The sequence below is a fragment of the Cololabis saira genome, chromosome 14, assembly GCF_033807715.1.
Source record: "Cololabis saira isolate AMF1-May2022 chromosome 14, fColSai1.1, whole genome shotgun sequence".
In the NCBI taxonomy this organism is placed as follows: domain Eukaryota; kingdom Metazoa; phylum Chordata; class Actinopteri; order Beloniformes; family Belonidae; genus Cololabis; species Cololabis saira.
This window is the reverse complement of record NC_084600.1, coordinates 28,067,871-28,356,228: the sequence shown is the minus strand read 5'-3', so window position 1 is coordinate 28,356,228 and position 288,358 is coordinate 28,067,871. Positions and strand designations below refer to the sequence as shown.

The window sequence follows — 288,358 nt, the reverse complement described above, 5'->3', positions numbered from 1 at the left end:
AGATTTTTTTTTTATCCCGATTTTTTTTTTTTCCCCCCATTATATCACCCCGTGCTCCTACCTAAGTGACAGTTCTGGGCATTGCCATCCTCTACCAACCCCGGGACGGCCCTGCACTGAGCTCAGGTCTCCTCCTTAACCTGAGGAGTGAGCAGGCCGCTTTTCACCAGACAGGGTGGGGCTTCTCTGGCTGGACATAGCGTGTGGAAGGATCACGTTATTCCAGCCAGATCCCCCCCACCCCATCTGGCGCCCTAGCTGGCCACAGTGGGCAGTATAGCCCAGGACTATGTGCATGTTTTTGTGAGATAGCTCACATTAGCTACCCAAGGGAACACGGGGAGAACATGCAAACTCCACACAGAAAGGCCCTTTTGCCAACCCCACCCAGGGTGTGGGCGCTGAAGTCATGGGGGAACTTAACACGCATTCAGCGCCCACAGCGTCGTCGGAGGCAATTGAACCCAGGACCTTCTTGCTGTGAGACGGCTGCACTACCTGCTGCGCCACCATGCCCCTTTCTCTAGATTTTTTGACGAATAAGTCCATGTTTGTCTTCTTTTGGACCCTTTGCTGTACACAAATACAGTAGTTTATGTTTATCTTGATGCCTTCACATGTCCTCCAGCGGTCTGAATGAAATTCGTAACCTGCCCCCTGGTGTCCAACGAGGATTCCGTAAGGGCTTGATTGCCAGTTATTACCTCTGTGCTCCATCTACACGTACGATCAGGGCTTGTGTGTGCCGAGCTCATGATTAGCAACTTGGGCTTCAGGGTACAGTGTGACTGATGAGAAAGTGCATGACTATAGAGCCGTCTTTGTGCAGAGATTTAAGGAGAACCCTGATGCACGTTAGTTCAGCGTTAGCGTTCTTCTCTGTACGCAGCCGCTTCCTTGCTGCAAGAATCAAATCTTCAACCTTAAGGAATCGGGATCTTTCCAACGCCAGCTCTGGATGCTGTCAGTATGTATATGTTCTCTCGGAGGTCTTCTTCAGATATTTTTGATATATGAAATGTAAATAACTCTGAGAAGTATTACGCATGCACAGAAACAAGACAACGCAAGGCCCCAGGCTCGAGGGAAACTCTCCGTCTTATTCCAGCTATATTTAGTATTTTGAGCCTGAATTTCATTCTTAATAATTTGTGAGTTTTTGAGTAATACCGTAGAATGTGGAGCAATAGTCTTTATCATAGTGGTTGTAGCTCTGGATGAAGACACAGGGATTGGACGTAGGCAGCACTCTGTAAAAAGTTGTTAGGGTGGTTGCCTGGGTTACCGGGTTGACATTAATCCCTCCTGCCCTTTTGTTCACCCTGGAGTCTTTAGACTTCTCATGGAGCCCAGAAGACGAGCAATTATCCACTCAGCTCTCTCAGATGCTTCTTTGAAGTGCAGTGAGGAAAAGAAGAAGCAAATCACCCAACGTCTTCAGTGGCTGCACTGAAAAACAACAAGTCGTCCTGGTCGAGCAGGTGTTTGTTTAGAGTTTTTCAGGATCTCGGTGAAGCCTGGTTCTGATTTCAGAGGGTCATAATGATTCAGATGCTTCTAGCTGCGCTTCTTTCACATGGTTATGGCAAGTCTGCGCACTTTATTGCACAACATTTGAAAGCCAGACCATGGTCCATGCTCCGCATGTCAAGTCTGCGATGATGGTGAACCAGAACCAGAACCGGGGATCCAGCTGTGCAGCATGGAAGCATGGTTCTTGCACAGCTGGTTGTTGCGGCTGGTTGTGGCGGCTGGTTGTTGTAGCTGGATGTTGTAGCTGGATGTCGCAGCTGGTTGTTGCAGCTGGATGTTGCAGCTGGATGTTGCAGCTGGTTGTTGCAGCTAGTTGTTGCAGCTGGATGTTGCAGCTGGATGTTGCAGCTGGTTGTTGCAGCTGGATGTTGCAGCTGGATGTTGCAGCTGGATGTTGCAGCTGGTTGTTGCAGCTGGTTGTTGCAGCTGGATGTCGCAGCTGGTTGTTGCAGCTGGTTGTTGCAGCTGGATGTTGCAGCTGGATGTTGCAGCTGGTTGTTGCAGCTGGATGCTGCAGCTGGTTGTTGTAGCTGGATGTTGCAGCTGGATGTTGTAGCTGGATGTTGCAGCTGGATGTCGCAGCTGGTTGTTGCAGCTGGTTGTTGCAGCTGGATATTGCAGCTGGATATTGCAGCTGGTTGTTGCAGCTGGATGTTGCAGCTGGTTGTTGCAGCTGGATGCTGCAGCTTGTTGTTGTAGCTGGGTGTTGCAGCTGGATATTGCAACTGGATGTTGTAGCTGGATGTTGCAGCTGGTTGTTGCTGCAGGATGTTGTAGCTGGATGTCGCAGCTGGTTGTTGCAGCAGGATGTTGTAGCTGGATGTCGCAGCTGGTTGTTGCAGCTGGATGTTGCAGCTGGATGTTGCAGCTGGTTGTTGCAGCTGGTTGTTGCAGCTGGTTGTTGCAGCTGGTTGTTGCAGCTGGATGTTGCAGCTGGATGTTGCAGCTGGTTGTTGCAGCTGGATGTTGCAGCTGGTTGTTGCAGCTGGATGTTGCAGCTGGATGTTGCAGCTGGTTGTTGCAGCTGGATGTTGCAGCTGGATGTTGCAGCTGGTTGTTGCAGCTGGATGTTGCAGCCGGTTGTTGCAGCTGGATGTTGCAGCTGGATATTGCAGCTGGTTGTTGCAGCTGGATGCTGCAGCTGGATGCTGCAGCTGGTTGTTGTAGCTGGGTGTTGCAGCTGGATATTGCAGCTGGATGTTGTAGCTGGTTGTTGCTGCAGGATGTTGTAGCTGGATGTCGCAGCTGGTTGTTGCAGCAGGATGTTGTAGCTGGATGTCGCAGCTGGTTGTTGCAGCTGGATGTTGCAGCTGGATGTTGCAGCTGGTTGTTGCAGCTGGTTGTTGCAGCTGGTTGTTGCAGCTGGTTGTTGCAGCTGGATGTTGCAGCTGGATGTTGCAGCTGGTTGTTGCAGCTGGATGTTGCAGCTGGTTGTTGCAGCTGGTTGTTGCAGCTGGATGTTGCAGCTGGATGTTGCAGCTGGTTGTTGCAGCTGGATGTTGCAGCCGGTTGTTGCAGCTGGATGTTGCAGCTGGATATTGCAGCTGGTTGTTGCAGCTGGATGCTGCAGCTGGATGCTGCAGCTGGTTGTTGTAGCTGGGTGTTGCAGCTGGATATTGCAGCTGGATGTTGTAGCTGGTTGTTGCAGCAGGATGTTGTAGCTGGATGTTGTAGCTGGATGTCGCAGCTGGTTGTTGCAGCTGGTTGTTGCAGCTGGATGTCGCAGCTGGATGTTGCAGCTGGATGTTGCAGCTGGTTGTTGCAGCAGGATGTTGTAGCTGGATGTTGTAGCTGGATGTCGCAGCTGGATGTTGCAGCTGGATGTTGCAGCTGGTTGTTGCAGCTGGATGTTGCAGCTGGATGTTGCAGCTGGATGTTGCAGCTGGTTGTTGTAGCCGGTTGTTGCAGCTGGATGTTGCAGCTGGTTGTTGCAGCCGGTTGTTGCAGCTGGATGTTGCAGCTGGATGTTGCAGCTGGATGTTGCAGCTGGTTGTTGTAGCCGGTTGTTGCAGCTGGATGTTGCAGCTGGTTATTGTAGCTGGTTGTTGCAGCTGGATGCTGCAGCTGGTTGTTGCAGCCGGTTGTTGCAGCCGGTTGTTGCAGCTGGATGTTGCAGCTGGTCATTTCAGCTGGTTGTGGATCTTTTCGGCCACACGCCTCGGTTCCTAATGCCTCCATGTGCTCCTGCAGTCGTCCACGAGTCCATTCATTCCTACGGGAACCTCTGTGTTCTTGGATGCAGTTGCAAAACTCCTCCTTCTAGTGCTTTTTTTATTTATTTATTTTTATTGTGGAATGGTTTCTGCCTTGTGTGTCTTAACAAAAAGCAACAACAGAGATTCAGAGTTAGTGACTGGATCCAGTGACTGGATCCAGTGCACGTGGACAACGAATAGACGCTTGTGCTTGTAAATTACGTAACTTTGATCCAAAAACAATGACACGAAAGTGGCAACCACAAGCTACGGATTGAAGACAAGACTTAATCCTGGAGTAAAACCACAAACAAAGCTCGAGTTTGTGAGGACTGCCTTGAATTATGTCACATGTGAATTATGGATTATTTAACATATTATTTATTCATCTAATGGGTCCGTAAAGTCAAATGTTCCCGATTTAAAATTGTTGTTATTTTGACAATCTTACAAAACAAACACCTCGGTGGAACGTGTCCTCCAGACCGGTCCAGCGAGTCCGGTTCTCAGGAATCACGGCGTCTATTTATGAAGCTGTTTCTGTTGCAGCCTGTTGATTCGTCATTTCCTGTTTGGAGACTTTTTCCCACAAGTGAGCGTACAGGACCACATGCGGGACAATGAGGCCAAACGGCGCACGTCAGTGAAAGAATGCGCACATATTTTGACTGTTGGTTTAATATCCTGCCGTTGGGAGTATCTGGTCTAAAGAAATGTGTCTGTGTCTCTGATGTGAACCGCCAGGTCTGGTCCAGCGCTGCGTCATAATCCAGAGAGATGAAAATGGCTTCGGGCTGACAGTAAGTGGAGACAACCCGGTGTTTGTGCAGCTGGTCAAGGAAGGTGAGACACACACACGCACACACACACACACACACACACACACACACACACACACACACTTGTAACCACAACACACCTGCCAAAGCAGCACCTTGAGCTCTGCTGGCTTTGTGTTGCAGATGGAGCGGCGATGCGAGCCGGCGTCCAAACAGGAGACCGGATCATCAAGGTTGGCTTCACTTGTCTTAGTTTGGTGTCTGAACGTTCCTCATCTGAGAAACATTTTCCTGTCAGAAAACCGGTAGGACTGAAAAGCAGACGACGTAGAGGAACATGGTTGAGCGTGTCACATGAAGCATGGTGAAGATCAGAGGGTTAGATCCCTCTAGTGCCTCAAGCTGCTGTTACTAAGCAACAACTATATTCTCTTTATTCACACGCTCTCGCTGAGGGTTGGTGTCTGTCATCTTCTGAGCGTAGCACTTCTAGTCCTCTGGCCGTTTCTCCGCATCTCTCAAACATCTTCAGTGTTGGATGAATTATTGTGACTGCCGTTCAGCAGAAGTCGAAGGCAGTACAATTCGGAAGCAAAGCCCGTGATATAGAACGTGTTACAGATTCGATCAATGAGGAACAAGCAGCTGGATGTTGAGGACTTTAGATGGACCAACTACGCCACATCCTGTGATGCCAGATGTGCAAATGCAAAAACAAATGTTTCCCAATACATTTTTGCGCTGAAAGGAATTGTGTCTGAAAAACCACCTCATGAATGTGTGAAAAGGTTTTTGCAATATTTGACAGTTTTTTTTAATTTAAAAAGGTTTCTCTCACAGGTAGGTCTTTGCGATATTTTGGTTTTGCGCAGTTGTCGCAGTGATGGAAACACGACTACTGCTGTGGACATTTCAGAAAGTATACAACAAAAAGACATCTACGCCTTCGTCTTAAACTTGCTTTATGCAATATTTATAGGTAAAAATATTTTAAAACGTAGGGTTAGGGTTAGGGTTAGTAGTAAGTAAGTAGTAAGAGGATTCAACTAAACACATGCTTTTGTTGTGTCGATCAAAAGGCCAGGGGCTGACACGTGAACATTCTCGTGATATGCTGCCCCCACCTGGTGCAGACTGGTATTGATACACTGTGTGGCTTTAATCTACTCCTGGTTTCTGTTGACATCTGTGGATCATCTGGTGGTATTTTTGCCATTCGGAGGATTCTGGCACAAAAGCTGTGGCTCTGATGGAGTTATGCTGTGTATGAGAAGTCAAAAATGTTCCATGTTCGGTTTTAAAAATACAAAAAAAAACCTGATCGTAACATCGTAAATAGTCTGGGTGCTGCTGCAGGTTAAAGAGAACAAAACTATCTCTTTTTAAAATGGTAGTTGATTTAATCTCGAGCGACGATGAAGGAATGAGCTGCCGTTGTTTGGCTTCTGAACAGTTTTCTCTGCATTATTCGTTAGTGGACTGAATCAAGGACGGCAATTTTTTTTTTATTTACATTTTTTTATTTCGAACATGCATGTTAAAAAAATAATACAAAAAAGTAAAACAATAAAGTACAAATAATATATATATATATATCTATATATGTATATGTATATGTTTGTAGACAGAAGGCAAGACATCACTTGGGCAGACCTCACGCATCAGACCAACATGTTTGAAACAGAGTAGGATTGAAGTAAACACTTATCGAGTCCTACCCCTGAATCTTACATACATTCTTACATATAACAAGAGTTTCAATAAGCTTACTTATAAAACACACATAACCAAACACCCCTGCTCAATAACTATTCAATATAATATACTCAATTATATGTATATATAGTCAAAAACAAATCAAAGCAAACAAAAAGAAAACAAAACAAGGCCCAGCATTTAGTTGTCATACTATGTATAGACTATATAAGAGTAGATATGCTATGTATACTGGTTCATATATTTACCCCCAATTATATACATAAAAATAACTATAAATCTATACATCAACATATCTACATATAACTATAAATCAGTGCAATGTCATTTATGTCCTTTTTGTCATCCAACAGGTTAACGGGACCTTAGTGACGCATTCAAACCACATAGAGGTCGTGAAGCTGATCAAATGTAAGTATGCACCTCTAAGTACAACTACGGCTTTATATTGTAACGGGGCTGAGCTGTAAATGTTTTCCTTGTGAAACAATAACTTTGTCTGAGGGCCAGAAGTTGTAGGGATCGTTGACATAACCTCGTGTAATTGAGGAGAGGTTTTCAATGATGAACTTAAGATTTGACCTTTTCCTGCATTTTTGCTCTTGCTACTATGGAGGGAAAAAAGAAGAAAGAGAGTTGAGAGTGGTTTCTGAAGCCGTCCGCCTTACAAACAGACATGTGACCACCCATATCCCCCTGAAATATTGATACCCACATTCCCCAGAGAGGGTCACCAGTAGTGAGTAGTGGAAGTACCTTGTAGAAAGCCAAGGAAACTACAGATAGTCCCTTTATTTTTAATTCAAACCTATTAACCAACTGTAATCCGACTGTCAAACATAAGTCATTTGAAAGTCTCACTCTTATTCTTTCTCACCCAGCCTGGAAAACCTTGCAGCCAATCATGTTTATTGTAGTGTACTGCCCTCCTGGACCATACACTGAATTCCTACTTGAATTTTCAGAGCTTCTATCAAACATAGTCCTCATCACTGACAAAATAATCATTGTAGGTGATTTTAATGTTCATGTAGATGTTGATGGTGATTGCCTTAGTGTTGCATGTCACGCTCTATTAGACTCAATTGGGTTCCATCAGAATTTTGATAAACCAACTCATAACTTTAACCACACCCTCAACCTTGTCCTGACATACTGTATGGAACCTAGTAATATTGAATTGAATTTAATTTAATTTAATTAGTTAGCAGGGCTGCAGACTCATTACGAACAACATTAGACTCTGTTGCTCCCATAAAAATGAAAATAATAAAAGTGAAGAAGTCCGCTCCCTGGTATAATTCCAACACTTGACAACTGAAACAAAATTCACAGAAGCTTGAAAGGATTTGGCGTTCATCCAAACATGAAGAATCCCACCTAGCCTGGCTAGATAGTCTCAGAACATACAGGAGAGAGCCCTCCGTAATGCCAGAGCTGTTGTGGTATGGTTTTTAAAGGACCCAAGTGCAGGGAGAGAGAGGGAGGCCAGAGGCAGGAGTTCTCAAAAACAAAAGGATTTAATCCAAAAAAGGCAAAACACAAGGCGCTGCAGAGCAGGATAAACAAAAACCAGGAACAGGGAAAACCGACGAGGAGACATGGAGGGAAGAACCAGTACGGACCGACAGGGAACCAAGGAATGACAAGACAAGATATACTGAGGGGATAACGAGACAAGACGAGACACAGGTGTGGACACAATCAGGGCAGATGGGACACAGGCGGGGCAAGACAGAACTGAAAGTTACAAACACTGGGGGGAAGTGTCAAACCCTGACAGTACCCCCCCCTCAAGGGACAGATCCCAGATGTCCCCAGAGTCCTAACCCAGGGTGGGCGGAGGGGGCCTGGAGGAGGGCCCAGGCCACACACGGCCAAAGTTCCGGGGGCTGACCTCGGGACTGGGCAGACCAGCGAGACCGCTCGGGGGGGCGTCCCCGAGGCCTAGGCCTGGGTCTTGGCGGGGGGCGTGACGGGGATTCTTGGCGTGGCTCGGGGACTTGACAGGGCTCGGGAACCTGACGGGGCTCGGGAACCTGACGGGGCTCGGGAACCTGACGGGGCTCTGGGACCGCCTCAGGAACCGAGGGCTGCGGGACCGCCTCAGGAACCGAGGGCTGCGGGACCGCCTCAGGAACCGAGGGCTGCGGGACCGCCTCAGGAACAGAGGGCTGCGGGACCGCCTCAGTAACAGAGGGCTGCGGGACCGCCTCAGGAACAGAGGGCTGCGGGACCGCCTCAGGAACAGAGGGCTGCGGGACCGCCTCAGGAACAGAGGGCTGCGGGACCGCCTCAGGAACAGAGGGCTGCGGGACCGCTTCAGGCACAGAGGGCTGCGGGACCGCTTCAGGCACAGAGGGCTGCGGGACCGCTTCAGGCACAGAGGGCTGCGGGACCGCCTCAGGCACAGAGGGCTGCGGGACCGCCTCAGGAACAGAGGGCTGCGGGACCGCCTCAGGAACAGAGGGCTGCGGGACCGCCTCAGGATCCGGAGTCGGGGCTGACAGGAGGCGGGGAGCCAGAGTCGGGGATGACAGGAGGCGGGGAGCCGGAGTCGGGACTGACAGGATGCGGGGAACCGGAACAGGAGCAGACAGGATGCGGGGAACCGGAACAGGAGCAGACAGGATGCGGGGAACCGGAACAGGAGCAGACAGGATGCGGGGAACCGGAACAGGAGCAGACAGGATGCGGGGAACCGGAACAGAAGCAGACAGGATGCGGGGAACCGGAACAGGAGCAGACAGGATGCGGGGAACCGGAACAGGAGCAGACAGGATGCGGGGAGCCGGAACAGGAGCAGACAGGATGCGGGGAGCCGGAACAGGAGCAGACAGGATGCGGGGAGCCGGCGTCGGGGGGCAGAGGATCCCCGGAGCTGCCCGAGTGGGGACCCGGGTCCGTGGCGCTGGCTGCGGGGGTACCCGGGTCCGAGGTGCCGGCTGCGGGGGTACCCGGGTCCGAGGTGCCGGCTGCGGGGGTACCCGGGTCCGAGGTGCCGGCTGCGGGGGTACCCGGGTCCGAGGTGCCGGCTGCGGGGGTACCCGGGTCCGGGGCGCTGGCCCCCCCTCAAGGGACAGATCCCAGATGTCCCCACAGTCCACATCCAGGGCGGGCTGGGGGGGAACACGGGTCCTCGGAGCTGGCTGAGGGGGGGCACGGGTCCTAGGAGCTGGCTGAGGGGGGGCACGGGTCCTCGGAGCTGGCTGAGGGGGGGCACGGGTCCTCGGAGCTGGCTGAGGGGGGGCACGGGTCCTCGGAGCTGGAGCAGGAACAGGGGTCGATGCGTCCAGGACCACCGCTAGAGCAGGAACAGGGAGCGATGCGTCCAGGACCACCGCTAGAGCAGGAACAGGGAGCGATGCGTCCAGGACCACCGCTAGAGCAGGAACAGGGAGCGATGCGTCCAGGACCACCGCTGGAGCAGGAACAGGGGGCGATGCGTCCAGGACCACCGCTGGAGCAGGAACAGGGGGCGATGCGTCCAGGACCACCGCTGGAGCAAGAACAGGGGGCGATGCATCCAGGACCACCGCTGGAGCAGGAACAGGCTGGGGCTGGCACTGGCGCCGTCGCTTCCCCTGGGGCTGAGAACCCCCGGGCCCGCCTCGAGCCAGGCGTGTTCCCCAGAAGGGGGGAACAGGCTGGAATGCGTCCAGGACCACCTCGGGAACAGGAAGAGGTGCGTCCAGGGCCCCCACCGGAACAGGCTGGGGCTGGCGCTGACGCCGTCGCTTCCCCTGGGGCTGAGAACCCCCGGGCCCGCCTCGAGCCTGGCAGGTTCCCAGAAAGGGGTCCCCATTTTTCTCTGCCTCTCGGCGGAAGAACTCAAAAAGAGTAATATACTCTCCCGCTGGGTCCATGTTGGTCGGTCCGTTCTGTTGTGGTATGGTTTTTAAAGGACCCAAGTGCAGGGAGAGAGAGGGAGGCCAGAGGCAGGAGTTCTCAAAAACAAAAGGATTTAATCCAAAAAAGGCAAAACACAAGGCGCTGCAGAGCAGGATAAACAAAAACCAGGAACAGGGAAAACCGACGAGGAGACATGGAGGGAAGAACCAGTACGGACCGACAGGGAACCAAGGAATGACAAGACAAGATATACTGAGGGGATAACGAGACAAGACGAGACACAGGTGTGGACACAATCAGGGCAGATGGGACACAGGCGGGGCAAGACAGAACTGAAAGTTACAAACACTGGGGGGAAGTGTCAAACCCTGACAAGAGCTACCTATTATTCATCATTAATAGAAGAAAATAAAAAACTCTCTGGCCAAACTGACAAAGAGTCAGTCCATGTATTCCATGTATCCATTTGATCCATGTATTCCTATTACTCTTGTCTGTAATGATTTTATGAATTTCTTTAATGATAAAAGCATTAACATCAGAGACAAAATCCTTCACCTCCTCCCTTCAACCGGTGATGAATAAACCTTCTTAGAAATAACTGCAAGATCTAATGTATATTTAGACATCTTCACCACAATCGATATTTCTGAATTTACTTCACTGATCTCCACATTTAAATCCTCTTACCTGTCATTTAGATTATATCCCAACCAGATTATTTAAAGAAATCCTACTGCTAACCAGCTCCCTCTTTTAAGATATGGTTAATCTGTCTCTATCAACAGGCTATGTACCATATTCTTCTAAAACAGCTGTAATAAAACCCCTCCTCAAAAAGCCTACTCTTGATCCAGACATTCTAGCCAACTGTAGACCCATATCCAACCTTCCCTTTCTGTCTAAGATCCGTGAGAAAGCAGTCGCTAACCAGCTCTGGGATTTTCTAGATAACAATAATCTATATGAGGATTTTCAATCAGGATTTAGAACCCGTCATAGCACAGAAACTGCTCTGGTTAAAAATACAAATGACATCCTTACTGCATCTGACAATGGCTTTCCATACTTATTCTTTCGGACTTTAGTGCAGCATTTGATACTATCGACCATCACATCCTTCTACAAAGACTAGAGCATCGAGTTGGCATTAAAAGAACCGCATTAAATTGGTTTGAATCATATCTATCAGATCGGTTCCAGTTTGTACACACTAACAATAAATCTTCCCCACACAAAAAGTCATGCATGGCATTCCACAAGGTTCTGTACTTGGTCCAATTCTGTTCTCTCTTCACATGATTCTTTTATGTAATATCATCAGGAGACAACATTTTGCTATGCAGATGATATCCAATTATACTTATCTATGAAGCCGAATGACTTAAATCAGGTACATAAAATTCAAGCTTTGCTTCAAGGACGTAAAGACTTGGATGACCTGTACTTTTTTATTACTGAACTCAGACAAGACTGAAATCATTGTGATCGGCCCAGAACACCATAGAAGGGCATTTTTGGGTATTACACCTACTCTGGACGGCTTTACTCTGGCCTCTAGCACCACTGTATAGAACCTGGGGGTCATATTCGATCAGGATATGTCCTTTAAATCCCACATTTCAAGATCTGCCTATTTTCATGTACGTAATATTGCCAAAATCCGACACATCCTGTCACAGAAAGATACTGAAAAATAGTACATGCATTTGTCACCTCAAGGTTAGATTACTGTAACTCCTTGTTATCACGCTGTACAAGCAAGACGCTAGTCTCTCCAGCAGGTTCAGAATGCCGCCGCTCATGTGCTAACAAGAACTGGGAAAAGAGACCATATCACCCCAATATTAGCCTCCTTACACTGGCTCCCTGTAAAAGCCAGAATAGAGTTTAAAGTCCTCCCGCTCACCTATAAAGTCCTGAATGGTCAGGCTCCTTCCTACCTCAAATAACCCATAGTTCCCTACTATCCTGCTAGATCACTGCACTCACAGAATGCAAGATTACTTGTGATTCCTACAGTCTCCAAAAGCAGAATGGGAGGCAGAGCCTTCAAATTTCAGGCCCCGAACCTCTGGATTAATCTTCCAGTCTTGGTCCGAAAGGCGGACACACTCTCTGCCTATAAGAGTAGGCTTAAAACCTTTCTCTATGAAAAATCCTATGCTTAGAGTCTGCTAGCCTGATATTACTGTGTTTTTTCTGATGTTTTTCTGTTCTTCTGTTTCTCCGATGCTGATGTTTTCTGATGCTTGTGTTTTATTTTATGATGTGTGATATCTGATCACTTTTATCACTGATGCTGATCTTTTCTGATGCTTATATATTTATACATTATTTAATGATGTGTTATATCTGATCACTTTTATCTCTGTTTTTTGTGTTGTGAAGCATCATGAGATGACCTTTGTTATGATTCGACGCTATACAAATAAGTTGAATTGAATTGACTTATCTTCCTTCAGCAAGGTCTGACAGATTTGGTCCTCTGAGCTGCTTTTGAAGGCTGTTGCATTCTGTCCTGTCGTCACCCCGCCTCCTTCTCTCTCTCCTCTTGGCAGCGGGCTCCTACGTAGCCCTGACGGTGCTGGGGAGGCCTCCAGGGCTCACTCACATCTCCCTGGAAGAGGAGAAGGGAGGGCAGGAAGACGGGGGAGAGGCCAGCACTCTCTGCTCTCTTTCAGCACCCCACTCGCCCGAGCTGTCTGGAGGGACGTCCTGCAGCCCCCAGGACCACGCCACGCCCTCAGCGCCTGATGCGGTAAGAAGGGGCTCCAACTCAAGTAACATAAAACATTCGGCATTAGCAAGATCACATCATGACCAAATAACAACTGTTTGTGTCAATGTAAGAGTTATACAGACGTGGAAAATCAAGCACTCCCTCATTTAATCTTCTGTTTCAGGACTATAGAAATAATTTACCTAGCAAAAATGAAGCAAATAAGAAAAACTCAGGTGGGCAATACTAAGTACCTCCTTTCTGCTTCTGTGGGATTTAAGAGCATGAGCTGCATCAGCCATCCTTGATGAACTGATGTGCAGACCTCCGTGAATGCAGATGTTTAGTCTCGTCTGAAGCGTTCAGGTGTGTGTTAACGCAACGGTAAAAAGCAATGTTCTTAGAGAGTAAAGTCCTGCTGCACATCCATCTGGAATGAGTTATAAACTGTGACATATGACTGTTTTTTTATCAATCAATCAAACTATTTGTAGAGCACTTTTCATGAAACTTCATGCAACACACACATCAAACGGCAACACACATGTAGACACACACCAATAACGTTAATAACAGAGCAGGAACATAGGAAATACTATATAAAATTTTTTTTTTATATATATATATATATATATATATATATATATATATATGAGAGAGAGGTTGGTACACCATCCAACGTATGACAGCTGTAGAATGCTCTAATAAACTTCAGCTTTTAAACGTAATTATACTCTTAACGTTATTATCCTCTTAAAACATGGTTTGTTTATGGAGACTTGTGTCTACAGGACAAGGTTGCCTCACACAGTCACTGTAAACTTATAATGTCACTCCAACTGGACCAAAGTAGAGCCGTTCTGTCGACACCAGAACTCCCAGAAGTCCCTCGCTGAGCAGGTTATCATCACACCTGCAGAGCCGGCGAACACGCGCTGCATCTCCATCCCATCAGGATGATGAAGGCAGACAGTTTGTGCACAGAATTGTTAGAATTTCTTTAGAGATTTATTTAGTAAATGAAGGAGAAAAACTCACGTTCCTACACAAGAAAAAGTCTTTTGCACATTTGGATCAAACTCAGTCCAGTAAACAGGTTTCTGCAGATCAGTGGAGGCGCAACATCTCAGTCAGTTTTACGTCGTAACGCTGCTAAATTCAAGTACAACGCATACTTTGGCGAGTTCATCGGTGGTTGGTGTAAGTAACCAACCCCCACAAAGAGTTGTTGCTGATTGTGAGTGTTTTTCTCTCCCTCTCCGACTCCTGGCACTCATCATAAACTTGATAGTTGCTTATTTTAAATATGATCACGGAGATCTGGCTGCCGAGCCTCAGATGCAGGCTCGCCAGAGGTCTGCAGGATTTTAGGGGGAACCGACTGTCTTGTTTTTAAACTTCGATAATGTCTGACAAGCTTATCTTGCTGGTACAACCCATGCAGCTCATTATTTTTAATTAGCCAGATTGTTTTTCTATCAGAGCTGCAGCGTGTCAGCTTTGTAAAATGTCAAGACAGCAAATCCCTCACAGCTCAGATCATTTGCTTTTACTCGGTAACCTTGACAACATGTGCCTGTAATTTGATTTCATCTGATAGCTTCTGTGCTTCTGTGTTCATTTTCAGTGATTTATTTGTGGTGGGAACTGTTGCCGGGATCTGAATGTTGCTTTGACTATTTTGAGACTTTTTTTTAATGATAATTGCATGTATGACACATTCATAAAAACACACAGGCCGGCGCTCCGACCAGCAGCGTCAGCTGGTTCCGCGGCGCACTTGACTCGAGGGGGGAAAGAAAAGAGTCACCGTGCATGTGACTCATGCATGAGCCTCCAAAAATGACTGTAGCAGCCAACACATTTATCTGCAAGCTAAACAGGATGCTGGCACTATCTGAGCCCTGCGTGTTGAAGGGACCGGTCCCAGAGCAGCACATCTGGGTGGAAGCAGTCGCTGGATGTTTGAAGGTCTGTAAGCGACAGGACTTGTTTGCTTTGGGTACCGACAACTACCGAGCTGAGATCCGTTTCACAGAAACACTTCCGGATCATTACAAGTGTACCACTCGGGTCCTTTACGTGGAGGAAAAACATCTACTTCCAGTGCCAATAAAATCAGACCAGTGTTATAAACCGTCATCTGCTTTTGCTCCTAAACGTCATTTATCTCGCCGTCTCTTATCTAGTTGAACAAATATAGTTGAGCAGTTGTCATCAATGGAAGCAGGAACAAATGTGACTTTCTAACATCCTTAAAAGGTTTTCTTTCACCGCACTTGCAACATGTGACTTTTCAGAAAACACCCATTTTTTCAGCCTTTTATCACCAAGACCAAAAGGAGGGCGTTTTAAGAGCAGAATGGGCTTCAATCCCAGGGACGCCTGGGTTGCTCGTAGCCGACGTGACCTTTGCTGATGCTTTCAGGACGGAGCCTCGGGGCCCAGGAATGGTGTTGATGAGGAGGTTGACGGTGCGCCGCCCCTGAGGGAGCAGTCCTCGCCCTCACAGTGCGACGGTGGGCCCTCCGTCAGCAACAATGCAGTGAGTATGCTTATGCATCAGCGCGGTTGGCGTGCTGCACCGGGACGGCTGCTTCTGCGGTGGTTTACATGCCGAGCGTGCAGTGAAGTTGGAAAAAAAAAAACAGACAAAAAGACAAGTATGCAGACTATTTCCTGTTTTTTAAAATCAATCTAGCGATTAGACGCCGTGATAAAACTAGCCATTGTTCTGTAATGATTGTGACATTAAGGTCACTGCAGAGGGCTGCGTTCACGGCCGTCTCAGCTTTGAACCGTGCTTAGTTTAAGCTTTTCTTCAGGAGGGTGTTAACTGAAACAGAGCTGTTTTCAACATGAAGCATGTCTTTTCATCTCCAACCGATGAGAAGTGAGAGACGGTCTGACGACGCTGCAGAACTTCTTCTCTGAGCATGTTCATGTCACATGAGTGCATTTTTATGAACGGCTTTTATACAATTTTTGTTTGCTTCGTGCTCTTGGGAAAGTTAGGTCAAGGCCGGGACGGCTGTAATAAGTAAATCATTCAACAATTTGACTATAAACTGTTTCATTAAAGCAGTGCTCAGAGCTTAACGCGCCGCCATGCACAAACTTCTTCGTAACAACAATCCTTTTATCAGAGTTGCTATAAATAGGGATGAAATGATCCTTCTTTGCAATCTCGGGGGATTTCCCAGAATTCAGCAACAGACTAAACAATCAATTTTACTTAAATAGGGCGTGTGTGTGTGTGTGTGTGTGGAGGGGAGAGGGGGAAGTCTAGGGTGCTGATGTTTATTTACGTGTGTGTGTGTGTGTGTGTGTGTGTGTGTGTGTGTGTGTGTGTGTGTGTGTGTGTGTGTGTGTGTGTGTGTGTGTGTGTGTGTGTGTGTGTGTGTGTGTGTGTGTGTGTGTGTGTGTGTGTGTGTGTGTGTGTGTGTGTGTGTGTGTGTGTGTGTGTGTGTGTGTGTGTGTGTGTGTGTGTGTGTGTGTGTGTGTGTGTGTGTTAGATGAACAGCAACCTCTGTACTGAGACTTCCGGAAAAAGAAAGACGCCCTGTCAGAGTCCGGACTTCACCCGCAGAGATGGCCTCAATTTCTGCTCGTCGCCTGATACTGAAGACACTCCTGACTCTGTAAGGCACACACACACACAGGACATCAGGGGTTTTACATCAGGGTTTCGGGTTGTTTCTGTCAACTCTGAGTTAAACGTGTGCACAAGATTATGAGAAAGATTGAGTGAACAATATTAATATTAATCATTTTCATAATAATATAATTAATAGTAATTATGAATAATAATTATAATGATAATAATAATAACTATACTACTACTAACAACAACAACAACGGTTTTATATAGCCCGGTACCCAGACACTTCACAACAGCCGTTATACAGCATGAGTGACAAGTGGTGGCATGCAGGTTTATTATACCCAAGATTGACTTCATGCAGGTTAAAAAAAACACTGTTGAAGATAAAGTATAAGAACATTAGGTGCAAGATGCAATCAAAACAGTTACTGTACCATGTAATGATGTAAACCACACAGCATCCTTCTTTGATGGCATGTTTGTGGCCAGGACACTGCTATGAGGCTGCAGCTTCACAGGTAGAACCACGTTCCTCCCAGCTCTGTGTGTCGTGTTCAGCATCCCGGTCACTACGCAGAAACCTCACGTTAGCAAATGAACAACTTAAAAAAGCAACATGAAGTGATATGATGACTGATATTTGTCACGTATCGAGACAACTGTGCAGAAAAGCAAAAAGAAAACAAAAGTCAGCGGCGTAAGTCAAACGATCTATTTTGAGCTTCAATATACTTTTCCTGCACAACCTCAGCTCCATCCTAACCAGTGCAGCCTCCTCGTCGATGAAAAGACTAATCATTGTTCAGTGGTCCCCAAGATGCATGTTCTTGGATCGATTCATTGAATTAAATATATTTCAGCTTAATGGAGGAAGAGGAAGGGACAGAGAGGAACTCAAGATTTGTAGAAAATAACTTGTTACCATGGTAACAGACTCAACTTAACCCTCTTCCTTGGAGTTAAGTAACCCTAATTATCATAAATGCTTTTTGATGCCAGGTGTAAATAGATGCACTTAAAGGGAGGGTAAGGGTTTCTGGGTGATGTAATGTCTTTGAATATCAAAACATCAATATAGAGAGGCAAGGCAAGGCAACGCCAGTTTATTTATATAGCACAATTCAACACAAGGTAATTCAAAGTGCTTTACATCGACATTTCGACATCAAATACCAGAAAGTGTTCAAAAATCTGTTAGAAATCACGTAGAATTGCTTCCCCGACCTTTAAAACAGCCCACCAGGACGCGCATTAACAGCGGCTCTGAGTGACATCATCATGATTTGTGGATCAGGACTCAGAGTGGACAGTGAAGCTCTGAAACCCCGTTTAGGGACATATACTGTATACAGTAGGGTACTTTCAGCTGAGTGTATGAACACTAGCAAGCTAATGTGTGGCAGCTTTAGGCCTATATTTTAGGGTGTTATTGTGCGTCACTAGTCGTGCTTGCTGGCATTCGCAACAGAAAGAGCACGGAGCTGCTGTTTGACCTGCTCTCACAGAAATGTGTGACATACTAACGAACGTTTAACACACTGCCCTGGACGCTGTTGGCGGTCAGACTTACACAGGAGACTGACGTTTGAGCCTCGTCAGGGACGCTTTTATGCAGATTTCAGTGTCTCGGACTCTTGTTTAGCTTCAATAGGTCCACACTGGAAAAGCTATTAGAACTATTTCTGTAAGAAAAAAACATGCTATGCATGATTTTGAGTCTGAAACAAGAAATTTGCAAAACATTTGTTTGTCTCACTGAGGTTTCTTGGATGTGCAGCACCAAGCTTTTTATTAATACACAAGCAGAGGAAGGATGTCATGAGAGACTGCGTATAAAACGTCAGGGCGTTTCAATTTCCCATGGTATGTCTAGGGAAGTGCTATTTTCTTCTGCATGTTTGCACATTTCTTGTCGAAGCATCATCTTCCAAAAAGCCCAGTCTCCTGTCATTAATCAGCTCCACTGAATGATCAGACAACTCCCGCCTCACCACAACCAAACCGTCACATTGTCCCTACAAGGATTCAAACCAAAAACTCAAGAGCAATCAGATCAGAAGAATAATAACATAATAAATCAATGTGCAGTGCTGAGCCCCGCAGAACCTCAAGTTAATGCCCATCTCATATTGCTTTTAAATTTGTTTAATGTGTTTTGGGCACATTTAACCAACTATTATGTTGGCAGCAGAGAAATGGGGACAGAAAGAGATGTCAGTTCATCAAGTGGAAAAACTTATCCCGGCCTTTTCCTCTGAATCCATCACTCAGGACTCCAGTGCCCAGTGTGCTGCGGGCAGCCCTCCCTACCTCCTGCACCCTCAGATCATCGGGGCGGAGGACGACTACTTCGACTCTCAGCAAGAGCAGGTATCTAGATAAAGGCTTGTCTTTGGCTTGACTGACGACTAAGACGATAAACCGCCAGATTTGTGTCTGATGAATTGAACTCCAACCTCAGATCAGTGGACAGTGCAGCTGCTTCCAGAGCATCGACTCTCTAAAGCCTCGGCCGGCTCATCTCGCAGTCTTCCTCCATCATGTGGTCTCCCAGTTTGACCCGGCTCCTTTGGTACGAACACAGAACAGACTGGGATCACACACGCACTGTTAATTTAGACGGAATTACCTGTAATGCAGTCATTGTTTGTGTTCTTTATAGCAGTCTGTGTCTTTTGTAGGTCATAGGATACAAACCAGTCAAAAGAATCAGTCACGGTTCAAGGTGTTATGCAACATAATAGGGAAAGTGCCAAAAAGCACTTTATGGGACAAAAATATATTAAATATAATTCCTTCCTTTGAAAAAAGTCATTATCTGGAATTGGGCAGCATCTAGTGGCACTGACGTTTTTTACCACCAGCTTAAAAGCCACTGTAGAGAGAGAAGTTATGTCTATGTTTACCAAATGCTGATAGCAGGATGCATGAGTCCTTTTACTGTTACTGTAACACCCACTGCACGGGAAAAACAAACTTGAAAAGGCAGTGTTCTGAGCAAGGAGCTGGGAATGAGGGTGTCTTAACAATATATTCACAGGGATGTTACTCCCTGACACATAAATATTGTTGCAGACTAAAGGATGTGCTGCCAATGTTTTGGATTTTGGCCCAGATGTCAGCTGGCATGCACGTCTGTAAATAATGTCAGACGGATGCTTTTAATGTTATGGCTGATTGGTGTGGAGACATTACATAAAGGAAATAAACAGTACATGCATGTTTTGACTGTTGAACTAGACACACTCTAAAAACATGTTGGGATATCATTATTTAAAGGCATGTCACTCTTTATTTAGAAGCAATACGATATTGAAAATATCTGAGTAAATTCTATTTAAAAAAAATAAAGTGGACGATGGATTGAGCCTTGTGGAACACCAAAATGCTGCTTTCTGATAGGATTTTGTTTGCTTTTCATTGTCCGAAGCAGTAGAACACAAAATAAGATGAGGACTACAAAAAGACAGTCACACAAACCTTTTCTCACCCTCAGCTGTGTTATCTTTACGCCGACATGCACAAGCAAACCAGCTCAAAGGAAAGTCGTCGTTTCTTCATGGAGTTCCACTCACTCTTTTTAGATCGAACAGCAGTAAGTTGGTCTCTTTTCTTTTCAACTTCAATTAGTATATGTTCTTTTACACCTTTTCTTTTTTTTTCTTTTATTTAAATGTGATTGAGACCATTGTTGTGTCTTTTGCAGAATCTGAAAGTACCGGTGCCTGAAGCCGTTGCAGCTGAACTGGGTAAGGTATAGAGTAGCATGTGAACCGGGCCTATACATGGCTAGAACCATGAGACCATGAAAATGTCAGAGATTGTCCGTGGGATGCATGAAGGGGCGTGTCGTAGCTATTTCCACCGCCGTTTTCAACCTTCAGCCGATTTTATAGCACAATGTGCTAAAGTTTTTATATCAAAAAGTCCCATGATTTTATTTACTCAGATGTTACTGACCAGCTGAAACAGCAGCATTGTTTCCAGTTTAAAATCATTTTGCTGTTGTGTGCTGCCGGGAGCATCAAGATGCCTCGATGTCAACGGCACTGCCTGATGTGCAGCACAAGAGAGGCTTACAATTATGAAGATTCTTGGTATGCAAGAGCCTCATATCATTACAAAATGTCCTCTTGGAGACACTTGGATAGTCAGGAAATTGAGACTGAGGAGGTATCCATTCTTGAGTAATGTGACAGACAGACAGACAGACTCCAAAAAGTAAGTTAGATGACAAACTTTTGAAGTGTGCTGTTGAGATCAAAAGAAAGTGGACGTAACGAGTGTTATTCCATTTCATTTTTTTACTTTTTTCACGCTGCATCTCTTTTTTTGCTCCTCACGTCTTCAGTAATATTTAGTATTATTTAGTAATACATTTCTGTCAGGAAGTCAATGGTCAGTGGTTCTTCAACCCTGATCCACACCTTTTCTGGGTAACTTCTGCTAAAGATATATGGTTCCTATGTGTCTGTGTGTCTTAGAGAAGCGAAGGCTTGAGCTAATCCCGGAGGATCTGTGTAAGCAGTACATTCAGCTGCTACAGGAAGCACTTTTATCGGACCTGCACATGAACCTGGAGGACTTCAGGTAAAGGCCGCTCAGCCGCCCGCAGCATTCTTACGAGACGTTTGTGAGACGGCGACATGTCCAGATGTAAACTGTGTCCCGTGGCGTGCAGACAAAAGCGCAGCATGGGTCTGACCCTGGCCGAAGATGAGCTGTCCAAGCTGGACTCGGAGGGAGGAAAGGACCAGCAGGCACTGGAGAAGGAATGCTCCTGTGCTGAACATATCCTCTCCAAGATTGAGGATATCCTGTGAGTGTCTGAGTGCACACATGACCAGAGAGAAACATATGTATTTTCATCTCCTACCAGTTTTTTATGAGTACTTTTTCTCTGGTGTGTGTGCTGTTGCAGGTTGACATCACAACCCACAGAAGAGGAGAAGTGGTAAGAAGAGGGACTTTTGGTTTAATGTTAATCGTCAGTTTTTGAGAAGTATTTTAATTTCTCTTCTGCTATTTTAGCGATATTTATAGATGTATCAGTGGGAGCCTAAATGGTTATCTTCCTGCACAGGAAATGCCTCGTCGGATGGCAGCGTGGCTGTTTTAGGGACTTGCATGTGAATGTTTTCTGTGTGACATAATGAAAAGTCCCGTAGAACTGAGTAGTTCTGCGTCCGCTGCATCAGTGATGGATTAAAGGAAACGGCTGCGTCACTGACGAGTCTGGATAGGCTCATCCATCAAATCATTTTTGTCTCACGTGCAGTCAAACCATGCAGTATGTGATTCTCACCTACATGAAGCACCTCGGCGTGAAGGTGAAGGAGCCTCGTGGGCTTGAACACAAACGTGCACGCATCAATTTCCTGCCCAAGATTAAGGTGCGTTCTCCTGAACTTGACGATACAAACGCAGCGTGAACCTAAAATAAAACGTTTTGGCACATCAACAGTTAAAATCCTCAGAGACACATTTTTGACTTTATTCCTTTTTACTAGGTGAAAAGCAGCAAAACAGAGAAGGAAGGTGAGGAAAAGGTGAAAAAGAATCTGTTTAACATCCTCGGCCCTCCTCGGCGGGTGAGCAGAGTGGACTCCACTTCAGGTGAGCAGAAAACAAGGATTTAACTTGACTGAAGCCTCGTTTAATGCAGCTGGAAGGAAACAAGCAGCTGTGTGGACTGTTTCAGATCGTGTTCACGCAGTCATGTGAGGAACAAAAACCACCCTCATGCTATTACAAGGTTTTATGCATCACAATATGACCTCACCTGGTCCTTTAACGGGGCCCGAAATCGGTAAAATACGTCAGGAAAACAGCAAAAGATGATGTAACAAACTGTAAAGAAGTTTAAAACAGCTGAGTAAACTATTCTCCAGTGAGAACCATTAGTCACAAGTGGAAAACATTCAAAATAGCTTCCACTGTAAGACTGGGTTGTCCACTGTAAGACTGGAACAGACTGGGCATCACAGTAAGCTTCAGGACTCAGGTGTCAGCATTAAAAGTTGAAGAAGCACGGCTTTTTGGGAAGGAAGCGCTCATAAACGAGTCCTAACCCCAGTCAGTTTTACTCCTATTGCGTCTATTGCAGTACAAGTTGTCTGGGAGCTTTACAGAGACCTGAGCCGGAAAACCCAAACCTGAGCAAAAAAACATTTTCTTTTAGCCGCATCAAAGTAGAGATCTTTGACTGTTTGCACCTGTCTGTCAGCTAAAACTTAGCTGGAAGTGGGTGTTTCACTTAGACGGATGTTGTAATGTCAAAAGTCCTCCGAACGTCCTCCGCCTCTGTGCCTAAACGCCTTTCCGCAAACTGCAATAAACTGCTCTCAACCCCTAAACGTACGCTCACCATTATTTCTGACATCAGAAGATTGAATCCCTGTTTTCCTCTCACTACTAAGAGAATATGAGCATCTGGCTGTGACTCAGGCCTCTTGGGCAACGCAGGCCGCAGGTAGAGCCAGCTTCCTTTTAACACTTAACAGTAAAGCTGCATCAAGGAGTGAAGCATCCATTCCTGTTGCTTTTCTGTTGCCACACCCTCATAGCCACGCCGCTAACTGTCACCGACCATGACCTTCGAGGCAGAAACGCGATTACATCATGATGATTCATCAAGGTCTGATGTGTCGGCTCACGTCTCTAAGAGAGTTCGTTAAAGCAGCAAGTCACTTCCTGTTGTCAGTTAGCCTGGCTAGCCTGGCTAACTGACAACTGCCTCAGAAATAACTGCAGGGATACGTTTAGGGGCGTGGCTAACTTACGCCCCTAAACGTATCCCTGCAGTTATTTCTTAGGCATCATCAACTTTCTCAAAAATAAAAGAGCTTTAAACTTTTCACTGCTAGTTGTACAACCATGACACTGGTTGCTAGGCAACAGATGATATTTTCTGATATTCAGGGCGGTCTTTTGTTTTTACATGACTGTACGTCATCTGTGTATTTGTACGCGTACCGTACTTCTGCGTCTTCTTATGTGTGTTTCTGCCGCCGTCTCGTTTTCAGTCAGCAAAGCCGTGGAGCTGAACAAACAGCGGTCTCCGAAGCTCTCGCAGCCCGCCGCCGGCATCCCCGAGGCGCCCGACTCCTCCAGCACGGGCTTCGGGCGGAGCCGAGCGAACCAGCTCAGCGAGGGGTCGGACACCAGCGCCCAGTCCGTGTGCTCCGTGGGCTCCCTGGCTCACAGCCCCCCCACCACCCAGACCCCCGACGCCAGCGGACCAGAGTCCGACCCCAGTGAGTGTAAAACATACAAGGAAAAGAGCTCATTATTACTTCATTTGGACTGTTATATTATCTTTAAAATATTCACCTTTATTTCTCAAAACTGGCGGTTCTCCTTTCTTTCAAGTGCTCTAATACACTGACCAGGTATGAATATGGTTTGTGACACGAGGAACACGTCCTCGCAGGGATCCATAAAGTTTTCATTGACTGAAAACTCAAAATGAGATGAGATGAGATATACTTTATTGTCCCCGAGGGGAAATTTGTTTTGGGCAAAGGTGCCAAAGTGCATACAGCATCTTTTTAAAACATGAGACAAACAATCAACAACAGCATTTCGGCAGTTCACAGTTCATCATTGTAAAAATTAAAGTACTATCAAAAGATCAACAATAAAAACCCCAGTTATAAATCATCATACAAGAGTACTATCAAAAGATCAACAATCCAAATCCAAGTAGTAAATCATCGTACAAAAGTACAGTAGTGCAAAACACACAGATACAAAAAGTACAGTACTAGGGTACAGTACTAGGGTACTAAAGGTACTAAATAACAACAATGACGACAAACGAATTCAACTGGGTCTGCATGAAAGTTGCTATGAGCAGGATTTGTTAGCTGAGCTAGTGACCCGTCCATTCAACGCAGACACGGTCCGTCCTGACTTGATCTGGTTCTAGGTGCTACCCAGAACCATCAAAAAAGCTGTTATCTAATCATCAGTTCTAGTTATGAAAGCGTGTAGTCAGTGAGTAAAGTCCGCCCCTTCAGGAAGCAGTGAAGAGAAGCAGGATGAGTCATTTACTTCTAATGAAATAAACTCAAAAGGCAACGATGAGAACGTTGCTGAGTTTGTTCAAGTCAAAGTGCCGGCTCACGTTTTCATTTGGGTCCTCCTGTTCACCACAGATGTCTCTCCGTTCTGCGTCCAGCCCAGACCGGGCGACGGCCTGCTGTCCGGGGACCAGGACGGACTCTCCGGTCTGTCCGGGACTCAGTTCGACTTCAGCCCGTCCAACTTGGAGCAGCAGGACGGGGACCAGGACGCTTTCAGGTATTTAGATAATGGGAGTGATGGTTCTTTCTTTCTGTGTTCACTACTGACATTGTTGAGTGCACACAATTACCCACTATGGTGCAAAAAGAATCAGCTTCAGTCAAGTAAACAGATTGTAAAGGAAATGATTATGTTTCATATCTAATAAAAATCCCTATGTTTTCCTGTCAGTCATCTCCTAAAGCAGGGCTCCTCCCTGTCTCCAACCAGCGGTCGGATGGAGGTGCAGTGTGGGATGAGTCCTGCCGACGTCCAGAGCGAAGACGACCAGGGGGGTGAGGCAGAGAGCGAGGAAGACCCCCTGAACTGGCAGAGACTGGTCAGTCGGGGCGTCCTGGCCAGCTTAACGCTGAAGGAGATCAAACGACAAGAGGTCATCAACGGTGAGTCGCCCGCGTTCGTCCCCTGCGTTCGCCGCCTCGCCATACTGCTGTTCTCCTGACCTAAAGTTCGTGCTTCCATCTATCCTGCAGAGCTGTTCTACACTGAGCGCGCTCACCTGCGCACGCTGAAGGTGCTGGACTGCGTTTTCTGCCAGCGGCTGTGCAGAGACAGCGTCCTCCCACCAGAGGACGTCAAACACATCTTCATCAACCTGGAGGAGATCCTTCAGCTGCACGGTAACATCCCCAACCCCCGAAGACCTCCAAGGTCACAGAGGGGTCAGAGACACGTCACACAAACCGGGTTGCAAACAGTCATTTTGAAGGGACAAAGTAAACGTTAGATGCCACAATCAACCAACGTGACATCGACCTCCAACACATGTAAATGTTCCTGGTGATAACGTGTCTGTTTACTGTTCCTCCAAGTTTCTGTCACCGAACAAATGACATCGATCAGGAAGAGGAGCGAGACGTCAGTGATCGGCCAGATTGGAGATGATCTTCTGTCGTGGGTAAGACTGACTTTTACTGATGCAAGAAGCAAATAACAGATGGAGTAGCACGGAGAACATTAGAGATTTAGAGGAAGCAGATCAATACCTGTAAGTAATAAGTAATGCCATTCAATTATTTGTCCGGACTAACTACTGTAATGTGAAAAAAGTTTTAGGTTTTAACTATTAGCCTACAAATAAAAAAACTGTTACCAGGTCTCCAAGAAAGAAATAAACAAAACACAAATAGCCACCCTAGGTAACAATACCACATCTGACCACATGGGGGCAGCACATCACCCAACACACGGTAACAACAACAACAAACTAACGTGGGACGGTATGGTAGGACCACTGTCTTGGTAACGGATGAAGCATTCGGTCGTACGGCGTACAGCCGTGTGACTCAAGAAGCCGATGGGAACGAAGCTGGACGTTTTAACCTGCCGCTTTAGTGGGAAATTATGATACTAAATGACATGCCGACCATCCTCGTTCATTAGCACAGTATTGATCTGTGCAGATCTGCAGCCCCCAGGTGGTCAGAAGTGGTATTACTACAGAGAGTAGCTTTAAAAGAACATCAAAAACCACATTATATTACTCCGAGTCATTAACTGTTTATCAAAAGTGGTCAAAGTTAAGCTTAAATGTGTTTTATATAGCAACGTTGACCAAAGTGCTTACTCAGCTCAAACAACTATAATGATTATAAATGCAAATCCATAATAACAACAAGATATATAAAAACACCAGCAGGTAGGAACCGGTCTAGAGGAAAGATCTGAACACGTCATGTGGTCTTGATCTGAGCACATCCAGGACATTCAGGATTTCATGCTGGACGACCTCAGTGCTTTGATGACAACATGAAAAAGCTCACACCAACGAGGCACTTTCAGCCATTTACAACTTTTAAAACAAGCAATGAAATCCTAACGTCCACCATGAAGCAGACAGGAATCCCGTAAAGCCAGAACTGCAAGGGCAGCTCACATTTTATCCCCTTCTTTTGAACCAAGTAGCAGCATTTTGCACCACCTGGAGACACTTGGAGAGAAAATAAGCTGTAAAAGCATGAATGGGACAGATGTTTGACCATCAGTCTCGATCAAAAGATCAGTTTTCTTTCATTGTTGCTGCTTTCAGTTCAGCGGCGAAGAGGAGGAGAAGATAAAGAGAGCCGTGGGAACTTTCTGCAGCAACCAGCCGTCTGCGCTGGAGCTCATCAAGACCCGGCAGAAGAAAGACCAGAGGTTCAACTTGTTCATGCAGGTCAGCGCCACTTCCTTGCCGCAGGCAGCCCACGGGATGCAGGATTATTTTTAGCTTCAAATGGTTTAGATTTGGCCATCCTCATTCCACGTTCTTCTCCTCCTCCTCGTCGCTCTTCCTCAGGAGGCCGAGAGCAACCGTTTGTGTCGCAGGCTACAGCTCAAAGACATCATTCCCGTAGAGATGCAGAGAGTGACCAAGTACCCACTCCTGCTGGACAACATCGCCAAGTACACAGGTATCCACATGAGCAATGTTTGTTCTCCTTTTTCTGTCCGATCCCGGAGCCATCGTGATCGTGTTTTTTCATCTTCACAGAAAATGGGGAGGAAAGGGAGAAGGTGAAGAGAGCTGGAGAGTGCTGCAAAAAGATCCTCAACCATGTCAACCAGGCCGTGAGAGAGGCTGAAAACAAACAGGTGCACACGTGACAGCATGCATGTGGCGTCACATCACGTACGGTTTTAGAGTCACGCTGGCTGAAACTTGTGGTTTGTCTGCACAGAGGCTTGAAGAGTACCAGCGAAGGCTGGACGTGTCGTCTCTGAAGCAGAGCGAAAACCCCGTCATCCTGGAGCTGAGGGTACGACACGCGTCAGCTGCGACGCTCCAAACGAGGAGCATTCACCTCCTCAGTTTCTTGTCTTCACGATGAAAGCTGTTTTTCTTTCTTTCTTTTGTTTCATGCAGAATCTGGATCTGACCAAGAAAAGGATGGTGCACGAGGGGCCTCTGTCATGGAAAGTCAATAAAGACAAGACAATTGGTGCGCACACACATCAGTATATGACAGAAACCTTTAGATGAAATGAGACAAATAGGTCCGGATGATATTGAGGCTGCCAAAAAGATTAAAAACCAAAAGAAAAACATTTATTTTGTCCAGATAATATTAACCCAAGATCTTCTCAGCTAAATTTACATTATACATTTCTGCGTTTCAAGATTGCAAGACATAAAAAAAAGCGTCAGGCACAATTAAAGACTTGTAATGAGGTTAAACGATGATGATGATGATGATGATGATGATGATGATGATGATGATGATGATGATGATGATGATGATGATATTTCCAACTGCTAATAGAGAAAATGTTATTTGGTACAAAAGCACCTCTTTGACGCAACAATGAGTCTTTGAGGAACAATGATGGAAGATGTTTACTGAACTGTTAAAAACATAATTTCTCAAGGAAATATTGGAGGAAATTTGTGTATTTTTACCTCCAAACATTTTAATATAATCAAACGATTTAAGGAATCTGGAGGAATTTCAGTGCGCAAAGGGCAAAGGCACGAGCCCATCTCATACAGATGGCACAGAACTGTTACTGGACCAAAACAGCTCACTTCAACCACTTCTAGAGTTGGCGCCAACATCCCCGGGCTTGGAGGCATCTGGGAAGGATCATCACACAGTACAAAAGTGTATTGTGCTCAGACGAGTCAGTATTCCAGATGTTTTTTGTTGTTAAGAAACGAGTGCTATGTGCTGCGAGAGGAAGCGTACCGTCCAGAAACAGCTCAGTGGCGGTTTAGGGACGTACCGGTGCCCTTGGAAGAAGTCGTCTGCACGTCTGTGGTGGCAGCATTCATGCAGGAGATTATACCAAGGTTTTAGAGCAATGTGTTCAATATTTTATCTGGAAGCGTCAACGCCTTCTTCGACAAGATAACGCCAGCCCGCCTCACAAATGCTCGGCGGATGGCGAGGCTACGCAGCTGCACTGGCCTGCTGGCTGTACAGGAGACGGGTTCCACGTTAACAATCATCCTGTACTGTGGTAAACTTTAAGATAGAAATGCCAGAGCGCCTTAAGCATTGTGAGACAGAGCGGCAGCATTCAGAGGTAATAAAAGCTTTACTCTCCCAGCTTTGTTGGAGCATTTCATCTGCCTGAAACGCGGAAAACGGTTTGTTATAACGAATTAGATCAAGGTGCCTGGAAACACAGGGTTTGTCTTTTTTTCATTTTCATCCCAGATTCTTCTGATTGACTTATATCCTCCTTTTCAGAGCTGTACACACTCCTCCTGGAGGACATCCTGGTCTTACTGCAGAAGCAGGACGAGCGTCTAGTCCTCAAGTTTCATGGCAAGAATCCGGCCAGCGTTGCTGACACCAAGCACATCTTCAGCCCCATCATCAAACTCAACACTGTGCTGGTCCGGCCCGTGGCCACCGGTAAGACCCCCGGGGACTCCAGGGACCAGTCAGGCTACGGGTGTAACCATCCAAATGGTGCCATGACAGGGGACATTTGTTTGAAGTGTGTGATGTTTTCAGCTGTTGAGGCAGTGTGTTTCTGAACAACTCCAAGTAGTGTTACACTCGCACGATTTGCTGCAACTACAGTAACGGCCACTGTTATTGCCGGCTCTTTCTGGGCTCCAAATCTCTGTGAGCTCTGTGTCTGCAGGAGAAATGAAGAGCTGCTTGGTATTTTGACTAAAGTGTCTCAAAGACATGTCCTTGATATCGCTGGGACCCGTCAGCCATAGGAAATAGCTCCCATGCGTCTCCTTTATGTGATGTTCATTGTATGCATCGTTGATTTTTCTCTGATTGAAATTTCGTCCACATCAGACAACAAGGCTTTCTTCGTTCTGTCCATGTCGGAAAACGGGGCTCAGATCTATGAATTGACGGCCCAGACGGTATCGGACCAGCGGATGTGAGTCTGCCGCTCAAATCTGCGTCATTCAGCCTCATGTCAGGGCCTTCACATCTCACTCTGCTCTGCGTCACGTCTGTTCTCCCAGGTGGCAGTGTCTGATCACGCAGTGCGCCGACGCCATGAAGGCCAAGTCTCACCACAGCCACGCCCATCCGACCCAGACCGAGTGAGTGCCCAGCTGCCCCCGCCGTGCGCGCTCATGCTCTTTATTCCTTCATTTCTCACAGTGGAATTGTGTTTCAGAGCTGAGCGGGATGCGATTGAGATCATCGCCAGCGAGATGCCCAAACCGAGCACAGAGCCCAACAGGGCATCAGTCGGAAGTGTCCATTCTTCAGGTATCTGTTCGGGCAGGAGAGATACAAATATTTCTTTTAAGGGAACGTTTCAAATAAATCTTAAAAACTGTCCAATATTACCTTCCAGATAAAGATGCTATCTCTTCTCCCGGGATTCAAACACCCAGCAACCCCTTTGATGGCTTAAAATCAGAAGATGAGGAGGAGGAGCTGCCTGTTGTGGACAAGCAGGAGGATGAGGATGAAGAAGAGGAAGGAGTGAATGAAGCAGAGCTAGAGGCCTTCTTGAACGGGCAGCTGGCAGACAGACTGCTGCAGGAAAGGTCTCGTCAGGGCATAGCCATTGAAAACGAGGACCAGGCTTTGTTCTGCTTCCCCGCCTCCAAAGCTGAAGAAGCTCTGCAGACATGTAGGTTCTCCCGATCTTCTGTATGGCGTTTCCTCGTGCATGTTTTTGATTAAACGCCATCTTTTCCTCTGCTCCAGTGGCGATGCTGAAACAGGCTCTTTTCACGCACATGATGAGCAGAGATGTGGAGGAGGACAAACAGCTCGGGGCTCCGGAGGATCAGGGCCGTGGCTCGCTGTCCGGGAGCCCCGAGGGGCCGTCTGCTGCATGTGAAGAGAGCAAGGACTCTGAAAGTTCGGAAAAAGGCGACGCACAGCGCTTGTCTGTGTCCACTGGGCCGTCTGAGACAACTGAACGTAATGGTGAGGGAGGGCCGGTGCTGGAGTCGGGAGTTTTGTAGCATCTCATCTGACCTGCTTCTCCAAAACAGGTGGTTTCCTGGTCCTGAATTTCGAAGGTTCGGCCGGGGAGAGCAGCGCTGACGATGACGTAGGAGCTGACGTCGGGATCGACATGAGCAAGCTGCTATCCTCTTCCTCACAGGCAGGAGGCGGCGGGCCCAACCTCAGCAGGCAGCTGATGACCCACCTGCGCCTCCTGCAGGCCGACTTGCAGTACCTGAAGGTAGCGCGTATGCCCGACTCACTGCTTGTGCTGCTTCTAACGATGTGAACATGCACTGTACTTTTATGCTTTTGAACTAAAATACTAAAATACTAAAGCATCCCGTGGTTTTTGCACGGCAAAGATAAGAGGGCAGATTCGCCATCTCCGGTAAATTATTGTGAGACGGAAAATCAGAAACGGCACCAGTGGGGGTGTCAGTTCTGCAGGGAACGTCCTAAAACGACACTGATCTACTGATCTCAGGAAAAGCTACGGTTAGCATTTAATCACAAACAAAGGGATCTTTGGATAAATGAGCGTAATTTATATTAGACACGTGCAGCTTGTTTCCTGTGACACCGCAGGACTGCAGTACTGGAGTAACTCAACATGAAGAAGTCGTGTCACGACCCTCGTTTCACAAGCTGACAAATATCTGTGACTGTCAACAAACTTTATCATCAACAGTCCTGAAACAAATGACTTAAACTCCTTCTGGTTGTCTTGATTCAGTTAGTTGATTAATTATGTTTAATTTATTGATCATTAAAGGACAGGAAAGACAAAGTTAATGATATTGTTAAAAGAGTAAAAACTGTTAAAACTTCCCTTTTGCATCTTTGACTAGAAATAGCATTTAAAAGTTAATTTAGTTGTGGCAAACCTGAAATTAAGTTAAAACCATTTGAACTGTTTGAACAGTTCAAATTACAAGAGCTTATTTTAGGGGGGGAGTCAACCCTCTCCTCTTATAAATCCCTCTTGCACCTTTGCAGTAACCAGATCTTCTTAGGTGTCCCTCAGTCCTTTTAGGAATAATGTGTACCGATAATGTTTACCGATAACGTCTTCCGCCGCTGTGCAGCAACTGTGTGAGACTTTAATACTTTCATGCATGAAGTAAAGAAAAAAGAAAAGTTTAGTTTATTTTTTTCCAAATGCAGTTATTCTGAAGATAAGATAAGTTTAGTTTTATTTTATTTTATTTTATTCATATTTTAATTTTTTTAGTTGAGAAGAGCCTCTAAATGTCAGCTGTGTTCAGTGTAGTGCACGAATGGACGACCAGCAAAGTGTCCAATGTTCAGCTAAACCGGTCGAAACCGTGCAAATGGTGCAAAGCAGGAGTGATTGAATGCTAGAAACAGCGTTGGTACCCATCAAGAATATTCACCCTCTGCGATGTACGGGCTTTGAGGAAGCTGTATTTGCTGGTTAAACTTTCCCTGACCTCCTGACCCTCCTGACTTCTGCTGCAATCATGTGATTCCAGGAAGTGGAGACGAAGTACAACGAACTGCGGCAGTTGCACGGGGACGCAGCTCCCGGCTCAGACACGACAGCGGTGTGTTTCAGCTCCTCAGTCGTCTGGTTTTCATCCACGCTGCGCGTACATGAAGGGTTGTTTTGCAGCGTGCTTGAAATGCTCTGCTCGCTGTGTTTCAGGTGGGATCCAGGGATGACAGAACTCCTCCCCTTTCGGTCCAGTGAGACACGGTTCATGTAGCTGCACGATCAGCTGGAGCCATCGTCGACCTCCTAATGCGGCTGATGCCCCGTAGCGAGACCCAGTGACCTCCCGCTGGGGGCACATGCCAGCGCGCTCGTCGTAATCTGGATTGTTTCATCATAAACTCCATACCAGTAGGAGCAAAGAGGAATATCATGGGACTGTAACCATGGATAGTTTTGTTATAATAATATTAATCAACTGTAAACGTTTTCTGAAACACTGGATTTATGAAATGGAAAAGGGAGAATTTGAGCGAAGAGACTCGTTTGTGACTCCAACAAAATGAAGCAAACAAATCCCCAAATTTGTCCTTCAACACTGAGTGATAGTAGCAAGAGGCAGCAAGCATCCGACAGCATTCCTATGTCCCTGCTCAAAGTAACATGTTGTACTTTGTCAATAGAAACTGGATTAAAGATAAAAGCCAGACCTCTGATAATGTCCCCTAAAAGCCAGCCCCAAATATTGTTTTTGTCAAAATGATTTCGCACCAGAGCCGTTTCATTAATTTATTTTAACCATGCTGGATCAGTCAAGCCTGCTGTTGCGTATGGTAATAATGCTTTCAAAATAAAAGCCCTGTTAAGAACATTTTGGAAATTCTGAAAGGGTTTAAATTTGATTCTACAGGAAGTGTGAGGTAGAAGCTTTTTCAAGCTCCTATAAAACCCTCCACCCTGACTCACACTGGGCTCTCTGTCTGAAAGCTACTGCAGAACCTAATCATTTTGGATGAAGTAAATGCAAATTAAGGAAACAGGTGGAGAAAAAAGAGCTGGAGGTAGCATCACACATCCGTCAGAAATGTCAGGATTCCTACAAGAATAAATGGATTTGCCCACGTAACAGCACGGGGCAGGAAGTGTTTGTTGGCACCGCCCCAGTTTGTCATTCACATGAATAACAATAAGGACCAACTTCACTAGAATCGATTGAATTTACATAACTGATAAAACATTGTGTTAGAAATTATGTTTATGTGTTTTTGTCACACAATCTAGGATGTCTACTGGGTTTTAGGTTTAGTTCACTTCCTGTTTTATTTTGAAAATCTGTTTCTGTTAAGTTGGTGTTTGACTTCCCTTGTTTGCACCTGTGTCTCATCAGCCCCCCCAGCCCCCGCAGAGCTATATTTCATTTATTGATTCATTCCAAACCATTGTATGACAAAATTAACACCAGTATTAATCTATGTATCTACAGTTTAAATACACACACATGTGCACACACACATTTTGAACATATAAAACCCCTTTGTAAATAAATTTATATAAATAAATGAATCTGTTTTCAATGAATGTACACAAAATAAATGAATCTATACCCAATGTGCACATCTATCTATCTATCTATCTATCTATCTATCTATCTATCTATACATGCACACGCATGACAACATTGCACGTAAATCCTGTTTAACATGTCTGAAAAGGGGTAGGAAGAAGTAAAACTTATTTAATCCTACCCCTTCTCCAGTAGTCCATGAATACACTTTACAGTTTTATGAGTTTTAAATTAATATCCAGATAGACTTTCACATCCAACTACACACTGATACTCACTTATACACACATTCACATTCACAGACTGAGGCAGTAGGAGTTCAAAATAAAAGTAATTTAACAAAATAAAAAACGGATGAGACACAGGTGCAAACAATCAGACAATAACGGGCAAGTGAAGTGAACACAAAAGGAAACAGATTTTCAAAATAAAACAGAACTAACCCTTAAACACGACAGAAACCCGAGATCATAACAGTTTTTGGTATAATTTCATTTTTATGAACAATCCCATGTCAGAATGTTTTTCTAAAAACTGCTCCTTTTTCCACAAAAATTATAAACCACTTGTCTTTTGCAACGACCCTCGAGTATTTGAAGCTGGACTGGTTTTTTTTTTTTTTAATCTAGGACCGTCCTACAGATTCTTTGAGGATTTCATGGCGTGGATTCTGGTTATGTCTCGGCTCCTGTAGGTTCCTGTCAACCACTTCGTAACCACTCTGGCTGAATATTCCAGCGCATTCTCTTCGCAAACTACCTAAACAAAGCATCTATAGTCCAAGACCCATCCAAGGATCATGTTCAAAGCAAGTCTGAGGGTCCCGTCTTTGTCAGGGACGGCACACTCAAGAAAATCAAAGATGATGTCCATCAGTGGTCAGATGTGGTGAGAAGAATTTGGGAGGAACATGACTTTTGTTTGGTCCAAGGAGTAGAAAACCTTCAACAAGAACATTATCCCAGTAATCATTGTAAGAAACTTATTTCAACTAAACATCTTTAAGATGAAGAATTATTTGCTGTGGCAAAAACATAATTTCTCTGTTTTTGTTGTTGTTAGTCTCTTAACAAAGCTAATAGTCGAAAGTGCATTTGTAACAGAGATTTTCCTAAATCATAGAAAAAACACACTTTTTCAATCTAGAAATGGCAAAACTGGCATTGATCCTCTGACCAGGCCTCTTAAGAACTGTCTCATGGATTTAGATTTTTTTCTTTTGTAACAAATCAAAATAAGTGAAAAAGTCTGAAAACAGAGAATGATGTGACACCTTAAACTTGGTCTGCAGGCTTGGCATCCCATTCTGAGAAATCGCTGTTCTCCCGTTTCTGACCACTAGTGGCCGCTGTAACTTTGCAAATATTTTTTATATCCTATGCATACTTCACAGTTATCGTTAGTACATAGTATGCCAAGGGGACGTAATTAAAATTGTGCTACAGTATTTGTGACCAGTTTCCAGTTTTTTGTGCCTCGCACAGCACAGCGAGGTAGAAAAACGATTTACAGATGTGGAACGAAGTGGCTGTGAGAATGGGGCTGTGAAATATCGTAAACTTGACTGAGTATGCAGCTGGAGCACTACCCGCTGCATGAACTTGTGTTACAGATTGATTAGATATTAAATATTCCATCTGTGACAACTTTAGTGTGGTTTTAAAGCATCTTTAATCATCATGCTGCACATTTCTCCTGACACAATGTTGGTCTTCAGCGTGCGCCCTTATTTTCATGGTGCCTCCTGCCAGACTGCAGCAATCACACCGTGGCGTTGATTGTGACAACTGAAGGATATCTTCAGACAAGAGACAGAAATGCTGTGTTTAAAGTAAAGACGTGATGCACAAGGACTGCAAATATTGCAAGTTTTATTTCTGTTTTACTCACCATTTCCTTTTCCTCTCCCTTTTTTACACCATCATGTAATGTTTCAACACAAACTACTTAAAGAGGATAAAGTATACAGCTGCATAAATGTTCCTTTCAATGTTGTTTTTATTGCATTGCTATTAACTTTTGTTAATGTATTTGTTGACACAAGTAGAAAAGAAGAAAATGTAAAAAACAATGAGAAAAGTGTCATTTTATTTCATTTTTTTAACGGTTTCCACTGGGACGCTATTAGTCATCCCATAAACCCGTTGGGGTTGGTTCTGCACAGTCTGTGCTGGGTGAAACAGCTGAGCGGGAGGGGTACCAACCTCTGAATGAGTACGACTGGCTAGGCAACCAACATCCGCTTATAGATTCCAGCTTTCAGATCAGAACAAGTTGTTGGCTCCCAATATCTTAAAGTAGGTATTATGTGTTGGAAGGGATGGGAGCCTGGATGCGAAACTATGAGTCAGAATGTGAATTAAGTGACAGAAAAATGCATTTTTGGGGGCTATTGTTCTGTTCAAGGATGGAACGACATGGAACCACCACAAATGCACTAATCAGAGAGGAGAAAATCTGCTATTGACTTGCTGGAAAACGGTCATTTAATGAGATAAGTTGGGTGGTATTGCACATTTAAAACATTTAAACCCTAACCCTTGGCTTTAATTAATCTTTCATACAGTTTACGGTCCAGCGTGTTGCTTTAAAAAAACACATTTATTCTTTATGGTTATTTTGAATATGGTCTTGTTCTACCTTGTGATGGTTTGACAGTTGAGACCCAGCCAATAGGTGCTAAGTGGGCTGGGATATGGGTACCGTATGGGATGGTCTATGGGTTTGATATTGTTTCAACGTGTGTGTGTAACCAGTTTGGGTACTTGGCTATAACTGTACTGCACCGTACGAGTTTAATATTGGCGGGGCCCACTTAGGCCAACTACATACGTAAAACCAGGTGGACAACTCCACACGGGGCCCATTTTCTCCTCCCATTTAGGTCCCACTGACTCTGCCCCTTTTCTCCAACTGGCCACTCGGCTTGTACCACACTGGCCCTGTAAGTAATCCTTCCATAACCCAAATAAATTGGAAAGTCTTGGAAAGTACAAAATTATTTTATTTTTACCTGAGAACCACAGCTTCAATGCATGTAACATGAAATAAACTACAGTTGCACGGTGCATATTAATTATAATGAAGGAGTACGCATACATATTTCACTGTTGAATGAAACTTAGGGGTCACCGTGGCAGCTTAAAAAAAAAAAATCACGTTTTACTCTGAAGAAATCTAGCTGTTGCAATAAAACCTTTAGCTGAGAGTCACTTGAAAAGACGTAGAGATAATAGTCCTACTATGGAACCTCAGGCATGAATGTTCACTGATTATGAATAATAATCAATGGATATTTCTACAAGAAGCAGCATTATTCACACGGGTGTTGTAGTTATTTAAATTCATGTTGTGTAAAGGTTGGCTCACTGAGCATACAGACAAAAAAGGTCAAGTGTCCACAGTAAGGTGATCCAGAGTGCAACTCTAATCTCATAAATGAGTCTGCTTGTGGATTTAGGCCACGACAAAGACAAACAGTTCAGCCTCGTCTGAACTTCAAACCTTGCTTTGGGAAAACCAGAGCGTTTCCAAAGCACGCACAGTAGACTGGAGTACAGAAAGATGTAAACGAGTGCTGACACTGCTTTCAAAATACAAAGGACTGGAAGTGCCCACTCCAGCATTGTTCAATATGGCTTTGCAGACGGAGTGCTGAACTCTTCTCAAACTCCAGGGTCACTGTTTTGGCAGCATAGCTGATCGGGAGGAATCACAATGTATCTTTTTATGGTGAGACAATAAATCAGCTTGCTGCTTATGCAAAGATGACTACCTAACAAAGCTAATGCCTGATTTTTGTGAAGCACTGATGCTACAGGTGTTGTGGTTTCATGCCTGTGAAATTGACATCAAGATGTGTGAACAGAGTTTGAACTAGTTGTAAATACTACTGTTTGTGTCTCAGTTACAGTTAGCATTTCCCTCAAGTGCACAACTTGCTGGGTTTGATTAGAGACGTAGATTATCCAGACCTGTGCACTAAACAAGTAAGTAATTACACATGTTCATTTGTGTACACGTGTATCCAGCTCACAAGTAAGAGTCTGTGGTGGTGTCTGTGCTCCGCTGCAGGGGGGTGTAGGGCAGTGGTTCAAGGAACAGCACCAGGACAAACTAATGCAATACAGCTGCAGCATATCTCTAATTAGTTTCTCCCCCAGCGTATGCAGTAGTGTGCTGGTGCCATAGTAAGACAAAGAGCTGCAACTGCCACTCCCATTGCTAATGTGGGTGATTCTTAAAGGAGCATGAGGCAGGATTTATGAAAAAAAAATGCGTATACGTTTTAGGTTTTCTAGTAATAATGTCAGATGAAGCGTTCCAAACCAAAACGAATGAGCCCTCTAGCGTATCTCTCTGTTGCCTTGAACAGGCTGTGTGCTGCAAAATGTGCTGCAATTGTGGGGCCGAATTTCCCGCGCTGTCCTGCCGATGTGACGTCAAATGACGCTGCATGCGCGTTCTCGCCGTTCTCCCGTGCCGGCTTCGCTGTTGGCTGCGGTAACCCCGACGGTCGTCGTAGCGCTAATGAGTCTCATTTCTTATTCTTGCCTCAAGCTCCTTTAAGAAAAGGAGTTTAAAAAACAAAATCCAATCTTATTGTATTCACTATGTATGTTTGAAAGAAGCCTTGGTTGCCTGAGGTTTGCTAGAATAACACTGTGTGCTGTTATTGTCAATCGAGTCAATCCGTCCCTTCCGGTCCCTTACTGTTTGTAAAGGCATTTACAGGTCAATCAAAATTAAAGGTATAAAAAAAGCCTTTGAGGTGACCTATGATACCAATCTTAAACATTCCTCACTAATTTCGACAATAGTTTTTCCATGAAAAATGTTGAAAACATACCAACTAGTTGACTGATTTGCATAGATTTTACGTTCGTAGGCAGCTCGTTGCGTTTCCCAATGCTCCCAAAAGTGATGCAAAGTAAGATGGCAGATAAAGTGAAAGATCTTAAAAAGCCACAGAAGCAAGTGTCTTATTCAGAATGAATGATCGCTTATCGTTTTATGACAAATGCTGCTTTACATAGCACCGTTAAAACTTTAAAGTCCTTGTATAAAAGGCCTTGGAGTTGACAACCACGTTTCTTCAGTCTCTCTTGTCTGAACATTCAACCAGTTTTTCAGCGTTGTTTTCTTTAAGCATGTGGTTCTCCATCCACTTTTTATACTTGGCCTTACTTTTCCTGTAGCCGAATCTGGCGATGTCCACCATGAACACCCATGCCAGGACGTACATCGCCGAACCACCAAGCTTCATGATCAGGGAAGTCCTGGGAGAGGTGAGCTCGCAGTAAAACATCACAGTACCAGCACCCACTCGCACGGTCGCGAACAGTAAGATAAAAAGCAGGTCCACTGCATCGCCCAGCAGGCTTTCATACAGGCCCAGCTTGCGGAGGAACCAGCGGGTCTGCAGCAGAGGGTTGGTGATCTCGCTGCCGAAGATAACCCCGCAGGTTTCGCAGCCGGACTCTCCCATGGCCAGGGCCACCAGGATGCCCAGAGTGCTGGCGGCATGATGCGCCATCATGACGGGGCCCTCGGTGCGGTAGCACACGCACCAACCGATGTCAAACATGAAGTAGCCAAGGCACACGGCCAGAGCCAATATCTGCAGCTCCGTGTTTTCTGTACCTGGGCAGCAGATGGAAACACAGTCACTCAAAAGCATCACTTACAGTGGATCCTAGAAACATGAATTCTGTTACTGTTACTATGAAGTGGATGAAACATTTACAGGTCTTTCAATTGTTCTTTCTTTATTAAACCTTGGAAGTACGGAGTAACATGGAAACCAAACCAACATGCATTCATGTAAAAACAAAAGCAAATGATCCATTACATTTATTGTTGTTTTAAGAATATTATTGTTTTCCTATACATTTTCTACCCTTAAGATATGTGTGCACTACACAAACTTAACAACTCCAGTATGCAGAAAAAGGGATCCTGATCACATTTACTGTATATTCACTGCTCTAATTAACCCGGTGGACCTCTAGGTGGTGCTATGATAAAAAGCCTCGCTATATCTTAATTAATGCATGGGCCAAAACTGAATCATACCTATCCCCTCCCACCAATGTACAAATGTATGTAAGATAACTTACCTTAAAACAGAAAGTGAACATAAAAAAAAGCGACAACAGATTTGATTGTAAAACGTGTGGTTGTAACCATTGATTTAATTTTAATGTAATTATCCGAAGTTAACGAAACTTGGTATTGACATTCTTTATAAACTCACCAAACTGTTAAATTATGTCCATAGGGGGCACACTTACGTAGCTATGACAAATGGTAAATGGTAAATGGCTTACACTTATATAGCGCTTTCCAGCTGTATTCCTACAGCCCCAAAGCGCTTTACACTGCAAACATTCACCCACACACACACACATTCACACACCGGTCGTCGGCGGAGCTGCCATAGACAACGGCGCTGGCCTGACAACCGGGAGCAACCGGGGGATTCAGTGTCTTGCCCAAGGACACTTTGGTGGACACAGGCGGAACTAGGGTTCGAACCACTGACCTTCAGGTTCATGGGCGAACGCTCTACCAACTGAGCCACCTTCCCCCAACATCTCGTGCAGCATTTGAGATAAAAATCTGAAAAATGTTGACGTGCCAACAGGCTCACGTTTGAAAATAGCTGCTAGCTAATAGTGTTTATTCATTTATTTTACACCACTTTTAAACCGATTGCATACCATGTTTGGATTAAAGAAACCTGCTTATAGATTGATTTTTGGGTCATTTAAGATATTTTACACAACAAAGAGCCCATTCCTGGATCTGTTGTGACCACCTGACCTGCATGTGTGAAGGGCCAGGGTCCGTCAACGAAGACGACGTATCCTGTCAGCAGCACTATGACCACCCCGTGGGACAGGGTGACCAGGCGGCAGCTCCACTCGGGCCCCCGCTGGGAGAACGTGTAGCAGAGTGACATGTAGAGACACATCCAGCCCACCAGGCTGCAGACCACCTCCAGAACTGGCATGACTGTCTGGACGAGAGAGACAAACGTATATGACCATCTTAGATGGAGCTTGTTTAATGTGCTTTTACTTCTCCCCTTTGACAGTAAATAAATATAAATGACATAAAACTGCTAAATCGAATAGCCTTTTGGCTTTCATTTTGGTTAGGTTTTATGCTGTGTTCCAAAAAGCCTTTGTCCTTATGATAATGTACTCCTTTTGGTGCGACACTGAATTTTACAGCATATTGGTATCAATAAAATGCATCATAGCATAGCTTTGACTAGTTTGCATGGGGCGAAGCCACATTTAATTCACAACCTGAAGTGATATGAGACCTCCTGCCTTAGTGTGAGATCTTATCTGGGATGTCCCAGGAGCCAGGAGGTGTCTCTTAAATACTAAGACTCTTTAGCATTTACAGTCCTGATGTCATGATTCAGGGTTTTCTTTTCTTGGGGTTTACTTCACTAGTGTTCTATGATCTTCCTGTTTTATTTAAAAAATCTGTTTCCTTGGGTCTTAAGCATGGGCCAGCCACCAACCATCTAACTTTCGGATTGAGGCTCATGCATAGCTAAGATTTTTGGCAGTTCCTTGACTGGCCACTAGAGCCTGGCTACACGAGCTAGTCAATCTCCACCGACTCGCCTTATGCGTTGGGCTTTGTCCATTGTTTTTTTTACAGTCTATGATTAACAGCAGAAACAAAAATATTTATAACCTGGTTAAAAAAAAGTTTTGGCCTCAATCGTTTGATTTCACACTCATGACAACTGTGAGTGGACCACATTCGGACAGTTTACATATAGGAATAAGTTTATTTCTCATATGATGAACAGTTTGATGAACTCAACCAGTGGCTAGGCATTATTTCATCCTCATCTATTATTTTCACACAGCCAAGGTTACCGAAGTAACCAGCATTTTGTGCTAACCCAGCTACGGCTAAACGTAGCGCTGATTTTTGATTGACACACGGTGGGCGTGTTCCTGTGGGCTTCCTGAGCCATGCAAAGAAAAAGAGGCTTCAAAACGGCCCTTCAGAAACCAATGGGTCACGTGATTTAAGGCGTCATCCATTGTTTCGTACCATCTATGGTGCCCTTCACTGAAATCATACAGGGGTGAGAGTGTTTCTCAGCCCGGAGCAGGGAGATGTTTGATTGGTTGATAAAATTGAAACCGCACAATGACTATCGAGAGTTGCCATGGCGCCCGTCTGTGAGCGGGATGCTATGTCCATGATGGCCATTTTTGAGTTCAAGTGAGGGCGTCATTTGGTACTTTCGACCCAAGAGTCTCCTGCACATGGATCTCCCTTCACCATCACTGCGGCTCTAACACAGGTCATTTAAAAAAGCCTGGTTTGCTCTGATTGGTCGGCTTCAGTGGCCTGATTAGGCACCGCCCACCGTTCTGCAACTACTGGTGAAATTTGAACACTTATGCGTTTAATAAAACCTTTAACTGCATGTCATTCATTAACGCATTTAAACTGTTAAACAAGAAATAACAAAATACAAAATAAAAATAACAACAAAAAAAAGAAATGTTTCATCAGAGTTTGGTCCACTGCTGGTGCGTCGGTAGCTTGTGTTGTGAGGCAGCTCATATACAACAATTAGAGAGTAAAAATAGATTTAATGGAGACTCTATTCACAAGGTAAAGGATCTTGTGTTACACTTGAGACAACAACCACAACTCTTCCCCTGAGCTCCCAAACACAGAATCTGGCACTGAAGCAGAAAATCAGGGTTCAAGGTTCAAGGTGTTTTATCTGCCATGTGTGCATGAAAGGCCACCAATAAATGTGATCACATATGATACAACTATCTATGCAAGTAAAATGTGCTTTTATGTGCAAACACCTGCACCACAGGGTTTTTTGAACGACAATAAATCCCAAATAAAGTCCAGTCAGCAACATTTATATTGTTGGTTACCCTTTAATGTTGTTGATCAGAAGCTGTTTGACTTCCACAGAATACTCACTTTAACTCGTCTTCCTCTCAGTTGACCTCGAATCCATGTTTCACGCAGAAAAATGTCTCCATCACTCCCAGACAGCCTCCACCTGTTTCATTGTCTGCAGTCAGCGAAGCCATAAAAAGTCCAGCGAGCTGCCCACATTCATCACGTTTCTACCAGACACACTCACTTTGTAAAGTTGAGAGAAATGCCATGTTCATGCCGCCACAAACAGCCCAGCGGATCCTGAATCCCTCCCCTTGGATCTTGCACTTGATCCTCTTAAAGGATTATAGTCTCTACTTCTGTGCAGATACATCCTTTTAGAGGGGACGAGTGATATGAGGCTGCTTATGCCCATTTAACTCAAAATGTTCCAGGTGAAGAGACCTTAATCATCTCTTATGTTTATTTTTAATTGTCTTCTATTTTGCATTCATGCCTCCTTTGCATGTTACCGGCAGAAATTAACTGTGTTGATACAATTAAATAGAAGATGGTGAATTCTCCACCACAATTAACTCAAATGTTGATTTCAAGGCTCATGTTTGGGGCTCACATGACAGTTCCTTGGGATCTTTAGAGCATTTCAGAAAGGGAGTCCACTTAGACAGCATGTGAGACTGAACCTGAATACAAAACTCTGCAGTGAGAGTGCTAAATATGACCCATAAAAGAGCGTAAAAGGACTTCCTTCTGGTCCTCAGAGGTCCTGCATCAGAGCAGCTATCGCATATTGTAATTTGGTTTTGTAGTGTTTCTTTAATTCATGTCTAATTTTAGCCATTCAACATCATTCATTGCCTCATGTTCACATCATTCCTTCTTGTCGACCCTTACTGGTTGTGTCACGTTTTATTTTGTTAACATTTTACAAATTACCTTTCACTTTTATATTTTGGTATTTTACATGTGTCTTGGTGTTTATTAGTCACTTTTTATACTTACACCTAGGTTCTATTTCCTGTACATTTGACAATGACTTAAAAGCACACAAAAATAAAAAAATGTAATAAAAAAGAAATAGTCTGAACATTAAAAATGTGATCAACCGAATGCCTCGTCCTGACAGAGGTAGGGATTTTTTTGAGTCCAGACAGGATGAGGGTTGTTGAATGGATGCAGGCTTTTGTGTGTGATATGTCTGGATCAGCAGCCACAATCTGTGATGTAACAGGAAGATTAGGTCTTTGAAACATACGCCAGACATCCAGCTGTGCCTGTTTCAAGTTATGATCACTATAAAATGTTAGCATAAAACTGGATTTTAGACTTTTACAGCATAACCTCGTGTTATGACATGCAGCAGTGGGGACCTGCAGCTCCTGCAGATGGCAAGTTTCCATCAGATAGTAAGATTGACCGACCAAATGCAAGCATGAACTCAGGATTTGAAACATCAGACAGAGTTTAGACTCTACAGTAGTGTAGGAGGAGAGCGTCCCCAAATGCTGTCATGCTCTCTGAGGGTCTTTAGGAGACAAACTATTACATAGGTAATCTAATGGGCAGAGACAACAATAAACTCAGCGGCAGGACACACAGCACTCTAGTGTGGAATCAAGTAAGAAGTGTTCACATGTTTAATTCACATCTGTTACTGGTTAATAACCAATCAGGCACTTGTCCGACACCTTTTGCAGCATTGACCCATTTCAGCTTTTTATCCATCATGAGAGCAGATTGACATCAGTCAAGTTTATCTGAAGCAATCACAGGTGGGTCAATATCACCGTAGAGTGCCTTTCAGCCCTCACAATACTCACAAATTTTGGTCTTAATTTCTGATTCCCTTTATGTCCTATCATGAATAGTAGACACCCAAGTTTTAGAAATATATATTAGCTGAGCTCCCATACATATTTTCAGATAATTATGGGACAATATTGGGAGAATAAACCATAAGACATGTCCACCCTGTCATGGACAAATACATTACTGTTAAATATGTTTTCATTGCAATATTAAATATAAAAAATACATTTTCTGGAAGGTATGATGTCCCTTTCATAGAAAGGGTTATTTCTTTGCTTTCAAGTTATAAATAAATAACATATTTTATGCAAACCATCTGTTTTTAAAGAAACACACACAATTTGCACATATATTTTATTTAATTTGGAGAAAACTGTGATATTTGGATGGAATTTTTTATTTGCATATTATTGCCCCCCACTTAGCTATTGAACACACCAGATTATATATACAGATATTTCACAGTATAATTTAATTATTATTCAAAAATATCAAGATGACAGGGTGGACCAGCACATGACGGGGTGGACACATAAAGCAGAACACACAAAGCATGGCAAAATATGAAAATGAAACATCAGTCTATTTGAAACAAATCATTGATTATTGATTTTAGAATTGATTTCATGTGTAGGTATTTGAAGGAATTAAAAGTGAATTAAAAGTGTGGCTATACCTGTATAGCCACACTTTTATCTCGTTAAGTTTTACATTAATTGGAAGCATCCTCACCCTATATTCATATTTAACAGGAACATGTGGAATATTAAATATTTGATGTAACAATGAAATGCAGGGGATTTTGTATTATCTGCGCAGTTAATATAGTAATAAAATGACACATGAGGGGATATTTTAGTGACATTGCGCCCTCCGCTGCAGCAGGGGGCGCCATGCCTTCATCATGTAACTGAGGTTTGCGAGGTTGTACCGGAAACACTTGCGTTTCCTAGGTTAATTCAAGGTAAACAAATGTTCAATAATGCCTTTTAAATATTTAAATATAACTGCAGCAAGATTACATACGTTTATATAGAGCACAAGTTGGATATTTAAACCTGGAAACGTCGGTTTAACAGAAAGTTGAAGGTGAGTGATCCGGTCTCCGGTGGCTGCGGTGAACACGAGGGGGAAGTCCGTTCATATAACCAACAATTTACACTTAAATTCAATGATATCAAGTGCAAGATTTTATTTAGGGCATTGGGTATCCTTATCGTTAATAACTGTTACTCGGTTTGCAATTCGGGAATAATTTGATAGACGAAATGTTGTCAGAATAAATTTAAATTAAAAACTAAATTAAAATAGCTCGCTGTACGTTTTTTTTTGTTTTTTTTACATAACTAACGTTAAATGTGTTTTAATCTAAGAAGTTTCACACGAGTAAGATATTTATTATTCAGTAATTACTACAATTTTAAGCAAAGTATATGCATTATCAGGGACTCAAAAGGATTTGGACAATTGACCTAAAAGACGTTAATTGGTCAGGCATGGTCCAAAAAGTCACTACTTTAAGACGAATAATGCAGATTAAAGGTTTGGTGTTGATACCAGGAACTGAGTTGGTATTTCACGGATATTTGGAGCTACCAAGGTGAAGTCCAACTAGATCTCAAAAAGTACACCTTCCTGAATGTGACCACACAGGGCTTTAAAAAATAACCTTTCCTTAGATGAAACTGAGATAAATCTGTATAAGATGATGGGAAGAGAAAGTATGGAGAAGGAAAGGAAAAGCTCATGATTCAGAGCAGACCACATCATGTGTGAAGCACAGCGGTGGCAGTGTTATGATGTGGAAGTGCTCACTGGTGTCTAGTTACATGTGACTGCCGGTGTTCTGCCATTTTTTGCTGCTTTGCCAAAAAATGCTCCATAATGGTTTTTTACCTTTTTTAGAGCTACAATTTTACTGTTTTTTTACTCCCTAGCCCACTTCCTTTTCCCCCAAGTGGTCCTTGTCTCTTGCCAGGCCGTCGTTGTAAATAAGAATGTGTTATTAATGACCTGCCTGGTTAAATAAAGGCCAATGACTGAATGAATATCAAATAAAGCGATATAATTGTTTTTTTTTTCTCTTTATCGTATAATGTTCACAAAGTGTAATGCAATTTATGTCATGGGTAGTGTATTTTGAAGGATCAAATACTCAACATCCCATATTATCAATTTAGCGTGGCAATCAAACTTTGAAAATCGTCTGTGCGCATGCGCAGAACCACAAAGTAGTATTTATCGGCAGGTAGCAGAAATTGGCAGAACACCGGCAGAAGTTTCTAAATTAACTCGGAGGTATACAGAGTTACATTCTCTGCTCACATTCATTCAAATACAACAAAACTTTACAGTGTAGATGAATAATAAGTCCAAACATACTCCAAAAAATACTTTTTGGAGACAGAGGAGGTCAGTATTCTTCAACGAGGAAGCCAATTACCTGATCAAAACCAAATAGAGCAGCTTTTCAGTTACTGAAGACAGACTGGTTCAAAAATAAGCAGCAACTGAAGGTGGAAAAGCATCTCCAGGAAGGAAACTCTGACTGTGGCGACGTCCACGAGCTCCGGAGTTTAGGTGGTCAAAGACTGCAAAGGATTTGTGTCCAAGTGTTAAAGAAAAATATAATTACTTTTACAATTATGGCACTTTATCTACTTTTGAACTCCAGAAAATTGAGGTACTTTTGCTGAAAATAACTGTAAACTCTTAACAGTAAACGGTATATTTTTTCTGAAACTTCTTAAATTAAAACTGAAAGTTTCCACTTTGATCACATTTTGATTGTTCCATTTCAAATCCATTTTTGCAGTGAATAAAAGCAAAACCATGAAAATGCCTTTAACAGTTCATATGATATAATAAAGAGATCTCTTGCTGCAGGATGGCTTCATCGCGTGTGCGCCTGTGCTCGCCTCACATGAGCGCTAGCCTTCAAGTCTGCCACTACGCAACGCTCAGTAGAGCATCCAGGCTGCAGGAGAAGAGCGACAGCGGCCCAGTTTTTCAGTATGTCGGCCAGCACAGAAAGCCGACCCACAAAGTGTTTGTGTGGGGGTTTAGCTTCACCGGGGCGCTGGGGATCCCCAGCTTCGTGGTGCCGGACAGCGGCAGGAAAAGGCCCCTTAAATACAAGCTGACCCCTTACCGCCTGGAGACTGCAGAGCAGGTAAAACCCTCTGGAGTTTCCCGTGAAACCCCTAAGTGACACTTATATAACAGATTCTGTAATATTCATGTTTTAATTGTAGAATTAATGGTTAAGGATTGAAAAATGATTCTGTTTCTGCAGTAGAGGTAATGGACCATGCATGGTCATATTTTTGTTTTCTGTTCCACCTGCATTCCCACGTGCAAACAGAGGTTACCTGCATTATAAGAGGGAGGGTATTTTCCCAGCCATCCTCCCCTGTAACAGCTCAGGTGGGCTTCAGTAATCAGTCACAGCTGAGCAAACCCAACATGATTAAACTTTTCAGGATAATTGGAAACGTGCCACCGTTGTCCCCCGTAGATGGTTGCTTGTGGCTGAACTTGCTTCCTGCTGTTCTTCTGATGCAGATCTCCTCCGCTGCTTGCGGTTATGGGTTCACTCTCTTGGCATCCTCAACCAAAGACGTGTCCAAACTTTGGGGCATGGGGCTGAATAAGGACTCTCAGCTGGGCTTTCAGCGGACCCAACACAGTCGACGTAAGACACACATTATGAATGAATGAATGAATTAATTAATTAATTAATTGTTTATTTCGGTTACATTACATTATTTGCAATTCAAACTGTGTGTGTGTGTGTGTGTAAATGACAAAACACTTTCATACAAGTTTACACTCATCAGTTTCACACAAAAAATAATAATAAACTCTGTAACCGAAAAAGGAATAGGCTGAAGCCAAAGCTTATATTTGCCTACCCTGTACTTTCCAACAGAAAACCCAGATTATCTGCAACATGAAAAGAAACAAAAAGAGAAATTTCCCTTTAAATTGTTCTGCTTAACCAAATTATACTCCAATCATTTAGCATTGTAATCTTTAATTATTTTACTTTTCAATATTTTTTTAAAATTCAACAGAGATTTACACAGTTTCACTTCATCACTAAGTTGATTCCATAATTTGACTCCCAAAAATGAAACACATCTATATTTAACATTAGTCCTCACACGACATCTTTCAAAGACCCACAGCCTTCTTAAATTATAATTTGTTTCTCTTAATTTAAAGAAATGCTTTAAAGAAGTGCATTACACACTCATTTCAGGTTAATTTCCTTTAAACTTGACTCAAACATTCAGCTTGACTCAGAGGAGAACAATCACAACCATGTTTCTCGTTGGTCGGACCATAAAGCTGTGATGCATACTGTATGTCACATTCTCATCTTCAAAACGGGATGATTTCATTGATCTTATGTGCTTCCATAATATTGGAAGATGTGCCTCATTTTAGAAATAGAAGTTTTCTTGCCAGCAGCATAAACTGTACAAGTGGCAACTGCAAACTTGTGAACTCTGAGAATCTGGCTCATTGATCAAACATCAACCTGCTATTGTCATTTGTTCAATAAACACTTTGGTGGTGTTTATTGTTGACTACAGGTGTAAACAAGCAACTTTTACACTGAAGTTATGTCATGTAATGTGTTTGTGAGCATAGACTGTGTGCTTGGAAGCGGTGCGGGCAAAAGTTGGGGGAAGTAATACTTTTTTCATCTACATTTCACTTTTACGAACTAGCGCTGGAAGCAGCAGCAGCAGCAGCAGCCACATCTCATTTTTATGAAACGTCTTTGGCTTTTAACCTCACAACCAAGATCTGCAACGACAACAATGTGAGCTTCTGAACGAGGATGTTCTTTGATGTCGAGTGCTCTCTGCAGCCTCCAGCTGTGTCCAGGCTCCACAATCAACTCTAATGACCTTCTGCTACTGCTTCACGCTGCTCTGAGGGGGGTCGGGGTGTTGGTGTGTGTACTTGAGAGCTTTTTTGTTTTGAGAATAAATTCCAATCATATTTTCGCACAAGTAATTATTAGTTTGGCAGTCGAGGACATTTGTCCCTCAGAGAAACTACCAAATATCTTGGAGATGTTCTTTTGGTAGGATGTCACCTTGTTTATTCTGTTTTGTTTTATGTATTGTGATTGACTGCAGCTTCTTTTCTTTTTCCTTTTTGGTTCTAGTAGAGGCTTTTTGATCGGACTGTTGTTTTAACCCGTCATGGGTGTCCGTCAGGCGCTCCGGCTTCCTCCCACAGTCCAAAAACACGTATGTCAGTTTAGGAGGTGATTCTGGATTGTCCACAGAGGTGAAAGTGAGTGTGTAGTTGTTTGTCTCGATGTGGCCCTGTGATGGACAGGTGACCTGTCCTGGGTGCAGTTCTGCCTCAAGAGAGATGAAATAGGTTACGGGAGACCACTTTGACCCTGAACAGGAATAAGCAGGTGTAGATGATGGGCGGTTTTCTGGAACGACCTTAACAGAAGCTGAAAACGACTGCTGATTAACTGGCACAAATTATGTCCAGTTAGGCCGATGGAGACACAGAACCGCATCCTGTCCAGAATCAGACCATATCATCCGTCAAAAGCAGCACTCCTCTCGACTCTGACGCATCAGTGCAGGTCATTTGCTGTTTATCGGTGCAGCCTGAACAGTGACTCATCTCTTCTCCTTATTTTCTTGCCGGTGCAGATCAAAGCTACGACTACGTGTTGGAGCCATCCCCCGTGGCGCTGCCTCTCTCTGAGCCTCAGCAGACCAGGGTGCTGCAGGTTTCGTGCGGCCGGGCTCACTCCCTGGTCCTCACCGACCAGGAGGGAGGTAAGAGACGCGTCCAGCACCGGCAGTCGCTGGTGCTGATGGTAGCTGAGGCTGGAACAGCTGGTTCTTTGTTATTTCCAGCCTCCTGTCACGCCATGCGTCCTGTTGCATCATCCGCTTACTGCTCATTGTAAATGAATGTTTATCAGAAGGCTGTTGCATCTCGTCCAAAATCCAATTAGGCTCCTCGGGGAATCTCCGAAAATTGGCAGGCTGAGGTTCAGAGAAGCACCAAGCCACGTCAGAGCACTTTAAATGTGCGGTGGCTCTGTCCTCGCTGCCGTTACCCAGAAGCTTTAAATGCCAAACTGAATGCAGATTGATTACTTTAATGACAGAGCAATGAGTCACAGCCAACCAAGTACGTAATCTGCTGAAACGTGTCGCTTAATGGATATTTAATGTTTGACTATCACCTGTGTAGCATGACTCACCTTCATGTGTGCGTGCGTGCGCACGCTGTAAAGGCCGCTCGGTAGCTCTGAGGAAATGTGAAAATTAGGATTTTTCAGTGTTCACACCTCAAATTCATCGCCTGGTTCATAAACTGAGGGAGAGCTGCAACAAATAAAAACAGTCATAGAACGACATAACCGGCTGCTAATTTACCATTAAATTAGTTTTGTCATCGTGGATTGGAACTTAAAACACCTCTTTTAAACTTTTTATTTTTTTTAGTTTTATAATACAGAATTTTATGTGCTGAAAAAAACATGACATAAATCAAACAGCACGGAACATACAGGTCACCGAAGGGGGTGTATTATGGTGTATCAAAAAACCAAAACCAAAAAACAGATATTGCTCTCGGTAATAAAGGGTTACTATAGTTCCTGGGTGTGAGAGGAGAGGAGAGGGCAGCCTGCCCTGGGTGCGAGCCCCTCCAGTGTACAGTAAGTCCATCCAATATGCAGAGTAGGGAAGTTGACTTGTGAGAAAAATCCGTAGGGTAAAAAACAGTCAGGGGAACAAAGTTGATAAAACAATCGTGGGTAATAATATCAACAAGGAAATTTCCAATGCCGATGTGATTTTCGATCAGTCCAAGATATTACGGTAAGTAACTATAAACATCCATCATAGTATACAAATTAAACAAATTAAACACTGGGGTAGTTGCTCTATAACGGTCTCTCACCCATATACTTTAGCCATTTCCCCCAAGATTTCTGGGCCTTATCACTACACAGTCGTAGGGAGAAGGTCAGCAATTCCATTTCACGTATTTCCTCCACAGTGGCTATCCACTCTCTCACTGTCGGCGGCTCCTTCTTAAACCACTTCCTTGCTTCCTCGCTAAAACTCTCCGTAACTCTCACTACTCAAAGCTGCCGGAGGTCGCTCGCTCTGTGCACATTCACTGCAGTACACTCGAACACTCAAAATCCTTGATAAGAAATCAGTATATTTTCATCATTGCCCAATACTAAAAAAATATAACTTGTTGAGTTGGGAAAATATGATTAAATATGTAGATGTTTGTCTTATGCACAAGATTATATACGGCCTGACTTCTCCTCCACTCAGACACTTTGTCAATATTAAAACAACTGCTGATCGGTTTACAAGAGGTGCAGCAAGAGGGGATTGTATTATTCCACTCAGAAAAAGTGCTTTCAGTCAGTCTGCATTCTCTGTTAAAACTGCACACGAATGGAACTCCATCCCTGCAATTATCCGAGAACTGGACACATACAGTTTGTTTAGAGCTCGTTTAAAGAAATGGTTGATTAGTACTCAGCTCTGTCAGCACTAAAACTTAATTTGCACCTTTCTTTATTTCTGTACTTTTGTACTTTTCTGTACTTTCTGTATCTTTTCTGTACTTTTTTGTATTCTTACATCTGTCCAGGGACTACAGATGAAAAATAGCCTCTTGGCTAACTCTGGCACATTTACAGCAATGTTTTTATTGATGTGCATTGTCCCTGTCAAATAAACCAATAAATAAATAAAATAAATAAATAAGTGTCTAGTGTATCACACACCATCGCAAAGCTCTTCGTTTTTCCTTTCAGAAACTGTTTAAATGTTTGATTGGCACAAACATCATCATCCCGACGGCCTCTTATCTTTCTTTCTTCCCGTCTTTGTCCCGTAGTCTTCAGCATGGGCAACAACGCGTACGGCCAGTGTGGAAGGACCATAGTGGAAGACGAGGCCTACAGGTGTGTCCTCAGAAAACCATGAAGCGGTTCGGTTGCAGCTCGTTTGTGTTGCAGATTAACAGCAGAAACGTTTCATGAAAAAGCCTTTTTTTTTTTGATGTTATAAGTTTAAGTAAAGTCTCTGCAGCACCAATTTGTATTTGAATTCCAGGCATCAACAGGTGAACCGGCAGAAAGTGATTGAACCGACAGTAAATTGACAGAAAGGCAGCTCAGTGTCCACATCTGGCTCGTTGTCATTTGATTCCCATAGTTTTGGTCCCTACAGAACGTTGACTCTCCGCCTCCTATTGACACAGACTGTTAGTTTTAACTCCAGAATGTTCCTTTAAAACTGAAAATCTTCTGTCATGTCTGTATTGATCCATTTCAAATCTTTGGTGCTTTTTACAAAAATTATGAAAATACAGTCTTTTAATACGACTGGACCAGATAAAGGTTTTAAATCCAAGTTAAAGTGTATCACTGTTCAATCAGCAAGTTAATTTTGTTTATGTGGTTTATTGACTAATAGACAGATTTATTTAGACCGTTTCACTTCATTCCACTGAAAAAGTCATTTATATACATGTATATTTTTTGACACTGTGCTCATTAAAAAAAAAAAACCCTTCACCTCCGCACGGGTTCTTGGGAGATGTGATGTATGTGATGAGAGCGGGAAGTCACAGGAGAGGCATCTCTGTGACCTCCTGACACTGCTGCTGTCCTTCAGTAACGGATTGGCTGTGTGTCTTTTATTTTCCATCAGCGGCAGCCACATCATTCACAAGATAGATGGCTTCAGCAGCAGGGTCGTCCAGGTGAGTGCACTGCGACCGTCTTAGCGACGATGACGGATTCTGGTTTCCCTCTTCTTCAGGGGCAGAAACAGTTGGGTTAAAGTACTAAAAATCATCATCACAGTTCACCTTACCTGAATCTTACCTGATGGGTTATTTTAATACTAACAGTTCTGACCCTGGTACCCTTGAGCTGATGCATCTTTTTGGACTTTTTTTTTTTTTTTTTCTAGGTGGCATGTGGACAGGACCACAGTCTGTTCCTCACACAGGCGGGGAAAGTGTACGCCTGCGGGTGGGGCGCAGATGGACAGACAGGTCAGTGCACTTCACGCCCCTTTTAACCTCGGATGCCAAAGAAAAAGATGTGTTCCCTACTGGAGAAACAATCTGTGATGTTTTGAGCTTGAATAAACAGAAATAACTGCAACTTGTAGAAAAACCACTCAATCTGCATCAGCAGCTCAATCTGTCTTTAATGAATATTCCTCTGATTTGGTTTGGCGATCTCATTAGGTCGATTTCCATCAAGATTGTTTTTCGTGTGTATTTTCTGCTTGAACTGAATGGAAACACTAAAAATACAAGAAAAAACATACTTAAAAAAGTTTGATGCTTTCTAGAGGCGGAAACGTTGGTAAATGTGACTGTTGTGCAGTGGAAACTGCACAACAGATGCCTTTTACTGCAAAACAAATCTACCTACGGGTATTAATAAAGTGAACTTGAACTTGAAACATGTTCATTAATTGATTTAACATGTTTGATGTCATCACAAGTCGGTACTATTCATAGAACAAATTAACACTTGAATACAAAAGATTAACACAGATATCACAGATTTTTGCTGTAGCTGATAGCTTTTATCTCCATGTGTTCAGTGACTCCCAACTCGAGCTGTAGTCGAACACAACCCTGCCACTTTGTCTAGTACCGCCTCGGTCTGATATTATGTAATTTAGTGACCTTTTCAAAGGTGACCTTCCTTGAGTGGGGGGTCTTTGGTAAAGCTTAGGAGGCTGTATTTTTGACACGGTTGACCTCCTCGGGCCTTTCATCTGGAAAATCTCCATTCAGTGATTGACTGGGTAGGATCCACTGACTGGGAGAACTTCCCCTCCATGCCACCTGGTGGCAGTGCTGCACCAAAAAAAGAGAAAATCTGAAAAAAAAAACAACCCAAACTGTAACGATGATATCAGATATCAAAGTAGCTGAGAGGATTTCTCCATCTCTGTTTACTCTTTGCATCTACTCCGATGGTGGTGAATGAGAAGGGATGACTCCTACCTGAAGTGACTCATTCCCAGTCAGCACCAAGTAAACAGTCCTTTTTGGGTTGCTCTTGAGTACATAGCAAGTGTTGGGACCCCCAGAGGTTACTGAAAGTTTGATGGGAAGCCATCCCTGATAATGGCGACGCACGCCAATGGCTGAGACCCTGTAAAACTAACTTTGACATCCCCCAACGGGAATGTGCCTAAATGTTCACAATAGTGACCTCACAGACCTCTGAGTTCATTACCACCTAAGCTCCCACCGTGGTGCTGTATTTGCTGGAACCTCAGAAGTCGGTAATACCAACAATAACACACATTTCAAATAAGGCACACCCTGCGGAAGACGGATGTGAGTGACTCCGCCCCCTGAAACTGGCTGCTTTGAACAGAATTGCAATTTTATTGGCTTAATTTCTATTAATCGGGAAAACTCAGTCATGATGCTGCTTTTTTTTTTTTCTGTGAGATTTCGTTTTTTAATAAACAGAGGAAAAACTCGCATTTGTTAGGCGTCATAGATGAGAAGAAACATTCTCAAACATAACAATCCTCCTGAAATACATAAAGTATCAGAAATGTTTGATACTGTTCCCATCTGACGCTTGCCGATCACTCAATGGTAACATTTTCTGGCAGCGTTGACGGCCTTCGAGCGTTTCAGAGTTTTTGGAGTTCAGCCTTCTCGGCTAGATTGAAGGTGATTCCCAGGCGGAGCAGCAGATTGAAACTACCAGCTCTCCAGCTCGGTGGGGGCTTCGCGGTGGGTTGAATGAAGCAAACGCAGAAAATCCCTGTACTTTTCTGAAGGTCTTCAGATACGGTTGGAGCAGTCCAATAATATGTTTGTAGATAAAAGGGCTGGTGGTTGAGTCTACAGGAGGAACAAGAGAACATGTGAGCTGAAAATGCTTTTAGGGATTGTGATGAACCTGTAATGCTCTGTAGTAGAGACTGAGCAGCACCAATGTGCAAGATGACATCTTCACGTGGCAGCAGCAGCAAGTCTTTTGGGGCTTGAGAAAGAAACCTGGCTTTACATTAATTTGTGCATTTGATAATACCCTGAGTTTTATTTAATACAAGATGAAAGGTTGTTCCTGGAGCCAGTAAGATCCATTTAACTTTATTTAAAAAGGGTCTGGTGGTGAAGTTTAAAACTGCGTGATTTTGAGAGTCATTAAAGGAGCTACGGTGGAGTGAGCAGCAAGTAGCCAAGCTTGGATGTGATTTCATGTTTGTTTGAATTTTTCTTTAAAGATGATTTTGTTCTTGTACAAGAAACACTGCAGTTTTTTAAAGTCGTCAGTGGCAGGAAGATGCACTTATAAGTAGACTTATGGGTTTTTGTGAGAAACAGATAATTCCAAATAATGTTGAGTTCATCATTCTGCACCAAGATGTTTTATGAGTTGAATATATATGACAAAAAAAAAAGACTTTACAATATTCCCAGGAGTGCACGTCCTCGCAGCTTCCATTGCTCTGGCTGCAGTTTAGGACCATTGTTTCCAGTTTCCTCCACTGTGTTTGTTTACCTCGGATTCCAGGTCTGGGTCACCACAACATCAGCTCCAGCCCGGCGGAACTGGGAGGAGATCTGGCAGGGGTGGAGGTGCAGCAGATCAGCACATATGGAGACTGCAGCCTGGCCGTGTGCAGAGATGGACAGCTGTACGGCTGGGGAAACTCAGAGTACAGGCAGCTGGCCTCGGTCACTGAGGACACGCAGGTGAGGACGACGGCCAATGGTGCTTTTGGTGTTCCAGCGGGACCCACTTCCAGCTGCCGCTCAGCGGTCCAGGCTGTCGGCAAGCCCGTATGCCACACACTCACTGTCGCACGAGCCAACAAAGTAAAAGTCATGTTTTAGATGTTTTAAACATCTTTTTTGGCTCAAAACAAATTATGAAGCTTTCAAAGGTCCAGTTCAGTGTTAAAAAATCTTCTCTTTTGTAGAACCCCCCTCCCAAATATGTTCTTGTTCATGAGGTGAACCATCAAGAAAGAGAGTTTTAATTTAATATGCATCTGCAAAGTTGGCAATTTTGAGTCCAGGAAGTAAATTTCTAAATTTTTTTTTCTTTCCTTTCCTTTGGGTAATAATGCTCCCATAAAAAGAGATGAAACTAACTTTTCCTGAGACGGTTCACAGAGACGGAGGTTGACTCCACCTTGACCGTAACTCGCAAAACGAGAGAGCACGACTGAGAAAGACGGTTCAAAAAACAGATGGTTTTAAAAATTATTGAGAGAAAAGAAAAGTGTAACCCCAAAAGATGACTGAAAAGTTCTGGCCTTTGTTTCCCAGATTTTGGGTTTTGACTCAGTACATTTGCCGGTGTGCTGACGCCAAATGAAAACATTCACGTCATTGAGGCATCCCTCATCCTGCTCGCTGGGGCGTCAGAACGTCCGCAGGTCACTGTGTTGCAGCGCTGCAGCAGGACAGACTGTGGTTGCTGTTTCCTGGCAACCAGATGGTTTCTTCAGGTGTGGTGATGGAGGAGGCAGGCCTTTGGCTGGTAGCTCGTCACGCTAGACGAGTAGCTGATGGATGCATGAAGGGAAATATACTCGCCATATTGGGATTAATAAACAAATCTTCCATCTAGTTCGGACTAGATGAATACTTGTGTTTGGGAATACGAGGTGGATCAGGAGAAATTATGACTCACTGTCACTCGGCTCTTGTGATCTTATCCTTACCCTTCAGATCAATTCTCCCCGACATCTTCCCCTGAAAGGCTGCGGAAAGGTGGTTCAGGCTGCATGTGGAGGAAGTCAGGTCGCCATTCTCAACGGTTAGTTCAATACACTCAGGAACGTCATTTATATGAAAGAGAATTGTGTTTGTTGAAAGAATGAGCCGCATTGAAAGATGAACTGTTTACATTACTAGTTTATGTGTCTGAATCTTTCAAGAAAAAGGCGAGGTGTTCGTTTGGGGCTACGGCATTCTGGGAAAAGGCCCAAATCTGTCTGAATCTTCCACTCCAGAGATGATTCCCTCCACGCTGTTCGGACGTTCGGAGTTCAACCCCTCCGTGGCCGTCAGCAAGATCAGATGTGGCCTCAGCCACTTTGCTGCAGTGACAGGTAAACCCATCTACAGAATGTGACTTTTTAAGGTTTTAGGCTTCACAAGGAAACTTTAGTTTTCATCTGACTTCCATCATCTCGCCTGGGTGAAAATTAGTTGAATCTGTTAGTGGACTGAGCTGAAGGACTGGGATATCGATTGAACGGTTTTTATCGTCCTCGCAGAAATGTTTATATTCACTTTTATTGACTCTGCTATTAAATAACATTTCTTCAAAGCTCAGATTATTTAAAGGGTTTTAGAAAGCATATATTTGTTTTTTGATTTTGAACCAGTAAAAGATATTCATTAAAAACTAATTTCTGAAAAACTTCCATACTCAGTAATTATTCCTGATTGTTGTGTGAGGGTACATCGCTTTTGAATTTTTGCCTACACTGTCTCTCTCGTCTATAAATAGGGAAATTTTTGGTTTTTCTGCATGACTTTTAAGTTTTTAAAGTATTTAACAGGTGAAGTGTACACTATTGATTTTTTTTATCTATTTTTTTTTAATTTTTTTTTTAATCAGTCTCATTTAAGGGAAGAAAGCAAACAGTGAATGATCTTCTTGTTTTTTAACGTTGACGTCCTCCTTGCTCTACCTGCAAGTCTCACCTTTTGCATTCTTGCTGTTTTCTTTGCTACTTGTTCCAGTTTAGACACAGTCAGCATCTCTCGCTGTTCTCTTTTCTAAAGGTTTTTGTGGCACTAGTGGCCTTTTATTTAGAAAGTAGTTAGACAGGAAACAGGTAGAGAGGGGGGAGACATTGTGTTATAGAGCGACAAGCCGGGAGTTGAACCTGCGCTGCCCACACGAGGACTACAGCCTCTACAAATAGCGCCCGCTCAACCCACTGAGCTATCCAGGGCCGCATCTCTTGCTGTTCTCCGCGAAGAACTACGTTGTTGAAGAAGTTTTATATTTCAGATGACGGTTCTCATCCATCCATCCATCCATCCATCCATCCATCCATCCATCCATCCATCCATCCATCCATCCATCCATCCATCCATCCATCCATCCATCCTCTACACCCGCTTATTCAGGGTCACGTAGAAGAATAGTTTGATAGTTTGAGTTATTTCTCCACAATTGATGGATCGTTTTTGCAGGGAAAGCCTGTCGATTGGAGACTTTGTTACGATTCTGCTCCTGTATGAGTTATCACATGAAGCCCAACCCTCGCCTTGTTTTCATTCGCTCGGTATGTTTTGAATTGGTGGAAATGGTTGAAAAAAGGGTGTATATTTTCACAAAGTGAACGAGAACAGCTGGTCAGGCTACAAGCGTAAAAGTTGTTGGTTTATGTGCCATTTGACTTTTTTTGTGTGAACTTGGATGGATGGATTGATGGATGGATGGATGGGTACTTTATCATTCTTGAGGGAAATTCAAGCATCCAGTAGAAAGATATGTTATAAAAAGGTCTCTTTATTTTTCTTTAATTAAAGCTGCACATTAAAGCTTTGAAACTTTAATAATGATTTACTTAAACATCAAAGTGAATCAAAAAATCAAATATTCTCTGTGACAAATACCAGTGGGCCTCTTTCTGTTTTTATAATCCTAATATTCAATTCTGTTGTCTTCTGAGTTCAGGGAAAGTGGTGTAAATAATTCTATGCTGGAAGTCGATAGCAAAGACACTAAAAGAACAACAAAATAAATACATGAAAGCAAACACTTCCTTTTCCCATCTGAGGGTCTGAAACTCTGACCATGACTTCCTCCCGGTTGTGTGTTCAGGGTTGCGAGGCGATGCAGAAAACTGCTGCGTAACTTTAGCGTCAGCATGTGTCACTAACTCATCGGCGTGCTCTCAGATCTCCTCGTCTGTCCTCCTGAAGAGATGACGAGGACTCCGGCACGATGTCCGCTGTGTCTTGTGCAGTCTTGCAAACAGACGTTTGAAAAAGAGTGCAAATCTGTTCAGTATTTGGATGATTGTTTTGCGTTTATGTCCCACCGCATAAAGTCCGCCTGAAGTCTGGAGTCCGTGGACATCACTAGGGTCAAATGCTTTCTCAGATTTCTGTTGTTTCGCACTCAGTTGCGACCTGCTCCAAAAAAGCTGAAAATCATGGTTTGATGAATCCAAAAGGACCAGATCATCTGCAAAAAGCAGAGATTGAATCGTTTGGCCACCAGACCCCTTCCATCTCCATCCCAGGATCGGTGACGGAGGGCAGCCTTCACACAGAACGAATCCCACTTACTCCTGGCAATGCCAACCAGACTCTCGCTCCATTTGCACAGGGACCGGGTAACCATAGAAACGGACCCAGCAGCCTTTCCAGTCAAGTTGTCTGAGAAAAAAATCAATAAGCTGAATCAATAAGAAAAATTTATTTGGCTAGAATTCTTAAAACTATCACATAGTCTGGACACTTGGCCAAAAGAAGGACTCCTTTTCTTGAAAAAAGACATTTCAGTGCAAAGGTGTGTTTTCTGCATCAGCCGTATGCGTGCCTGTGTCTTCTTTAATTATTCATAAGGAAACTAAACTGTGGGCCTTATGTAGGGTCCCTGCCCTTTGATGACCCGTTTAACAGCAACGTTCCTAACTCTGGTTGTCACTGTTTTCTCATAACGGAGCCGTCTGAAGGTGCCGTCTCCCCAGCGGGCCCTGGGCCTCACAGCCGGCTCATGTTTGATCTTTCCCTGCAGATCGAGGCGAGCTCTTCGTTTGGGGGAAGAATGTCAGAGGTTGCTTGGGCATAGGGAAGCAAGACGACCAGTACTTCCCTTGGCGGGTAAGACGACACTGATTCAACATTAGTCAGAGAAACAAACATTAACCCCTTCTTCTCTCCCTGACACAGCTCAAGTATGTACAGTTCTGGTAGGATTAGTCACCCCTGCTGCATCTGGCAGTGTGTTTTTATTCTTCATTTCTGAAAAGATTGTCTTGATGAAGTGTGTGCAAAGGTGTTACAGATCCCTCCACCTGCGTATCTCCCCGGAGAGGTTTTCAGACGTACATTAGCATTTAAACAGGATTTGAGGGTGTCGAAGTGAAATCACTGCGTCGCTCAAAGCAGAATGATAAGAAAATGAATCTCCTCTCTGCCCTGATGCTCTGCATGCTCTCCCCCTTTGTTTGTAGCTCCTCTGTTAATCCAGAGTTAATCTAAAGACCCATCAGAGCACTAAGTCCTTCCTCTCTGTGTGATCCTCGGTCAGGTGACCGTGCCCGGTCAGGTGGTGGACGTGGCGTGCGGCGTTGACCACACGGTGGCGCTGGTGAAGTCCCTCCTGTGAGCTGTGGCGGAGGAAAGGTTGGATGTTTGGCTGAGTCCCCCCGGCTGACCTCGGAGCGCCTCGGGGAGCCGACCGGAGCTGCTCTGGATTCTGGAGGCCAGCTGCTCTGCACAGATGACGGACCCTCACGCCCCTCGGTCACGTGGTGTCATGAGCAGAGTGCAGGGCAGAGGGCCACCGAGCCAACTCTGCTGCATGAAGATCCACGGCTCCTTCTAGCAGTGGGTTAATCCACTTATTTGCCAAATGATTAAATGCAGTTTTTTTTTTTTTTTTTTTTCAAGCAAAGATTGAAGAAGCTCTTTGTCTGGCTGCAACATCGATGCGAGGACATCTCAGACACCACAAAGAGGAGAATTTAAACTGGTGCACAAAACAAGACTTACTACTTGACTCAAACAAGCTGACATCTGCTCAGCTCAGTTATTGTTTCCTTCAGACATTTTTTGTATTTGCCTCAAAACATGTAAAAGCTGCTGATAAATATTTATTAAACATGGTATTTGGAGAAAAAAGGGCTGGCAGCAAAACAACCTGCAAAAAATCTGATTATATCCCTCCGTCTTGCAAATGATGAGGTGACGGCAGTGTGCCAGGAGAGGAAATAGGTTTTTAGGAATTGATTTTACAGCACGAGCCTCTGTATCGTGATGTGAGCGGGGAGTTCACGGATCAACTCTGACGAGCAGCAGAGGACGAGAGGACGTCGTTAATCTGGTCCAGATGTGGCTTTAGGTCGCGGTGAGGATCAACAGCATTACAATATAACGGGTTTGGCTTTCTAAAGCCAAACCCGTTACATGTGCCACTTGGTCCTCTTCTCCTCAGCAGTTTTAAACCCTGAAACTCAGTGTATACAAAAGTAACCCACCCCCGACGGTGTTTATTAACTCATTCCCCCATGCTTTGATGGAGGATTTCTTGGTTCTTTTATGAAGGTGTACACTCCTTATCATGTAATAATAGATGTCGGGTGTGTAATTCTACAATGTTCCTTTAGTACCACGCAAATATTAGGAGTGTAAACCACTAGTGTGGTTGTGATGTGATATTGTATGGTGCCTCGATGCTTGATGTCACCAAGACTCAGTTCAGGTGATCAGTTTTAGACAATATCACATTTTGACTGAACACTATTAACCTTCACATCAAATCATGTCAAGTAACTAAAACATCATTTGACATTTTTATTTTTGACATTTAAATGGAAACGGACTATAAAATACCACTTGATACAACATATTAAGGTGGATTGCATGAATCTAATCAATAGCCCCTTTCACACAGCCAGTTCGAGGCGGGAACGTTGCGCCTTTAAGCCGCCTCGCTGTTCTGTGTGAAAGTCACGGAGGCGGAATGGGGGGGCCAAGTGGCCCCACCAATAAGCCGGCAGCGGAGGTAGTCACAGAGCCGTCACAGAGACGAAACGGGGTCTGTGTGAATGACACAGCCGGCATGCCGCTGACATGACGGTCGGACTGACGCTGTCGTCACGCCTCTGATTGCGGAACGCCGGCATGCTGTGTGAATTTACAGACGGGAGCGGCGTTATGCCGGCGTTGTATGGTTCTGTGTGAATCAACAAAGGCGGCGTATTGGCAGGACTTCTTTACACCAATATTGCGGAATCTCTGTGTGAAAGGGGCTATTGCAATAAGACCATGTATGGAAGTAGATCGATAAATAGTGGGAACTTAAGTAATGTTTATTTATGCAGCACTTTTCTCAGACATCATTCACAAAGTGCTTCACAATAAAACAGAATACAACAATAAAAACATGAGCTACAATAAAATACATAAAATGTACAACTAAGCGTGGGTCCTGACGTGGAGCCCTGTGGAACACCGCAGGTTGCTCTCTGAGCATGTAGTTCTGTATCACTTACTGTTACAACCTGTTATTCAGTAACTTCTTAACCAAACACCTCCTACAACATTATGTTCACATATCTGTCGAAGCAGAGAATTATAACCGCTTTACTTAAATCAATAAACTCCCCCACAGGTTTTTTTTCCTCATCTACCTCTTCTTTTGTGTTTCAGTAGTGTGGAAATGTTTTTATGATCATCTCTTCTGATTTGAAAACACACGACTCGTTCTCATGTCAGTATGTGGGGAAACGAGACCATATCTTAGTAGGTTTTAGAAACAGCTTTATTCCATGTTATTCTGAGCACTGAGAAGCAGCACGCTCTCGCTGGTCTCCTGTCTGGACGGTCAGGTGTGCCTGCAGACGAGGGTCTAAACCAGCCTCGTGGTCCCACTCGCACATCTGCCCTGAAGTCGGTGAGGATGCTGAACTAGGAAGGGAGTCCATCCCACTGAGCACATGTAGATGCTCAGTTGCCATGGAGACCAATGGGCTGACGTCATCCCAGTAGCTGTAATGTTTTTGTTGTTGCCACTTCAGGACTTTACTGACTTACTTATAAGATGCTTGTTGAGGCTGGAGACTCCGCTCACGAACCGCGGACGCTGCAGGACTATGTGATGAGTAGACGGATCAGGAGGAGAGGAAACACTGACGTACCATGAAACCTGGTGTGCAGAGCAGGTTTCTACCCCCATCTGTCAGCTCCGTGCACCTGTGTGTGCGGGCGTGGGAACCCGGACAGAACTCAAGAGGACCTGCCTGTGTTTACGCAGACAGCTGATACACCTGCAGTCCTCCCTGCTGACTTCTGCTTGCTGCAAGAGCATCACTGGAGCCAGAAGTGAGGACATGGAGGTGAAGAAAGGTGCATGGGCCAGCACCTGTCCGTCCGTCCATCCATCCATCCACCCACCCACCCATCCTCTCTGATGGTCAGTCGTTAAACTACACAAACGTTCATGGATTGTCTCCCTGATGGTTCACATGAGGCCTCTGTTGGCAGTGGAGGTGGAGGACCACCGATGACCCCAGACGATGTGTCTTTAGTTCACTATGGGACTATGAGTGGCTCATTAAATCACACCTTTCACTGAATGTCAAAAAGACAGTCTGCATGATGTTTGCTAAACAGCCGGCGAAGATCGAACACTGGTGTGTTTCTGGGAGGAGAGGAGCTTTAGTTTGTCACTGAATTTAAATATCTGGGAGTCATCCTGGACCCGGCAACTCTTGTTAAATATGGCTTGGCAAACTTCCGACAAATAAGAAACTCATTGACTGACAAGCAGCAATAATGTTTTTCCATTCAATGATCCTATGACTAAATTACCTACCTAGCAGGCGGGAAAATCTGGAACAGCTTTCCATCTACAATAAGGGATTGTCCCTCATACTCTTCCTTTAAGGGAAATTAATTCATTGTAAGTTAATTGTTTATTGTATTAACTATTGCAGTGTTGTGCGATTTTTAATTCTTGATATTGTGTGTCGTGTAATGTTGCTTGTATCTTTTTACTGAGTCTTGCAAGGGGACTGCCAATGCAAATTAGCCTTTTGCCTACAATTGGGTACCGGTATATTTACATTTTAAAATGTTTATCAATGTATAATGTCCCTCTACACAAAATAAAGTGAAATGAAATGAAACTGGCGTTGTTAGATTCAAAGTATTTCACATTGTTGTTACTAGACTACGCACTTGTGCGGAGTCTGGGTACCACCCTCCAGATCCATCTACTTGCCCTAAGACGCTACCGTCTGACTCCTAAAACAGCAAATCAACAGTTAAATGCTGGCCCGATGTGATCTCAGCTGTTTTGTTTGGATGTTTTTTTAACAAATCACCTCCACCAGGAAAGTCAAGTCAACACGTGGCCTGGAGTGCTGTTGGTTGCACATCGTCGTCTTCCAGGAAGCATGAATGTGCTCAGTAAATCTGTCCAGATATGTTTAAATTCCCATTTTTCTAAGAATAGACGAATGACAGCTTCAGATACGTTAGAGAGCATACAGCTGCATCACACCTCAGTGGCTTTAACCGCGTCTTTTCACCAGCGGGAAACTAATCCTCCATCTCAGTACTGTCGCAGCTGTCTGCACCCGGCGGGTCACGAAGGTCGCAGGATGACATCTCCATGTTTTAATTGTTTGCATCTTCAGGTTCTGCCTCATGTTCGTGCAGCTCCCTCTCTTGTTCTGTTGCCAAAACGTTTGATGGTAAAAGGCTTGTTAATGTCGAGTTGTGGAGACAACCCTGGCCAGAGACGTGACCGGCTCATTTACAACCCTGCTGGGGAGTCGAGGTCTAAAATAAAAAAGAAAAATGGACACCCAGGCGAAAGCAGTACAAGCAACTAGCTCAAAAAACAGCTTGTTTATTTTGTTTCACACAAGAAAGCTCCAAATGAAAAGCTTTTAACATATTTCTTTGAAATGGAATCAGAAGAAAAGTCAACTTCCTCATGTTAACACTGATAAATACATGATTTCTACTGATCAAATCTCATCAGAGGAAAGGCTGCAGTTAGGGGTGAAAGGTGAGAAAAAGAAAGGGAAAAACATCACCAATGTTTAAGACCAACAGAAAAGTTTTGATGGTTTTTCTTCTTAAAGTAAGTAGCCCTCTCAGTTTCACATCAGTACAGCAGGTCTGTGGGGGTGGGACCTGCGTTAAAGTGCAGACTGGAGCAGGAGAAGGGCCGGTTCAAGACCTAAACGGACACCAGGGCTGGGAGGGAAACGCTCCTCCCCGGTCCCCCGGGTGTGCACCATAGCTTATATTTAGCACGCTGGCACTGTCATCATTCTTGCACATTGTCAAAGTGGCTCAGTAACGTATTACTAACTGTAGATGCAAACATTTTCATCCTCGGGCCTCGAAAGCGGGTTCACACTGTGAGCAGAGCGTGATGGAAACCGGCTGAACTGGAGTAGAAACGCGACCGCCATGCAGTCGATCTTATTGCTGAGTCGGTACGCGCACATTAGTACCGCGGACCAGGTTGGAAGCAGTTTCCTGCATTTTAGTGTTTTATGCCAAAAGAAAATCATCTTCTCCGGCTTTGTGTCGATCTCAGATTAATTTGCCGCCAAGCCGCTGACGGGTAACGAGAGTTTCCATTTAGGGCTTTGAGGTTGATGGGAAAGAAAAAGCTTTAATTTGATAAAACAAAAAAATTGTATTGATAAGAGGAGATGAGGTTGATTCTGTGACGTGAACCAGAACCAACCACAACCGCCTGTTGTTGCTTTTAGATGGTAAACATGTTGCCGTGGTTACCAGTCGATGGCTTACAGCAGCATATACCGTCAGACCTGATATCAAACATGACTGCTGGGTTTAGCCGACTCGACTAGAAACTGCCGACTGTAATTAATGTTAGTCCCCAGGAGCGTCGGCCTGGATGTTAGATGGTGCTTTTAACGCTGCTGCCGGTCCTGAAAGTAACAGCGATTGTGAGGATAAATAACTGAGCTGTATTTCTGAGACTCGGGACACGTCCACATTTTAAGATTGTACAAACAAAAGTTAACAAAATGATAACCTGAAACTGATAGTTACTTTACTGCTAAGTGTATCTTTTGAAGTTCTATGTCCCTTTCAGGACCTGCAGCTTTAGTTGAAAGCAACAGAACCATCAGTCCTCTGATTGGATGGTTTGTTATTGGGACGTAACTAATTATAAAATCTTAAATTCAATCTTAAATGTTATTCTTCCACCGCGTGGGTTTTACAGTTTTCTGTTTTGTACAAATGTTCCCAGAAGTGCTTCTTTTGTAACATCCCACACACTCTTGACTTTAGTGCAGATTTGTATCAGAGGATAACAACGTCTTTTTAGAAACTAGACCCCTCCAGATGCATCCTGGGAGGATTAACTGTTGTGGATGATTGGTTTATATGAATCAAAGTAATGGAAATAACACCTTCTATCGAGATGCAATCATGGAAGTAGAGTGAAAGGTTTGTGAGGAGTTGGATGCAGACTTGGAACATGAGGTTGTAATATGCTGAAATGTGGGAGATGTTGAACATAATTACCTGTTTTAGTCTCTGAACAGTTAAATACAGCGAAGGCTCGTCTATAGTGGACCTGATGGTGACGTCATGTTAACGGAGAAGTCACTACATTTATATATATTTACCCTGAACAGTTTTTTTTGTGTTTTTTTACACCAAAGCATTGACCTGCAAAAAGCCAGATCACTACTTTTCTTTTAAGTTTAAAAACAGTTTTTCTGACCAAATGTCAATATAATTTAATCCCACTCGGTCAAAGAAGAACCCTTCCTCCCAAAAAAGTCAATCTGAGAGCATCAATCCAACATAAACACTTCGGCCAAATAGACTTTAGTTAAAAAGGCGCGTGAGAAGCTAAGTGCACCATTTGAATCTTATAACGTGTATTTCAGTAAATCTGCTCACAGTGTGAACGCTGGCGACGCGTCCCAGCCTCAACGGGAGCAGATCCGGGATTCACTTCACGTTTCAGACCGAGAGTCTGATTTTAACCTCCGAGTCTGGGATTCAAATAGCTGAACTTACTAAATAAAGAGCTGAACAGCGACTAAAAGCAAAAGAGATGCATCACTTGATTATTCCTCCATCGCGCTGGCTGTCTCTGAAATCGTCTCCTTCAATTGCACGTGTTTATAGCATTTTGACAAAGGCATCAGTGTAGGCATTCAAATATCTTGGCACTGAGAGAATGATCCTGGGAGGGGAAAATAAGAGTGGAGAGCTTGATAAATACATATTTCTTTCATTTCATTTTAGAGAATACATTCGTCATCCTTCCTCGAGAGGAATTCTGTAACTAATACAGTATGTTGCTTAGGAGGGTCGGGGAGCAGGAAGAAGCAGCTTCGGAGTAGACGGGATTCAGTTTGGTGAACTACAGACGAGAACTGCCAGCAGGTCGCAGAGGGCGAGGGGCCGGGGCGAGGTGGCGAGGGACCGGGATGAGGGGCCGAGGCGGGGCGGCGAGGGGCCGGGGTGAAGCGGCGAGGGATTGGGGCGAGGTGGCGAGGGACCGGGTGAAGCGGCAAGGGATTGGGGCGAGGGACCAGGATGAGGGGCCGAGGCGAGGCGGCGATGGACCGGGGTGAACCGGCGAAGGGATTGGGGCGAGGCTGCGAAGGGATTGGGGCGAGGCTGCGAAGAGATTGGGGCAAGGCTGCAAGGGGCGAGGCTGCAAGGGGCGAGGCGGGGCGGCGAGGGACCGAGGCGAGGCTGCGAGGGATTGGGGCGAGGCGGCGAGGGATTGGGGCGAGGCGGCGAGGGATTGGGGCGAGGCGGCGAGGGATTGGGGCGAGGCTGCAGGGGCGAGGCTGCAAGGGGCGAGGCGGGGCGAGGCGGGGCGGCGAGGGACCATCGAGGGAGACGGTGCGTAACAAAAACATTCCAAAAGCAGGATTCACACGGATGCTGGGCGTCTATGCTGGCATTTGGGATTGTAACGACGCCTCAAGTCGAGTCAGATGATTTGATTGGTTGAAGCGTTTAAATATTCTCAACTTTCCCTCGCAAGCCTTGCTGGTGAAGCAAATCGGCAGACCGTCGTAGTCGCTTCGGCAACACGAGGCGTCGCCGCTCTTCAACGAGAAATGAGAGCGCTGAAGCCCGGGAACGCGTGCGTGTGAATCCTGCGCCGACGCGCCGCAGCGCTCCTCCCTCTCAGAGCTGATTTACAGCGGTCCGCTAACAAGCTCTTGGCACTTTTTGGACATGATAAACGTTTGAACGAAATGACTTTGAAAATGGTCGTTCGTGGGTTCTTCCAGCGGCCTTCACTGGGCGGTGCTCTTGGTCCGCAGAGCTCCGATCACGCTTTGGATGTTTTCCTCCGGAACCTGGAGGAGGCACAAGGACTTGGTTAGACCGCCCAAGAACTACAAATAAGTCTGCAGCACCTACACAGCAACCAGCATGGACCCTGGACCCTGAAGCACCCCAGAACCCTGAAGCACCCCAGAACCCAGAAACACCCCAGAACCTACACCCATCTATGAGATATTAAATCAGGGTTTCCCAAAAACCCGGGACACCCCGTTATCATATCTACGACTGCTGCTCCCACTTTCCTGGGGTTCCCGCCACCTCTTCAAGACACACAAGAAGATAACGGGGTCTGATCTGCTCCCAGTTCTCCTTCCCCGACTCCAGGGGAACGTCCTAAAACTGATTTTAAAGTTGGATTAATCAAGACGGGCGCGTCTTTGACTGTCGTCCAGTGAGAAGCCCCAGCTCTAACCCATGAGTGATGCAGAGTTCTGGCGAGACGCCCGGGACCAGAGTCCTTTTGGGTGGTTTTTGTTGACAGCAGGGACGGGAACAGCAATAACGGGACAAAGCACAAAACCAAACGTTGAGCTGTTGCATGACTGAACCGGAGGTTGGTTTCTTACCAGGGCATGGTCAAACTTGAAGGTACTAATGTAGTAAGCTGGAATGTCAGCCGTTGCCAGAGGTTCTGATATCTGAGCCACGATGCCACACTCGTCTACGGGGAGAGAGGGAGAAAAGAGAGCCTCTTTAGTAGATGTAGTACACGACGGACTGCTTCTCTTGTGTGTGAAATGAGCAACAGAGCAGGAGTTCAGTTTCTAGACGTAAACCCTCCAAGATCCAAACACCCGACTTCATCACACCGACCTTTCATGACCAGGACCACCAGATATTTTCATCTGACGAATCCAATTCCTACAACTCCGTCTACTAACCAGCCTGTTGAAACTTTCAAACTCTTCTTCTTAAAAAAAAAAGCGACTAAGCTTCAAGCGACTCCAAGAATCATATTTGGTGGATTTACACTCCCAGAAGTCGACACAAGACGCTGTTGAAGTCCTCTCACATAATGTTTGCATCCTCGTCCTTGGTCACATGACGGCAGACTCCCTGTGCTTTTGGAGGCGGGACATCGTCTGAGACCGCCGTTCTCTACGTCGTACCCAAGATTCAACAGATCCGAGTCGTGCAGGGAGCTGCAGCATCTTGGGAGCTCTGAGTCTTTAATTGTTCATTTGAATCTTTCTGAAGATGATCTACGCTGCTTCTTAGTTAGTGTGGGTCTAAAACACTCAGGTAACTATAGAAACTATAGACCGGCGTGTGTCCACAGACTTCTTACTGCTTCTTAAACCTATCACACACGACCCTGTCAGACACATGACACGGTTAACAGTTGAAGACAACCGTCACGATGTGGGACATTTAGGCTACCGTGTGAGAGGGTGCGCACGAAGACATGAGCCACTAGAGATGACTAAAGCGTCCAGCAGCAAAGTCCACCACAGTCACTCACCGAATCCCAATGGTTGTCCCCCGATACGAACCATCTTCCAAAGCTCACCAGAGGCGCTGGTGAAAAGAACGTTGTTTGGAAACCTGGAGAGGAAACGAAGAAATGAACAAGTCCCGTTAATTACGTCGAGACTTTTCCAAACATGGTTCCCTGCCCCGTAGTCCGGTCCAGCAGAGCTGCCGGCCCCCCGGTGCCCCCCAATTATCCAGTCGGTCAGGCATCCGTAGCAGAGATGGACTAAGCTCTCAAAGGAGCTGAGGAACCTACCTTTCCTAGTTCCCTGAAGTTCCCTGAAGTTCCCTGACTCACTGAGCAGTACTGACGAGAACCCAGGCAACAACAAGCACGTGGCGCCTCCCCTGACTTCATTTGTAGTTTCATGTGGTGTTGACGTGTCCTAAAGCTTGTCCACTATTCCGGTTCTTCTCTCTAGACTTTAACCGACAGCCTCCAGAGTTTCGTTCTGATCATAACTGCAGAGCTTCTGCGCCTCCTTCTTGTCGCTATTGTTGCCATGCCAACAGGTTCTTAGGTTAGCCAGGAATATTCATTAAACATGAAGTGGGTCTGTTGCTGCGCCCACATCTACCGGTACAGAACGTACCAAGCCAGTTGGAGTGCAGGCGGGCCACTACTCAAAAAAACAACTAAGACGGCTGCTGTCACAGGGTTCTCTGATTGGTTGTGTGAGTTTTATCAGCCAATAAATCTATAGATCAGTTTCCTCCATTGTAAACCATTATAAAGTATTTCCCTTTACTGGACCTTATCAGTCTTAGAAATTTGTACTGCCATCATCATCATCATCATCATCATCATCATCATCTGTTTGTTTTTAGAGAGTCTGTAACCTTTAAATCCTAAAACTAGCATCACAGTTGGCGAGTTTTGCAGCAGCAACACACCAGCTATGACGCGTCCATCAGTGACTGGGCTCAGAGAGTGACATCTCTACCCCCCAGGTAGACACTCTGCACCTCCAGTTCACTCCAAACAGCAGTACGCTACACAGCAGCAGGAAGTTGGTGACCCACCCCTTTAAGGCAACACATTACATAAAACATTAGGACAAGACTGACCTACATGCTGCTGAAACTTAAAAAAATAAGAAGTTCGGCACAGTTATTTTGTCTCCGTATGGCTTTAAGACATTATTGACTCGTGGAAGATGAAACTAATTTCTGACTGGTCTCCTGATTATGTGGTGATGTGGTGGAGCTGAAGCTCTGGATCTGCAGCTGCTCAGTTCTCTTTATGGGTCTGGGTTTAATGAGAGGATGTACAGAGAGAAACCGAGGGACTCGGAGGAGAACAAATGTGTCAGACTAAACTGTGACCCCCCAAGAGCTTCGGTACCGTCGGCTCTAACCCAGGCTTTAACCATCAGCCATCACATGTTGTGTTGGCCTGCGCACCTCCAGAACAAAAACACCTACACGATCATCTAGTTATGGTGCAGCTGGTTTCTCTCCCTCACCTCTGAGCCGTCTGTTCGTCCATCACCAGAGAGATGTAGCCTTCGATCAGGGAGAAGGAGAAGAAGCGGATGTGGCTGGCGTCGTCGCCTGACGCACCTGACTCTTTTGGCCTGGAAAAGGAAGCAAAGGGCACGTTAATGTTTCATCTCATGAGCTGCAGAAGTCAGAGCATCCTCCAGCTCCAACATCTCCTCCACCCCCCCCCCCACCTCCTCCAGGACGACACCAAGGCCCCCCGGACAGCTGAGATAAATAGATAGCCCCTCCAGCAGGCCCCGGGTCTCCCTCGGAGCTTTCTCCCGGTTGGACAGAATCACCTCCCCAGAGAGGTTTGCCTCCCGCTGGAGGAAACTCGTCTCGGATATTTTCATTTGGAATCCCTCCCTATTTATTTTTTTTTAATTTGTTCATCCCTTTTCATAAATCTGCCTGCACCAGTGGCCAGTAGATGGTAAACAGGAAACCAGGGAGACGGAGGGGGACAGAGGGGGACGACATGCAGCAGAGGCCCACGAGTCAGGAGTCCATCCCGAGTCTCGGTGGTAATTCAGCAAAACATGTTAAGTATGACAAGTATCCATCTCCTCCATTCCTACCCCCATCCACGGGGAGAAAATCCCTCAAATTATTGGTTCTTACCGCCATGTGAAGCGATTTCAAACACAAGGACTTACCCTCCAGAGTAAAACATGACGTCCATGAGCAGCGTGGCTACAGACGGCAGAGTGTCCGGGTCCAGACTGGTCACACAGAACATGTTACTGGGACTGGAGAGAGGGTGGATGACTGGCCGCGGCACTGGCACCAAAACAGAACACATGAACGACTTTATCACTCACTACACTTAATCTGCACGTTGGTTTTGTCTTCGATGGGTAAACATTTAGCAACTAGACTGATTCTTCAACACGCAACCTCTCAGGGCTGGGTATCATCAGGTTCTTCACGATAATATACTAATCACGATATCACGATAACGATAATATCGCGATACAGCGATAATCGATATGTTGCAAGACATTTCATCCACGACACATTACGATATCTGTGTCACTGAAGAAATTCTGAATTTATTGACTGCCCTCAATCAACTTCACAAAAATATTTTCTCTCTGTGCAAATGAAAAGAAATTATAAAAAAAGAATGAATGCATAAAATACACATTTAAGATTATCAACTTCTTCTATGTAAACATGGACACATATCAGTGCTGCTTAACCAGAATCAAATTGTTTTACTGAAAAATGTCACTGCATTTGAAAAATAAACATTTCACTCACACATTTTTTTAAATATTGTTTACATAATATGAAATTAACACTAACAATAATATTTAAGGCCATGTATACAATAAAGTCGTACTGGATTTACAACCTGTCTGACACATGATTTATTATTATATTAAAAAAAAAAAAAAAAACGGGCAAAGTATCACGATATATTGCCATATTGATATTTTTGCCAACCCCTACTATCTACGGTATCTATCTCTCTATGGAGAGATCTTAAAAGTCATTAACTTTTCCTTGTTGTGCATAAGTGCCAGTGAAACTGCGAGTGGTTCAACTTTAGTTGAACAGCCGATGTTCTCAGAGGGAAACACGTCTGCACGACTGCGTCCACCTACCGAGCTTTGGCTTGACGAAGCCGTTGGTGACCCCCAGGTGGTGAGCAGCAACCGTTTCCCCGTTGACCACTCGAAGCAACGTGAACTCGGAAGACAGCGTGTGCATGACCATCGGCAGGTCTCGCTCTCGAACCTGAGCAGAACCAGAGCAATAAGATGACCCGGGTTAAGAAGCGTTGCGTTAAACAGAAAAGGGCTGATGTAATTTCTAAGAAAGCAGCTTTAAAAGGCTTTCTTTCACCTCCCAGCAGGCCTAAACTCATGTTCTGCCCCATATCCCTCTTACTTCTAATAACAGCCCACATTTTTGCAGGATCATCAAAAAATCCAGGTCAGATGTGTTGACTGTAAGAGGATCACGTCAAGCCTTCTTCTGCACTTTTGACACAGTTCGCAGCTGCGTTGGGAGGTTTTGTAGCCGGGAAGGAGGAGAGAGTGTCTCTGAACGCTGGTTCAAGGCCAAACGCAGCTGAGAGCGTGCATGCGTCCCCATCGTTCAGATAAACGACACACGTCTTTCACGGGGGAGGACAACTAGGTCCACATGCAGGAAGAGAAACAAAATAACAATGGTGGTTTTCAGGGTCATCTATCCTTGAGAATTTCTTTGTTGCGAATGGATCTCTGATCCAACGTCACCTCATGCCACAGAGGTGGACTTCTTCAGGTGGGACTGTGTTCTGACTTCATCCCGCTACAGGGCATGATGACGTGGTTGCCCTCAGACTGCAGGGTCTTAGGGGTTCGTTGTGGTTCCCAGATTTTCCAAAAGAAGAACCAGGTCCTGTCTCGTTGAAGCAGCGCCCCCTGCAGGTTTCTTGGTGTTCGGAGGAGGCTTTTCCTTTTCCACTGGTGTATCAGGCCCGGTCAAGACCGGGGACCGAATCCAAGGGAGGGTTTGTTTGTCTGTGTGTTCGCGTTAGATGAATTTGAAGTGGATGAAAACATAACGAAAGATTTTAAGAAATACCATGCAACTGGTTTTTAAAAAACTAACAGCCCACATGGAAGCATTTAGTTCCACATGTTGCTACGGTTATCATTTCAAGTCCAATCCGCAGGACTGAGCTGTAAATCGACCCGGATCTGGTGGAGGGGAAAAAAAAAAAGGAGGTAAATCTGAGCAAAAATGCAGGTAAATTAGTTTTCTGGCTGCCTGAGAAACTCAAGTCTGATGGGTTTGTTTAAATAAGAGCTTTCAAGGTTCGGGTCAAACTTTCATGCAACAAAAGACAGTCGGCATGGAAACGTATCAGAAGCTGATGTGTTTGCGTTTAGATGTAGTAAAGTCATCCAATGCAGTGTGAGACGGGGATGAGGAGGGGGTTGGGGGGGGTGATACACAAGTAATGGACAGAGAACCCGTGGGGAGACAGAAAGCCAGCCTGAGCAGCACCTTGAGGTGCAGCGCCAGGCTGAGCTGCTGATCCTTTTTATGTAACAGATTATCAACACGGACACATTTTCATAAACGCCGGTCAGATGACCTCGTTGGTCCAGAAAAGCAGAGGCAGTAAAGCAGCCGTGCCCGTGGCCGGCGAGGGCGGACATCAGGGAGGATTTCTGCTTAAATCAAAAGGAAGTGGCGCCGAGTAGGTACACTAGATCCAGTCTTATTGCTTTTCCACCTGTCAGGCACGTTATTGTGCAAAAAACAGAAACGCTGGAGCGTGGAGCGGGTCCAGCAGAGTCCTCTCCAGGTTGTCCTGCCTCGGTTTCACTCGCACGGACCGGCTCCTGTGAAACAAGCCTCGTCATCAGCGCGCCTCGCACCGTGAAGCTCATCAATAATCAATCTGCAGCCTCTTCTTCCACTAGCTGTCACTCAGCATCATAGATGGCAGGTTTAGCAGCTGCGGTCCGGCAACACCGGCGAGACCGGCACAGTAAACACCACACCGACTGTAACTACGGTGGAGGTGAAGCAATGCAGCCTCAAAAGCTTCCAGCTCATCAGAGGCTGCCAGGAAAAACAGATATGATGTGTGAGCAAACCTGCGGGAGAGCGCAACACCGGATTAAAATGAGAGAAAAATAAATTTTTGGAGCCCAGGGGCCCCGGGGGCCCTGGGGGCCCAGGGAGCCGCGGCAGAAGTTCAGCTTACATTTCAGGTTGCAAAGTCATGATAAACCCTTTCGTGAGCAGGTCCTCCTGCGCCACGTCTTACGTCTATTTTAAACGTTCTTCTTGTTTTTTCACGTCACTGTTTGTCAGATTCTGTTTCTCCGTCTGTAGCGGCGATGGTGCGACACAATTTCACGCACGTCTAAAATTAAAGTGACCCAGCATCTATGCAACCTTATTTTTAAATAATTTTCGAATCATAGACTCATCCTCTTAAAGTTCATTTATGCTCGCTACTCGTGGTCAAGTTGATCAATAGTTCGCTCGTATATCTGAGCGCGTCATGTGGAATGAACCTTATACAGAAGGTGACATCAGGATGGAGAAACTGAGCCTGGAACATTCTCCATCAAAAGACAGAGACTAAAAGGTTTAAACCTCATCTGCCTTGTTTTCTGTTTACTCCGCTGCTCCTGGTAAACTTCCTCGGCGTCTCCTCTGGACCCGCCTGGAACGAGTCCTTTCACTGGCTTTGAAACGAGACTCTCAATCAGCTGCTGCCCCATGTAAACAACTTTCCTGGTGTCATCTTCTCACGCCAGACATACCGAGAGGCGGAACCAGCAGCAGATATCCTGGAAGACACACTGCATCCAAACTGGTGCAAAACAGACACAGACGGTGTTTTAATGGGAAACAGTTCACCTCCGAGAGGAGAGAGAGCAGCACGGCTCCACAACAACAAACCTCTCACGCCTGCAGATCTAAAAAAAAACAAGTCTCGCCTTGTTGATGGCAGGTATAGTTGCTCCAAAACTGAAGCCAGCATCGGAAACACTCGCCCGTAACTGCCCAGAATAAGAGTATTGCAGCTGTGAATATTTACAGCTGTGCAACAGCCGGTACCAGGTATCCTCTATTTTAGGCAGGAGGAGACAGGCTCCTCCTGCAGGGCCGGGGGGTCCAGACTACAACCAGAACAAGGGGGAGCACAGCTGTGGAACCGGCTGTCCCGGACGACCAGAGTCATCAGGATGCTCATTGAGGATGGTTCTGATGCTCCATCGGGATGCTCCATCAGGAAAACATTGAAAAACCACGGTGTAATTGAACATCTGGAACAGTGGCTGGTTCCCTGGTTGGAGATACGACTCCTAAACTGCTCTGTATTTAGTAGTTACTCCTTATCTGGTAGTAATTCAGCAAAACGTGTATGACATTTAACATAAAAAATAAAAACAACACTGATGTCGGAACAAAACCCAAAGCCCAGCTGTTGGTACCAGAACATCTCTGAATGCTGATTTTCTCTTTTCTTCTTGGTTGTTCTTGGTTTCAGCTGTTATGCAGCTTCAGCCTTCATTCAACCCTGCATGACCCGCACCGGAGAGGCCCCCAGGACCTGTTTTATTATTCTGACTGTACAAGAGAAATCATACCATGGAAGAGTGCGCTGGGCCTTTTTCATTTTTTCCAGAAAAAAAACCAACTCAATTTGTAATGATTAGCGGGCATGGTACGATGTAGGCGGAGCTAGCTCCGTGTTCAGACAGCAGCACCTTGTTGAAGCTCAGATAAGGAAGTTGGTTTTTGTGTGGACAGAGATATTTTCTGAAACAATTAAAACGTGGAAGCAGATCTGTTGCACAGTGAAAATAGACTCATGCAGCCACACTTGCCATACTAAGAAGTAAACCCTGGGTTGAACCTGAAGTTATCCTGCCTCATAGTACTGATCTGCTGGGTTAATGCCACAACAGAAACTAAGGATGTCTTTGGTTTTCCTCTTTGTAAACTTATAAAACTGAATTCCCCATCAGCTAAACTTCTGTTGAACTTTTTTCCACTGACGTCTGTTCACTGCATTTGTGTAGAAAGCAGGTAAATGTGGGTTTTCAACCCGTCAAAGCGTCTCAGGTGTGATTTCTCTTTCTACGAATGCCTGCTGTAACTAAGGGCCTGGTGCTGTTAACTCACGCCTCTCCTGACCAATCACAGATTGGTAGCGACTACTTTTTCATCATTTTCCAGCCAACAATAAATCAGCCTCTACACTGATGACATCATACGTACAATATTAATGTAGGGTGATAAGCTGCACTTACCAAAATGAAGTCCGTCTGATAAGTCGAAAGCATAAAAACGGAGATGTTGTGGTCGGCCAGTGGTGCGATGACCGACTTTGCGATTTTGGTAACTCCGATGGGTTGCGAACTGGAAGCGTTGCCGCCCCCTGAAACCACGTTGAGGGCCAACCACGTGGCGTCCGCGACGCTGATGTGCTCCGACTGCGGCAGCTCTGAGGACGGACAGAAGCAGTTGGGACGTCAAGAGTTAAATAACTTTCAGACGCGTAGCTGCATTTACATCGCCACGAGGCACCATCCCCACGCGTCTGTCAGGCATGCCGCAGGCAGCAGATGTCAGAAAAGGGGACGAGTCATGAAAAAAAAGAGAAAAGAAACTGGCTGGAGGATGAGTAATGACTGTTCCCATGCTTCACGTGCATTACTTCCTCTCTTTCCTCTTTTATGTTGAGACCGTTTCTGCTTCAGCACCTGAAAGTTGTTTCTGTCCATCTTTGTAAAGTCCCGTCTAGACGGCGTTGCCTTCCCGTTTTTCCGGCTGCTCTGATTGTTTTTTTAAGCCACTTCTGCACTTTAAATAAAACCATCAGTCAGATACAGAAGTTAGAAATCTCAGAAGGGTTCAACGTTTATAGTGCTTCTCTTAGTGACAAAGGGTGAAATAATCAGTATTAAACTTGTTAAAGTGTGATTGCTTCTTCAAAACTGTAATTTTAAAAAGATTTTTTAAAGGCACTGTGTCCTGCATTGATTGATAATCAGTTAAAACGGACTTTACATGCAAAAGTATGGGCCCCCTGCCATTAGGAGTCAAGCCTTTCTGGGATACTTCATTTTATTTCCTATTACTTAGTTTCAATATTACAGAAAAAGGAAAAACAATTAAAAAAAAGAGCCTAGAGCCAAGGTTCGGGCCCCCACGTACATGGAAACACCCTGTTTAGCAGCTACTGCGGTGTGTAAACACTCTTCTGTAAACAGTCTTCTCCGGGTGATTTTGGCTCATTCTCCCTCAAAAAGCCTCGTTTAGTGAGGGTTTTTTTTTTTTTGGCCAACTCTCCGTGTCAAAGCTTCGCTGCGACCGGGGAGATTAAGAGATTACGCCGCGTGAGCCGTCTACACACAGATCTGAGTTTATGTGGAAGTCAGTGGGCTGCAAGAACCAAAGTTAAACATACCGCTCGCGGTCCGCTGGGAGTTTCAAGATTCCTACAAGTTCACCATCCTGCTACAGAGGTGGTGATGTTTGGTTTCATACTTTCACAGGTTTAAGTCTCTCCTAGAGAAACGTTTCCTGTGCCGACCCCAAAAAAACGCATTTTTAGGCCAAGGGTTCCCAAACTTTTGTATTCCACTGTTCTGCTGTTTTACAAGACATTAAAGACTCCGATTACTGATTTGTATTCATTGATCCTCAAAGTTAATCAGCATGACTTCACTTTGAGCTTCAACACCATCAACAAGGACAGAAACCCGGTACCACAGCGATGAGCGCTGTGAGCGGTACTTGTGACATTACTTATTTATTGTTATTGGCAGGGATGAGAATGAAATCTCTTAAGTCTCCGTACGATTAAAATAATGACCTAATTAATATGTAATGAATAAGATTACAAACACCAATTAACGATGTCATCGTCTCGATGTACCGAAGCAAATTTTGTTGGATTATTTTACTCTGCAGGATGATGTTCAATAATTAACTGGGGCTCAAACGTTAGTCTTAATAAGTGAAGCGACTGAGAACCCCCTCAGAACTTAAACCTCGTTATCAACATAAATATAGACTTCTTTCATTGCTGGCAGTTAAACTGTAACCTGACGCCACCGGCTTGCGTTTCAACCTGTGGTCCAACACGGTCGGAGCCGGTCACCAGTAGAAAATACCTGCGCCGGTTACGCAACACACAGCATGCGGTCTCCAGGGTAACCAGGAAGGGTCACCGTGGAAGAGGGTGTGTAATGACATGGATTCATTCGCCCAGCCAACCACGAAGCGCATGCGAGCGGCAGCTCGGCCTCGCGTCCATAATGACAAAGTGTACTCAAACATTGGCAGCTGAAGCTCGGCCGTGCCGGGGACAACGGCAGGTTACACATCTACGGTTGCCACGGTGACTTTGAAAAGAGGCCCACCTTTAAAGCCTTCCTCGTCCACGATGATGGTGTAGTCCTCCGGAGTCTCAGTCAGACTGAAAAACTTGCATCTGAACAGGACAGAAAATAAAGGCAGGCAGATTAAACAGTGTGAACATCTCCACGCTAGACGAAGCCTCCCGACATGAATCACACCTGACAACAGCTGCCGCTGCTCCCAGAGGCTTTCATTAAACAATCTGAACATAGATGCAAATTTAAAGAGATGTATGCATGTGGAGGGACGCGTAGTCGACGCACAAACACAACAAGACCGGTCGCAAACGTCTTCTTTTATGTTGAACCGGAGGCTCGTAGTAACAAAGACGTTGATAACACACGGTGCTGCTCCCCGTCCAACATACGCTGTCCCGCCAGTGCGAGGGGCAGACCCCTCAATGAACCAGAGATGATTTTGATACACAAAAATAGCAGAATTGGACCTAAACCTGCGACTCGGACGACTTTCCCCAGATATTCTGGTTTCATAGGTTTAGTTGAGTCCCGTTGATCTATGTATCCAGCAGTTTGGTTTTCTTCACCAGTGTTTTGTTCTCACATGGGCTCTAGTGTGGTTGGGGATCCACTTGCACCCGCGGTGTCCTGTGAGACTCTGGCGTGTTGAGACGCCGTCCTGATGGCTGATCGAGGGGAACTTCAGACTGAAGAACAGAAATAAGTTTAGAGAGATTCATGATTTATGTCTCATTTTAAGATAAGATAAGATAAGATAATCTTTATTGTCTCCCTTGAGAGAAATTTGTCTTGGACAAAACTAGAGACTCATTTTGAGTTCCTTCATGAATGTTTCAGCACCGTCACAGGTCCAGACCTAGAGACCGAGTAGGCCAAGTGTCTGGACACCAGCCTGGACCATCCATCCACGTCTGGCGTCAACACCGGCTCCATCTCTTGATCAATGTCCCTTTGGGGATTCACTTTTCAATTTTAATAGGAATCGTTAAAAACAGCCAATCAGAGGCTGTTTTTTTTTGTTAAGGAAATTGGAAGTGTTTAATGTAGACAGACCACTTCTTCAAATACTTTATTCATCTTGTATTGATCTGCTGCTTTGATGATTCCCTATGAGCAATAAAAACGGGCTAGCTGGTGCTGCTTAGAGCAGCATCGACAAAAATGTAAAAAAGTTGTAAAAAAAAAAAGAAAAAAATTGACATTTTGCAGTTCTGCCTTCAGGCTCCAACAGAAATCTCGGGTCATTCACGTCAGTGGGGTTCTGAACACACTGCAGAACAGACTGCAAGACTGCACAAATCTCATGGGAACATGTTACTGAGTTAATCAAGAGTAGCGGGTCCATCACGTGTTATTTATGTCTCCGTTCATAACATAATTACTATCCCTGCTGACTTGTGCTGATGTCAACATAACTGCTCCTCTGGGAGATCCAGATTTAAGGCGGTAAGATCTGCAGCCTGACGAGCTCCGCGGCCGGGAACACCCAGGCATCTTGGAGGTTGTTGTTGGACGTGTTTGGAAAGGTCAGGGGGGCACAAAGCAAACCCCAAACAGGTGACTGGGTGAACCACGCGAGGTCTTGTGAGTGCGTTGTGAGTTTGCTTCAGCCAATCAGATCAACACAGTGGGGACCAGTGGATGAAACTGAAGCACTTGCTGAAGCTTTTCCACCACGGAAGAGTTTGGTTCTGAGCTTGCAGATCAGGTAAAGAGTCTGAACCGCCACTGAATTTTTGTGTGATGCGTCACTCAAATAATTAATCAGAGCACTCATCCAGGAAAAAAAAAGATGGGAAACTGGAACGACAACACGTGCAGAGGAGGATGTTTCTGTCCAGATAAGCCCGGCTGATGCAGTCATCCGTCCACCAGCCTGGGCAATTAAACACCTTCAGAACCCAACACCAACCTGGCCATGTCAAGTATTTACTTATTTTTCCTTTAATTCTGTTATATTACTCTACCGACTGCATGTGCTCACGCTGTCGCACGTGTAGTCACGTGACTCGGCTTTGTCCGACGTGAAGGAAAAGTCAAACAGGAACGACTGAGCAGCTCCGACAACCTGGACCAAAGAGAAAATGCTGAAGGTGTCGCTGTACGAGACGTGAACCGTTTCAGTAACCACCGTCCGCTTCCACGAGCACGCTTATGGATGTGAACCACGTAAGCGACGTGCTGTCTGAACAAGGCGGGAGACATTTATTTCTCTCTTCGTTTTCACATGTTTCTGAAATATTCAGCAGCCACAGAGACATGAACTAAATATCAATCGTCATTACTATTAAAATCCTTAATAACCTGTGAATTCCTTTAATGTCCACACATGTGGACAACAGGTTATTAATGCTACGTGTTCGGCTGTCCAGACTATAATATCTGACTATGCTTAAGGGGGCCCAAGACACGAGAAATTAAAGTTTAAATCAAAAGCTCACAACAACCTAATGGACCTGCATCTATCTTCTCATCAGGAGTGAGACAGGTGGGACCGGGGGGGACAGGTGACAACAGCAACCAGTCATCATGAAGACGACGGGAGGGCTTTTTCAGTCTGAACCGTGGCCATCGTTAGATTAACGGTTTTCACAGGTCTGTCTGAATTAAGTGTCTCCCTCCGGCTGCGCTGCAAAATCATAAATAAAGGACGTGTTTGTCTCAAAGCAGGACTGCAGAAGTCCAGAGGGACATTAAGCTGACTGGCTTTGCAGCCAAGGGCAGTAGAAGTGAAGCACCAGAGACGAGGACAGCAGGACAGACGGAGGCCATCTCCAAGCTAAAACTGTTTTAAGCTAAACATTTCTGGTAACTTCCAATTAAAGGTTTATGTAACGGAAGCAGAAAACTGTGATCTCCTCCTGTCGGGTTTGAATCAGCTGATCTGATTTCATGTTCTTCCTTTAATCTGCAGCCAGTCTGCGTTTCCGGACTCAATCACTCGTTTCTCCACGTAAACACGAAGAGAAGGTGAAGATGGATGTTGTTAAAATTCTCCTCCTCCATGCTATGCACTGTCAAATGAAACGTGCCAATCACACTCCTGTGATTGTCACGTTCTTCACTGAATGCTTCCACGTCACATTCGGCCGGCAGGTGAGAAGGAGCCGCCCTCGGCAGCGTCCCCTCTCGGGACCGAACGAGCTGTCGGGAGTCGACCTGGAGCTGGAGCACCGGTCTGATGAGCGGCGAGGGTTCGTCTCATCGTGTTATTATGAGCACGGTTACACCCAGATGAGAAATGAAACCGCAAATTACTGCAGAAAGTCACCCTATCAGTCTGGGGGGGGTGGACTTGCACATTCTGCGTGCACGTCAGGAACTTCACAGGAAGCTCTTACATGAGTTCATGCTGCTGAACACTGAGCTCCGGCAGCACTGACTCAATAAAACCTGAGAGCATGTTAGCAGACATGTTTTATTTATCACCTAACATTTACATAATCCCACACACACACTTAGTTTAGGACTAAAAACTGAATTTAGTTTGGGCTTTTGCATCAAAGCAGAGACACGGAAAACATGCTCATATCTTCAAAACCGCCACCGTCGGTTATAGGTGCACGGTTCTGTACAGTTGAAAACACGGAGATGGAGCCCAAGTACGCGTGACACGCAGAAGCGACAGTTCCTGGCGACCATCATCTGAAAACGGAACGGCGTGCTCCAGACGTTCAGGGACGTCAGAGGGTCTTGATTTCCCCCTGGATCCAAGCTAGTGGGGGCTGGCGTTAAGGGGCCATGGCCCTGTAGCCGTTGGCGTATCTCATGATGTTCTGCAGCAGTGCGATGTGTGTGCAACCTGCCCACAGGGGCATCTGAAGCAACCTCACGCCCCTTTTACATTGCCGGATATGGACTGACCCGGGTCAGGTGTCAAGGTGCCTCAATAACCCGCCTCCGCGGGTACAATCAAACTGCTACCATGTGTATACGTTGGCGCGGGGTGGCGGGACCTGAGTGGGATTGTTTTAATAACAAGACGGGAGGTTGTGAGCAGCTAGCTACTAAGACGATGGGCCGCGGCTCTGCCAGAGATGAAAACACAGGTCCTAAACACACTGAGGAGCCTGAGAAACAAGCGTAGTCAACGACCACAACGGCTGGACTGACAGACGAAGACTTTGGATTTGTGTTACACGATATCTGAAGGAGCCACGCTGGAAATCCCGTTGCTATTGAGGATAGCATGGATCTGGCACCCGGCACCATCTCCTGCACCTGGCGCTGCATCAGCTGGTTGAATTTGTGGTGAGAAATGTGCTTCACATTTGGATGCTACCTCTTTTAAAATCCAGATTCCCCATGCTCCGATTTGTTTTAAAGTTTCTGACGATGTGATATTCAGAACTAAATCAAATGATTTTATCTGAACTGGTAATAACTGATTTCTTTCTTTTTCGGGGGGGGGGGGGGGGGACAACAAACAAAGAGGTTGACAACAGAAATAAATCAATGTTGTTAGCTCTACTGAGTGATTTACCAGACGTTCACTCGGAGTCATGGGTCGTTTTCGAATTCAGACACTACCGCACTATATGCTACATACTGCAAAGTATGCACTGAATACTGCCTACTGAATGAAGGATTCAGTACGCTGCTCCAGCAGACCGTTCACACAGCAGTGTGCTACAGTGTATCCCAGAATGCATCTCGCACCAAAACGTCAGCGAAAGATGAGATTTGAAAGCAGACTAGAGTGTTTCTCAATCCTGGTCCTCGTGGGCCCCTGTCCTGCATGTTTTAGATGTTTCCCTGCACCAACACACCTGATTCTAATTAAAGGTCCTAATTAGCTGTCATCAAGGTCTGCACAACTCTGTTGATGACACACGTACTTTTATCACGGTGCGCTGAAGCAGGGAAACATCTAAAACATGCAGGAGGACCAGGATTGAGAAACACTGGACTAGAAGCTGTTGTAATTCCAGCTGTAGCGCTGTTAATATGCCACTTTATTACGTTTTAACATCTTTTAACATTCAGGCGTAAAAGTAAGGCGTAGAAATTTGATCCGATGTTTCGGGGATCAAAAGAGCCGCCGGTCCGGCCGCATCAGCAGCTCACGGCCGGAGAACAGACCCGATCGCCGGGTCAACCCACGGCCTCGTCCCGGGGAGAAACCTGCAGCCCTGTGGATAATTGTCACCGGCTGAAATAAATCATTTAGGAAATAAATGTTGGTTTAATAGATTAAATCTAACAGTTGTAGCTGTCACGTTAGTTTGTCTGAATATAAAGTGAAACTTCGTGTTGTTACTAGATGGATATACATATACCACAGACAGATCAGAGGTGTATATCTTATAGCTCAATGGGTTGATTAGCGACTTTCGTACAGCGAACGGGGGTTCGTTTCCAGTCGGGCTATATTTTGCAAATATCCCCGATGCGGGACTAATAAAGGATTATCTTATCTTAAATGTTGAAATAGCAGTAAAACCACATTCATTGATGAAATGACATAAGGGATGGAAATGGATTTTAATAAATGTATTGAAATGAACATATCAGTCTATTGAAGTTAATTTTATTTTATTATTAACAAGTTCTCCTCTCTGTCGAGTCGCTCTCTCTGCATCTATTTATTTCAGCTCCCGGACAAATTCTCTGTCAAAACACAGCAATGAAAAGTAGTTATTTCATGAAAAGACAACGAACTACCGATATATAACGTTGTCATAACACTTAGTTCACTTTTATTTACGGATAACTTAGCTAAGATAACTAACAAAAACCTAACATACTATTAAAAACCCACAATTTTTAATCGTTGTCCTTACACTAAATTGAATTAAAAAGGTTATATATTAAAGTTACTTACATTTATATTCCTCCTTCTCCCTCTCCACGGTGTAACTAGTCCTTTCTGCCTTCACATCACATAACTGTCCGGTTGCAGCTGTTTTCTCAATAAAGCTTTGAGAAAAAAAAGAAAAAAATCGCTGCCCGGCCGAGGCCGCATTGCATTCTGGGATATTGTAAGCGAGGTAGGCTGTTTGAAGCATGCTGCGGATTTTTTTCCAGATCAGTACAACATCCGGGTATTTTTCGCACACTGCAGATTTCCTTCTGTTCACATACAGCATACTACTTACTACACTTTGGCCAAATCAGTGTATACTTGTAGTACAGTATGCGAATTCGAAAACGGCCATGGTCCAGTCACCTGACCGTTATCAGGCTCCTCTGTTCATCTGTGAGTTACTAAGTTTGTGTGCTCGAGCGCAGAGCAGGTCGTGTGTGTGTGGGCCGGGAGGGGGGATTTACTCAAACCAGCTTGATGATGAGCCGCAAATTAACACTTTTGTCATTTGGTCCTTTATATAAATATACAAGCCTGAACACTGGTGGTTTAGGATGTTTGTGAATGAGAAATAAAAAGGTTTAATCAACAACGATGCAAAGTTAAACACCACATCAGTGTTACGCTGGTACCAATCATCATGAATATCTCTCCAGTGGGACACAGCTCTGTCTGTATATGAAACTATCTTCGTAGCAGTCAAACACAGGATTTTAAAGAAAAAAAAACAACAAAGTTGGCTCGACCGGGATTATATAATCAACGCATGCTGGGTTTCAATTGTGTTTTATTTTAAAGGACTCCTTAGACTATTCATGGATTACTTGTTTTCAGCTTTGGGGAAACTCTGAGATGTTGTTTGCTTCATCCTGCTTGTGTGCCTTTTAGGGGTGTAACGTACATTCTGGTGACTTCACTAATACAGGAGGACACGAGGCAACACAAACATCTTCATGAATAATAATGTGAAAAACACAGTTAAGCACTGAGGATGAAACAAAAGTGTGATAGGGTGTCTGTCTGATCAAAGGGTGGGTTTCTATTAGTGGGGGTCCAGGTTAAAACCCGACCTCCTCCTCGGTCCTTTCGGTGTTTGCGTCTCCATGACAGTGATGGACCTGGTAGGATGGACTGGCTTAGCAACCTACTGCGTCACTAGATACCACTTAGTGGCAGTTATTAATGGCTTTAACTGTCTGCCCCATTAATGAAAGACAACAACAAGGAAGAAGAGAAATCAACTTGAACAACAAGACCAACGCTGAAGGATGCTGATGGTGATGAATGAGAAGACTTGATCTGGAAGGGGATAATAAGACAGCTGAGCAACATGAGCTCCTGCCCTCAGCACGTCCAGTCAGCAGAATCAACATACCCCTCCCCGTAAGGATGTGTCTAGGCTGTCAGGAAGTACCAAAACACGCTCCGTTGCAGTGTCTGCAAACAGGAGTACAACGACCATTGCAGCGCCTTCAAAAGGAGAACTTATCATTCCAGTTTGTTTTTCTCGTTCTTTGTCATCATCTGTTTATTAATTGGTTAATAATCAGCGATGGCCTGACATTAACACCACCAGGCGGTATGGGACGGCAGTTTTCCAGCTCAGTGGATCCTACCAGGCCCGTTAAATGTGAACTGTGTGATAAATTGTAAATGGAGACGCGACAGCTGAAAGGACCAAGGGGGAAGAGGGTTTTGGCCTTGTTACAATTCAAACCTCCGAAGCGTCACTCTGGAGCCCCGCCAATAGAGACCACCTCAAGCCAGGGATTTTTATTTTTTTTAATGCAACAAAGAGCTCCTGAAAATGTTTGTTATGGTTCCTGTTAATAGAGACTCGTGCTGATTGAGGCTGCATACTGCAGTTGGTGGCGTAGAACTTATGTTAAGCGCCTCCTTAAGAGTGGGAGCTTAGAAAGAAGAGTAGGCTCAAAAGAGAAAAACAAGTAGAAAAAAAGTGTCAAAAACAGCTTAATCAAACAGACTCCTACTGTTTCCTACGGAGATAAAGGAATCCTATCACCACCTTTCCACACCATGTCTCGCTCTCAAAGTAAAATCTGGACTGATACAGTCAGAAACACTAACTGGCCTGACGACCACGGATCACAACACCATCAGGACCAGAACGCAGAGGTACAGTAGCAGGAAGAAAGTCAGTGGTTTACAAGTTTCTTTCCTAACCCCCAGATCGAGTAACGAATGAGCGTAGCCGTTTCCCCTACGCCGTAAAACCACCAAAGACAGAATCACACCCACATACTCACATCGTACGTGTAGCAAACATGTACTCGTGCAGATGTGGATGCATGAGAGCATTTTAGCTGGAGGCCTAAAATGCTATCTGCTGGACTGTGATTTGCAGGAGCAGTCAGGGCTCTTAGTTGGAGTGTAGTTCATACAAGTCAAATAAGACATGTCCTGAAGCCATAATGATCTCATTTTCTCACACACCTTTACATGTTGCCCTCTGGGTAGACAGTATTTTGTGTTCCTAATAAAGAGCAGACATGTATTGGCTTCTTAATTCAGTCAGAAAGCCACGAGAACACGCCATGACTGACGCCGCCGCTTTAAAAACACAAAACCACTCCCGTCATGTGTTACTTCCTCACTGACATCAGCACTGTAACTTCTGCCTCGCCTGTATGCTCAAAGCTAGAACGAGCTAAATGATGCCTTACATTTTTTTTAAAGTACAAAAACATTACTTAAATTTGTCCTGAATGACACACACACACACACACACACACACACACACACACACACACACACACACACACACACACACACACACACACACACACACACACACACACACACACACACACACACACACACACACACACACACACACACACACACACACACACACACACCTTACTGTAAAAATGCAGCACCAATCTGAAGGTGATGAGATTATGTTCTTGATGAGAGAAGCAAGAAAACCATTTGACATTCTGATTAACTGATTAGATCAGTGGATAAATAAATAAACCAGCCTCTTATGCAACATATTGTGGCACCATAAACATTTTCCCAGCTCCTGCTTTCAATAACGTGAGAGTTTAAGTTGTTTTCCCTCCTTCTCCCCCTGCAACACACCAATCAGTAGCTGCAGCAGGACTCCAGGTAGTTTTGATCGGATCAGGTAATCAGTAACCTGCAGGGATTGTGTTCCATCGCGATTAATTGCATCAGTGATCTGACTTATCAGGCCTCCTCCTCCAAAGGACTTGATTACAGGTCCTGCCACATTTTGGCCTGACTTTGCTTGCTGGACAGAAGAAGGAAAAAAAAAAAAAAAAAAAAAAGCCCAAGTGTGAAATAATTGGGTTGATTTTCAGCTGGTAGGAGCATAAACCCCGCAGACCGGGGTGCAGGCCTGTCATGTCACTAGGGGTGGGCAAAAATATTGATACAGCAATATATTGCGATACATAGTCTCCCGATACGATATCGATATTCAATGTATGTATCGCGATATATTGCCGTATCAATATTTTTGCCCACCCCTAGCTGCACTTTATTTTGTGATTTCAGTGTGGGTGAGACACTGCATTTTATTTTTGTCATTTTAAGTCAGGGGCAAGTAGCTGTACTGTATTTTTGTGATTTCAATTTCAGTGTGGGTGAGACACTGCATTTTATTTTGAGTATTTTGTATCTAAGAATAATGCACACACTGCACTTTTCAGTGTGTTTTTTTCATGCAAATATGTTGCATAATTAAAATGGAAAGTTTGAATTACATTGTTTTGACTCAGTCTGCATTATCACTATCATCTGATGTACATATACAACTTGGATTTTAAGATGTGTAATGCATTTTTAAATTTTTCGGTGAACTATGTAGAATATCGCGATATATCGCATAATCGGGGTATCGCAATTTGTATTGTATCGTGGCTCAAGTATCGTGATGCATATCGTATCGCGAGGTCCTTCCCAATACCCACCCCTACATGTCACCGAGTTTTGTTTGGCTTGTTTTAATGAAAAGTTTCAGTCTGGAGCTCAGGATTCACATGCCAGGAAAAGGACTGCACGATTCCTCATTTACTTGCTCCAATGTGTCTGACATGACAATAATGATCTTGCAAAAACAGGCAGCAAACACACACACACACACATAGATACTGTATACATACACACATACATACATATGCATGCATGCATGCACCACACACACACACACACACACACACACACACACACACACACACACACACATGCGTGCAACACACCCCCCGCTGGCGTCCACCCAGCTACAGATGGCACAGAAATTACAGCACAAAACAAGGCTAGGCCTGGAAACTAGTGGCAGACACCTTCTCTACCAGCAGCACTTTATCTGGGTTCTCTAAGCGACCAGGACCAGGACCAGGACCAGGACCAGGACCGGGACCACGAACCCCCCAGCAGCCCCTCTCTCACGCATCCACGTCCCTGCAGCCCCCGGCGTTAGTTTGCAGTAACCTTCCACGCTAAAACACCTCAAAGCATGAATGACTGTGTGGTTTTATTCAGCTACCGCGTCTGGGAAGTTACGTACCTTGTTTTGGAGGCCAAGAAGGCGAGTTTTATTAATCCGTGAGTGCAAATCTGGATCCCCTCTTTCTCTATACTCGCCACTTTCAGGCTGTGCTCTAAAATATGAAGCTCCATCTTTTACGTCTTCTCATTTGAGGAACGACTAAAATGTAAAAACCTAAATACTTTCAAACAGAATGCATAAATAAATAAATACACACATACGGCAGGCTAAGGCGGTTTAAACAGAGAAAGAAACGGGGAGGCAGGGTGGAATAAAGAAAGCAAAGAGGTAAAACCGGACCTGCTGTCAAACCCCCGACGGGACCTCCGGCGCTTCCGCTCTGAGGTTTTCACAATAAAAGCCTGTGATAAATAACCAGAGAAAGCTAAAGTCATGACTGACTAACCTACCAACTTTTGCAAAAACTTTCAAACTTAGGGTAAAAACCTTTATTTTTCTTTTAGTCTTAGAGTTTCATTTACTAACTAATCAGGTTACCATGTTATGTGTCTTATTATAATGATTAAAGTTTGCAATACAAAAATACATTTTGATCCTTACCACAATTTTTGTGATAATTCCACATCGGATATATTATTTAGAAATTATATATGCATCAAAAGAAACTCTATAATTTCTTAGCTAAATTACATAGTTTGTTAGATATGGTGTTTCCTTGTTGCCTAGCAACTACATACCTGAAAGTGGTTTGGCCCCTATTTCAATTTAACAAAATAATTATTTAATAATGATAGCAAAAGAAGTGATATTGCAGTTTTGTTTTTAAAAGTGAGTAAATAATCTCACTAAAAAATCACTGTGTAACATCATAGTTGTGGGCTTCCATAATTTAATCAGTCTGTTGTTTAATAGTTGTGATAAAACAATATGTCCTGGTACATATTATCCATTTAATTGGTAATTATTAACAAGATCTTATCTACAATAATAGGCCATAATGCTGTGATTAGAGCACAAACACTGAACGCTATTAGCGGGGTAAGGTAACAATGTGCCTTTATTCTGAAGAAAATCTCTTAAGCGGAAGTGACTCTTTAACCACAGCCCAGTAACTTGTCGGAGTTGTGAAGTGGGAGAGCGGAGGACCACTGGTCCCCATGTTTGCTCGCCGACTGGAATAGTTAGCAGCTGGTCGGACTGAAACAAACAACTTGCCATTCAAACGAAGGGGGCGGGTCTGCAGTGCAGCGCTGCATCATGGGGCATGTAGTTTTATCCTGCACAACTCTGCAGTGGAGAGCTGTGTGAACAACAGTGATCACTGCAGGAAAAGCTTTTTGTTTTTCTTTTCTTTACATACTAAGCACTAAATCCTAGCACCAATATATAACCAATAACAGTTATATACAGGGGTTTCATGTAAAACAATTATTTTATGACATACTTTTATTGAACAAAATACTATTTTAGATAGTAGCCTATATAGAATAAGGCAGAATATGGCAGTATTTCCAGGTTTACAGCAGCATAATTAAAGGGATTGTTCAGGACGCCCATACCAGCCCTATCGATGAGCTTTATGAAAAGGATAGTTACAAGACTTTAGTTTGAAAAGCCCAACTAAACTCTTGGTTTATTATCTTTTTTGCTTCCTCAGTTCAAACTGTTCAGTTGGTTAGTTACGAGCTTATAAGCTGTTAAAATCATATGCAAACCAGCGACTCGTCACTCCTGCACTCGACGTCACTCCTGTGGGCCACACTGAAAGTTTTTTACCTGGTTTCAGTTGCACGAATAAAAGTGTGAATGCTTGTGAAACCATTGGGGTTGGAGATTCACAGAAACCTAAGTCATCCTCCTCAGTTTATTGTTGACTTTTCCCATTTCACTTCGATAGCCTATTTTAATTTTCCAAACTGTTAATCGTTTCTGTCCGTCGGATATAAAGGTGCATTTGTTCACACTTCTGTTGTTAAAGAAGATGCTAATGCACTCGTAAGATCGGAAGATGTTGCCGTTGGGCACCTTTCGAGCGGTGATGAGGGGCACCTGCGTGTTCCTCCGAGTTAAATGATCAGTAATTGGTACCCCGTTGCTTGTTCAGTTTCTGAGTTGGTTTGTGGGAACGGGCCGGCCTCCTGCTGTGGGGCTGCAGTGGAAACCATGGACTCACAGCTTTGAAAGCAGTAATCAAAAGAACTATATTTGGCTTGTGGGGGAAAAAAACAACAAAAAAAACAACCTTTGACACAGCTCCACCTCCATCCTCTAGTGTGCTCTTATCATGTTCAGGTCGGCCAGAGCGCTCTGTTCTCAGCTACCAAGCCTGAAGCTCGTGCTTCAGTAGCACACTGTAATGTTTTTTTTACAAAGAAAAACAGTTAAACAGATTCATCCTAATTTATCAGATCCATAATTCCCTGCTGCACTGATGCTGAACCTTCCAAATACATGAAAACATCCATTTTTGTATTCTACATTGCTGAGTTAACCTTTTGATGCAACATTAATCTTAGGCTACTCTGGAGTGGCACCTGTTCTGAGAAGCAGACGGCCAACCAGCCATGATGCAGAGGATGACCTTCTGTATCCGCTTACTGATTTTTCAGAGGTCTTCTGCAGGAGCTGGCCGTGTAACATCTGCAAGAATGAAGAAAAAGTGAAGAAGAAGCTTTAAAACTTTTGCACTCTCACATACAGCACCTCTGAGGAACGTTATGGTGCATGAACTGCCTGCAGACGCTTCATTCGTGGGAACCCAACCGTGTATTTTTGATGTGAGGTGAAATATCTCAATCCTTTCACTCTGAGAGGCTTCCTGCGGCCAGTATTAATGAAATGAAACACATCTGTCCAGCTTGTTTGTCCACAGAGGCAAACTGCCCACACGGAACATTCATTTATTTTGGTGTCGCTTGGGTTTTTCCACGTTCTAAAATCAAAAGATTATGTGTAATTGTTGATATTGTGGTATTAGGATTCAAGTTGTGAACCTAACCTGCCTCCTTTCCATCATGAGTTGAGTATTTTGGCCCCGAGGAAGAAGCCGTGCACAAGCGTTAAATCTCAAGCCCCGAGCGAGCAATCCTGAAGTACTTTTAAATCCTGGTTTGATGTGTGACCACTACACCCAGAACATCAGCCAAGTACACGGTGTTTCCTCACTTCCATTCGAGTGGTGATTTTTTATCAGACACGAAGATTCAACAACCTCCCGTTGTCTCCCTGAGCGCCACTTTGCCTCCGAGGCTTCACGTTTCACAATTGATTTGAAAGTCAAACGAGTGAATTCCTGTCTAATAATTCCAGGAAGCGCCGTGGCGTCTGTTGTCTCAGGCTGATAGCTTTTCAAGCCCAGGCTCTAATTGCAACAACAATTAGTTGTCACAGCCCGCAACAAACTATTAATTAAGCAAACAAGGAGCGGAGCTGCGCCGCCACGGCGGAGAGATAATTGAGACCACAGTGTCAAAATATTTGAACTCGGAAAAAGTATTCCACCTGAGACGAGCCGCAATCACGCTGCTAATCTTCAGGTGAGCATTTCCATGCAAATGAACACCCGAATAAATATACAAACAATAGTGGAATGATAGAAAATTCTTGCTGATTAGCGACACAGAAGCATTCATATGTGATCTCCTGTCATTTGCTAACATACATCCATTTATGCATTGAGGTCTGCAACAAATCCCAAAACAATTGCTACGGGGCCGTTACGTGCTAACAAGGAGTCAAGAGAAAAGAAAAAGTCATTTTATTTCAAACAGCAACTTTGAAGAGATGAGTAAAGAGGTCATGTTAAGAGACGACAACCACCAGATGTCTCAGAGAGAATAATAAGGAGGAGGGACGGTGGACATGTTGGGTGGAGGGTGCTGGAGGGGAAGCTGCCTGGCAGGAGAAGGACAGGGGGACCAACGAGGAGATTTCTGGATGATAAGCAGCTGGTTGATGTGACAAAAGATGATTCAGACCAAGATGCAGACAGATGATCTGCTGTGGTGAACCTTAGATCGGAGAAGAATAAGAGGTCAGCAGTAGCGACTGCTCTGATTATCAGAGGTGTCAAAAGTATTCACATTCATTACTCAGGTAGAAGTATAGATACTAGAGTTTAGTAAGAAAGTATCAACTCAAGTTTTTTACTCAAGTAAAAGTATAAAAGTACTGGTTTCAAAACTACTTAAAGTATAAAAGTAAAAGTAATGTAAGGGGTGAAAAAGCCATTAAGGACAAAAGCCATTGAAAATGAATGCATCTTAGTATAATGCAAATATATTAAAGAACCATATATGTGTACTATTGAGCAATAACATGTGTTTCAGAGAGCAGAAGATATGATGACTAGTTGCCTATAATTATTGTAATGGTGCAAAAAGTCAAACTTCAGAGGCATGTTATCATTTATCCTAACCTTTATTGGAATGTACATCCAAGTTTAGTTGCAGGAATCTGAGGGCAACGGATATAAGAACAAAACTGGACAAGAACATCTGAAACAACCACAACCAAATTCACTCTATCCGGATGGTGCAATTTAACTGGATAGTTTTTTTTTAAAGGCCGAAATGAAATAGAGTAAAGAGCCTGTTTTTAAAATGTAAGAAGTAAAAAGTACAGATAATTGCGTGAAAATGTAAGGAGTAAAAGTAAAAAGTCGTCTAATTACTCCAGTGAAGTATAGATAACCAAAATTTCTACTTAAGTAAGGTAACGACGAATTTGTACTTCGTTACTTGACACCTCTGCTGATTATCTGGTACGTCTCCAAAAGGCTTTGAGAAGCAAAGATGGGCAGAGAACCTCCACTACTTCAACAAATGTTGCTAAAAGTGCACAATATTAAACAATTCATGTAGTCTGGAGGAACTTCAGTGTGGAAAATACAAAAGGGCAATAGAGATTGGAAACCTGTGATCTCTGTTCCCTCGGATGGTGCTGTGCAGAGAACTCGTTGATAGAGGATTTGCAGAGGATTTCTTTAGGAAACTTTTCTCAGGCACTAAAACACAGGAGCTACACTCACATGCCACTTAAAGCTTTACTGAGTGAAGAAAAAGCCGAGGCAGCATCGACCTCTCTGGGCTCGTGGGTATTTGGGGTTCATCATCAGCCGTGTCTCCAGACCAAAGACAGGAAGGAGCATCCAGACGGTTATAGCATGGTACAGAGACCAGGCTCTACAACGGTCTGGGGCTGTACCAGGACCCCCGATGAAGATCAGTTACACTTCTGTGATGGCGGCATTCATGCAGAAAACTGTCACGAGATTCAAGAGCAACATACGATCATTTAACGAAACCATCCTCTCCAGAAGCATCCAAGCTTCTTTTTCACACAAAGATATGGTTAGTAGAGGCGAGAGTGCGGATACCACACAGGCCTGTCTGCAGGATGAGATGAGAAAACAACACGAGACATCATGAGTTCATGTGTCTGGTATGATATAAAAGTTCAAGTAAATGTAGAAGTCACTGAGCTAATATTTTATTGACATTTGACATACTCAGTATCACTGTGCCGTTATTACGGTGACACAAATATGCAACGAAACATACTTTTACTTCTCTCTGGACTCCACATCCGTATGATTCAAGCAGAGCACGAATTCAGGTGCAGTCTTAATACCTGAAAGACGAAACGCAAAGCCAGCCGCTGTGCAGGCGGGAGGGTTCGTTTACAGAGCTGGCTTCACAGATCAGGCAGCATTCCCCTTCGGCTGATCGGCTCCTCTTTAGTTCGGCAGGCTGATTGTGAGGCTGATTCCACAACAATCCAGCTTCCCCCCAGCGGCACCTCAAAGTCTCTCCAAGAACTTAGCGCCTTGTTGCAGTCTGTTGTAGCGTGATGAATTGTACAAACGAGTCCTTGGATAACAGAACAACTATTTTACTCCGTCTCGCTCTGAATGTGTTGGCTGCTGAGAGAGCTGTAAGAAGATTGCTGCTCTTGATTCTTGTTAATGATAAAAGCTTAAAAACAAAGGAAATGTGTCTTTTAACTTTTTCATCAACTCCAAACTGGGTTAACATACACAACTTAATTACCAACACATAGATACTAAGGCTGTCAATCAACAGATTCTTAATGAACTAACAGTTAATCGTACAAATAATTTTTTTATGTTTTGTTTACCTCAAAATGACATTTTCAAATTGCAATAATCCACGAGCAGACATCTATCCTTGCTTTAAACAAATGGCTGTTGTTGTATGATTATACAGTCCAACAAGCAACAACCAACAAGTTTTTTTATAAACATATTCACAGCCTGGTTCAATAACGGCTTTGGTTTGTATTGGTTGATTCGCTTCAATGACAACTCTGAGGCAGATTCATTGTTTTGTACTGAATCAGCTGAATTTGTCTAAAACAATCTCTTTTTCACCATCAAGGAAATTCAAAGTGCTTAACGGGAGACACTAAAAGGTCACAGAGTAGAAAATAAAAGCATGATTTAAGTTCAGATGTGGATCTTTATTCAGGTGGAGCTGAGAACAGGTGAGTCTTCAACCTGGACTTAAATAAACTGAGTGTTTCAGCTGATCTGAGGCTTTCTGGGAGTTTGCTCCAGACGTGTAGAGCATAGAAGCCGAATGCAGCTTCTCCATGTCTGGTTCTGAACTGATGAAAAACCAGATCCAGTTGACCTGAGGGGTCAAGGGTCATACTGGGTCAGAACATCACTGATGTATTCTGGTCCGGGACCATTCAGAGCTTTAAAGACCAGCATCAGAACTTTAAAGTCTGTCCTCTGATGGACAGGCAGCCAGTGTAAAGACCTCAGAAACTGACGAGGTCCACTTTGTTGGTCTTGGTTAGGACTGGAGCAGCAGAGTTCTAATGAGCTCCAGTTATCTAACTGACTTTTACGGTGGACTGTAAAGATGCTGTTTGTTTTTGTTTAGCTGGAGAAAGTTGTGTCTTACAACATACGTTTACAATTCATTCATGCAGTAAAACCGACGTATGTTCAGTAACTCCACGTTCACTGAGAAAACATATAAATTGGATATGGTAAAGCATCCCACAGGTTTGTAGTCCAAAAGTAAAGGGAAGAATATCAAACAAGTATTTGTGCAGCATATTTTTTCTTCATAGTGTTACTAAAGACCCTTCATCTAGTAAACATAAAATGAAAATGTATGCAGGTTTCTAGATTTCTTCAGATTACACTCACAAGACAGTGAATAAAAGACACTTGGTTAACTAATATTGGCCTTAAAAAGGATAAAGAAGTGATGATGGGGTCAGTTTCATTTCTCCCCACCTGGAAGCACAGTGTAGAAAAATAATCTCTGCATGCTGTAATCCACAAAACATAATTTCACCAACCATAAACGGACTAAAATGACAACAATATCAAAATAGGGATGAATAATTTGTTTTCAAATTTTCATGTGAATAAAAAAAAGATTTCTCTACCAACCTCAAGATGGCTTTCCAGCTTGGACATTTTTATTAGCCGTGATGAATACGAGTTATTGTTCATGTCAAAAAGGCTCAAACGTGGTCTTGAGATCACAGATACTCAAATGAATAGTCTTCATCTGCCGTAAGCATCTTGTTTGAATGCTGCGACTGATCGAATGCTCGGATCTTTGACCTTTGCTTTAAACCCCGGAGAAACGCGCCGTTACACACAGCCTTTAGAAAGAAAAGAAAATGTATCAGCCAAAATGCAAAACAGACCTCAAACATAAAGTCGTTTATGATTCGAGAGGTTTCCTTGAAGATTTCCTCTAATATTACAAATTTGTATTTGGGTTAAGTATTTTTGCGAGATCTGGTATAAACATGACGATAATGATGTTTAGCGTGACCGACCAAGCAAAGAAAACTCCTTTAACCAAACAGCTTGGACACAAAACCACACATTGGTGACAGAAATATTGTGATCGCTCTGTAGACAACAAACGCAGCACAAATGGCATCTCATACGTATTGTTGTTGGCTATGAAGTCCGATGCATGCTTGTTCGCTTTTACCGGTCCTGATACAGTATTAAAACCTCCATCGTGCAGACATTAACAGATGATGTTCATTTACGTGCGGGAGACTTTGCGTACTAAAGGTTTTCCCTGATTCCCCCGCATGCCTTTCTCTTATGACCTCCATATCGCATGTTCGATATTGCATTGGTCTTACACCCAAAACCCACATCCACCACAGAAGAAATACAAGAACGGGGGGAATGAATGAAAAAAACAACTTGTTTCCACACCAGCTGAACTCACATCATATGAGATGTGAGAGTTAAGTCAAAAAAGCTTCAGTGTTGTCTGCAGCACTTATGAGCAGCTCCACACTCCCCGGAGGGCAGACATGTGATGCCAAACACGCATAAGGTTTGAAAGAGAATGAACAGACAGCCTGGAGCGAAGCTCCTCCAAGAGATCATTGTGAATCGTCTGCTGCGTCTCTCCCCAAGACTACAAGTTACACCGTCCAAATAAACGGCTATAATTCATATTGTATTATACACAGTATGAAACTCTTGTGGATCCCTTTAACACGTCAATATGCTTTCTGCATTAATCTCTCAAGCCACTCCAGCTCTCCTCAAAACTACCAAATATTCAGGCATTTCCAGGATTTGTAACCATTTAGAATAGAGTAGGGCATTGTTGGTGAGTAGAGACTGAGCGTCAGCCGCGGACGCAACATTTACCAATGGAATCAGTGTCGCTGATATATGACATATATGACATATCCAGGACTCTGTATTACAAAAAATACTGCTGAAAATACTGCTGAAATATACACACACCACTTATTGATGATAATAAAATGATCCCGTTTCTTTTAATTGTGCTTTTTAATAAAACATATATTCAAACTCACATCTAGATTTTTATAATGCTGAAAATTATTGCAAATTTGGGAGCTTTGAGAAGAGCTGAAGTCGGTTAAGTCAGAAAAAAGTTGAAAAACATTAATGATGATTTTTGTAGCAGTGCCAAAAGTGTTGTTAATTTGTAATAGACCTGTAAGAGGAACTGAACAAAATACAAACACTCTTGCCTAAATTCATGCCATAAACCATGACACAGCCACAATGATCACCAACATGTACAAAACTGGCCTGAGGGGTCCCTGGTGTTACATTTATGTCACAATACATGTATCCAACCGGGTGCAACTGGTTGTAACCTGAGAACGTGGCATGAAGCTGTATTCTGCACTCTTATTTGAGCATGCATTGAGTAAAAGTAACATGTGATAGATGGATATGACCTGGACAAAGGAGACCAGAAACCATGTGGTTCTTTGAGAGTTCCAAGAACATGTAGCCCGTTTTCGAGACAGCCATGTGGCCTGCTAACATAGAACTGACAACTGCACTGAAACTGCTGGTTCCCTCAGAAAGGCTCGGCAGAGCTGCTCATGTCTGAAGAAGAGAAAAAGGTGAGTCTAGTGGCCTTTATTGACAGTAGCCAGACAGGAAATAGGGGCAGAGAGAGAGAGAGAGAGCAAAAGGCCACAGGCTATGACTTGAAACTGGGCCAGCTGCACAAGGACTGTAGCCTCTGCACATGGAGTACCTGCTGAACCGGGTAAGATGTCCAGCATCTGATGTATTTATCTCTGGCAATAAATCATTACTTCTGATAGCGCTTCAAATGAAACCTGAGAAAACCTCTAATTGATGGCCTTTTTGTGTTGAATAAACAAGTCCTGATCCAGTTCTATGAAAGTCGTGGCCATGAACCCCTGGTTTTTGCATCTATACAATAATCTGAGGGACCTTTACAGATTTATGACCGGTGACCTGATGGAGACACCTGGACAAAAGTCCTCTATAAGACACTTTTTTGTACAAACACAGACTACTTTCTTAGTACGCTTATAATATGTCATGTTTTACTATTTATAAGTAAGAATATTTAGTACTTCGCTCAAAAATACTGCTCAATACTTGTATACCCCTTTTCTTACCAGCCTGTTCTTAAGCTTCTGCTCTCGAACCACACGAGCCCCGGTGCCGGGGGCTCTGGTAATCAACAGGATCCTGTAACATACAGGAACTATTCTGTGGTAGCCTGTTACCTGCCAGTTTACATTTGTCTTCCTTATAAATGAGTGGCTAAAGTTTTGACTGTCCCGCAGCACCCGTACATACACACAGCCTCACAAGCCTTGTGCAACTGTGGTGAACCTTCAACTATTGATTTGTGTCCTTAGATATGAATGTCTTTTCACAAAAGGAAAAGATTTACATCATATTTATGTGAGAAGGTTTGAATGTGGAGGTTGGAACGATGGTGACCCTGTGTAGTATACATGTACTTATACTACATGCACTAAACATGTACACCTGTGGAAGGCATTTCAGCGCGTCCACTGCAAGTTTCTGTGATGCTGCAGACTTTGGGCACTTGATGGCGTATCGTGAGGTTTACTGGTTTACTGCCGAGACCGTACCACTTGAACTGAATAACACTTTCTGAATGAGGCTTTCTGTCGTCTGCAGTCTTGAGTCCACCTGTATCATACAAATCCATTAAGAGAGATGCTGGGGTCCAGAACATGCTCCTTGAAAAGTCATCCATCATCCATCCACCTCGCAGGACCTTAGAAGAAGTAAAAATCCTGCTGGCGGAACAGCATCCAAACCAGCACAGAATACATTTCCAAACCAGCTTCAGTCCAGGTCAGGGTCTCCGGGGTCTGCTGGAGCACATCCCAGCTGTCACCTGGCCAGGGGTGAGGGGTAACGCTGGACAGGTGCAGGGCCAGCTCTTCTGGGGGGATCCCAAGGCGTCCTCAAGGTATTCCCAAGGCGTTCCTAAGGCCTTCCCAAGGCGTTCCCAAGGTGTTCCGAAGGTTTTCCCAAAGCGTTCCTAAGGCGTTCCCAAGACATTCCCAAAACGTTCCCAAAACGTTCCCAAAACGTTCTCAAAACGTTCCCAAGGCGTTCCAATGCGTTCCCAAGGTGTTCCCAAGGCGTTCCCAAGACATTCCTAAGGCCTTCCCAAGGCGTTCCCAAGGCATTCCCAAGGTGTTCCAAAGCATTCCTCCCAAGACGTTCCCAAGGTGTTCCCAAGGTGTTCCCAAGGTGTTCCCAAGGCGTTCCCAAGGCGTTCCCAAGACATTCCTAAGGCTTTCCCAAGGCGTTCCCAAGGCATTCCCAAGGTGTTCCAAAGCATTCCTCCCAAGACGTTCCCAAGGCGTTCCAATGCGTTCCCAAGGTGTTCCCAAGGCGTTCCCAAGACATTCCTAAGGCCTTCCCAAGGCGTTCCCAAGGCATTCCCAAGGTGTTCCAAAGCATTCCTCCCAAGACGTTCCCAAGGTGTTCCCAAGGTGTTCCCAAGGTGTTCCCAAGGCGTTCCCAAGGCGTTCCCAAGACATTCCTAAGGCTTTCCCAAGGCGTTCCCAAGGCATTCCCAAGGTGTTCCAAAGCATTCCTCCCAAGACGTTCCCAAGGTGTTCCCAAGGTGTTCCCAAGGCGTTCCCAAGGCGTTCCTAAGGCGTTCCCAAGGCATTCCTAAGCCGTTCCTAAGGGGTTCCCAGGGCGTTCCCAAGGCGTTTCCAAGGCGTTCTCAAGGCGTTCCCAGTCCAGCTGAGAAACATACTCCCTCCAGCGTGATCTCTCACCAAATACAGAGCAGTAGATCACCATGTTAATGGCACATGCTTCACATTCCTCCATCTGTGCAGTATTTATTTATAATCTTCAAGTATATGATTATCAGAATATCTTTCTTTACTGCTAGAGAACAGCTGGTGAACAAGTATTTGTTTGGCTTGTGTAAACAAGTGCAAGAGTGATGCGAGTATGAGTCATCAGACTCTTTCCTGGATGTCATATCATCAGGTCCTTTTGATATTTGGCCTTTGCTCAGGGCATTTATGTCTTGAATGTAATAAAATGAATTACTGAGTGTGACATTTGAGAAAATAAAAAGTAAACAGAGTAACCTCTCTGCAGGCATGTTAAAGACTCATTTCTGGTTGCTATCTTTGCAGAAGCAGAGCCTCAGATGGAGGAATATAAAATGGAGGCTACGGTTAAGCCGTAATCTCTTCCCCGTGACCCAAATGAAATCCTGAGAACAGCCAGTGTGTTGGCGGGGCTCAGTCCTCATCTCAGAAGTACTTACCTCCACAGCAGCACACAAATGTGATCTGTGCAAATGCTGTTCTCCATGGATGAGTGGACTTTGTACACCGTCAGGATCGGGCCTTTTAACTAACCCAACAGGCTGGCTAAGTATCAACTATTCAGAAGTGATAACAAGAAAAGCAGCGATAAAGGAGGTCAAGAGACACATCTGTCCAAATGTATTTAGAGGGGCATGCAGAAATAGACATTTTAAATTATATATATATACTGTATATATATAATTTACAACCATTTCATAATATCATCTATCTATCTATCTATCTATCTATCTATCTATCTATCTATCTATCTATCTATCTATCTATCTATCTATCTATCTATCTATCTATCTATCTATCTATCTATCTATCTATCTATCTATCTATCTATCTATCTATCTATCTATCTATCTATCTATCTATCTATCTATCTATCTATCTATCTATCTATCTATCTATCTATCTATCTATCTATCTATCTATCTATCTATCTATCTAGCTATATATCTATCTATCTATCTACTAAATTAATAATAATAAGGAAACCAAGAGAATGCATTAAACCTTTCATTGACGGTACCCTGAAGAAGCACACGATGACTGTGGAAAGGAAAAACTCCCCTTTAACAGGAAGAAACCTCTGGAAGAACCTAGATCATGCTCAGGACACGTTTACATCATTGTGACCCTGAAAGTATGTTTCAATTCCTAACATTCAGAACTTGCTGCGTCATTTGCGTCATTGATTTCATTTTTTCTTCCTCCTGCTGTGTTGCAGGGAAAAAATGCGGCCATCAACACGGACCTTTAAATACGATTAAATTATCCCTGGCAAACATTCAGACATATTATTGCTAAATGGTATTTCTAACAGCGCCTCAGCTTGTCTTTACTCAGAACCTGGTTGGCTGCTCCCGTCACCATCCTGCCAACAGAGCCGCAGGACTGAGAGTGGTTTGGATTATGAGCCGCTTGGAAAGTCTTGATCGATGTGGAAGTGCACATTAAAAATATGTCCAGCTCTTTCACCCATGCTCCTAAATCAAGAGAGGTTGAGACAGAATCCATTTCTGAAGATGATTACCAGAAAAATCCTCCTGTAAAAGTCAGCGGTGCGGACTGACTGACTGACCCACTCCCACTATGCACATCCTGTCCAGCGGCAGCAGGTCACAGCGAGGGGCTTCATCCCACATGAAACAGGATGTTTTTTATCTTTTTTAAACACATTAAGTTAGCTAAAAAAGTTACGTAAAACCACTTTAATTATAAATTAAGGTTCTGCCCTGGAGCTTGCAAGAGCCACAAAACAACCAAGATGCTTGAGAACTGCCAACAACACAGCAAAGTAGACAACAGTCATCCACCAGCATTCCTACTCCACTTTATCCCCTTTTGAATGTATTTCCTTGATTGTAGTCTGTTTTGTAGCCTGTTACGGCTTTAAAAGAGTAAAGAACTAATATCGTTGACCAGGTTGTGGCCTCGCTAAAGTACTTCTGGAAATCTCTCTGTTGTTGCCATGGTCACGCAAAGCTTTTAAAAGCAGAAACGAACAGATCAGGTTGAGGACTATCACTAATACTCTGGATCCCCTGTTGATATTTAATCACCTAAGAAGGAATATTAAACTTGAAACCTTTAAGACCATTATCAAGAAAAGGAACATGTTAAACCTATTACCTTGTTTTTCTTACTGCTTCCTTGTTTGACAGGCTGCAGTGTTTTATTTTTCCTTATTACCTGCAGTGACAGAGTCCTCAGAGTTCAGCTGCAGGACTCAACAAGCCTCCAGTGCCACTCGTTTATCATTTCATGCATTTGCCATTTGTAAGATAGATGAAAGCTCAAATTTCCTAATTTTCAAAGATGCTCAAAGACATAAATCATAAAAGTTCAAAAACATCCTAAAAAGTGCGGCTGATGACAAAAAGTATAAATGGCCATTTGCGACATTGTACATCCCAAAACAACACCGCTCTATTGTAGACGGTCACACAAAACATTGCTTAGCCATGACTGCGCAGCACAAGGGACTGATGATCATGTTGCCGACATCATTATCTTAACAGATGTCCCATCTTGCAGTAATTGTAGAAGTCTTCACCCTGAAGATTAACAGAGAGAAGAAGAGTAAAAGACTGCTCGCCACCAGGGACCGTTTTAAAAAGCTAAAAAAACAACCTGTTTGTTACATCATCATTTAGTTTTGTGAAAGGTTAGGGGGGATGACATCGATTTCAGAAGGAAGTCTTCTCTTGTCCCTCATTCATTCATTCATTCATTCATTCATTCATTCATTCATTCATTCATTCATTCATTCATTCATTCATTCATTCATTCATTCATTCATTCATTCATTATTGATGACAAACTCAGTGTTGATGCCAATACCCAATGTTGATTATATTGTTTAATGTCGATTTTGTAATTCTTGTTTTACTGAGTGTTTTAACCTTTTCTTTTATGGTTTGGGTCTCTCACTATGAAAAGTACAAAACAGAGGGATGACATAGTGAGTGCAGTAATGTGGCTGGAATTCAGTTTGATGAACTCTCAGTGTTATACAGAGATGGAGTTAAAACAAAGGCTCAGGCCATTCTAGCCGACTGCTCTCACCCTCCCTGTAAATTTTAAGCTCCTACCATCTGGTTGCACATATGTCTTACCGAGGTGCAGGACAAACAGGTTTAAAAAATAATTTGTGCCTGCCGCTACTGTAACTCTCAGCAGCACTTTGTGACATGTCACTGTGTGATTCTGTGTTGTGTTGTGTTGTGAATGTGATTGTCAATATTGCTGTAAAACAAACTGCCCATTTGCGATAATAAAGTTTATCATAACACATAATATCATATCGTATTGTATTCCAGGGCTAGCAGCCAAAGTGCTATAGCCCGTTCTCTCCTTAGCCCTAGCAGCAGCTGTGCACTAATCTGGGGTCTTCATGGGACCCTTCCCGAGGCCAACCCAGAGCTGTTGCTAGCAGTTTCCATCCATCCATCCATTATCTATACCCCCTTTATCCTTTCCAGGGTCACTGGGGTCTGCTGGAGCCTATCCCAGCTAATTGCAGGCGAGAGGCAGGGGAACACCCTGGACAGGTCGCCTGTCCATCGCAGTTGCTAGCAGTCTGTTAGTACAAATAACCGCACAAAAAAGTAATTATTCTTCAAACAAATAGTGATTAAGCTCACTTAGAGTTTAAGTTACAGCTCAGATCTCAGCTCTAGATAACGCAATGAGAGCTTGGCTAAAAACATCAGTGACTGTAATTCAACTTTTACCAAAAAAGAAAAAAACATTTTCTCGGATCAAAATGACCCGAGCCAGAGCGAAGGCCCTCTTTTCCTCAGAGGGTTTGCCTATCCCTCAGTGGTATAATTAGGCACTCATACATAACCATAGAAGATTGACTCAGTTTTGGTGCTGACTTCTAGTGGTCATTCAAGGAACAACACTTCTGGAGGCTGCCCATGCTAGCCAATTGACCTACAAATTGGTCTGTAAAAAAAAAAAAAAATCAATCTATACAAATTCCAGTTTACATGGTCATTATCAGCGTATGAAGCTTTTATCTATTAAAACTGCCCAAAAATGCTTCTCAACAACTCAATGATTTCTATCCATATCTATATGTCTGTTTGGACGTTTATGCTTGTCAGATATTGGTCAGAATCCCACCCCAAAGCAAGAGAGATCAGTGGGGCGCATCAGACAGAAACAACTCAAATGCAGGTGAAATGAGACAGATAAGATGGATTGAGCTTGATTATATTTCAAGGTTACATGGACTTTCTCCATCCTCCATCACCCAGTCTGAGCACATTTGTCAGCGGTTACTCCTGTTGACTATTTAACTCAAGACAGATAGAACAAAGGTCCCCGTCTAGATAAGCAAAACATAAGCTGAACAAAACTGTCCCTCTCAAGGTCCTGCACTGCATTTCAATCAGTTTGAGGTACGGACTTTGGCTGGACCTTTGCAACACTTTCTTCTCATAGATCTGTGTGGTGTATAATTGGTCGATGCTCTGTTGCATGATTGAATTCAGCCAGACTTTAGCAGCTGGACAGGACACATAGTCTTCCGGTTGATTTTAGACCATCTTGGCATACAGAGGAGTACATGGTTGATTCTAAGTTATCCAGGTAACAGGTACGTTATCCTGCAGTAACGATGGAAGCCCAAATCATCACCATCCACCACTGCCTGACATGTGAGGTTATTCTGTCTATGAGGTGTTTTAGGTTGTCACCAAACGTGGTGCCTTGCACAATTGCTGTGTATTTCTGAGGTCTCGCTCGCCCAAAGGACATTGTTCCACAAGTCTTGTGGTTTGTTCAAACGCATCTTTGCAAACCTAAGCTGTGCTGTCATGTTATTTTTAAAGAGAAGATGCTTTTTACTCCCAAATAGCCTCCCAAATACATTACACTTTTGCTGTAAATGAAAAATGTTGGTCTTTAAAGTTTGTCAACAGCCTCATTAACCGTTCCCAGATTCACGAGGAGCGAGAACTGCTTTTCTATAATCATTGCTGGTGTCTCTTCCCCCTTACGTTGTTACAAATCAGCACCTTGGTTCATATCACTCAGAGGTCACACTATTTCACGGCTGGCCTGTGAAGAGATGAGGAGATGAGGAGGAGGAAATTGATGTGCAAACTGTTAACTCTTCTGGCATCTCAGTCCCTGCAGCCTTGTGGTTTTCTGTAACAGTAGCCTGGCTTAAGGCACAGAAGACGGATCTGACTCCACCTGATGTGGTTCGTAATGTCTTCACGGAGGACAGTTGCTTGAAAAAGTAGTCTTTTACATATGGCTGGGTTCAGAACAGGAGCAGGAGAGGACGTTGATGAGACCCTAACCCTAACTCTAACCCTGACCGTACACTACCGGTTCTCCTTCGGGGGCGGGGGGGCTCTTACCTGATCCTAACCCTAACTCTGTGAATAAATCTAGTTTGCTGAAAAGGCTTGAATATGTTTTTGTTATGAAAAAACTGATTGCTGGAGCAGCATGTGGTTAGATTCGATTTTGCAAGAATCATTTTGTAAAACACTTTTACAAAATATTTTGATGCTTAAAAGGAACGCCACTTCTCCACACAACTACATAAGGTGTGTGAAAACAACATCTGAATAATACTACTGGGGGGTTACTCACTTAGTGTAGCTTTGTGCAGTTTTACTGGACAGAGAGGGTCTAATGAGGAGATATAAAGGCTTGTAAATGAATTTGTCTGTAATTTAAAGTCAGCGTTTAGCTGACTCTGCTCCATCAATTTTCATCTCATAGGTTAGGAAGTGTGTGAGTCATGTATGATAATACGATAACTGAACTTATCACAGTCATCAGCGCAGAACCCGTAATGTCAACCTGCGAATGTACATTTGTTTTTCAGCATGTAGATGCTGCCAGAGAAAGGATCGCTGCGATCGTTCCTTCACTGCAGGCCTCCCGCTATCGATGCCAGAGAACTTCTTTGCATGAGATAAGACCTTACACGATTCTTTTAAATTTACTGAGACATAAAAAAAAAAGGCTTGCGTGATGAGCTGGCTTCTTATTAGCAGAAAGAACAGCAGTAACGCAGCTCCTGTTGCTTCCCAGTCAAAACAAAGAGCGGCAGAATCCATGAGGGGGCAGGAACCACCTGCCGTTTGCGTGCACCATTTGCATGGAGTCTGATGAGCTGCAGAAATTATACCACATCTGACACCTTGGCTGCAGATTTCTGCAGTGAAACGACTCATGTGGGCCTCATGAAGGTTACTGTGAGCTGTAAAAAACAACAGCACTAGAACATAATGAAACCTGTTAAGAGAAGTATCTGTATCTTCTTTTCTCATGAGTTTCATGCTTCATAGTTGTTTTTATCAATGTGTTTATCTTTCTTCCTCTTTTTTGTGGATGTGTTGATGCTCTTTTTGGCATCAGTTTTGCTGAGGGTTAAGGTTTGTGTGCCTGTGTGATGTAAAAAGTCATACTGCTCCTTAAACCCCATTTGCACTGATTTTCAAAAAATGTCCCATCAACCACAAGACGTCTCTTCCTGTGTGTAATTTCTTTGACAATAGTTAGTACAGATTAAAACAGCCTTCATTGGAACGGATGACTGTCTGAAATGCATTTCCAGCACCATCAATGGTAAGGTTAAAGCTTTTAACTGGACCTTGTGGTTGAGGGAAATGGGGCTCGGCGAGGCTACTGAGATTTCTTTTCACGTCTTGTCAGTCTCTAATTTATACCCCTTTCAGATAGATGGCTGAAGTCATTAATAGAGCATTAAAGCAGTCTATCCAAATGTGTCTAAAACACCCCCCCCTCCAAAAAAAAACAAAAACAAAAACCCTTCAAGTGTATTGAGTCTGAAACTAAATGAATGGACTTGCATGTTGTCACTGGATGATGTGGTAATGTAAGAAATGTTGGAGTTGCTATATATAGATATAAAAGTATCACTTTTCTTAGATCTTTTTTTTTATTTTAAGACTATTACTTTACCAGAAAACTGCAGGAAATAGCTAACTTTGGCATCATGGAGGAGATAACAAATGAATGTATTGTGAGCCAATACTGGATTAATTCAGTATTATCTGATAGAGTCCAGTTTGTTAATGTAAATGAAGAATCTTCCTCACTTACCAGACTAAGCCACGGAATTCCGTAGGGTTCAGTGCTCGGGCAGATTCTTTGAATTTTATATTTGCTTCCATTGGTTAATATTATTAGATAGCATCCCATCAATCCCTGTGGCCCCGTGCAGAATTGAATGGGTATAGAAAATGGATAGATGGATGGCATTCCATGAATTTGCATTGCTATGCTGATGATACTCAGCTATATCTGTCCATGAAACCAGGAGAAATTTACCAGTTTGGTCACACTACAAGAATGTCCTAAAGCAGGGGCGGGGAACCCCTGGTTTTGCATGTTTCAGCTGTCTCCTTGCATCAACACACCCCCTAACGTGGAGGTGTGCACAAGTCTGTTAATGACATAGTCACCTGTATCAGGGTGTGTTGAAGCTGGGAAACATCGAACACGTGCAGGACTGCAGCCCTCGAGGACCAGGGTTCCCCACCCCTGTCCTAAATGAATAAAGACCTGGATGACTCAAAACCTTCTTCAGCTAAATTCAAATAAAACTTAAGAGGATTAGCATTAGAGATATTTCCCCAGTTTTAGCTTCTCTTCATTGGCTATCTATAAAATCAAGAATAATATTTAAATTTATCCTAGCATATAAAGCTTTTAATGATTAATACTGTAGTAATACCACTTCTGACCACATGGGGCCATGTCACACAAACATTCCTGTGTCTCCACTCATCCAGTGAGACCTAGCTTCCGGGTTGAGTGCAGAACTCAGATTCTTTGCAGTTCCTTGACTGACCATTAGAGGCTGCAAAAGTAAAGGCTGAATTATGCTTCTGCGTCAAAACGACGCCGTGTCTACGGCGTGTGGTTTTTGTACACGCAGAGGACACGCCGTCACATGCGCCGTCAGTGACGTGCACCTCCCGAAAATTGTAACTACGCGTCGAGGAGACGCCGTCCACACGCAGACCGAGAGGGCTGTGATTGGTTCGTTTGAAAGCGAAGCATTTCCGGTTTCCGGTTTGAAGCAGTAGTGAACTTCCAGGGCTTTTTTCTTCGTTTATGTGTGATTTTTTTTGTTTTTGTTTTTTGCACAATAGTTGTCCTTATTTCTTTGATTTACTGTGACCGGAAAAAGTCGGATAAACCATTCAGAAAAAGATCGCTAACTAGTGGCCGCGGGGGGTACTGCACCGCGACCAAATGGAGAGACGGAGAAGTCAGAACAGTTCGTGACGGTGTCACGGGTGCGCCGTGTGCTCTGCGTGTGTGTGACGCAGAACCATACTCAGCCCTTTAAGGGCTGAGTATGTCAGTCTCCACTGACATCAGTGTTAAAATGTGTAACTTTAGAGCAAAAATAAGGGCGATAGGTGATATGAAATCATCATATTAACTACATTTTTGATTAAGAATATATTAGTTTTTGGTGAATGTGAAAACAATTTTATACAAAAACTAATTTAGTGTAAGAAATCTCAAGATTGTTGTGTAGGTTTCCAAATAGCTTCACTGCAGATAAGTCGAACCCATACTTACACCGCATTCATGCTCATCTTCAAGTGTAACTGTGGTTTAAACATAACACCTTCCAGTTTAGATAGTATTATTTTAAAGTGTAGATGAGTTAGCTGTATGGCCCTCTTGTACCCCCCCAGTGTTGCGTCCTTGAAATATAATTGTGCTGTTGGTGAAGAAACATGAGAAAAGCCACAAAAATCTTTTCATTTGGCAAAGGACTAAAATATAATTTGATACAATGCATTTGTAGTCATACATTCAACAAACCAGGAAAATCAAAACAGGTGCCTGAGTGTTAAAAAGGAAACAAAACAGTAAAGGAGAGATTTTAATTCACATCGATTCACGCCTCCATATAGTCAATACAGCAGCCAAACAGGCAACGCGATAGTGCTCAAAGGTACAAAATGTTGTCCAGAAGAAAGACTGACTTTTAGCATAATCTTAGAGCATCCACAGTCATATATTATCTTTTTTTTTATTTTTTTATACAGAAAACAGTATCAAACATTAGGCAAAGTCATCTCATGACAAAACTATCAACATACGCATGCAATTGTTTTTTTTTTTTCTTTCTTCGATAATATTGAGCTTGCATACAAAGGCAGACAGGTTACAAAATCAAAACCACATGTTGGTTGTATTCATTAAACATTCACCAGAGAGAAAGGGAGGATATTGAGATGCTGACAAGGATTCACAGCCGGCTTGCGCCGCACAAATCAATGTGGCCGACGATGCTGTTCACACTTAAATAAAACAGAGATATGAGGCCTGATGGGATGCATTAAAGATTTCATTCCCCAGCTGCGCAGGCGTGATATCAAAATCAAATTGTCCTCAAAAAGAATGGAAGGTAGTTTGTGAAGGAATCTAACAATTCAAACATCAATACTGAGAACTGTGGATGGAGGAGGTTAAACAATATAACAAAGGACATCAGTGCCGTCCTCCGCTGTCGTCCAGCTGCAATCAGCAAGTGAAAATGATGTGATTATAAAAACAGTCAGCCACACTGACAGAATCGACATGCTCCTGAAAGCAAACATGCCAGGCCTATCACTTACATGGGGTAAAGAGACAAAGCTGTTAGCTGAACTGCAAGCCTGACAGGAATCCCGATTGTTGCACCATTTGTATGGCGTTTCTGCAGTGGAAATTTACAAGCAAGGTGTGTTTGTATGTTTGTCTGTCTGTGTGTGTGTGTGTGTGTGTGTGTGTGTGAACATGCAGAAAAGGTCAAACCGTGGCCTCACACTCATAAAATCACAAATACACGGCATGCATCCCGACCTACTGATCTGAGTTTTCGGTCGCGGTGAGTTTTTAGGAGGGCGCTGTGTCTCGGTGTTAAACCTTAACATGAATTATTAAAAGAAAAAAAAAACATCAAAGAAAAATAGATGCCATCATAGTGCACGTCATAGTGCACGACTCGAGTGACATAACTCCTGGTACGGTGCTGCTGGGCTGTTACTTTCAAATCCAGAGCTTTAGATTTGATACGTTAATCAGAGCACTGAGGTGCACATTCTGTGGATCAGAAGAGGTTAAACATGTACATTCTGCTTTATACAAACATGGTGGAGCTGCTTACATGAGAAAACCTCAACAAATGAAACAACATGGTAACAATATGCACACACTGGTAAGTATATTAAAAATCCCGGCCTTTTAATCCCTGCACTGCGCGGCGGAGCGACCTCGGGGACTCGTGTGACACGCTCGTTTGCTCTGTCAGCAGCCGTCTTGAACTTCAGTTGTAAACAAAGCATGCTTTGATTATCATCAGTCTTATATTTCTTTTTGACGGGGACTCTGCTTTTGAAATTGACGCACAGTTGGGATGTTTTCATTCACGCTACGGATGGATGTTTTTGCGAAAACTGATTTTCTGTAAGCCAGACATCATGCAACTGCACGTGCATCCCAGAGCTGCCCAATCAAGTGGCATTGTGGTGCGACGGGCGCGTTTGACCGGCCAGGTCAGCCACGGCCCTTCTTATGTTGATTAAAGTCGTCCTCACACGAACCCGGCTTTGTGGCATGATTGCTGTGCACTGAAGCTGTAGATGTTTCCCTCTCAGAGCTGAAATTATCATTAGAATTATTGTGTAAATAAGACATTTGATGTGCGTAACAGACACAGTTGTTCTTTAAACATCTGCCTCATTTTGGCTCAGCACCTCTCGACTAATGCAGGTCATCACAGGGCACACAGTCCACTTGCATCTGATTTACCCCAGGTACGATGTCAAGATTGGTATGTGTAGTGAGGAGATTAGTGTCATCAGCGCATGTGACTGCATATAATAAACAAAAGATGAAAGTGAAAAATACTTTAGTGCAAGAAGCATCAAACATAAGCACCGAAGAAGGAGAATGTGGTCCCGGTCTTGGGAGAACTGGTAAGTTGCATCAATTAAAGCATGAGTTGCTGTTGCATTTTGATTTGCTCGTCAGCACGCAGATCTGAACTAGAACAAGACGTTTCGTCAGGTAAAAATACTTTGCCACATGGACAGATAACGTAATAATGTTCAGTAAGAGTTTAGTTTTTGCTCCTGCTCAGCCATTGTCTGGTCCACCTGCAATGCTTCTCTTTTCTCCAGACGCTGAGAAATACTGGTTTAGGGGGCACTGGGCAGCTTTAAGTTTTCCAGGAAATCTTAAAGTAAACCATTTTCAAACAATACTGTATGGTGTAATAGTTCCAATGTGTGGAAGTGCTGCAATATAACTGCAGTTTCCTTAGAGTACAATTGTTTGAGAAGAAAAAATAAATCAAAAAGTAAGTTTTCTTCACCTTAACACAAGTTATGTAGTTCTACGGTAGCCTAGAAGGGATCTACTGAGCACTGGCTCTGGAGCAGGGCTGTTGTGTTGTTTCGTGGGTGCTCAAAGCTCGAAGAAATAACTACAGGACCGCAATCTATGCTGGTAGATGTCACTAGAAGTGTAATGATCCATTGATTAAACGATGAACGATCCAAAATGAAAACATTGACATCAGACATCAATACATGTAGTCCGCTTGAATGCATGTTAAAATGTTTTACAGCCTACTTTCATTAAAGTACGACATTGCTTTTATTTAAAAAATCTTGTTGAACTCAGAAATAAAAATGTCAAATTACTTATTGTGATTGAATGTGAATGGAAGGGATCGTCACATGATCGTCTTTCTTCTTCTTCTGCTGTCGGCTTTTCCCTCTAGGGCTCGCAGCAGTGAATCATGATATCCCTAACCCCTAACCTGACCCATTCAGTGAACTTCTGAAGATCACAAGTTTCATGACATCATCAAACTTGTGATCTACAACCTTATATCTTCTCTCACGTAATGGAAATTTGACTTTTGGAAATGTTTTTTTTTTTTCACTTTTAAAGACTTGAGACAAGGCAACTGAACTTCTTTTTCTTTTCTTGTTTCAGCATCTACCCCGAAGATTTTGCCGTATGAAAATCTGAAGCTATAGAGGTGAATTTATACCAACTGGTGTGGTTTGCATTTGTGAAGAAACATCCCCCCCAAAAAGTTGATTTAGGACCGAATTAAAGCGAAATGAAATTGCGTCGGGATGGGTCCGCTTCATGAGCCAGAGCACGACAAGGAGAGCAGATAAGGGAAACCAGTTTGTCCTCATGCTACTGCCAACTGGTGGCTATTTGATGCTGTGGCGCGGATCTATCTTAGCTACACGTTGTTTTGTTTTATGTAGAATTTGCAGGTGAATGAGAAACAACTTGATTTTTTCTGCACTGTAGTCTCATACTCTAAACTAATCTCTGTATTATTGAAATACACAGGAATGAACTGTTATAGCCAACATTAGTGACATTTGGACATAATGACTTGGATTCTGAGACGCTTCCAGTCTTGACATCAGGTTTATCACAAAACTGGGAAGCACTATACCTTAGGACTTGAAAAAAAAGGAAAAGAAAAAGATGATACGAATACTTGTTTTAAGTCATCTTGAATTAATGTTTGTTTTGGGTTTATTTAGCTGGCTCAACTGTTGGTTAATTCATGCTTGATTAACAAACATCTGTCCTTCAAGCCTCAGATCTGGTGGCGTCTCTGTGTAGTTGACGTGGTTGCTTTGCCCTTTCAACAACAACTTTGCTTGTGAAGGCCTCAGTATACTTCAACAAGAAATAATTGTCATTTAGGTCTGTGAAGGTTTCAGACTCTCAGCGAGCGGATGGAATAGACGTGTCCGGTGCGTACATGCATGCATCATTGCTGCCACATGTGTTCTACATCCGGTTGGTGTGACGCTGTCGTGACACAACGGCGAGAACAGTTCAAACTGCAAATGTATCCAATATGTCAGGGCGCTTCAGTGGGATTAGGGTCCCATGAGACCTGATGCTGATCTTTAGGGATCAGGCAGTGCTGACGTTCCCGCATGAAGGAACAGGTACAGGTCTTATCTGGCTTTAACCACAGTGGTGAGACGTGGCGAATTAAGTGAATGAGGAAAGAAAAAGGACAAGCAGAGTTTCACATCAGTTGAAAACCAATAGATGAAAGGCAGGTAAAGGCACGGAGATCAATGGAACCACTGAAGGGATAGTCTGAATATCAAGGAATAGCTGGGAATAGTCATAAATCCTTTGGGAACAGGGTTAAAATGAAGTAAAATGATGTAGGTAAGGAAAAAATCTAATGTGGGTTTTAGTCATAATTGTATGTGTAGCCTCATGAAGCCGGTAGGTATGTAGTCGTGACAAAAGTCAAGACATCACAAAAAGCTTTTTTAACTTTAGTAACTTTTTTAACTTTAGGTTAAAAACGGTTTGAGTAATCAGATTACTTGAGTGTTCTCCACTGCTCTCACTGGTTTAAACCCACGAGGACCCATGATGACACAGGTGTCACACTGGCCTTAGAAGTCCCGACAAACGTTTGTCATCTATCCACAGCATCCCACTCTCTGTGCCTTAAGGTTCAGGGTAACTTTTTCACGGTAACTAACGGGAGTAATGATTCCAGCAGCAGTTTTTTAACACTTAAACATGGTGCAACACAACAAACATAGTTGACAAAGTCATGAAAGTCTCAGAAGACGCCTGGTTGACACATACTGAGGCCTTAACTTCAGCAGTATTTTAAGAATACTTTTGGTGGAGGACGTCCTTCTGTGTGGTGGTTTTAGAAATGAGGAACACAAAATAAAAATGTAAAGAGTACAAAATGTGATAGAGGATGTGGTCACTGAGTAAGTGTTCGCCTTCTGTATCTTAAATCTTTATCTGAAAGGGTCTGCGACAGAGAAAGGGATAAAAAAACGACATTATTTGGCCAAATGACTCAAGCCAAGTGGGTTACAATCATATTAAAGTGCAACATCTTTTCATTCAGCTGCTTCTTAACAATACATATTTGTCTTTTTCACCAATTGTTCACGCACATAGGGAAATATTTGTAAGTATTTTACTAGCCGAAGCTTTGATTTATCTCACAGCCTGAAGGAGCAAGAACTTTCTTTTGCTGTCGTGAGGAGGAACGAAGTGTATTCAGCTGCTGTAAAACTTCTCAACAAACACATGGCATTTGCTCTTCCTGTCTTTCACTGATCATGCAAGAAAGCTCAAAAGCCTAAGAGTCAACGCCCAAATCCCCTTCACTCACTTTGTTGATTGAACAAACCTAAGAAGGAAAGTAAATGAGCTGTGCCACTTCTGTTGTGCATGTGAAAGATATGAGATATTTTTAGTCGAGCCCTGTTGAGTGGAAATATATTCCCAAAAGAGATGTTTCAAGCGTTGCTGCGGCCAACGGGGAAAATCTGGAGAAGAAAAAGGTGGGCAGAGGAGTCTGGAAATGAAGGCAGGAGTCCTATCTGTTGCAGCCAGGTGAGGGGGGTAAGGGGGTGGGCCAACAGGCTGGACGACAGGGTGTGGGTCTTCAGTCATTCAATGAGCCAGGTAATTCATTGGTCAGCGTGTGCCAGCGTTCAATTTTTTTGTCCTTGTTTTTCAGGCAGTCGAACCAGTGTTTGAGCCGCTCCCCATTTGCATTGATACCCAGAGATACGCCACCTAGAATAGTGCACACAAACAGCACGAGTGAGCAGACGAGTGTGGAATACTTGAGTACATCTGCAGCATTAGACAAACTCCACACAAACACTTTGCTTTCTGTGTGAAGTGCCTTGACACAGCTTTGTTGTGAGTTGGTTCTGACCCAGTAAATTAAAAATAAGGTGCCTTTTACGCACCGTTTTCTTCTACATCAAGCCTTGCCATCGACAGCATCACCCGGTTCCAGTCGCTGCACCAAATACTTTCAGTTTCTGGGGGTATTTGTGTTGGCAAACTCAACATTTACACCATGACCAAGCACCAACCATCTTACTTGGGTATTGAGGAAGTAACAACCCAGAAGTAACAAAAGTAGCAGTCCCTCGACTGACCACTAGATGCTGGCTGCAAAAACGAGTGAATCTCCACTGACCATATGTTGAAATGTACAACATTATAGGTGAAAAAATAAACGCATTCACAAAAAAAACCCAAAACAGTATTGGTCATCGTCATGTGACAAAATTCACTAAAGCAATCGGCAGTTTACTAACGCAGTGGTTTTTTCTGATTTTGCCCCGAAGCAACATGAAATGGGCAACGTTGCTTTGCTGCAGCGAATGGAACGAGGCGCCACCCGCAATGGCAAGGCTTGACATATCTGGAGGACATGAGAGTGGAAAACAACTGTGTCCTAACCCAATAATATGTCATAAAACTCCTGGACCTTATCAAGTAAGTCATTATCACTATCATCATATCTATTAGAGCCTTTTAAATATTAAACACTGATAAATCATTATATAAACCTGCATCAACATAAAGTAAATGAAAAAGTCACAACAGCAACATTTACATTTGCTGAAAATAAAGATCCTGCTTTCAGAAAAGTGCAGAAACCGAGACTTGAGTGTCGGGTGAAAATCTTTCACTCCGTAATAAGTCATAAAGACAGCAGGTCTAAACATGAACACATAATTAATGTACAATCAATCCTGCTGACAAAACAACTGTCACGGTGGTGGAAATAAACTGCTTTGAAAAATGTATCATGATATTAATGCGACCAACTGATGCATGGACACGTACGGACACTCCCAGCAACAAGGCCGTATGATTTTAAATGTTCAGTGCAGTAAAGACATGTCTTGAAGAATAATGATGTCATTTGGTTCCACTCGTATGCAGCGCCCAGTTCCTGCTGCCCGAGGCACAGCGTGTGCACTGATTTAGCTCCAGTGAAACAAAAGATGACTGCAGCCCAACTCCAGACCTTTGAATCACAAATGTTTCTGTTGGTTTTAGAAGCTCCCATAAATGAGGATGCTTTGCTTGCTGCTGGGATCATTAAGATGATTATCATTAATATTTAGGAAACTCCAATCGTATGATGACATTTATTTTCAGTTTCCTAGTGAGCAAAGGTTGATGTGTTGATATCTACTCTCCTTTTCTTGTCCGATAAGACTAATCCAGTTTACATCATTAAAAACCTGTAGTCTTACCGGGATGTGACCTGTCTTCGTTGTAACAACCTGATCAATTCCCATCGTAATTATGACGAAATACGGACTATAAGGTTCTGGATACTTGAGAAACAGCTACTCTCCTTACAGTTTAGGTGGTTTAAAGTTAGTATGTCTGACTGCTGCTGGTTTTTGTTTCTGGATTGTACGTGAAATTCGACTTATCACAAACCTTTCCAGAACAAATACAGAGTGTACATGAAACACTGCTCCAATCTTGGCACATATCTTTGATTGCAGTGAGAAACATTGGGGTTGTTGCTGTGTGTCGAACAATGTTGAGCTGTTCTGAAGAGAGAACCTTTTTTATGTTGACTTTCAGGTCTTTTCTTTGTTCTTTCTGGGGCTCAACGTTAGCATCTCTGCAGGATTCCAATTAAACAGACAAAAATCAGCCGCCGTCTGAAAAATAAGCTACACTACCATTATTTTGAAGATAAAGTAGTGCCTGTTTTTGGTCTTTAGTGGGTCGTAAAAGCAAGTGAAAACAGCTTCAGATGAACAAAGCACGACACAGTACACAATTAATTTAACAATACCCATGCTAAAATCCATGACTCAGTTTGATGCCTTGTAAAACCATCTTAAACCATCAACAGCAACTTGTGTTTTGTTTTTTGATGCCTTAGATCATTGAAATTTACAGACAGTTTATTTCCACTCTAAGGTTGCTCTAACGGGGCTCTAAAGTGGGATATATTAAATGGAGGCTGACTCGCTTTTGGAGCCAGCCCCTAGTGGTCAGTAAAGGAACTGCAATGGATCTTCCACATGAACCTCAACCAGGAAGAGAGATGGTTGGCGTTTGGTGTTCGATGGGGGCTGACCAATAATTCTCATCTCATCTGGACACATGGACAGATGTGCTGCTGAAGCCGCTAAACACCAGTACATTTTCTGATGGAAGTGGAGGCAACGTTGCAAGGCGACGTTGCAAGGCGACGTTGCAAGGCGACGTTGCAAGGCGACGTTGCAAGGCGACGTTGCAAGGCGACGTTGCAAGGCGACGTTGCAAGGCGGCGTTGCAAGGCGACGTTGCAAGGCGACGTTGCAAGGCGACGTTGCAAGGCGGCGTTGCAAGGCGGCGTGCAAGGCACGCTGCAAGGCACTGCAAGGCACGCTGACGCTCACCTATGAAATCATTCGACTTTCCAATGTCGTAGTCCCACACGGTCACCTCCAAGGTCTTTTTGGTGAGGTCAGCGTATTTTATGTCATAGGAGAACTCCTACAGGGAACAAAAGAGAGAAATCAAGACCTCTAGCCTGCTGAGCAGGATCACCTGCAGTCATATATCATCTTTAAGACACATTGTGCACTTTTGGACCATGTTGATTACGTCTGTTTCAACATCTAAACAGTTTCTGAGTTTACATATTTGTTGTTACAGTGGTGAAAGAAGGTGATGGCGGTATCTTCCCTCAGTCTGAGGTTTTCCAGCAGCACATATGAGTAGGTTTGCATTAGTTTAGAGCCCTTAAATCTTTTTAAACTAAAAAAAACTAAAGCTTCTGGTTGTATTTTCTTTTTTTTGCTTCAACTCCCCTGGTCGTCTTTTGGTTCCTTCTACCAGGAACACAAGTAGAGAGGAACAATGGTGATAGGCATATAACTAATTTAATTATTTTTATCTTAAAAAAACATTTCAAACTATTGCCTTTTGAACGTGACGTGTGACCTGCCTGCATCATCTGAACGCTGTTCTATTGCAGCATTCAGCTGTAGTATCATCACTGTCGTGACCATTGTGAGTGTTTATGAGAATTGACACATTTACTCATCAATGACTCGAAGGAGCCATCTCCACCGCCGGTGGATATTTGATGAGAAAAATACCTGGAGACGTCGAGGGAATCCCCATTTGAACTTGGCTGTGTTTTATGCCATGACACAAAATGTGCTGCCTCCATCTGGTGTGGAGTGGTATTGTGTAGTGTCATATAGTGTGCCTTTAACATAGTAGGTGAAGAATCTAACTGTGAAACTCACAAAAAGGCCTCTAAACAAAAACAAGTTCAAAAAGTGTTGTTTTTTTTCCTGATATCAACTTTGAGTGTGTAAAGCAACAGCATTTGTTCCGTATATACTGTTTATTTCTGAAGTTCAATAAAGGTTGCTGCTCTGCCTGAATCGATGCTTTGATGTGGGGGGTGACCTCATCGCTCGTTTCCTACAGAAAGGTCGGGGGGTGATGGAAGAGTCCGGGCGCCAAAAATGTCAGGGGAAATGTCAAGCTGCTGGCTTGCGTGAGGCCAGGAATGTCCACGTCCACACGAATGGACACTTCCCGTCCACTCATGTCCTGCATGTCGACGCGCCGAGGAACTCGCTCGTCCTTGAAAACCTTGCCTGGCAGGTCCTCAGAGGCCAGGACATAATAACTTAATGTATGAATACCAGAAGTCCTGCTTTGTGGCACCGGGACAACATTGTCACGTCTAAGAGGCATAGTCACTAGCGGAGCAGGCGGGGGGGCGACCGCCCCGGGCCCACTGCTCTGTGGGGGCCCACGCCGAAGAGGAAAAAAAAAAAAGTGTTCTGAATAAAATAAGGAAAGTTGGACTATATAACAATTGCGTTCAAAAGGATAAAGTTGTTTAAAAAATAAAAATAAAAGAAATAGTCCCTTTTCCCTTTGTGTGTCCGCCTGTCATGCACGGGTACGTGCGCGCATGTTGTCTGTTTACTTTTAAGAATGATTTATGGTTCTGCGTTACACCAACGCAGAGCCTACAACGTAGGGTACGGCATAGGGTGCGCGTCGCCGCGTACCCTACGCTGTCGGCTCTGCGTTGGTGTAACGCGGAACCATAAATCAGCCTTTAGCCAGTTGTCGCATCAGAAGTATCCTGAGTTTCAGCAGGCTGAAATGATGATCGCTGGATGAAACCATCATTGGTAAGCTGTCATAATATTAATTATTTCTGATAACATTGTCATGACGCTGAATATATGGCCGTTCCTATATTGTGTGTTGCTGTTTGACCGCCGTGTCCCTCATTGTGTTAAATAGCCTACATGTCGTTGCACATTGTAAACTGTTGTCGTGTAGGTTGAACACGTGTGTCTGAATTGTGGTACTCGGATCTGACATCTATGGCTAAGATGAAAACTTAGCCTTAAAAATAAAAATCGAAATTATGAGATAGAAAGTCGAAATTATGAGATATAAAGTTGAAATTATGAGATAGAAAGTCATAATTATGAGATAGAAAGTCAAAATTATGGGATAGAAAGTCATAATTATGAGATAAAAAGTCGAAATTATGAGATAGCAAGTCGAAATTATTAGATAAAAAGTCGAAAGTATGAGATAAAAAGTCGAATGTATGAGATAGAAAGTCGAAATTATGAGATAGAAAGTCTTAATTATGAGATAAAAAGTTGAAATTATGACTTTTTATGTCATATGGGATATTTTTATTTCTAAGGCTAAGATTATATCTTATTTTTTTCTTTTACTGGCGGAAATGAGCTTCCATAGACATCACTGGATGTCATTTGATTTTTATCTCCAGTTTGATACTTATATCTTAAAGTCTGCATTAGGCTTATAATTAGGTTTGACATAATGACTGGCAAAATCCATGGTGCTAGAACCTCATGTGATGGTTCTGACCGTGTCGTCTACGTGCTGGGGTTGTGTGTCAGAGGGGCTGATCTGTGGCAATTTTTTAGCGATTATGTTTTAACGGAGATGTTTAGGCCACAAGGGCCCATCTAGAATGCTTCGCCCCCCCTAGGCTGGGACCCCTGCATAGTTCATTATTCTGAATGTAAAATAGCAAAAAGCGGGTTTTGCTCTATTTTGGTGAATTTTTAAACTTTAGATAAATCAAGTATTTGATTCTGCTGTAAATCTGATCACATGATTGCCTTCGGCATAAAAGTATCTCATTAGCCTGCTGGACTTTCACCTCTCTGACGGGACGTTTTCACCTACACCTGTTCCCCTGTTTACCGTACCCCCCTTGCTTCTACCTCGAAGGACGCACAAAAACATGGGTTTCAACTTAAAAAACATTTTTACATGAACCTTTGCGCTCTGTGCCACAAGCTCCCGTGAAGGAAAATGCATGATTTACTGTCATCTGTACGTTCTTGTTCTGTGGCCAAAACCACACTCACAGTCCAGAATTGGGATTTTGTAAGTAGTTCAGATTAACTGAACTTTAGGGGGGATGCACTATGAAGAATGAATGAATGCGTGAAAGCATGTGTTTGGGTGTCCGAAGTGACATAAAAAGCTCAGATGTAACACAACCCTACCACTTTGATATGGCAAAAAAAGAGAAAAAGAAACGTTAGCAGGATGCTGTGATGTCATAAAGGAAGAAGACGGTAAGACTATACACAACTTCACATCACACTGCCTCGGACGTGGGTAGCTCCGAGCTGTATGACGGATCTGAAAAAGTGTCACGCCTCTCCAAAGAAGGAGGTGGAGCAGAGTCCAGAGGCTGGCTCTGCCCCCTAAACACATGCTGCTATCAAGGTACTTGTGAAGGTTCTGCAGTTTTGTTGTTCGTTTTATTTATATTTTTACACTTGAGCGAACAGTCTTTGAACACCCCCCCACAAGATCTTCTCTGAAATATTCTGTGGATATTGTGGAAAATACTGCATGCCTTTGATTTCAGATGGTGTTTCAACTAAAACAGCATCGTCACCCTGCTGGAAAAATGGATAAATTGTAGCCTTTTAAACACAAAAATGAGGAATATGTGGATTTGAGAGAAATACAGAGCTAAAGCTCAATCTTCAAATGTCCATGACTTCAAACAATTAAAGTTTCTGTTGTAGGAAAAACAGTTTAAACTTGTTATCTATGTGCTGCTGGCCATGCTTTGATAAAATGCTTTGTGTTAGACACAGTTTGCTTGTTTCATTTCAAACCTGCAGAAGGAAAGACGACTTAATGAGATAAATTGAATACATTTAAAAAAATTCTAACTATTTTAATTAACATTTAACAGTGATTCAATACAACAAACAAAGCTGTGTAGTTTGGGAGAGGGTAAAAGGTGGTTCAGCTCGGTCACAAAACATTTTTATTCTCTCTGTAAATCCTGGCTTTGTGCAGGTTTATCCAAACAGAAAAGCACCACATCAGGAATAAAAAAACATCAAGAAAGCTGTTTAGTTGTAGTCTGTACCTCGTTAAACTCAGGATTGAGCGTCTTCTTTTTCACAGCAGTCTTGTGCTTTGACTTTTTGTTCTCATCAGGCTTCAAGTACCTGCAGGAGAGGAGGGGAGGAAAGGAGGAAAGGAGGGAAGGATGCGGGAGGATTCAGTCTGGAATTTAATAACGCAAGCCTCAAAGCTGAATGAAAAACAAGAATAACATGTTCAGCAGCATGAAGCTTCACGAATGATGTAAAGACGTCCCTGTGTTTTTCTTAGGCGTTGTGCCGTCCTCCAGGGGGTGTTGTGGCGCTGCCTGCACCACCCACATCACAGTACCACAAGTTATTTGACTTTAAGAGACTTCAGCTCGACAGAAGAAGCTTTCCCCCGGTTTCACATCAGCGTAAACCTGCCGGGCCGTCCAGGAGTGGGCGGGTTGTCTACTGTCTTGAATGCTTTCCACTTGTGAATAATGTTTGTCATTTTAGGATTGTGGACACCAAACTGTTCTAAAATGGTTTTATAACTGTTTTCAGATTGATGTGCACTAAACACAAGACAGTATCTTGTGTTTTCACAAACTGCCAAAGCATTTGCTTTTAAAGAGGTCTGCACACCTGCTGATATTTAGCAGCACCTGGATTACTGTCTTATATCCTATTGAAGCAGTACTGGGGGTACTTAGTATTCCTTACGTGATTATTAGGGCCCGAGCACTTACAATGCGAAGGCCCTATTGTATCTGTAAGAGTTCTCGTTCTCGTTTTTTTGCCCCCCTAAACGTTCCCCAAAAGTCACCAAATTTTGCACGCAAGCCAGGCCTGGCGAAAATGTGATATTTAATGGTTTGCATTAATGGGCGTGGCCTAATGGCTCAACAGCGCCCCCTAGAAAACTTCGTGCCTCAAGCCCCACAATACGGTTTGACGTAGATTCACGAAAATCGGTACACACCTGTATCATGTCGCAACTTAAAGAAAAGTCTCATGGCGCCATGACCGAAACCGAACAGGAAGTCGGCCATTTTAAATTAATCGTGTAATTTTGGCGCAATTTATGCCATTTCTTCAGCCGTTAATGCGGCCCGAACCGTAACGTGCACCCAGGTGTGTTATACATCAAAATGTGGGTCTCGATCCTGCGACGATGCGCATTACTTTTCTCAGTCAAAAGCGTTACCGTGGCGACGATAGACGCCAAAAAGCGTGCCCCCCCTTCATCTGATTGGTCCATATTTGATAAAGACTCGTGAGTGTTGTCATTGGACTCGGTTTTGAGTCCTTGAACATAATTGGTGCAAATTAGCCCTGCCCCTTCTTCTGATTGGTCGATATTTGATAGTCCCTATTTTCTGCTATAGATTTTGAATGGTTTGACATAAAGAATCGTGGGTGGTGTCATCTGACTTAGTTTTGAGTCCTTGATCTTTATGGCTGAAAATTGCACGCGCGAAGGCCCATTCATCGCTGCTTGCAGCTTTAATTATCATTATTATTTGTCTTTTTATTTTTGTTTTATTTATATTAAAGTAATCAATGTCACAGTGAAAAAAAAGTATTTTTCTTATTGTAAAAATCGTCTTTTATCTATATAGCTCTAAATCATGACAAACGCCATATGAAGGCACATCAGCAACACAAGTCAACTCAAATGAGTCCAGTTAATCTAAACAATAACAACTATTGCTTCACAAGAGAAAATCAACAGGTTGAATCAATTCGGTGGCTTATTATATGTTTTCATATTAATTTGGATTTTTACACAATTTTACTGCAGCAATATCCGTCCGTCCATCCGTCCGTCCGTCCGTCCGTCCAGCCAGCCAGCCAGCCAGCCAGCCAGCCAGCCAGCCAGCCAGCCAGCCAGCCAGCCAGCCAGCCAGCCAGCCAAACAAATGACTGAAATAAGTTTTCACAAGTTATCTATCTAATTTATACATGCTTACTTTTTGGATTTGAAGTAATCCAAAATGTTTTTTAAAAAGGTTCAACTGTAGGGATTGAAGCGACGGCTGTCTGAAACAGTCTTATCAGACACTGACAGTATTTGGTTTACTGAGCTAATGGATTGAAGTTAAGTGTCTGCCGCCCAACATCAGCGAAACAGAGCAGGGCAACATGCAGCATGAGTAAAACCTGAATCTATGTTCTACAATTTGATTTTAATGTTGCTGGTTTTCTCTTGTGTTACTTCTCATCTATGTGCATTGAAAGTAGTCGGTGAGTCAAGCAGATTGTGACTGTTGCCTGGGATGCAGGGCTGCACGAAAGTACGTGGAGCCTGGACCCTTGCCTTCCGCTCCACCTCCATAAATTATCCAAAAGCCAGGTCGAACCGATCTCAAATGCTACAAAGTGGATGTTGCTTAGTAACGCTTCAGTTTTTGCTTTTGATACGGTTTGTTTAGTAGCAACTACAGTAGCTCATTACATTTTTCTTCTTTTCATTCTTTTTCATTAAATGGACCCACAATGCCTGAGATAACAAAGAGACCTGGAGGGAGGGTAAGTAGGTTATTGCGTGCCAACTTGGGCCCAGGGGAAGCGGGAGCTGAAATTGTTGTTGATGAGGATATTGCAGTGAACCTAATTGTTGTCATGTAATGGGAGCACTGACCCCCGCAGGCAAAACAATATGAAGGGTGACATTTAAGAAGCAGAGAATGCTGCTGTGCAACACAATGATTTTGATTGTAATGTGACAAAGTGCATTTTTCTAACTTTGCAGTTTGGCAGCTTTTTTTTCTTCTTTTTTTTGGTGTTTGTTCAGTACGTTCACGATGGACGCATGAGTGTGTTCTTAACCGAGTCCCTCCCTCTAACCTTGATGAAATGCATTAGTCATTGACTGAAAAGGCATTATGAAGGACATTTCCTCAGGTCTCACGACCACCTCGTCGACTAATGCACGTCTTGGTACGCCACATGCATTTCAATAACATTCGCCATTACCAACAGAACACCGAAAACCATTAACCGTTCAGGTGGCAGCAGTGATTTGATGCTGCAGATACACTGTTTGTAGACATCCGCCTTCCGTGCAGACCTGTTTATCTGACAGTGAATACACTTCCTGTGTTGTCACCCTGGCGAGTCAGTCGGTGAATCTGTTATAGTCTTTACTGCGTCCTTCAAGCTTCATGGGGATTTTTTTCAGCATCAGACTACAGGAAAACTGTCGCCAGCGCCTCTCTTCTGAATTAAGTTGGGCTTTTGTTCTCAAGGTGTGCACCGCAAAGTCAGAAATTAATTGCACTTTCATCGCACAGAAGGATGAAAGATTTGAGAAATGTTCAGGTGTGATAAATAGGACTTTTCCTCCAATGACAGTACTGCAAACGCCTCTTGGACCGTTCCTTTTGTGCTGCTGATAATCACAGGTCGTCTTCCTCTTTTCTGATTCAACATCAGTGCTCTCAGATAATTCATTCGAAAACCTCTCCATTGTCTTTTTCATCTGCTAAAAATAGCAATAATACAACCACCATTCCAACAATGATTAGCAAATCTCATTCACTTATAATTGATCCCAAAAGAACGTAAACAACATATCAGATGTAAAAACTGAGACATTTTGCTCATTTTGAATTTGATGGCAGCAACGCGTCACAAGAAAGCTGGATGTTTATTGTGTAACATAGAGACTAAAGCAACTCCCTGCCATCAGAGATGTGGGCTTTTGATCAAAGCTGGACGGTGCCTGTCCTCTGCTGTCTGCAGGACACGCTATCTCAGGTGCTCTCAGAGCACTGAACCTCTGCCCATCTTTCGGGTCTGCCTCTGAATGACTCCTTCGGTACCCAGTCATGTTACTGAGATGTTGGAAGTTAACACAATTAGTTATCAAGTGCTCCTCCAGGTGTTCTGATCTGATTACTTGTCCAGGCTTTTGTTTCTCCTTTTCCAACTTTTTTGAAATGTGTTTTTTACCATCAAATGCAAAATTAGGTCATACTTTTCATGAAAAGGTAAAAATATTCACTTTCAGCATTTGATACGTTTAATATGTTCTGTAGTAAATAAAATATTGGTTTGGGAGTCTTGGGAATCGTTGCATTAAATCTTTTTTCAGTTACATTTCACACAACATCCCAACTTTTTAGGAAATGGGGTCGTGAGCTTTTAGATAAAAACAGGATGTCTCTACACCTAGAGGGCAATTTACCAGGAATTTTATGGCTTGCTGCTTTGTTTGTTGAATTTGATTGTTATCGATGTTGGTGACTCTTTGAAAATTCCTCTTGTGAAATAGGTTTGAATATCGTCTTTGACCTTCATGGGACAGGTTGTGGTCACTGCAAGGTTTTCACGGCAAAATTGTTTGTTCATTTATCTTAAAAGGTAGGATAAGGGATTTCTGGATGACATCATGTCTGGTGACATCAACAAAACAGAGCGCTAGCTCCTTCCACCCCGTCCCGCTAGCTCTGCCTGAGAAAACAAGCGACCTCACATGCATGAACATGAACTCTCTCCTTGGTGGTGATTGGCTGATGAAATGGTTGTTATGGTGATGGAGGCATGGTCCTAATTTCAATGATGTAAAACTATCAATTGGATATTGACAGTCTTTCTTTTTTTCCCAGTCTACTCACAAGATGGGGATCTAGCAGATGGGGAGCAAACATTTACTGAATTTGACAAAATGTGCTCTGCTTTAAAAATCAAATATTTTAGGGGTTAGCCTGTTTCGTGAAAACTGACTGGACTCTAAAGCCTCAGGATGTGACTTGATGTGAGTGAGAAGGAACAAAAGTAAAAGTCAGTTTATCTAACCGATGTATACAAAACAGTTTCTTTGGTACCTTCTCCCAAATAAGTTTGACAAACCTTAATCACTTGTACATCCCAATATTATTAATGCTGTTACAGATAATGACAAACAAAATTGTGGGAACATTAACTATTAAAACACCAAATTTTCCTGGACTAGCAAACCCCCAGCTCATAACAAGGGCAGTGTCATCTGGACATGATTTTTGCGTACTGACGTTTTGACGTAGGGGTCGGAAAAGCCATTGGCATCCATGGCGGCGAGGTGAGCGCACCGTATGATGCCTACCACCAAGCAAGACTTCTGGGTATTGTACTTGAGGGAAATCATGATGCGTCCACGTTCCTCCAGAGATTTATCTTCCGTCTTGTTGACCTGAAATGTAAAAAAGACCACATTTAATGGTTTTATCTTTTTTTTCTTTGATTAATTCATTAAAAAAATATTATTATTATTATTGTTTTTTTTTTTTTCAAAGATAGTTACAAAACAGTGTGACATACATGCATTAATGCCAACAAGTGCCTGAAAGCCAGAAGATATCTTGGGGATCTATTTTCCTTTTGCGTGTTATATTTAGTACAATCGGAGCTAACAAAAATAACACGTGGAGTTCCTCAAGGTTCAATTCTGGGGCTATTTTGTTTTTTACATCAATATGCTCACACTTGCTCAAATTATGAAAAACACAAAACAAAAACAAAATGTGTTACCATAACTTCGCCGATGATACACAAATCTATATAACCATCTCGCCAGGAGACTATAATCCAAGTCAAACATTGATCAATTCTCATGGTCAAATTAAAGAATGGATCACTAAGACCAAGGGAGTGGACAAAGGTCTCTGGAGACCCAGGACTCCAGGGGCCTCATGTTCGAAACGTGCGGTGCACAAAAAACGTGCGTACGCCACTTTCTACGCTCACGGTCGGAAATTCGAAAATTGATTTGAACGTAGAAAGTTGCGGTCTTTCACGCACACATCATGTCTGGCGTACGCGCTTTTCTGAGGTTTTGTCCGTTGGCGACACTCATTGGTGATGCAGTGAAATGCAGAATATGAGGAAACGTGACGTCAACAATAAGTTCACGACCACACGTGAAGGACACGACAGTCCCCACATCACCAGATAAATTACACAAGAGTGGAGCTGCAACAATCTCACAATCAACCACATGATCTGAACGTACAACTAAAGGCAGGAGCTCAACGCCCGGAACCTGCAAATCCCAATCACAGCCTTGGCTCCGTTAGAGAAACCTGCTGCTGCATCAGATCACACCGATCTGCTGGTCCAGGACTAAGACTGGACCATCAGCTGGTTTAGGTACCAAGAGGATCTTCTGGGTCGCTGCCCTGAACTGGACCAGCTGCTCCGGTTCAGACCAACATGATCTTTCAGCTAGAGCTGCTGACAGGTCAGACATCTCTCAGTCACCATGACGACCGTATGGGACAACTACTCGAGATAAAAGACAGATCCTAAAACATCCCATAACTGTGTCTGGACAGAAAAACATTCAAATACATTTTGCAGCGAAGAACCGGTTCTGTAAAGTTGTCTTTTAAAATAAAAGTAGATGTCACGGAAAGGTTGGTTGGTACGAACTGATGTGATTCAGCAATGAATGAATTAAGTTGAATGAAAGAAGTTTTTATTGAATGTTTAGGCAACTTTCAGAGTCTGATATCGAGTCGGCTGCAGGTGCTGCAGGATCCAGAAAGTGTTTCTCCGGTGATGGACCGGGATCTAGACCGGTCCCTCCTCCTGCGACTGCAACACTCCGAGTTACAGCAACTTTGCTCTTTATTTCTCACGTTTGCACCTCGATAATCCCGTTGGCACAAGTTGTCTTTATTTCTGCAGCAGAGGAATCAGATTGTGATACTTCATGTTTTAAATATAAGTTTATATTGTTCATATTGTAATACTTATGAGAGAGGTGATCGCGGACATCCACAATGTGTAGGACTCAATAAACACGTACATTGGTCTTAATCCGTCAGTATATAATATGCGTGACAGTAAAGCTGAACAAGGAGCCGTTTTTCGTCCACCAACTTAAGTTTTGGTGTCCGTTCTTAAATTACAAACAAGAAAAGCAGAGTGTAATGATGCACTCACGCTGCCCATAAACATTCACAAACCCTTACGATCATAATAAAACCACAACTCTTCACAGAACGCAACACAAAGCAAAGAACAACATTACCCATAATGCAATGCAGTTTAAATCGGAAGAAATGCCCCAAATAAATAATTTTTTCCAGGCCTCAACTTTTGACAGGACTGTCTCCAGCTCGCAGCCGATTTTTTTTTTAATTTGTTTTACTTGTTTTTTGCAAGTTCCTTGCAAAAAACCTTGGTGGAGTGTTGTGCTCCCCCATGTGCGCTCAAATCCACGCTGATTGTGATGTTCAAAGCAACCTGCGTGGATTTGGGCGTACGCACAGTTTTGAACATCTGAATTTTTTTTTGCATACGCTTTCACGTTGAAATCCACGCACATTTCGAACATGAGGCCCCTGGTCTTAGGTCTTTACACTGGCTTCCTGTCTGTCCCAGAATAGATGTTAAATCCTGCTGTTGGTTTATAAATCTCTGAATGGTCTCCAACCAAAATACATCTTTGATCTATTGGTCCATGATGAACCACCAGAACCGTCAGGTTGTCAGGGTCACGGCTACTTTTGGTTTTGTGCCACTTGAGTTGTTTAGACAAAAAAAAAAAATCTGATGTGTGCAAAAAGCAGATTTGGGTGGCTTTTGCCTGCAGTGTCGCCTTTCACTGTGATGCCCACTGCAGTTCTGTGAACTAGTGCACTGCATCGGTGTTGATGGGTGACATTACTGTAACGCGATATATGCAGCTGCTGCAGCAGACAACCAGGACCGATGTTACTGCGGTTGCTTTTGACTGACAGCAGTGATGGGAAGTAAGCAAATTTTCCTTCAAATATAAGTGGGGGTAATATTTTATCAACAGTGTAAACAACAATGTGGAGCTGAAAAGTTGTAGCGTTTGACTTGTGCTGCCAGGCCCAGTGAGCATGGAAATTGCACTCGTGTGGACACAGACAGACGGAAAGCAAAAAAAAGGTGCTTCAGGAGGTTCTGTAATGAGGACAATTATGTTTGTCTTTGAGATTAAATCATTCCAGTTAGCCAAATTTAAATTGTGACCTTGTACATTTGCATAAACTGGGCTCTTTAAGCCATTTATAAATGTAATTAAGTCTATTCACTGCAATTTCTGGGACTTCTTTAGCCTTCCTAAAACTTTAGCAGCTATTTTACACAAATTATTAATAAATTAATTTGTAAAATCAGGCCTCTCGCAGACAAAAAGTGAACAAATGGTGACTATAAACACGGCTACACAAGAATGATGTTGCTAGTAAAGTCACCATCAAATAAAGTTAAGACAAAGTTATATCAATGCACTACTCAAACTATTTTTTCCTGCCATTTTAAAGTGGTAAAAAAACAAAAGAAACCCCTAATATGTGTGTTAATTGCAATCTTAAAGTGACATCAATCAGCCAATCAGTGATTGGCTGATTGATGTCTCTTCCACTACAGATGATGAGTTAATGGCCTCATCAAAATTAATTTGTCATGTTCTTAGAGACAAGAAAAACATCCAGAGTGACATGTGACCTGTGTGATGACGGCAAGCCTGTTTTCATTACTTGAGTTTTCCTCCACACTTTATTTTAACAGGAAGTGTTCTTTTGGAGATGATTTTTATTTATGACAGTGGCACATGTATATATCCCTCATGACAATATTTAAGGATCAGTATGAGCCCGGAAAACAACATCAAACCAACTTCCCAGATAAACTGCTGCGTTGGTCATAAGCTCAAGAATCGACAGTTTTTAAGAAGAAAGATAAAAGGCGGTCCAATTGCTTTGATTCGATCATTTGAGAAACGGCTTTAAGAATGTGTTTTAGTCGACAGACGACAAAATGCTCAACGTTCACACCAGGCGGAGAAAATGTGCCCAGGAGGGCCAGAGAAAAGTTTCACTTTTTCTCAGTAAAAGTACATTCAAGATTCTAAGGTAAAAACAACACCCATTATTCTTGGAGAAAATGTCAAATGAATCCTTGCAAGTGCAAATTCTTCTCATTTTAGCCCATAATCACCAGTAAGCTTCAAGGTGATGAAGATGCACTGTATTCAATTCATCGCATGCAACTTACCCACAGTTTAGTTTACGTTTGATTTTTTTTCCGCTCATATACATCGATGATACACATACACATCTATTGACTGATTAGGAATAAACTAAACCAGAAACCCTGTAAATGCACCCAATATTCTTTTAAAATTGAAAGGATGACTTGTGCATTTGGTTGGATGGTCGATTTAAGGGTTTGTCCATGCAGGTGTTTTGATGCACATGCAGCTGAAACCAAATATTTGAGCACGTCTCAATCAGCCGAGCTCTAGCGTCACTGTCCTGTTATGACCGGAGGTGAAGTTGAGTCCACAAATGCTTTAAATTCCTCTAAATCTCATCCAATCCGTGTTAGTTTAACTTTTACATTGTTTTATTGATCTAAAGAGCACTTTAAGCTCCCTGGAGAGATAAATAAATAGTTCAGCGCATGAGAATTAAAGACGCGAGGATACAAACCTTTTCTTTCTCCCCATGCACTTCTATGTCCAATGACTCAGAAATCCAATTTACCAGCAACACTGCCACGCTCGCTGATTGCACCGGGTTTTTCCAAGACGTCAGCGCTTATTTTCAACCACATACTGCAAAAGATGAGGCAGTTCATATCTGCTGGGCAAAAGCACAGCAGCTCAACAACTTACAGCTTATCAAGAGCTGCTTGAAATTGAATGGCCGACGGAAACGTGGTCATTTAGCCTGTAACTTCTAGGAGTGGCATTTCATGTTGAGATTCTGCAGGTTCTTCTGTCTCTTCCTGCTGCTCTCGTTTCTGATAAAGTGCCAATTACGACCAAACTAGAGGGAAGCTATAAACTTAAACAGAAGGACATGCAGTTCTTTTATTCCTTAGCTTTTCAAGCAAATGTAAATTGCAGTGTTACAAGTCATGACTTCTCAAATTATCTTGTTAAAACCCTTCCAAGAACTTCCTATTTGTATGTTAATGCTCATAAACGTCTTAAGGATTTAACACCTCGCCACCTGAATCTAGGACTACTTCAGGGCCGGCCATGCGTAGTGAAGACTACTTCATTGATGTGGCTTGTGCAGCATTTACTAAACAGATGGGTTCACAGCCTTCAAGACACGGCGGTCTCCTTCAGGGCACGCCGGTCTCCTTTATCAGCTTCTGTCAGTCTACGGCTCTGATGCTGCCTCACGCGTCAGACTCAGAGAAGATCTGCAGTAATTCAGATGCTGTGCAGCTCCTCCTACCTAGAGATGGACACTTTTGCTATTTATTTTACAGATGCACATGTAGCTCTCATCCCCTCTTCTTTCTGATCAGGGTCCCAGGGGTCTGCTGGAGCATACCCCAGCTTTCTGGGGCCAAAGGGCAGGTGTACAACTTAATCCTCCAGTGGTAAATTCACCACACCAATCGAGCATTTCCAAAGAAATGTGGCTGTGAGGAACAGTTTATCGACTCAGCGAATGCTGCTTGTCCTCTTTTGTGCAAACGTATTTGCTTCCTGACAACATTTCACGGAGGGCTGCTTAATGAACAAAGGCCAGCATGTTGATGAATTCGCAGACAGACTAAAGCTAAAAATGCTGTCCCAACACTAGACTCTCCTCGGTCTCGACGCCAACTGCTAACCGTCTGTGCTCTGTTGGCAGCTGGTGTGTATGTGTGTGTGTGTGTGTGTGTGTATGTGTGTGTGTGTGTGTGTATTTTGATCCAAAGATCGTGAGTACAGTGACCACAGTTGCTGAGTCTAACACTTTTATGCTCCATCTCCTGCTAGCAAGGCAGATAATTCATTCACCTGAATGCAATTTGTATATAAAAAGTTATGAATTTCCGAGCCGAGACTGCCTCGTCTGTTAACAGCTATGCAGGGAAAAGAAGCTTGACGACAGTGTCCCCAGCTTTTCTATGGTTCTGATTCAGTCGTGATTTCATGGCACTTTCCACATCTATGTGGGCACATGCAGAAAAAAAAACATACGTATAGGTGACTTAAAGACGATATACTGGAATGTGGTATTGCTACATGGCGGCAGGAAATGATGGTAGTATCTATTAAACAGAGATGTTCACTTGTAACCTTCTGTTGGTTTGGTTTGTCCTGCTGCCCACTCTGATATTCTGAACCTGATCCCACATCAGATGAGCAGATGCTTCAAGGGTTGATGAGAGAAAATTATTAAAAAACAACTGGATGGTAACAAATTCACCATCAAAGAAACGTAGAAGTTTCTGTTGTAAGTAAGTTGTAAGCATGCAGGTTATCATCACTGTGATTGAAGGTTTAAAGCTGAGTTTTTGTAACCTTTTAACTGATTGTACAAAAGTCAATGAAAATAAATCTTTTGACTTTTCTTTTCAAAGACATTCTGGTGTCATTGTAACTTATAGTAACGGTAAAAGATTACCTACGCGCTCATGACATTTGACTGGCTGGCTCTCACTGTTATTTAAAAAAAAAAAATCCTCTTCCCAAAAGTAGAGACCTGTGAAAAAAAAACATCTCTAAAAAACAACCACCGCCAGCAGCATCATAAATACGTCACAAAATAAAAACAGGAAGAAGAAACACGAGCTTGACGAAAGGCGTCTGCACACATTCCTCGCTTGTTGGAGACATATCTCACGCGTCCTGCAGTTTCCACAGCAGGATACTAATCAGAGGTCTCTGGGGAACCGAATCTCTCCGCATGAATCACAGATGACTTTTACAAGACGTCTCCCCGGACTTGCAGAATCCGTTTCATCGAGCATGCCAACATTTTTCAGCTGCCGCCTCCGTTTACTGTCACATTCATTCAGCCTCTTTGTTCTTTTATGGATTATCCATGTTTAAGATGTCTCACTTCACTCTCTTTTTTATGATGTCTCCCGAGGAATAGCAAGTCACCGTGCAACCACCATTTTTGCACGGTTGTAGTTCGGTCCAACAGGGTTTGGGCAATGACAGCAGTTTTTGTCATTTTGCCTTCATATGCCAGCCAATGAGGTTTCAGCTTCACTTCAAGACGTTTCGCAGAAATATGCCATTTACTAAGTACCTGCATTTTCATTTTGGACCAGATGTGGTCCACTCCCTCGTTCCTCCAGACAAATGAAGCAGATACAAGGTCTGGAGTTGATACCAAGTAACGAGCTGATACTTGGCTGTTTGAATGGAGCTACCAATATAAAGTCCGTGGAGATCGGGTCGTGGGGGCAGTGGTCCCAGCAATGATCCCCAGACCTCCATCTCCCCAGCCATGCCCACCAGCTGTCATGGTCACGGTTTCATGGGGTTTTTTACTGTGTTACTGACTCTCCTGTCGTCTGGATCCTGCCACCCTCATCAGCCTCATTCCCTTCACCTGTGCTTCCCCGGCCCAGCTCCACACCTGGTTTCCCTCATCAATTTCCCCTTCATATACCGGCCCATTTCCTCATACCAGTTGCCAGTTTGTCGAGTGTAGATGCCTCGCTTTCCAGCCTTCATGTCCTGTTCTGTTTCTGCCTGCCTGCCTGGCTGTGACCCTGCCTGATTCCGGTTTATGGATTTTTGCCGGCCCCTTTTGGTTTTGTTTGCCTGAGCTGCCTGACTACCCGGTTTGACCCCTGCCTGCCTTTGACAAAGATTAAAGCCTCTTGGACTCTGATTCTGCCTGGTGTTGTGCATTTGGGTTCTCTGTCCCCAAATTTTTATTTATGTTTTTTTTTTATGGGGGCCAAGTGGCGTTCTACCACCGTACGGTGAAGGGGACAGGGACATGCCCCCAGTTCCAGCCTGTTGCTGTTCCCGAGGTGGTCCCGGACCCACCCCAGTCCCCCTTTCTGGGGAACACGCCTGGCTCTGGGTGGGCCCAGGAGCCTGCAGGCTCAGGGGAGGCAACAACGACGGCGTCAGTGTCAGCGCCAGCCCCAGCTTGTTCCAGCTCCAGCTCCTCGTTCCTGTTCCAGTGGTGGTCCCGGACGCACCTCCCCGTGTTCCAGTGGTGGTCCCGGACGCACCTCCCCGTGTTCCAGTGGTGGTCCCGGACGCACCTCCCCGTATTCCAGTGGTGGTCCCGCACGCACCTCCCCATGTTCCAGTGGTGGTCCCGGACGCATCAGCCCCTGCTCCGCAGCCAGCGCCCAGGCCCCCCCCGCCCTGGGTGTGGACTGTTGGGACATCTGGGATCTGTCCCTTGAGGGGGGGCGAGTGCCAGTGAGGGGGCTCCCCCGCAGCCAGCGCCACGGACCCGGGCTCCCCCGCAGCCAGCGCCACGGACCCGGGCTCCCCCGCAGCCAGCTCCGAGGACCCGGGTCGCTCCTCAGGCAGCTCCGAGGACCCGGGGTCTTCCCGAACCAGCTCTGGGGATCCTCTGTCCCCCAAAGCCGGCTCCCCGCATCCTGTCTGCCCCTGTTCCGGCTCCCCGCATCCTGTCTGCCCCTGTTCCGGCTCCCTGCATCCTGTCTGCCCCTGTTCCGGCTCCCCGCATCCTGTCTGCCCCTGTTCCGGCTCCCCGCATCCTGTCTGCCCCTGTTCCTGAGGCGGTCCTGCCGCCAGTCTCTGTTCCTGAGGCGGTCCCGCCGCCAGTCTCTGTTCCTGAGGCGGTCCCGCCGCCAGTTTCCGTTCCTGAGGCGGCCCCGCCTCCAGTCTCCGTTCCTGAGGCGGTCCCGCCGCCAGTCTCCGTTCCTGAGGCGGTCCCGCCGCCAGTCTCCGTTCCTGAGGCGGTTCCGCCGCCAGTCTCCGTTCCTGAGGCGGTCCCGCCGCCAGTCTCCGTTCCTGAGGCGGTCCCGCCGCCAGTCTCCGTTCTGGAGGTGGTCCCGCCGGTCTCTGTTCCCCTTACTGAGGCGATCCTGGATGGATCTGCCCAGCCCCGGCCCGACCAGCCGGCCGCGCTCCCAGACCGACCCCGGAACAGCCTGTCAAGCCCCCAGACCGACCCCCGGAACAGCCTGCCAAGCCCCCAGACCGACCCCCGGACCAGCCTGCCAAGCCCCCAGACCGACCCCCGGACCAGCCTGCCAAGCCCCCAGACCGACCCCCGGACCCGCCTGCCAAGCCCCCAGACCGACCCCCGGACCCGCATGCCAAGCCCCCAGACCGACCCCCGGAACTGCCTGCCAAGCCCCCAGACCGACCCCCGGAACTGCCTCCCTGGTCTGCCCGGCACCGAGGACGGCCCCCGGAGCTTTGGCCATGTGTTGGCCGGGCTGCCTGACTACCCGGTTTGACCCCTGCCTGCCTTTGACAAAGATTAAAGCCTCTTGGACTCTGATTCTGCCTGGTGTTGGGCATTTGGGTTCTCTGTCCTGTCTGAGCCGTGACACCAGCTCCTCTTAGGAAATACAGTACCAAGGTGTTCCATGGTCAGACGAGAAAAAGAAACTCTTCAGCGTGTCCTGGGTCCTCCCCAGGGCCTCCTCCCAGGTAAACACATCCAAAACCCCTCCGATAGGGAGGCATCCCGGAGGCACTCTCACCAGACCACCTTGGCTGGCTTCCCTCAATGTGAAGGAACAGCGACTCTACTCCGAGCCCCTCCCTCCTTAAAGGGGACCTATTAGGAAAAACACATTTTTTCTTGCTTTAACATATATAAAGTGGTCTCCCCTCAGCCTGCCAACTCAGAGAAGGAGGAAAGCAACCAAATTCTGCAGTGTCTGTACAACCGCCCGGATGAGCCGTCCAGTGTGATGTGGCTTCTACGAGCTGTTCAGATTCTGCTCCCGTCGCTACGTAACGACGGGAGCGATGCATGAAACCACGCCCACAACTAACTCCGCCAGCCAGAGCTTCCGCCATTTTTTCGTAGGGGTGTATCGGCGTCATTCAGGCAGCCAATCAGCACAGTGCCTCATTATCATAGCCACCTGCCCACTCAGAATCCTGCATAGATAATGAGGTTAGAGAATGGAAAGAGAAAGACATGGCTCGGAGGCTGAATTTCAAATGTATTTAGCAAAAACAATCAAAAGCTTGTTTTTAAGACATTCAAGGCCTGTTTAAAATAGGTATTAGATGCCATAATAGGTCCCCTTTAAAGGAGAGCCCAGCCGCCCTGCGGAGGAAAGTTATTTCAGCCACTTGTATCCTCAATCACAATGATGGGAAAAGAATGAAGTGGCTCATGAGTCACACAGTGGAGGCAGCGTTATGGTACGATGATGCGTAGAGGGTTCTGATCATCCCTGTTTACACTCAGCCAACTGCTACAAAACGGATAGGATGATGCTTCATAGCGTAGATGGATAATGAACCTGAACACACATAAACGGGAGCCTTTTTCAAGGAAAAGAAATAAGAAACTGTTCAAAGACCAAGTCAGTCACTTGATCTCAACCCAACAGCTTTTGGACAAACCTGGAGGTCAGTGGAAATCGACTCACTTTTTGAAGCCAGCCCATGGTGGTCAGAAAAACTGCGATTTTCTTCCCCGGTTTCTGTGGACTGGCAAACTGGATGCGGCCTCTTAGGTGAAAAAAATTAGCTTTGGAGATTTGCAGATGTACGCAGTAAGTTGCAGTAATTTCCAAGTAAAAGAATGCGGTGCACACATTACCATGCTGATCTGGAGATGTACAAATACCCAAGACTCAACAAGAGCTGACAAGGCACCCTACGATTCTTTAAACCCACCCTTCTTACTCCTGGAGAGTTTTTGTCTGCATATGTGCGACAACTCCACAGTCACATGGGCTTATCTGTTTGGCTCCAATAACACCTTCGTACAACGTGGGAGTTGAACTGGAATCCAGAGAGAGTGGTACAAACCTCAGGCTGTCTCTGCGATAGCGAGGTCTGCAAACTCGACAAACAGTGACATCTGTACAACACTCACCTTTTTCTCTGTTGCACACCCTCAAATCTGACTGGAATATTGTCAGCAGATACTGCTATATATTTAAAGAACATGTAAATCACAAACTTCGCTCTTACTTGCCATCGAACATCATTAATAGTCCGATGGCAGAAACCCAATGGATTCTGCTGTCAACAGACAAAGGTCTGTGCTCTCTTCCATCCTTTATAATGAGTCCCTTCTTCCACTTTCCATTAATCTACTCAATCATAAAACACTTTACATAAACAACGCCACCCCTGTGCGGTCCTGTTTGCTTAACATTTTCCAGCTACTTGTGCTGTTGCCTGTGGGAAAACTCAATTATGACCCAGAGGATGTCCATTAATTTGATTTAACGTGCAGTACAACCGGACACCTCCGACGTGTGTCTCAACATTGGCCTGAATGAAAGTCGCTGCAGATCTAAATAATACAGTGAAATGCACATCTCATTATGTGCTGTGACCCAGCAGCACCTGTGAAGCAACAACAATAACATACAAAGTGTATAAACTGGTTTCCGGGTACAATACAGTCTTTCAGGGGTTACCAGGGAAACAGATGTGTAACCAAGTAAAGGCTCTGGTCATATGCAGGCATGGATAGGAGTAATCTTTTGTTTGACTCATGTTTTCTGACAAAAATACACAATAAGAGTATCCACACGTCATGACTGAACCTCCTTGAACCAATGCATGTGCGGTTCAGGAGGAAAATGGGTCAAAATCCAGGTCCTTCCAGTGTACTGCTAGGATCGCCCATATCAACATCTCTCAAAAGATACAGGGGGAGAAGCCGAGGCCACTGGCATTTATTCATGTATTCAAAACAGAGAGAAAACTGTGCTGATAACAGAGGGGGTGAAATGGGGAACAAAAACCTGGGGCTCTGCAGCTTGGCTGGAATATTAAGTGTCTTGGAGCTCTTGTGTTTTTGAATGAAAACAAAATGCTCGCCCTTTGGGAAGCCACAGCGTTTATTATAGCCAACAATACACTGTATATGCATGCATGCCTCCAGAGTCACAATGAAGATAAAGAGAAGAAAACAGAAGAGGCTCCCAGAGCTCCACATTTACAGTTGCAGGTTCAGTGACTACGTTTACATGCAGTCAAAATTCAGGTTATGGTCAATATTCCGGTTACTGAAACATTTAGAATAATCTGTTTACATGCATGAGCAAATAGGGTTATCCCTGTATACATGGTAATTAATCATTTGGGATATCTCGATCAAACCAGTGACGCACGGAGAACATCATGACGCAATTCCCGTCATTTCCGCTTCTTCTTCCTGTATCCAAATTCAAAACAACAACAATAACAGCAGCACAGCGGATAATGAACCGCCCAGTAGAAGTCGTTTTGTTTCTTGGCCCTGTAGTTCGCCCTTTTCAGCATCTTCCAGCGGCGCTTGATCTGGTCTGGCGTTCATACAAATCCTGCTTTGCGCAACTTTTCGCTCACCTTTTAGTAAATCCCGCTATCCCGGTACTTTCTACCGTCTACAAATGCCAAAATGTTCATATCTTTCATTACATTTATGAAGTGATTAGTCTCCTCCTGGTCTTGCATTTCGCCATGTTTATAAGTATTTCATGGACTCAAAAGAGCAAGATTCCTTGCGAAAAGAACATGCACAGAAAACAAATTCATGTTCCTTTTGATTGGGATATCCCGTTATACATGACCAAAATATTCGGGTTAGAAAAGGAGTAACGCAGGGGTCATATTCAGGTTTTTAAAAAACGGAATATGAGCAAATTCCGGTTATTCAACGGAGTTATTGGTGTTTACATGGTCGTGCAAAAACGGGTTATTGCTAATATTCTGGTTAGAAAAGGGTTATTGACTGCATGTAAACGCAGTCGCTGTCTGCTGGAAGAGTAAAGACGTGTGGCAGCAGTTTTCTGACAACTCTGACACAAAATGGATGATGTTGTGTTGTGTTATCCTCACAATAAAGAGATTATTGTTGATTTAGAAAGTGCAAAGACTTTTATGGGCTGTTTTTGGTCTCTGGTGTCTCGTCATTTCTCGATGGGATGAAATGTCAGTATTCAGCGAGGTTCTGCTCAAGAAGACAATAAAGTGAGATGCTGATGCAAAAGAGAAGCTTTTCATGGATGCCAGCTGGTATTTAGCCTCCAGAGAACAAAGACTAGTAAGTTAAAAATTACATATAAAGCTGAATCTGAACATGTTTTTACAAAACGGCAAAAGGGCTGACCTGTTTTACCTGTAAAATTACTTATTTCTTCTTTTTCAGCACATGTTGCTCGGATAATTATAATATCAGGGCACTGTTGCATCTTTGTGTTGTCTGCTGTTTTTAATTGAACTGTTTGTATTGTCTAGCTTCTCTTTCTCAACTGCAGCAAGCTTGAAGAGCCCGAGATAAATAAGTTAATCCTGATCTTGATTTATTGCCAGTTTAGAATGCAGCTCAGGCAATGCAGCTGCAAGCAATGCTTTATATTTCGCTAAAGACCTGGATCCAAAGGGATTTGAGCCTGTCTGAGTGTCTTCACTTTGTCTTTTCGGTGGTTGGTGTAGGTAAATGAGCAACCAGCAACTCCATGACATCTCTCCGTTGAAGGTTTGCTTCCCCTCCCCCACTCCTACAGGATGAACCAGGTATTGATTATGGCCGGATGGATGAATCCCTAGGACCCATCTTATTTAACATCTGCATGTATCTGCTAGATCAGATAATAAACAACAAGTGAGCCCATGCAAGCGTTGAGTAGATCAATGACTAAACACAAACTAAAACATGAACAAAAGTATTAGTTATCCTTGGACCAAAAGAAGAGCGTTTAAGGGTCAGCACACATATTCGGTTTTACAGCTACAAACCACTGATAAGACCCAAAATCTGGGTGCAGTCATGGACTCAGACCTGAACCTCGAGAGACGCATTAAAACACTTATGTCGCTTTTACACTAGTACCTACTCAGCGCGACTCGGCTCGCCACGCCACCTCTCGCCTCCCCACGCCTCCTCTCGCCTTGCCCCCGTTTCTTTTTAGACACCCAGATCAGAAGTAGGCGGGTTGGAGTGAAGCTGCTGTAACGTATTTGATTGTGTTTTTTTGTTTGTTTGTCTCGGCGCTGCTGAAATCCGTATGTATGTATATACATATACATATGTATGTATACATATATATATATATATATATATATATATATATATATATATATATACATATACATATACATACATACATACATACATACATACATACATACATACATACATACATACATACATACATACATACATACATACATACATATACACACACATACATACGCATATATACATACGTACTGTAACTCTAGCTAAAGTCTAACAATACTTTTTTTATGCCACTGCACTGTAACTCAAACTTTTTTTTGTTCTCTTTACGTCCCATGTTTTTTTTATGTAAAGCACCTTGTCCACCTGGACAAAGACTTGTTTGATTCACTGCTGCAAAGATTAACCAATTAGAACCAGTGATTTTGGCAGAAATGACTCCAGATTGTTTAGTCACATCTCAGCATTCCCACCTGTGATACATCCATTCTTCACGCTCACAGACTTGTTTATGAGCTGAACGAGCCAGTCAAAGTGCTCCACGGTCAGGGCAAAGCCATCAATAAGACCGGCACCGGGAGCTGCTGGATGAGATGATTAAATGCTTGGTGCTAAATTCACCTCGGCAGACTAGACAACATCCTGTGCTCAGACAGTGCTCCTGATTCAGGCACAACAAGCGCAGCACAGAGCTACCTGCCCTGAGCTCTCTCTCCATGAGCAGCAGCAGCCACAAGCATGCGTTAACTTGAGGCATTTCTTCAGCAAAAATGGACAAACTGTACTTCCTATTGTCCTTTCACAAGTAGAAACGTGGTGCACGGTCGTCTTTGTTCCAGTGTTTGCTAAACTGTATGCCAGGGACACTAAAGTCGGGGATGCCGAGGCAAATCTGTATAATGACATCACATTTACTGCTGCATGATATTACTATATCTTGCTTTATCCCATAAATTCAGGATTTCATATTAAAGCAGCACAACGTAACTTTCAGCTTTCGTTGAGTTTGGCGGCTCCTTTGGACAAAAGCGGTAGTGCTTTACCAGTAGTGTGGCAGGGTTCCTACCATCCACCTCGAAGTTACATAGTGCCAGTGAAGGCGATACAGACCCCTCAGACCATGACAGAGAGAAGTTGATGTACCATCACAATGACTCTGGAAATATTATATTAAGGTGGAAAAGTTACATTGTGCTGCTTTAAATGAGACGAGAAACTTAAATAACCAGGAAGATGCTCTTCATATCAAAACAAAAAGACTACAGAGCCACGCTTGCATGTTTATTCCTACTCAGAATGCTCTAAATAATATTATTAGGGCCCGAGCACGAAGGCCCTATTGTATCTGTAGGAATTTTTTATTCTTTCTTTATTCTTTATCCTTCTGATGAAAGGAGGGCCTTTTTGCCCCCCTAAACGTGCCCCAAAAGTCACCAAATTGTGCACGCAAGCCAGGCCTGGCGAAAAATGTGATATTTAATGGTTTGCATTAATGGGCGTGGCAAAATGGCTCAACAGCACCCCCTAGAAAACTTTGTGCCTCAAGCCCCACAGTACGGTTTGACGTACATGCACGAAAATCGGTACACACCTGTATCATGTCGCAACTTAAAGGAGCTTGAGGCTCCTTTTAAGAAATGAGACTCTCTAGCGCCACCCTTCACCACCACGGCCGTTGGGGGTACTGCAGCCAACAGTGAAGCCGGCACGGGAGAACGGGGAGAACGCACATGCAGCGTCATGTGACATCACATCCGCAGCCCAGCGCGGGAAATTCGGGACCGAATTGCAGCACATTTTGCAGCACACAGCCTGTTCAAGGCAAAGGAGAGATACACTAGAGGGCTCATTCTTTTGGGTTTGGAACGCTTCATCTGACATTATTACTAGAAAACTTAAAATGTATACGGATTTTTTTCATAAATCTTGCCACAATCTGGCCTCAAGCTCCTTTAAAGAAAAGTCTCTTGGCACCATGGCCGAAACCGAACAGGAATTCGGCTATTTTGAATTAATCGTGTAATTTTGGCGCAATTTATGCCAGTCCTTCGGCAGTTAATACGGCCCGAACCATAACATGCACCCAGGTGTGTTATACATCAAAATGTGCGTCCCCATCCTGCGACAACGCGCATTACTTTTCTCAGTCAAAAGCGTTACCGTGGCGACGGCCCTAATTAAAGCTGCAAGCAGCGATGAACAGGCCCTCGCACCCTTGTGCACGTTCAGGCGTGCTGCAGTGGAAGCGCTTGTATGACTTGCATGTAGATTCTTCAGGCCTGGACATTTAGCGGATGACACCACCCACGACACTATGTCAAACCATTCAAAAGTTATGGCAGAAAATAGGAACTATCAGATATCGACCAATCAGCCACTTTCAAAATAAAGGCCACTAGCACCACAAATTATATAAAAACCCTTCAAAATAAAAATGAAATACTATTTCATTATTAAAAGTGATGACAAAAGTGAAAAACTGCCTTTAATATATTTCTATCACTCAATTACTTTTTTGATATAATTTTAGTTAACTTTTTTCCACAGTTGAAACCCCATGCCAAGTTGCTACTGTACCCTCAACACAAACTTCCACCACCTCTGACTATTTTACGGATCAATAAACACACCGCATTATAGAGCACAACATCAATGAATTGGTGTATTTTCATACATAAGGCGAACCTGGTTTTAAGGCGCATGATAAAACAAAGCAAAAACAAAGCAAATCAAAAAAGTCAAGTAAGTCAAACTTTATTCAACTCATTCACTATAACTCATAATATCATTCAGTTGTAACTAATGCAGAAAAATACATTCACATTTTAAAATCATTCGTCCTCAAACAAATCCACAAATAAAAAGTGGAGGAGGTGAGTGTCGTACTACCTGCTGTTCTCTGATTGGTTCATCATTGCATCATTACAGGTAATGAGTGGAGGACAGAGGAGCCTCTTAAAGAAGAAGTTACAGGTCTGTGAAAGCCAGAAATCTTGCTTGTTTGTAGGTGACCAAATACTTATTTTACCGAGGAATTTACCAATTCATTCAGTAAAAACCCTACATTGTGATTTCCAGGATTCTTTCCCCCCATTCTGTCTCTCATAGTTCAAGTGTACCTATGACGAAAATTACAGGCCTCTCTCATCTTTTTAAGTGGGAGAACTTGCACAATTGGTGTCTGACTATGTACTTTTTTGCCCTACTGTAGTTAGTTATCTGATGTTACAACCCGTAATCAACCGAGGACTGACTTTAATGTGTCAGCTGAATAATCCGACAAATAATCAAGCGGAGCGGCTTCATCGCTACCAAAGTCTCTGAAACATGTTGACAGATTTTTGAGCGCAGTGTTCCAAATCAAACTGGTTCGAGGTCAGTGAGCAGAACAAAATTCATACATAAGGTGCACCTGATTATAGTGCGCACTGATGGTTTTTGAGAAAAATTAAGGATGTTAATTGCACCAAAATAAATGTTTTATTTCTATTATTACATTTTCTTTTATTAATTAACTAATTCATTTACTGTTAAATCTGAGTTAGTTTTCTGATGACATACTGAGGACAAGAACTAACAAAAGCCTGCAAGCAGACCTGCTAACTCCAGTAAGTGTCCAACCAGGTGACCAAACCTCGCAGCTTCATTTCAATGCTGCACACAGCAGATGATGCTTTCTCACTGAAAATGCAGCGTTCGTTTATTCCAACCACACCTCGGTTTCTCCATTTCCTGAAGGCTGACCACTTTGGATGTACAAGGTTTCTGCTCAACAGAGGCTTGATAAGGTTAACTGACAGCAGATCTGTGGCAGGATTGGCTACAAATGAGCGTCCGGAGTCTCTTAAAGGCAATAACAGGGGAGTTTGCTCATCTTTTAAACGTGTATCCAAAAACTTCAACAATTTTGTGACATCATGAACACTTCTGAAATCAGTGTCAGTGAATGCAGCTCATCACGGCACCCGCAGTCTCAAATGAACAAAAAACATGAGCAAAAACCATAAAAATCACAAATCAGAAAGGTCAATGGAGGAAAACAAACGAACGTTTATGTCAGTATGTGGGAGGTTCAGGTTTGGGATGCAGATTTCACCACAGGGTGCCATTCCCCAGCCCCGGTGTGGCTCATATATTAAACGTGGGATCATAAATTAAATGAGACATTTTATTTTTCTCCACTGAAGGACACCACATGACAGCTTGCGCTTGGCAACAAAGCACCGACATCCCTGTTTGTCTCCTTTGTCAGCCGCGACAGACAAATCGTTTCCCACCACTGTTAAATAACGAGTACACAGCCATTAGTGCTCCTATTTAGGGCTGGGCGATACATCGAGTATATTCGATGTATCTCGGCTTCTACTCTGTGCGATGTACAAAATGACTCTATCGTGAACATTCGACCACACATTGTCACGCATTTGCTTTTAGTATTAAATTACAAGCTTTTCTCACTCTCTCGTCTCGTCTCTCCTTCTCAGAAACATAAAACAAGGGCACCTAGTTACATACGTCAATCACGTGCTGTCGTGCGTGCATTATCATACGCCCACGACCAGCTGCTGGTGTCGGCGCTGCTGTCCGGGACCGCCGTTGAGTTCCACCCCGCTTTAACTTTAACTTAACTTTACCTTTCCCAAACTCGGCCTGTTTGCGCCAGGAGCTCATCCGCGCGGTTGCTACGCGCGACGGACTCTTTTCAAACCACACTGTCACGGTTTAGTAAGGACGGGAGGGGATGTTTTCTCCACCTCGTACGACGTGCTGATGCAGCTCCAACTAGCCGCTCAGCGTGCACACGCGTCCGCACGCAGCGCGCCGCCGAGCTTTCTCTTCCAAAGCTGAGAAACGTCACCTAGTGTTGCTTAAATGTGGCCACATGAAATCATTCACTATCATCGAAACAAAGTCAAACAAAACTATATGACGTCATATTTCTAAAAGTAAGTGAAAGTGATGCTAAGTAAAGAAGGAGAGGATGGAACATTGCAGTCCTTACACCTACAATTAGTCTGAATATAAAAGTGGTCTAAGGGGCCCTCCTGCTCGAGAGCAGGTCATCGCAGGTAAAACCGGGACCAGAAGATGTTCTTCAGACGGGGAGTCAGAGAGATGCAATGTGCACTTTCTATTTTGAAATGACACTTTTTATGTTTGTGCCACTCACTGCTTAGTAACTGTTTAATAAATACAGTTTTGGTAAATTTGACTTAGTTGTGATTTCCCCCTTTTTGCATGAAAGTTTAAAATTAGCATATATTAATGCAGTATGAACAAGAATGTTTTAATGTAGACATATAGAATCATCATACTGGTGTGATTGTAGGCATCAAAGTGTTAATTCAAGGCTAAGGCCAAATATCAAGATATATATCGTGTATCGTGACATGGCCTAAAAATATCGAGATATTGATAAAAGGCCATATCGCCCAGCCCTACTCCTATTATTGACTTTTCACCATGTCAGTTCAGTATTTCTTAAATCTTTCAGTAAATACAGACACAGCTGGATTGTTTGTGACGTGAATTTGTTTTATTGCGTTGATACATCTTCACAGTAAATGTCAATAATAGTATAATGATATTTGTGCTAGAACAGAAGGGAGGCTTTGGCGCCCCATGCAATACATTCTTGTGGTTAAAAAGGGAAAGAGTAGGTTGTCCACAAGGATTTTATTTAAGCCACCCAGCAGATTAGAGCAGTGGGTTCTGAGCCCGTAAGTGGGGTGTGGGAGTGGATTATGTGTTATGAGAGCATGGGAGTGGAGTGCCATTGAACTGTGATTGAATACCCTTTTGAAACAGCAACAGAGTTTATAGTTTAAGAAAACTGATGCAGTATAGTTCTGCACGCTCCAGATTCGGAGGATAGGCCTCCTCTATCTTTATATGTCATTACGACTGCAAAAGCATCCAATAATATCCAATGAAGCTAAACAAATCAACAGCTAAAACAGCTAAATCACGGCACTGACGCGTACGCGGCGTGCCACGCTGGACTTACAGGCAGCTGTTTCTCCAGGCAGTTGTTGAAGTTTTTGGTTTGGTTGGGCTTCAGCTTCTTGAGAGGGATTCGTGTTTCCCCGATGAACTCGTTGTGGCGAAATTTGTCCTCATCACAGACTGAGATCCTGAGAGGAGAGGGAAAGTGTCGGTGGAAGAAATCATGAATAAAACAGGGCCTAAGTCAGGGTTTTGTTGCTCTGAGTCATCAGAGTCAGCTCCTCCCACTGACTCTCCTGCTCATAAAATCTGTGTCAGACTGGATGAGTACGAGAGGAAATGAAAGGATAATCTTGCACTAGGTGAAATTGTGGTCATTCAATTAAAAAGTGGAATAAAACATACTGGAAATGTTTAATGAGAAGAAAGGTAGAAAAAGTTAGCTGACTGACAAATTTCAAAATTCCTCATTCATCCTGAATTTACATTGTTATGATTTTTTTTTTCCTTTACCCACCTAAAGCTGCATTGCAACTGATAGACTTCTGCACTCAACACATCCTCTGTTAGTACCACTAAAAATTAGGATTTATAAAGTATCACAGCAGGCCGGAGCTGCTTGAGTAATTGAGTGATCTGAGAGGAGGCTCAAGGTTCAAAACCACCGAGGACAGAGGCTCTCACGCAAGGAAGCGGATTCGGGTTTCACTTTCCAGACTGTGAATCTATATTCCTCCCAACCATTTCATTAAATTTATAATGAAAGCCAATGATGGGTGTCCCTGTAGAGCTACAGCATGTCTTCAATAAATGCAGAGAGCAGTCCCTGTGCGAGTGCTCTCCGCCCTGGCGCTACATGATTCACACGCAGGCTCGTGGAAGGCAATACTTCCAGTTTCAAGAGCTCCTCTCCGTATAATCAGATGCTGCACAACGGAAAGGGACCGCCAGACAAAAGGATATCTATCTATCTATCTATCTATCTATCTATCTATCTATCTATCTATCTATCTATCTATCTATCTATCTATCTATCTATCTATCTATCTATCCATTCATCCATCCATCCATCCATCACAATTTGGTCACCTGGGTTACGTCTATTATCTTGCAGTTTCACCGTCAGACGTAACAGATGATTTGGTACGTTTTTCTGTTCTCCAGTCATCCATTACAGGTTTAATTGTCCGTCTGTGTTCAACAGTCAATCAATCAATCAATCAAATTTTATTTATATAGCACCTTTCATCCAAGTACATGAAATACAAGGTGCTTTGACATTTTGATTGAAAAATAAGCATAATAAACAAATAAAAACTGGGAGACCAAAAAGATAAAAACTGGGAGACCAATGCACCCTGACATACAATATAAAATATATAAAATTTATAAAAAGATAAAGGTTCAAGGATTAAGGCTAAAAAAAAACAAAAAACAGTGAAACTTTCAACTCTGGAGTGCATCACAAAAGTTTTGATTCTTCAGACCGTGCGATGCTCAAAGAGCAGGTCAGAACAACTCAAACAGGAAAGAATCAAGTGTTCAAGTTGAAGCATGAACCTCAAGCCAACCTTCAGAGGTTCTGCTCAGGTGAAGAGGAATCGGCCAAAATTCCTCCACAACAATGTAAAACACTGATAACTTATTCAAGTTACTGCTACCACAGCTATCGGATGATTGAGGGTACTTGGTATTGCCCGAGTGAGTTTGTGTTGGACTCGCTTTCAGACCCACAACCACGAAAGTTTCTCTTCTACAATCCTCCTCTGCACTCGGTCCACCAAACATAAACCTTTGCACAGGATTGCATAACTGACCTCCGGCACTTGATTCCTCGCTGTTAACACTTTGGTAAAAATAAAGAAGCAATGCATGTTGAAGTAACACTTCTGTTGCATAAGAGTGGCGTAATTTTCACAGGCAGTCGAGACTTTTATCTTTATTCTTATAAATAATTATAATTCTAAACCCAGTAAATGGGAGGTTCTCCCCTCAAACACAGAGGTGTTTACAGAACAGAAGGGGTTTCCCAGCTGTAGCTGTGATGGGGGGGCTGTCACACACCCAGGAACATGCAGGATAACAAGAGCGTCACTCGTCTATGGATGAAGCGACTGCTGCGGGGAGTCGTATTATGGTCATTGATTTTTGGAGCAAAACGACAAGGACCTGCCAAACATCCCTCCCTCCTGATCCTCCTCTTTTTGAACCAAACCCGCAGGAGAAAAGGCCAAATAAAGACAACTGAAACAAGGACATAGAGATTTCATCTTTTACTTTTCATTTCCAGTTGTTGTGTTGTCATCCCTCTTTTGTTGTCTTCCCTTCCTTTACCTTCCTGCCCTCCTCCACTTTTTAGATCCTTGCCTTCCATTTCCTTCCATTCCTCCTCTGTTCATCTGACTTTCATGCTTCCCATCCTTTCATTACATTCCCAACTCAATTTCCTCCCTTTCTTTTTTCCACAGTTTCTTTAATCCTATATATGCTTTAAATCCCTTGTTTTTTTCCACATTTATTTTTATGTCCTGATTTTCCTGTCGTTGAATTCTTCTCATTCACCCCCAAGTCCCCCTCAGGTTGTTTGCTTTCTTTCAATCTTCTTCTATGTTATCTTCTACGTTTGCCTATATTTTCCAGCGTTCCCTGCTTGGTTCCTCCCTGTTTTGATTCTCCTCCCATCCTTCGCCGCCACCCTTCCTGGTGAAGACACATGGCTGGTTTAGCACCTGAGGGTTTTGCGAACCATATCCTCATCAGTGATGCCGTAGTAGGTCAGGGTCTCGGTCCAGACGGGGTTGAGTGTGTTGTGCAGGGTCTTGGTTCGAAGTTTATTGGCCTGAAAGACAAAGAAGAGGACATTAGCTGTTTTACGCTGCAGATCATCATCATTCATGCTTCTCCTCCTACAGCCGAGCAGAGCTCATCCCTCAGGTGTCAGTTACACTGAAGTGGCGCCAGAAATGTATAAACACCCTTGAAAACAGACAAAGCTTCTCCACCCCCTGTGAAATCTTTTTTCCGGTGTGCATCGTCTGGCATGCAAATGCGGCTCACTGCTGCACGCTGTGATGAAATGGATATAAACAGCAGACTGTATTTACATTTAGTGACAGAAACGATCCAAACAATGCAGAAGGGAGGACGGTCGTCAGATCCGACCCACGATGTCTCAAATCACAGCAGTTTCAGGGCTTCTCCATTCACTGATCCCACTACCACGTCTTTGTTTGATACTGGAATTAGCAAGCTCAGAGAGGGAACACCTGTATAGGTGTGATTTACAGTCTGACCGTCGGAGCGCCGTACGTGTCATCACAGCATGGCGGCTGATCACCGTACAGTCTGGTCTCAGAAGTAGGTCAACTGAGCAGGACCGAACACGACAGGTATGCCACTGTGGCAGGGTGGAGGATTGGGCGTGGTCTGCGGGGGAGCAGCACACAGGTGGCGCGGGCCTGGTCCAGCTGATTGGGCACAATTGTGCTCAATCAACCTCTCCACCCTGCCTGGGTATTTAAAGAGCGGCTGCACACCGGCAAAGGGGTCAGCGGGAAGACACAGAGCTGCCGAGTGTACTGATACACGTCTGTGTCTTGGTGAAATAAAAACCAAAGAATTTCTCCATGAAACCCCGTGTCCTCTTTTCCTGTCGGTTGACCCCGGGTAGCACGAGTTGGCTACAGCCACCTAGCAGTAAACATCTAGAGCGGGTCACAACCACACCTGCGGTACGTGTTGAACAACATCTACTCTTGTGATGACTTTGATGAAATGTTGAGATTTGTTTATATTTGTGACGTATGAATTAGTGAGTTTTCCTTCCATTCTCGTTGGTCAGACCTCCCAGTTTGGTTACCCAACACAGTCTCACTCCGGAGGCGTCGGAATCCGACGAACGGTCAAGAGCCTTTGGCGACATCTACTGACGCACAAGGTACCCTTCTGCGTCTCTTTCAGACGCAAATAGGCTCTTATTGGCTGCAATGTAATCCCGTCTGCGGCTATATTTGACGCTCGGAGCAGTTGATCACCGCGAGCGGTTTCCTCATTCCGCTTTTTAAAAAAAATGCATATACTTCAATTTAAAAGATGGTTTGATGACATTTCTAGCGAGAAATTTTCAGACACAAATAGAATACACCAAATTGTATGACATCTCCAATGTAATCCCGTCTATATGTGACGCTCAGAGCAGTACTTCAATTTAAAAGTACTTCAATCCCACCTTACTATTATTATTTACAAAACTGAAATAAATACATCATGTGGACATCAACAAGTCCCCCGTCATTGCTTTGATCGTCACGATCAAACAATAGTCATCAGTGGATTGATCATCAGCAAGCGCTCATCAGATATTTTGTCTTCAGGTGTGTGAACATGATGCCATGAGGATAAGACATAAGCAATGGTCTTAACCATGACTGATTTAATAATAAACAGAAAACCTGGTACCAAGCACCCCCATGTTACTCAAAATCTTGCAAATCTACATTTATCTTCAGTAACTTGAAACAGCTGCTGACTGGTGGATGCTGAGCGTTCCTGGGAATGTGGGCAAATATCCTGAGAGAACATGTGAATCATCTCTATCGTTGGTGGCTGGTGCAGTGACATCTGGGGGAATCACACGGATCAACCAGATGTCTGGACAAACCTCCAGTAACGGTGCTGCGATGTGAAACAATCGGGACAAAGAATGAGTTGATGTGAATCTTTAAATGATTTTAAAACTGCTCTTTCAGCACGGCAAAGCCTCTATAATTGCCTTTAGTCAAAAGAACGAAGGAATCATTAAGTATAGCTTTGATTTCTGTTGAAGCTCACTGTTTAGAGAGTCATTCACAACTTAATTTGGTGGTTTAGGCTTAATGTTTTTTCGGTCCTCTCATGATCCAAATGTTTTATAACCCCCAGCAGGGAGATTAAAACCAATACCACTAATATTACTGATAATAATGCCTGACATACATCCACGATTGTCCTGATTAGCAGCAATAAATATTCAGGAGACGTGCATGGATTTTTAACTGACTATTTGATGGCGTTTGTTTTACTTGGAAATGTGGTAAAACAAAACAAAAACCCATCTACGACCATTTTCATGGTTTCATCAGTTATCTGAGTAAGTCCCTGGAAAACCGTGCAGCAAATGGGAAGACGGGATTGCTGTGAGTCACAGGTGACGACGTGTTATTTTGTGGAGTTGAATGAATTAGCCGGTGTGATTATTGGCTTTTCTGATGGCAGGGTTCCACGTAACAAGGCCGCTGATGTTTTCTGCCTCAATCAGCGTTTGCCTCCCCCAGGAACCGGCTGAACGCTCGCACATACGTGTGCACACAGTTCAAAGCTCTCGCTGAAAAACACATTCTGCAAAGAATTGCAGCAGTCTTGCTTTTGAATTTCGCATTGAGATGATTACGTTTATATCAGAGTTTCTCTGCTTTAATAACTCCGCTTTTCCAGTTTCTTCTAAAATGTGGTCTGTGAAAGAGCTTTCACATTAGAAGAGGGAATAGAAACTGTTCGCTCTAATAGGTTGCGTTAGAATTGTTTGCCATGTTTGGAGAGAAAAATGTAAAAGATGCATCACAGTGGTTCCAATTTAAATGAAACAACGAACCTTGGCGGCATTTTACACCCCCCATCTGGCTGTTTCCCCGCATTTCTGGCACGAACTGGTAAAGAAAAAAAAAAGATGCCATAATTGTGTCTTCTTTATACGTTCCCTGTTTTCCTGGCTGTCCTGCTCGGAGGATTTCTACCGCTAATTCTGGCACTTTTCAACAGTTGTTATGATGATTGTACAGTACGTGACAGGTGAAAGTTATTCACAGGTTCACAGACTGAGCTTTCCAAAGATCAGGAAAGCCCGAAGACACAGAACAGTTGAAGAGGATAGGTGGTGGACGTAGAGTAGGAGAGCAGTAGTGAGAAACCTTGATCATGGGGAGTGTGAGACCCCCGACAGGTGGGGCACATGAGCTTGTCGATCTGATAGAAGACAGCAGGAGGGTTGTGGTTTTTTTAAGATGTGGTTGCAGGAGCATGTTCTTGACACCGGGATCTCTACATGGATTTCACATGATGAAGGTGGTCAAAGCTCTTCAAGCCTGTGGGACTGTGAAGGAGCATCTCTGCATCCCAGATGTGAAACTGCTGCAAGTAACTTTCCATCCATGTCTGCTGTTGCCTGCCAATGCTACACGTGATGTCGTCACTTCAGTTGTTGCCAGGCAACAAACACTCTAATGCATATATGCGAATCTCAAATGTGGTTGTGGGGGATTAACCTCTTCTTCTTTGCTCTGCATCCAGTCCTCCCCTCTTCAACTCATCTGCACACACTGAAGGACTTATGCTCACTAACTGGCTGCTGGACATCTCAATCTTCTGCTTTCATGCGTAAACAACTTTCCGTTGCCATGGATACTGTTCACATAAAACGCTAAAACTGCCACAGTCAGCGGTAGAAATCCTTCAGGCAGAATATCATTCAAACCATCACGGTACAATAGGTTAAATGGAAAAATGGTTTGATAAAAATCTTAGATGATATGAAGATGAAGATATGAAGTAACTGCAACAGGCTAAAGTTGCGCGTGTTTATAGTTATCTTAGCTTGCTTGCTGACCTAACGTCATCTACAGTTTGTACTGCAGATGCAGACAGAATATTACCCTTTAACACACAAAAACAAGTATTTTGTAGTCATCTGGCTAATTACCAAATTGAAAAGCGGACAACACTTATGTAAAATCACTTCCTGTGTGTACACTGATAAGTCAGAAAGTGACATCATATCCTCACCCTTTGGGGAGTGTCCCTGTCTGTGATCGAGTTTAAGCTGCTGCAGGAACACTTTGATTATTTTACATGGTTTTCTTTGGAGTTACTGAGAGGATATTATTGTCAGGATGGAGAAAGTGATCTGGACTGGTTAGCATGACTGTCAACGAGCTACTCTGAAGCAGGTGCCCCTCAGGGTACACAGTGGGATTTAATTAAAGGTTTTTAACGCCCTGATTGGTAGGGGATCTTTAAACTTGCATGACGTTATGGCCGAATATTTCTGGAGTGATGAGAGAAAGCAGGGATTTAAATAAATCATAAGTGAATGTGTAGCCGAGTTTATCTCCCACAGATGTGATCAGCATGCCTTACAAGAGACATGATTTACCCCAAGCAGCCGCTCACAGATGGGGGGGGGGGGTGGCGCTACAAATGAGCAAGTGGTGTCATAATTGTTTCAGCTGCAGAGGCTAAAAACACTAAAATCTGCAGCCAATTAGAGCAGGATTTTCTCGTTGACTTCTGCAACCCTGCTCTGAGTTCAGTTGAAAAAAAAAAAAAACCATGATGGTTAATCTGGCTGAACTCCCAGATGCCTGGGAATCTCCTCGGACACACAATCCTGCACTCACACACACCATGATGCTGCTTCTTTTTATAATACCCCAATGCACCACCTTAGTTTACACTTCTACACTTTGTATATTTATAACAAATAAATTGGAACAAGAAACCAACTGTGTTGCTTCTAAGGTTTCACATTTAGCAGCAGGACACATAAAAAGGAGGGAAAAACCATTTGGTCTGGATACCTCAGATGAACAACACATAACATACAATGCCGTGTCAAAAAAAGGGGGGGGGGGGGGGGGGGGCAGCAGCTCTCAGTTCAGCCTGCAGCTTCTGAGGGAATTAAGACAATTTAGCAGCTGCTGCTGATCAATGACGGCTTCTTGATTAATCACTGACCTCCTCGTTGAAAGCAGGTGTTTGGGCAGTTTGCTGGTCTGTAATAACACACTGCCAAGGGGGAATGACGCCAGCAATAGCTGTAGAAAATCAAGTCTACCCCTGAAAAAGGAGCAGATGTCCCAGTTCACCTCCAAATCAGGAAAACTGCCAAAACCCCAAAATGCTCCTAAGACTCTACAGGTCATGGCATGTAAAATTGTAAACTGTGCAGAACGGTTAAACATCTGTATTTAGAAAAAAACCCATCAAAATAAAGGTGGAGAAAAACACCCCAGGCGTGGATCCACCTCCTAAACACAGGTTTACTGCTGAGCATGTTTAAAACTGCACATCCTGTAGTGTAAACAATCCTCACTCCTAACCGGGTGAAACCCAGCACTTGACCCGTCTGCATTCTGTTATTTATAAACTACCAGGAGATTTGCATTTAAGTTGAAAAAAACCCCCAAAGCACACCTAAAGGCACAGCTGCCAAGTAAAAGACTCCCCAGTTAAGGATTGCTAAAGTTATATATCTCAACAAACCACAAAAACAGAAGTGGACTTGTTTGTTAACAACGTCTCTTCAGATGAAAACAAAAACATACCATATGTTGGAGCTGCTGGCAATGTGATCAATGAGCTACTTCATGTAAGAGTCAAAGGTCAGAATCTCCCCGACAACTAAAGGTGATGCAACGGGACAAATCTGCACACGCACATCGTTCAAGCGGCAGAACAAAGAGAAGCCGGGTGCTCTGATAGGTCAGCCGGCATCGACGGCTGAAGTCCCCGACTGCAGTGACGAGCAACAAACACACTTTGTTTCTTTGTCGCCTCCATTTGAAGACACAACGCAAGAATTGCAGTTTCTTCTCAAGCAACCAAAGAAAACCGAGTGTATCTGAACTCTACAAATGGGCCAGAACTCCCCAACGCGGACCCCACCAAATTTAGATCGATATAGATTAACGGGTCATGCATCGGTGGATCAGATCAGATCAGGTGGATCCTCCCACCTGGCATTACTCGATCACCTGGCAGGAAACAGCCGGATGATAGAGCGATAATGAGCCTCTTTTTTTTGATGATAGAAAATTGATTTTTGTTTTAAATTTTCATCATTTTATTTATTAAGTCAATTTTGTCCAGATGTTTTTGATAATAATCTTTTTTTTTGAACCATCAATAATTCAAACACACTTTTGGGGAAAACTGTAATCTAACTGGAAATATGTCTCATCTCTATTGAATTAATGTTGTTGTATGTAAAAATGTAGAAACACAAAAATGTTCTGTGCAAAACAAAGAAAAACGTACATGGGCATTGCTGAAGAATGAAACAAAGGTTCGTTCAAAGTCCTGATCGTATCGATACTGTTGTGGCATCGCAGGAGAAGCGTCTATAAGCTCAGCGAGCCGAAGCAACGTTGCAAAGAAGAAGGAGCCAACACTGCTTTGTTGACATGAAACCATCCATTTTCACCCCCCCCCTCATAACACCAGCATGATGTGACTCAGATCTAGTAAAAGGATTCACTGATTTCATACATATTAAAACGCAGATCTTTGTTTTAATGACTGTATGTCAGGTTTCCTTATTGGACTTGATCCCAGTTGGCTCATGAAAAAAAAACAAAAAAACCCTAAAAAACATTGGATTTTTACAGTATTTGCTTCCTGTCAGTAGTCGACAGTTAAATCTGGAATAATTACAGTAATTTCATCGCCTTTGATTGTGGTTTCAAAAGTGATGAAGCTTTGATCGGGCTTCGCAGCGGAGCATGAAACTTCACTTCTGATTAGAGTGCCAGCAGAACTTATGACCTCTTTAGTGGGCCTTAATGAGGCTCTTAGACAAAATCTAATGATTATTTTGAGAACGAGCTGACAAAGGGCAAGGAGAAATTGACAGCATCTTGTTTTGCTGCAAGCATTATGCAAAGTCCTCTGTGAAGGCTCATGCTATTACAGGATACAAATCCAACAGGCAACGCATCCTGATGGAGGAGTCTATTTGGCTTAGCATCCATGACATCTCATATAAATTCATGTGACTAAGCTGAAGGGAGCTGGGTAGTAGACATCCACCACAGAAGGAAGTATAAAAATGGAAACCTCCTTACATAAAGTAGAACTAGAATAAACGCAGTCAGAGCAAACCTTTGACAGACATTTAAAAATAATTGCCTACAGCTCCGAAAGCTTAAAATGTCTGTTTGAAATGGCTTTGAATGTACATTTTGAAGATGTGAGTGCTGACTCTGTTGCCATGACGTCCACTCACAGAAGATGCACCACTTCATCAGCAGGTACAGGCAAGAGCTGGAGGAGCAGCAAACCAATAAAAAAAGAGAAATTCAACCTCTTTCAGCATCCACATATAACTGTATGCAATACACCTCTCACAGAGAGGAGGGCAACGTCCTCACGTTAGGGGCTGCGTGCACTTTATTTACAGTATTCAGTGTCAGAAAGTAGCAAGGTAATGTATAAGAGTGTGGTGTGTCATACGGATTACTGGCTTGAATGAGCACTGACGGCCATCAGACTCATCAGATTTGCAATCATCATAATGGTTCTTGGAGTAGCTCATTATTGAATGTTAGGAAGGGACGCCTCGCGCACATGATGAAGCCGGTGCACCCAGTGATCATTCAGAGTCATCAGGATTAAATAAATAAACAAATGGATATATGGTGACATTTAACAGCAGTGTTCTCATCTTTCTTTCTAACGTGGCCTTGCTGCGTTACGCGGCTCTCGCTTGTGAGGTATTACAGTTCTAAGCCTTCAGCATTTCCCTGGTCCAACTTTTATTACCTGGATCCAGTAATCGTGATACAAAGTAAGGCTCTGATGATTTCCTGTTCTGGGTAAATGTTATTTTGATCCACCACAGAGCCAGATTCAGCTTCACGACCCCTCGGTTTGCAGCGGAAGTTTTTAAAGCACTGATGAATATTTTCTTTGTTCCTACCAAACAGGACGTTTTGTAGAAACAGTGCTAATTGATGTGTTTGCTTTGGCTCAATTTCAGCCCTGTTGCACTGCTAATACCCCCCATAAGAGAAGCTGTCATAGACCGCTCAATCACTCATACATCCCCCGTGTAATCTTAAACCCGTCACACGGGGACGTGAGCCGACAGTTGCTGTTGCATTCTGGGCATGGCAAGAATGCAGCAGTGCTTCATAATTATGCCTTGATATTCACAGTTATGTGTCACATAAAGAAAATATTGCCAGGTAGGTACATGTTAACCCTGAGGTAGTAGACAACAATAGTTTGCTGCTTTTGGATACAGAACATATTTTGACATTTCTCTCTACGACACTGACACAAAGCTCTGACGTACATCAGTGTGTACTCGGCATATATGTCCAAACGTACACTGGTTTTAGAGTTTGGAGTTGGTTAGTCATGCGAACTAATGTGTTTTTTCACATCAGTTGTCGTCCCCTCCTTGAACCGCCACCTTACTTTGGTGGAGGGGTTTGTGTTGCCCGAGTGATCCTAGGAGCTATGTTGTCTGGGGCATTATGCCCCTGGTAGGGTCTCCCATGGCAAACAGGTCCTAGGTGACGGGCCAGACTAAGAGCGGTTCCAAAGCTAATCGTGGCAAAGAGAAGATCAGGGACCGTTACGTCGCCCGGATCGGCGTCACCGGGGCCCCTCCCTGGAGCCAGGCCTGAGGTTGAGGCTCGAAGGTGAGCGCCTGGTGGCCGGGTCTTTGCCCATGGGACCCGGCCGGGCTCGGCCCGAAATGGCGACGTGGGCCCGTCTTCCCGTAGGCCCACCACCCGCAGGAAGAACCGTGAGAGGCCGGTGCCATGTGGACTGGGTAGCAGTCGTGGTGGGGTGCCTCGACGACCCAATTGCTGGACCAAAACCCTCTCAGTAGGGACATGGAATGTCACCTCGCTGGCGGGGAAGGAGCCAGAGCTTGTGCGTGAGGTTGAGAAATACCGGCTAGAGATAGTCGGGCTCACCTCCACACATAGCTTGGGCTCTGGAACCCAGCTCCTTGAAAGGGGCTGGACCCTCCACTACTCTGGAGTTGCCCAGGGTGAGAGGCGGCGAGCTGGTGTGGGCTTGTTTATAGCCCCTCAGCTCAGTTGCAATGTGTTGGAGTTTACCCCGGTGAACGAGAGGGCCGCTTCCCTGCGCCTTCGGGTCGGGAAAATGTCTCTCACTGTTGTTTGTGCCTACGGGCCGAACAGCAGTGAGGAGTACCCGGCCTTCTTGGAGTTCCTGGGAGGGGTACTTGATGGTGCTCCAACTGGAGACTCCATTGTTCTACTGGGGAACTTCAACGCTCATGTGGGCAATGACAGTGATACCTGGAGAGGCGTGATTGGGAGGAACGGCCTCCCCGATCTGAATCCGAGCGGTGCTTTGTTGTTGGACTTCTGTGCTGGCCACGGTTTGTCCATAACAAACACCATGTTCAAGCATAAGGGTGTCCATCAGTGCAGGTGGCACCAGGACACCCTAGGCTGGAGGTCAATGATCGACTTTGTTGTCGTTTCATCTGACCTTCAGCCGCATGTCTTGGACACTCGGGTGAAGAGAGGGGCTGAGCTGTCAACTGATCACCACCTGGTGGTGAGTTGGATGCGCTGGCGGAGGAGGAAGTTGGACAGACCGGGCAGACCCAAACGGATTGTGAGGGTCTGTTGGGAACGTCTGACTGAGCCCTCTGTCAGGGACGTCTTCAACTCCCACCTCCGAGAGAACTTCTCTCAGATCCCGGGGGAGGCGGGGGACATTGAGTCCGAGTGGACCATGTTCTCTGCCTCCATTGTCGACGCGGCGGCTCAAAGTTGTGGACGCAAGGTCCTACCGCGCTATGTTAGACTGTGGGACTCCTGACGCAGTAGATAGGTACCGGCAGGCCAAGCAAGCCGCAGCTCGGGCAGTCCTGGAGGCAAACACTCAGGTCTGGGAGGAGTTCGGTGAGGCCATGGAAGAAGACTTTCGGTCGGCCTCGAGGAAATTCTGGCAGACCGTTCGGCGCCTCAGAAGGGGGAACCAGTAGTCTGCCAGCACCATTTACGGTGCGGGTGGGGAGCTGTTCACCTCGACTGGGGACATCGTCGGACGGTGGAAGGAATACGTAGAGGATATCCTCAATCCATTGAGGAAGCAGAGAGTGTGGACTCGGGGATGTGCTCATTCATCACCCAAGCCGAGGTCACTGAGGTAGTTCGTAAGCTCCTCAGTGGCAGGGTACCGGGGGTGGATGAGATCCGCCCTGAGTACCTTAAGTCTCTGGATGTCGTAAGGCTGTCTTGGTTGACACGCCTCTGTGACATTGCATGGAGGAAGGGGACAGTGCCACTGGAGTGGCAAACCAGGGTGGTGGTCCCTCTTTTTAAAAAGGGGGACCGGAGAGTGTGTTCCAACTATAGGGGGATCACACTTCTCAGCTTCCCCGGGAAAGTATACGCCATGGTACTGGAGAGGAGAATACGTCCGATAGTTGAACCTCGGATTCAAGAGGAACATTGCGGTTTTCGTCCCGGTCGTGGAGAATTGGACCAGCTCTATACCCTCAGTAGGGTGCTTGAGGGTTCATGGGAATTTGCCCAACCAGTCTACATGTTCTTTTTGGATCTGGAGAAGGCATTTGACCGTGTCCCTCGTGCCATTCTGTGGGGGGCGCTCAGTGAGTATGGAGTCCGGGGCCCTCTATTAAGGGCTGTTCGGTCTCTGTATGATCGGAGCAGGAGTTTGGTTCACATTGCCGGCAGTAGGTCAGACTTGTTCCCGGTGCATGTTGGACTCCGGCAGGGCTGCCCTTTGTCACCGGTCCTGTTCATTATTTTTATGGGCAGGATTTCTAAGCATAGCCAGGGGTCGGAGGGGATCCGGTTTGGGAATCTCAGGATTTCATCTCTGCTTTTTGCGGATGATGTTGTCATGTTGGCTTCATCGGACCGGGACCTTCAGCATGTGCTGGGGCAGTTTGAGGCCGAGTGCGACGCGGCAGGGATGAGAATCAGCACCTCCAAAACCGAGGCCATGGTTCTCCACCGGGAAAGGGTGGCCGGCCTTCTCCGGGTGGGTGGAGAAGTCCTGCCTCAGGAGTTCAAGTATCTCAGGGTCTTGTTCACGAGTGAGGGAACGATGGAGGGTGAGATTGACAGACGGATCGGTGCAGCGTCCGCAGTTATGCGGTCGGTGTGCCGGACTGCCATGGTAAAGAAGGAGCTGAGTCGAAAGGCGAAGTTCTCGATTTACCGGTCAATCTGCGCACCTACCCTCAGCTATGGTCATGAACTTTGGGTAGTGACCGAAAGGACAAGATCACGGATACAAGCGGCCGAGATGAGTTTCCTCCGCAGGGTGGCTGGACGCTCCCTTAGAGATAGGGTGAGGAGTTTGGTCACCCGGGAGGAGTTCGGAGTCGAGCCGCTGCTCCTTCACATTGAGAGGAGTCAGCTGAGGTGGCTTGGGCATCTTTATCGGATGCCTCCTGGACGCCTCCCTAGGGAGGTGTTCCAGGCATGTCCCACCGGGAGAATACCCCGGGGAAGACCCAGGACACGCTGGAGAGACTATGTCTCTCAGCTGGCCTGGGAACGCCTCAGACTCCCCTCGGACGAGCTGGAGGAAGTGTCTGGGTGAAGGAAGTCTGGGCATCCCTGTTGAGACTGCTGCCCCCGCGACCCGGTTCCGGATAAGCGACGGAAAATGGATGGATTGATGGATGGATGAAGCTGTTGTGTCACAGGTTCCAGGCCAAAATGACAATTTTAACCAGAAATCACAGTAATTTGGTGTATAATTTAATAAATACATTTACACTCAATGGTCATCTTTTGTTGTTTCTGCTGAATGGAGAACACAATAAAGATTAAAGAGTATAACTCCATCAAAAATGCACTGATTTTCATGACTCATACTCGGGCCACAGTGAATTCACACCACAACGTGGTCCGTGGTTGATGAGACATATAGCTCTGGAGTAAATCTGTTTTAAGGATGTGACCACAGATGATATCGATGGTACAGATAACAGATTTCGTCTTTATCTCAAGTGATTAAACGGGAGGACAAATTTGACAAATCAAAGCAGCAGCAGGCAGAGTTTGTTTTTTACGGCCCTGTTCCATGAGCTGTGTTACGGTTATTGCGCCTCGTTGCAGTGTTCAAGCCCAGGGCTTTTTCCCTCTTTCACTGCGCAGTTTCAGAGGGTTATGCTTGTAATTGCTACTACATCTTTGTATTCCCACTAATGAATCCATCTTCAAACTTCAGAATTTGATTTGATTTGATTTGAAGTTTGAAAAACAAAAACAGTGAGATCCACTGATTTAACTAGCACTTCCTACCACCTGGGGGCGCTGGAGCTGGAATGACGAGATCAACCCTGAAGGAGCTGAGACGCTTGCTGCATTTCTTCATTTTTGCACACATTGCAGTGGTGTTGAGTGACAAGAGATGACACGAATCCGAAGCTGCTGATGGGGCAGGGATGTGTAGAGGTCCTGGAAAATTCTGTTGTGGTTCCCCTCCCCGATAATGGAGAGGTGTCAACTCCCTCGCTACTAGAAACAAGCCCATAATAATGAGGCTCAGGACTTAAACACGACAGGTCACTGACACAGACACATCTGATTTGACAGATCCCATTAACACCATTTCCCCAATGACAAATGCTGCTTTTGGGGTTACATCACTTACTTCAGCCACACTGACACTTGAACTCTGTGGATTCATTCTTATCCATCCAAAACTGGTCCAACAACCCCACACTGCTTTAGCTCCTCTACCGACAGCAGGACATACGTCACATCGCAGATTTACATTTACATGACTTATAAATGTTATTAATCTGCACCCTGAAATACAAACCATTTAAGTTTTTCCAAAATATCCCAATAGTAGGGGTAGGTTAAAAATATCGATATATCGATATTTCATCGATATACATGTGTAGGAACGATTATCGATACATAAATCAAAGTATCGATTTAAAAAAAAAATAAAAAAATCTTTTTTTTTTTTTTTTTTTTAAATCCCGATTTTTTTTCCCCCATTTTATCACCCAGTGCTCCTTCCTAAGTTAGTCCTGGGCATTGCTCCATCTAACAGCCCCGGGAGGCCCTGCACTGAGCTCAAGTCTCCTCCTTAACCTGAGGAGTGAGCAGGCCGCTTCTTTTCACCAGTCAAGGTGGGGCTTCTCTGGCCGGACGTAGCGATGGAAGGATCACGTTATTCCATTATTGTAACTAGAATATCGATATCGAATCGTATCGGAAATCGTATCGTCTTGGGACCTAGTGTATCGGAATCGTATCGTATCGGGAGGTCAGTGATGATACCCAGCTCTACCCAATAGGTGTGATGGCAGACAGAAAGAGTATGAATATTTACTTATTTCAAACTACAAAGTGCTCAGAAGTAATACCGTTATTGAGAGTGAGCACCAAAACTACCCGGTAAGGGTTATGAGAACATCATGGTCATCATTGGCGTCATGTTACAAAACACAGATTTAATTAAAAAAGACATTTGTGGTTTCAAGTTTACACAACTAGATATGTTATTAGACAAAAAAATAATAGAGGTCACACTACAGGCTTGACAACATTCTCATGATTTTTTCCTTTCTCGTTCTGACATTCATGATCAACCTTGAGGTGAAAAAATGAAAAGACTTTTGAACCTTGAATCTCTACATGCTCATGGTGGGGCTGTCAGAGTAGCTTCAACAAAGACTGCCAGAGAAGGTCACTTAACTGAGCCTTTACCCCTGTAGAAAAAGAGACCTGGCTTCAGTTTTAATTCATGGTCCATAAGTGTGACTTTTTAGGACCAGAGCAGCGGCAAAGAACTATAAACTTAAAATCAGAGAGATATGTAGATATGTTGATTTTTAAGGCAGATGTGAGCCAGCTACATGGGTAATCGATCAGCTTTGGCTTTCAATAAGCTTCTTTTGTGGAGCGTAATCATTTGGGGGATCTAGGAGGACTTTAATGAAAGGATTAAACCATTCTCAAGGTCTGAAGCCAGATACAACCAAGTTAACCAATCAGTGAGTCATTCTTTAACACTTTACACTATGTCCCCTTTTGTGAACCCATTTTAAAAAAAATAGCAATTGGTGTGTTACAAATGTACATCCAGATGATTTAAGTACCTCCAGCTGGGGTCAAAGTTTAACTTTGGCCAACACCAGGAAAGATCATCAGTCAGTTAATGCGTATTCTGATTAGACTTTGCATCTACCCCCCGGGGCATCCCTTAAAACTCACAGTAGTTGTACGTGTTCGAGGCTCTTTACAGCCCCAATAGAAATCTCAAGGATGATTCACTGCCAAATACCACGTGGTGGTACGAGGTGCGTCTATTAGATAATGAGATCAGTTCAGTTCTAATTATATTGACTTACATTTCAATTGATTTTCCCTTCAGTATATTTAACTTTTGAAACTTTACACTGCTGGGGTCTGATCACTCGAAGCAGCGATGGACTCTTTTTTAATTAAATCCATCATTCTTCATTCAGGTACAGACTCAAACAGAAATAAAAAAGTGGGCTCCAATGAGGACGGTTGAAGAGGAGAGAAATGCATTGTGCCAGATCGGGTCAATATGGCAAAGATCAATCATTTCTCTCAGCCAAACAGAGAGTGTCGAGTGTCCCATAATACGGTCCTGTTGGAGAATTAAATCATTCTCACACGGCTGAAGCCTCTTTCTTCTGACTACGTCTCACAAAGCTACTAGAAACTCGAGATACTTGAACAGTGAAATGGTGAGGAAATTAAATAAAAATGTTATGTTTCCGTATTTAACAGCCACACATGCGTATTCCAGGATGCTGGAAGCTGCCAAAGCTTGAGAGACGTTGCTGTTTGCCTTTTATCAAAAGCAAAGCAAACCAATCAAGAGAGAGAAGCAGGTGTGGAAGGATGGTGCTCCGAGTCCCAGCATTCATCATGGCAGGTAGAATAGTCACATTTTTGATACAAAACACAGGCGGGAATCAAATACAAACATCCAAGTTTATTCCAAGAAAAGGATTCTTTGTCTTTCATAGTTTTACAATCAGGATGTGGTTTGTGTGTACAGGCATAATCGCACCAGTTTTACTGCTAGCTGATTGTTCTGACGTTTCTTTTCACTCACAGATGATACAAATGTAAAGAGACACCAGTTTTCTTCTGCATTGTTGACTCTACAGTTAAAAGCTGCATCAGCAGTAAATCCCACGTTGAGACCGATCGTACAGTTTGAGTAAAAACATCAGCACAAATTTGTCAGGATAAAGAACATCCAGATATGGAAAGTTGTTTCTTTTGTTTTTTTATTTAAATCACAGAGTACACACCTTGCTGGCGCCGGGCAGTAGGTGCAGTTTGACGTAGGGATCTGACAGCCCATTATGGTCCATCGGCTTGAGCCCCTGCGGGAATAAGAGCAAAGACACTCATAAATCACTAAAATAAATACTCAGCATTGTTCTTCTTGCAAGACACACTTCATTTATGATTTGGTGACCATTAGATCAATCACCAGGGGCCTCATTTATAAAGCTTGCTTGCGCACAAAACAGGGCCTGAAAGATGCGCACGCCATTTTCGGCTTTTGGGTTTACGTGCACTTTTAGTATGGATCCTACGCACTCTTTTATAAATGAGGCCCCAGAACTTTTGCTAGCTGTAAGAGAAATAATCCAAGAACCCTACACACACACACACACACACACACACACACACACACACACACACACACACACACACACATATATATATATATATATATATATATATATATATATATATATATATATATATATATATATGTATGTATATATATATATATATATATATATATATATATATATATATATACATATATATATATATATATACATACACATGTATATGGAATATGATCATGAATTTGATCCTCAGAAGAACCTCTTAAGAACTTAAACCAGTGGTTTGGAGAAGATACCTCTTGTGCACTCCTGCAACACTGAGACACATCCTTACTGGCTGCAAAACCAGTTTGTCCCAAGGCCACTACACCTGGAGACACAAGCAGGTCCTAAGACAACTGGCGATCATCTGGTAGGAAAGAGAACTACCACCAATGCCCAGACACGCAAACACCACCCTTTTTGTAAGAGGACTGCACGCAGCAAAGCCATCTGCAAGAGTTGAAACAACCACACCCTAGACTCAGCCCGAGACTGGAAGATACAGGCTGATCTAGACAAGAACAACGACCCTCAGGCCAGACCTGGGGCGTCATGTACTAAGAGTGCGTGGATTTCAACGTGAATCCTTGCGTGGAATTCTTGCGTACACAAAAAAAAAAAATCAGTTGTTCAAAACTGTGCGTACGTCCAAATCCACGCACGTTTCTTTGAACATCACAATCAACGTGGATTTGAGCGCATATCTAGGAACACAACACTCCGCCCTGTCTCCTCCCTCAAGTAGATATATTTGAATATGATAATGAGGATAATTATCCATTAAAACCACTCATCTTAACAAGGAACGTGCAAAAACAAGTAAAACAAATTAAAAAAAACATCGGCTGTGAGCTGGAGACAGTCCTGTCAAATGTTGAGGCTTGGAAAAAATAATTTATTTGGGGGCATTTCTTCCGATTTAAGCTGCATTGCATTATGGGTAATGTTGTTCTTCGCTTTGTGTTGCGTTCCATGAAGAGTTGTGGTTTTATTATGATCGTAAGGATTTGTGAATGTTAGGGATGGGAATTGATAAGACTTTTTCGATTCCGATTCCATTTTCGATTCTGCTTAACGATTCGATTCTTTATCAATTCTCTTATCGATTCTCATTTGGAAAAAAGGAAAAGAAACAATTTTAGTATCAACTTTGTTTTAATAAAACAAAGTTGATACTAAAATTGTTTCTTTGTTTCAATTTCTTTGTTTCTCTGATCTTTTTTGTTCAAAGATATAAAACTTGTATATCTTTGAACAAAAAAAATATAAGTGAGGTCTTAAGTTGCCCCCAGCCTTGGGCTCCTCGATGGTGCCAGGGGCTCCCCACCTTTAATTTCTGTAGAAATTAAAGGAGCATGAGGCTCCTTTTAAGAAATGAGACTCTCTAGCGCCACCCTTCACCACGACGGCCGTCGGGGGTATTGCAGCCAACAGTGAAGCCGGCACGGGAGAACGGGGAGAACGCACATGCAGCGTCATGTGATGTCACATCTGCAGCCCAGCACGGGAAATTCGGGACCGAATTGCAGCACATTTTGCAGCACACAGCCTGTTCAAGGCAAAGGAGAGATACGCTAGAGGGCTCATTCTTTTGGGTTTGGAACGCTTCATCTGACATCATTACTAGAAAACTTAAAATGTATACGGATTTTTTTCATAAATCCTGCCACAATCCGGCCTCAAGCTCCTTTAACTAAAAACAACAAATTATTTTGTAGCAATTACACAAGAATGTCCAGTAACATGTTCAACACCACAAACTTAGTCACTGCTGGTAACATTAATCTATTCTGGCCTAATTCTTTTCCCTGCCTTGATGAAAGGAGCATCTAGCGGTAGATGCTCTTTAACTTCTCCATAAATGAGCTGACGAGCTGCAGCTGTGTCAGGAGAGCTCCGCTGTCCGCCGGAGCGCCCGGCACGTCTGCGTGGCCGAGAGCGCAGCTCTTCTAAAGCATGAATTATGGTTCCGCGTTAAATCTACGCAGAGCCTACGGCGTACGGTACGCGGCGACGCGCGCCGTACGGTGCGTGTACCCGCGAAACCTACGCCGTAGGCTCTGCGTTGGTGTAACGCGGAACAGCCTTACCACACGCCGGCTGACTCCGCGCTCCCAGCGCACCAGCCGGCCAAGTCCTAACAGTTTCCCCCCTTTGTTGAAATGTCCACATTGCAAGAATTGTCGCCCTGTTGTGATGCTTTTTGGTAAAATGTAACCAAACTTTCGAGCGTTTATGCCGCTTTGTCCCCGTGTTTTCCTGCTGGGCGCAAATGCGCACGTTGCGCAACGTGCTTGGTGACGTCATTCGCGCCCACTGGAATCGATAAGGGAATCGTTTGCGAAAAAGGCAAACGATTCCAAGGAATTGAAACACTGGGAACCGGTTCTCAACAAGACCCGGTTCTCGATTCCCATCCCTAGTGAATGTTTATGGGCAGCGTTAGTGCATCATTACACTCTCCTTTTCTTGTTTGTATTTTAAGAACCAACACCAGAACTTAAGTTTGTGGATGAAAACCGGCTCCTCGTTCCGCTTTACTGGCAAGCGTATTATATACTGATGGATTAAGAACAATGTACATGTTTATTGTGTTTTACACATTGTGGATGTCCGCGATCACCTTTCTCATAAGTATAACAATGTGAACTATATAAACTTATATTTAAAACATGAAGCATCACAATCTGATTCCTCAGCTGCAGAAAGACAACTTGTGCCAACGGGATTATCAAGGTGCAAACGTGAGAAATAAAGAGCAAAGTTGCTGTAACTCTGAGTGTTGCATCCGCAGGAGGACAGACCGGTCTAGATCCCGGTCCATCACCGGAGAAACACTTTCTGGAGTCCTGCAGCACCTGCAGCCGACTTGATATCAGACTCTGAAGGTTGCCTAAACATTCAATAACAACTTTATTCATTAATTGCTGAGTCACATCAGTTCGTACCAACCAACCTTTCTGTGACGTCTTAGTTTTATTTTAAAAGACAACTTTACAAAACCGGTTCTTCGCTACAAAATGTATTTTAATGTTTTTCTGTCTAGACACAGTTATAGGATGTTTTAGGATCTGGCTTTTATCTCGAGTAGTTGTCCCATCGACTGAGAGATGTCCGACCTGTTGGCACCCCGCTGAAAGCATCATGTTGGTCCGAACCAGAGCAGCTGGGATGATCCAGTCTTCATCCTGGACCAGCAGATCGGTGTGGTCCCTGAAGACTCGCTCCTGATCCTGCCATCAGCAGGTTCCTCTAACGGAGCCAAGGCTGCGATTGGAATTTGCAGGTTCCATCGTTGAGCTCCTGCCTTTAGTTGTATGTTCAGATCATGTGGTTGATTGTGAAATTGTTGCAGTTCCACTCTTGTGTAACTTATCTGGTGATGTGGGGACTGTTGTGTTCTTAACGTGTGGTTGTGAACTTATTGTTGACGTCACGTTTCCTCATATTCTGGACTTCACTGCATCACCAGTGAGTGTCGCCAACAGACAAAACCTCAGAAAAGTGCGTACGCCAGACACGATTTGTGCGTGAAAGACCACAACTTTCCACGTTCAAATCACTTTTCGAACATCCGACCGTGAGCGTAGAAAGTTGGGTTCACACGTTTTTTGTGTGCCGCACGTTTTGTACATGAGGCCCCTGGTCTTGTGGTCAACCTCCCAGAAGGCTGTGTTCATTTTTGAACTAACTGTACCATAGGAAGCTGCAGTTGGTGAAGCATATGAACGCAAACAAATGAAGTACTCTGACAGCAGCCGACGAAGAACAGCGTGGCTGGCATGCCCAGGTGCTTCCGGTTGAGATTGGGTGTAGAGGTTTTGTTGCTACGTCCACAACAAAGCTTCTGAAGGGGATGGGAATGCGAGGACAGGCATTCCGCAAAGCCGTCAAGACGCTGTCAGAGGCTGCCGAACGAAGCAGCAGATGGCGATGGATCAGGAGGAAGGACCGGGCTCCTAGATGAACATTGAGGGGTGAAAGCTGAGAGGGGTGCACCTGGGACGCCAGGTGTTGCCGTTGAGCCCTTTGGAGGTGTCATGGGCCAATCAACGAAACATCTAGGAAGGAGGGTGCCCACCTGATGACCTCAGTGAAGCTTTTACCCCTACCCACTCGATGCCAAGTTCCGATTATCTTAGGGATTATACTATCTAGTCCTATAAACTCAACTCAGGGGACTTCAATGTGCAGAATACATTTAAGTGTCGGTTATTTAAAGTTTGACAATAATATTATAATGATGGAGATTATTCTCTAAAAATCATTCCACCAAATCTCTCAGAAATGAGACACTCGGAGCAGGATCACCTCGGTTATGGAGACCCAGCAGGTTCCTGAGAAACTCAGATGTGAATAAATGAATTGGCTAAAGAGAGTTTTAACATTCCTTTTAAGAGCAAATCAATACGACTTTAGAGAGCAGAGAGGAAGTAAAGGTCACCAATACAGTAAACAAACCACTGGGTAATATGAAAGAACCTTAAGGGCTACTGGCAACGTGGGACTGAAACCTCAGTTAGAATACCTACCCGTGAAGGGCAGAAGGTTTTCAGTAATCGTTGTGGGATCGCTCTGATTGGCAATTCTTTTTGAGGTACAACTTCAAATGGATTTATTCAAAAATCACTGTTGACGAACACAAGTCAGGATTTTTGCCATTCGAACCTCTTGTTCGGACTTTTAAAGCAACGAAAAAAATGGATTCTGTTTATAGAAGTTACGTGATAAATACTCCCGATAGCTTTATTCTCAGCAGTATGGGTATGTATCCCCGATACTGGTGTAAAGACATAGCACCTCAATTGCAACCTTTTTTAAAATTTTTGATTCTTTAGACGCTTTAACCCTTTGTAGATGAGAACGCCTGATTAGTGACTGCCAGCTGATAAAAGGGCCGACATTTCTGCAACAAGGGTTCTTGCTCCAAAAAGCCCGGATCATGTTGTTCTTTTCTTTCTAGATTCATTGATAAATGTCTTATCTGGTAACTTTTCATGTGAGCATCCTCCACCCACCAACACTACTGAATGATCACCTACATGACTAAACTGACCTTTATATGTAAAAGTCATCTATTTAACTCTCAGTTCTCTATTTGTATTATTTAAGAAGCTGACTTTCATTTTACACATTATGGTTCAGCTCCTAAGACCTCGCGTCCTGGGATGGTGCCCCCCCTTTATTGACAGCAGGAAGTAAAGATGTCACTACATCACATCCCTCTGTGGCTCTTCAATGGAGACAAAACAGCATATGCACAAGTGCACAAGTGTAATTTGTTCCACCTTCCTTTTCCCAGCCTCCACCTCACCAGAAAATCTAAACATAGACTCCATCATGACTCCGTTATGTGCTGACTCAACTCCACCGTCACATCCAGCCTCAAGACATTAGGGTTCTTGTTTCATCTCCTACCTTCAATCAGGCCACCACTCTGCTATGAAACATTGTCATTCTAATTGCCATGATCATTTAACACAACACACGACTGCTTTCTTCCTCCAAATGACTTCTCCTTGCTGGAGTTACAGATTGCAACTGAAAGATTTCCTTCTCCTGCAGGAATCACCTTGTCCACGTTTACAGGAACGGTTCACAACAAAAACGCTTCAAAGCTTGACTGTCAGACTGATGACCAGCTGGTCTCTTTGGGTTAGGTGCATGCACTGATGTACAACGGTGGAAGTTGTAGAGTCGCCATCTCGAGGAAAAACCAACAGACCCAATAATAACGTCTTCTTTTTTTAAACCTGAAACCATGGTCTACGATTTAGACATGTCCATATTGTTATTTGTCATCATCTGACTAGCTGGTAAACAAATTATTAGGATTTTTAACCTTTATTCAACCCTTGACTCATACAAGACCTGGTAGTTGCCAAAAATAAGACTGACGACGCTGATATGAGACAGTAAAGGAAGCCTCTGTGTCTGCTGATAGGCTGGTGGCGATAGAGTGATGCCCTGCAGGATCTCTTATCACTCACGGGATGAGTCACCCACTCACCGAGCTCAGCTATTCAGCCGGCCATAGAGTCATTTACATACCCACCTCAGATGGCCCCTGGATACGCAACTGATGTCACCAATTAATAGAAACCCCAGGCTCATGACCACTGTTCCCGTGAAGCGCTTTAATATACACCTTATATACCCCGCCATCAGCAAGTTTAAGCCGTTCAGACTGGCAACGGGAGCGTTCGAAAATCTATGGATGATACATTAGTCACTTATCCCTTGTGATTAATCGTTATGTATGGGCTTAAAAACGAGAATGTGATGTGAACTGACACCCCACGTCCAAACAGCCAGCTTCAGCAGCCGATGGTCGCCATGGTGAGGCTCCATGAGGACGTGCTCCTCCTGTTGGAGGGGGTGCAGAGTCACTGTTAGGAGCCACATTAGGAGCAGCATGCTGAGGTGGTTTGGATCTGAATGTCTCCCTTATGAAGGTGTGCTGGGCATCTCCAACTTAGTAGAGGTCCTGAGGCAGACCTGAGACACGTTGGAGGGATTATGTCTCTCAGGTGACCCGGGAACGCCTCAGTTCCCCCCCAGAGGAATTGGAGAAAGTGGCCAGAGAGAGCTGTCTGCTAGTGTCTTATACTGTACATAATCTCTGTTATGGGTGCTTGTAATGTTCTGTTGAGATTGTCTGATTTGGTATTGATTTTCTTTCAGCCATTGTTTTGTAAAGCTCTTGCTCCATGTTTAGTCAATGTTGGCCTCAGTTCCTGGTTCCTTGTTCATTTTATTTTCAAATTGGTTTCAATTGCACTTTAGTTTGCTTTGCTTCCTGTTTTATTTCTAGACGTTGGTTGCTGTGCACTGTTTCTTGTTTTGTGTCCGGCTTGTTTCTTCCATGTGGTCACCGTTACCGTGACACCTGCCTTAAAGCTACGCCAAGCGCACAATAAGATGACACACAAAATTTAGAAGATTTCATCAGTTCAAACACAACCTCCTCCAAAACTTAAAGCCCATCATCCACAATAACAACATCGCAGAAGAAGAATTTTACAGAGATTGCAAATAGGCCGTCAGGTCAACCACATAAATGTCTTTAGAATAATAAAAGGCTTGCAATATTTCAGTTGATTTGTAATGAATCCAGAATGTATGACATTTTTGTTTTTTTAATTGCATTACAGAAAATAAAGATCTTTATCACAATATTCTAATTTTCTGAGACAGTCCTGTAGGTGTAGTTAAGTAAGTAGATCAAATCCATTTCACTGACAGGGCCATGATTGTTATTAATTTAATTTCAATCAAGATATGCTGAAATAGCCCCAAATAAATATACTTTACATGTGTTATACATAATGGTTTTATATTAACTTGAGGTTAGGTATATTACTTACCATGGTCGTGACATTAATGGGATAGTGTTGCATAGAGATGTCTAAGGAGAAAGATACACACAATGATAAAAACAAAATCACATTATGGGCACTTTTTATTATTTCACTTTAGTTTATAATTCATCTTCATTGTGGCATCATATAACACTGTTTTTAGTCATTTTTATGCACTTTTCAGCTAATTATATTGTATTTTTATTTACATATTTGGGAAGACAAGGTGGCATCCACATTGGATTACGTCAGGTTTGTTTACATCAGGGGCCGCTGTTATTGGTCCAGCGTCATCACGTGACGCAGCTGCAGCGCTCCTTTACACAGGCCGCTGGAAAGAGTCCCGCTATTAAAATAACGATTTTGAAAATACTCCCTAGAAATCCGAGTTCAACTTTTTATCCTATGCTTAACATAAATAGTTCTTTTTTTTAAAGTGAAAAGAATGTACACCCCAGAGGTGGGAGCGAGATGAAACGAAAAGGTGGGTGACCTGATGGCCTAAAAGGATAATGTTGCTCTTATTGGTTGTTTTGTCACGAAACAACACATTTTCCATGAGACAAGACTGAAGATTTGCCATAATATTAGACATGTTTGATTTTCATTAATACAAAGACACAGAAACAACAGAGCTCATAGGAGGATTTGCTCCATATCGTCTTCTTCCATCCGTGCAAATTTGTCTACAAACTTGAAGTTTCTTGTACCTCCCTCGGTGTCGGTTGTGCAGTAAAGGTTTGTCGTTCACAGCTGGTACCTGCAAATCCTCGCCCATCCTGGTCGTTTTCAGTTGTAGACTCTCCTATACAATAAATCACATAAACCTGCCCCATTACGAATTGTTTGGTACGTTATGTACCGATGGAAATGGCTATGAATGGGAGGGTCTCCAGACCCAGGGCAGTACGGATGGCCAAGCTGTTCTTTGACCAGATATTTTCATGTTGCTTCTCTGTTTTCTTTTAACTTTTAGTTTTTCAAATTAATTAAATCCTCATTTCCTCCACCTGTGACACACAAATGTGTTGCATCCAGTCTGAATGGACTAAAAAGGCTATTATTCTGAACTATTGCACACATTTCTGCTTTGACACATTGACAGACCTGATCACAAACAATTAAAATGATTCTGTTTTTTGTTCCCTTGTTTAGCTTTGTTATGACAAGAATTGAAGATTAGATGTCTGATACTACAAGAAAAAAGCTGCTGAACATAAAAGGTTTCTCTTGTCTTGTTTGAACAAAGCTTACCTGTTTGTGTGAATTGTGCTACACGCAAAGTTTCCTCGTGAACAGCTAAGCTCTGAGCGAGTGACTCATCTGGCACACTGATGCAGACGAGATGCTGCCGCCCTCTCAGTTTCCACCACTGACATCAGATATGAAGTCAGTCACTGGCTGTGACACAAACACAGGCTTCTCCGGCCACATTTCCTGAGGGCTTTGTGTGTTTGTGTTGGTGGACTCGGGGGGGGGACAAATTTAGGGCTCCACATGACAGCAAATCGTGGCTACATGTGCAAAGGAGTATATTTAATGAACGCACAGCGTAGGTTACAACAATAGAGCAACATCTTTGCTCTGAAATTGACTTGTTACTGCATCATGCCCCCCCCCAGAGATGGGCACACGGGGAAATTAGAAACGCTGAATGCGCCCCATCATGAATAATAAAAGACAATTAAGCTTGAAAAGCCTAAGGCTTTAGGATCACACAACACAAAAGATTTCTTTTCTCTTCTGGACAAAAAAAGATTCAGTGTCACTGAGAACAGCCATTCTGCAAAAGCAGTAATTATTTTTCATCAGCCGAGCTCCACTGTTTTAATTGTTACCCCTCTTCATCTTTATTTTTTTTTATCTTTAATGGACCAAAAATGTAAAAATAAATCAAAAATGACGTCTGCTCTCCCACAATTATCAGGCTTAATAGATGAACTGGGCTCTCAGCCCACCACTCAGGAGAAATTACAGCCAGCAGCACTTCTAGACACAGCCTTCACTCAGCGCCGCTCCAGTGTGGAGATACCGTTCTACATCCCATCTGCACAATTTCCTTTTCTCTTTTTTTTTTTGCTGGACTCTGTAAACACGTTTTCTCAGACATTGTCAAATGCAGCTCAAGGAAGCCGTCCAGGCGGGGAGGACAATAGCATGAAACAGTCCTTTTAGGGAGAAAGGACGACAAGCCGAGAGGTAGTTTCTATGTGTTTGGACAATGTCAGATTTTCTATGATTTTGTCTTTTAAAACACAACCACAAAATAATTTGAAAATTAAAAACCACAGAGATGTGATCATAGTGGACATTTAAGAGCATTTATCAGTCAGGTATACCTTCAGGTACTTTGGCAGAGTACCTCCACCGTCAGGGAACCAACAGTTTTTTTGGACAAAGTGACATTTTTAAATATAACTAAAGTTTCTTAACACGTTAATGCTAATTTTAAATCGATTACTCCCTAAAGATGCTAAGCCAGGCTTTCACTGCAGACACCTTCCGTCGCTGCTTCTTTTAAATTATTTCAAATCCACAGTGGGGGTGTTTCTTTGTTTCCAGATGGAAAACTTTGCAGAGATGCTCAACATGGAGGGAGATGTATTATCCATACTGAAAGATTAAAAAAAGACCACCATTTTTGTTGTTAAATGAAGCCTGGCATTTCCAAAGGGCAATGTTCTCTTTTTATTTAATTTATTTTTATTTATTTATTATTATTATATTATTATGACTTATGATCATGATTTGCCCTGAGAAATGAATGAGAAGCTCAGAAGTTTTGAAATGTTGCTGTTCTATGTATATTTAAGATTAAACATTTAACGCAGTCCCAAAGGAAGAAAAACCACAAAAAAAAGAGCAACAGACACATTTCAGCAACAAAAAAACTGGAGGGCCACTTCATGAAGCAAACTGAAGGCCCACTGAGAAGCAAATGAATACTCTACATGTTCATCATAAACTACTTAAGAGTTAAAAAACACATGCATTAGGAGGAAGCTGCGAGGAACGGCCTGACGTGTCAAACAGAAGCTGGGCAGGTGGAATAACCTGTTCACTTTTCACCTCAATCTCTGCCCCTTTCTCCTCAATCTTGTTCCTTATTTTCTCATATCTGAGAAGCAGCCTGGATTCACCAAACCTGAATAAATATTCACATTTATATATGCTTGATCTGAAATACAAGCTCTCTGAATTTTCATGTTTTTCCCACAAAAAACCCCAAAACAAAACAAAATAAAAAAGCTGGAAGCCCAGCATCTTTAAGATTTGGTGCACTGCAGCATTCTGACATGCTTCATTTCTAGTTGGTATTTAGTTGCACTTTTTGACTGTTTTACACACAAATAAGCATCATGAGAGTTAATTAAGGGTGTTGAAGTGACGTTCATCTGCTTCTATTGTTGCCTTTCCTCGGTGTGAAAGCTTGGACTGCGCTGAACAGGCAGCTGCGTCCAGCCGCTGATAACATCAGTGCGCTGTGAATACTCCGTTGATCATAATTACAGAAAATTGGAGAAAAATGACCACTGCAAAAGGCAGATGGGAGAGAATCCAGGCACTTTCCATCTTATATGTGCTCGTTCAGAACAGGCTTCCCGCATAACAACTCTTGAATACTAGAATTAAAATGTGCTGAAAATGAAGTCCAGTTCCCGTTTTCAGGGGAAAACTCTAAGGGCCTGATTTACTAAAGGTTTGCGTGCGTAAAAACGTGTGCAAACTTGACATCACCCGCAAACCAATGTGCAAGCTGATCTACTAACAGCGTGCAAAGAGGACTGCGCCTCTCAAATGAGCAAAATAGCACACGCTATTCATTTAGTACTTTTGTCCTGATGAATAATCAATATGGGGCGTACCCGCCAGAAATCGCCAAATACTGGGAGGGGAAAATGCAAATATGTCCATTTACCACCCGCAATGAGATTTACCAAGCCTGAAAGTTTTTGCGGGGATTGTGACTGCGTCTGTATTTAATACGTTCGAAAGGAAGGTGTTAATCTGCCCAGCATTACGCACCGATGCTTGTTGGTGCCTGATTTGAGGACTGGGGTGTGGATTCTCCACATGCAAAAGGAGAAATATTTTATTTGAATGTTAAATCGAGTATTATTCAGCAAAAGGTTGCCACAGGAGGCACATTCATTTTTTTATTTGTGATAATAAATAAATCACGTGTTTTCATGGAGAAAAAAGTGTTTCTTATTGTTCTGCAGTTGTCATACCCCGGTGTTGTGCCGTATTCAGCACCCCTGCCGTGAAAAGCACCCCCTCGTCTGACAAAAATTATATTCTCATTCCGTGTCACGTTCTGTTTAGCGTCCAGTTTTGTGTTAATGATTCATGTTTAAATGCGCTCATGGATTCCACAATAGTCATACTTTCCCACAATCACAGTCACAGATAACAAAAATCGGGTAAATGGTTATTGATGTCATTAATTAATAGCCTGCTTACTGTGTTGTCTTCCATAATATTTATAAATATATATAATATAAACTCCTTAGTATGTGTTTGTGTGAGTGTGTATATATAAATATATTGAAGTGTCAGTGTGTTGTTTTTTTTCTTGGTCTACTTATCATTGAATATACGAAGGGGTGCTTTTCACGGCAGGGGTGCTGAATACGGCACAACAATTTGCCTCTTCCACTAATATCTCTAACTCCAACTCGTCAAATTTCATTTTGCGCTCGCAAAAGACACGCAACACCTCATTTAAATACTGAGGTTTGCACCTGTTATCAATTGCGCACGCAATCTTAGTTGATCACCCGCAAAACACACAACAACAGCACGTGCAAACTTTTTCAGTGCACACGCAATTTAGTACTCTTTATTTAGGATGTTTGCTTATGCTAGAGTTAGCTTTAGTTTAATCAATCTTAGATTGCATGAGGAAGTCTGGATTGGTAGAAAAGTATGTTATGAGTGATGCAGCACATGTATGAGGGCAGCATGACTGGTGCGTTAGGAGTAACAGATGGGCTTCAGGTAGAGGTGGGACTGCATCATGGAGCCACCTCAAGCCCCTCCTTGTTTGCCATGGTGATGGATAGGTTGACAGATCAGGTCAGACAGGAGTCTCCATGCACTATGATGTCTGGATATGGCATTGGGATGTGTAGTGAGAGTCGGGAGCAGATGGAAGAAAACCAGGCGAGGTGGAAATATGCGCTTGGGGGGAAAAGGACTCAAGGTCAGTCATAGCATGAAGATAGATGTGTAAATGAAAGAGAAGCAGGTGGAACAGTGAGGATGCAAGGGGTGGGGTTGAAGAAAGGGCATGAGTTTAAATACTTGGGATCAGCTGTTCAGAGCAATGGGTAGTGTGGAAAAGAGGTGAAGAGGTGAGTGCAGGCAAGGTGGAGTGGGTGGAGGAGACTGTCTGGAGTAATCTGCAATGGGAGAGTACAAGCAGAAGTAGGGAGAAAGGTTTACAAGATGGTAGAGACCAGCCCTTTGTTATGGTTTGGAGGCAGTGGCAGCAATGAAGCGACAGGAAGCAGAGTTGGTGGTAACAGAGGTGAAGAGGCTGGGGAGTGGGAGAGATCTGGGAAGATAAGGAGCAGGCGCAGAGGAAGGTTTCTGGGGGGTCCAAATAATATGTTTAGGCCAGTTTCATTAGCTTGTTTTTTTAAGTCATTCTTTTGAATCACAATTAAGAAGCAATGTCTGATTTTCATTTATCAGTCTTCAATGTACATTATGATTCATTTTTACTTTGGTCAGTTTCATTTTTTTTCCAGTGATGCTTTTGGGTCTTTATCTTTCTTTAATGGAACCCTACCAATGCATCTGTCTTTCTTTATTACCATCTCTGACTGGCTTGCTGCCAACAAGATGAAGGAATCGTCAATCACCAGAGGCAATAGATACCAGCATGAATTAGAGGGGGATGTATTGATCTAATCTAGAAGAAGACGACCCAGTCATGTTAAAGACAGGGTTAACACTCCAGAGACTACCAGGGGTCATAGGTCATGATGAGGAGGTTATTAAGGAGGCGATTAGGATGTGGTGGAAGTTGGAAACATGTAGAGCATTCGGATGGCTCCCATTTATCACTAATGAATGTTAAATGTGATGATCGACGGAGGAGGTGGGGTTGTGTTACAGGGTCATGCTGTGGCCCCGACATATTACTCTCTTTTGTTGCGAATCATAGTGAATCACTGAATAAAAGCAAGGGGCTGGTTAGGGTAGGAAAGCTAGCTCAAGCAGTAACCAGAAAGCCTTGCCTTGCTGTCATGTTTGTCATAAAAAAACTTTCTGAAGTGGAATATTCCAATATTATATGTATTATTATATTATATATTTGAATATTCCAATCACACACAAAATATGCATTCTAACATCAACTTGATTATTGGTATTCAGATGCAGATCTCTTTGTTAGGCTGCTCTAATGCTCCTTATTCAACTGAAAAGTCAGTATTTTGATTCCCAAACACTGAACCATTAAATTTCCCTCAATATTCTTAACAGTGTTTGAATGTTGCAACACGTACATAAAAGGTTCATGAAGGGTTCAGTATGAGATAAGAAGTACTCTGTAAACATTGTCTGGATTAGAAATATGTTAAATAGTTCACAGAACATTATAGTTAAATGGTATGATATAAGTGACCATTTGCCTTTTTTAAAAAGGTTTTCAAGTATCCATCTTGAAGATTAAAAAAAACTGGCCACATTAATTAGTAAAGAAATTACTGTTAAAAATCAAATGTCAAATGTCAAATATCCGTTAAAACACTTTTTTCAAATCAGTTTTTTATTCTGGTTTCATGGATGCTGCGCTGTTTAAAAAACTATCCTTACTCTGGCACGTTTTAACATATTTTGTGATGAGTAACCATGACAACAGAAGAGCTGTTTATATGTGGCAACATCTGATTGAGCTTTGCAAGATTCAAGTTATACCCAGAAAAAGACCCCAAATCCAGATGGGTTGAAGAGGAGAGGTTAAGGACGCAGGAAGATAACTAAATAAAGAGCAATGAGAGGGAAGTGTGGAGTATATCTTTCCTCAGCCATCATCTCCCATCACCAATTCCCTCATTATCACTGGAAAATAAAATGAAAGAACCTGGAGCGCTGATGAGAACACAGCATGAAGTATTTATGCGTTTCACTGAGGCAAGGCTGCAGTAACAGGTTCCACCCTTGAGCACCTCTTTACCCAGCCTTCTGTTTAAATGTGAGACTGCAGACAGAGCAGCAAAAGAAGAAGAGGAGGGACTGCAGCACTTCTTATCAACAGAAGGACGTGTTATTGGACCCGGATAATGAACTGCACTCTGTTGCTGAATCATTGTATTGTGAAGAAGTCTTGTGAAGAAGTTGAAGATCTTCAACATCTTATTGCAAACGCTGAAGAACCTGAACTTCCTCTAGAAGTAAAGTCTGCCCTGTCCTTCCTTATAAACACCAGTGTTGGCTCTCCAGTTCAGTCTGCTGTCCAGGTGAACACGAGGTGTTTATACTCCTCCACCACCTCCACCTCTTCTCCCATGACAGTAAAACTATCCATCTTAATCCTGGTTCTCCTAAAATCTACAATCACTTACTTGATTTTGTTCACATTCAAGATGAGATGATTGTTCCCACCATGCCATGGTTCTCTGTCAGTCTCTGGTCCATCATTGATGCATGCCAGTATTACAGAGTAATTTCTGCAGAGGATAAGACTCAGACTTGTACTGGAAGTCTGAGGTGTGGTGAGAGTACAGTTCCCTTTGGTGCTCCTGTGCTCCCGACCACCTTGTCAAACCACAATTGTTCAGTCGCACAAACTGTGATCAGTTTGTCAGGTAGTCAGTAATCCAGGTGATTGTGGAGGCATCCACCTGTGTCTTCTGGAGTCTTTCATGCAGTAATGCAGGCTGGATCGTGTTAAATGCCCTGGAGAAACTGAAGAACATGATCCTCACAGAGCTGCCTGCTATGGCCAGGTGACTGTGGTTCTGTTAAAGCAGGCATATAATCCTCAACTCCCACCCCATGACATAAAACTGAAGGATGTTCATCTGCTTAGGAAACAGATGTGACTATTGTGTCTCTGCTGTTTCTGGACTTTACATACTAACCTGTACCTCATTCAGTCACTCCAGTGCTTCACACAGATACACTCCATCTCATTTAAATGCTTGCTGTGAGGGACATGACTGAAGGAAGGGAGGAAGCTGCTAATATTATTTCTCTTTGTCCGTCACTGAGGTGTGGCCTGCTCAACCAACATCTCCCATCTATTTTCATCTCCAGATACTGTCTACTCAGCCTGTTTGATCGCTCTCTCGCCATTCCCAGCTCAGCTTTCCACATGCAGTAATTAGTAGGGTGAGCTAACAAACTCCAGCATGGTAAAAGACTGAGTTAGCATTGTGGGAATTAAGGCAACAGCTCAAATGACGACAGTGCATTAGGGTAAAATGAATCAATGTTACCACACTTCACCAGTTTGAATTTTGCTCTTACATAGCCGATGTCACAGCTCATCTTTTTCACAGATTTGATTGCTCTGTAATTTTCCACAGTTGATGACCACATAGTCCTCAAATTTCTGCTTTTGTTAAGCTTATTACATACTGGGCAGGCAGACAGGCTGATTGCAAGCTAGGAAAGTTTTCCTCATGTTTCATCCAAGTGAAAAGGAATAAAGCACCTGAACTATTGGTGATCTAAAAAATTATAGAAAAAATTATAGAATCAGCAATTATTTTGAAAACAGGCAGCCTCAGTAATTTTCCGTCTGCCTTCAGTCCCTGGTTCATCAATGGCAACTCCAATCAGACGAATTTGTGATCACTTCCCGCCAAGCCGAGCTTCCAACTTCTCCAAGGTGTTGTCAATCTTGCCAATGAGCTCAAACACCGCCGACTAACCTGCGATTCTGTTCGAGAATCTAGCTTACGGCCCTGCTCTACCAGCGTCGGAGTCTGTGCATTGGTCGCCTTGCTTAACCCTTCAGCCACGTCCGGCAGCTTTGAGAGAGCCAGAACAGCTGTCATTTCATTTGCTGACTCATAACGGTTCTTGTCTGCAGGGAGTCCATTGGTTAAATGAACCTCAGGTCAAAGAGGAGCAGTTTGGTTTTCGCCTTGGCCATGGAATGGTGGACCAGCTCTACACCTTTGGTAGGGTTCTGGAGGGGACATGAGAGGTTGCCCAATCGGTATACATGTGCTTTGTGGACCTGGAAAAGGCATTTGTTGGGGCGGAGGGAGGAGGGGTTTGGGAGGATGGGGTGCTGGACTTCCTTACACGGGCTGTCCAGTCCCTGTTCATCCAGTGGGAGAGCTTGGACCAAATCGCCAGCAGTAAATGGGGTTCGTTGGACTCCGACATGGCTGCCCTTTGCCATCAATCCTGTTCATTACTTTTATGGAAACAATTTCTAGATGCAGCCGCTTTGTAGGGGTCTGATCTAGTGACCTCGGAATTGGGTCTCTGCTTTTTGCAGATGATGTGGTTCTGTTCGCTTCATCAGGCCAGGACCTGCAACTCTCACTGGACTTGTTCGCAGATGAGTGAGAAGCGGCTGGGATGAGAAAAAGCACCTCCAAATCCAAGACCATGGTCCTTAGCCAGAAAAGGGTGGAGTTCCCTCTACGGGTCAAGAATCCGCCCCAAGTGGGGAAGTTTGGGAAGTATCTCGGGGTCTTGTTCACAAGAAAGGGAAGAATGGAGTGGGATATTGACAGGCGGTGTGGCTGCAGGCGCTGCATTGGTCTGGCATCGATTCACCAGTCAGTCGTCACCTATGGTCACGGGCTGTGGTTAGTGACTTAAGGAATGTAATTGCGGCTAAAACAGGTCAACGTGAGTTTCCTCCACACTGTCTGGGCTTTCCCTTAGAGATAGAATGAGAAGCTTTGGGAGGAGCTAAAAGTCGAGCTGCTGCTCCTCCTGGACGTATCCTCAGCATGTTACATTGGGAGGAGACCCCAGAAAGACCCAGGACACTTTCTTAGTTGGCCTGGGAAGACCTTGGGGCACCTCCAGAGGAGCTGGATGAAGTGGCCTGGGAAGAGGGAAGTCTGGACTTCCCTGCTTAGGGCACTCCCCCCTACGACCCAACCCCGTATAAGCAGCAGAAAATATATGGAACGTGCAGGTGTTACAAGTTACACCTAACAACCGCTACAACAGCAGTTACGCACACTGAATACACGATAAAAGAGTGTACACAGCTTCCATGGAAATACGCAGGAAGGCTACAGTAGGTGGGCAGTATAAATGGTGACAAACTATTTACCCCTGCTCAAGTAAATGAATAATCATTTTTCACAGTGCTCCAGCCTCAACTGAGGTTGATTTGTTTTTTGTTTGTTTTTATTTTACATTTTCATGCCTTTTGACCTTATCTGGGTTTGACCATGTGTTTTTCCATTCACTCAAGCTCTCATACTGTTGCCTAATTGTGTAATACATGCATTTGATATTTACTAGCACCTTGTTTCTATGATCATAACCTGATGAACATACTAGGGGGAAAAGTGGGGTTCAACATCCCACTCAAGGACACTTCAATACAAGGCCGTCTGCTAATTTTCCAATTAGCGGATGACCAACACTTCCCACGTAGCCCTGGACACTCAGAACACTTATTTAATTATTCATTATCAAGCCAAGAAACTAGTTTTAGTCATCAAAACAAGATTTGCTTCTTGGAATGACCACATCCTCAACAGTAAGTGGGAAAGCACTTAAGACTTTAAGAAGATTGTACTTTGGCGTAGCAGTGATATGAATAACAAGTCAGAAAAACATATGTATTGGATATACATAGTGGTAATTAATTCCACCAAATTTTTACCCTGATTCTCCAAACTGAATGTGAGTGTCTGCCATCTATAGCAGGCACGACATAAACTTTCCTTAAGGAGGGTCAGAATGGGTTAGTTGGACTTTTGATTGACAGATCAATAAGCAATGTGCATGCCCTTTGAACCCGCAGTCGTCAATCGGCAGCTCTATAAACATTTCAGATAATGTTTGGTGCAAGCGTTTTTGTTTTTCATTAACTGGATTATAACTGGAGGAGAGACGGCCAAACTGAACAACACGAAAAAGGCAGGACACGTTCACACTTTTTCTGCCACAGAGGGATAACAAGACGAAGGACAGGAAATGAGCTGGAGGGTTGTGTACAGTTTCAATTAGGGTTTACTGGATCTGGATGTGGTTGACTAAAACTAATGAGTGGTCAGTGGGGCAGGTTGGGATTGAAGCTAATCTTTGGAACTTACCTTCTTGTACCTGGGGATGGGAAGCTGTTTTGGTTTTTTTCCCAGCAAACAATAAATCACCAGCACAGAGAGTGGTGATGAGTGCATGAAAAAGAATAAGGTGGAGAAGAAAAAACAGACTTGAAATTAAAATTGAAATGGCTAAATTAACATGCAAATGAGACAAGACACTGGTTTGGAGCGCTGCTGAGAAGATTCCTGTGGAAACTGACTGGAAACATTGATTAGAGCCTCAGTTTGAACAGTCTGTTGATACTCACCACAAACTCATTTTTGATTTGTTTACATTTGGCTTTGAACTAATGAACAAAAAAAAGACTTATTGTTACAAACAACAAGTCTGATGCAACTCCGTAACCAGGGAGGAATATTAAGTTTCAGCACATAAACATGGCAACACTCTTCCCAGAACAGGCAGCTTGCTTGAACTCAATGTGTCAATGCTGTTTTTCAGATGCCTGAAAATACTCAAGTCACAATGATGACACCTAGATTACAGTTTCAGCGGATGTTACAGCAGCTCATTTTATTCATTGTTCCTGTTTTTCTTGTCTCCAAAAAGGTTCACATGCTGTACATGGTCGGTACAGCATGTGATGCTTCGTCTGCCCAAAATTAAACGATTTGGCCTTTCATTTATAAGAGGAGCAGGTGGTGTGAATGAAAAAGGGTGATGAATATGAAAATCATCAACAAACGTGAGACACCAACGTCCAGAACGTGATATTTTTATGCTGTTTCAGTATAATTTGACATTAGATTTCACGATGAACTAACCTGTAAGAATTCAGCCTGATGGTTTGAACATTAACTGCTTTGGAGCACGTTATGCATTCAGAGTCAGTTACCACGGTGACTGAGAAGACATCCACTTCAGTGATGATGAAGATGATGAAGATCCTGGCTTCAGACTCATCAAAACGCAGTACTACAATCTGAAGCTTTGTAAAGTTCACACATAAAAACAAGTGGGATTAGCTTACTGACTGGTCAGCTGGTTTCATTCGCTGCTCCTCAACGCTTCCTGTTTGCTGGAATTTGTAAATGTTGAAAAAAAATCCATCTAATAGCCTCTACACGAGCATGTTGAAGGAGAAGAGTTTGGTCTTGGGAGTGGTTTTGAACCTTATTTGTTGGGACAAGTATGTTTTCTTGAATGTTCGCCCTGCAGTTATACCGAAACAAACTAGCAGGGGGATCTTGGGTGCACGCTGCACAGTTCAGCACGACCAGTTTAGCATCAAAACTAATGAAGGTGGTGCAGTCAGATCTTTCCCTGGTGCAGACAAAGTGATCTGGAGATTCGTATGATCACACAAGTCTTTTGTCCCATCAAGGATCAATTGTTCACTTATTTAATAAGATGTATGTAACATTTCTTGTTTTTGTGGTTCTGGTGAGCATCTCGTTGTGTTTTACCATCACTCTGCTTGTGAAGGAGGATCAAGAACTGCATTAGTTGAAGACACAGGTGGGTAAGGAACTACAGAACCATACTGTACATTAGACAACTGAAAAACAGAACAAGCTGCTGCAGGAAACTAAGGTAACAATCTAAATCCAGCATAAAGAAACAAACAAGAACCCAGGAGGGGGATGAAACTGGGAGCAGAAAAACAGGAACATGACAGGCTGGGTGAGCAGATGGACTAACAAAGCACAGAGGGAGAGACAAGACTTTTTACACACTCTGCGAGCTAATTGGATAACGGGGCACAGGTGAAAACAACAAGGGAAGGATCACAAAGGACGTAAAACTTTAAATGACACACGGGGACCTTCACTGTTAAAACACGACAGAAACTCACTAAAAAGGAGCTTAACAAAGGTATTGACCACAAGTTTACCAAGACTAAGACTTTTAAACCAAACTAGGAACCAGAACAAACAAATCTGCACAAAAACCCCAGAAGATGACGGACAAACAATTACAAACACAACAAGCAAATGCACAGATTATGACAGATAAGTAGAAACAGCCAGTCTGGGTCTGTTTAAAATTGCAAAACAAACACGTCTGGGGCTCACGAGTCAACACGTCGGATTCTGTCTCCCAAGCCAAACATAAATAGAAATGCAGAAGCTGCAGAGTCTTTTTTTCCCCCAACAGTCATGTACAGTGACGGGTGTGAGGTCTTGTCAACACAGTAGGTTGTCAGGCTGGGAAACTCACTATCTACACAGAAATAACAGAGTACAGTAAAAAAAAAAGAAATGTGTTCCCCTGAATCTATCTGATATTTTTCCCTGTCGCTCTTTCGACTAGTTTGTCATGAGGTTATAGGACTGATGGACAAAAATGATTTCTTTTGATTGACAGAAATGAGATCACAATTCTCTGGCATGACTGAGTTGAAATGTTTATGTATTATGACAATTCCAACCCTGATCATTTATCCTGACTAAAGGGCCAGTGCAGTGTCATTGAATAATTATTATAATAATTACAGTCATTAGAATGGTACTAATTAAATCCTTTATTAATGAATTTCTGGTCATATTTACTATTATAGTGATGATGTCATATAACTATTGGTGTTAAGGAACTAAATTGCGTATTTCTTTACTATATTTTATTATTCATTGAAGATGACAATCTCATTGTGTAAAACAGGTCTCTCTTGAAAATGAGACCATGTCTCATTAAGTGTGAATAAATAAATAATTCATTCATTATTCAATAGCCAGTACCACAGACTAAAATAGGGCCAGCACAGGATCAGCAATCGATGGGGAGGGATGAACATCTCCAGCTGTGAGCAAACAGGGGAACGGCCTGCAGCAGAACCTCCTGCTCACTGAGAAGCGAATTGAAACGATACATGCTTTCACATTCAAGTCCCCAATAAGACCTGAAAAAATTTGCTTTGTTGCTGGAGAGGTCTGAAAACTCGTTAAATATAATGTCCAAGTTCGCAAACCTTCTGCAGTCACGCCTGGCTCTTTCAGCCAATGAATCATGTGACATAAAGCTGCCTTCTCATAGGTTGAGTGAGAAGGCAATGACAATGCAGGCCATGGGTGCGTTGAGGAGCGTTCAAGAAACTCAGAGGAAACTTGGAGGAAAATAAGAGCTTTTCTTTGTGAGGCAACTCGTGAAATAAATGCAATTTTTTTAACCATTTATTGTGCAGCCCTTTGAGGTAGGTACAGTATGTATTTCTGTTACAAAACCAATAACGACATTTCTGTTTGTATAAGGGCCATAGATGAAATTAGACATTTAAATACATAATGAGGTTGAGGGGAAATGTAACCCTTAGTTTTCAATCCTTATGTTAGGCTAAACAAAACCAATCTTCCACTTCCCAAGTGTCTCAAAATGCCATACTCTGAGCTTATGGCTCACAAACTTGACAACAGCCTCTCAGAACAAATCTTAGTTGACCAATCACATTTCTGATTTATCGTTTATCTAACAGACTCTTTCCAAGGGCTGGACGGCAGTTCAGATGGGAAATCACAATTGATTTCTTTGTTTCTACACCGTGGCAGCTCACTTCATACCCTCTAAATGGTCTAGTGATCTATTAGACGGTTGTATCAATATTTATAGCCAAAAGTGACAATCTGGGATGATGAAATATAAAGGATTCCTCAGATTTTTCTGACGTTCTTCAATTTCTTGTCATAAAAGATTTACAAATGAAGACAGATTGTTTCAAAGAGCCTTTTGAATGTGAAAGAAGTGACAGAAAAACAGACGCAAACAAGGTTAAGATGGAAAAATCTCTGAGAAAGTGTGTGATAGTATGCGTGTGTTCTCCCACGCCAGTGTGTGGGTGTACTAGCCAATGAAAAGGCAGTCTGGAGATGGGGGAGAGTGAAAGGTAGAGATAGTGTTAATGGAGCTTGTAGACTGGGCAGTGCTGGGTAAACGGGTTTCCCTCCTGCAAATGAATTACAAGATGATGTCTGATTCACTGATAAGAGAAGGAAATTAGCTTTTGGGAAATTATGTATTAGAAAGGTGAGACTATAGCACAGCTATTGTGGATGAGGTGGACACATATAAATGAGAACTGGACAAACCGCCTGGTTTATGGGGGCAGATTTGGAAGCCCACCTCTGGTTAATCCAAAACTACACAAACTGATTACAAACAAGCCTGGCGGTCAGATGGATTATACCCAGATTAAGTAAAAGTTACCTTAAAGGTATTGTGACATGAAAAACAAATCTTTCTTGATTTTTTGTGTTTTGTTGGGTGTCTTGACATCAATTACACCCAAAAAACAACAAACTTTTAACATTCAGTGTATTGTGTGATTTCTGGGATTTTCTGCATAACTATGCAAAAACGGCTCATCTGGTTTGGTGGCGGGTCGTTACGTAACGACCCACTAAATCACCGCCCCCTCCACCCAGCTCCCTGCCTCCTCTCCTCTCCAGCGCACCATAAAGGCTGATTTATGGTTCCGCGTTACACCGACGCAGAGCCTACGGCGTAGGGTTACGCGGCGACGTGCACCGTACGCTGAACCCTACGGCGTAGGCTCTGCGTCGATTTAACGCGGAACCATAAATCAGGCTTAACACGGAGCTGTTTAGAGCCTCTTTTGTTCTAATCACCGGAGGAAAACTGCTAAGAAGACCCGCGGCCACTGACTGGACTTAAGATAAGGGGGCACTGCTGCTTACATGGCTTTATTTTTATGATTGTTTGCTGTGGTTCTCCCTGCTGCTTTTCCGTGCATGCTTCGCCTGTCGCTCCCGGCTTAACTCTCCGACGCCGCTGTGAGCGTATGGCTGGGCTGCAGGAGGTTTGGAGGAGGAGCGGCGCAATGATTGACAGGGAAGGGAGAAAAGGAAGCGTTTTTCACGGGGCAAAAAAACACTGTAATAAAAAGCCAGGAATGGAGTTCTGGAGTGAAGTTTTTCTTGTTACACTCTTTTAGACACATTTGAGGGATGTTGGCCAAGACTTTTAATAGTGTTAAAAGCATGTTAAAAATGATGTCACAATACCTTTAAATTCAATTGAATCAATGTCACTACCAAAACTATATCTGAAATGAGGACTACCAGAGCTCAGGCTGACCATCAGCAGGGCCACAGAGGCCAGCCGTCGCTAGCCTAGCATTGGTCGGGCGTGACACAGGCAGAATAGCTGACGACAGCAGAGCTGGGACTGCAACCGCCGCCCAGACTCGCCCTTGTTGGTCTTGAAACGGCGTGAGGAGGAAGGGCTTTCAGAACAAGCAACCAAATTGGCGACCAGTTTTCCCCGGGGACGCCCGTGCTGGCCACAGTGCAACTGGTCTTCAGCAGTCGTCCCCAGCAGAAGACTGATTGTCTTTCCACGTTAGCTGAACCCCGCATGGCCGACCAATGTAAAACCATTAGGTTAAAACGTCAGTCTAGGGGCACGGTGGCACAGCTGGTAGAGCAGACGTCTCACAGCTAGAAGGTCCTGGGTTCAATTCTCGCCAGGGATGCTGTGGGTGCTGAGGGCGTGTTAAAGCAGCACTATGTAACTTTTCCACCTTAATATCATATTTCCAGAGTCATTGTGATGGTACATCAACTTCCAACAGGTTTAATGACACATCTGTCATGGTCTGAGGGGGTCTGTATCGACTTCACTGGCACTATGTAACTTTGAGGTGCATGGTAGGAACCCTTCCACACTAAAAAACTACAAATCTTTACGTCTTTGACTGCTTTACGACATACGTCACTTCCCCCTCCTTCCCGATTCGTAGTCGAGACAAAAATGGGCGGGGCGTGGAGCGCAGAGCTCAGGAGAAGCTGGTAACCCGTTGCTGTGTTGTAGCTGCAGCAGCTCCACACATAACAGACGAAGAGATCGCTAATGGTTTAACTTTTCACCGCTTTCCTGCTTGGAGGCAGAACCACGGAGGCCGGCCAAGTATCTGAGATAACAGAGTAAAAGAGTGAAAGAGTCACTCACATAGACCGGGGTCGGATCATTCACACGGGTTTTATTCCCGATTCTTCTCCAGCTAAATGCAGTTGCTGGCCAGCTCTCTGCGGTGCGATTAACCCCAATCTTCAGATAAAACTAGTTTGTTGAGGAAAAAATATTAACTCTATTTGTAGCTGCAGAGGAAAAAAATAATCTCACGAGGAAAACAAAAATATTGCTCACGCCTCAGAGCCTCTTCAGCATAATATAGCAGTCAAAAAAAAAAGAAAAGAAAAGTAAGAGTAATACAAAACATGTACTGTATGTTGTACTATTATACTAATTTATTGAAACACATGGCGAGTCAAACATTTACCAAAGCAGCTGCCAAACACTCCTAAACAAGGTAGCCTAAGACGTCGGTTGTGCAGAACTGCGGCAGTAAATCCTTACTAAAGAGTGGAGCTCCATTCTTTAGTAAGGATTTCATATGGACCCAAACCATTCATAATCATTATTTTCTCCATATACCGCTCCCTGGCTTCCTTGTTTAAGGTATCCCGGTAAATTCCAGTTCCTTTCCAGCAGTTTAACATCTTTTTTTTTGGCGTTCCGTCTGTTCACTTGGTGAAACAGAAAAGTAGTTTTGAAAGTCCGTCCCGTCTTCATTCGCTATCAAAACAAATGCACGCGACGGGACAGGATCTTTCCGGCAGTACGCATTGGTGCTCATGGGAAATGTAGTGTTCTTTCTGGTAAAGCACTACCGCTTTTGTCCAAAGGAGCCACCAAACTTAACAAAAGCTGAAAGTTACATTGTGCTGCTTTAAGTTCCCCCATGAGCTCCCCCTTCAGCGCCCACACCCTGGGTGGGGTTGGGCCTTTCTGTGTTGATTTTTCATGTTCTCCCCGTGTTCCCTAAAGTTTATCTTGATCCCAGTGGCTAATATGAGCTACCCTCACAAAAACATGCAGCATGGGCTACACACTGCCCCCTCTGGCCAGCCGAGGCGCCAGATGGGGTGGGGGGATCTGGCCAGAATAACGTTATCCTTCCACGCGCTACGTCCGGCCAAAGAAGTCCCACCCTGTCTGGTGAAAAGAAGCGGTCCGTCACTCCTCAAGTAAGGAGGAGACTTGGCTTTTTTTTTACGTATTGTTTTTTATTTGTGTCTAGCTTTGAGCTAACACTCAAATGAAGAAAAAAAAACACCAATTAAAAAATGTTAATATGTAATGTAAAATCTAATGTTCAATGTTCAGAAGAATTGGATTGCTGCGTAGATCTGAAACCAGCACCGAAGGAAGCAATTGGCTACTTTTGCCAACAATAGTTCCTCGCAGAACCACAAATGCAGAACCAAGAACTTTAATATGGCTCAAGCTGGGAGCTTGTAGTACATCATCTTTGTGGTTCCTTATTCTAAGGTTGTCCACAGCCAAATGTGATGGGTGGACAATCATGGGTCTGGACATGAAATTCCACAGAAGATTTCAAATTGTGAAGATTTGTGTCGATCTTGAAGCCTCAGAAAACATGGACGCAACATTCATTCAGATCGAGGACATGCAGCGCTGAGGTGTTTCGGTCTATACTGGGACCCATACTTGGTGGGTACTCAGGAAATTTGACAGTAGTCTGACCAGCAGGTCTTGAGAAATCTTACTGTGCACCAAAATGTGGGACAGACGGATGGACGAGCTAACTGACTGGTTGGTATCAACATCTCTGGCGACAGAAGAGATTCATATTATTGAGATATATTGAGATTCATACCAACATCACAATGTGTGATGTTGGTGTTTTAAGGCGTCCTGTCTACCAGTTTTCAAACTGCAGCAGATAAAAAAAGAGGGAGGGGGACGAGACAGATCAGAGCCTGGCTGATCTGAAGACAAGGAGATGTTAATAGGACCCGAGATCAGCTCCGACTGCTACCAACGAAGGTAATAAATCGTAAAAGTCCAGTTTGAGTGAAATCAGTTGGAAGCAGTGATGCAGAAGCCAAACGGCCACCATGCTGTAGCGTCTGAGCTGGTGGAGGATCTCAGCAGCCCAAAGGTCAGGCGCTGACAGGTGGTTTCTTATTCTCAGTGGAACTGAAAGGCTACAACATTTGGAAGTTGTTATAGAGGCGGGCTTAAAATTGCAAGGTGTCGAGCAGCTCTTATGAAGCTGAGTAACAACAATATCAGACAAGCCAAGACTGCATTCCTCCACAAAGGCTTCCTGTAGAGCGGTAATATGAGTGTGCGGTAAGGCATAACAAAGTACCAGGACGGCTGCAGAGGGGGCGGAACACATTGACGGGCTTGTGTTGTCTGATTTTGCTGTTGTGTTTTCACTTGGTGGGATTTCGTTCAGCTGACTGAGATGAACTGAGGGAAGCGGCAGACTGTCACGCAGACGTGAAGCGGTGCAACACCGGCACGCAGCGGGTTCTGTGGTTCTTAGTGAAGCTAAAAAGATGAATGGGAGGGGTACCGGTTCCAGTGAGATGCGAGAGAGGTGAAATTAATGGTTAATGCTGGCGAGGGCTGAGAAGATAATCTGGTACGTCATGTCGGTTCTTGTATTCTCAAATGAAACCAGTTAAAGAAGTGATTCCTGGGAAAAGACGTGTCAGATGAGGGAGATGAAGGGCTTAATAAACCTCTGCCGACTGTGAATTGTCTGCATATTTATATGATTACAGAACATGTAAACTGATATTAATTAAAAGCTCTTTTAGAAAGGAACAAAAGCGCTCCCGGCTCTCTACTCTGTAAAGATTTTTATTACGATAAACATAATTGGAATTACTTCAGAAAATGAATAAAAGGCATTTAACTGGCATTTTCTAATCAATTTTACATTTGATTGACAGCTGAGATAATGGTAATCGTTGCTTGTAGCTATATTTTCTTTCAACACGGTTACTTTAACTACAACACTGGTCTTTTCTGAAGCATGTCTTCGTAGAAACACCAGTTTTCTTCTCACCTCCAGCACAGGATTGCTTGGTGAGATGAATCCCATTAGAAAAACAGAATAAGGATAACTTCCACAAATATAGAAAGATGACATATGACCTATGATTTTATCACATGGAAAGACAAAGAATTTTAAAATAGCATTAGCCCCAAAGGATCTGTGATTCTGTGAAATGAAATGAAGCCATTTCCTCCTTAAAACAAGGTTTCTTGACAATCTAAAAGGTAATAATGTCAGATTTTACATCGAAAGTAAAAGAATTAAATAAATATTTACAAGAAACAGCCTGTGAATTTATGTTTAACTCTTTTCATATGTAGTTCAGAACCTTGCAGTCATTATTACAGTCTACTTCGTGCAGTTGACAAAAACAACATCTTTTTAGATGAGAAGCGTTGTTAGAAATCTTCACTGGATTTTACAGCATCGTGGGATAATAAATGTGGATTTAACAAGTGCTTCTCTATGATGTGCCTCTGTGAGTCGTGACGAGCAGGAAAAAGGAGCCGCAGATGCTGTTTTTATTGAGATGTGATCTTGAGAATGATGATAAACTAACAAAAAAACAGGTTATAAGGTGGATGTTTGGAAGTTTAAATAAGCTCCAAGTACCACAGTGTGCATGTGAGGAGAGCCCACGTCCCTCTAACCTGATTAACATTTTTTTTTTAAATCACATTGATTACATTAAACCATCTAACTGCTGAAATCCTAACAGCACCTGTATTTAATTAAGCAGATAGGTAAGAGCCCGGGTCTGGAGAAGTGCTGCAGTGATTAAAAGGTTTCAGCTGGCAGCAAGGTCCTCAGCGAGCAGCTTCTCACCTGTTAACCCTCCGGAGTCTGAGGTGTAACTGGTTTTTTTCAATCTTACCTCTGGATTCTACCTATATCGCGCAGGGGGGACTTAGTGTAGTGTTAAGGTCTGGGTTAGGCGTCTGTGCTTTGTTTAGCGGTGTTCGTGTTTTTTTTTTACAGCCATCTCGATCGGTAGTCTCGTGTTAAACGCTTCTTCTGTTCAATGTATGAGGTGAGACTGGAAATGCCTAAGCCTGCAAACCCCCAGCACCGCCCTGTCACATGATGTTTTGTGGTTTTTGGGTTGAATGTCGTGGAGGGGATCAACAGTTAACCTCACAGTGTTTTTTTTTTTTTACTTTTTATTTTTAGTTTTATAAATAAGAATTTTGTGTGCTCTAAAAAAACATGACATAAATCAAACAGCACAGAACATACAGGTCACCGAAGGGGGTGTATTATGGTGTATTAAAAAACTAAACAAAAAACAGATATTGCTCTAGGTAATAAAGGGTTACTATAGAGTAACCCTTATACTATAGAGTTTCAGTTCCAATGTTATGACTGTTATTGATTCTATTGCCCCAATTAAGACCAAAGTTCTGTCCGGGAAGAAAAAGTCACCCTGGAGAAACGCCACACTGGTTAAAGCACAGAGAAGGGTATGTAGACAAGCAGGACGCAGGTGGCGCAAAAACAAACTTCAGGTATATTACAACATTTATAAAGAGAGTCTTCGCAACTATAACCAGAAACTGAAGAATGCAAGGCAATCATATTTTTCAGAAATTATCGATAGAAACAGTAATAATGCTCGCACACTGTTTTCTGTGGTAGATAGACTGACAAACCCCACAGCCTCAATCCCCCCAGAACTGATGTCTAAAAAGACCTGTAATGACTTTGCTGCCTTTTTCACAAACAAAATATTACAGATACGACAAGCAATGTGCAGATCCACCTCAGGAATGATAACACTATTGCCGCTTTTGCACTAGTATCACCTTAGCTCGGTTCTACCCGTTTTGCGCTTTTGCATTAGGGCTGAGACGGGTAGAGCCGCTCCAAGCCGATACCTTTTTCTGTAACCATTTCAGTGAGGTTCTATAGCGGGCTGAGCAGGGACTATTTCTGAGGTCACCACCCTCCGCGCCTCTGATTGGTCGGGGGGCGGGGCCGTCAAACGTTTGAATCAGGAAGTGGGAGTCAGCGCGAGGCGACTCGCGGCGATTTTATTATACAGCAAAAACGTCTGTTTGGTGATCCAACTCTGAGGTGCAGATGTTCATAAACCTGGTGGCTGTCGAGAAAAGATTAAAAAAGCGATGTAGACGGGCTGTTTTTTTCTCAGCCGCTCCCGGCTCCAGCTGATTTCTCATCTGCGCCAACACAAACAAAGGTGCTGCGCAATCGAGTACGTCACAGCAGCTTCACCCCACCCCCCCCACTTCTCCCCTGGCAGTGCGAAAACACACGTGTGGAGCCGTGTAAAGCTGCGCCGAGCCGAGTCGGGCCAAGTAAGTCCTAGTGCAAAAGCGGCATATGGCCTTCCCGTCTAGTAAATCTGGGACAGTTCAGCATCTTAGATTATACAACCCTAACGGAAACAGTTTCAAAATTAAAGCCCACAACATGTTGTCTTGATATTCTGCCTTTAAACAGTTTTTAACTGCATAGCTCCGGATGTATTGCAGATAATAAATACTTCCAGTTTCCCCAGGCCTTGAAAACTGCAGTAATAAAACCTCTTCTAAAAAAATCTAATCTGGATGCTACAACACTTATATCAAATATGCCAATATGAAATCTGCCATTTTTGGGGAAAATCATTGAAAAGGTCGTTTTCCAGCAAATCCATGCTTTTATGATGCAAAACAACCTTTTTAACGCATTTCAGTCTGGATTTCGGCCACACCCCAGCACTGAGACTGTACTCATCAAAGTCTTAAATGATATTCATCTGAATAATGATGCAGGCAAATCCTTTGTTCTGGTATTACTGGATCTCAGTGCTGCATTTGACAAAGTTGATCATAACATTCTTCTCAGCAGATTGGAAAAGCCGGTGGGACTTACCGGCACTGTGCTTCGATGGTTTAAATCTTACTTGCAAGATAGGACCTTTTTTGTGTCAATTGGAAACCATGAGTCTAAGAGAACCAAGATCACATGTGAGGTTCCTCAAGGGTCCATTCTCGGAACGCTTCTATTCAACATCTATATGCTACCGCTAGCTCAGATTATGGAACATCACAACATTTCCTATCATACTTATGCCGATGACACACAACTCTATATTTCAGTGTCACCACATGACTACAGTCCCCTACTCTCATTGTGTAACTGTATTCACCAAATCAATGAGTGAATGTGCCAGAATTTTCTCCAGCTAAATGCAGAAAAGACAGAGGTGATAATTTTTGGCCCTAAAAATGAAAGGGAAAAGATCAGCGCTCACCTTGGCTCCATGTCATTGACAGCTACAAATCAAGCCAGAAATCTGGGTGTAATTATTGACTCAGACCTGAACTTCAACAGCCATCTAAAGTTTATCACCAAATCTGCCTATTACCACCTAAAAAACATTGCTAGAATTAAGGAGATTCTGTCTAAACAAGACATGGAAAAACTTATTCATGCATTCATTTTCAGTAGGTTGGATTATTGCAATGGCATCTTTACAGGCCTTAACAAGAGTCCTTACAAACTCCAGGAAACTGGACCATATCACACCGGTCATGAAATCACTACACTGGCTTCCAGTGAGTCAAAGGATAGAGTTTAAAATCTTACTGCTGGTCTACAAAGCACTGAATGGTCTTGGACCAAAATACATGGTTGATCTGTTAGTTCCTATGAAGCTCCCAGACCCCTGAGGTTCATCTGGATCTAGTTTGTTGTGTGTCCCAAGAACCAGAACCAAGCAAGGTGAGGCAGCGTTCAGTTATTCTGCTCCTCACCGGTGGAACAAACTTCCTGTAGACCTGAGGTCTGCTCCAACTGTCAGCTCCTTTAAATCAGGCCTAAAAACATTACTGTTTACTCAAGCGTACTCCTAAATTAAATACTTACCTGCTGGACTCTACTGCCCTTATTTTTAACAGCTTGTGCTTTTTATTATTTTACTTCTTTTCTTATCATCTTATTCATACTTTTATTCAATCTTATTTGTTATTTACTGTCTAATTGTGTCTTGCCGCTTTTAATGTCAATGTAAAGCACTTTGAATTACCTTGTGTTGAATTGCTATATAAATAAACTTGCCTTGCCTTGCCTATAGTTCATGGGTGTGAGAGGAGAGGCCAGCTAGCCTGGGTGTAAGTCCATCCAATATGCAGAGTGGGGAAGGTGTCTTGTCAGATAAAACCATAAGGTACAAACCAGTCAGGGTAACATTTGTGGGTAATTATATCAACAAGGAAATTTTCCAATGCCAATGTGATTTTCAATCAGTCCAAGATATTAAGTGACAATAAACAACCATCATAGTATAGAAATTAAACACAGGAGGAATTTCTCTATAACAATCACTCACTTATATACTTTAGCCATTTCCCCCAATATTTCTGTGCCTTATCACCACACAGTCTTAGGGAGAAGGTCAGCAATTCCATTTAACATATTTCTAACCTCACAGTGTTTACAATACATGTTTGCAGCACTATTGTAATGGATTTAACATCAGGCCAGTCTGTTTGAGCATCGACGTCAGAATAAACTGTTATTTCAAGTCTTGGACGAGACTTAAATGTGCCATTTCTCTTAATAGTGTAGATCCCGTCTCTACAGAAAAACCACGGTTAAAAAAACAAATAAGAGACCCTCTGAAATAATGCACATGTATTGTTCAAAACGTGCACATGCTATTTGCTGCATGTGCAATAATGTTTCATCTTAACTGTGTATCTTGTGGAAACTTACCAACACTGTCAGCTGGTCTATTACAATAATTACTGTAACTTCAATGTATACTATATTTTATCCATTATCTGACTTTAATAAAGGTATATGACCTGCTGTTTTAGGACTATATCATGTTTTATTAACATTAACACATCCTAAACACGTCACCTCAACACCGATTTCTTCCCTTATACTGTGTCTTTTTCATGTTTCCCTGTATTTGCCACTCTTTACGCTCGATTGCCTCACAGGGATAAATGAAGCTTTTCTTAATCTGAATCTGTAATTTTAACCTTGAAGTGTACAGAAAATTTATAAAAAAATCGATTTTCAGGTCACAGCAATTTTAACTCCTTTCACACAACTACCAAATGTTGGACACACGACTGTCAATAGAAGCAGGAGGAGCGTTCTGTTTTCTCAGAACTGGATCAGTGACAACTCTAGGAAGGCAGTGGGTGGGAAATCTCCTCCTCATTTTGTATCTATTAAAAATAACACATCCAACACCTGGAATTCAATAAAGTTTAGATGGCAGCAAAGTGAATAGACGGCCATTCCTTATACAGTCCTTATTAACACAGGTTAAGAAATTGTCCTTAATAACTGACAAGACTTTCTTTTTTAAATGTAATGACAAGTTTCTTGTTAAGCATTTGTTCTTCCATTTGCCAGATCTCATTAGTGAGAAGCTTAATTCAAGTTCAGTCAATTGCATCTAATATAAACCAACTGCAGTATTTTCAGCAAAAAAAAAAAAACAAAAGTTAAAAAAAAAACTATCTTTTCAAAAACCAATTAAGTCATGGAAATGGTTCCGTAATAGAGTACGTGACAGATCAAAATAGCTTCCTCTGCTTGGCTGGGCAGCAGCTGAAGTCTAGGAGCAGAGAAGTACAGAAAATAACTACCATAAATCAAGATGGCCTGATGCCCACTCTGCTGTCCAACATCCCCGCCAACACTGCCCCCCCGAACCTCCCCGAACCCCCCTCCTCCATAACAGCCATTGAGAGTGGAAGCTGCTGCCGTGACTGTCGGGAACGGACTTCATCACCACAAGCACAGCAGACTGACGGAGGAAGACGCCTCTTCACTGCATTAAATAGAAAGGTAATTTTTATTTTTAAAAAGTCTCTCCAAATGCTGGATGTTTAACCAATTTAATAAGAAATTATTATTTTTTACTCATGTAGGCTATTAAGATTACCACTCTTGGAATAATCATAATTATAAATGATGGCGTTTGTTTGCAAATCATTCAGTAAATTATTAAATTATATTATTATATTGCTCCTGAGTGATCCCTGATATTGTTGACTGGTGACAATTACATATTGAATACTTTTGATATTTTATATATTTGTTCTGTAATCTTTTCTTTTATTGTCATATTAATTCTTATATGTTTGTCTGAAACGGTTAATTGTGCTGCTGCCTGTCTTGGCCAGGACACTCATGCAAAAGAGATTTTTAATCAGCAATGCATGTTAAATTTGGGGTCGCAACTCAAAACGGTTGAGAACCACTGCTGTAGGGCATCGTCCCACGGGGCGCTCAGGTCTCAGAGGAAAGCATGCATGTGTTCTAGCGCCGCCCACTATATCAAGGGTGCATCCGGTGCCCCAGAATGCATTTCACATCAACAAGCAGATGTTGTCGTGAAGAATAAAGGAGTAAAACAGAATGTTAGAATTTGATTTTCTGGATGTAATTTGAAGGTGCCTTCACTTGTGGTGAGAGTTTTGACAGAAATTCAATATGAAGCTACTTTTTCACTGCAATAACCGTTTTTAAAGAACTAAGGTTGTTCCTCTGCTCCTTTCATTTCAGAAAGAACCACAAACTGAACAAAGCTCCAAACTTTACTCCCCAAAACACTAATAATAATGACTTGGATTTATATAGCACCCTTTTTGTAGCCACAGCTGCCCTGGAGCAGACTGACGGAAGCGTGGCTGCCATATCGCGCCAAACGGCCCCTCTGACCACCACCAACATTCACACACATTCACACGGGGCAAGGTGGGTAAGGTGTCTTGCCCAAGGACACTACGACAGCAAACTGGGACAGAGCGGGATTTGAACCGCCGACCTTCTGATCATGACCCGCTCTACCACCTGAGCTAATGCCGCCCCTAACTAGGGGCCCCCTAGGGGCGTAATACGGTTGAGATTACCCGAAGCTCTGGAGGTGGGGTTGCAGCATTGAACATTTCGGTCATCTCAGAATCGACGGTCAAGTGAGTTTCAGAGTGAATTACGACGGAGAACGTAAATGAATCAGTTGATGTTAAAAACAAACATTGGCATGGCACCATTCGGGGCCACGAGCATGTCCCTGCTGGCGTCTCATAAATGCGACAAAACCAATTTACAAGATTGTTGAAGAAACCAGGCGAAGATCAGTCAGATCAGACGTTAAGGCAGATATTTCTGTCCTTGGACTGATGATGAAGTGGAACTGTTACTGAGAATGGGTGCAGTCCTAAAGTACTGAGAAACTCTGAAAATTAGATAAAATGATTTTAATTTCATGCCTATATCACAATAAAATGTGTGCTTGAAAAATATCTAATCAGAAATCATGCAAAAGTACTGACGCACGCACGCACGCACGCACGCACGCACGCACGCACGCACGCACGCACGCACGCACGCACGCACACTCACACACTCACACACACAAAGGTAAAAACTACACCGGTTGCACTGATGCAGCTGGTAAATATCTCTCACAAATAACTCTGGGGATGTTTAAAGTTGTTATCCTGCAGCATCTGACAGCGCATATTGACGTGTGCAGAATATTGACTTTAACGGTGAAGCTGACAGTTTATATTTATGCTTTTTGTTTTACTTGTTACAGAAAAGAGGTTTTTGGAGTAAACAATGAACAAATTGAGATCTGTTTACTCCACTTTGGAGCTGCAGGCAAACACAAAGATACTTGAGTGGGAGCGTTAGCAGATGATCTCGGTGGATGGTAAGACCTGAACTACCTAGTCGTGCTCACCTTGGCTTTGTTAATAGTGCAGTGCAGCGCGTTGTTCTCCTGGTCATAGAGCAAACTGAACTCCAGGGTTCCCAGTGTGGCTGTAAACACAGAGAAGACACACAGAGAAATTAGATGCTGAAGAACAGGTTTTTTGTTTTTGATATGGCACACGTACACTGGGGGGAGCAAAGGAGTCCAAGCTGCTCACCTGATTTGATCATCTGAAATAAAAACCCTTCTGGGAAATCTTACCCTGCAATGTTTTTGTTTTTGTATTGTTTTTTTTTTTAACAAAAAAGAGTGTTATAACAGATAAACTAATAAACTATCATTTTTTTATCATCCTCATTATCTTTTCATGTGCAAAGCAATGTACTAAACTGATGTTAAAATGTAAATATAGCAATAACCACAACACTTGTAAACAGACGTGGGCTTTAAAAAGCTTTAAAAACACTTTTATGTGTATAAGAGCAGCAGACTTAACGTTATGGATCTGTAACTGCAGTCACAGACGCCTCCCCCAGGCTACACTGCTCAGCTTCACCTCTGAGCTCTTCTAGTATTCTGTTTAAACAGTCATTTATTGAAATACCCTATTGGTTTCTACTACAGTACGTAGAAACTAGACAGTAAAGGGGACAACAATTAAAAAAATAAATGTGTAGATTGGGTTTAAGAAGGCAGTTTCATGAGCCAGTAACCTGCAGGATGGTCTGTTTAACCACTGGGACACGTTCATCCTCATCAACGTGATTCAGTATCAATAACTGGTCACTTGTCAAAGCTGTAAAGTCCACAAGTTTGGATTCGAGTCTCTGGGTTTTGATAGAGTCAGGACTAATCCAATCAAAATCAGAGAATCAATGCTGAAAGCTGAGCTCATCAACACACACATACGCACACACTGTGTGGGGTCTGTGAGCATGCACGGTAGGTCAAGTACTTGATCGATATGAAAATGGACCAAAATTACATGATATGAACCTTTTGAAGAGAAAATATGAAAGAAATGTACATCTTTTTATGGTTAAAAGTATATGTTTTCATGTGAGTCTTTTGAAGACAAAAAAACAAAGTGTTTTGTTGATCATCAGAGTGGAAACAGTACAGTGGTGTATTTTTGCAACACTGTGCAGGATTAGTGTTACAAAGCCATGTTGTTTAAACCAGACCAAACATATCTCATCTTTAAATAAACAGCACAGAAAATAAAGCAAGGAAGAAAAGAAGGCAGCGGTCTTTCTACGCTCATGCTTTTGGATTGAAACTTGGTTCCGACTCCCCGCTGTCACCTTGAGAAGAAATTGTCATCACTTGTTCATGAATACTCAAAATAACATTGGTGCATTTGCCGTGGCTGCCTGTCATTGCAGTGAAATGTGTGTCTTGTCTAAAAAGACAGTGTGTGCATGTCAGATGTCAGAGGTTTTGACAAAACAGCAGGAATTGATGCCCGGGAACCACACTGAGTTGATATTGACGTGGAAGCAGCCTCACTACGTTTACTCAAGTAAAAAACCCAAAGCTCTGCCTCTGTGTGCTGCTAGAAGAAGGTATCATTTCAGGTCCAAACTGGATCTTCCTCTAGGAAAATAATGCTCTCATTAGTCTTAAACACTGCTGCTATGATATTACAGAGTCATGTATAAAGTAAAAGCAAAAAACATTATATATACATTACATATATCTTAATACTATAACTTCATAGGTGGAGCTGCTGTGGAGATCGCCCAGAGAACAAAGTTTCTGGGGGTTCACATTTCAAGTGACTTGTCCTGGTCCACATATACAGCCTCACTGTCAAAGAAAGCCAACCAGAGGCTGCACTTCCTACATCGGCTGAGGAGAGCACACCTACCACCGCCCATCCTCACCACCTTCTATAGGGGCACGATCGAAAGCATACTGAACAACTGCATCTCCATCTGGCATGAAAGTTGTACGGCAGCCGATTGAAAAGCCCTGCAGAGAGTGGTTGATGCTGCAGCCAAAGTCCCCGGCACTTCCCTCACATCCATCGAGGACATTGCACACAGTCGTTGCCTATCAGGGGGAAACAAAATCCTGGCGGATCCCACCCATCCTGACCATGGAAAGTTCCCCCTCCTGCCCTCAGGCAAAATGTTTCTGAGCGACAGGTGCAGACCAGCCAGGCTCCATGAAAGATTTTTCACCCACTCCATAAGACTTTTAAATAAATAGTACCCGTTTCCTGTCTACCCTCGACAACGACTGCCTACAGTACTGCAAGCAGCGTTTTAGTTTTTAACCTAGTGTCCTTACCTTTTAGTGTTTAGAGTTTTTAGGGTTTTAATTGTTTTTATTGCTTGCTTTGAGCCAGTGGCAATTGAATTTCGTTCCACTTGTACTTGGACTTTTGGTATGACAATAAAGTGAACATTGAACCTTGAACCTTTAATACTAAAACTGCAAAAATGTCTTCTTTCAGAGCGGTGTTAACATTTAATAAAAGGTTAGTTAATCAAGTGCATTTGATTCGTTTTTTTACACACTATTTTTGCAGCACGGTTTAATACGTCATTGTACCGTTTATCTGTAATCGTAATGGGGTGGGCGGTACACCGGTGTCATAGTCATCACCGGTGTGAAACTGCGCCACGACATGGATTTTGCAATACCGTCAATACCGTAATAAATCAATTATAAAATAATAAGCCTAAATAAGGCATTAAAAACGTCGGTGATATGCAAGGTTTGCTGCCGTGTTGTGACAGCAAGAGGTGGAAACACAAGCAACCTGTTTCATCACTTAAAAAACACGCACGCCCGTGAATATGAAGAGGCAACCCGGGCCAAAACGAGCGCAAGTGGGACCAGCAGCTGCTGCTGGGACCGCTGCTCCGCACCAGCGCAGCACGTCCCAAGAGTACACAGCTTTCACTGCAGGCATCGCTTACTGCTGCTACACCTTACGACAAGAGTAGTAAGAAATGCAGGGCTTAAAGTATTCCGGCAGCGTGCCGGATCTCCGGCGTACGGAGTTTTTTTTCTCGGCATGCGAGTTTGAGTGCTTTAAAAAAAAAAAAAAAAAAAAGGTTTGAGAGAAAAAAAAGGTTGAGTCAACCGAGTTCGTCTACCAATGGAATGAGAGGAAAGCAGCTCTGGCGCTCAACCAAACTAACACTAGCCAATCAGAAGTAGAGCGGGGCGGGTCTTTGACGGCAGCGGAGCGCAGAGCGGTGTTTCAACCAGAATCACCGACTTCAAGATGGAGAAAAAATTAATGAATGTCGGTTTAAAAGAATCCTTTTGCCCAGAAGAAAAAAAGAGTGACAAAAAATACCCATAACCATGTTCTTCTCTCGAAAAAACACACCTGTACCGTGGGCTTTAGAAGAAAAAGGCGCTGCAGCGCGAGTCGGGCTGTAGCGGCTCAGAAGAGCAGGGAAATACGTGCGAGGCGGTGCTGATCTCCGCAATTTGAAGCTTTGTATAATAATTATTAAAAAAAAAAGGGTTGCTACTATGTGAATATCACTTATCACGGGTTCTTTTTGGAACGTAACCCTCTCGAAAAACAAGGGATTACTGTATATGAATACTCATGGCATAAACCTGTCAAGTTTTGGATTTAAAATGAAGGGAAATTTTCCACCACCCGCTGTCCAACCAGCCCAACCGAGGTTCAGTATTAGATTTTAAGACAAGTTTACTAAATATTTAAAATATAATATAATAAAAATAAATATAATATAAAGGATACTACCATTTACTTATTATATTATAAAAATATTAACCTTATTCACATAAAGGGACAGGACAGGCTACTCCTCCCAAAACGTACCAAAAAATACCGTGATATTATACCGTCACCGTTCAAAAGATGAAAAATACCGTGATATTAATTTTAGGTCATATCGCCCACCCCTAAATCGTATTTAACTGCTTTATAAGTGACAAAGTTGCCACAGTGGATGGTTCGTGTCCATCTTCCTGTGTCTTCGGCATCATCCTCTGCGACATCAACCAGCTGCAGATCCACTTGGACCACATCCAGAAATGTCCTCGTGGCTCTCACCCTTTTCTCTTCAGCATCCTTTTACCAATGTCTTTTACCATTTCTCATCTTTATGAACTATCTCATTTACAGGCAGGCCCCTAGTAAAAGGAGCCTATTATTGTCACTTTTACAACTATTATGTAATTTAACAGGCGATTATCCAAAACGACTTACATCTGAGAGAACAACACAAGCAAGAAATCACATATGAGGGTCCAGCATGGATAAGAGCTGGTCAGACTGCTGAGAGTCCAGTTGGACACAGGTGCAGCACCAGGCACCAGGCGTCTTTCACTGGCTGAGCAGAGCTGTCGGGAGGGAGTTTATCTCTGGATGAAGGAGTGAAGGTAGGCAGGAGCGGTTTGAGTAATTGTTTGGTAAGCCAGAAGAAGAGCTTTGAACTTGATGCGTGCTGCAACCGGAAGCCAGTGCAGAGAGATTAGTAGCAGAGTGACATGATCTGCAGCCTGATCCCACCAGAGTTGCTGTGCAGCAGTTTAAGGCTGGCCGATCTGCTCCCTCAAACAAACCAGCCCTATCTTAGTTGGTGTTGGAGCTAAGCCGCTGGAAGGGAGTCATAATATCACTGCACACGAGAACGGTGTCAAGAACCAAACACAATACCGCATCATCGCATAAACCTATGTCGGCTGTGTGTAAACAATTCAGAGGGTTTTAAGAGAGATTTCCACCGTGAACGAGGAGAGCTCCAATCCTGGATGCACCGCTGACGTTCTCGTTCTTGATGCTGTCCATCCTCGTCACTCCGAAAGATCTTCAGATGTTTTTTTTTGTGTTTAAACATCAGTTTTCATTCCATTTGATGGATTATCTCTTTATGAAAACTGCATAAAGGTTAAAGGCACCATGTGTTGAATTGTAGACGCTGGTGTTTCCTCCCAAAGCTGCAGTAGACATCTTGGGAGAGGAAACTTAGGGGTTAAAGAAAGTAATGATGGAGGAGAAAAAGAGTGGAGATGAGCAAGAGATGAACAAGAGTAAATCTTGAACAGTGTCACCTCCCTGCCTACAGGGGGAACCCTATGCAGAAGACCAAGTGATTCTAATGTTGAAAGAAGATTTACATGACTTTTAAAATTCAATCTGCTGATGGTTGGTTCAGCAGATTTAGTCAGACTGAAGTATTTCAGCAGCATCTTTTCAGAGACTGCACTCCTTCACAATATCATTGCTTCCTCACAGCGGGGTTTGTCCATATTTGGAGCCGTAGCAGGATTGTGAAGCAGCCTGTGAAGGTACTGCTTCTAGCAGCATTGTGCACTGCAGATGTACGAGCCTTCTGGACAGATGAAGAGGAGGCTCGGTGCTGTGACCTCTGCAGGCCTGTGATAAAGTGGAGTCTCATCCAGTCTTGCTGCGCAGCCTCATTTGTGAGGGTCTCGAGGAAAGGTGAGCGGCAGACCTAATTCAATTTCAAGTAGCTGCTTAACGGTATTGAAAGCAATAATTACCAAATTTAACCGAAAAGAAAAATCAATTACATTGTTCGCAGCAAAGGAATAAATGAACATATTCATTATTTGCAGCCAGGTCTTCAATTTGATGGTGTCAAGACTTTCCAAAATAAATTGTCCTAACACGTCATCTATCACTTCTTTTTTATTTTCATCATCATCACAATGATTCAGAGATGGAAATGTTCTCTGTGCAGTACAGTACCTGTACAGATGCAGAAGAACAGAGACGTTGGACATGGAGGGACCAGAGGAAGTCCTGCAGGAATCTTGTTTGAAGCAGAAGCTGCACGTGTTGGGATTTCTTTGTGTTTAAGTGTTTAAAAGGACGTTTCTCCAAGAAAATGTCCTGAGCTGCATGTGATGGTTCAAGTTGTGGGGAGGATTGTACCATTAAATAGTAGATTTTAACAATTTACAATACCAGCCAAGCGTGCAAAATGAAAACATTTAACATTTAATCCACATCTTTCTTTTTTTCTACCTATCAGTTTTGGTGAGAGCTTTGAATCCTTTAAACCTAAGTGTTGACCACTAACTGTTTATGATGCCGGGTAGAGTATGTTTAATACAGAAAGGCTCAGTCCTTTTCAATGGTCCATTTCTCCCATTTGGATCCATTAACCTTTGAGCACACTCAAAGCACCAGCCTCAACAACGGAGTGCTTATGTGTGCAAATCTCAAGGCACATTAACCTGGGTAAATTTTGGAGAAACCACTGGCTCGGAGCAGACGGTACAGTATCGGCATTGCTGATAGTCACACCCGGCTTCACCTGATTTGTGGCAAAGCTGAGCAGGCCGTGGAAACACTGGCTGAAATTAGAAAAAAAAAAAACAGCCCTTGGCCTCCTTAAAGTGCTACAAGAACAAACAAAGAGGTTTTCATTTGAAGTTTTTTGTGCCTCTGAATTCACATGTCCCCATAGAGTCCATTGCTCGAGACAGGTGATCCTAGTCCTTCTCGATACTCATCCTCACAATGCATGTCTCTTTGCCCATCAGTCTTTAAGAATCAGTCTCTATCTCCACCTTCTACACCAAAAATGGTTGCTTTTGGGGGGCTGGCTTCTGCCTGGGTTGGGGGTGGCTGCCTTTGCTGGGGGGGGCATTGCTGCTTTTGCTGCCTTGCTGCTGGGCATCCATGGGGAGATGGAAGAGGTGAGAGAATGATTGTCCATGTCTTTGTCAGTGAGTGTACGTCAGTTTATCTGTGTGAATAGGTGTCCATTGTCTAACCTGGATTTGGGACTCTTTGCTGTTGGGCTTATCTGGGTGGCTCCTTTTTGGGGGGTTCACGCACTCCGTGCCCGTCTCCGCTTCCCCCCGCTGCCCTTGCAGCTGGGCGCTTTGGCTGTGGGGTTCCCGCTTTCATTGGGATGGGTGCCTGGGCTGGCCTCTCACCGGTTGGGGGTCGTGGGCATGGAAGGCGCGGACCGGATGGCTGATGCTCGGTTGGGTCCTGGTCCATCTCCGTGGGTTTCCTGGCTGCCTCCTCCCGTGGTCATGGCGGCTCCACCCAGGGCTTCCCTCTGTCGCCTGCTGGGAGGGGGCGGGGCTTGCTGGCGGGGGGTTTCCTCCTGTCTCTCTTCTGGTCCTACGTGGGGCTGCTGGTGGCCTGGGTTCAGGTTTCTTCCTTGTCGACTTCTGGTCTCTCGGGTAGCGTGGTTGTGCCCTCCCTCCTCCAAGTTGCAATTCAGGTAAAGCCTTGTTTTCACTTTGCACACACACAGTTACACAGATATACACACATGCCCACTCACCTACATACTCACCCCACAGTAGCCTAGTCCTGATTTAGTTTTAGAGACCTGGAATGCCCGTTGTGTGTTTTCCTGTGTTTTTCTCATTTCAGACTTGCAGCGGATCCCCCACCCCACCCCATTCCCCCCATGCATTCCCTGTAGCAATTTGTAGCATTTCCTGTAGCGCAACTCCAACAGGTAGATACGTAACTCAACCCCAGCCACTATAGTATGGTATCTTAGCATATATTAGCCTATATTCATATATGTGCCTTATAATGCGTCTTATATATGAAGAGAGTTTAAAAAAAGGCCATTTATTGAAGGTGCGCCTTATAATACAATGCGCCTTATGATGTGGAAAATACAGTATGTTTAAAAAAAAACCTTCATACAATGATGAGAAGATTGGCTTACAGGCTTCTGGCCTGTTACTGCTGGTACCTCTGAATATTAATAAAAAAAATGGTTGCTTTCAGCTACAAAAGAAAGCCAGAAGCAAGGCTTCAAAACGCCAGCTCACCAACCGATGTGTAACGTCTCATTTATTCAGTTCCTGTTCCTTCACCCCGCGTAAAAAGCATGGAAAGCTCACAGGAGAGATGCAACACAGGTGAAACGACTGCTGTGTGAATAACAGATCTGGGGCCTCATGTACAAAGAGTGCGTGGATTTCAACGTGAATCCGTGCATGGAATTCTTGCGTACGCAAAAAAAAATTCATATGTACAAAACTGTGCGTACGCCTAAATCCACGCAGGTTTCTTTGAACATCACAATCAGCGTGGATTTGAGCGCACATGCGGGAGCACAACACTCCGCCCTGTCTCCTCCCTCAAATACATATGTTTGAATATGATAATTATATAGATTATATTATATAGAATATAGATAATTATCCATTAAAAACCACTCATCTTAACAAGAAATTTGCAAAAACAGCTAAAACAAATAAAAAAAAACATCGGCTGTGAGCTGGAGACAGTCCTGTCAAAAGTTGAGGCCTGGAAAAAATAAGTTATTTGGGGCATTTCTTCCGATTTCAGCTGCATTGCATTATGGGTAATGTTGTTCTTTGTTTTGTGTTGCGTTCCGTGAAGAGTTGTGGCTTTATTATGATCGTAAGGATTTGTGAATGTTTATGGGCAGCGTCAGTACATCATTACACTCTGCTTTTCTTGTTTGTATTTTAAGAACCTACACCAGAACTTAAGTTGGTGGATGAAAAACAGCTCCTCATTCCGCTTTATTGTCACGCGTATTATATACTGATGGATTAAGACCAATGTACACGTGTTTTGAGTTTTACACATTGTGGATCTCCGCGATCACCTCTCTCATAAGTATAACAATGTGAACAATATACATTTATATTTAAAACATGAAACATCGCAATCTGATTCCTCTGCTGCAGAAATAAAGACAAATTGTGCCCACGGGATTATCAAGGTGCAAACGTGAGAAATAAAGAGCAAAGTCGCTGTAACTCGGAGTGTTGCATCTGCAGGAGGACAGACCGGTCTAGATCCCGGGCCATCATCGGAGAAACACTTTCTGGATCCTGCAGCACCTGCAGCCGACTCGATATGAGACTCTGAAAGTTGCCGAAACATTCAATTCAGTTGCTGAATCACATCAGTTCGTACCAACCAACCTTCCGTGACATCCTAGTTTTATTTTAAAAGACAACTTTACAGAACCCGTTTTTCGCTTTCTGTCCAGACACAGTTAGGCCTATGGGATATTTTAGGATCTGGCTTTTATCTCCAGTACTCGTCCCATATGGTCGTCATGGTGACTGAGAGATGTCCGACCTTTCAGCAGCTCCAGCTGAAGCATCATGTTGGTCTGAACCGGAGCAGCTGGTCCAGTTCAGGGCAGAGATCCAGAAGGATCCTCTTGGTACCTAAACCAGCTGATGGTCCAGTCTTAGTCCTGGACCAGCAGATCGCTGTGATCTGATGCAGCAGCAGGTTCCTCTAACGGAGCCAAAGCTCCATCGGGATTTGCGGGTTCCATCGTTGAGCTTCTTCCTTTAGTTGTATGTTCAGATCATGTGGTTGATTGTGAGATTGTTGCAGCTCCACTCTTGTGTAATTTATCTGGTGATGTGGGGACTGTCGTGTCCTTCATGTGGTCGTGAATTTATTGTTGACGTCACGTTTCCTCATATTCTGCACTTCACTGCATCACCAGTGAGTGTCGCCAACGGACAAAACCTCAGAAAAGTGCATACGCCAGCCTTGGTGTGTGCGCGAAAGACCGCAACTTTCTACGTTCAAATCAATTTTTGTATATCCGACCGTGAGCGTAGAAAGTGGCGTAGGCACGTTTTTTGTGCGCCACACATTTTGTACATGAGGCCCCTGCAGAGGTGAAACAGGAGTCCACACAGAAGAATTAAATGAATCGGCAAAGTGAAGATGCTGCAGAATAAGGACCACCAGGTTAGTGACCACAGCGGTTGAAACGGCTGTATCACATACTTCACTTGGGGCTGCGATGACTTCGCAAACCCTGCTGCAAAACTTAGCACCCTTGAGTAGCCTCCATTTGCAGAGGCAGACCCAGTATCTCCCTCTTGCAGGGGCAAAAACAGTTCCAACACCGATGTTGACTCTGAAAATGTGTCTCCCACTCAAACAACCAAGTAGAAACATTTAAACAGCATTATTTTGTTGTTTTTACTCAGTGTGTCCTCCTACAGGCCTGGAGGTTACATCGCTTTTAAGACGCTATACATATTACTCTTATTTGGTCTCTTCCTCTGTTCCTCTTGCATTTTCAATTCTGTCACTGTGTCCATCCATCCACTGTAGCTCTGTGAGCTAGTTTCATTGTTGTTGGTGTGACAGTGACGTAAAATAGCCTATGTGCAGTTGAGACAACCCTGATGATAGTCCAAAATCTAGGCTGGATTTTGCTCAAAAGTAGTGATAAACAACCTCAACAGTTCAACCAGCAGGCATTTCTTAAAATAAAACCTAAACTGACACACTAACATCAAAGTAAGCCCCTTTGTGCTGCTTTAATTTATATTAGCATTTCATACAAGTCTGAATACCTCCCAATGAAGATGCTGCAGAAAAAGTACCACCAAAAGCACAGGCAGTGACACAGACATATTGTGGGCTTCTTGTTGATGACTGGCTGGGAATATGGGGGAAAGGACCAACTTCAAAAAGCTGCTGAAATGCTTTATGAAAGCACACACGGGAAGTCAAAAACGCATGCTGTGAAATCAGTATGAATGGATGATGGTGGCAGGATCGAGTGACAATCTCCAGTACATTGTTTAACCACTACTTCTCTGTGAAAGTGGCGTTTCCCCTTTGTTCATCTTTGATGTAACGTTTTGTATGAAGATTTCTGTTGTTTTCAAGGAAAATGGCAAACTCTAAAATACAGAAGGGAGAGAGACACTGTTGTAAGTCATAATTAGGAGTTAATTTCTAGTGCAGGACTTATTTATGAGCAACAAGAATCAAATAAGCGTCTGTTGATTTGCATATGATGTGACAACATGACCATGCAAACATGCTGCTTATGTCATGGTGCTGTGTGTTTGTGAGTGTGACGTGTTAATAGAGCTGATGAGCGCGATGCAGCCGCCAGGGACAGGAGGGCTTTTGATTGATGAGTGCTGTCAAAGAGGAGCACTGCACTCGCAGAGGGAGTTCCCACTGACTGATGCTGGCTGAAGACTCACCCGCTCAGGAGCCCGGTTCATGATACACAGCAAGACAGCAGTACTTGTACATAAAAGTACTCATTTTCTCTAATTTTGTGACAAATTCTCTACCAGCCACTGAGCAAATCTTCACTTTTTACTGTGTCTTTGATGTGTTGCTCAGGAAGCGAGTTAGGAAGGAGGACGGGTTGTGAGCATCACTATTCAATTTTTTGGGCTCTTTCAAGTAGAGCGGAGGTGAAATTATGGCCATTAGCAGCAAATAGCACCAACTCATTGTATAAATCGATTGTAAAGTGGAAAACTCAATCACACCTTGTGGATTTCTCACATATATGAATTAAGAAGGAAGAGAAAAAGAAATGGAAAGGTATCAAGTAGTATGTAGGCATAACTGATTGAAAAACCTTTGTACTTTTAGCATTAGCCAATCTAGCATGTGCTAAGCTAGCGTAGCTAGCTGCTGCTGTAGAACCTATGTTTGAGCGAATGGGCATCAATGCCATCTATCTATCTATCTATCTATCTATCTATCTATCTATCTATCTATCTATCTATCTATCTATCTATCTATCTATCTATCTATCTATCTATCTATCTATCTATCTATCTATCTATCTATCTATCTATCTATCTATCTATCTATCTATCTATATGATGATTATCACAGTAGGAACACGGGGCAAATACTTGGAGAGCTGTTAAAATAAAATGGAAAATCCTGGATGTGTAAACTGCTGAAGTGAATGTTGTTTCATCTTCTCAACATCTGAATACAGAACGCAGCAGGGAAAATCCCACTGTGAGCATAACTGTCCAAGTGCTAATTTGTCTAGAGTGAGTGCTTGAACAAACATCATGTTTACACGGTTAGCTTCAGCATGTCTTTATAGGCTGCAGACTGAATAACATGAGAAAAAACTCTCATGAGGCGTGATGGATTTCCTGAAAGACTTGTTTTGCTTTTCAAAGAAGACTTTGACCTGTTCTACCTGTCGCAACATCTAAAAGTGCGGAGTGCTTGAATCTGTGCACTTTGAAACAAACCTGTTCTTCTCATCAAGGATTATTTGTTGAAACATGATAGTGACTTCTGTTCCACAAGAGCCAGCAGAAGAAATGATGCGACTTTGGAGCTTGTGACTGAACACATGTACATGCAACAGCTTAACATTTTAATTGGTTCAGAACTACTCATATTCTGTCAAGGCAAGACAAGAAGAGAAAGATGGAGTGACTGATTCATCAGGTTATTGGAATTGAATAAATGGCTTTGATCAGCATGAAGCAGATGACTCAGTGCATTTTAGTAACAATTTTAACACTGTTTGGGATCGCAGGCATCTTTCTGAGGCAATTGGATTTAATTGTAACAAGTCAGGGGTCAAATTGTTCACCTCCAACATATTTTACCTTATTCACCCCCTCAAACCCCTCACCCATTCTCATGTAATCATCGATTAAAAACAGCCATGATGCTTGGTCCTTATTTACTAATTTGACAGGTAACAAACCCTCCCATGTCAGTGGCAGCTGAACTTCATCCCAATGTCAATGTCAATGTCAATTTTATTTATAAAGCACATTTAAAAACGACCGAGGTCGACCAAAGTGCTGTAGCGCATACAAGAAAATGAAACAATACCAAAAGAAAAACACAGTACACAGTGTAGAAACAATAAAATCACTAACATACTAAAATGATCAATAAAATAGTATTAAAAAATAGATGACACATAAAGTGCACAATCACTTCACACAGATGTGGGGATCTAATTTGTCACACACTAAAAGCCAAAGAAAATAAATATGTTTTCAAAGAAGACTTAAAAACCACTAGGGTCTGGGCAGATCTAAGATTTAGTGGCAAACTATTCCACAGCTTAGGGCCGGCCACCGCAAAAGCTCGGTCACCTCTAGTTTTGAGCCTAGATTTCGGGACGTCTAAAAGCAACTGACTCCCAACATCAACTGCAATGACTTTAACAAGTTCTTCACAGAGTTCTTCACAGACAAAATCTAAAATACCAGACCAGCAGTTGGTGCATCAGCAGCAGGTTCAGCATGTGTACGGTGTCCACCAGAAACCCGTTCAAACACCACAACACAGTTTCAACCCATTAAGAGCAAAGACCTGGAGGACATCTGACGTCAGTTGAACTCCTCCTCTTCCTCTTCCTGTTAAGACGTCCTGCCAACAGGTTGTTGTTTTTTTGTTTTTGTTTTTTTCAAATGTTTTTGAGTAAGACCTGTTACGGATGTGAACTTAATGTCAAGTGTGTTTCCAGAGCCATTAAAAACAGCTGGAATTAAACCTCTGCTGAAAAAGGACAATCTTGACAAGAATCAAATGAACAACTACGGGCTATCTCAGATCTCCCATTTTTAATTAAGATCATTGAGAAAGTGGTCTTTCAACAGCTGAATAACTTTTTAACACAAAACAACAGTAGTAGCTTGATTATTGTAACAGCCTCTTTACAGTCCACCTTAAAAGCTAGTTAGACAACTGGAGCTCATTCAGAACTCTGCTGCTCCAGTCCTAACCAAGACCAACAAAGTGGACCTCGTCAGTTTCTGAGGTCTTTAAACTGGCTGCCTGTCCATCAGAGGACAGACTTTAAAGTTCTGATGCTGGTCTATAAAGCTCTGAATGGTTTAGGACCAAAATACATCAGGGACCTCCTGACCCAGTATGAGACTTCCAGACCCCTCAGGTCATCTGGATCTGGTTTTTTATCAGTTCCCAGAGTCAGAACCAGTCATGGAGAAGCTGCATTCAGCTTCTATGCTCCACATGTCTGGAACAAACTCCCAGAAAGCCTCAGATCAGCTGAAGATTGAAGTCCAGGTTGAAGACTTACCTGTTCTCAGTAGTTTTAAGTTTTAAGACTCGATTACATTTTAACTACGGTTTTAATCTATTTTTTTTTTTTGCATTCTTTTCTGTTTAAATTTTAAATCATGCTTTTTTTTCTTCTATTTGATGATGTTTTAATGTCTGTGTAAAGCAGCTCTAATCACCTTGTTGTTGAACAGTGCTACAAAATAAACGTCCCTGCTTAGAGAGTAATTCACCGTCCATCTGGTTGGAGAGCAACTGAATCCAAGCCACAGATAATGTTCGTGTAAGAGAAGCTGAACAAGAAAAACAAATGCCTTGTGCTGAATACCAACACCTTCATTAAATGAACACAGAATTCATTCATTACGCATAAGAAAAAATATTCTCAATATGAATTTGATCTCAGCAAAATGTTAGGAAATGGGACAGGGCCTACATTTTCAATAGTGGGTATAAGGAGGGGATCACCACTATGAAATACTTTGCAGACAAACATTTCAGCAATTTAAGGACAACACTTCTCAACTTTACAGACATATGGTAGACACCATAAAGTACACCTCTAGTGCCACAAAGTGTTATTACAAGAGGAACTGGATCATTTCCACTCAATAGCTAAGTATTGTCAGTGTTTTTTTATTCAACACAACAAATGTATATCCACCCATGTGGTCAGAAGAAATTGTATTGCTACATAGAGTGGCTTTAAGGATAACTTAATGGATACATGATTTTTTCAAAAAGATTTTGAAAATGTGAAGAAATCTCTGTAGACCTGGGTTAGGCTTTTTTCATCCACAAAGGTACCCCCACTTCTGCACTATTGTGGACAGCACATCCTGCAGGTACTAGAACGTCAACTTTCTGAAGTGGAAATAAAGGTGCAAAACTGAAGAATATGACAAAGGAAGCTTAAAACTGCTGCAAATAAGACTAGAAAAAGAAAATCCTTATACACAGTACGCTAGGTTTTGAAGAATAAAAGGCGATGGCAACAGGATAAATACAATTCTGTAAAACATTCTCACAGAGCTGCATGCTGTCCATTCTTTTCACAATCCAAATCCAAAAAGCTCCAGTAAGGATAGCGAGTACTGAGCTGATATAAGCGCCTTGTCGCTTGTTCTCGTTTCTATATGCACCTCACAGTGTGGAACTGATGGGATCATTATTCTGTATCTGCGGCAGTATGAGGCAGACTGGTTCTTGCAGAAACTTGGGCATTTTAAAATTGCATTCTTCGGAAGGGTTTGCAGGACCGTTGTTATTCTGCAGCAATATTATGCATCTTCAGCAGCTTATAATGTTATGTTTTTGTTGATCAACCAGAACATTGAAACTGCTGTCAGGTGAGGTAGCAGCTCATAATGTTGAGAAAACATGCACAGTAACATTCACGTGGATGTTACATTGACAGTTGTCACCTAACTTAACATTTTTGCAGAGCAATTACACCCCCCACTGGGTAACAGCCCTCGCCTGCAGGAGCATAGCAAGAGGTCCCACAAAACAGCTTACAAAGATAACAAAAAATTTAAAAGTGTTAAATCAGTCTACAAACTCTCCAAATATTTGTCTTCTGGGATCTGTGGGAAGACAGCCCAGTTCAGAGGAGCCTCATCACACCGGGCTCAAAGGATCCATTTGTACCAGACACTCCGGGAATACTTTTTATTTTTCATTAATATATTTTGAGGTCCAGGTAATATAAGATATAAGATATAATATAATTAATTTAAGTTGCAGGCATCAACATTGGCTGTGAAGGTGAGAGAATATCAACAGTTAACACCTGGATGGATCTCACATAAACCTATCCTGAGATATTTAATAACTCCTATCCATCCATCCATCCATCCATCCATCCATCCATCCATCCATCCATCCATCCATCCATCCATCCATCCATCCATCCATCCATCCATCCATCCATCCATCCATCCATCCATCCATCCATCCATCCATCCATCCATCCATCCATCCATCCATCCATCCATCCATCCATCACCTTTCATATAATTGGGTTTGGCTTCTTCTTTGAACACCTGCTTTGAATCAGAAAATGAACAATAGTTTTACCTCTAGAACACTATGTACCTCCTAAGAATTCGATCCAGTATTGATCCTGACCACTACAGGTGCATCACTACTAAGTCCAGCAGAGCCTTACATTCTTGTTTTAGCCATCTTTCAGAGCAAGCATATAATATTTTTCATCCGTGAAACGGCCGTGTAGCTTCCTGCACAGACTTGGCTCTCTGCTCACTTCAGGAATCTTGCTGGAAGCAAAGTTTTGCAGTCCTGAACCCTGCCTGTAAAGGGACATTTCCTCCGTGATTTAAAATCATGAACTACTTAATGACAGACACAGTTACGGGGTTACTGTTAATGTTAGGAGGTTACCACGGTGGACTTTGTGATGCCTTCTTTATTTAACAGTGATGGAAACACTGCATGTCCAGCAACAGCAACACACCCCAACAACAAATACTGTAAATAACAACCTGTCACACCGCATGTTTTGCCTTGTTACTTCACGTTTATGAACATATTTGTAGTCATCAGCTTCTGGTCAGTGTGCAATGGAGACCAACAGCAACACTTCAGCAAACAAATGCTCGAGGTCATTGCTGTTAAAGGTAGCTGCACGTGCTAGTGAATTTGGGTTTATGTAGTGCAGGATATGACAAACTGAAAGTGGTAAGTCACTTCTCAAAAAAGCAAGTGCGGGTTCATCCTTTTTCCGCTGGTCCCGCAGGTCCATGCACGTTCATGCAGGATAAACATCGTTTGGCTTAACAGAAATATTTTGTCTAAAAGTGTTCACTATGAAAAAAACTTACGATACAGATGAATGAAATTCATGTTCACCGTTAAAAACACAGCAGGCTCCTGTAGAAGAACTGTGTCTGTTTGGTTGTGCTGCATGCGCAACTGAAACCACTTCCACCATGCTTTGATTTGACACGCACAGAACCTTTTTCAGAACACGGTGCCCTGACGATAATGAATGTGCATTTCATGTGTATGGATACTGAAGTCTGCACCCAGCGTGAGAAAGCAGTGGAATACCACCTATACATTTTTATATTATAATAATAATACATATTATAGGGTATATTATAGAGCAGTGAAACCGCACACTACTACTGACTTTCTACTACTACTGACATTCAGGGATGATGTTGAATGCAGTTTTCTTCCAGACTTGGAGAAGCCTGTATCGGGCCTGATCGACATGGCTGCTGTTCCCAGCACGTTCCTTCCGGTCAGCGTAATAATAAAGACAAATTGGCAGCGAAAAAATTGGGCTCCCAAGACCAAATCTAAACATCAAACAAGTTTCTGAGTGGCAAATCGAAAAACAATCAATTTTTCAATCAGCTGATGATCACAGAGTTTTTATCAACTGTAACAGTCCTGCTATCCACTCTACTGTCTTCCAAGAGTTGAAACTTGTTTTGGGGGATTTCTATTGTTTTATTGGTCATTTATAAGCAGCATAGTCACATTTGAACTAATCAATTTAATTATTTAATAATCTATAAGTTATTAATTCACAATCACCAGCTGGAAACCTATTTATTATATCGGTGTGACCAAAATGTCTGCCAATAAAAACACCATGGAAGAGTGAATTCAATCCTAATATTGCTACCATTGTTGATTTACATACACACATTATACATGTGTGTGTGTGTGTGTGTGTGTGTGTGTGTGTGTGTGTGTGTGTGTGTGTGTGTGTGTGTGTGTGTGTGTGTGTGTGTGTGTGTGTGTGTGTGTGTGTGTGTGTGTGTGTGTGTGTGTGTGTGTGTGTGTGTGTGTGTGTGTGTGTGTGTGTGTGTGTGTGTGTGTGTGTGCGCGTGCGGGCATATTAATATACATTTCCATTAAATTTTTTTACAAATTCCAGGTGTTTCCATCACCGGTTTTCCTTTGCCATGAGTTGATCTAGAATCAACTATTTGATCTAGAGGCAAATATGTTTTAATCCAAAGGCCCAGCCGGTTCTTCCTGTAATATTTCAGGAAAACTCTCTGGAAGGGGCGGGAATGGATGAAGCTAGTTTATCCACTAGTTTATCAACAGAAACTCGTGTCAAGACAGTCAGAAGAAGGGTTAAAATAACAGTTTGGTCCACAAACTCCTTGAGTGTTATAGTTCTCGTCTTTCAGAAACAAACTAATAAGGTTCTGAGTAACTTGAGCAAAAGTGCCATCATGTTAAAATAAATAAATGCAGTTTTGTAGTCTGATTTCTGTTACCGCACAATCTTGCCAGTATGGGATGCTGATTGGTCACATCCACTGTACATTAGTGTCCATGTCTCTTAACACACTCTCACAGAAGTTCATCAAACTCGGTTTGATGCATGTTTTTTCATGTTCGTGTATACGGACAAAGCTTTACAATCAGGGAGTTTTTGCTGGTTTCAAATGGTGAAAAGTTCCCTTTAAAGGTTGAGTGTTGTGCTTTTAGGTTTATACATATCGCTGTAATCTTGGAGACCCACTGCTTTTTAATGACAAATACCTGCTGTCAGGTCAGGCTTTGGCACTTGTGCTTGATTGTAGATGGAAAATCATAAACGTTTCTCTCAAAATATGTCCTCTCACATCTACAAACATATTAGAAATCTTTTTTATTCTTGTACGCTGTCCAATAAATGCTGCCGCATCCACGAAGGAAATAAATGTGCTACATGTACAAAAGAGCACATATATCTACATTATACCCAAATAGACTGTCCTCTTGTGTTTATTTCACAATTTAGCTTTAGACTGCCACTTTATTTTTTGTCCCACATACATGTATACATGTGTGTATTTTAGTGACACAGCACTACTGCAACTCGGTGCAGTTGCAACAATTAATTGCTGTTAGATGTCTAGTAAATCTATCTGCAACTCTCTGTGGAGCTCATTTGTGCCTTTTAGTGAGTGCAAATTCTTCAACTTCGCCTCGCCCGCCTGGCACTGCGCTGCTCTCATTCATCTTTCCACATACTCAAGGCAGTTTGCCACTCCCACACAAAGATTTAGACGCTTCCAAAGTTCATTTCGAGGGGCCGGAGAGGCCAAAGCATAGCAAGAGATGCATTTCATAAATAAAGACAATTTTTGTGCAAAAGCCTTAATCTGAAAAGAGTAATTAAGTACCGTATCTTCACTAATGGTCACTGGAAGGAGAAAGCTGTTACAAAAGGAACAATTCCTTCTGGGGGGTGAAGAAAATCCAGATAAGAACACAAATATATTTGTGCGTCATCTGCAGCTTAACTCTTTATTTCAAGTGTTTAATCTGCATGAATGGATTTATTAAAATGAGGAATCTGGGCTAAATGCAGTTTATCCTTTTAACCAAAAAGATATTATTTTTGAATTTGATTTAGTCTAAAGAGCTATTTTGGGAGTTATTCTTCCTCTCCAAATATCTGTTTGCAGATTCAGCCTCCATCCAAATTATAACGAGCTGACCTTTATTCTAATCGAACCTGCCGCAAAATCACAGAGGCTACGTCCAAGCTCAACCAAAACGGCAGAAAGATAAAGACTGATGTTAAAACGTGTGTCAAACGTTAGACAGAGAAAAGCAGCATTACACACGGAAATCTTTCAGCAGCATTAAACATTCGCTCCTACTCCTCTGAATTTCCTGCCTCTTAAGTCCACAGACAGTCAATAATTAGGGCCAGAGCACTTACAGTGCGAAGGCCCTATTGTATCTGTAGGATTTTTTTTTTCTTCTTCCGACGAAAGGAGGGCCTTTTTGCCCCCCTAAACGTGCCCCAAAAGTCACCAAATTTTGCACGCAAGCCAGGCCTGGCGAAAAATGTGATATTTCATGGTTTGCATTAATGGGCGTGGCCTAATGGCTCAACAGCACCCCCTAGAAAACTTCGTGCCTCAAGCCCCACAATACCGTCTGACGTACATGCACGAAAATCGTTACACACCTGTATCATGTCGTAACTTAAAGAAAAGTCTCTTGGCGCCATGGCCGAAACCAAACAGGAAGTCGGCCATTTTGAATTAATTGTGTAATTTTGGTGCAATTTATGCCATTTCTTCGGCCGCTTCTTCGCCCGAACTGTAACGGCACCTAGGTGTGTTAAACATCAAAATGTGCGTCTCGATTCTGCGAAAATGCACATAACTTTTCTCATTCAAAAGTGTTACCGTAGCGACGCTAGAGGCCAAAAAGCGCGCTCCCCCTTCATCTGATTGGTCCATATTTGATAGTTCCTACTTTCTGCCATAACTTTTGAATGGTTTGACATAGAGAGTCGTGGGTGGTGTCATCAGACTCGGTTTTGAGTCCTTGAACAAAATTGGTGCAAATTAGCCCCGCCCCTTCTTCTGATTGGTCCATATTTGATAGTCCCAATTTTCTGCCATAATTTTTGAATGGTTTGACATAGAGAGTCGCGGGTGGTGTCATCTGACTCGGTTTTGAGTACTTGACCTTCATTGGCATGAATTAGGCCATGCTCTTCTTCTGATTGGTATGATAGTTCCTACTTTCTGCATTAACTTTTGAATGTTTTGATATAGAGAGTCGTGGGTGTTGTCATCCGCTAAATGTCCAGGCCTGAAGACATCTACATGCAAGTCATACAAGCGCTTCCACAAGGGTGCGAGGGTTCGTTCATCGCTGCTTGCAGCTTTAATTGTTATTAGTGTTTTCCACAGCTGCCATGCCTCATTGCTGAATCCAGTGATCTGCTAATCACGTCATCCATAAAAGGAGAAAAAGAATCTGGGCACACAGACAATTTTGCAGATTAAAGAAAAAGCAAGTACTTAATGCTGCAGTAAACATTTACTTCAGCAAGCAGGAAGACATTTTATTTCTGACTTGCCTAGAAGAATTTGTAATTTGAAGAAGCCAAAATGAGTGAAATCAGGTATGTTTGTACAGGTATGTTTTTTGTTTTGCATACAGAAGAACAAAAACATGCAAAACCCTCATCCATGTTAGACTGGCGATTAGAAACTAACCTCAGGAGTGAGTGTCAGTGTGCACGGTTGCTAGTGTGGCCGTACAATGGACTCGTAACCTGTCCAGGTGGGTGGGTGGATGGATGGATGGATGGATGGATGGATGGATGGATGGATGGACGGACAGACGGACGGACGGACGGACGGACGGACGGACGGACGGACGGACGGACGGACGGACGGGCGGATGGATGGATGGATTCTCTCAGAACTAAAGTCAAATCTGGATCCTGCCACAGGACAAGCAGCAAACATAGATCAGATTTGCTGAAACATAAAAGAACCATTGACACCATTGACCTGTCCTGTTTTCTTGGTTCTGCTTGTTTGCCCTTGTGTTTGACTTCCCAGTGTCTCTTGGTTCTAGTCCGGCTTCCCTCTCCCTATCCCCCCTCAGTAGATTGCACCCGTGTCTCGTGAACTCCCTGCAGGTACGGCTGTGTTTTTATACTGGCTCAGTGTTTCACCCCCATTACCATGCCATGCTTTCCTGTGAGTTCTTGTTTTGTGTCCTGATTTTTTAGTGGTTTTGAGTTTTTTTTTTTCATTCCTGTCCTTGCAGTGTTTTTGTTAGATAAAAGACTTTTCTATTACTCCTGCCGCCTGTCATCCTCCTGCATCGGGGTCCTTGCTACAACTCAATCCATAACAAATCCAAAGCTCTACCAAGTTGAAATGTTAGGATGAGAACCTCACGATTGCTGTACATAAGCAAATGCTGAGAAACATCAATCAAATAAAGCAATGCTAAAAAGAATAACGAGTCAAAATTTCACGATGTGAGAGAGCGCTAATGTCATACAGGTGACTCATGCAGCCAAAATGAATTGTCCAAATTATAATTTTTTCTTTAGTTTCTACATTTGTACATTTAATTTAGCAACAGAGACTGTGTTTTATTTGAGCAGCCACAGGTAGCCAGCGTAGCTCAGTGAACACAGGTGTGGTGAGTGCCTGTCTGAGTTGATTAAGGACCAGATGTGCTGCCACATTTTGGACTTTTTTGCTCTGGTTTAATTACACAAACTGGACGGCCGATTAGGAGGGTACTGCAGTAATCAAGGCACGATACACCATGACACCCAGTTTCTTTGTAACCTGTGACAGTAGTAGAGCCAATATTCATGTCGATATTGAGGCTGAATGAATGACTAGCAGGCAGGGCCACCGCAAGGGGTGTGCGAACCGTGCGACCGCACAGGGCCTCGCGCCCCAAGGGGCCTCGCGCTATGGGCCGTTTTTTTTTTTTTTTTTCCCTTATAAATATCAACAGTCACGTTCCATTACAGACCTAAATGTGTACTAGTCTGTGCATATCAATAAATATATGTGTCTGTTGTTCAATACAACTGATCAGACCAAGCGCAGACACAAGCTGCTCTGATCCAGACGGGTGGAGTTGGAACAAACTGTCACACAATGTCGAGAGAACGAGACAGATTCAGGAAATTTCCATCAGGGGATGAAAAAAGAAAAAAAACTAAAGAAAATGGAAGAGTTTAATGCCTCTCTGAAAGGCTTGTTTGATAAATTTGTTACAAAAATCACCGTCGAGGCAGGCCAGATGATGATGAGGCAGGGGAAGGTATCCAGTATTTTGCTAATTGGAGAGTTAAAATTGCGCATATAGACACCCGATCCGACCCGAAAAACCCCAAAAATTGTGCGGCCCCCCCAGCCATTTCGCACAGGGCCTCGCAAATCTCCCAGGCGGCTCTGCTAGCAGGGATAACCAGGATAACCTGTATCCTTCTTTCATGCAGATTTTTAATGATTTTTAATGACAGAAATTAATGCTGAGATTGTTGGGTCCAGTGGGAGTGATAGGTATAGTTGTGTATCTTCTGCATAGCAGTGATACAAGAAGTCATGTGATTGAATAATCTGGCCCAAAAAGGGAGTGTATATGGCAGAGAAGGAGTCCAAGTACCAAGCCTTGGGGCAGCCCTGTGGAGAGGTGTGGTATTGAGGATGATTTACCTTTCCATGACACCTTAAAGGAACACATGATAAGGTAAGAAAAAGAACCAACAGTTGCCCATTTTTGTGAAATAAATTACATCTTCTTTGTCTGAGCTTTTATTTACTCACGATGATTTTTATTATGTTTTTAAGCTAAAACACAGGAATAAAAGAGTAGATACTAACACATATGTATTTAAAAAAACACCATTAGTGCATGATGAATTAAATCTCTTTTACATCTTAAAAGAATAGAAATAACTGACACTTTCTATCATTTGTAGAGGTATTCTCAGCCAAAAAAGAAATTAATTTTAAAAGACAAAAATCCGAATAGCTCTCGGCAGCCACTGACTATGAAAAGGTTATTAACCCATGAATATGGATATGTTTTATTTGTGTCATTACAGGCAATATCAACAAGGTTTCGCATGCACGTAACCCGAGTTATTATGGAACCATAATAACCATTTCTAGCATTTCACTTCTTCATCCAGTACTGTTCATTTCATCCAGTCCTGTAGCAGGATTAAGCTGTCAAGTTGTCAATTGGCTTTCAGGAACAAAAGATGACTTTGAAGACACTGGGCTGTATAACACCTCTATGATACTGTTGTCACAAACTGGGCTAATCCACTTAGGGAGGCAAGTTGAAAACCCATCATCCCCTGGGAGTTTATAGTCAAAGTTCCATTCTGAGCATAAAACAGATAAAACACTGTTTAGCTATTGGGCAAACTTTGACTGCAGTTTTATTCATAAATCTGAGAGAGAACAAAGATGAAGGGGGGAAATCAAGAGTTGTGCCTGGCAGCATCCCCTGTGAGCAGTTATCTTTTCCACCCTTCTGTACGTTCACAGTTGCAGCCCAATGGATTAAACAGGCCAAGGAGTAATTTTTTTGGCTTTAGCCTTTTCTGTTTGCGATATGAAATTCTGCCGACAGAAGTGACAACAGAATAAAAGGTAGAAAGGGCTTTTTGATAAGAAACAGGACCCTGTACACACACACACACACACACACACACACACACACACACACACACACACACACACACACACACACACACAAATGCCACCTTTTGTAGTCAGCACATGTTTGTTAAATTCTCTATATTTTCTCAGTCCATTTGCGGTGGCAAAAGGTTGATTAGGGACCGTCTATGTCACATTAAATACAGCATTGAAGATTTTTATACATCAGCTGATAAATTATGCCACGGCATTGACATCATGATGAGCTGCTGAGCCTCTGCTCTTTCCAACATGTATTAAAGCTGAATGCAATCAAAGCTCAGCAAGTATCTGACAGCAATATGCAACAAGGCGAAGAAGTTCAAGAATTCCTCCAGCTGGGTTCAAAATCTGAAACAGTTTAGCGCTCAAGTCGTTTCAGAGAGATATTTAGCTCCTGACTTCACAGAGCAACACAGCAGATAGTCATGATGTGTAACTGATGGACATTGTTTCCTCTTTCATTTAGCCTGTGATATATTTCACTTTAAGCCCCAGGTGATTGCATGAACATATACTGCACATCAAAATGTTTGATTAGAAAAGTAGGAGCAACTTAACTTGGAAGAATAAGCCAAAGGGCACAGACGCATATTTTCAGCTGATGGTTAGATGTTTCCCTTGCTGGGAAAACTGTTTTAATGTAACTGAAAAATAAGAAAAAAAAATTCTTGTTCTCGTTGGATAAATCAATCGGATAGACAGTCAAACATTCAGGTCGTCGTACTAACTTGGTTTAATGTGAAAACGGTAAAATTTAGACTTTAATCTGCAGCTGTGCTTGAAAATGATCAGATATAAGCACAAAAACATTGGATGGGTGGGCAGTGCCAGAGGGCGTGGATGTAATTATCTATGGAAGTTGAACAGAGTGAACAGGAATTATTTTGGCTGAAACCCATGCGGTAGAATTTCCTTTACTTTTGAACATTTTTTTAAATGTGTGCGTGTCAGGGTGGAGGAGCCACTCAGTAGATTGGACACAGGTGTGTCATATCAACCTCTCCACCCTGCCTGCCTTCTTAAGGAGCAGCTGCACTCCAGAGAGGGGCTGCTGTGGGAGAAGGTGCTTGTGCACGTGTGGCGGTGTGTCTTGGAGAATAAAAAGAGTTCTGCACTGAAACCCCGTGTCCTCTCTGTCCTGTCGGTCAGGCCCCCGTAGCACTCGCCCTGCTACAGTGTGCTTGTAGCATACCTGGCAGCTGTAACGGTGTCTTCCTATTCAGGGTCATGGGGGTCTGCTTTTTTAATATACATATATATTTACCTATATTAAACCTATTACTTACCAAGGCCCCTTGTAGGGGGGACTGGGCGAGGTACTCATTGGCTACACTCCTGTCCAGCACATCTTACATAGTTTTCTTTTGAGATTATACATGCAGCCCTTATACTGTACGTCTGAAGATGACAAGCAGGAAAAATAGGTCTGGTAACCAAGACCAGCCAAGGTTTAACTTGCCAGTGAGTTATTTTGTTTAATTATATGTCATTAGAAAAAAGAAATCCAGCTTTACTCTCAACATCCCTCTTCCATGTATGCTTTTTTCATTTTCCAGCATTTTCCTGGCATTTGAAAGAACCACACAGGTGCTTTCTGTAAGACTTTGTAGCAGACATTTGATGGTCCTTTTTTAACATATTTTGATGACAGATTGCACAGCTTTGATAATTTGCGATATTTAGGTTTTGTGCAGATCTAGGGGTAATGGAAACGCAACAACTGACAAAGGTTAAACTCATAAAGAAAATGCGACTGTTAAACATGAAAGCTCCATCCACGGTGACTTGGTCTTACTCATCCAAGACATTCTTTACATGCTTATAGAACAGTGTGATAAAGTTTTACTCTGAGGACTTTTATTACTCACTTGTTGTTCTGTCTGTCTTGCACACATGAACAAAGAAAAGTGACCAACATCTGAATAAGTAGGCTGATAAAAGGCTCTATGGTCCTGCTAGCGACAGAGCTAATGAGTAGTTCCTTACCGGTTCACTGCCTGAAACAGCAGGGAATACGAAACACTTCTTCACAGACACGCCAGCATTTTATCAGCTACTGCAACAACACGCCAGTATTCTGGCAACAATATCCACTGGAACACTTTTTTATTTTTTATTTTTGTGAAGAGGCTGCAGCAATTAATCACCTTCCCAATCGTTGCAAAACAGATAATGCTCATCAAGACACAAAAAAGTTGAGGCTGACTGTAGCACACTGTCGTCGGCTCCACAGACGATGAAACGGATCCAGTCTGCGTTCCTTTAGGAAGATGCATGCCACCCAGTAGGATGTTGTGCAGTGGAGACGGTCAGTGATGGAGCGATGTCTGACTGACGCGGTGCTTCATGTCTTTGTTTGATCAGTGCTGGGCTTCGCCTTCAAAGCAACATCAGGCAAAAAGCAGAGGGTTTACCGGCGTCATGGTAAATGACAGATCTCATATTGACGGCTTTCTTGTTCGTGCGTTTTGTCCTTAAAGCTGCTTCTAAAAGGATAAAGTGCATCTCTTCCAGGTTTCCTGAGATCAAGGGAGCTGCTTATATACGTTGTCAAAAGCTGATGTTTACATGTGATGCCTGTTGGCTGAATCATAGTGGCATGGTAATACCTGGCTCCAGAGAGCTCAGCGACAGAAATAACACGCAACAAAATCATGGTGTCTGCTCTGAAAGGAGCTGGCCTCCTCTGCATGGACTGTGGCAGCCTAGCTTTTGTAAGATGCTGCACGTGCAACTGTCTTTTCTCCACCACGCAGCGACTTTACCTTAAAGCAGATCAGAGGGTTTTTGACAGTAATCCTATCTATCTATCATCATGCTTTGATCTCTACCCTGTTGTCTTATCTGTGTTATTATGCAGTATGCTCATGTGTCCCCGCGGCCATAGCGTGGACCTTGGAGCTTCTTTTTGGTGTACTTTTGCAGAGACCGGCTCCACTGCACAACATCCTGATATGTTGACTGTGAGGGCTGATAGGGTTCTTGAGCAAACAAATGACGGGAAGGCCACTCTGCCCTATGTTTTATCAATCCCCCCCCCATAGCAACTATTGAGGCCTTCAACGTGAAGGTACAAAAAATGTGGAATAAGTAATCTGCCAGTTAATTTACACCATATTCACATCATCTTTTGACCCATGACTGATCATGATGGTGTGTGCAAGAGAGTGTGTGTGATTACAGTTGCATGTATGTGTGCACAGGCACATGTGTGTTTATTCAGTGTACTCGTATGCATGCATTATATCTGTATAATGTGATTACAGTATCTGCCTGCACTCTGGGTCTTTCCAAACAATGGAGAAACAGACAGTCTAATCTTGTTGGTTGCTAGGAACTGGCCAAGCTGGGGAATGGATGAGGCAGGCAATTTTGTATCCCCATCAAATAGCTTACCACATTGAGCTGGACTTGATCTAATATCAACAAGGGAACAAATGGCGGTGGGGTGGGGGGCCTATGCATTTGGCTGGAAACAATTATATTAGAAAATGCATTGTGGCTGCAAGTGGTTGCTGTGTGGCTGAGTGATTAAAGCTAGAAAGGGTCAACAGATGCATGACAGCAGGCAGAGGGTTTGTCCCTGACAGCAGCTTTCAGGGTAACAATTACATCCAGTGATTTTCATGAATATTTTGGTGCATAAATGCTTTGATTCAATAGACTCAGTGAAAGCACAAGAAGGATCTTTGGAGCGACAGTCAAATTTCTTCTAGTGCAGTTCTTTACTATAATTATTACAAATGTATAGGGCTAGAGAGAAAAATAAAAGTGTGCTTGTCATCTTCAGGTTTAATTTATGCTACGATAAACTGCTGCTTGAACCCTTTCTCACTCCCAGCATGTCACAACCCTTTCAGGACCTCTTGCCCCAGGCTGCACTTAACTTAATACACTTTGAAGACACTACGGCCGACATCTGACCTCATGATTTTCAGGCCCGTGGTTTGGCTTTAAGTTGGAGGAAAGTTGGCAGGTGGTCAACAGCTGGGCGTTCTGTGCAAACAAGTCTAAGACTCAAAGAAACATGCCCGTGCATCGCCGAGCCATTGCCAATGTCTGATAAATAATTAACATGAAGAATGAATGAAATAATGAACGAACAAAGCCATTATTGTCACTGTATCCAGTGATACTGTGAGACTTTGACACTCTCACAGTTTATACAAGAACATAAACATGTGTTGCCTCAAAAATAAAAATAAAAGTGCAAAAATATGTGTATGTATATTAGCAACATAAAGCTAGAATAAAAGGAAAATATTGCACAGAATACACGGGACAGCAGACTGTAATCCAGGGAAAGTACTTCCTGCCTGGTGTAGATCTACATGCACAGCAAATGGCGTAAAAGAAGAACTAGAAAAAACCCCTCCACCACCACACCAGGGGCTAGTATCCGCTGCACGCCCTCATGTGTGACGTGTCGGGCAACTCGGGAATTGTGGGGAATCGGGGAAACCCAGATAACAAAGGGAGACCCACAGCACGCCATACCGTAATAATAACAGGCATTACATCAGAATTTCAGCTGCTGATGTTTCTCATCTTTTACCCCACATTAACTTAACTTAATAATTTAAAAATGTTGGTCAGAAGGAGGCAGTTATTTATTAACCATTTTTAGGGAAGTCAATAAAATGCATGAAATTTCAGATGATCAACTCTCGACGGTTATTGGAGAATATGAAAGGACCTCCATTACCGTTGTAACTAACCGTAACCGTGGACTGCAGTTCTACTGAAGTAACCAAATATTTTAATTTGCCACATTAAGGGTTAACCCTTAACGGGGCTTGATAGATTACATATAATTAAAAAATTACATTATAGAGCTAAATAAAACAATTTGTGCTCTTGCATATATCAAAATGTTTTTGACAAGTTGATACTGTACCGCTTGTCTGGGATCAAGGATCACAAAAAAACTGATTATTATGATCATGATCATTGTTTTTATTATCATTATAATCACTGCTGAAGTGTGTAATCTGGTTAAACACAGGCAACTGCTTCTTCATTATAAAATAATGTTTACTCATCTTTAAGTCTGTAACAGTCAGTACGTACAAGTATCATGTTCTACATGGATGCAGGAGCTGACGGCTACAGGGTGATAAAGAACTCGGCTGTTCTCCAGGTAAAGGATTCTTGCATGCCCACAGAACAAACTCCAGCACTTGAAGTTTAATTGTGCAAGATGCGGAAATCCGGGAGGTTTTTACATTTGGTGGTTCACCACAGATCAGTGACATCACAAACCCAGATCAGCGCAGAATTCATATCTTCATCTATACTCACCTTCAAGTCATGCTTCATTCAAAGTTATTTAGAAGAAGAAAGTTTAAACTTAAAAAAATAAATAAATTCAGAAATAAATGAGCTAATAATTCTCCACCGGTCCGCGTTCTAGATCCTGATGAGGAGCTGATTTCTAGTTCTGAATTTGTAGGTGAATCCACCTTAGCAGTTCGTTAGAAACTGATTAAAAGAAGCTAATTGCACAACAGAGGAACAGCGAAGGCCAAAGGTTTTAATGACAAAATATGCAACCGAAGAATTTCAGTGTTGCTTATCCATGAGCTGGCTGCTACGTTACTTCACCTGTGGTTTGGTATTTTAACAACCTGAGCCAGTTTAATGAATGACTCATGACAAGATCGGGTCCAAAAACATCGGAACCACCCATCTGTGGCCAAACAACCAGGAATTAGATTTAGGAATAAGTACAGAAAAAAAAAGAAATATCTAGAAAAGCTTTTTCAACACTTTGGTGTGGGGCTGCCTCGGCTCCCTCTCATACTGAAATAACATGCCTCAAGATTTATGAGCTATAATTTCTGACTAAATGTATGTCTTTATGATAACTGGAGGGTATCAGATGGATCTTAAGAGGGACAACTCAAAGATGAGAGTGGAGTCAAGCAGCTCCACCTTAAAACCACAATTAAAGGTGCTTCACGGTTGTATTTCATTTGGACCAAAAGTATGTCACAGAGATCTCATTAAGACCTCAGCACAGAATCTGTTGTCTCAACATTCAGTTGTCCATCATCACATCTCAGGTGTCCCTTCTACCATGAAGGCACCTCTATTTTCACTGCTTCCAGCAGCCAGTATCGCCCTCATTAACGAGCACTACAAGATGTACAAAATAAAGGTGCCGTGGCGTCGCATCATGCGCAAACACATCTATTTGTCAGAACCTCGATGAGGCTGCAGGACAAGAAATACCGGGAAAGAAAGTCGGTAGATGAAAACTAAGTATGGAGAAGAGCAAGAGAAACATGGTGGGGAAGTGATGACTAGTATTGAGGAGGTGTGTGTGGTGAGACCAGATCAGTGGGGAAATGAGGAGAACGTAAAGCAGGTGTGGCTACAGCGAAGAAAAATTCATGTAAAGGAAGAAAGTTCAAAAGTAAACGACGGAAAGTTCCAAACCTTCCCAAAAGGAAAAGAAGTCGAAACAAACCCACAGAGTAAGGTTTTTTCAGAGCAGATATGAGCTCAGGTGTCAGTGTCTTCTGAGAGAGAATCACATGAATAATCATTTCTCGTTTAAAGGAGTTTCCTGGCAATCAGCCCATGGTGTACCTGGACCAATTACAGCAGGGACAGGTTGCCCCATGACCATGAACTGCTATTTGAAAAAAATGGATAAATGGATGGAAACTCTGCAGATGTTTGTTACCTCAAAGAAAATAACAATATTAAAACATATAACCGGGGTGCCACTAAGTTCCCAAAGAGGTAAGAGCTGACCCAATGGCCTCCTCTCATTGGCTAAAACGGGCAACATAACCAGGTGTCATGTACTAAAGCATGAGCCTCACTCGCAGGCTTCTGACTGCATCCTGCCAACAGGAATCAGGTATCGACCATCAACAACAACACTCCTATCACAATAAAACAAAGCTGTTCTATCAGCAGCTGTGAGTGTCAGCTGGGACTCATCTTACCAACCAGAGATAAGATTCCTCTTCTTATTTTGGCTTTTCCCTTTAAGACTCACCACAGAGGATCATTCCTTTCCCTCTCACCTGGTTTTCTACACCTCTGCAACCCCAACCAGCCACATATCCTCCTTTCAGCGCATTCAGGGATCCCCTCTTTGGTCCTTTCCTCCTTCTCCTGCGTGGAGGCTCCAACTCCAGCCTCTTTCTACCAATGTATTCACTAAACCTCCTCTTTATAATGTAATGTAACCCTCTCCAAGACTTCCAACTCTGGCTGTTCTGCCAATAGATAAGATAAATAGCACAATATGAAATTTTGATATATTGATAATATTTTTTAATCTATTCCCTGCATAGAGTGAATAATTTGTGCATGAAAGCCTTATCTGAAAACGAGGTGTCAGGAAAAGGCCCGGCATGCCACCAGACTTACACAGGCGGGGGCTGTGTGTGCTGAGGATCCTCAAGCAGCGGTGAAATTTCCCAGCACTCATCATTCACCAGAGATTTGTGAATCAATGAAGATCTATGAGTGAATGAGGATCTACGGTCCATCAGCCCCACAGTTGTGACCACAAATGACAAACACTGCGGCCAAATCTCAACTGCGCCCACCAGCCGTCTGCAGATTAAAGATTTGCAGAGGTGATAGGATTTGGTCACACAATAGATTGAGAGGTGGGTGTTGGTTTCTCCTGATGCAGGAATAAAATTGCCTTTTGATCGATAACCTGCTGTCAGACATGACTTAAGTGATTTTGCTCTTATCCATGGGATGAATAGCAAAAGAGCTCATGCTGAGTTGCTCCATGGATTCCTCCTTTCTCTGAGGCTTGTTTGGGGAGGGGCTGACGGTTATTGTGTTATCTTTCTGGTTGTCTCAGAACTGTGAGCAAATTGTTGGAAGATCCATTAAAACAGCAAATGAAATGAGGGAGAGTAACAGTCATGTGAAAGAGATAATACGCCCTTTTATCAGTACAAATCTTTCATGTATCAGTGCATGATGATAAACAAGAACTAACTTATTAAGAGCGGGTTTTATAAACATTGTAACACAGTGCTAACGAAGAAAGACATCAGCAATGATTTTAGATTCTTTCTTCCCAGCAATCTGTGAAGGTTTTCAGCAATTTTTAAATAATCATTCAAAGACAATATTCAACACAATTTTCTTGCCATGAATAAATGTTTCAGCAAGTTTGCCCTAAAAAAAAGAGGAAAGTACATTTCAGACTCTACAGGCCTCAGTTAGCATGTCGAACAAAAAGTTCACGACATTAAAGCCTAGCCATGCATCTTTTGTGCTCCTATTGTTGCTAAGCAACACGTCCTTGAGAGGACAGTGACGAGTCTGACTACTGAACTACTGATGTCAACAAACATTTCACAGATTTTTTTCAGCTAATTGTGAGTCGGTTGAAACAAACAGCAGTCTGAACAGACCGGTTAGTAAAAGTTGACTTGTAAACGGTGACGTCAGTTTCAATACTTTAGGATCAAGCTAACTTTCTTGATAATTTTCTTGTGTTTAGTTAAAAGATTGGGTGACTCAGTACTGCTCCCATGACCCCCGGCGGTATTGCTATGTTTCATCCGCATTAATAAGCACCTCGATTGCAAAAATGAAGACGAAATTTAAAAAGGTACAACTAGAAGGCTCCGTCTGTCTCCGTGTCCTTTTCAGAAGCATGAAAGGTTTAAAAGGGCAGCTTGTATTAAAAGGTTACCAGGATTTAAGAAACAGAACATGGCAGCACAGTTTATATTTGTAAACCCGCATCTGAAAAGACATCTGGAACAACGTCCTGCGGAAGTGACCAAAGTGGAGATGTTTTGCCACGACCCACAGCACCATGTTGGACCGAACCTGAACACCTCATCCCAGCCGGCAAACACCTCATCCCAGCCGGCAAACACCGTGGTGGAAAGGTGATGGCTTTGGCTCGTTGTGTCTGGATACCTGCAGTCATGAACTTCTCTGTTACAGCAGCTAAAACCTGACTGGAACTTAACCACGGTCCCGGTCACAACAGAGAACCTCAAAGTTCAGATCCCTTATCTACCCGAGATGCTGCGGCGTAATTGGACTGTTCGGTGGCAGATTCATTTGTTAAAAGGCAATTACTCTAAATGTCAAAATAATATTTTTACCACATTCCTGCCTCTTTGTTTTCCCCGTGAATGCTAGGACAGTCCAGCAGGTGCATTCGACCCTGCTGAGATGTGTTGATGAGAGAAACTGCAGAACCTTGTAATTAGTGGATGTTTAGTCTTTTCTTGTTGTCAGTGTTTACCTGTTTACCTGTGGCCTTCCTATAAACAGTCACATGTTCTGTTAGTCAGCTCAAACTCATAAAATCTGTACATCTATGTTAACCTTTCATGTTAGATTATAATTAGATACCGTCTCCCAGCGCCCACACCAGTGGTCCAGATGATCGCCATCAGATTGTCATAAACGTCTGCACAAATGCGTTAATGAGTCATTCATCTGAATCAGGTGTGCTGGATCAAGGGGCATCCGAGACCTGCAGGACCTGGCGGTCCAGGACAAGAACTGAAGAGCACTTTAATCACACGGTCCAAAGAAAAAGAAAAATCTGAGTAGTTCTTGTTGTCTAAACCTCATCAAACTATGAGTGAAAAATAAATGTATAAAAACCTGAAAACCTGAAATAATGTAGCAGCTGCTGACCTCCAACCCTCTGACCCTGGACCTGGTGCTGATAAGATAAGATAAGATAAGATAAGATAAGATAGTCCTTTATTACTCCCTCAATGGGGAAATTCACAACCTCGTTAACAATTTTATAGAATTTGTTGAGTGACTACATTCCTCCTCTACACGCTACGCAGATAAAAACTCCCGTTACCAAACCAAGTTTGATTGGGGCTTTTTCACGCAGTTCATCTGTGAAAATCAGCATCATAAATATATTTCAATATATAGGTCTTTGAGTGCTGATTGTGTTTCATCTAAAGCTTTTTTTTTTCTCGTTTGTACTTTTCTTACATGGTTGAGGCAGCCATGCCAACTGGTTGTTTTTTAAGAATGCTAGACGAATGAAATAAAGGTTTAGCACATAAACCCGTTTGTGGCTCCACCTGTGAGCAATCCTCGAGCGGGCAAAAAGAGAAATATATACGATATAGATTTTTGTTTAGATGTAAATTTAATAAAATACTGATGCTGCAAACCTTCACTCGAGAATCCCAGTTGCACTTGTTTTATTGTTGCTTATGTAATCCTCCATAATAAATGAAAATACCTTCAGACATTATGGGATGTTGTACAGACGGATGCCGCGGACGGTTGTGGCTGCTCACAGCAGTGAGATAACGGAGGATCGCTCATATTTCCACTGTCATACAGAAACTAGATTATGCTGTTGAAGCAGGTAATTACAGTACATGATATATGAGGTTCCCCTCCCAATTAATGCTGGGCGTTTACAACTGTGACCAGATGGGAAGACCTAAGACAATGTGTGCACACAATGACAGAAGTATTTATAAAGCCATGTGCACGCTCCGTGTGTTTTATAAACCTCAGTCTCTGTGGAAACAGCTGCATATTCATATCGTTGTAGCTCTCCATTTGCATGCAGATAGCCGTGCACACGCCCATGCCCGTCAACGAGAACAAATGGCGACGAAGATCTGGAATGTTTTCAATCGGAGGAGTTCAGAGGGTTCAGCTGCTGCAGTTATTTAGAGCCACGCAGCATTTTATTCATCTCTTGTACCTGTGAACTATCATCTGTTGACATTTCTATCATCCAAATTAAATTTCAAAATCATTATCAATAATTCATCTATAGGAGTATTGAACATGAAGTTTGTTGCTTTCAAGGATACAATGTGCACAGCTTCAATACTGTACTAATGAAGTTCACAAATATGGCTGTGAGGGCCTTTTTTTGCGGTGTAGATAAATGTATGTAAGTTGTCCAGCTTTTCTTCTCTGACAGCTGGCTCTGGAAAACCTGGTCTGAAGGCTCTCTTCTGCCTTCATTAAAACCAGACACAATGACATCTTTGTGCTCGTTGTTTAGCTTTTATAAGACATGAAAGCCTTTTCTGCCGTTGCTTTAGGAAGGAAGGAAGGAGCCGGCAACAGTTTCCCTCAACATCTCGGTATCTCACCGACGAGACTACGACACCATTTTGTTATGTTGTCTGACATTTTGATCACTTAAGCTATTTTCTGGGTTTTCTTATCAGTGTTTGTACAGTTGCTCTTATCAAACCCACACTCCTCGGCACTATTGTGGGAAATTGACTTTTGGTATTTTTCTTTAGGCTGTGGAACAGGCCAGTATTAATTCATCTTTTGCTTCCTGCCTGCAAAGCTGTGATTGGCTGTGATTACAGTTGTTTTTACCTTTTGGTACAACAGCCGCCACCTAACAGATGATCAAAATTATGATTATTCGACTATCAGACGTGAAGCTCATGGAAGGAAAACTCCAGCCGCACTTACAAAAAAAGAAGCCAAGTCTCCTAATTTATCTCAAAGAGGGGGCTGGTGATGTGGCGCAGACCAAAACAGTTTTAAGCTGTAAAGGTGTAAACAAGGACTGTATAAGAAGAACTGGACAACCCCCCTGTGATGTCACTCAGGTTTTCTGAAGAGGGTTTTTTAATGTTGCAAGTGGGTTTGAAAACAGCCATGGGAAGACAGTAGGACACGTTTACCTTATGTCAGTCATTTTTAGCCATTTTGGCTTGGCTGACTGAGCTTATGCTAACCTTTGATGCTGATTGATATTAGCCGACTCTCCATTCATTCTAATCCAATCTCTGCAGTCATCCTCATTTACTGTAAAGTGTCGCTCTTGAACCACATCTGAAGCGAGAGCTGCCAGAGCTCAAATAAAGACTTGCAGAGGTTTGTTGAAAGTTGAATATGCTCAGGAACATAAGACTCGTTGCAGTCGCATGTCAAAGGCTGAATGATTGCAGAGCAGAACAGATTTTCCACTGGAAGGCTCCTGAAATGATGTACCGTGGCTCCCGACTCCTTTACCACAGTAGAGGAGCTGCTGAGCTGCAAAGGTGGTTTCGGTGGGAAAATCAGAAACAGCCATTTAATTTAGCTGACAGGCCATTGGCACAAGCTGCCTGCTGCTTGGTTAAGCTTCGCCCTCTGACCCTTCCAGGCCAACCCACAGCCAGTTATGCCCGTTTGTTTGTAAAATGAACACCACAACAAAATGTGTTATCTTTAAAATTTTAACCTCACTCTGCTAGATCTGCTAGATATTTATTCCCAGCTCAGAAAGTATGCTCTAAGATCAATAGAAGACTAAGGGCCCGATTTACTAAGATCCTAAATAAAGAGTACTAAATTGCGTGTGCACTGAAAAAGTTTGCACGTGCTGTTGTTGTGTGTTTTGCGGGTGATCAACTAAGATTGCGTGCGCAATTGATAACAGGTGCAAACCGCAGTATTTAAATGAGGTGTTGCGTGTCTTTTGCGAGCGCAAAATGAAATTTGACGAGTTGGAGTTAGAGATATTAGTGGAAGAGGCAAATTGTTGTGCCGTATTCAGCACCCCTGCCGTGAAAAGCACCCCCTCGTATATTCAATGATAAGTAGACCAAGAAAAAAAAAACACACACTGACACTTCAATATATTTATATATACACACTCACACAAACACATACTTAGGAGTTTATATTATATATATTTACAAATATTATGGAAGACAACACAGTAAGCAGGCTATTAATTAATGACATCAATAACCATTTACCCGATTTTCGTTATCTGTGACTGTGATTGTGGGAAAGTATGACTATTGTGGAATCCATGAGCGCATTTAAACATGAATCATTAACACAAAACTGGACGCTAAACAGAACGTGACACGGAATGAGAATATAATTTTTGTCAGACGAGGGGGTGCTTTTCACGGCAGGGGTGCTGAATACGGCACAACACCGGGGTATGACAACTGCAGAACAGGCGCACAATAAGAAACACTTTTTTCTCCATGAAAACACGTGATTTATTTATTATCACAAATAAAAAGATGAATGTGCCTCCTGTGGCAACCTTTTGCTGAATAATACTCGATTTAACATTCAAATAAAATATTTCTCCTTTTGCATGTGGAGAATCCCCACCCCAGTCCTCAAATCAGGCACCAACAAGCATCGGTGCGTAATGCTGGGCAGATTAGCACCTTCCTTTCGAACGTATTAAATACAGACGCAATCACAATCCCCGCAAAAACTTTCAGGCTTGGTAAATCTCATTGCAGGTGGTAAATGGACATATTTGCATTTTCCCCTCCCAGTATTTAGCGATTTCTGGCGGGTACGCCCCATATTGATTATTCATCAGGGCAAAAGTACTAAATGAACAGCGTGTGCTATTTTGCTCATTTGAGAGGCGCAGTCCTCTTTGCACGCTGTTAGTAGATCAGCTGGCACTTTGGTTTGCGGGTGCTGTCAAGTTTGCACACGTTTTTACGCACGCAAACCTTTAGTAAATCAGGCCCTAAGTGTTAGAAGTAAGAAGAGTTAGAAGAGGGATGACAACAAGCTTCTGACCAATTAAAAGTCAATGCACCTAATTATACATCAATTTGTTGATTTATATCATTTTACCTGACGCAGTCCAAAAAAATGAATCGTGTCCAGTTTTTGTAGATTTAAAGTCTAACTGTGGAGACCAAAGCTCACTTTTTGGAGCCAGCCCCCAGTGGTCAAAACTGTAATTTTGCTTAGTTCCTTGTTGAAACACATTAAAAATGAAAATAGATCATAGTTACAAGTAATTTTACACCAGCAATATATCTTGCCAGTAAACTGTTCTTAAAACTCTGGGAATCTGCACTGTGTTGTGTTCAGAGTCATGACAGACGGTGTCATCTGGCAGGCTAATAATATGAAATACTGGACATGATCACAAAGATCTGACGAACACCTCAACATGTACTGCACACTGGCAGACTTGACACAACCTACGGTCGCTGCTCGCAGCTTTGAAAGGAACCCATCAAATGCAACAACTCTCACAAGGCCACTGCTGCAAAATGTGAAATTGCCTCTTCAGAGAGACTCTCATGTTGGAAAAGTAATAGCCCTCAGGTGTGATCTTCAGGAAAAATTAAAGCACAGAAGTGCTCTTCAGACTGATTATTTGATTGGCCTTTGCCCATTTAACTTTGGCCTCAGATAATTGGACAAATCTTTGAAAATGCTGGTTCACCTGGGACTTTGAAGTAAGTGAATAGGAGTGACGCACATTCAACGCAAAAGCAAACGGCTCAAGGATAGAGTCAGTCATGATTTTACAAAAAAAATCACTGAAACTCAGCACAGATCCCATGAAGGATCATTTAAAAGTTCAATTTCTTGCATCAAGTGAAACATTCTCCCAAAAAAAAGGTTTAACCAGAAGCTGTATCTCCGTCACTGACGTCTGACTGGACAATGAAAAGAGTCCACTGAATAGCAAGGCTGAACATCATGAATATTTTTCTCTTTCCTTTTTTTTCATGACATCTTTAAAACATTCTTGCCAGCACAGATCAGAAAACATCAGGCTGTGTTTTTCGCCTCAAGGCCACTTTTACAGAAGGAGAAGTAGTCATTTTCTTCTGCCTCCCTCCCCAGTTAAAGAAGCCAAATTTTGTCTGAGCAAAGACAAATGAATGCATTGATTTGAGTTTTCCATTCATCATTCGATTGTCCCTTGACCCAATGTTTTCACAGTAGATGATTGGATTTTCATGTCAGCGATGGTGCAATATGAAAAGTGAATTTTGTCACTTGAACACTTTGGTTTGCATAGTCGCACTTGCGGCTCAGCGGTTGGACACAGCTGCTGTATCAATACCCTCCAACACATTCGCTCAAGAAATTAAAGTTATGAGCCGGAAGATGAAAAATGTAGACATTTTCCCCAAACTCGTTGCATTTACTTCAGGTTTTGCCGTGAGGTTGACTATTTGACCACTGATGTATATTTCTTTTTTACATGGAACTATGATAAGCTCTGCTGGAGGGCCAGAACCACATCCTCCTGTCCCTGGATGCTAAAAACACTGGTGCTGCTAGTTATGTCGGACCTTGCTGCAGTATTCGATACTGTTGACCACTCAGTCCCTCTTAACTACCTGGACCAACTTAATGGCCTTCAGGAATCTGTGATGTAGATTGTTTGTTCGAAGCCCATCAGCAGTACGGTAGCTCCTCTTTTTATTGAGTTTAATATATCCTCATTTTTTCTTAGTTTATATGTGCCCTGTTTTCACAGTTCAGATTTTCTTTTAGTTTTTAATTTTTTTCTAATTGTCAAGCCCTTTTGTCAACACAGGTTGTTTAGAATTACTGTACAAGTAAAGACTGATTAATTTGCATTTTTTTTAAACATACATTTTCTAACTTAGCAGAGACTTTAGTCCGTCAATTAAGTTTAGACTGACTGGATCCCCGGGTGTGAAACATTTCAGGCCAGAGCTGCGATACATGCATGATGCTTGTATACAGGAATTTGAATGCATACACAACTGACTGGAGCAATGAGGACAAGACTCATGACTAGAGTAGAAAAGTGTTAACACAGATGGTCAAAGGAATCTAAGACAAATCAAACTGACCTTGGTAACTTGACTGAGGATGCATAACAATTTCACACAGAGCACTATGTTGCCAGGCAACACGGTTTTTGTTGACAGCATGCACTAAACAGTGATTTCCATCATTCATTTGTTGCTCAATCACCTGTCTAAGCAACATTCATAGTTTAACACAAAATATTCCTCAGTCTATTTCTAAACTAATTTAGCCTGTTCCTTTTCGAGTCTTGCATTTTCATTTCAGTCAAAAATATAAAACAAGGTAGGTCAATACCTTATTTCTAACTAAACACTTCAAAGTGGACTCAAATCCTGATCCAAGCATTCAATCTCTTAACCTCCTTTTGAAAGATCTTGCTGTTTCTACGGTACACGAGCCAAGAGTTCAGCAAGACTCACTGAGCATCAGTGTTCATTGAGAGCCCCAAGATGTCTCCAGAGCACCCCTGAGACGTCTCAAGCTTTGACAGGTAATCAACATTCCCGTTCACCTGAGGATGAGGTACTTGGAGGATTATTAATCGCACTCTTTTTTACACTCTGTTCATTCAGAATGTAAAATTAATTTATCAATAAGATAAACATGTCACGGCTGTGAGTCGACATTACGTGCAACAAGTCTCAACAACAAGTCTCAGTTGTAAACTGAAGCTAACCGACCACAAGGCTTATTTTCCTCAATCGACTTTCATTTGCCTTGATGGAAGCTCAGCTTCCTCGGTCAAACATCGAGCCACGAGAGATATGAATGACGCACATCACATGGCTCACAAAGGGATGAGCCATCGCTGTTGGCGGCCTCGGAGGACAATCTGAATTCAATGCGCCGCTCAAGAAACAAATGAATAAATAGATAATGGTGTCCAGATGTGTATTTTGTGTGTTTATTGTGTTTATTCATGTCAGTTATCTTTCACCACAGCCAGCAGAAAACCAAGCTTTTGATTGCATGAGTTAAACAAACTCAAAAAATTAAATCATTTAATTTTTTTTTTTAAACAGTTACTATAACAACACATTATAGCTTCAGGATGACTTCTGGTTAAGGAGAGAAGGCTTAGCATGTTAATGCTGTGTCTAGCACGTCGCCTTTTGATTTAGTTGTTTCTGATTAGATAGATGAGGACCAAAGATTTATGAGTTTTAGTGTGCAGAGAGGAGGAGACAGACGGATTACATTATGTTAGCCAGCAGGAGTGTGCGGTCAGACGCCGTGTTGTACGAGCCAGCAGGAAAAAGCCTGCTGAGTGCTTCAGCGGCGCTATAACTGGTGTTCACTAGAGATACACCCACTGAATCCTGTTTTTTTCTTCTTCCATATTACCTCAAATAGAAATAATGTAACTGCCCCTCCTGGGTTTAACTTCATGTGAGTGGGTGTTTGTTGATGTTGGGGTGCTGCTGAGAAACTTGAACTAGTGAAGATAACCTCAGGGCCAAAATTGGACCAAATAACTTTCAGTAGCCGACCATTTTGCACAGTTTGAGGTGAAGTACTCGTGCACCATTTTAGTTGCTATTTTAATTCCACCATTACATTAGAAAAGAGATGAAGAACAAAATGTCAGTGCATCAGATCCTCCTTTGAGGCCCTGCTGGACATGAGGCCTAATCTGTTGGCCCTGACTGCACCACTACAGCAGGAGGGTTGAAGGCACGAACACATGACTCATGATTACTAATGCTTTTTCACCTCACTTGTAATAAATTAAGCCATGGGAGGCCTTTCTCTGGCAGAGTACGCGAGACAAAGACTGCAAGTGGACAATGTGGAAGAAAAGCAAATAAAATATGTATTTTCTGATTGTAAAAATGTGTGGGTGGGAGCTAATTACAGTGAAGCCTGGGATTAATTGAAAATGACCTGTTGGTCTTGATGTAAAAGCGATCTGGCTCATGAAAAATGAACATGAGCCTGAAAATGTATGCATGGTCTCATTAGACTGCTCACCATTTCAATTCCAATTAATAACACAATTCATCTTCTGGAAAGTAAGAAATCAGAAGGGGATTTGAGAAGGAGGAGAGTTTCCTTACGCCTGGAACAATGGAGCTTATGAGAAGCAGCCTCGGAGAAGAGGAAACCAGCCTCTAATTGCTTTCATTCTGTTTTCATTTTTTTTTTTTTTACATTTGGGGAGCAGGAAAGCAATGACTGACCGCCGCTCGTTGAATGTACACGGTGACGACGGCGCCGCTGCTGCCACACAATACTGAATCTGCACTGATCAGACGTCATCCTCAGCAGCGTAAAACTGTGTTACTCATTTCACAGCTCGCAGGGCACGTGACACCTAGTGGTGGCAGGAAAACGCAACCATTCACAAACAATAAAAGCAAATTGATTTCTCACTGAAGGAGGGATAAAAGTAGACAGAGAAAAACAAACAACAAAATGATACATTTAACAGAAAGAGACTCAGAGACATAAACAGAGATGCGGTACAACAGCCTCCTTTCTTACCACGCCTTTACGGCTCTACATCAAAGGAACCGTTTTTAGGGGGCGGAGCCAGCCGCTCGCATCCCTCTGTGGGTTATGCCTGTTTGAAAATAAGTCCTGCTTCCAACCAACAGAAAGTTGTAAATTTAGACACAAATTAAGCTCAATAACCCTTCAAGCATGTTATTTGTGTATTAGAGTGCAAAGACGGTGTTACCAATGTTTAAAGTTTTTAAATTATTTTCTTAAAAAGGTGTACAATCCCATTGTACACAAACACCTTTCGTAATATGTGCAGGTGACTTACAGGCACTGCATATTGGTATGCAGGGCGTTCTTTTGAGAATACTGTTGCAGCTGATTCAAATAAAAATAAATAAATAAATACTGTACACAGGCTGTGGATTTGTGATTTTGCTGTTTTTTGCTCTTGGTTGTTGCAGAACCTCAACACGTTTAATATGAAGGCAAGTGTGTTTGTGGCTGAACTCTTGGCTCGCCTCGAGCAGGAAGCTTAGTAGCTGCATAACTGGGAAATTACAAACCACCACGAGCATAAAAATGCAGCAATGAAAATATTGAAAAAGGTCTGCATGATAGAATAATAGAGTAATAGAACTTCAAAAACTACAAACACATGCACAAACAATTTAATTAATGATAAATTAGTCACATTGCCACAACAAATTGGTCAGTCTTCACCTCTACAGAGCGCCAACTCCGAAATAAAATCCTACATGCACGCTGTACTCAACCTAATTAGATCATTAAAATCCAAATGACTTCTGGGAGTTTCAATTGTCCCCACAAATACACCACGCTGTGGCATTAGTAGATGCAACACCACAAAATACCGCAGAGATACAGTACAGCGGCTCCCTTTGACAACCACATCTTCAAAGCGATGTTCACAGCAGCCAGTCAAAGGAGGCAGAGTCAGCCACTCAACTCCACCCATCTTTTATGTGGGCGGGGCCTCTTTTAAAGAAGGTTTTACACTGACTATAATAAAGGTACAATGAATGTTGCGTGATGTGAAATTGGGAGAAAATAAAGAAGCTAGATGAGTCAACTCTGAAGTGGGTTTGTGATGTCACAGAATGACATAAACCTGTGGCATTTGTGAATGAGACATTAATAGACCTGCTGTCAGGGTTTGACACTTCCCCCAGTTTTTGAGTATCAGTTCTGTCCCTCCTGTTTCCCATCTGCCCTGATTGTTCACACCTGTGTCTCGTTATCGCCTGTGTATATCTGTGTAGCAGTGTGAGTGCCACGGGGCCCGACCGACAGGATGGAGAGGACACGGAGTTTTGTGCAGAACCCTTTGTATTCAGCCAGATCACCCAGATCACCGCCACACACGTGCAGAAGCACCTTCTCCCACAGCATCCACCAGCAGCTCCTCCGACCCCCCGTTGCTGTCCAGCTCTGCCTTATAAGGTGGAGAGCGGCAGCCACTCAGGTTGATGGGACACAGGTGCGTGTGTCCCATCAACCTCTCCACCCTGCCACAATCTGGTCTTTCCCTTGCTCCTTGTCGGTCCGTTCTGTTTGTTCCCTCCATGTCTCCTCTGGTTTTTTGGATTCCTGTTTTTGTTCAGCATCGGCCAGCGCCGAGGACCTGGGTCCCCCCTCGGCCAGCGCCGAGGACCCGGGTTCCCCCTCGGCCAGCGCCGAGGACCCGGGTTCCCCCTCGGCCAGCGCCGAGAACCCGGGTTCCCCCTCGGCCAGCGCCGAGAACCCGGGTTCCCCCTCGGCCAGCGCCGAGAACCCGGGTTCCCCGCGAGCCAGCTCCGAGAACCCGGGTTCCCCGCGAGCCAGCTCCGAGGATCCTGTCTGCCCCGAAGCCGGCTCCCCGCATCCTGTTCCCCCCTCAGCCGGCTCTCCGTATCCTAAGTACCCCGCCGAGCCTTCCAAGCCCCACGCCGAGCCTTCCAAGCCCCACGCCGAGCCTTCCAAGCCCCATGCCAAGCCTTCCAAGCACCACGCTGAGCCTTCCAAGCCCCACGCCAAGTCTCCCAAGCCCCACGCCAAGGCCCAAGCCTAAGCCTCGAGGACGACCCCCCGAGCTGTCTCGCCGGTCTGCCCGGCCTCGAGGACGACCCCCGGAACTCTCTCGCCGATCTGCCCTGTCCCGAGGACGACCCCCGGAACTCTCTCGCCGGTCTGCCCGGTCCCGAGGACGGCCCCCAGAACTTTGGCCGTGTGTTGGCCGGCCTCCTGCTCTCCTGCTTTTGGGTCCTCATCAACCACACCTTGACACCTGCTCTGCCTCAAGCAAAGTGACCGAGCAGTCTTTATTTCTGTGTTTTTCCAGTTGATGCAGACATCGGAAGGCAACTTCTTTGGGCTTTTCCCATTTAGGGGCAGCCACAGCAGATCACTGGGTTCCACATATTGATTAGGGTTAAGTGTCTCTTTTTTCTTTCCCCGTAACACCCCCCCTTTAAGCTGGACATCTTAAGACAAATAAACTACTTTAAATATTAAATAATAAATGTTATTGTTGAGATGGAATTGTCCAAACTTTATCAAGATATACCATAGGAGGAAAAACTAAGAAACACTGTCTAGTGTAACTGTGAGACTGACGCTGTCGTCCATGAAACCAAAACACCATATCTGAACTGTGACGCCAGCGCGCTTTAGAAAACCATCTTCCTGGCACTTCTGCAATGGTTTAAACGAGGACCCCAACTTGGCCGTGTGACTTTGTGGACATTATCCGGCTCTTAAAATTATCTGTTTCTTCATTGTTTTTTTTTTTTATCTCAGAGGGCAGTCTGAAGCCTGAGGGGCTGTAAACATGACATCCAAGGTTTGTGCCCAGCCTCCAGCCTCACTCCAGGTCCTCTTTTTTTCATAATGTTCCCTCACTCTTTCTCCCTCTGTATTTATATATTTCTATATACTCTGAAAAATATCACATGGAAAGTAAAACCAAATGAAATGCCACATACACACAGAAGAGTCAGTGAGGCCAAACCTAGAACAGATTGGTATAGATTGTAAAAACTGTATTTCTACTTGAAGAGAAGCCCCCCACCTGAAGCACATCAACCGTGAACTGTGCTCCAGTAATCACAACGAATGCTGACTGGAAGATAAAGACAGTAAAGAAAGAAAAGAACACCACGCAAGAACAGGAGATAAACAACCATAAAAGCAACGTCGCAGTGCTACACGTTCACGTGCGCACAAATGCTACGAGAGTATTTAGAGATTTAGTTTTATCTCCAAGTGCATCCGAGCGAGACACGTCAGCAGCAGACTCTGGGAGGTTCATTCAGCGTCTTCAAGTTCCTGATGGAGGAGGCCGCCGTAACGATGGAAGATAGTCTGTTCTCCGCTCCCCCCCCCACTTCCACACATGCTCAGTGATGATGATGATGATGATGATGACATTTTCAAAGATGGAAACCCTAAAAAGCGTTCTGAGTGAGATTTGCCTGATAGATGTCTCATAAACCATAAAAAATTGTTCTTTAATGTTAACCCATTCAGACCTGATGCAATACATTTATGATGTTGCTGGGGTTAGGAGGGGGGGTCCATCTCTCCACATGTCTTTTGATGAAAGCAAGATATTTCTTTAACTGTGCCACTGTTTGGCTACTTTCAAGTAAAGATATCAAGTAGCAGCAGAGTACATGTAGCGTCATTGCCAACCGGCTACGCGTTTTTTATAATCTTTAGTGGATACATTTTAAGCATCTTATCATCTTATCGCTGCTTTACTTTAGCATCATCGTCGCCCTCAGCCAGACCTTAAAGGGCGAAGAATAAACCTTTGACCAAATTTTAAAGGCACGATATGTAACATTACCACTCCAGACTAAACAGGGTGACATGTAATGAAAAAGCTAATTTGTAAGAAACAACATAATACAGTCAGTCCGGAAAGTATTCAGAACGCTTCACTTTTCCCACATTCTTTTATGTTACAGCCCTATTGATAATAGGAATAAATTATTTTTTTTCCTCAGAATTCTACACAAAACACCCCATAATGACAACATGAAAGAAGTTTTGATGCGACTTTTGTAAATTTATTAAAAATAAAAATAACAAGAAATCATATGAGCATAAGTATTCATAACGTTTCCTTAATACTTTGTAGAAGCTCCTCTGGCAGCAATTACAGCCTCAAGTCTTTTTGATTAGGTTGCTACAAGTTTGGCACACCTATTCTTGGGCGGTTTTGCCCATTCTTCCTTACAGACCCTCTCAAGCTCCATCAGGTTGGATGGGGAGCGTCGGTGTACAGCCATTTTCAGATCTCTCCAGAGATGTTCGATGGGATTCAGGTCTGGGCTCTGGCTGGGCCACTCAAGGACATTGACATGGTTGTTCTGAAGCCACTCCTTTGATATTTTGGCTGTGTGCTTTGGGTCGTTGTCCTGCTGAAAGATGAAGCGTCGTCCTAGTCTGAGGTCAACAGCACTCTGGATCAGGTTTTCATCCAAGATGTCTGTGTACATGGCTGCATTCATCTTTCCCTCAATCCTGACTAGTCGCCCAGGTCCTGCTGATGAAAAACACCCCCACAGCATGATGCTGCCACCACCATGCTTCACTGTAGGGATGGTGTTCTCCAAGTGATGAGCGGTGCCTGGTCTCCTCCAAACACGACGCGTGGAATTCATGCCAAATAGTTCAATCTTTGTCTCATCAGACCAGAGGATTTTTTTCCTCATGGTCTGAGAGTCCTCCAGGTGCCTTTTGGCAAACACCAGTCGGGCTGCCATGTGCTTTTTAGTAAGGAGGGGCTTGCGCCCGGCCACTCTACCATACAAGCCTGATTGGTGGATGGATGCAGAGATGGTTGTCCTTCTTGAAGTTTCTCCTCTCTCCACAGAGGAACGCTGGAGTTCTGACAGAGTGACCGTCGGGTCCTTGGTCACCTTTCTGACTAAGGCCCTTCTCCCCCGATTGCTCAGCTTAGGCGGCCGGCCAGCTCTAGGGAGATTCCTGGTGGTTCCAAACTTCTTCCATTTAAGGATGATGCAGGCCACAGTGCTCACTGGGACCTTCAAAGCAGCAGACATTTTTCTGTTCCCTTCCCCAGATTTGTGCCTCGAAACAATCCTGTTTCGGAGGTCTGAAGACAATTCTTTTGACTTCATGTTTGGTTTGTGTTGCAACATGCACTGCCAACTGTGAGAGCTTATATAGACAGGTGTGTGTCTTTCCAAATCAAGTCCAATCAACTGAATTCACCACAGGTGGACTCCGATTAAGCTGCAGAAACAACTTGAGAGAGATCAGTGGAAACAGAATGAACCAGAGCTCAATTTTGACCTTCATCGCAAACGTTCTGAATACTTATGCACAGGCGATATTTAAAGTTTTTTATTTTTTATAAATTTACAAAAATCATAACAAAACTTCTTTCATGTTGTCATTATGGGGTATTTTGTTTAGAATTCTGAGAAAAAAAAATGAATTTATTCCTATTATCTATAGGGCTGTAACATAAAAGAATGTGGGAAAAGGGAAGCGTTCTGAATACTTTCCGGACTGACTGTACACGCTAATCTACTACAGCCCCAGTATTAAGGGAGGTTCTTCCTCAAACAACAGATCTCTGGGTTCAACATGGCATCAAAACAGTTTTGTTTTGTTTATGTTCCAATGGATACGCCGTTATGTCTCAGCTACCTATGGTACCAATTTCCCCTACTTCGTACAAACAAGGATGATTTATAGACCATATCTGTTGGTGCACTGTAGGCTGCAGCTTTGTTCAAAATTATACATTTTTCTCACCAAAGTTAGTAGAACTTATTATAAACCACTTTTCTCCGGTTAAAAGTGAGAACATGAGACAAAAGGCGTAAAACATCTCTCCACATGTCTTTTCATGAAAGCAAGATATTTCTTTAACTGTGCCACTGTTTGGCTACTTTCAAGTAAAGATATCAAGTAGCAGCAGAGTACATGTAGCGTCATTGCCAACCGGCTACGGGTTTTTTATAATCTTTAGTGGATACATTTTAAGCATCTTATCATCTTATCGCTGCTTTACTTTAGCATCATCGTCGCCCTCAGCCAGACCTTAAAGGGCGAAGAATAAACCTTTGACCAAATTTTAAAGGCACGATATGTAACATTACCACTCCAGACTAAACAGGGTGACATGTAATGAAAAAGCTAATTTGTAAGAAACAACATAATACAGTCAGTCCGGAAAGTATTCAGAACGCTTCACTTTTCCCACATTCTTTTATGTTACAGCCCTATTGATAATAGGAATAAATTATTTTTTTTCCTCAGAATTCTACACAAAACACCCCATAATGACAACATGAAAGAAGTTTTGATGCGACTTTTGTAAATTTATTAAAAATAAAAACAACAAGAAATCATATGAGCATAAGTATTCATAACGTTTCCTTAATACTTTGTAGAAGCTCCTCTGGCAGCAATTACAGCCTCAAGTCTTTTTGATTAGGTTGCTACAAGTTTGGCACACCTATTCTTGGGCGGTTTTGCCCATTCTTCCTTACAGACCCTCTCAAGCTCCATCAGGTTGGATGGGGAGCGTCGGTGTACAGCCATTTTCAGATCTCTCCAGAGATGTTGGATGGGATTCAGGTCTGGGCTCTGGCTGGGCCACTCAAGGACATTGACATGGTTGTTCTGAAGCCACTCCTTTGATATTTTGGCTGTGTGCTTTGGGTCGTTATCCTGCTGAAAGATGAAGCGTCGTCCTAGTCTGAGGTCAACAGCACTCTGGATCAGGTTTTCATCCAAGATGTCTGTGTACATGGCTGCATTCATCTTTCCCTCAATCCTGACTAGTCGCCCAGGTCCTGCTGATGAAAAACACCCCCACAGCATGATGCTGCCACCACCATGCTTCACTGTAGGGATGGTGTTCTCCAGGTGATGAGCGGTGCCTGTTCATGCCAAATAGTTTAATCTTTGTCTCATCAGACCAGAGGATTATTTTTCTCATGGTCTGAGAGTCCTCCAGGTGCCTTTTGGCAAACTCCGTCGGGCTGCCATGTGCTTTTTAGTAAGGAGGGGCTTCCGTCTGGCCACTCTACCATACAAGCCTGATTGGTGGATTGCTGCAGAGATGGTTGTCCTTCTTGAAGTTTCTCCTCTCTCCACAGAGGAACGCTGGAGTTCTGACAGAGTGACCGTCGGGTCCTTGGTCACCTCTCTGACTAAGGCCCTTCTCCCCCGATCGCTCAGCTTAGGCGGCCGGCCAGCTCTAGGGAGATTCCTGGTGGTTCCAAACTTCTTCCATTTAAGGATGATGCAGGCCACAGTGCTCACTGGGACCTTCATAGCAGCAGACATTTTTCTGTTCCCTTCCCCAGATTTGTGCCTCGAAACCATCCTGTTTCGGAGGTCTGAAGACAGTTCTTTTGACTTCATGTTTGGTTTGTGTTGCAACATGCACTGCCAACTGTGAGAGCTTATATAGACAGGTGTGTGTCTTTCCAAATCAAGTCCAATCAACTGAATTCACCACAGGTGGACTCCGATTAAGCTGTAGAAACAACTTGAGAGAGATCAGTGGAAACAGAATGAACCAGAGCTCAATTTTGACCTTCATCGCAAACGTTGTGAATACTGAATACTTTTTTATTTTTTATAAATTTACAAAAATCATAACAAAACTTCTTTCATGTTGTCATTATGGGGTATTTTGTTTAGAATTCTGAGAAAAAAAAATGAATGTATTCCTATTATCAATAGGGCTGTAACATAAAAGAATGTGGGAAAAGGGAAGCGTTCTGAATACTTTCCGGACTGACTGTACACGCTAATCTACAGTACTACAGCCCCAGTATTAAGGGAGGTTGTTCCTCAAACAACAGATCTCTGGGTTCAACATGGCATCAAAACAGTTTTGTTTTGTTTATGTTCCAATGGATACGCCGTTATGTCTCAGCTACCTATGGTACCAATTTCCCCTACTTCGTACAAACAAGGATGATTTATAGACCATATCTGTTAGTGCACTGTAGGCTGCAGCTTTGTTCAAAATCATACATTTTTCACACCAAAGTTAGTAGAACTTATTATAAACCACTTTTCTCCGGTTAAAAGTGAGAACATGAGACAAAAGGCGTAAAACAGAGGGAGCATAAAAGCACACATTAAACACAGCAGACACAAAAACAAATGACTAAGAGCTGTTCTACTTAAAAGCCTGTTGTTTGGTGGCGTGCAGAAGCGTTCTGCAGACGGCGAACAGGCGGTTACCATGGTCCACATGAGATCAGATCAAACAGTGAATCATTGTCGCCAGCAGTTCCCAAAGTTTGGAGATATTTCAAAAGGGAAGTAATTAATTGTCTGGAAGGACGCTCCAAAGACACGGCGGCGCCAGGGATGAGGCCAAGGTTTCTGGGGTTTGGCTGAACGGACGAGCTGACTGCACCGAGGTGTAGCTTTGCTTCAGCGATGCATAATGAGGGTTTCTGCCTTCTCTGAATGAATCTATTGTTTGATGCTGGCAAAGATGGTGAAAACTGGAGGCCACATGCCCCTCCATGGTCGTGTACCGGGACGGTGGGACACAAGTTTGCTGCACGATGTGTCATTATTTTCTATCAGTTATTAATAGATAAATCTATTAACTGATTTCTCTGATGAAAGGGGGGGGGGGGGCACAAGAAGGAAAACTGGGCTCTTCTCTGGAATTACGATCGCTGAGGAGTCGAATCTTAATGTGACGGTAACTCGAGTGAAGCCGCCTAAGAAGAACGTCACTGGAACACAACGCTTGACTGCAGAAGTGAAAGTACTTCATTTTTACTACTTTTGAATGTAGAATGGGGCTATTTCGCACAGCAGCATATATTTAGATCAATATGTGGATGAGTCGATGTAACTACATGTTTAAACGTCGTAATAGTTTATTTTGGCGCTCCTACTAATGAACTGATGTTTGCATCATTTTTTACCTCAGCTTGTTTCTGGTGCTTGCACTGGTCACATCGTCATTTTCAGGGGAAATTAACTATATATTTTATAACCTTTTTTTTTATTGAAAAACAAGGTTATAATTTCCAAGAAAAACTGAAGGTTTGAATAGGTTTACACTCAATAAAAGAAAAATAAAGTTAATAAATGCCTAGACCCGGTAGTGCTGCAGGGGTGAACTCAAACCTTAATAGAGTAAAAGTGAAGCGTTAATTTTAAATAAGATGTTGATGGGAACACAGCCTGATGATTTTCTTTCCACTCGTAAAATCAATGACAAGTTAAAGGGGACCTATTATGAGAGACGTTTTTTCTTGTTTTAACATATATAAAGTGGTCTCCCCTCACCCTGCCAAAACAGAAAAGATGGAAAGACACAAAATTCTGCAGGGTCTGTACCCCCCACCCGGCTGAATCTTCCAGTGTCATATGACTTCTACGAGCCGTTCAGAATCTGCTCCCGTCGTGAGTCACGATGGTAGCAGATTTCCATAGGTCTTCCACCGCTGCTGAAACCACGCCCACAACCAACTCCGCCGGCTGGAGCGTCCGCCATTGTTTAGAAGCGGTGGCTGTTTCCACAGCGAGGGGACAGTAAAAATTAGGTTTTGCATCAACATTTACCCTCATAAAAGTATCAGTGCCCACAGTACGGACCCGGCAACTGCACACGAGTCAGCGGTAGGTGACGTTATTTTTTTATGTTATTTATATTTGTCTACAAGTATGATCTTTGCATGGGCTAAGTATTTAGCTTAGCTCCGGAGCACCGGGGGCACTCACCGGACCGGACCGGTGAGTGACCCCGGTGGCTTCAGTGTTCCCTAACGGAGCCACTCACTCGTTAGGAAACACCGGAGCTCTATTAGTAATACATTTTTCTTCTGTTTATGGTTTCAGATCTTCCAAGCAATGCACCTGAAGCTGTTCAACGACACCTTCAGAAGACGCACGGTCCTTCCTTGAGCCAGCAATAGTGCATACATGTTATTTATATACAACTTATGTTCTTTTATTTTTTTAACAATAAAGTTGCCATTCGTGAAAATTCAGTGTTGTGATTTCTTTACAGTTAACATGATTCATTTGTCTTGTAACATAAGAAATGAAATGATGAGGAATCGGGGTAAATAACTGTGGTGGGGTCCCTGTTTAGAATTCAATTAAATCTTCCTGTGTGAAGACGAGGTGACCCGGTTCCCTCTTCAGGGAACTAAAGGCTGATTTATGGTTCCGCGTTACACCAACGCAGAGCCTACGGCGTAGGGTACGCGTCGATTTAACGCAGAACCGTAATTCAGGCTTAAGATCCGTTTACACCGTGTAACTGCATGCGAGCGTCCGAGCTGCGTGACATCGGACGCTCTCTGTCCACACTGAAACCGGTTAAACTCGCGGCCAGTTAGGACTGTCCAATACAAAAAAAATAAAGCAATGGAATTTATTTTGTCGCCGAAGCTCCCTCGCATGGGATACGCTTTGTGTACGCAGCCGGCTCTTCTCCCCGGAGAGGCTTTGTTCCCTCCCCTGCTACACGTCATTCAGGCAGCCAATCAGCGCAGAGCCTCATTATCATACCCTCCCCTCCCCTCAAGCTTGAGTTATGGTTCTGCGTCAAAACGACGCCGTGCCTACGGCGTGTAGTACGCGTCGACGCAGACCACACGCCGTCACTGACGCCGTCACTGACGCCGTCACTGACGCCGTCACTGACGCCGTCACTGACGCCGTCACTGACGTGCACCTCCCGAAAATTGTAACTATGCGTCGAGGCGACGCAGACCACACTCAGACGGAGAGGGCTGTGATTGGTTCGCTTGGAAGCAACGCATTTCCGGTTTCCGGTTTGAAGCAGTCGTGAACTTTCAGCGCTCTTTTCTTCATGTATGTGTGATTTTTTTTAATTTTGTTTTTTTGCACAATAGTTTTCCTTATCTCTTTGATTCACTGTGACCGGAAAAAGTCGGATAAACCATTCAGGAAAAGATTGCGAATTAGCGATCATGGGGGGTACTGCACCGCGGCCAAATGGAGTGACGGAGAAGTCCGAAGGGTTCACGACGGCGTCACGGTGACGGCGTGTGCTCTGCGTTGGTTTGACGCAGAACCATAATTCAGGCTTCAGAATCACTCACAGAAAATGAGGTTAGAAGCGGTAAAACTAGAGACATGGCCCACAGGCTGAATTTCTGATTTATGTGGAAAAAACAAGCTTTAGATTGTTTTTAAGACATTCAAGGCCTGTTTAAAATATACATTAAATGCCATAATAGTTCCCCTTTAATGGATAAATACCACATTTTAAACCATAACCCCCAACAGATTTCAACTTCACAACTCACTAACGCGTAATCTGCAACAAGCCGTCGTACTTCATCAAGTTGTTTTTTTTTCTTTTTTCCCAGAATCAGAAGGAAAGCGTGCAACGCATTAAGAACTGAAGTAACGGTGCTGGATGTAGATGGTTTCCAAAGTCAGAATCTTATCAGCTCGTTTCCAGTCCGCCTGTGTCTTCCTGGGAACGCCACACCGCACCAGAGTTGATTATAACTCCACTCCTGCCACAGTAATTGATTTTCAGTTCCATGTAGCGTCTGGCAGGCCAGTGTGGAGAGTTATCTTGTCCTGAGTGGGTGAATCTCCAGATTGAAGTCTCAGAGCAGCTGGAGGAGCCGCAACCACACAAGTCGCACGTTTGAGCCGCTTTTCCACCAGTGGCCATGTTCTACACGTCATCTAGTCATGCTTTAAATTGGTGAGAACCCGTGATGTGCAGAACTGATGGAAGAACCCCAACAATTGTTAAAATCCGCATCGTCTTTAAGGCAACGGTATCAGGCGGTGCCACAGGAAACGGAGAAGGAGGGCAGTGGTAGAGGGACCGGAGCTCTGCGATTGGTTTTAACTCCGAGTGACGCTCTACCTCGCCGTCTTCTTGCAGAGTGTCATCGGACGAATGCGCTACGGCGAGCTCGGGACGATGTCCAGACTGGTATCTGACTGTGTCGGGAGGTTCTTTGTTTGGGACGCTGACGTGGAAGATAGAGGCTGACGTCCCTTAGCTTGGTCCGTGCGCTTAAACCCGTCAGCCAAAGCGCTCTCGGGGGTCACGTGCAGTATTTCTGTGAGCTTTGAGCTCAGCACGGATGTATATTATTTTACAGAGGTATGGTGTATATATAGGCTGTATTGTATATTAAAACACTGAAAGCTGAGATTTTCCGTCCATCGCTGTTGCAATGTCGGTTCTGCAGGTTTAGCTTAAACAAGGTTTTATCTGGTAAATAAATCCACATGTATCTGGTACATGTGGAAAACTTAAAACTCCGGGGTACTGCTTTCATAACCCTTTAAGATTGTTCCTGCAGGTTTGTAATCTGAATGTTCGTTTGGTTTCATCAGACTAACAAAATCTATGATTAAATATTCAGAGATTTACTTTTGTCTGTTTTGAATTCTAAAAAAAGAAGCCCCAAACAGTCTAATTTCGAAGTTAAACATAACGAGGTTGTAAAGTGACACGATCTCGCTGGTGTTTTTCTTCATATGTCACCTTCTCCATCCATTTTCAAACTTTCAAACTCCAGACACATGCGCGGGTGTCGCCACCAGTATCCAGTAATGTGAGCTGACACTGTACAAAAAAAACAACAGAAAATGAAAAAAGGAACAAAAGAAATGGGTCGATAATTACACGTAGAGTATAAAGAAGAAAGAGAAACTCAAACAAGCAACCCAGCGAGGAATTCCTGTTGCTTCAAACCCACCTCTCCAGACAATCGATTCAAACATTTTTCAAAATGCTGAACAAAAAGAAACCCTCAGTGTGTGTTTCCAAGTGGGATTGCTTTGATTGGAAATGTCACACAGCCTTCAGGAGGCTTCTCTCCGCCTGCAACCGAGCTTGAATCAAAGCCTCCCGGCGAGCCGACTCGTCTGGTGGCAGCTTGACTTGTCTGAACAACATAACTTGGCGACTTGCTGAAAGTCTTTTTAACCCGGTCCGTCTATTCGTGTGACTGACTTTCCATAAAAGTGATGGGGCTGGGCTGAGACGTTGTATGACAATCTTCAGAGAGACTAAAGAAATCATGTCATATCTTCGTCCTCACCTTCACCGAGGGCCTCGTAAGACACAGACTTTTTTTCCTCCCACCGTTGCATGTAATGTATTTTCCAACAGCCTGGATATGTCCACTGATGCTCAGCATCTTGCTTTACTTGATCAATATAACTGAACAATCCTTCTCCTGTGCTGTCGGGGAACCTGGAAGCCCGCAGAGACTCTGAAACCTCTGTCCCCGAACCCCTGTGAGCTGCTTTTCGACCTTGTTTGTTGAAAATGGGGAGGAAGGAGGGGAGTCGAGGGGCAGTTTATTCAGCTGTTACAGACTCAGTCGAGCCAGCCGGATCAGATGAGGCTCAAATCCACTACAGAGGAGGTGTGTGTGTGTGTGTGTTTCACTGTATAGTGTAATATACTTCAGAAAAGGAGCTCTGCAGCTCTACTGATGCCAGTAATCTCAGTAAATGCTGAAACTTATGTCACCTTAAGTGGCGGTTGCAAGTTAAAGAGCCCGTTTCATGCTGATTTACATGTTCAGGGGTTTACTTCAGGGTCTTATCTCCTACTTTAGATTTCTGCGCCTCCTTGTGACATTTTATCTGAAATGTTCTGTTTTAGCACTTCTCTCTTTAAGGCCCTCCCAGCTGTTTTATTTTGTGCACTGTGACATCACAGACCCTGACCAGAGTCGAGTTAAACAGCCTGTCCATGTTCTTCTCTGCTGACATTCCCGTCACGCTGCAAGTTCTGTGTCTCAGAGTGGCACAAGCCACCTCCTGAAACCTGTGTTTGGCAATCCAGGGGAGTCGGTATGATTAAGGTGCTGGTTCCCCCGTGATTGAAGGGACAGGTGTCCAAAAGGGGGATCGGGAAGCCACTGCAATCATGTCCTCAGGTCCCAGCATGGAGTTGAGGGGGAAGTACTTGACTGGAGGAGGGCCAATCAGAAGCAGGAAACAACACAGCACCATTTATTATTTTGGAATTTTCTCGGATGAAAAGATGAAACTATAAGACACACCAGAAGAGGAGGAAAGGGCAGGTACAAGTCACCTAACAGAGATTCAGTAACGTGTTGAAGAGTATCCCATCTGGCATCTGCTAAGAAGGATCCAACAGGTCACCAGAGGTGAGGAAAATATCCGTTCACCCGCTTTAGAAGCACCAGTCAACCGTATTTACACGTAATGACTTAACAAACGATTTCAAGGTGATGGAAGAAATTCATGAAGAGTGGAATTGGAGGTAACTCCGGTGATGTCAGTGATGTCAGTCATCAGGTCAAAGGAAGCATTGAGAGGTTATATGTTTGATAGTATTGAAATTCCTTAGCTTTGTCTCATGAAGACTGAGGTGGTCCATGATGTGATTAGTTTGGACGACGAATGGGGGTGGTGTTACAGTTGTGTAATTATTGACCCTGAGAGATCCCAACGAGTTCTTTCATATGCGACTTATAACTCTGGTTTATATTCTTAAATGTGAAACAGTGAGACATGTTCATCATTTACAAACTTTGCCTGGTTGGAAACACATGGATGCTTTTGGTGTGGGGTAGGAAGCAGGAGCATCTCATGCACAGAGACAACATGTAAAGTACACAGAAAGACCCCAGCGATCGCTCTGTATGGAAATAAAAAAAAGTTAAAATTTAGATGGATTGCTTTGAATCAAAAAACAACAAGTCCAGAGCAATGCACTCCTGTATAATAGGATTCTTTTAGTTGTGTTGAAAATTTCAGTTCACATAGCTCAGTATATCTCCGACTCCATTCCCGTCCATTTTACAATCCTAAAGACATAAATGTGCAAAGAATAACCGAGAGCTGAGCTGCAAAAATCACCAAAGCAGAAGAACTGCTGGAGCCGGATATTCAAACGGTGCGTAGGTAAGGGTAGAAGAAAAGAAAAAAAGGCTGCTTGATTTTTTTTTCTCCAAGAGAATAAAGATTTAAAGAATCGAGAAGTCGTCATAGAGCAGCAATGCGTCATAGAGCAGCAACGCACAGCCATCTGCTGCCAGTATGAGGGAGGTTTAATTGAAAATAAAGGGGTTTTTGTTCTTACATGTGTGTGACGCCATTGGCTTGGCCAGTTACTGAGACACTTTATCTGGAGGAGGAGATAAGGATGTGTTACCATTTATAAAGTTAAATTGTGTTTTCAAAGGCTCAGAAAGCTAAATGCTCAGCTTTGAGAAACTTTTGAGACAATGATTATGTGCAATATGAAACAAAGGAGCATCACCAAGGAGGGGTATAATCCTTTCTAACGCTTTGCCAAGTCGTTTTCACTACTTTCGTGCTCTGCTTGACCATCGTCTACAACGTAAGGAACCTCCGACTCAGTTTAGTTGGAAGTCAGTATATCAAGTTTCTGCTGCATCTGTCACCTCATAAACCCCACAGACCCGGTGGTACTAGAAATTCTGCCACGTTGATCTTAGCTTCAACTGTCCAAAGACCACTGATCCAGAACGTTTTTGGAGTTCTCTTTCTAACTCCGTTCGGTATCTCAGCCTATAGGAGAGCGCTCTCATACGGTCGAACTACGGAAGCTCCAATGACAGTCCGTCTGGAGAGCCCGCCCCTCTCCCTTATATTCTCACTGCGTCAGTACACGGGTATTCTCGCTTTCTTCCCCGCGAGTGTAACTACAAGCTCTCCTCAGTCAGCCCGACCAGATCTGTCTCGTGCTCCAGCTCACAGACGAGCCGTAAAGGACTTCGTCGCCGAGCGCAGGACTTCGGCTCTGCCGTCGGCATTCGCTGAGGAATATTGGGTGTCATTACACAATTTTAGACTGGTAAGTTGCCCTGTCAGTCTGCTATTTTTAGCCCGGGTGAAGCTTTTTCCCCGGTGCCCGCAGCTTACACCTGCTAATTCGTGTTTAAGACCAGTGTAGCAGGGTGCGTGCTACGGGGGCCCGACCGACAGGATAGAGGAGGACACGGAGTTTAGTGCAGAACCCTTTTATTCAGCAAAATCACCCAAGACACGTGCTTCCAGCTCCTTCAGCTTCAGTCTGACCACCCGTCTCAGCAGCAGCTTCTCCTCTTATAAGGCTGGCAGGGTGGAGAGGTTGACGAGCCACACCTGTGTCCCGTCAGCCTGAGTGGCTGCAGCTCCTCCACTCTGCCACAACCAGCTAGTAGCCTTTACCCCCTACTAGCCCGTCTGTCGAGGGGATAGCTACCGCATCGAGGTGAGCTCATCCCGTCAGTCTAGCAGCTCACACCTGCTAACCTGAATTTAAGACCGGCTAGTAGCCTTTACCTCCTACTAGCCCGTCTGTCGAGGGGATAAGCTACCGCGTCGAGGCGAGCTCATCCCGTCGGTCTCTCATCCGACGTCAATTTTTATGACGTCTGCAAGCGGGCTGTGGCTAGACTTGGCCTTGAGTGGCCGGCTCCCCAGGCTGGCCAGGAACCCGAAAGGGATCTCTACGACGGGAAAGTCCTTCCCACCTTACAAGCTCCCGCCAAACAGTTCTTGCCTGCAGTCCCAGCGTGCGTCAGGGAGATGAAGCGCTGCTGGGATGAGCCTCTGAGACACAGAGTGCCCGTCAAGGGTTTTTAAGGACTAGATGTCCTGGGCATGGAGGAGATGGGTCTCTCCGGGCCGCCGCCGGTGGAGCTGTCTGTCGCCTTCCACCTCCAGCCTGGCCGCCGTGCGACCTTGTCGGCGTCCGGCCCCTCCCTCCCTGGGAAAATGGATAGGCTCACGGCCTGCATTTACCAGAAGGTTTATAAATCCTCAGCCCAGGCTGTGAGGGCGCTTAATGTCGTCACGCTCCGCTCTGTTTACCATGCAGAGCTGCTGGTGGACATGGGGCAACAGCTCGACTCAGGCTCCCCCAACCCGGCTGTGTGGGAAGAGATCTGAATCACCGCCGATCTCATCCTCCGCAGCTCCCGGGGTGCTGTGCAGGGGTGTGGCCGCTCCATGGGCCTCGCTGTGGCAGGCCAGCGGTCGTTATGGCTGAACCTGTCCAGCTTGGGTGATAAAGAGAAGCAGGACATCTTAGACGCGGAATTCGACCCGTCTAAGGGCCTGTTCGGTCCCGCCGTCGACACCATGAAGCAGGCGTGCGACCTCAGGAAGAAAGGAGGAGAGGCTTTCAGCCTCTGCCTCCCTCGTAGACCTGCTCCCCGCCCTTCTGACCCTTCGGACGGGAAGAAGAGGCGTGCCTCCTGATTCACCTCACCATTCTGGGGGGACTTGGTCTCAGCACCTAGAGGTCCCTGTTCCTTACCCCCTCGGGACAGATGCACTGACCCTCCCTCCACCCGCAAAAGGGAGGAGAGCGCCAGATGCTTTAATCTGTCCACAAAAGTACTGCGTGGCGGCCTTTTCTGTTCCCTCGACCCGCAGCCACTTATCAGTTCGAGCACACGTCCCGGTGCTCCCTGTTTCACCCCCCCTCCAGCCCAGTTCTGGCCTGGAAGGAGGGGGCTCCTCACTACTTCAATGTGGCCAACTAGCACCTGTTCACCACAGTGCACACCGTTCCCCACATGTTTACATAAAAACTCAGCTGTTGCAACCAGGCTCCTCGCCAAGGGCACGGCTAAAAAATTCAAAATTGAATATAAACCTGACTCGGGGCTCCGGCCGCCGTAGATCTCTTTGCATCGCGAACAAACGCTCATTGTCCTCTGTTCTTCTCTCTGGTTCGCGATGATGCACCGCTGGTGGTGGACGCGCTGGCACATCCATGGCCAAACGTACTGCTTTACGCATTTCCACCTCTCAGCCTGATATCTCCCACTCTGGCAAGAGCAAGGGAGCATCACCTCTCTGTGATTATGGTCGCTCCGCGCTGGCCAGGGAAGAACTGGCTAGTGTAGATAATCCAAATGCTCTCAGCCCAACCGTGGCCACTTCTGTTGCAGGGACCTGCTGTCCCAGGCGAACGGGGAGATATTTCATCCCCATCCGGAGCGCATGGCTCTGTGGGCCTGGCCCGTGAGAGGCTGAATTTAACCGCTGTCGGTTTACCACCCAGGGTGGTGGAAACCATTCAGGATGCCAGGGCTCCGTCTACACGCTCATTATACAATGGTAAATGGGGTGTGTTTGAGGGCTGGTGTGAACTGAATAATGTTGTCCCTTATCAGTGCTCCGTGGCGGAGGTATTGTGCTTCCTGTAGGAGCTGATGGATAAGGGGAGGGTCTTCTCCACCATCAAGGTGTATCTGGCCGCCATTTCTGCCTGCCACGTTGGCTTTGGGAGACATACTGTTGGTAAGCACCCGCTGGTGTGCCGCTTTATGAAGGGCGCAGGCCGAAGGCTCCGGGTCCCCAGGACCCTTGTCCCATCCTGGGATCTCTCTCTGGTGCTCGATGCCCTGTGCCAGCGCCCGTTCGAGCCTCTGGAATTAATTGACATGAAATTATTGTCACATAAGACCGCTTTGCTCTTGGCTTTGTCTTCAGCCAAACGGGTGGGTGAGATGCGGGCTCTCTCTGTTCACCCTTCCTGCCTGCAGTTCGCACCGGGTTTTAATAAGGTATCCCTTATTCCTAACCCTTCATTCCTGCCAAAAGTGATACGTCCGTCTTATCACTGTGCCCCTATCGAACTGATAGCTTTTCATCCTCCACCTTTCTCCTCTGCCGAGGAAAAGAGGCTGAACTCCCTGTGCCCGGTGCGCGCTTTACGCACGTACGTGGAGAGGACGAGGGGTTTCAGGACAGCTGACCAGCTATTTGTGTCCTGGGCTTTATCCTATAAAGGGAAACCCATTTCGCAGCAACGGTTGTCTCACTGGATATTGGATGCTATCAGATTGGCGTATGAGTGCAGGGGCTTACAGGCTCCGATGGGCGTAAGAGCCCACTCCACTCGGGGTGTTGATTTGGTGTGGCTTTACTCTGTTTAGATGCTCACTGTGATGGTGTCTGGCACTGACCAAGCGTGCTGGATACTTCTACTGTATCCTCTGAACGCTTGTATGAATATGTTTTTGTTCTTCAACGTTGGTGATTATGAGAAGAAGTGGCTGGCATGGCTGCGCGCCTGGTGAACATTCATTTATCCAGATGAGGCTAGAGCTCGTCTTATCCTCTCTGTGCCATATTCATTCACTAATGGCTCATCTTTCAAGAGAAGAAATCCTCTGGCATGTGTTGGTTTAAAACACATGCCATATGACACAATTTTATAATCCTTCTCCACTAAACGATGAGGTTGACGTAAGAGAATGTGGGAGCGTCCAACAACCGCATTTGTGCAGCGATCAGGCGACATTGCAAAACTTATCAAACAATAGCGCAGCTGACATCATCCTGCCTCATACGTTGGTCAAGGGGGGGGGGGGGGGGGGCAGACCTAATCATGAACAGCATCCAAGACAAGACAGGTTGAGTCGTTGAGAAGCAACACAAGACTGAGGATTTCCACTCCCCATAAAATAACAGTCCTTAAAGATAGAAAGAAAGATATTTGCATATTCCTCCTCCTGCAGTGCACAATATAATTAAAATCTCAAGGAATCTGCAGAGGAATCTCAGTGTTAAACAGGGCACGAGTTTAAGCCAGGCACCTAATCCCTTGGACGACTGCATCCAGAAAGGTTATTCACTAATAGCTGATAAAAGTACAAGGAGAAGCGATTAGGTCAAAACAAATATGTTAATATATTGCTAGAATATGAAACTACACTCACAAATGCCATTTAAATCTTTACTGTGCAAAAGAGAGAAAGCAGTGCTGACATCTCTGGGCTCTGAGGCATCTTGGATGGATCATCACACTGTGACACTGGTTACTGCAGTCACACGAATGAGGACTCCAGAGCCAGACTCTGATGCATGGAGATGGTGAAGGTCACTGCAAGGTTACTGCCCTCTGAGATGGCAGCACCCACTCAGAAACGTTCATTCCAAATCCACAGCCACACGTGCAGTAACTATGCTACATATATGCTGCCTTTCAGAGCACATGCGTGCACATTACAAAGACATAGCTGGAGAAGAAGAGGGTACTGGTTCTGCACTGGTCTGCCCTGACCTGTCCCCAATCCGGCTGTTTTCAGGCCGGCATGCTCAATACCAGATTACCCTTTACACAGAAATGACGGCTTTACAAAGTGATAAACGCTTTACTGTTAAAGTAAATCACCAAGACTCCCAGAAGCCGCCTCTCTGGAGCCTGAGGTCCGAGAGCAGCACATTCTCCACTAAGTGAGCCAAGGATTGTCTAGATTTTCACGATTCAAATCAAACAAATACAAAAACACCTGCAAGCGAACAATTGCAAAGAAACTATCAAGTCAAAGCACACAAGCAGAGGTGGGAACCTGCAGGGTGTAAAGTTTTGAAAAGCCATAGCATCAGTTCTTGGAGAAAGATGCTGCCGACTCCTCGGGTACAGTTTGGAGCTGTGTGGGATTTCTGTTGTTCTGCTGCTCTCAGTAATTTGTAGATTTCTGCCTGGTGGGATGAGAACAACTTCTAGTCCGGCGGAGATGAGCAACGAGCTGCAGACTTTTCCCTTGCGTCTGGATTGATGTTTGGGTTTTTGACAGGAAGCAGATGTATATTTGCAGTGGAACAGCACTGAAGAAGAGCTTCAGGATACTTCAGATTTCAGAGAAAAACATGATATATTTAGTTCCCAAGATTCATTACACAGCTTTGGAATCTAAAAAGTGTCATCTTGACTGCAGCCAAAATAGCATATTTCACTATTTAAAGAAAATAAACCTCTCCACCTGCTCCACCTATTGAAGCCGGACAATCGTCTTCCTCTTGCTGAAGTCAGGCAAGGTTTCCTTCACGCAGCCAACGGCGCATCCCCACCAAGTGCCCCCCATGAAAACAAACGCTCAGCCGTGACAACAGACATAAAAACTGGCTGCTGACTGTGGACCATAAAGGAGAGACGAGGGGGTGGAGGAAGACTGTGATGCTTGGTGAAGGCAGAGGAGAGGGAGCGTTGCACCTCAGTGGGATTGTTGTGAATGCACAGCTGGAGAGTGAAGACGGAATAAAGATGTGATATAGCGCCATTGCTGTGTGGAAATGAACTTTTGTGCGCAAACTACTGTTAATAGATGCGACAAGGGGAGAGTTCATGGCTCTGCTCTCAAAGAACTGGATCAGTACTGAGATATTTATGACGAAATAGGCAAATGTTAGGAGCCGAGGAGACAAACGTTCCTCCTTCAGGACGTCTTGGTGGCCTTGTACAGAACAGCAGTGACCAGACAGTGATGGCTCTACAAGCAGTCCACACACAGATTTAAGATAACGTTGGGACCCTATCCCCACAATCACCTAAGTGGAATGACATCTTTGAGTCTTTTCAGAAGCTTTCATCAAGCGCTAAGGTTAACCATTATTTTCCCTCAAAGATATTCACTCAGAGCTTCAGTTCATGTCATTTTGAATCCTCACGAAAGTTTACCTTCCGTACCAAAGAATAGACATAAGGTTTTATTTTTTCTTAAAAGTACAGGATGTTCCATTAAAGGGGACCTATTATGGCATCTAATACCTATTTTAAACAGGCCTTGAATGTCTTAAAAACAAGCTTTTGATTGTTTTTGCTAAATAAATTAGAAATTCAACTTCTGAGGAATGTCTTTATCATCCCAGTGTCTAACCTCATTATCTATGCGGGATTCTGAGGGGCTATGATAATGAGGCTCTTTGCTGATTGGCTGCCTGAATGACGCGATACACCGCTACAAAAAAATGGCGGAAGCTCCTGCCGGCAGAGTTAGTTGTGGGTGTGGTTTCACGAATCGGAGGCCAACCTATGTAAATCGCATTTTGGTTATGTAACGAAAGGGAGCAGAATCTGAACGGCTCGTAGAAGCCACATCACACTGGATGGCTCATCCGGGCGGCTGTACAGACACTGCAGAATTTGGTTGCTTTCCTCCTTCTCTGAGTTGGCAGCTGAGGGGAGACCACTTTATATATGTTAAAGCAAGAAAAAACATGTTTTTCATAATAGGTCCCCTTTAAGTTAAAAACTCAATGGCTGCTGAGTATTAGGATGACATAGACTGATTTAAAGACATGGATAAGCGATTGTGTCTCTTAGCAGCCCCTAGCAGCCATCACAGGTCTCTTACTGCTGGGACACCAGTAGTTGGGATCAGCGGTCGAAGTAGCTTCGGATGATTGAAGTGATCGTAAATCCTGCTTTACATGAGTCCTTTTGGGATTTGTGGTCAGATAAATGCAAAAATGATGAATTCATAAAGAAACAAATAAATAAAAAGGGGGAGTTTATGAGGCCTGCTGATTGTGGCTCTCGGAGTCTTTTTCTTCGATACTTTTCATTATTCTGACTTGAATGTTTTATGAGCTCACCGGACCATTTGAAGGAGCTTGCGCTGCACTAAAGCAGAGTCTTCTTAAGTTACTGAGATAGCAGTAAATAAAAAAATCTAAAATCTAAAAAGGACACAATGGAAACGTGAGAGAAGAGTTCCATAGACAGCTTTTGATTGTTGTGGTTCTTCATCGCAGCTGGGAAACAGGAAACGACTGCAGACATGGTGGGGTATGCTCCCCGACTCCAGTTGAGCTCTCTGCGCGCTCCGTGGATACTAACATGAGGAAATAAAGCCACAAACGTACAACCTTGTCCGACAGTATGTATTATGACTTGCAGCATACACCCATTAAAGAAAAAAAGCAATTATTATAAAAGCTGGAAGCAACGAGACAGCAGGCACAGATAATATCAAAAGTTTCAACTATGAGGAAGTGAATCAAAGCAGGATATGGATCATGTTCAGCTTTGTTTCAATTAAGTATCAATGAAGAATAAAAGCAGGTGTTTTAATGGAGCTTCCTGACACTGAACACAACATCTGCTGCATCTTGGAGCCACCTGCTCTCTGCAACACCCGGGAAACACTGCACAGGCCTACAGCGCTGAATATTCTGTCATATGTTCGGGGGAATATAGGGGCCAATGTGGCTGCAGACGTTTCAAAAGTTCCTTTCAGCCAAATGAAATGACAGCTTGGATCTGCCAACATTGATCGCTACCCATCTTCATGCTGAAAATGTTCAAGAAATCATATAAGTGAGGAAGAATGATCCCGTAGGTTTGGTCTGCAGGTAGAACAGCTGGACCTAACGGAGCCCCATGGTGAAAAACGTCATGACGACCAGAGTAAAATGCACTACTCAGCACGATGTGTTCATAACCTTCTGTATATTACAGGCCACTTAAAAGAAAAAAAGGTCAACGGGAGAGAATTTTAATGCTAGTAAGGAGGTGACAAGAAAAGAAAAGTTAAACACGTGATTTGTTACTAGAGCAGTATCCTAAAGTCTTTTGAATAGCACATATGAGCAGAGGAGCTTTATTTTGTCTACAAATATGAGAAAAAAATTTAAAACTTTAAAGCAAGGCTCCCAAAGAAAAATCCGAAGAGATTTAGATCTCTCCCCTTCTACAAAATATTACATTTAAATAATCCTGAGGAGTTTCAGCGGAGAACTGGTGTGAGGGCGAGCCAGCGTTGCCCACGGGTGGCCTATGAGATGACAATGCATCAACAATTGTCATTCCACTATTGTTTGTTTCCCCACATGGATAAGGAATGACTTTGGAAACCCTTTATCAAGCACTACAAGACAGAACTTTAATCACAAATGCCCCTAAAACCTTTCTATATAAAAGGAATCCTCACAACGTCACAGCTCCAAGCGTCAGAGATGACCATCACACACAAACATCAGTATTCCTGATCCCTTTTAGAACCAGGGACCACTCTGGACCAGAGACAAACTGGACCACCCTGACTGTTATCAGCAACTAGTCCAAAAGTCTGGCTCTGTGATGGTGTGGAGATATATCGGCGGCCAGTGGAAGCATATATGCAGAAAATTACAGCGAGATGTCAGAGTAATGTGTGCATACAACATCTTTTCCCCTTGTTTGCATTTTCACTCTCTTTTCTGATTTGAGGTTTGTTCTTGATGGGAAATATTGTGCTTTTTTGTACCACGAGCAGTAAGAACAGGTTTGTAGTCCACACAAAGTGAGCTTGATAAGAGATGGCTGTCATCTTCGGGACTCTCCCCGCCCTTCCTCCAACGTCTCTACAGTATGAGGCCAACATTTGCTCTTGCACAGGAGGCTTAAGGAATGAAAAAAATAATAATACTTTAATTTATAAATTAAATCATTACACCTTTGAGCCAATGGAACAATTCTTCACAGAAACTGAAAACCTGAAAACTGCCAGAATCCAAATAACAAAATGTATTCAAGTCATAAAAACACCTTAATCCTCTGAGGCATTTTACTCCACAGAGGATGAATATGTCCACATTTCATAACCATCAGCAACTTTCAAGCCAAGATGTCAGATTAATAAGAAAATCTTATCCACCAGTCAGCTAAGCAAGATATACTGCTCAACATGATTATAAAGAAATTAAAGAAAAACAGCTAACTAATGAAACTGGACTGGAGAGAAATTATGGTAACTTTAACATCATGTTTTATTGCACACATTTTTTGTGTAGATCACTGAAATCAGCAACAGAGTTGCAGTACAGAGTTTAGCCACTCTTAAATTTAGTATCTTTATCAGATTACATGAAAATGTAATTGCTCTGCAACCGCAGTAAAGTGTGATTAGAGATTACAGACATACAGAAATACTACGATGGGGCTGTCACGAGTCCAAGGAATCAGGGCAGAGACCTATAATCGATCCAGCAGACGTGGGATAAATAAAAGGCTGGAATTACAGCAGTTAAACATCTTCTCTGGGAGCAACATGATAAACTTAAAGGACAGAAGTGTCAAGAGATTCTAACAAGGGTTTCCCTCTTCAACAAGAAAAACACTCGGATCATAGCTGAGCCATGACCTTAACTTAGCTGGGGACACAATCCGTATTTATATACCACCGATTATGCACATGTGCATAGGTAAGATCAGGACTTCAGCTGTTGAGGGCAAGGGTTGGAATAAAAATAAAATATATCTAAAGATCAGGCTACGAATTAACCCCACAGAGAAAAATATCTGCCAGCTACACCAGAGCTTCCTTGTGCTGTTGCATAAAATCAATCATTACAGAAAACATGGAAAGTGCTGTGTTTTTGCTGATTTGTTAACGATTTCAGGCGGAGCTGATGGAAGAGACTATGTAACTCTTGATATTAAGGAACTTAATTGCATAATTGCACTTTTTTCTTTCTTTTTGTTTTTACACTCTATTAATTGATCATAAAGCTTTTACTGCGTAAAGAGGTCTCTTGAAAATGACACCCCTAAGTTTTTAGTTTGAATAAATACATAAAAACATAAATATTATTCATAGACTACACAGGCCGGTACAGCATCAGCCATGTGCGATTCATTTCCAGGATGGGGAGGAGTGAATGTGTCCAGTTCTGTCTCTGACTGGAACTGGGAGCAGTTGCTAGTGCGCAAAAGGGCGTCTTGAGAGCACTTTGGTACCGGGGAGCTACCCACGGTAGCACCTGCAGCTTGCTGAGAAATGATCAAAAATAATCCGATAAGACCTGCAAAAGTGGCCAGATTTGTCGCAGGTAAAGTAGAAATTTTGAAATTGTGAAAAGCTGCATGTCTAAAACTCCTAGACCGGTTCCTCGTCACTTTTCAACTCAGTCCCTCTGTGACTGAAACATTAACCAATGACCAAACTGGTCGCAGGTGCTGTCCCCCACTCATTTGGCACATGAAAGATGTGGACAAAAACAAAAGAAAGAAAAAAGATTTTTCGCAAAAAGTGGTCTGAATACTCGTGAAATACGTATAATGTCCAAGTTGGCAAAACTGCTGCAGACTGGCAGGCTTTTCTGCTTTCTCCGCCACGACTCACATGACATTGAGGCACCTTGAAATCACAATTCTTTTAACTGATTATTTTGCAGCCCACGAACAAGCTTTTGAGAAATAAAAAAAATAAAATTTTTCAGTTGTTTGATTACAGAGTTCAATTTTGTATAACTTAGGCCGCGTTCAGACTGACAGCCAATATCCGATTTTTAGCCCATCCAGATCGAAACTGGATGACTCTTTTGAAGTCTGAACAGTCCCAAACCGCATGAGATCCGATTATTGCAAACCAGATCGAAACCACCTCCGGGAGGTAGTTTCATATCGCATTCATATCGCATTTGGGCAGATGCATCTCAGTCTGAACAGCTCCAAACACTCAGATCGGATATGACTGTCCTAGACCCATGCTTCAAACCACCCGCCCATTTCCAGTTGTGGAGCTACTCATCCTTTCGCAGAGAGCATGTACAATCTCTGATGTCACGTCAAAAACTATTATTTGTAGTTTGAGTGTTGCAAATTCACATTACAAATCATGTTTTAATAGCAGAAAAAAAGACCGCATTTCCACGTACCGCGTACCCTACGCCGTAGGCTCTGCGTTGGTGTAACGCAGAACCATAAATCAGCCTTCAGTCGCGCTGTGAGCCTGAACCTGCAGCCCGTCAGCTCATCAGGAGGAGAGGCTGCCAGCTGTTCATTGCTGGTTTGTTTTGTTAACTCTGAGCTTTGTTGGTTGGTTTGTTAGTTTGCTGGTGGTTTTGTTCTGAACACTTTTCTCTGTTTCTCATTTTGCTGGGACGTCGGGTCCCTCCGCCGAGACACAACTTTTGCGGTATGCGTTCATTGTTGTGTTTAAAAATGATGCGCAGTACAGATATTTTGGGATTTTTTTTATATATATAAAAAAATAAAATTATAAAAAAATAAAGGTTCCCCATAACCTTTGATCGGGTGGGCAGGACGCACGTGTTGTTATTGTTTTTGATGTCGCAATTACATGACTTCACACAATACACGCGCTGGGTCACCCAGCCTGGGTGACGCCTCCGCTCCGACGTCGTTGCTAAGGCAACCCGTCAGATCAGTCAATGATGTGGCCCAGTCTGAACAGAGCCAGATCCGATTTGGACACTTGCTAAAAACAGTGTGGACAGTCAGCCCTGAAAATCGGATATGAGAAGGAATCAGATATGAATCAGATTTGCCTGCAGTCTGAACGCGGCCTTAGAGATGTCGGCTGTTGTAAGAAAAGCTTGTCTTCCATGGCGAATTAACATGGGAAATGTTAGCATTAGCATTGCATTGGCTTATCCGTTAAGGACTGCACTTCCTTGTGATGAACACCAGAAGGCATGCTCCACACTTAATACAGTTTTAAGGAGGACAAGTGAAAATTAGGTGTAAGAGAAAGATATTTTGAAAATACGCAAAAACTACAGCCCTTTCCTTGAGACATGCTTCTGAAGCCATACTTCTAAAGCACAGAAACACGCAATCACTGTTCACTGACAAAAAGAGTTTGACGTTCAAGGACTTTGCCTGGCTCATGCTCCAATTATTCGATCACACACCCTGTGATTAGATGGTGTTTTTAGAGTCCTGTCACAGATGATGAACATTTTTAGTTGTGTCATCTATCCCTGTGCAATGGTCAAGAAGAAAAAAGGCTTCACAAAAAGATTTAAAGAAAAGGGTGATTTTTTTTAAGAAAGATGGGAAAAATGGGTGAGGTACACAACAAACAATAGCCCTAATGACCCATAACATGATTTTTGTGTATGTTTTGTCTCCGAATATGTGTATACTTCTGTCCATGTAGTGTATATAAGGTATCCTCTGAATTAAATCTTATATGTATTGACAAAATGATATATATGTATAATGTTTTTAATTTAGTTTGATGATTTTTTTTTTAATTGTGTGTGTTTTGTTGTTTATTTATTATATATGCAATATATATTGTTGTTGTCCTTTTATTTTCTAAAAAATGCAAATAAATAAAAAAGAAGGGAGGTGTATGGATGAGGTCAAAATGATCTGCCAAATAAATGAAATCAAACAAGAAAAAAAAGGGTGATTTTGGGGGGATTTTTCGCCCCCCAAAACAGACAATACAGTGGCATCGTTTATGTAACAAAAACTAAGTGAAAATGAAGAAGCAGCTGTGGGAAGCTAAGATCACATTTACCGCTTTCATTAGCATTAAGAGGGTAAGTAGCGGCCAGGTCCAACTAGACAAAAGCACCTGATTTATTAATCACCAGTAAGTGTGAGAGCATCTATAAAAGCAGAAGATTAGCCAATTTGCTGGTCTGGAGTATTCAAGTGTATGCTAACACAGAGGTGAGGAGGAAAACCATTACCACAACAATGAACGCTCTGTATACCAAAATATTGGAGACAAATGGGAGGCCATCTGTCTGACAGCGAAGCCTTGGCTAAAACTGGGTCATGAAACAGGACAATGATCCTAAAACACATCAACAAACCCATAACAGCATGGCCAAAGAAGAAAAGAATCAGCGTGTTGCAATCAGTCCATACATCAACATGGTCTTAAGAGAGTTTTGGATAACATATTTTTAAAATTGCCCACAAAGCTTAATGAATACAAGTTTAGAAGAAGAGTCGTTCAAATTTCTTCTGTAATGATGTGAGACTGAAAGTTATGTAGAAAACTATGACTTCAAGTCAAGATGGATCAGGTATTAAATCATTGGGTGTATTTAGTTTTCAAAAACTGGTTCTGCATTTTTGATTGATAATTGTAATATATCATTTTTCAGTTTTCATCTGAGGTTGCACTTGACCGAATTTTAAGACTGCAAAGACCAGATAATTTCTTATTAAGCCCTTGGTAAAACCATAATATAGGTTGTTCTTTTCTGCATGACTGCCTGCTCTCTGTTTTAATGCTACATTGGGTGTTTGAGTCAGAGGATGTTGCAGTATGCTCTAAGGACAAAGGTTAACTATGCCAGCCTTTTCTTCAATACTGTTTAATAATATACACACAGCATACATTACTCTCGCATGAATAAAACTACTGCAACTCACCATTATCACTAAATCAGTGGGTTCCCAGACCAAGTTTAGCTGCAGCTAGTTGGCTCCTTTGAGGGATAATGTTACGGACCGAGATCCATAGCATATTCCTGAGAATAGGTGACATTAACTCAGATAAGAGCTGTCCAGTGATGTACATAACCCCTGGCAATTGAAGAACATATCAACCATGAAGTAACTGTGATGAGAATCAACACCTCCAAATCCAAGACCATGGTCCTCAGCTGGAAAGGGGGATAGTACCCTCTCCGGGTCGGGCCTCAGATCCTACCCCAAGTGGAGTTCAAGTACCGGTACCTTGGGTTTTGTTAACAAGTGAGTAAAGGATTGACAGGCAGATAGATGAAGTGGCAGCAGTGATGCCAACGTTACAACGATCTGTCCTGGTGAAGGAGCCGAAAGGGAAAGCTATCGCTTTATCAGTCGATCTACATTCCTACACTCACCTACACTCACATACGCTCACCTACGCTCACCTTTTCTGTGGGTTGTGAGTGTCCAGGCTCTCCCCTAGAGATGGGGAGAGAAGCTCAGTCATCGAGGAGGGGCTCAGAGTAGAGCCGCTGCTCCTCCGCATCGAGAGGAGCCAGATGAGGTGGCGCGGGCATCTGGTTAGTAGGCTATACCTCCTGGACGCCAATCTGGGGAGGATTTCTGAGCATGTCCCACTCGGAGGAGACCTCAGGGAAGCTTTAGGTCATGCTGGAGGGACTATGCTTCTCAGTTGGCCAGTAAATGCCTTGCGATTCCTCTAAATGGGCTGGATTAAGTATCAGGGGAGGTGGAAGTCTGGGCTTCCCTGCTCAGGCTATTGGTCCTGCAACATGACCTCGCATAAGCGGTACAAGATGGATGGATCAGCCATGTCCCTTTTCATTTATGTTAACTGTAGTTTAAGTGAACAAAGTGGTACATCAACAGACCAGTGTCACAGCTAGGATTTTTCTGTGGCCTCATTTACACGTTGGTTTTAGATTAACGCACCATATCTACCACGTCTATGTGCTCGTGGGGAGTTGCTCTGATAGATCATCGTCATGCTTATGTCCCAACATGCTTTGCACGTGAAACAAGTTCTGTGAAGAAAATAAATTTCCCGCTCCGCATTTTACGCTTGTTTGAAAATTCATCCTACATTTGGATTCTCTGGACTATGGTGGTCATGACTGGAATAATATGATTTCATTTGTCTTCACACAACACATCAGTGTCATGACGGTAGATCTCCCAGTCTAATTTGCCTGACTTAGAAAATCTAGCCACAAGTTACTTGATAACGCTTACAGTGTAATGGCTTTCTATTGAAGCTGCTAATAAGATTATAAAATGCATTAGGCAACTTTACCCTTAATTGCAACTGGCAATCAGAAATAAAAACTTGAAAGCTTTGAACTTGCCTTCTGTCCCTAATGTGCCTCATTAATCTGTACATGGTACAATCAAGCTTCAGGCCAAAAGGATACAAAAGAGAAAGCTCTGTGGACAGAATGCCCACTCAGTCCGGCTGTGGTTATCTTTGTTAAGTTTTGTTTCATCTCTGTGTGGGCAAAAAAGTGATCCGGCATCAACATTACATTTCGGCGAGTCTTTTTTGCAGCTCAGTATGGGGGATGCAACACTCCTCTGGGATCCACTCTACTGCTTAAAAATGGGTGGCTTCACATTTTATAAGGCGGAGGCTTTTAAAAGCACAACATTTAAGCACAGTTCCTCCATCTGTGATCAGCTAAAGTGTGCCAAACTGAAGCCAAAACGGCATTTCTTCCCTCTGATGAAACCATCAACACAGCCGTGTAACAGCCGGCATTATCATGATCATAATGTGCTTATGAGCTGAAGGGAGGGAAGGTTGTATCTGATGAAGCAGAGTTGCTGCTAACTTGGAGCACTTATTTGTTCCTGTTTAAAGGAAAGCAAAAGCAGTAATAATAGCCCAGAATGTGGCCAGGCTGAGATTTGGCCTGCTTTGTTAGTGAGCGGTTAGTCACAGGAAAACATGGGAGTCTGCGGTGAGTCATTACTACTGCATGGCAGCTTGCAGATAGGCTCTTAATAGGATTCTACAGTGCTGTGCATGGCTGTGCTGAAGCCACGCTTTACATCCAACAGAGAACGATGAGGCTTGTGGGATGCGTTCAAGTGAATAGATCCAGTCTGCTGTTTTATGAAGTTCTGGAAATGTATGTGGTCTAGGAAAGGCCAAGGATGGCTCAGCACATCCCTCTCTTTTGTCTTTAAAGGGAGGAAACACAGTATTTAGGAGATTATCCCCACGGTCAGATTAAATGAAAGGGGGGGCGGGAGGAGCAGTCTCTCCAATGAAATGCCAGTTCATGGTTGGACATTTTGTTAAGATAACTTTGCCTCAGGAAACACCCATATGATTTATATGTGAAAAGTGTCACAGGGAGGTAAAGGATTGAGTGATGGTGGAAGTCTAACACTGGAATAGCTGCGGAAAATGTTGCACAGGAGTCATAAATTTGGGATCTCTACTATACCAATCTTTCCCCCATAAGCATTTAAATCTAAATGAAAAACGGACATCATGACAGAGGAATGAGGGTCTGTCTTGGCTTTTGACGTTAATGAGGACATAAGGAGCGGCTCCAAGCTTTTTACAGTATAATTTACTCCTTGATACACAGAACATCTTTAACTGGTTGAAGCCAACATCACAGTGTTCTTACATTAACATGGTTGTATCCATCAGGTTAAGGTGACATGGTGGTGGTTCCAAAAAGCTTCACAACTCTACTCCATCCATAATGCACTTGTGAACATCAATAAAAAGATTATTTAAACATATCTGCACCTCAGAAACAAATAACCTACAGCCTACACATCTATACCCATGTCTTGTTTCATGCAGACTCTGCAGATGCATAGGGTCTCCTGAAGCCACGAGATGATAAGCTACAAGATCTTTCTTAGAAATCACCTTCCATTTTTCTTTATCTGAATGAGCACATTTAAATACTTCATTGTGAATGCATAAATTATACTTCAGAAATGCACTGTCCCTTACAATCCAAAAGGGTTTTCTGTAAAAGACAGAAAAAAAGATGGAATGAGGTGCTGTCTCAAGTGCATCTCTGGGTCTAGTTTCCAAGTGAGGGAAGAATGGAGCAGGAGATTGACTGGTGTATCGGTGCAGCGCCTCAAGTAATAGAGACTCTGCACCGGTCTGTTGTGGTGAAGAGACAGTTGAGCCAAATAGCGATGCTTTCTATTTACCAGTCCATCTTCATTCCTACCCTCACCTCAGGTCACGAGCTATGGCTATTGAACAAAAATATAAAATTGCAGATACAAGTGAAATTGGTTTCCTCCACAGGGTGGCTGGGCTCTCCCTTAGAGATGGGTTGAGAAGTTCAGTCACCCAGGAGTGGAATGCCTGCTCCTTGACATCGAGAGGAGCCAGTTAAGGGGGTTTGGGCATCTGGTGAGAATGCCCGTGTAACCGATGTATAAATACGCTTTTATTTTGTTAGTTTCCTTGGTTTCGTTGTGCCGCAAGGTCACTTCCTGCTTTTTCGCGCACTTTTCTTCAGACGGCTTTTTGCCTTTCTGAAGGTAGGTAAGACTTGTGCGGTCTGGTAAAAAAAAGTTGATAAAAAAGGATGTTAAAGATACATAAACCTGTGCTATGTTTTTGTTATGCTGTATTATATTATTGTAGCATGTTTTTCATTTAGGTGTGTGTATTTTACTTTGTATAGCACTGCTGAGTATTGCTGGTGAAATCGGTGGTTTAAGCGAGGCTAGCCGCCATTTCAGATCGATTCTCATCCAGCTTTTTGTGGCTCTCTCTTAAAGGTGTTCGTCAGAGAGACTGATGAAAACGGGTGCTATACTGTGTTTTTTTTCTGTTGCACAGGTATGTGTTTTCCTATTGATGTTTGTACTATGTTTGAGTTAACAAAGAAAACTAAAAATTGCTGCTGGTGGGCTCTGTGACTATTTTGATGGGATGTATTTTGTGTAATTTAAACTTATAAGGTTGAGACGGCTTTTTGCCTTTCTGAAGGTGTTCGTCAGATAGACTGATGAAAACGGGTGCTATACTGTGTTTTTTTTCTGTTGCACAGAGAAATAAAAATCCCGCCCAGCAGATCAGTTTGGCGCTTCATTCTTCACCCAGACACAACGCAGAGCGACACAGACCGGTTACACCCGCATGGGCGCCTTCCTTGGGAGGTGTTCCAGGCATGTCCAACTGGGAGGAGGCCCAGGGAAAGACTTCCTGGAGAGATTATGTCTCTCAGGTGGCCTGGGAGCACCTCAGTAGTCCCCTGGAGGTGGGGGAGGAGGTGGCTGGGGAGAAGGAAGCCTGAGCCTTGGCTTTGGATGCTGCTCCCCGACCCAACTTTGTGATAAGTGAAAGTAAATGGATGGATAAAAGACAAATTTCTTTTTATATTGATACTTTACCCTCACCATGGGTTTATGCCCCCACATATGGCCCAGCCCAGTTAACATAGCATACATTTTGACAAGGTTGGGATTTGAACATGCAGTGTATCTGGGACCGGGGTTGCTTGGGCAGCAGTCTGAACAGAGATGCCAAGACTTCCCTCACCCCAGACACTTCCTGCAGCTCTTTTGGGGGGACTCCGAGGCGTTCCCAAGCCAGCCGAGAGACATACTATTATGTAATATTGTTACTTAACCATATTAATTCATGTACATATTTATATTTAATTTATACTACTCTAAACCACCTTCTGCAAAATCCACTGTACACTACTGTCTACACTGCACTATATTTCTTGTTCTGTCTATACTTTATATTTCACATTGCACTTTTCTGCTTTTTGCACTCCTGTTAGACGCAAACTGCATTTTGTTGTTTCTGTACTCTGCACAATGACAATAAAGTTCAAATCTAATCTGATTTAATCTAATACTCTCTCCAGCATGTCCTGGGTCTTCCCCGGGTTCTCCTCCCGGTGGGACATGCCTAGCACACCTCTCTAGGGAGGCATCCAGGGGGCATGCGATACAGATCTGGATTTGAGCATTAGATTTGCAAATACTGCTTTTTTTCTTCTTAATTTTTCTTCTTAATGTACAACAGATCCCTGTGGTCTGAACAACCCCATTTAGTCGTGCATTAAGGAGCTAAACACATGACTATTGTTCTCTGTGACAGAAATGAATATATATAAGGAAATATCCCAGCATCAGCTTCACCTGCAGGGACCCTGCATCTCGCTGTCTTTACTGCCGCATAGTCACCCCCCCCCCCAGAACCAATTGATTGATTCAAGATCTGAATGAGAAGTGAGGAAAAACGATTGAGGGGCCTTTTACTTTGGAGTTTTATTAGCAATTAAGAAACTATTGATTTCAAGTGACTCACACTTTTATCATTTAAATAACTTCTAACAGCCACCTTTCTTTGAGCTGCCATCTCCGCAGACGCTGACACAAAGCAGTAGATTTCACCTCGGAAGTTGGTGCATTTAAATCTAGCGGGCTTTAGCATTAATTAAAACCAGGGGCAACCCATCAGTAGAAAAAGACAGAAGTCAGTCACATCAATGGTGTCTGTTTTGGAGGTGGGACTCAAGTAAATTTGATTCTAACACTGTGTACCTCAACAGTTGTACTGTTTTTTCCTGCAATGAAAATTAGGGACAATAGAGACAGTCGATGGATATTGGTAAGGACATGTCTATCACATCCCGTCCTAATATTATGCCATAATTAGGAACATGAGGATGAGGATTAAAACTTCAGTTTCAGCTCTAAGATACACAAAGTCAGGAAAAACACGCAGTTTTACAAGTTTGTGAGGCATCACTAAGTTGTATAGCACTTGTAGATACTTGCTACTATTCTTTAGTTTTCAACTTACCAACAAAAACAAATAAATAAGAATGAATTATTTTCTGACTGAATGACCCGTGGTAAATAACTAGATCATTACATTTCTACGTCTAACTTCTGTCTGGCCACTTCTTTTCCTGACATTCACAAGGTCTCGTGAAAAGGTGCTCTCACTGGGCCTCTGAGAAGCTACCGTTAAAGGAAAATAATTGTAGTGATGACCTAATGACTCAGAACCAGTTATAAAAGTATTTCAGTTAATTCCAAGAGCTGACCTGGCAGAACCCAAGCATGCTGTTGAGTTTCTAAAGGGCAAACAATTGTACTTCCAAATAAAAGGTGTGGTTAACTTCTGACCGCTCCCCAGTGATGCCAGAGCAGAACGGTTGAGCACCAAGGTCCTGAAAACCCTGCAGCGCTCACTAGATGGCAGCACTACTAGAGTCGTGAGCATCAGTGCCTTATCTGAAATTTTCAGTCCTTCGTGATTTTTATTCCTTCTGTCTAAATAAAGTTATCTCAAGGGAGGCAGACTATCAGGATCTACACTTTTTAAATCAGCCGAGCACAGATCGAAAACAGTTTCTAACAAACTCTGGAGCGTCAGCGAAGCATCAAACTGGTTTTAGGTAAATATCAGAAATTAGAGATAGCTGTGAAGTAAAGGAGACATATGTCCCTTTTGTTTATCAAAAAGGGCATATGTCTTCATCCTTTTCAGCCACGTCTGACGAAACAAAAAGACCATCAGCGTAACAGAATATCAGCATTACCGACGGCCCATAACCACTCACTTCTGAGCTACAGCAAATGCAGCAAGATGGGAAATTGAGTGGAGATAAAGATAGAGATACTGGATTATTGTACTTTTTATCTGGACCGTATAAACCTGAACAGCTTTCCTTATAAAACTACTCTAAACAGATAGAAAATGTCAGAAACTCTCCTGAGCTGCCACATTAAACTCTGCGTGAGAAGTTTGGACACCAACAAGCACTTTATAAACCAGTTTTATCAGCTGATGAAGTTAAGTAGAACATGTTGGAGTGTGAGAACGCCTCTCCAACTGTTAAGCACGGTGGCAGATTTATCATGATTTGGGGAGATGTTGCAGATGATGGTATAGGGAAGTGTCCACCAATGGAGGCCAGTGTTTATTACAGTTTATATAAATGCATGCGTCACTCTTTTTTGGCGTGAAATATGGATCTTAACACAGTCCATCCCTCAACAGGGTCACCGTAATATTTATTCTGTTTACTGTGCGCTACCATCAGGTAGTTAAAGAGGACTTTCACAGAGAGATGTCATAAATTGGCATTATCTCTAGCGTAAATGGAGTCACATGTTTTGTAATATTAATATGGTATATTGGCTTTTAGGTGCTGATTCCTGTGCTTGCATTGGTCTTTGTTAAGTTGGTTTTCAGGATCTCAGTAAACACATTTTTCGAACATGCAGGTAAATTCTTGGGATCTTCAGTTGCAGTAAACAAAAACTGAAGTTGCAGATTCCCACAGCTCCTTGGAGCGATCCCTTCCCTACATCTTTCCAGCTGACAACTACGAAGGAACGCTGCACCTCGGATCACGTGAGGAGACACGGCTCCTGCCCACATGGGGGGCCCGTCCCTCGACAGCACAAGAGCTCGCCCTGACACGTGGGTCACAGCGTGTCCGGGTTCCAGCAGGCGTGCAGCGCTCAACACACACATGCACACACACTCTCAGCAAACAATCACTAATTAATGTGGCAGAGATCCTGATGTCCAAATGGTTTTGATTAGCCCTCTTTGCAGGGGGCTGGGACAATCTGGGGGTGATGCACTTTTCCGTTTCAATTAAAATCAAGGTTTAGTCACAATGAATTAGAAAATGTTGCCATTATGCTGATTAGCCAGCAGGTTCTTAGATGGGATTGAGACATCTCTGTGGGATTCGGCTCATGAGGGAGAACGCTGCCACACTGCTCCAAACCAACCACCCTCCCCCCCTCCAGAGGACGCATGCAGATACTGGATCATGTCCCGCAGGACCACGAAGAGCCGATTTGGGGCAGCACTTTTAAAGCACAAACAGGGATGAGAGAGACCCTTTCTTTTGCATTTTGAGGAGTTTTCCGTTTGGCCGATGCTGCGTTTTCATTCTCACCACAGCAGGCTCGCTTCACCTCCACGAGCAAGGAATTATTTCACCTGTGTGATTCATACGAGTCAAAAAGTCATTACATCAGCATTACACCAAGTGTGAACAAAATGTTACCAGCTCTGCAAGTTGAAAACACAGAAACCAAGCCGAAAAGCATTATAATTTCTGTTATTCTCACTCTTTTAAGCTTGTTTGCATCCAAAGAAAAGCCATTATCGCTGAAATCCCCTAATTCTATCAATCTGGCTCGTCTTCCTTCAGCAAATCCTTTAACGCTGTAAATTATGGTAAAGAGATTTGAAAGAAGATGATGAAGTATGATGTTTGCTGTCTGTTCCAGGGCATCTTTTTCATAACATTATGAATGACATCTCTAAGAAATCCCATATTTTTCGTCTTTTGTTTGGTTTACAAAAGTCTTGACATCAGAAAATGAATAAACACAAAAATGTTTCCAAATCATGAATTACTAAATTGATTTTTCTTCATTTTTTTCCCCTCGCAAGAGGCTTGAGAGTAATTACAGTAGCTTTTGTTGCCCGAGAAGAAAAAGGTCAGTTTTTTTTCATTTCTTAATCAAAAGCACTCCCTTGTATCACAGGAACCTACTTGTAGCTACATTGTGCTTTAGCCCATTTTTGCTGGATGGCTTTTCAATTTTTGGTGCAAAACGACCAACCGTGAGGGGTGAAATTGAAAATAGCGCCGAGACCCAGTGAATATTGATCATAGATTGCTCTGTCTTATTGCAGCTGCAGTGGGAATGTCCCAGCAGGAGGTCGACAACACGAAACAGGAACCCTACATGCTCTTTATTTTATACGTTTTCTGCATAATGAAGAGCTGGTCTTGACAACTGAGCTGCTGGAGCCATTTTTAAATCAATCTTCTAGTTTTATGTGAATACACCTTTCATTTCTAGTTCTTCCCATGGCAGCAAGGGCAGCCAGGGAATATCGGGTATCAGCCTCATCAGGCTCACTCACTTGTTGTTCCCATATCTGTAAATATACATTATATTTCAGAGTCTATTAGACAATAGAGTAGGTTGGTGAAGAGCAAAAAAGATTCACCAATGACTCTCTGGGTGATTGTAAAAACCATTAAGACCATGCTCGGGAAGATGCTTCTGTCTTATTTCCTCATTAGATGGGAAGGAGCTGTGGAGGGATGCTCACATAAACCGGAAGAGAGGTTGATCTCTGACTAACTCGTCAGCTCCATCTTGCATGGAAATGAGATATCATTTTCATGCAGACATAAAATGTTTTGGCCACACACTGAATACAGGTGGGAAAAGTTAACATGCCGTTGTGTTTCGGGTGTATTGTTTTGGGACGATGATGTTGGAGAAACACTTTCAGACGGCACCAACTGGGACTTACAAGGTTGATCACTTTGTTGGAAACACTGAAAAGAACAAAGATGAAGTCATAGTCATTAATATTCAGAAATCATAATACCAAATATATAAACATGGCAGAGTTCATGCGCTAAATAGGAGTGTAAATATTTAATTCTCCCCCCAGATCAGTGGTCTGATCAGGGAAACTATTTTCAATTAACTGAAATTTTGTTACAACTTGACAAAGTTTTCTTAAGAATGAAGAATTTTGCCCAGTTTGGTTAAACAGGCTCCCAGCTCGTTTTGGGCTCCAGTTTTAAAATGTTGTGACTTGTTTTTAACAGTATGCATGGCACCTCCGTTCTTGTGCAAACTTTTGCATCCCTGTAGTGGAGCTAAGACACTCAGGTGCACGGATCAATTGCTATTGATCATTCCCAGATCCCAGCTCGAAAATAGAGGCAGCAGAGCCTTTTCATGGCAGAAACCAAGACTATTACATGAAAACACTTTTTTCTTCTCCTTTGGCGTTGACTGACTGTCGAGTCTAAATTTATTTGCTTGGACACCCCTTTGGTCCCCTGAAGTTATTTTCAATGTCCTTTACTTGAAAGACAAATAATTTGTGCGTAGCTTTTTCTTTTCCAGACTCATGTTTTATTGTAAGAAATGTTATCTATAAAGATCTTTCAATACATATCAATATTTCACAGGGAATATCTTAAATGTGGAGCTTGTTCTGCTTTTGTGCCGACAAGAAGGTTCGCGGATACCAAGACCAAGTTTATGTCGACTTTTGTAATAAACTCTCTATTCTGTTCATTCAAATCTCTGATCTTTTCAGTTTTCATCTATCATTTAAATGGTATCAGGTTTTACGTTAAATAACTTAACTCACAATTTTACGGTTATTAATTAATGTAGTACTGTACTTACACCTATGACGATATTGCACATTTTAAGATATAGTTTACGTCATTTGCAACCGTCTGCTAAATCAATTTCTAGAACCATGCATGTAATAACCTTCCAGCTGTCGTTAACAGGAAAAACAGTTTTTCCCAGACATATGGGATAACCATTTCTCAAAAGAGAAGCCAAATGTAAATGCCACCAAGGAATGTTGAATTAAAACTACTCATACAGCACATTCCACCCGGATGTTAAGATGTTACTTTCTTGGGACTCCCAGTGGCTTCTGCCATGATGTCTCCTGTAGGTGTGTGAGCTATAGCTTCTTTAAAGCAGCACAACGTAACTTTCAGCTTTTCTGAGTTTGGCGGCATCTTGTGGACAAAATCGGTAGTGTTTTACCAGAAAGAACACTACGTTTCCCATGAGCACCAGCGCGTACTGCCGGAAAACTCCTGTCCCGTCGTGTGCATTTGTTTTGATGAGAGAAACACGGGACGCTTTTCTGTTTCACCAAGTGAATAGAAGGAACGCAAAAAAAGATGTTAAACTGCTGGAAAGGAACTGGAATTTACCGGGATACCTTAAACAAGGAAGCCAGGGAGCAGTATATGGAGAAAATAATGATTATTAACGGTCTGGATCCATATGAAATCCCTAAGAGATCCCTGAATCCCCGAAGAGCCATGTGTTTCAATAAATTTGTATAATAGTACCACATACAGTACATGTTTTGTATCCCTCTTCTCTTTTCTTTTTTTTTGACTGCTATATTATGTTGAAGAGGCGTGAGCAATATTTTTGTTTTCCTCGTGAGATTATTTTTTTCCTCTGCAAATAGAGTTAATATTTTTTCCTCAACAAACTAGTTTTATCTGAAGATTGGGGTTAATTGCTCCGCAGAGAGCTGGCCAGCAACTGCGTTTAGCTGGAGAAGTGGGGAATAAAACCCGTGTTTTGATCCGACGCCCGTCTGTGTGAGTGTTTGTGGTTTAAAGCTGTTAATGGGCCTGCGTTAAATCGACGCAGAGCCTACGGCGTAGGGTACGCAGCGACACGCACCGTACGTTGAGCGTCGCCACGTACCCTACGCCGTGAGTCTGCATCGATTTAACGCAGAACCATAAATCATGCTTTACTGTGTGTTTGGTCGTTACAGCCGCGATCCAAAGCGAGCCGACGGCTCTTTCACTCTTTTACTTTGTTATATCAGATACTCGGCCTGCGTGGTTCTGCCTCCGAGCAGGAAACCGTTGAAAAGTTAAACCATTAGGGTCTTTTCCCCACGTCTGTTATGTGGAGCTGCTGCAGCAGCAACGGGTTACCAGCTTCTGCGGAGCTGCGCTCCAAGCCCCGCCCATTTTCGTCTCGACTGCGAATCGGGAAGGAGGGGGAAGTGACGTATGCCGTAAAGCAGTCAAAGTCGTAACGATTTGTAGTTTTTTAGTGTGGCAGGGTTCCTACCATGCTCCTCAAAGTTACATAGTGCCAGTGAAGGTGATACAGACTCCCTCAGACCATGACAGAGGTGTCATTAAACCTGTTGGAAGTTGATGTACCATCACAATGACTCTGGAAATATGAGATTAAGGTGGAAAAGTTACGTAGTGTCGCTTTAAGCCACCATTGGCCATAGTTGTTACAATATAGGCTAGCACGATGGCAAGAGTTAGCACTGTTGCTTCACAGCAAAAAGGTTTCCGGTTCAACTCCTGGATGGAGTCTTTGGGCCAAATTCACAAAAGGATTGCGCGGCTTTTGCGGCCGCTAAACCGGTGCAAATGAGACAAAAAGAGAGCGTCTAATTCACAAAGCACCCGCAAAGGGCGAATTGCTCCACAAACTGCGCTGCCAAGCAAATAGTGGCATGGTGCGCCTGTGCCATTTGCATGCATGCAAATTAGGTAATATTCATACATTCGGCGCAAAATTGCCCCCTTTCTATGCAAATAAGCCTCATTGCAAAAAGCGCCTAATTCACAAAGGCCAGCGCTATTTGCCACACGCAAGAATAGTGGAGCAAATACCGTCTTTCAGAAGCGTGTATTAAACTGCGCGCAAACTCCTCACTCCCCATCTCTCTGTTTCTCTCTCTCTTCAATGTCATTCAAGCCTGTGTGATACTGAATGATATTAAGGGTGAAATCTACAGTCAGACATGACTGTACACAGTCAGATCAAGTGGGGTTGTGGACTTATCTCGGATTTAAAAATAAAAATAACAGGACGGAGCTCAGGATTCATCCATACAGTAAGGGGCTGCTTTATTACAAACAATTCCACCATATAAACATATAAATCTAGAATGTGTGTGTTTAACAGCTGACCTGTAGGTGTGTGTAGCAAAACACAGAACATGAATTACCATTAGATCCTGATCTGGGACCTCATCTATAAAGCTTGCTTGCGCACAAAAAGGGCCTGAAAGATGTGGCGACGCGCAGTGTACGGTGCGTGTCGCTGCGTAACCTTAGCCGTATGCTCTGCGTCGATTTAACGCGGAACCATAAATCAGCCTTGAACAGCACTGAGGGAGGAGGGAGGAGGGGGAGCGGGGCTCCCGTCCCCTCTTCGCACAGTCTCTTGATGATTTACAGGCTGCGCCTACCGTTAGTTCTTAAACTGTAAAAAAAAAAAAAAAACGGGGGGAGAGAGACAAAGCATGAGTTTGAAAAGTGGGGGGGCATGTCCCCCCTGTTCCCAGTAGAAATTGCGCCCTTGCGCCTCACAGCGTTTTATTTTCACTCGCTTTATTTTTTTATTTCTGCAGTTTTCATTATGGACCAATCTGTGTGCTGAAATATGGAGAACACTGGAAACAGCTCCACTCACTTACTCAGACAAGGGCAAATTGCACTCAGCTCCAAAACTTTATGGGCGTGTTTGCGCTGGTATATCATTAGAGCAAAATCTTTTGTGAATAGGACCTTAAAGCGGGGCAAATTGCGGGCGCAAATGCGGAGCAATTCACAGCGCTATTTGCGGGCGCAATCTATTCTTTGTGGATTTGGCCCTTTGTGTGGAGTTCCCGTTTGTGTGGGTTTTCTCCGAGTACTCCGGCTGTACTGGGTGTGCCCCTGCCTTTTGCTCAAAGAAAGCCGGGCCAAGCTCTAGCAGACACTGAACTGGAACAAGCGGGTATTCATGATGGATGGATGTTGTGGCTACCACCGGTCCGCCTAAATGGCCCGGACTTGGTGCGCTTGGAAAGGTCCGGCTCATTTTGGAGAGGTGTGAATGCGCAATTGAACTCTGATGCGCATCAAAGAAGCAAACTCTGGAAACACAGGAACGCAGTAAACACAACCTAAAGGTGCTGAAATGGCTCGCTCTCGAAGTGAGGACCAAAGTAAAAGATAGATAACTAAGCCAAAGATAGATAAGTAAGCCCTTCTTCTTCATTGCTGGTCTCGTCTCCTCCTGCAGTAATTCTCAATGCAGCGCCACCAAAGGCGAGGAGGGCAAACAAAAGATTTGGTTCATTTGACTAACTTAGACCAGCTGAATGTTGCTACCCCAATCAAACCAAGTTCTACCGGACTATTAGGTGTGAAATTTACATAAAGCGACATGCAGATGCCGTGAAATGACCAGGGTGGGAGTCTAAAAGTACCTTGGGTTGATTTTGCATGGATCACTACAAGTCCTAGATGAGGCTTTCTAAAAATAATCAAATTCTTTCATATGAAATTAAAACTGATACTTTTACATGAAAAAACATCCCTAGTATCACTTTAAATGGTCTGATAATCTTGAAGTTTCATTCTTTGAGACCCCGGTAAGCCTTCCGACAGGTCTGTATAGTATTTAGCTTTGTCTCCGTGTGACAACAGAACTTGCATATAAAGGCATAAACAGTTTCGCTCTTGATTGAAATAAGATCAAACTTTGCCTACTTTTACATTAGAGCACATATAGTCGACTGCTGTAAGGGCAGAATGATTGTCTGATTCATTCTTTTGAAAAACGACTGCACCCATAAGCTTTTACAGCTGTTTTGAGAGGATTTGGAAAACACCCATACATAATGAACTCAATAGATGGTCCACCAAAGTACCCGCTTTCACCAACAGTTGATGTTGAACCACTCAAATTTTGCTACCTTAACTTGTAGATTTTCCAACAGGTAAGTGTGAGATTTCAAATCTGTTTGTAGATTTCAACGTGAATTCGTAAATGCCTGGAAAGCTTTTGTCTGGAAGACAGATGCATCTGTTTGCGATGGATAATACCAGCTCTGCTGCGCTCCACCTCTCAGTAATAAGAACATTTATAAACCATATGCAGTAACTGCTGAGAACGGGGAGAACCACCACCTTCCGGAAGCCCCTAAACACGAGCAAAACCTGTCACTGTTGAGGACTGGCTTCCGAATGAGGACAAGCTTTTTTTTCTTTGGATAAAATCCTTGTCACCTGGCAGATGTCATAAAGCAACATCTGCCCGGCAAGATCTCCCTTCTCTGCTCTCTCCCATCCCCCCCAATCAACCCTCCTGCCCAGTTCTGGATTAGAGCTGGCCTGAGCCCTCCCCAGCATGGCACTCTGCATGGATTAACTCCTACAAAAGTCGCATTTGCCGTCACATTAACCTACAGTCAGAAGTCCCTCGTGCAGAGGACACTTGTACCATCCAGTAAGTACTGGTGGAGTGTGCGTTTGTCCTGTTTTTGTGCTCTGAGAGAGAAACACGTTATCCAGAGTGAGTTGAACCCAGCTGAGTCTAACAGCAGATGAGCGCAGACACTGACACACCTTCTCTGTGATTTATCAGTCTGTTTTAAAGGCTTCTAGAGCAACCTGAGCTTCTGATGATGCTTTGCCAAAATGAAAATGGTTTCGCGGCTTGTACTGGGATACTGCTGGAATCTCGTTCCGTCTTTTTGGCGTCCAATAGCTGCTCTGCTTCTTATTGATTTCCATAAGTGTTCACTCAATTGTGTTCAATTATAGACATGGCATTCAGCGAAAGCCCTCTCAGAGGAGCCTCCCCTCTGTGACAAAGACATCTCTTTTTTATTGGAAACTCACAACAACCCAGACAGACAATGTGGTCACACAACTGGAGCTTGCCGGTCTTTGTCAGGTCAGTAATGTGAATGAGCTTGCGTGTGCACTCCACCGAGCACAAAACCGCGACTAATTTGATGTTTCACCGAGAAGCTATGAATCATTCTGCCAGGTGAGACTGATCAACGAAGAGCACGCACCCTGTAGATGTAGGCAATCTTAATAAAGCACTCGTACAACGCTCAACAGCTTCACACAATCCTTTGTTTCAATAAAGTCACATCATTCTTTCAGTTGAAGGAGAGCTGAGCATCAGCAGAAGGAGGGAGGGATGGATGGAGGGAGGGCTGTATTCTTTGCAGCAGCAACAGTTGGCTGTCTGTCGACTGAGAGGCAAAGAGTTCGCTGCAGCACACAGACACACAACCTGCATGCACACGAATGGGCTCCAGGCAATTGGAGATGGAAAGAGATGGCTGAGGGGAGAGAAGAAAAGGTGACAGATAAAGCCACAAAGCCACAAGGCTGGAGGGATGCCTGGCAACCGGTGGTAAAAATGGAGATGCAGTAATAAGAGAAAGGCAGAGGAAAAACTAAAAGGGATAGATACACACACATGTAGGCATGTTGGGAAAAAGAAAAAAACAAAGGAAAAATCATCACTTACTGGAGTCATCTGAGTCGTATCCTTCCACGTCCGGTTCCTCGTCCCTCTTGACGGCCTGTAAGGAGGCGGAGGCTCCAGCACACGCCCGTTCTGGGTTGTCCTCATTGGAGCGGTCACTTTCAGCGGCGCCGGAGGAAGCTGAGAGGGCAGAGCGTAGGGACCCGGTGTGGCCCGCTTGCTGGGGCGCGACAGGGGGGAGGCCCCGCGGGTAACGGGGGAAGTAGTCCGAGATCTGCTTGATGGGCTGGATGGGGCCAGGGCACACGTCAATGGCCATGTGCTCCTGGATGCTGATGGTGGGTTTCTCGCCTTTGCGTTGTGTCATGCATGCGGTCCAGCCCGGAGCCTACTCCAAAACCCAGGAACAAGATAAAGAAAAAGAAAAAAAAAAGGAGTATAAAAAAAACAAACAAAAAAAAAATAAACAAAAACAGACCCACCCAATAGGTCCACCTCCTGTTGCTTCTCTGAAGAAGGCGCTGGTTGTTGTCTTGGAGAGGCACAGATGGGCAGAAAAGTCCAGGTGATCTGTGATTATCACCTCACTGGTCTACATCAAGTTCCTGAGGTTTGTGCTTCGTCTCAGACCCAGACCACGCCGTCTGCCAGCCTCACGCAAACACTACTACCTATCCTACCGCTCTCTGCTCTTCCTATACCCTCATACTCTGCCCACGTCTGCGCCGCCTATCTGAAAGAGAGGGAGCAGGGGGACTGGTGTGTGTGTGTATGTGTGCGTGTGTGTGAGTGTGTGAGTGTTTGTGTGTGTGAGAGGGAGAGGGAAGGGATTAGAGAGGAAGGAGGGAGGGATCAGCTGATGTCACTGCCTAGCAACGGAGCGGTAAACAGGAACCGTCGGCCGAAGTGCTTAATTATGATATTAACCCCATCCATCTGTCAGTGAGAGAATACA

The 288,358-nt window shown here is 43.5% G+C and overlaps 5 protein-coding genes across 7 annotated transcripts in view; 2 read left to right on the top strand and 3 right to left on the bottom strand.

Moving 5' to 3' along the window:
• The window catches only part of LOC133459910 (rho guanine nucleotide exchange factor 12-like), a 51,613-nt gene extending 16,043 nt beyond the window's left edge, over positions 1-35,570 (top strand). Inside the window, exons 3-36 of the mRNA XM_061740304.1 lie at positions 4,473-4,571; positions 4,691-4,740; positions 6,577-6,634; positions 12,637-12,836; positions 15,226-15,342; positions 16,313-16,438; positions 18,673-18,771; positions 18,863-18,973; positions 19,898-19,996; positions 20,108-20,150; positions 20,886-20,991; positions 21,083-21,220; positions 21,323-21,355; positions 21,680-21,794; positions 21,912-22,017; positions 23,427-23,657; positions 24,561-24,705; positions 24,880-25,091; positions 25,182-25,328; positions 25,521-25,606; positions 26,738-26,863; positions 26,987-27,101; positions 27,182-27,282; positions 27,369-27,446; positions 27,554-27,629; positions 28,881-29,048; positions 29,451-29,538; positions 29,627-29,707; positions 29,785-29,879; positions 29,968-30,249; positions 30,327-30,551; positions 30,620-30,813; positions 32,069-32,140; positions 32,242-35,570. Of these exons, the coding sequence (XP_061596288.1) occupies positions 4,473-4,571; positions 4,691-4,740; positions 6,577-6,634; positions 12,637-12,836; positions 15,226-15,342; positions 16,313-16,438; positions 18,673-18,771; positions 18,863-18,973; positions 19,898-19,996; positions 20,108-20,150; positions 20,886-20,991; positions 21,083-21,220; positions 21,323-21,355; positions 21,680-21,794; positions 21,912-22,017; positions 23,427-23,657; positions 24,561-24,705; positions 24,880-25,091; positions 25,182-25,328; positions 25,521-25,606; positions 26,738-26,863; positions 26,987-27,101; positions 27,182-27,282; positions 27,369-27,446; positions 27,554-27,629; positions 28,881-29,048; positions 29,451-29,538; positions 29,627-29,707; positions 29,785-29,879; positions 29,968-30,249; positions 30,327-30,551; positions 30,620-30,813; positions 32,069-32,140; positions 32,242-32,286 (4,067 nt within the window). The 3' untranslated portion in view covers positions 32,287-35,570. The remainder of the gene's footprint in view (positions 1-4,472; positions 4,572-4,690; positions 4,741-6,576; positions 6,635-12,636; positions 12,837-15,225; positions 15,343-16,312; positions 16,439-18,672; positions 18,772-18,862; positions 18,974-19,897; positions 19,997-20,107; positions 20,151-20,885; positions 20,992-21,082; positions 21,221-21,322; positions 21,356-21,679; positions 21,795-21,911; positions 22,018-23,426; positions 23,658-24,560; positions 24,706-24,879; positions 25,092-25,181; positions 25,329-25,520; positions 25,607-26,737; positions 26,864-26,986; positions 27,102-27,181; positions 27,283-27,368; positions 27,447-27,553; positions 27,630-28,880; positions 29,049-29,450; positions 29,539-29,626; positions 29,708-29,784; positions 29,880-29,967; positions 30,250-30,326; positions 30,552-30,619; positions 30,814-32,068; positions 32,141-32,241) is intronic.
• A 2,948-nt stretch (positions 35,571-38,518) lies between these two features.
• On the bottom strand, positions 38,519-42,795 carry LOC133459911 (TLC domain-containing protein 5-like). 2 transcript variants are annotated; one of them, XM_061740305.1, is made up of 3 exons: positions 42,584-42,795; positions 40,418-40,613; positions 38,519-39,235 (listed from the first exon to the last, which is right to left on the bottom strand). In XM_061740305.1, the coding sequence occupies exons 2-3, from the start codon at positions 40,605-40,607 to the stop codon at positions 38,688-38,690; spliced, it is 738 nt and encodes a 245-aa protein (XP_061596289.1). In that variant the 5' UTR covers positions 40,608-40,613; positions 42,584-42,795; the 3' UTR covers positions 38,519-38,687. The 2 variants fall into 2 exon arrangements, with proteins under 2 accessions (XP_061596289.1, XP_061596290.1); XM_061740306.1 differs by having other exon boundaries at positions 40,418-40,609.
• A 2,456-nt stretch (positions 42,796-45,251) lies between these two features.
• On the top strand, positions 45,252-61,497 carry rcc1l (RCC1 like). Its single transcript, XM_061739111.1, has 12 exons — positions 45,252-45,403; positions 47,201-47,486; positions 47,879-48,008; positions 50,011-50,139; positions 52,241-52,307; positions 53,059-53,110; positions 53,323-53,407; positions 55,917-56,098; positions 57,083-57,170; positions 57,292-57,465; positions 60,120-60,205; positions 60,636-61,497. The coding sequence occupies exons 2-12, from the start codon at positions 47,202-47,204 to the stop codon at positions 60,711-60,713; spliced, it is 1,356 nt and encodes a 451-aa protein (XP_061595095.1). The 5' UTR covers positions 45,252-45,403; position 47,201; the 3' UTR covers positions 60,714-61,497.
• Positions 61,498-67,944: 6,447 nt separating this feature from the next.
• On the bottom strand, positions 67,945-89,906 carry castor2 (cytosolic arginine sensor for mTORC1 subunit 2). The gene is made up of 9 exons (XM_061739112.1): positions 89,625-89,906; positions 79,288-79,358; positions 77,170-77,363; positions 73,000-73,132; positions 72,046-72,169; positions 71,371-71,481; positions 69,894-69,976; positions 68,998-69,092; positions 67,945-68,442 (listed from the first exon to the last, which is right to left on the bottom strand). The coding sequence occupies exons 1-9, from the start codon at positions 89,735-89,737 to the stop codon at positions 68,380-68,382; spliced, it is 987 nt and encodes a 328-aa protein (XP_061595096.1). The 5' UTR covers positions 89,738-89,906; the 3' UTR covers positions 67,945-68,379.
• A 25,298-nt stretch (positions 89,907-115,204) lies between these two features.
• On the bottom strand, positions 115,205-288,141 carry doc2b (double C2-like domains, beta). 2 transcript variants are annotated; one of them, XM_061740302.1, is made up of 10 exons: positions 287,446-288,141; positions 200,910-200,989; positions 184,350-184,373; positions 165,356-165,430; positions 149,988-150,097; positions 147,320-147,446; positions 127,480-127,637; positions 122,518-122,599; positions 118,493-118,589; positions 115,205-115,853 (listed from the first exon to the last, which is right to left on the bottom strand). In XM_061740302.1, the coding sequence occupies exons 1-10, from the start codon at positions 287,768-287,770 to the stop codon at positions 115,720-115,722; spliced, it is 1,212 nt and encodes a 403-aa protein (XP_061596286.1). In that variant the 5' UTR covers positions 287,771-288,141; the 3' UTR covers positions 115,205-115,719. The 2 variants fall into 2 exon arrangements, with proteins under 2 accessions (XP_061596286.1, XP_061596287.1); XM_061740303.1 differs by lacking the exon at positions 184,350-184,373.
• Positions 288,142-288,358: the final 217 nt, after the last annotated feature.

Coding starts and splice junctions, on each gene's coding strand:
- LOC133459911 (XM_061740305.1), bottom strand. CDS start 40,607: ATGCCAGTTCTGGAGGTGGTCTGCAGCCTGGTGGGCTGGATGTGTCTC. Junction 39,236..40,417: donor CTGGCCCTTCACACATGCAG/GTCAGGTGGTCA, acceptor TCTGCTGCCCAG/GTACAGAAAACACGGAGCTG.
- rcc1l (XM_061739111.1), top strand. CDS start 47,202: ATGGCTTCATCGCGTGTGCGCCTGTGCTCGCCTCACATGAGCGCTAGC. Junction 48,009..50,010: donor GCGGACCCAACACAGTCGAC/GTAAGACACACA, acceptor TTGCCGGTGCAG/ATCAAAGCTACGACTACGTG. Junction 52,308..53,058: donor GTGGAAGACGAGGCCTACAG/GTGTGTCCTCAG, acceptor ATTTTCCATCAG/CGGCAGCCACATCATTCACA.
- castor2 (XM_061739112.1), bottom strand. CDS start 89,737: ATGGAGCTTCATATTTTAGAGCACAGCCTGAAAGTGGCGAGTATAGAG. Junction 71,482..72,045: donor GTCATGTTTTACTCTGGAGG/GTAAGTCCTTGT, acceptor TTCCTTTTCCAG/GCCAAAAGAGTCAGGTGCGT. Junction 69,093..69,893: donor GGGACAACCATTGGGATTCG/GTGAGTGACTGT, acceptor CTCTCCCCGTAG/ACGAGTGTGGCATCGTGGCT.
- doc2b (XM_061740302.1), bottom strand. CDS start 287,770: ATGACACAACGCAAAGGCGAGAAACCCACCATCAGCATCCAGGAGCAC. Junction 200,990..287,445: donor ATACGACTCAGATGACTCCA/GTAAGTGATGAT, acceptor CTGTGTTTACAG/CCACACTGGGAACCCTGGAG. Junction 165,431..184,349: donor CCATCCCCAGGTACAAGAAG/GTAAGTTCCAAA, acceptor TTATTCCCGCAG/GGGCTCAAGCCGATGGACCA.